Below are 250,259 nucleotides of genomic sequence, written 5' to 3' on the forward strand. Positions count from 1 at the left end.
GGACATCGGCGCCTGTCCCTACCTGTCTCATCTCCATTCTTAATGTCCTCCCACACCTTCGCTCCCACCACACTGCTGTGTGTACTTGCTGGCCCTCAAAATTCAGGCACTCTCTTACTCCAGGACTTTCCACCTGCTGTTCCCTCTGCCTGCAGTGCTCTCCCATCTGACCCCTCACCTCCTTCAGGTCTTTTCTCAAATGCCCCTTCTCAGTGAGCCCTCCCCACTCTCTTGATCCAGATCAGACTCCATGTCATTTTCTGTCCTCTCAATTGGCTTTATTTTGCTCCATTATCCTTACCAATTCCATTTTTTTTTGACTGCACCACACAGCATATGGGATCTTAGTTCACCAACCAGGGATTGAACCTGTGCTCCTTGCAGTGGAAGTGCGGAGCCTTAAACCACTGGACTGCCAAGGAAGTCCTTCGATTCCAAATTTAATATTTATCTTTATTTACTCATTCACTGTGAGCTCCATGATGGCAGGGCCTGGGCTGTCTTGGTCACTGTTTGTTTATACCGGCCAGCATAGGTATAAATAAATCTCTCTTGAATGAATGAATACCCTTCTCTTGTCCTGAGCCCTGTTCCCAAGCCTATCCTGCTCCCTGCTCCTCCAGACAGTTGACCAATGGCCTTTTATTTGGATTCTGACACACTCCCTCCTCCTCCTCAGGCCTCACTTGGAGAAATCAGTTTATCTCCAAACTCTGAACTGTTCTGTCCTGCTCTCTCTCTACTCTATATGACCAGGTGCTTTCCAAAGACACAAGTGATTGTTCAATACTCAATGAGTTTCTCCTTCCACTTCCCCCTTGAATCACAGACTTTTACTCCCTTGTTGGAAATAATCCTAACTTCTTTGTCTTTACCTTCTGGAAACTTAATCTATTGGTCCCCTCCTCTAGGAAGCCCTTTCCATCCCCCAGACTGTGACAGAGACCTTCTTGGGTTCCCCCAGCCCCTGGGTTCCCCTGCCTGAGCCCTGCCCACTCTGGAGCATCACCCTCCTGGGATAGCTCTGTCTCTTCCATTGGAAGGGGAGCCGTGAGGACAGAGCCAGAGCTGCCATTTGTCACTGCCGGGTCATTAGCACCACCCACCACAGTTCTACTGAAATGTCAGAAGGTCATGGCAGAGGATGATGGCTGATCAGTGACACATCAGCCCCACTGTTTTCCTATTTTCTTACATTTTATGAATAGTATCAGGGCCTTATTTACATATAATTTGCATACACTGGGCCAGAAGGGAAGGGAGTGGGGGATTAGACCGGAGGAGTGGGGGCTCTGCAGGATTCAAGGTTCACTGTGCCGGTGGCAGCATCTTCAGCTGCACCTGGTCCCCCTGGGTGGGCGGAGCTGCCCCCCAGCCAGCTGCCATGGCCTTGGCCATGCTGTTCCTCTTGGAAGTGAGCGGGGTCTCCAGGGTGAGCGAGGCGTTGGCCATCTCCTGGGGCTTGTCGCTGGCCAGAAAGCGGAGCAGGTGGTGCAGGCCCTTGGCCACGTCACTGCGGGCGCCCTCGTTGACGAGGCAGTAGAGGATGGGATCAGCCACGCAGTTGAGGCTGGTGAAGGCTAGCGAGCTGTGATATGCCGAGAAGACTCGCTCCTCGAAGCCACAGTCCCGGGGGCGGCGCAGGTAGACAGCGCTCCGAGATAGCAGGAGCACGTGGTAGGGCGCGAAGCAGACCAGCACGATGGCGATGAGGCTGAGGGCCAGCCTCTTGATCTTGACCTTCTCCTGGCGCTCGGTGGACACGCTGCCCCGCACGGCCCGCAGGATGCCGCGGTAGGACAGCAACATGAGGGCCCAGGGGAAGAGGAAGCCCACGAAGACCCGGTAGAGGTTCATCCAGGCCACCCAGCCCTCCATGGGGAACTTCTCGAAGCAGAAAGTGTGGTTATAACGGTCGCGGAAGAGCTCGTCATGGAACAGGGGTGCCGAGTTGGCGCCCAGCTCCGTGGCCCAGACCACGGAGCTCACGGCCACGGCCGTCTTGACACGGCGCAGACGGGTGAACCGCAGCGGGTGGGCCACGGCCAGGTACCGGTCCACCGAGATGCAGCACAGGAAGGCGATGCTGATATAGATGTTGGTGTAAAAGATGAACCCGAAGAGCTTGCAGGAGCCGGGGCCGTGGATCCAGTTGTCGTGGTGCAGGAAGTAGTCCACCCACAGCGGCAGTGTGCAGATGTACAGCAGGTCAGCGATGCTGAGGTTCATCAGGTACACGCCCAACTCGTTGCGTTGCCTCACCTGGCGGTAGGCGGCCCACAGGGCCAGGCAGTTGGTGGGCAGCCCCACGCCGATGACGAAGATGTAGAGGGAGGGTGGGAAGAGGTGGTCCACGCGAGAGTCCACGTGGCAGCCCTCCAAGGTGCGGTTGCCCATCCTTGGCACTGGGTCTTTTGGGGTGCTTCCCCTGGCCCACGGGGGCTGTGGGGCCACGGGGGGCGGGAGGCCATCAGGCCTCCCTGAGCCCCCTCCTTGGAGGCTCAGGGGAACATGGTGGGAGGCAGTTCACGGGGTTAGAGGATGAGGTGGGCTGCAAATCGTGGGCCAGGTTAGGCAAGGAAGGACAGAGGCTTCAGAGGGAAAAGTTGGAGAAGGGATAGAATGACGACAGGAGGGAGGTTTGGGGGTGGCAGGATTAACAAAGAGCTTTGTCAAGGAGGTTTTAGAGACCCAACCAGAGCTTAAATGGGAGAGTACTGGGGTAACACACGATTGACCAAGGGGAGTGTTTATACGGGAGAGATGAAGGCATCAGTGGGCAGTGGTGAGAGACAGAGATTTGTGGAGGATGTAGAAAGTAAGCATGGCTATGCTGAAATAACAGTGAGGTGAAATGTCCAAGAAGACGCAGGAAATGTATGGGATAGTGTTTGAGATAGGGCAGTCCACAGTTTGGGAGTGGAGAAGACCAGGTCAGATGGATAGGGGTGCTGACACCTCCTAGGACCCCAGTAAGAAATAAGGAAATAAGGGAGGTAACCAAAGAGGAGAAGACTACAAAAAAAGGGGGTGTCTTATGAGGGATGAAAGATAGGGAGGAGTTAGTCTGGGGAATGTGGAAGGGTTTTAAAGAAACAGGAAGGTGGTGAGTAACGGCTCTGTCAGCACAGGGTTACCAATACAGGAAGTTTAACGGGGACATGGGAGGGGCTCCAGCTTGGTCCTGGTGGGGGCTGAACAGTTGAGATGAGGTGGCCCTGCTTCACAGTTCAGAGCTGACTCTGCGGTACCTGTGGGGAAAGAGGACTGCCGTGAGAGGTGTCAGGGACTTCCCTCTGCTCCCCATGCCCTTTTGTCATTGATTCTGGTGAGCTCCAGAGGGTAGGCACCTTAATGATGCTTAATCTAAGCAACAGATCACTGAAAACACAGATTTGAGATGTCAGTTATATTTTTTCCCTAATAGTTTTTTTTTTAAACTTTCTTCAAGAAACCACTTAAAACTGGCACAAGTCTCATATCATGCTTTAGGAAATGCTGGACTAGTTTCACCTATCATATTATAGACATAAAGACAGGACCCAGAGAGGCTGGGTCACTCCCCTCAAGGATGTACAGCAAGGCAGTGATGGAACCAGCTTCCTACTCCTAACCCAGGGCCCCAAATTCTTGATAATGATGATGATGGTGGTGATAATAATAACTAAAGTTTTTTTTGAGTCCTATTACATAGCAGACCTTGTCTTTAGCACTTTGTGGATGTGAATTTATTTGACAAACTGAGGCACACAGCAGTTCAGAGACCTGTCCAAGGTCCTGATAATGGGAGAGGGGGGGAAAATCTTGGCTCTCACCTCCTTTCTCCAGCCTGAATGTCAGTTTTCACCCAAGAATAATTGGACAGAGAGAGGCCCTGGGCTGACAGCCCATGGAAGCATAGCTGCACGGGGCTGGGGCAGGGAAGTTATGAGAACTCAACCGACCAAGGGGGAGCCCTGGGGGCAGTGCCAGGAGTCCCCTCCCTCAGAGACCACCCCCCTCATTATCTCTTCCCGCTTCTCTCTGACTTCCCTGAGTGAGAGTCTTGGGCATGTCACCCCCTGGTCCTGGGGAGATCTTTAAGCACAGAGCAAAAGACAGTGATGGACCAAGCCCTGGACCACTGTCAGCCCCCAAGAGGAGGGGAATGAAGTCCTGAAGTAGAGGCACCTTTAGAGGCCATTCCATCCAGCGGTTTGCATCAGTTTGTAGGCTGTGGAACCACTTAAAAGAAAACAACATATCTCAACAGGAAATCTCATCTAAGACAGCGAAAAGGGGAAGTTACTCAGTGCTCTAGATAAAAGGAGGTGGCGGGAGGAAGTCCAGCTCTGAAGGGTCCCCAGGACACATTTTGAAAACTACTGGTTGAGTCTGTAGGACAGATGAGGAAACTGAGGGGCCAGAGAGGGGAAGGGATGAGCCCCAATGCATCCAGCAGGCCCACAGGAACTCCCAGGTGCCTGAGCAGCATCTTCCCATGGGAGAGTCCTCTGGGCTGTCCCTAACCTCCACACTAAATTCTGAACCCACGCATGTCTCTAAAACCCCGGCCGCTGCCCACTCTGCTCCACCATGACCGCTGGTTTGGACCTTGCAGTTGAGCCTCCCCAAGGCTTTCCTGCCTGCCACTCTGGCTTCCCTCCAGTCACTCCCCACGTGGAGGCCAGACAGGTCTCTCTAACATGTCCATCAGCTCTTGTTATTAATCCTTCTCTGCTTGAAATCCTCCAATAACTTCCCCATGAACTTGGGACAAAATCTCAAGTCTTCCCCCCAGGTGACAAGGCGCTGCCTGACCAGCCTTCACAGCCTAGCTGACTTTCCTGCCCACCTCTCCCTCCCCGACCTCAGCAGGCTCAAGGCTGGACCTTCTTTCCAGTCTCACCACCTCTGTCCTTCCTTCAGATCTACTTAGGACTAGCTCCCATACCTCCATCACTTCCTCAGAGAGGCCCTCTGTACCCACAGTCCTGCCCACCCACACCCACCCACTTTGTGTGGAGGAATTAGAGGAATCACAGAATCTCAAGATAGGGCTCTTCTTTTCCAGGAGGTTATATCCTATTTGAGGAGAACTTCAGTTTCTCCAACATCTGAGTGCCTCCTCTGGGCCCTGCACAGGACTGGACACTGGAGTAAGTATAAATAAGACATGATTTCTGCCATCATAGATGGTTGGTGGGAGAGAGGTACACATGTCTGTGAGGTGCTTATTGTTAGTTTATTCACAGCTGGAGAAGGTTGTTGTAAAAGTCAAGGACAGAGGCAATGGCTATGAAGTTGACGTTAAAGGGATAGATTGAATAGATTGGGTACTTGGAAGTTCAAGAAGTGAGGGAAATCTGTCATTATTGAAGGAAATTTAGAAAATGCACAAATGCAAAATGAAAATATGCTTATCCATAGTCCCAGGGCTTCCTTGGTGGCTCAATGGTTAAAAAAAAAAAAATATGCCTGCCAACATCGGACACATGGGTCCCATCTCTGGGTTGGGAAGATCCCCTGGGAAAGGAAATAGCAACCCATTCCAGTATTCTTGCCTAGGGGAAAACCCTTGGACAGAGGAGCCTGGTGGGCTACAGTCCGTGGGGTCGTAAAAGAGTCAAACATGACTGAGTGACTAAACAACTCTCTTCACATCACCTTGCATCTTGTTTGTGTCTGCCTGTCTGTCTTGAATGGACATTCTGGGAGAGCAGGGACCAGGTATTGACTGCTGTAGCTATCGCCAGCACCCAGGACAGGCCCAGCATACAGTAGGCACTCAACAAATGCCTTTGGACTCAGGGAACAGGCATTTGGTCAGCCCCTGCTCCCACACAGGCTCCCCCTCCCCTTGAGGCAGCACCACCCCCCACTTCAAGCTCCAGCAAGTCCCTGCAGGGTCCCAGAGATAAAGAGATGAGGAAGGAAAAAGTGAAAAGGGCAGGCTCTCTCTGCTGCATAATTGACTTTGAAAGGTCAGGGCTGAGTCTGGGCTTAGTAAGTCCTACCCCCTGTGGGGTCCTCCATGACAGAAGGGCTGCCCGCACCTCAGACTCACAGACACTCCTGGATCCTGTGGAGATGGGAAGGAGGGGGCTTGCTGCTGACTGAAACAGTGCAATCTGGTCCCTCCCTTTGAACTGAACCACCCCTCCTTCAGCCTGGAACAAATCACTCAAAACACCTCTCTCTCTCTGCCCTGGGTCTCTCCTTCAGCCTGTAACACCAAGGGAATTACTTCTCCTTCAGGAGCCTCAGTTTCCCCTTCTGCATGAAGGGGAGGTGGGGCACAACTTTTATACCAGTCATGTCACAGATACAAAAATCTTTGGGACTTCCTGGTGGTCCAATGGTTAAGGCTCCTCGCTTCCACTGCAGGGGGTGTGGGTTTGATCCCTGGTCTGGGGAACTAGGATCCTGCATGCTGCATGGCATGCCCCCCTCCAAAAAAAAAAACACACAGAAGAAAATATCAATTCAATACAAACTCTTACAGAAAATTGAAGAGGATAAAACATCTCCCAACTTATTCACAGGGAACTATATTCAATATCCTGTGAGAAATGAAATATTTCCTGCTGTATCAGTAAACAAGGATGTCACAGTCACCAGCAACTGCGGCCACAATGGATGGTGAGCTGGTGAGCCTTGAGGGAACTCAGGAAGGAAAGAATACCTGCCATCTAGCAGCCATCAGACTGCAACCACTCCCCATGGTGAGTTCCCCCTACCCCTAGGAAGCTCAGGATGTGAAAACACAGGATACTGACCCCAGATAGCTGAGGTGCGAATCAAAGGAATGATTTCACTGAGCCCAGACTCTTACATTTTCCCATAATACATAGAAAAGCACTAAATTCCTCAACTTGGGATATCTGGTTTTCTTTAATTGACAATAATCTTCTGATGTTCAGACTACCCGCCCTTTGTTGCAAAACATCTATATAACCTGGCTCCTTGGAGCATGTTTTCTCAGGGGAGACTTGAGATGCTGACTCCCATGCTTGAAGTCCTAAAAATCCTCACCCAGTAAAATGTAACTTAACTCTCAACTTTTAGGTTATGAATAATTTTGTGTGTGAATATTTTCTTAACTCCACATCCGTGACAAACCATAATGGAAAGAATATTTAAAAAACAAGAATGTGTATAACTGAGTCACTTTGCCATACAGCATAGATGGGCACGGCATTGTCAATCAACTACTGTTGTTGTTCAGTTGCTAAGTCGTGTCCAGCCCTTTGTAACCCCATGGACTGCAGCACGCCAGGCTCCTCTGTCTGTCCTCTACCATCTCCTGGAGTTTGCTCACATTCATGTCCATTGCGTCAGTGATGCTATCTAACAGCACCAAAATCAACTATACTTCAACTTGAAAAATAAAATTAATTTTAAAAAAAGAAACAAAATCCTTGGTAGAGGTGATATCATCTATAAATTGAGCAGTGTTTGAACAATTATTACTATTCCACAGGCACTGAGGAGCTGACATGAGAAATGAACCAGTTCATAATGAGAGGAGGCGCTTAGAGCGGAGAAATTCCCTTTGTCCCACCCTCTCAAGAACCCCCCAGTTCTTCTGAGGCTGGGGTGGGTACACAGGCGGGAGACTGATTTCCTGCAGACAGAGGAAATGCACTTCCCATTGCTAATTTCCTCCAGGGGCAACCAGTAGGACACTAGCCCCTCCCTCCTCCTCTCCCTCTTCTTCAACCCACCTGCTTCTTGGGGGATGCTAGGCGTGGGGGGAGGGGCATTCAGCCCTCTCGTCTCCCCCATCTGAGATCTGCCCAACATCAACCCCCCCACACAAAGATACCAACAAGGCAGTTAGTTGTCTAAGTCACATGACATGTCAAGGCTGCCTAGATCAGTCGTTCTTAACGAAAAAGAATGATTTCTCTCTCCCCTCCCTGCACTCTTGTAATTTTTTCTCAAGTCTTTCTGAGGTTCTCAGCCCTCTTTGAGACTCTGCTGAGAAACCCACAGACTCTCTCACCACCAGAAGGCAAGTGACCTCGGGGGTCTTGCGTGCCCCTCCATCACCTGACTCCCTTGCCCAGCACTCTCTCCCCCAAGCCCCCACCCCCCACCTCCTGGTCCCTGCTGGTCCCTCTCAGAGGGCCAGGGAAGAGAGATAAGTGGGGAATGTGGAGCGATAGTGGGGTGACAGAAAGGACTGTCAGACCCCTGACCCTACTTTGCAGTCTCAGCTGCTCAAGCCAGCTTCTCAGTCCTGCAAGGCTGAAGGCTTGGGGCTAGGGGCTTGAAAGGGCAAGAGGGAGAGGTAATGCAGCCCCCACACCCCCATCACTCACCAGCCTTGTCCTAGAAGCCTCCAGGTCACCTCTCTCACTCCCCACTTCCCTCCTCTGAAGGCTCCCGCTCCCCTGTCAGCCCCGTGGGGACCAGTCAGCTCCGGTTGGTCTGCTCATTAGGGGAACGAAATGTGATCACAGAGCCTCGCTCCCCACCTGGCGCCTTGGCGGCTGGCCGGCGGAAACCGGGGACAGTCAGGCCACCGTGACCACTCTGCTGGCCTCAGTTTCCCCATTTCTACCGAAGGGATACCCATCCCCCCACACATGTCCCCCACACCACCCAGAAGGGACACCAGGGAGGGTCCTTGACTCTACTCCTCGGATGTTCTAGATTCCCAAGGCTCTCAGATTCTCAGGTTCTATTGTTAGTCCAGGCCATGGTTTACTGTTCTATTATTATAACCTTTTAGAGCTTTACCTTCCTTCCATTCTATTATTATTATTATTATGGCGGCTTCCACACCCTTACCCTTATAGGTTTCCAATATCCCAGGAAATTCACATTCCAGGATTCTCAAGTTCTATTGTTAGAACGCTCTATGCTTTAAAAAAAAATTGTACAACTTTCATAATCTATTATTAAACTCTCAGTGATCATTATCTTTGCCCACCAAACACGAATCTGTATTTCCCCTTTCTTTTTTACAGATATGGTGAACCCCATTTCCTTTTTATCCCTTTATCTCTTCTGGTTTTGTGTTGTGTTTTTTTTTTTAACATTCCAGCAGCCTGAAGTTCTAAAATTGTGCAGAATTGTAAAATGCTAAGAATTCAATGTTGGCGGGGGGTGGGTAGTCACATTTACCTGGCCCCTAAATTCTTTGCCCCTGGTGGGGACACTAAGAGCCCGGGCTGCCTCTCTATACCTGGCCCAGAAACTGTGTCTCATCCCACCCCACTGGATCACATACTGGCTGAGGCTGAGTTATTATTTGTCTAGACACAAGCCAAATTATAGGCCCTGTCCTGCAAGAGCAGTGGGCTTCATGGGGAGGGTCAGGAGACAGAGTCAGGCGGGAATGAATCTCTGCCCCTCTCCCCACATCCCCTCTTCTCTTCCCTCCTTCTCTGAAATTCCACCCCTTCCACTCCAACCAACTCTTATCCCCTCTCCCTCTCCACCACCGTGGCTTTAGAAATATTTTCTCTCCTCTGCTTCTAAAAAAACGCTCCCTCCTGGGTTCCAGCCATTCACACTTACCCTGGCATTCTTCCCTCTTCCCTGTGAAGACCTCCTTCCCCACATTAATCTGAGGTAGTGGCAGCAAAAGAAGCCACTTCTTTGGATTTGGGCTTCAGTGGAACCGGAGTCCCAACCCAGCCTGAAACTGATTCACCTTGGGGACCTCTACACTTGGGCCTCAGTTTTCCCATCTCTGAAATGGGGGGTTTGGTCTAGCTGGTTCTGACAGCACTTTTGAGCTCTTGACTGCGACCACTGAAAACTGCCAATATTCCAAAGCCCATCTTTTTGGACTGAAGGATTCAAATACCCCAAGACCTTTAACTTGAAGGTTTGAGCTCTCCCAATCTTCCTTTTGGATCATTCTCACATACTTGGGTCCTTTCATGCAAAGACTTCACATTCAAAACTGACGATACTCTAATTAAAAAATTAATTAAAAAAAAGAGAGTTCACATTCAAAACTTCTTGATGCTATGATTCCCAGAGTTTTGGAGCTCCCCCCCCCAAAAAAATACTATCAATCTCTCTCATTTTCTCCCACTGATGCCCCGCCCAGAGAGGACAACCTCCCCATCCTCACCCCAAACCTGAAGTCAAGCTCATCCACAGAGAAAGAGTTGGGGGGCCCTTGGTGAATTCTTCCCCAGTGGTTTAGCGGTAAAGATTCTGCCTGCAGTGCAGGAGAAGCAGGAGATGTGGGTTTGATCCCTGGAGGGGAGGATCTCCTGGAGGAGAAAACGGCAACCCACTCCAGGATTCTTGCCTGGAAAATCCCATGAACAGTGGAGCCTGACGGGCTACAGTCAATGGGGTCGCAAAGAGTCGGACACAACTGAGCACCCAGGGACACTCTGGTGAGTTCAAGAGAAGTGTGGCTGGTGGAGGGCCCTTGTTGGGGGTGAGGAGGGGTGTGGCCCCCATCATCTTTATCTCTGCCCTCCAGAAAACCCCTCAGACCTCATCCCACCTGAGTATATATGACATTCATTCCACAACCAGCATCTCACAGAAATTCCAGAGCTGTCTCAGGGTTGTTGAAGCGGGGGGTGGGGGTTCGGGGATGAAGCCACGGCAGGAAGGAGTTAATGGGTGACCCAGCCAAATCCTGGACTGGAGGAAGTTGGGGAGGAAGTTCACCCCCTCCCCCAGCCAGGAATTCCTGAAATTGGAGGGTGGGGTGGGGGCGACCTCCAGAGCAGTGGGGTGACTCTGTTAAGGGGGAGCCCAGGCCACAGGGGTCTTCAAAGTCCACCTGCCCCAGGTGGTAATCCTACTGCCCCCTACCCGACTCCCAAGAAGATCCTCAGCCCAGGGGAAAGTTGGAGAAGGATGACGACGGAGTGAAGTTGCCAGAACCGGGTCTAAGATACGTGGAGATAGAGACAGAGGCATACGGAGAGATAGAGAGACAGGAAGAAAAAAGGCAAAGAGATGCCCAGAAATGGGGAGACGGAGGCAGAGAGATCCGTATAGACTGAGAGTTCATCAAGACCCAGGGATACAGGCAAACGGAGTGAGAAGAGAGAGAGAAGGAGAGGCAGAGATAAAAGATACCGACACGGAGACATCGAGATGGCGAAGGGGAGACACGAGCAGAGGGAGAGGGACCGCAGATCCAGAGAGACATCAGAGACCGACAGAGATGGAGACAGACCCAGAGACAAAGTCAGCCGCGGAGACGCAGGGAGAGCCAGCCCCAGAGAGGGGCGGGGACCGAGGCCACGCGGGAGACTGAGGCAGCGGACGGACCCAGGGACGGGCGGCCGCCGGCGGCCGCGGGACCTGCGAGGACCGGGGAGGAACCGGCGCCTACCTGCGCGGGGCGGCTGGACGGGGCGGGCGGCGCCTCTCCCTGCGGCTGGGGGATCCGGGCTCCGCGGCGGCGCAGGGACCCGGCGGCGACTCCTCCCGGCCCCGGGCCAGAGCCACCAGCCGAGGCCCCGCCCCGCCCCGACCGGGCCCGCCCCCGTTAACTCCACCATTATCGCTCCCCCTTAACCCCTTCACCCCACTAAAGCCTTCCAGCTCTGGAGAAACCTCACCTGCTGGTGAAACACCCCCGAGTCCTTCAACGTCCCCAGCCTGGAAGCCTCCATCTCATAAATTCCTTTGCTTACCCTCTCTCCAATCCTGCACTCCAACTAGATCAAGCCTTAAGCTTTGGGGTGGTGGGGGACGGGGGTTTAGGGAGACCCCAGACCCAAGTCATTAACTTTGTGGTCACTGCACTCACATTTCCCCAAGGGAGAGAAAGAGGGGTCTGTTAGTTCCCCATGCCCATGGTCAGGGCCACCCCTGGAAGGAATCTCGGGGTTTCCAGCTCCAGCCCCATCTCTTGCCCAGACTTAGGCTGGTGACCTTTGGGTGCCTCTGTTTCCTCTTCTGATCGTGTGGTCTCTTATAGTCCTTTTATCATGAGGATGTCATACTATAAAGTCTGTAAAACATGACATCCTCCGCAAGACTTCCTTTCTCCCTGCTTTATTTGCTTTTCCCCATAGAAAGTGTCCCAACAGTCTATGTATTCCACTTCTTTTGTTGTTGTTTTTCTAATTATCTGCCTTCCCACTAGGAAGATATCTGCCTTCCCATTTTTCTGTTTGGTTACTTTACTACACAATACATGTGCAATACACATTGTTTTCAAGGAGTAAATACATAAATATTAAGTGCTGCAAAAATATCTGCTGATTTTTATGTTATCATCATCTCCTTCATAAACTGATCCATTCTTAGGCAAAGCACTTTGGACAGACCTGGGATGTAACACTCAAAAGTGACAACTAATAAAAAATAAATTTTTTTTTTAGGAAAAAGTGACAGCTAGGACTTCCTTGGTGGTTCAGTGGCTAAGACTCTGAGCTGCCAATGCAGGGAGCCTGGGTTCGATCTCTGGTCAGGGAGCTAGATCCCATACTTGGCAACTAAGACCTGGCACAGTGTGGAGGAAAAAAAAGTGACAGCTATCGGGCTTGCAAATTCTTTTTTGTTTATTTATTATTCTTTTATTATAATAATTATTGGGGCTTCCTCAGTGGCTCAGCTGGTAAAGAACCCATCTGCCAATGCCAGAGATGCAAGAGATAAGGGTTCAATCCCTGGGTGGGGAAGATCCCCTGGAGAAGGAAATGGTAACCCACTCCAGTATTCTTGCCTGGAAAATTCCGTGGACAGGGGAGGCTGGCATGCTACAGCCCATGGGGTCGCAGAATCAGACATGACTGAGCGCGCACGCACGTGCACACTCTCACACACACAATGATAATTATTATTTTGGCTACTCTGGGTCTTCATTGTGGCATGAGGGCTTCTCTAGTTGAGGTGTGCTGACTTAGTTGCCCCATGGCATGTGAGATCCTAGTTTCCTGACCAGGCACGGAATCTGCTTCCCCTGCATTGGAAGGCTGATTTTTAACAACTGGACCACCAGGAAAATCCCTGTTTATTTATTTTGAGAATAAAAATGTTGGGATCTTAAGGGAGCAGCCCAATAAGTTGTGACAAACAGATACACCCATGTGACTAAGCACCGAAATTAAAACATAAACATTTCCATCACCAGCGACCACTGTTTTGTTTGGGTTTTTTGCTCCTTTCCAGGGCGCTCACTCTCTACTTTACCCCCAGAGATACTCCATGACTTTTTTTTTTTTTTTTACTGGAAATGAGTGTTGCCTGTTCTCGAACTTCATGGACATGAAATGAAACAGTTCTGTTCTGCTTTGTTTAAGGTAGCTATTATAATCATTCACTGTGTGGCCTTGGACAGGTGACTTCACCTCTCTGAATCATAGTACCCCTTTCCTCTCAGGGCTCTGGAGGCAAATAGAAAGTAAGAGTTAATCAAGTACCCAAGTGACCTGAAATGCACACAGGAATAAAAGCTTTTTGCTTCTACCCTCCCTCAAGGGGACAGGCAGAGAGACATACCAATGGAAGTGTCATGAAGAATTTAGCCCCTCTCCACAAATAATCCCACGTAAAGTTTACCAGCTTTCAGACAAGTCCTCCCGTCAGCTCCTTGGCCATCCCAAGGTCCTTCTAAAGAGAAATTCTGAGGTGCCCTGGTGGGCGAGGGTCCCCTTCTCTCATGGACTCACCCTAAGTTTATAATGTGATTCAGTTAGGATCCTGGCAGAAAACAGGTAGCCATTCAAAGAGCTTGTGTGCTGAATTGCTTCAGTAGTGCCGACTCTTTGTGACCCTATGGACTGTAACCTGCCAGACTCCTCTGTTCACGGGATTGCCATTCTCTTCTCCAGGGGATCTTCCTGATTCAGGGGCCGAATCCAGATCTCCCACACTGCAGGCAGGTTCTTTACTGTCTGAGCCCCAAGAGGAGCTGTAGCTCTAGATAGAGAACACATCCACTGGCAAAACTGCAGGGATGCAGAGAGAGGCCTGGGAAATAAATACTCCAACCTCTTCCCCCACTACTGACCTTCAGATTTCCTGTCAGTGCTTGTAACGGGAAGAACCCAACCAATGGACTCTCATGCATGGAGTCCACACAGGGCACTCTCACATTACCCAGAGCTGGAGGAGAAAGGCTGAGAGTGACCCTTAGCTGCACTGTGGAGAATCACCTGCACGCAGTTCAGTTCAGTTCAGTTCAGTTCAGACGTGTCCAACTCTTTGCGACCCCATGGACTGCAGCATGCCAGGCCTTCCTGTCCATCACCAACTCCAGGAGCTTACCCAAACTCATGTCCAGTGAGTTGGTGATGCCATCCAACCATCTCATCCTCTGTCGTCCCCTTCTCCTTCGGTCTTCAATCTTTCCCAGCACCTGCACTATTCTCCCAGAACTTTGTATGCCTATTTTTCCACGCAGGTCTGAGGCTGGGCACAAGGGGGCGACAGAGCACCAAGACCCAGGGAAAGGGATGCTTTGATGGAGCTGGACCACTTACTTCCCCAGAACTTGGACAGTAGGGAAGGGTCAAAAAGCTGGAGGACAGGAGAGCAGACTTTGATCCCAGGAAAGAAGAGTTTGATCGAAAACGTAGGGGTCTGGAGTCGGGATGTGATTGCTAGACTCTGCCTATCGAATGGGAGTTGTCTGGGTGGACAAATTCAAAAGGGTATACCAGCAGGGAAGGAACAGCACGTGCTGAAGCTCAGAGGCGTGAAATGTCACAGGGAAGGGCAAGTACCAGCGATTCAAGTGGCTGGAGATAAGAGATGGGGACAGGAGAAGATGTTGGCTTAAAAAGGAAGAAACGAGGGAAAAATAAGGGCAGCTAACAATTAATGACCACTTACTACAGTCAAAGTACCATTCTAAGCACTTCATGTGAATAACTCAGACTGGAAACTGCATCTCTGCCTCTCCTAGTTCTCCAGCTTGCTGATTGACCCAGCAGATCTTGGGACTTGTCAGTTTCCACAATTGAGGGAACCAATTCCTTATAATATATAAACCCCACTGGCTCTGTCTGTCTGGGGTTTTCTCTGACTAATATACTACTTCAAAACTGAAACTAGATGTTATCAAGCAGGATATCCTATCACGAATTTAAGGACTTCTTTAGAATATCATCCCATACCTGAAGTACGTTCAGCCCAGATGACAGAACTCATTGTGCTTATTAGGGCTTGTTAACTAGCCAAAGACCAGAGAGCAAACATACTTGTATATAAACAGCAGGTATAATTTGGAAATACTGTAGAAACAAAAGGGAATGTATAACCTTTTCCAGAATCCTCCTGAAAAAAATCTATACATGTGATAAAACTGCATACACACACATAGACACAAGAGGATATATAAAACAGGTTAAATCTGAATAAGGTCTGTAGACTCACCAGGGCCAGTTTCCAAGTTTGCTAGTGTAGTATAGTTGCATAGGATGTTACCACCGGGGTAAACTGGATTAAGGGTATAGAAGACCTCTCTATTCTCTGTTGGCAACTTCCTCTGAGTCTATAGTTATTTCAGAATTGTTTAAGTAAAACCGCATACACACAGAGGTTTCTCAAAAAATTAAACAGAATTACCATATGGCCCAGTAATTCTACTCCTAGGTATATACCCAAGAGGAATGAAAACACATGTCCAAATAACATCTTGTATATCAATGTTTGGGCTCCCCAGGTGGCGCTAGCAGTAAAGAGTCCACCTGTCAACACAGGAGATGTAAGAGACGTGGGTTCAATCCCTGAGTCAAGAAGATCCCCTGGAGGAGGGCATAACAACTCCAATATTCTTGCCCGGAGAATCCCATGGACAGAGGAGCCGTGTGGGCTACAGTTCATAGGGTCACAAAAAGTCAAACGTAACCGAAGCAACTTAGCATGCATGCATACGTATGAATATTTATCACAGTATTATTCACAATAGCAGAAAATGGAACCCAAACTTTCATCATATGTGAACGCTAACACCAAACTATGAGTCATAGCAAAATGGTTGTTGCTTTAAGCAATTAAGTTTTTTAACTCTCCTTTGAACTTTTAAGTATTTTATTTTTTTTATTTTTTATTTATTTATTTATTTAGTATTTTAATTACTTGGCCACACTGGATCTAGTTGCAGCATGTAGTATCTAATTCCCTGACCAGATATCGAACCGAGGCCCCCACCATTGGAAACACAAAGTCCTAGCTACTAGACCACCAGGGAAGTCCTGCTAAACCATTAAATTTTGAAAAGCTTTGTTCTGAAACAATAGATACTGGGAACAGGGGTCTTCAAACTCTCAGAAACATTGCTGACCCTGCCCTCCAGCGTGTCACTCACCTTGACATAAATAGGCTGAGATGGCTGGTAACCTCATCTCCCTCCCTCCCTTCTGAGAGAACTCCCCCGCCATTCCATGAGGTGTAGGTGGGGCTGTCAGTCCCAGGTATCATACATTAACCCCTTCCTAAGCAAAGAGATGAGCCAGTGACCCAGGCCTGGCCAATCACAGACCCTAGACCCTAGACCAGGGGTCCTCAACCTCTGGGATCTAGTGCCTGATGATCTGAGGTGGAGCTGATGTAATAATAAAATGCACAGTAAATGTAATGCACTTGAATCACCCCCAAACCATCCCCCTACCCTGGCCCATGGAAAAGTTGTCTTCCACAAAATCAGTCTCCTAGTGCCAAAAAGGTTAGGGACTGCTGCCCTGGGCCATAGAGACTGGGCACAGGATCCAAGCTGAGCCAATCTGATTCCTCTGGAGGCAGGAACACTATGAGAGAAAGACTTCCTCTGACTTTGTTATCATGTGGCCTGGCAGAATGCCTGCAGCCACGGTGTCTGTGTTCTCAAGTGTAAAAATAATCAGCTAACATTTCTAGAAGGCTTTTTATGTGTCAAGCCCTGTCCTAAACTTTCTGTGGGTATTTAAGTCATTTTCACAGCACCCCTAGGGGGAAGGTGCTATTATTAACTTCTATTTTATACACCAGGAGACTGAGGCCTTCTGAGGTTAAGAACCCGGCTCCAGGGGAGAAGCCAGATCCAAAAAGAGTTCATACTCTATGATTTAAAGCAAAAGTGGGCAAACTATCAGTACCACTGTGGACCAAATCATATCTACTGCCCATCTTTGTATAGCCCATGAGCTAAGATGGTTTTCACACTTCTAAATACAATGAGACTAAAACAATAGTATCTCATGACACAGCAAAAACGTTGTGAAACTCAAGTTTCGGTATCCATAAATAGCTTTATTTGAACACTGCCAAGCTCATTCATGCACGCGTTGTCTGTGGTCGCTTTCACACAGACAAGGTCAGAGTTACTTGGGACAGAGACTGAGTGGTTTCTAAAGTCTAAAATATTTACTAACTGGCCCTTTCTGGAAAGTTTGCTGACCTCCGATTTAAAGTTCAAAAATGGGTAAAACTGTTCTATGGTGTGAGAAGTATGGTAGTGATTATTGAGGGGAGAGGGGAGGAATGACTAGGAAGGGACTCAAGGGGGCTTTCTGGGGGCTGGGGATGTTCTCTGTTATCACCTGGGAGATGGCTGCGTGGATTGGATCCATTTGTTTTTGTATATTTATGATGAGTGTACTTTTCTGAATGTAACGTATCAACACATCAATAAAAGGTTAAAGTTCAAAATTTGCTCAAGATTACAGATAAAAAATTGAGAAATCCCCAAAGGGAGAAACCCAATCACCACAATCCAGCTAGACCCCTCCTGGACTACTCAGTTCCACAACCTGGCAATTGCTTCTTATTGTTTCTGCTGGATGAAATTAGGTTTCTGTCTCTTGTAATGCAGAACGCTCATACCTCATCCACTAGATCTCACTATAGTCATCAGTCCTCTTCTCTGAAAACTTTCCTTGCCCTATTTCAACCCTATGGTTCAAGTGAGGCTTCCATGTTTTTAATGATTCCATCTTCCTGGCCACAATCATTGGTCCAGGACTGGTCAGCATATAAGTGGAACTAACCAATCACAGTAGACCAACCAACAGTCCAAGTTGATTGATTTGCAGATGGGCCAATCATAGCCCTTCTTTGGGATTTTTGGGCTTGGGGTTCAAACTGCCAGGTGCCATCCTTCTGTTGCACGGAGAGTGCTGTTCCCAGAGAAAAAAGCTGACTTGCAGAAGATCAGAGAAGGTATGGAATACCTTGATTGCCCTCAGACCCTTGGTTCATGGGCCCTGAAAGCCAGAGGGGACAACTGCCTTTCCTTGTTTGGGTATGTCGGCCAACTGAGTACTCCTTTGGCCTAAGTTAGAGCTAGCTTGGTTTCTATCAAGCTTAAAGACCAATTAAGACCTAATAATGGTCTCTAATCACAAACACTGTAATACACACACACACATATACTTATAGACACACTCAATCTATGGATACTCCCATACACAGACCCTGACACTCCACTTCAGTGCACATGTTTTTATTTCTGGATGATATAAAATAATAAACTTAAAAAAACACTCTGAACCAAACACTCTAATGGCTCCCCCAAATCAATGTGACCCCTCTTCCCACCCCGATAAATAGAGACTTCTGTCTGTCAGTCCACCCGCCCACCCCCATAACCCCCTTTGCTATAGACATACTCTGGGTATATATTACTCTACTCGGCAATAGACATCTCCCGAAAATAGAATTGCAGCCTCACCACCTGACTCTACCTGGGCCCCATGTCCCTGGGAACCCCACCCTCCGCAGTTTAGACCACCCGCCACTGCAGCACGCTGGTGTCCTTGCCCCCCGTGGTCAGGGCCACACTGTCATCCCACAAGAAGGCCACGTTTGTCACATGGCTACTGTGTCCGCCGTATTTGTGGCTGAGGGCCTGTGAGAGGGAGAGAAGGAAGCAAGAAGGAGGTCACCTGTCTGGTTCACTGCTGTATTCCCCGTGCCCAGGTGGACAGTAGGTACTCGGCAAGTATATCCTGACTTAATAGGATAAAAGAACCAAAGATTTCATAATGCAGATGCTCAGAGCTTTAGCACTGCAGACTCAGAAATTTATCACGTTTCGAGTTAAGAAAGGCCCTTGGGATAAAGTCACTGCCCTCTATGTATAGATGGGAAAACTGGGATCCGGAAAGGGTTGCTTGGTACCTCCACCCTGCCAGCTCCCACAGGGACTCACTCGAGGCTGACAGCAGGGGTAGCTGAACAGGTGGACTTTGCCAAAGTCATCAGCTGAAGCCAGCAACTTCCCATCATGGGAGCGGGCCACAGCATTGATGTCAGTACCATCTGCTCCCTCGGACCAGATCCCTGCGGACAAGATTGGGGGTGGGCGGTGATGATAAGATATCAGTTGGGGCCAGGAACCCCCAAGGTGAGCAGACCCCAGCTGCAGCCTCCCTGCCTACCTCTCATCTAGCCTGTCTCTAGCCAGGGAGGAGAATTGGAATAATCTTTCAGAAATATGTATCTGACCCTATCTTCCATCATTCAAAACCTTCTCATGGGGAATTCCCTGGTGATCCAGTGTTTAGGACTCCATGCTGTCACTGCCAAGGGCCTGAGTTCAAGCCCTGGCTGGGGAACAAAGATCCCATATGCCACACAACGTGGCCAAAACAAAACAAAAACCCTTCCACGCTCCAGGCTTCTCACCATGACCCCCATGCTCTGTCAGGCCCCTCACACTGGTCCAGCCTTGTCCTCACCAGTGCTTCCCTTGAACTCGGCAATGACTTAGCCATCCTGCTTTCTTGCATTTCTCCAAATAGCAAGCTCTGTCACCTCTGGGCTTTTATACATGGCTATTATTCCCTTTGCCTAGAGACTGCTTTCCTTCTTCACCATACTGGAATGTAACTCCTTATCCTGCAGGGCCCAGTTTGGATGTCCCTTCCTCCAGGAAGTCCTCCCTGACTCCCTGCTAGACTGGAGCCAGATGTCCTCTCTGGAGTTCCTTGCCTCAGCCTGATCTATTCTGGGTTATCTGGGGACAGGTCTGTCTTGTCCACTGGATTGTGAGACCCATGATGGCAGGGCCGGGGCTGTCGTGGTCACCACTGGGTCTCGGCACTGCCCAGCTCTGCAGGGAGTATGTGTGGAGTACATTAATGCCTGAACGAACTCATGACTGGGACACAGGCCATGCAAATCTCTGGGCCAGGCACCAACCCCATTTGTTCTCATTTCATTACAGCTCCAAGGGACCTGAGCAGTCATCTCACCCTCCTCTTTCCTCTGACACAAACACTGCTGCTCACATGGGTAAAGGAATGAGTTTCCCAGCCTCGTAATAAGAGGCTGTAAAAACCACCAGTCAGGGATATTTCTCAGAACTCCTGTCCTCAGCAAGACTGTCCATTCCACAACTTACCAAACACCCCAAACCCTAAGACACAAGTAGCCGTGGCCCATTCCACGTTCCTCACAGTTTCGGCAGTAGTGATCTGCTTACAGGTAGATGAATCCCCTGGGGCAGAAAACAGAGGTGAGATGTTCAGAGCACAATGAACTACTGACAACACACCCATTTCACAGACAGTGGACACTGAGGTCCGAGACAGGAGGTTAAGGTCCCGTGGCTTATTCTACCTCTTCAGACTGGCTGAGGGGGCTAAATCCTTGGTGGTGATAACAACCCAAGGCCAGAGCAAGGGTATCTGCTTAGAAACCGGTACCCAACCCATCCAACCAGAGAGGGGAGGAACTGGTTAAAAGTTGGGTCCACCAGGGAGGAAACCAGAAGTCAGGAGACCAGCCCAACAGATCAGCCCCTGAATACACCAGCCAGAGGAGAGGGACTTGAATGCCCTGCCTTATCTGCCAGAACCCAGGGACGGCTATGCAAATCGCACATGCGCAGTAGAGAGGCTGAGGGAGGCGTGCCTTTGGGTTTCAGAGAACTCACAGTACAGAATCTCGTAGTCCCCAGAGTTGGTGACAAAGCAGCTGCTGTCCTGGGCCCAATCCAGGTGGGTGATAAAACTGGAATGGCCCTGCAGGGGAGGGGAGGGGCGGGGTTAGAGCTGGAGCGGGCAGGATCCGACCAGGATGGGGGGAAGGCAAAATACAGAGGTAGGGTGAAAACACAAGGGGTCTAGAGGAAGGATACACAAGCCTTTGGAGTGTGGGGCCAGACTCCCATGGGCAGGGGCAGACCGTGATGGGCAGGGCCAGACAAAGAGGGCTTCGAACACAAGGGGAGTTTAGAACAAGTGGGCCGAGCTAGACACAGAGGGGGCGGGCTTTGAATACAAGGGGCTGGGCTATACACAGAGGGTGTGTTCAGAATGTGAGGAGCGGGGCTACACGAAGGGGCGGGCTTAGACTTGAGGGGGCGGGGCTACACGAAGGGGCGGGCTTAGACTGTGGGGGCGGGGCTACACGAAGGGCGGGCTTAAAACACAGGAGAGGGTGAATGTGTTGTGCGCCCAGCTAAGACTCCTAGACGTAATCAGGGCAGTCAGTTGAGCGTTGAAGCTGTGCTCCCTTGAGGTAGAAAACTGGTTAATCCTGCACCCCCTGGACGGCGTGGCGGCGCGGGCTGGGGACCACGGCCCACTCACCGAGCACTTGCCCAGGCGGCTGACCCTGCGGCCGCCTTGGTCCACCGTGTACACGTACACCAAGTTGTCGTGGGAGCCCACGGCCAGGTACGCCCCGTCTGGGGGAGGGGAGGGGGCTATGAGGAAGCACCCGGGTTCTACCCCCTCCTCTCTCAGAGTCAGCCCCCCACTGTCCCAGACAACTCAGTACTCCCGAGCTCCATCCCTGCCATAGTCCTGGCCCCACCCCTAGGCCGGGGCCACGCAGGCTCCAACCCTTTCTCCTGCCTGTAAACCAGCTTTTCTGTTCCCAGGCCCTGCCTCCCTAGCGTCCCCCGTCGCCCTCCTTACCCGGAGAGAAGCTGACCACTGAGATCTGTTCATTCCCATCGGTATGGATGGCCACCAGGTCATGGGTCTCCGTGTCCAGCAGCAGCCATCTTTAAGGAGAAGGCGTGGTGGGGGGAGGAGGGGTGAGCTGATCTGGTAGAGAGGGGTAGCAGTCTGTGGGGCCTTGAGGGAGGGACCCCAGAAAGACGTGGGAGAAAGCAGACTCCCAAAGAGGAATGATGGGAGATCAAGTCCTGGCAACCAGTTGGGACCTAATTATTATTCTCTGTAGGCTTTGGGGCAGTAGGGGAGGAGGGGGGAATCAAGGATAGTTCCTGGGAGGAGCACAGAAGCCCACCTCAAATGCCCGTCAGTGTTACCTGCCAGTCACTGTGCCGACGGCCAGGACAGAGCCACTGGGGTGGAAGCCGGCAGAGCGGGCAGGATCCTGAGGAGGGAGAGAAGAAACGGGGCTGGAAGCTGGGGTCCCCATCCATCTGGCCCACCTTCCCAGCCTCAGAGCCTGCCAGGGTTCTCACTTCCCTCTGCTCCCCTCCGGTATCCCCCTGCCACAGACACTCAGAAAACACTCTCCTTCCCTTTAACATCTTGGCTCGAACAGAAAACATTCCTCCTGTCACTGTGGATTCTAGATCCTTTTTCACTCCTGTTTTAAATTCCCACAGCTTTATTCACCCACGATGATCTCCCTAGGGATGTTTCTAGAAGTGAGGCTGTTGGGATCAAGACTGTCCATATTTCTAAGACTTTTGATACATCATGTCAATCTGCTTGCCATAAAATTATATCAGCTTAGCACCAGGTGTTTCGGAGTGCCTGTTTCCCCACATCTTTATCTAATCTCCAGCAAAAAAAATATTTAATTGGGGTGTGGGGCAACAGAGCACCATGAATCAGACCTGGCTTCAAACAGTGGCTCTGACACTTCCTAGTGATGTGACATCAAATAAGCTTCTCCATCCTGGCCTTGGTTGTCTCAGATGGAGAACATCAACACACACACTTCCCAGGACTATTATAAGCAAGGTGTAAAGCCCCGAGAATGGTAAGCTGGTAAGTAAGATGGCCCACAGGAAGCACTCAATAAAAGTCAACTAGGATTGTAATTCAGAGAAGGCACTGGCGACCCACTCCAGTACTCTTGCCTGGAAAATCCCACGGATGGAGGAGCCTGGTAGGCTGCAGTCCATGGGGTCACTAAGAGTCGGGCATGACTGAGTGACTTCACTTTCACTTTTTTACTTTCATGCACTGGAAAAGGAAATGGCAACCCACTCCAGTGTTCTTGCCTGAAGAATTCCAGGGATGGGGGAGTCTGGTGGGCTGCTGTCTATGGGGTTGCACAGAGTCGGACACGACTGAAGTGATTTAGCAGCAGCGGCGGCGGCAGCAGGATCGTAATTACACTTGTTGATGGGCAAGTGATTTTACCTTTCTGGGCCTGTTTCCAAGTGAGGATCCATCATTCCTACTGCCTTGTGGAGGTTGGGGGCGGAAGCAGTTAAAAAGATGATGTTATCTGCCAGTCTGGATGGGAGCTAGGTTTGGGGGGAGATTGGATACACGGATACGTACGGCTGAGTCCCTTCGCTGTTCACCTGAATCTACCACAACATTGTTAATTGGCTATACCCCAGTACAAAGTTAAAAATTTTAAGTTAGGGAAAAAAAAAGATGATGTGGGTAAAGTGCTAACGCAGTTTCAAGCATGGTAGGGAGATTGCCTGAAACAGAATAACCTAAGGGACCTTGTTACAAACTGCAGAATCTGGGACCAAATTCAGACTTCTTGAATCAGACTTCCTGTGCTTAGAGCTCATGATTTCGATTCTGTGTTTCTGACATCTCAGGTGGTTCTGGTGCCCTGGCTAGAGAACTGCTGTGCTGAACATGGAACATGGAACATATAGTAAGTGTTCAGTTAGCAGCCAAGGTGAGGATTATTACATATGGCCCCAGTAATCTCTAGGACACACCATCCCTGACTCCTAGAAGTTGAAAGGCCATCAAGTGATCCAGGATCACAGGTAACCCTGGATTCCTAGAGCAAAACCTCAAAAGGTGGTGTGAAGACTATGACAAACGACTTTCTCCTTTCCCATACTGCACAGGCAAGGGAGCTTAAAAACTACATTGCCCAGAAGCCCATGCGGCTAGGGTCAGCTGTGATTTGTGTCCAACAATCAGTTACACTACTGTGGGCTCTGGAAGACGCAAAGTAGAGGCCCCACTCTGCCACTTCCGCTGACCGGTTAGGTTGTGAAAACATTTGCTGTGCAGGTGAGCAGCCACTAGCCTTGAAAGGCAAGGGCTCAGAGGATCTGGTTTTGGTCACTGCAAATACAGCCAGCATTGAGTCACTCTAGATTTAGCAAGACAGTGCAACAGAACTTTCTACAATGATGGAGATGTTCTGTATCTGCACGTGCCAATTTGGTAGCAACTAGCCACACGTTCTGGCTCAGCAGGTAAAGAATCTGCCTGCAATGCAGGAGTCACAGGAGATGCAGGTTCGATCCCTAGGTTGGGAAGATCCCCTGGAGAAGGAAATGGCAACCCATTCCTGTATTCTTGGCTGAAGAATTCCATGGACAGGGGAGTTGGACACAATTGAGGAACTGAGCATGTACACACATATGCAGTCCAATGTTTGGAATGTAGTTAGTGCAAAGAAGAAACTGAACCTTTCATTCTTACAGTTAAAGTTAAGTTTGAAGAGCCACATGTACTAGACAGTATAGCTCTAGAGCCAACACTTGAGTGACCACAGCATCCTGATTCCTGGATCACAGTTATGAGGACAGAATTTTCTTGAACCCAGTGGTTCCTGACCCCCACCTTCCTATGAAAAAGGCAGCAGCTCCTCAGGCAGGTCAGGTCTGGGGTGTTGTTCTAGGCTTCCTTCCAGTCGAGAACCCACTCGCCCAGCCCTCCCAAGCGCGTTTTGTTCCCTGCATTAAATCTCATTCTGCTAAAAGACACTGGGTGTGGTTTCTGTTTGATGTACTGAACCCTGACACATTGAGACAGGTGGTCCTGTTAGAAGGGTGTATCAAGTCCCCCAGCCCCTTACCTCGATGGTCCTACTCCACAGGGGTTGGTGGGACTCCACACTCCACAGGTGCACCAGCTTATCCTGCCCGCATGTCACAAACTGTGCCCGGCTGGGGTGCGTGGCCAGGCCCCACAGCTCTTCCATGTGGCCCTAGCAGGAAGGAGAGATTACAGCATGTAGACCACCAATCCAGATCTTTCCTCTGCATCCCCCACCTCTGATGCCAGAAAGAAGTGCTGGACTAGCCTCAGCAACACACTCTCCCCACTGGTGACCCAGAGACGACGCTTTGCCCAGGGTATCTGAAGGAGGCAATGATTGGGCAGACCCCTGCCCCAGTGGAGGGGCTCCAGGCAAATGTGCCCCCTCCCCTCAAGACTTCTGTTTTCCAGTTTGCACAATGAGAAGCAAGAGATGTGGTGAGTAGGAGCTTGATCTTAGGTGTCCGACAGTGCCTAGAAGGCTGTGGGAAACCATGGAGGGTACTCAGCCTGGTGAGTCTGACCATATCTCATTTATTAACTATGGCAGTCACCTGGGCAGGTGACTTTTCCTTGAACCCTCGGTTTCATCTTCTGTAAAATGGGTCCAATCACTGTATGTGTCTCATGGCATTCTGCTTACTCAAATTGTGGATTGAAAGTGCAAATACATGGAAGGTGTATGAGGCTGGTACAAAGTGCTCACCAAATGAAACATACCCTATTAATCTATTATTAAATTATTATTATAAATATTATAAAAATATTATTATTAAATTAACATAACATACCCTATTAATATATTATTAAAATAATTAACTATGATAATCAACAGAACTATAATTATTGATAGCAGCATAATGATTAATGCTAAATAATAGAATTCTAGTAATACATTAATATATAACTTGGGAATTCCCTAGTGGTCCAGTGGTTAGGGCTCTGCTTTCACTGCTAGAGGGCACAGGTTCAATCCCCGGTTGGGGAACTAAGATCCCACAAGCCACACAGTGTGGCCAAAAGAATGAAAAAATTTAAAAAATATGTATAACTAATACTGTAGAACGTTGATGCTATTATCAGGGGTCTTTAAAGTCCATTCTGGCCTTGGGACACCTAGGAAATCCCTCTAGTCCTTGTTTTTCCTCATCTTCTTCAATGGAAATAAGAACCATAGTATGTGTGTGTGTTCAGTCACTTAGTCATGTCCAGCTCTTTGTGACCCCGTGGACTCTAGCCTGCCAGGCTCCTCTGTCCATGGGATTTCCCAGGCAAGAATACTGGAGTGGATTGCCATTTCATTCTCCAGAGGATCTATCTTCCCGAACCAGGAACTGAACCCATGTCTCCTGAGATGCAGGCAGATTCTTTACTACTGAGCCACCTGGAAAGCCCCTAAGAGCCAGAAGGGAGAATCTAAACCCAGTTGCATGGATCTCAGACACCTTGTAAGAGGGAAAATGCATGTTGGGAGTGAAGGAAGGGGAAAACCACTGAACAAGAAACAATTTTTTTTTTTCTCTTTTTGGCCATGCCATGCAGCATGTGGGATCTTAGTTCCCAGACCAGGGATGGAACCTGTCCATGCCCTCTACAATGGAAGGTAAGAGTCTTAACCACTGGACCACTAAGGAAGTTCCAGCAAAGAGCAGCCAAGATTCAATGAGCACTTACTCTATGCCAGGCACCATTCTAAATGCTGTATATGAATTAACTCATGGAATCCTTATAAAACCCTGTGAGGTCAGCTGTGTTACTCTCTCGTTACATAAAGGCACAGAGAGGTTCCTCATTTGCCTCATATCACACAGCGAGTGAGCGACAGGGTGGTCTTTCACTCCCAGGCAGTCACTCCCCAGAATTCATATTCTAAGCCATCCTTCTAGACCACCACTTGGTAGGTGGGCTTTTTTTTTTTTTTTGGTAGGTGGGCTTTTTAACCTGGATGTGAGATAGAGTTGTGGTCCACCAGGAGGAAGGCGTGGGCATCTGAGCAGACCTCAGAGGGCCTTCCTAGAGCCCTGGAGCTGGAGACCTGCAAGGTGTGTGACCCGAGGCCTGTGGGTCAACCTGCCAGGGCACTTAAGGAAACAGGACACCGCCCTGATCAACAGGGGGCAGCACAGCTCCAGCAGGGTCCTGGGAACACCCTGCTGTGCTACCAGTTAACCCACTGCGGGCCCAGGGGGTGCTCTGCGGCAGGAGTCCTCGGGCAGGGGTGGGGTTACAGGTCAAAAGCAGGTAGAAGGAGGGTAAGAGGTGTTAACCAGGCCAGAGGATAAGGAATGGGGCAGGGAGGTGAGGAGAAACGGGAGGGGTGAGAGAGAAGTGAGTGGTACAGAGGAGGGGAGACAGGCAGGTGGGGACGGAGCAGGGCATGCGCAGAAGAGATGCTCACCTGGACCAGCAGCGAGAAGCCAGTGTGGACAGAGCCCTGCAGGATGGAGTTACGGGTGGTCCCCACGTACAGCGTGTCTCCCCGGCCCTCCGCCACGGTGCGCACGGGGCCGAAGTCCTCGGGGACCTGGGTGTGTGTGGGGGGTGGTGGGCAGATGAGTTTAGGACACATGTAGAGGTGGGGGGTGAGATGGCTGGATAGCACCAACGATTCAACGGACATGAACTTGGGCAAACGTTAGGAGATAGTGATGGGACAGGGAGGCCTGGCGTGCTGCAGTCCATGGGGTTGCAAAGAGTCGGATGCAACTTAGTGACTGAACAGCAACAGCAGAGGTGAGGGCGGGGTGGGGATGGGGGAGACAGGCTGGGAGAGCAGGGTCTAGTGTTAGGAGCCCTGGTGGGGTGGTGGGAGATCTCCTCACCTTTGTATGAGCTTCTCCCCCTCCTCACCTCCACCTCCTGCAGCTTGCTGTAGTCAGAACCCCAGAGGACCACCCGCCGATCGCGGCCCCCGCCGGACACTAGCGTCCCGTCCCGCAGGGCGCAGAGCCCAAACACGCCGCCGTCGTGGGCACCCAGCACTGCCTGTGTGATTCGGTTCCCACCTGCGGGGTGGCCAGGGGCAGGGGTCAGCATGCGGAAGATGCCCCCACACTGACCCCAGAAAACACCTCAAACTCTCAGTCCCACATCCAGCCATTCACTCACCTTTTCTTCTACCTACCCTCCCATCTACCCAACCACCCTACCATCCATCTAATAAGCCATCTGGAAAGATAGCGTATTCATTTACTCATTCTTCTATTCACTGAGTAGGACAACTCTTACATTCATTCACTGCCTTATTCATTCATTCCTTTGTCTGAAACAAACCATCCTTCCATCCATCTAATCTGGGTTAACTCATTCATTTTCAAACTTGATCACTACCATGAGGTTTGCAGAGGACAAGGGAAGGAAATACGTCAAGATTTCATGCAGGTGGGGATAGAGGTGAACCTTGATGGAGGCATTAGAATTGGTCAAGCAAGGATTTAACCTGTTGTATCATACCCAGGGCTTCCCAGGTGGTGCTAGTGGTAAAGAACCTGCCTGCCAGTGCAGGAGACATAGGATAAGTGGGTTGGATCTCTGGGTTGGGAAGATCCCCTGGAGGAGGGCATAGCAACCCACTCCAGTATTCTTGCCTGGAGAATTCCATGGACAGACGAGCCTGGAGGGCTACAGTCCATAGGGTTGCACAGAGTTGGACACAACTGAAGTGACTTAGCACGCACGCACGCACATCATACATTCAAAGGGAGTCAGGGAGGACTGGGTTGGGGACCAAACGGTGGGGTGACACTGACCTTTGCCCCAGACATAGAGGTTCCCCCCAGAGTCCCCGGTGACCACATCGCCACCCTCCAAAAAGGTCACACACAGCACGTACTTCGGTTTCTCGTATTTCTAAGGTGGGGGAGGAGGGGATGTGTCAGAGGGTCACTGAAGCTGGGTGGCCTCCCCGAGCTCACCCACCAGCCAGGACTATGGTCTTGCAGGACCAGGTCTTCCCTGCTTCTAGATGCGGCCCTGTGAGGAGCATCCTTGTCTCCAGTGTACACCCATGGTGTCACATCGCCTAGTTTCTGACCCCACTGACTCCCTTCCCCACCCCAGATCCTCTTCCTCCCTCCTCTCTCTCATCTTGACTTCTGTCCCAGTCTCTGTCCTCAGTTTCCCCTGCTGTTTCCCCCTCTCTGCCCCACCCCTCTCCTCTCCTTCCCTCCCCCCACCCATCTGCCTCTGGATCCCTCCCCCTGCCCTGCCCCACCCTCTTCTCAGTATCTCTCTGTTTCACCTCCATCTGAGCCTGGTATTTTCAGGGCCTCCTCTGTTGGGGTGGAAGACCCAACTCTCACCAAAGGCGGGCCTCTGCTTCCTGCTGTTTTTCTCTCTCTCCCAGTCACCAGGCTCCAACCTCTCTATTTATCCAGAGTATTGACAACCACAGCAACCCACTGACCCAGCATCCACTATCTGCTAGGAGCTCTTCATCCCATTGAATCATCACAACTTGAAAGAGTTGGGGAGGACCATCCCCTGGTATGAATAAGGGAACTGAGGCCCCAGCAGGCAATATCTCAGCATCCCTACAAATTCCAGGCTCTGTGGTGTCTCCAGCTGTCTGCAGGGTCCCTGCCAGCCTCCCTCAGGGTCAGCCAGTCCCGGGACCCCTGGCACTCACCTCAAAGAGGCCCTGCCGCTTGCTCAGGCTGCCCCCCTCCAGGTTCCAAAAGTAAATGTGGGATTTCCCACAGGTGATGAGCACGGTGGGGTCTGTGGGGTGGAAGGTGGCCACCAGCACGGCCTCGTTGGAGCACTTTAAGGGGTGGAGGAGATTCAGAATGAGGACCTCAAAGCCACCAGGACCACCACACCCATCCCAGGAAGGACTGCCCTAAATACAGCTGTGTGGGTTGTGTACTGCACAACTGACTTGCCTGTATCTCTTCTATACAGGCAAGCTAAAGCACAGGAAGCAGGGCCAGTCAGTGAAGCTTTATTGCCTTCTTCACCAATCTCATGGCAGACACGTGGAAAGCCCTTACTTTGCACCAAGCTCCATGCCAAGCCCTTTACATCCATCAACACATTTAACCCCACAGCACCCTGTGAGGTAAAGCTCATTAGTGCCGTCCTTTACAGATGACAAAGTGAAGCTCAGAGAGGGGAAGTCACTTGCCTAAGGACACATAGCCAGACTCCGTCTGGAATCAAGTCACTGGGAGCCCAGCCTCTCAACTACTTCTCCTTCCCCAAACCATGGGCCGCCCATCCTAGAATGAGCATATGACCTTGGGCAAGTAGCTCTCCCCTCTACCATGCCTCGGGTTCCTCATCTGTAAAACAGGCCACCAGCCAGAGATGCGAGTCAAGGTCTATCTTAGACATCGCAGGGCAACTGAAACAGCAGCCACCTTGTACTGATCCTCTTGTTTGGCCTGGTCTGCCCACCCCATAGCCCAACATCAAAGCCAAATTTTCCCTATAGGGGAGATGCTACCATAGCTCCCATTTTACAGATGAGGCAACTGAGGCACCGAGACAGCAAGCCAGTTGCCTGAAGTCACACTGCTAGCAAATGGAAAAGCCAGGACTTCGAGGTGAATCTGACTCTGGACTCATGAACACTGAGATCTGGCCACCAAAGAGGGACCCCAAGGAATGAAGATTGAAAAAAAAAAGGGGAGGTTACAAGGGGGTTACTTCACCTTGACATCCACCACCTTGGTCTCCTTGGCCCAGTCCCACACAGAAAGCACGTGATCGTTGGATTCATCTACCGCACACAGCAGGTTGCCCCCATTCTAGGAAGAGGAGAGAGGATGGGGGGAGGGGCAGACAGGTCTGGATCTACCCTCCTTTCCCCACCCCCAACACCAATACCTTGCCCACTAGGGCATTAGCCACTCAGGCCTATTTTAAGATTTTCAAAGGCCCTGGCCCAAGGCATATGGAACACATTAAAATACACTCCCCATCCAGGGCCACACACATTTTAAAGGCTGTTTATAGTTTTCCTTTTGAAATGACTAGTCCCTAAGAAATTCATCTAATTTCCCCTCAGCTACAATTTCTCTGCAACCAGCACACCCTCAGGAATTCTTACTAAGAGCATCTAACCTGCCTCTTTATTCTGTAATGGCTTGTAAGACTATGAAGTTAAACAACTAATAAAGTTGGGACAATGTCGCTGTTTTATATCTTTAGTTAAGCACAGGTTAGTTTTGACTTTGCAGAGTTTTTCTTTCCCCCAGCTGCTGGCAACAAAATAGCTTTATTTCTCCAAAGGTCTCAGAAAACCTGTGAGGCTTTTAAATGGTCAGTGGGAGGACCAGTTGTTTTTTATTTCCTGATTTGCTGCAGCCACTACTTTGGTGAAATGCAATAAAAATGTAAAATATGATTTTAGGAAAAAACCACCAATCACACACCTGGATATTGTGGGAATGTCAAATTGCTCTACAAATTCCTAAACCCTTACTCTTGATTTCTGTGCTTACCTCCCCCATATCTGCCAACACCCATGTTCCGGATGGTACTAGGAGCAGGGCTGCGCTAGACACAGGGCTTAAAATGCCTACAGATAAGGATCCTTCCAGAATGAAAGGTGGTGTGGAAAACAGTGCAAAAAGCATTACCTGATCTACAAAGGGTCGTTTCGGAGTCTGTCTGTTTAGTCGCTAAGTCGCGTCTGACTCTTGCGACCCCATAGACTGTGGCCTGCAGGCCCCTCTGCCCATGGGCTTTTGCAGGCAAGAATAGTGGGGCAGGTTGACCATTTCCTCCTCCAGGGGACCTTCCCGACTCAGGGATCAAACCCACATCTACCCACACAGGCCAGCGAATTCTTTATGGCTGAGCCACCAGAGCAGGCGGGTGAGGCTGCAACTGTGGGCGCACAGCCTGACGGGCAGGGGGGCCGGGACTCGGGCCGGGGGCGTGGCCAGCAACCCGTGACGCCACGAAGAGGGCGTGGCCTCCAACCCAAAGGGGAACCAGCGGCAGGCGAGGGCCCAGGGCCGGGCGTGCGCAGGACTTACAGATTTGGAAAAGCCCACACAGCTCACAGCTCTGTCAAACACCCCCAGGCCCAGCACGTGTAAGGTGGAGAGGGAGACCGAGTCCCAGACGCGCACGTGGGGAGGCAGCGGCTGCAGGAAGGAGAGAGGCAGTTACCTGGGGGGTCTGGCTCCCTGACCCTGCCCCCGACTCGGCACCCACAACTCCATCCCAGCCTCCGGGTCCTGCTCCCTCCACTGTTACCTTCCCCTCCTTAGTGGTGCCCGCCACCTGTCCAGTAGCGATGGTGACCATATCAGGGTGGACAGCCAGGCTGAGGAGAGAAGAGCAGGTGGAGGGGACTCAGTGGGTGAGGGGGGGCAGGGCTGACAGCAGCCCAGGACCCCTCCAGCTGCAGCCCCAGTCAAGATGCCTGATTATTCATTCCACAGGTTGGCTCAATGAGTTATTTTTAATCCAGCGGTCCCCAGCGTTTTTGGCCCCAGGGGCCGGTTTCCTGGAAGAAAACTATTCTTCAGATGGGAGAGAGGGAGATGGTTTGGGGATAATTCAAGTGCACTACATGTATTGTGCGTTTTATTTCTATTATTATTAAATCAGCTCCATCTCAGATCATCAGGCATTAGATCCCAGAGGTTGGGGACCCCTGAGTTAGTCAATGAACAATGATTTAGTTCTTCAATAGCAATAAGGGGACACTCTCTAGGTACCCTGGCTCAGAAGCAAGACTCAGGCCTCTGATCTCTAACTCAGGGACCCACAGGGCTCAAGCCTGAACCAAAATGACCAGGAGAACACACCCATCGACAGGGTGGTTGCCACCACGGGATTCCAACACACTGCGGGGCTGTCTGGTGTGCCTGCTTGAAGTTTTCAAAAGAACTGAAAAATCCAGGTATCGGAGTGAATTCACCGACATCTGAAGTAATGATAATTAATCCACGATGTTTTTCCCCCTGAATTCTGCCGGAATTCAGGCCAAGTGAAGACCTGGCCCCACCCACCTCCCCTACGATGCCCTGTGCGGGATATTTGGCATCCTCCTCCCTGGCCTCACCACTTGATGTCATCATTGTGTCCTAGGTAGTGCCGCTGCCTCTGCTCCTCCACGCTGTACAGAACGGCCACAGAGGCCACGAAGTACACTATCTCCCCCGTGGGCAGCAGGTAAAGGTTGGCTCGGCAGTCTCGGCCACGGTAACCGTAGCTAGAGATGCCCAAGGGCTGGTTAAGGAGCGTATTTTGCATTGCAGCTGTTAGCAGACTCCCAAATGAAGGTCATAGGAGCTAGGTTTTCCTGTTTCCACTCTTAGCCCTGTAGGAGGTTGAATAATCCCCCCACCTAAAATGTCTACTGTGGGACTTCCTTGGAAGTCCTGTGGACTCTGAGCTTCCAATGCAGGGGATGCAGGGTTCAATCCCTGGTGAGGGAACTAACGTCCCACATGCCACCCGGCCAAATAATGAAGAAAAAAAAAGTGTTCACCAAAATATTACCACCTGGAAACTGAGAATGTGACCTTACTTGGAGAACGATTCTTTGCAGATGTAATTAAGGATCTCGAGATGAGATCATCCTGGATTATCTGGCTGGGCCGTCTCAGTCCAGTGACAAATGTCCTTTTAAGAGCCAGGGAACAAAAAGACCCTGACACTGGGTGGGACAAGGCAGCGTGAGACTGGAGTGATGGAAGAACCGAAAGGCTTGTCAGCAGCCACCAAAAGCTAGGGGCCAGGGAAAAATTCCCCCAGAACCTCCAGAGGGACCGTGGCCCTGCTGACACCTTGATTGGGGATTTCTGGCCCCAGAATTGTGAGATTTTTCTGTTGTTTTAAGCCACCAAGTTTGTGGGCATATGTTAAGAGCAGCCACAGGAAACTAATCTGTCTACCCTTCTTCCCCAGAGGGATCCTGTTAAAACCTATTATCACTAAGTCAGTTTACACGTGTCCCCTGCTCAGGCTTTCTTCTCAACTGTCAGCTCCTTAGAGAGGCCCCGTCAGCCTCTCCTAAATAGTTGTGAGATATTTAAAACTGCAAACCGGAATTCCCTGACGGGTTAGTGGTTAGGAGTCAACACTTTCACTTCTGGGGCCCAGGTTCAATCCTTGTTTGGGGAACTAAGATCCTACAAGTCTCGCAGCATGACCAAAAAAACCCTGCAAACTCGAGACTTCTTGGCAAACCAGTGGTTAAGACTTCCCCTTCCAATGCAGGGGGTTCAGGTTTGATCCCTGGTCAGGGAGCTAAGATCTCACATGCCTGGGTCCAAAAAACCAAAATAGAAAACAAAAGCAATATTGTAACATATTCAATAAAGACTTAAAAAAAAAAAGGTCCATGTCAAAAGAAAAAAAACCTTAAAAAATAAAACCCATACACCCTCAATGCCCCCATCGCCCCCCCTCTTCATTTTCCTGCAGTACATTCACCAGCATCCCACATGTTCCGTTTTTGTTTTTGCCACACCCCATGGCAATTCCCCAACCAGGGATCTGACTTGTGCCCCTTGCATTGGAAGTACAGTGTCTTAACCAGTGGACTACCAGGGAAGTCCATCTGTTTAACTTATTCTGTGTCTCCCCAACTATAGTGCCTGCTCCAGGAGGGCAGGGACCTCTATCCGTTCTGTCTACTGACGTCCCCCTTGTGCCTAGATGAGGTCCTGGTACAGAGCAGACATATTAGTTCAGTATTTGTTGAAGGAATGTGACCCCTCTTCTGTTCAGAACTTTCTGTGGCTCCCCAGTTCCCCTAAGAGAAAGCCCAAGCTCCACTTGCTGGCCTCGTTTGCCCTTCCCTGGTCTTAGCTTCTGCCCTCTGATGCTGCTGCTGCTGCTAAGTTGCTTCAGTCGTGTCCAACTCTGTGCGACCCCATAGACGGCAGCCCACCAGGCTCCCCAGTCCCTGGGATTCTCCAGGCAAGAACACTGGAGTGGGTTGCCATTTCCTTCTCCAATGCATGAAAGTAAAAAAGTGAAAGTGAAGTCACTCAGTCGTGTCCGACTCTTAGCAACCCCATGGACTGCAGCCTACTAGGCTCCTCTGTCCATGGGATTTTCCAGGCAAGAGTACTGGAGTAGGGTGCCGTTGCCTTCTGTCCTCTGATGCTGGATTTCCCCAAAACACCAAGATCATGACCATCACCCAGGTCTTGGCACTAACATTTCCCTTTGCCTACTACACGCTACCTGCCACCTTTCTCAGCTATCACATCCTCAGAGCAGGCCTCAGCCTCACTTCGTCTGCTGGACTCATCCTACTTATCTGATTAATGTGGTAACTGCACCCAGTCCTTGATGAGACTGTCAATTGCACGGCAGCCAAAACTGAGCTGTTTTGTTCTCTTCTGTAACTCCTCCTCCAGGAAGCCTTCCCTGATGCCCAGGCTGGGTTGGCTGCCCTCTCTGGGTTCCCCCACCCCAGGCTTGCCCACTCTAAGTTGTCATTGTCATGGATTCTGTCCACACACTGGACTATGAGCCCAGGAGGGCAGGTTGGTACTAATTTGGGGACTGTTGGACCCCAGCCCCTTAGTCCCAGAATGTTCACGAAACATTTGAATGGATGTCAATATGCCTATCCCGACCCCATAGAAACTGCTTCACCCTGCAGCCATTTTAGGGCTGGGGAATGAGGCCCATATGGACTTTTGCTGTCTCAGCTGCTTTTCTCCTGATGCTCACTTATCAAGCCAAGCCTGGCATGACAGCATGGTATTCTTCAATTCCTGTGAATACTTCCAGCTGACTTAAAGAGGTTCCGGGCTCCAACTATTCCTGCCTCCTCCAGAGAAAAAACCAAGGCCAAGAGAGGAGGACAGGAAGTGGGTCCCCAGGATGCAAATCCCAAACCCCAGTCTGTGTTTCGGAAAAAGCTTAGGGCTCAGAGTTCTGGCCTCAGTTCTGCCCTGATTCCCTAGGACAGGGCTGGGACCCCTCTCGTGGCCTCAGTTTTCTCACTTGAAAAGTAAGGGGAATCATTCCCAACCTGCAGGCCTCAGAGGGCTCTTGGAGAACCCTGGCTGTAAAAACATATTCTGAACCCTACAAAAGAGAAGGATCATATTACTCAATATATTTATATTAAAAGAACTTTGAACAGTGCCTGGCATACAAAAAACGCTCAATAGGGACTTCCCTGGCAGTCAAATGGTTAAGACTCCACACTTCCAATAGGTTCAATCCCTGGTCAGGGAGCGAAGATCCCACATGCCATGTGGCATGGTCAGTACGTGCTCAATACTGATTAGTTATTATTTTAATCAATCTCTGTTTATAGGGCACATATTATGAGCACATTGTTTCACAGTCTTATGAATCTGAAATCATGACACCCACTTTTCAGAGGAGGCAAACCAGGCACAGAACGGCAAGGTGATTTGTCCAGGGTCACAAAGCCAGCCAGAGACTGGGCTGGCATTTCAACCTATTTCTGCCAGGCTCCAAAGACAGGGTTCTTAACCAGCACCAACTTCTTTCATTTTTCACATTCACCAAACTCACTCTGACCACAGAACCCTTGGACCTGCCGTGCCTTCTGTTCTTCCTATAAAAGTGAAGTGAAGCTGTTAGTCACTCAGTTGTGTCTGACTCTTTTCGACCCCATGGACTATAGCCCACCAGGCTCCTCTGTCCATGGAATTCTCCAGGCAAGAATACTTGAGTGGGTAACCACTCCCGGGGATCTTCCCGAACCAGGGATCGAACTCAGGTCTCCTGCATTGCAGGCAGATTCTTTACCATCTGAGCCACCAGAGAAGCCCTGGCCCCTAAATGTTCAATTCTCAGCTCAAATGCCCCCTCCTCAGAGAAACCCAGTTACTCCTCTCACTTGAGCTTACTGTATGACCAGCATTTATTACTTAGCTGAAAGTATCTTATCTGTTGACTCACTGGCCTCAGTCTCCCCCACTTTAGAAAGTGAGCTCAGGGAACCTAGCCTGTGTGTAGAAGAGAATCTGATAGTCGGAGGGCACTCAGCAAATGTTTGCTGCTCTAATGAATCATAAAAGTCACGTGAGCTAATCTGCCTCCCTCTGCTCTCTGCAGACTCCAGGCTCTTCCTGATCCCTCACGTCATAGATGCCCAGGAAGTCCCACCTTCGGTACAAAGACCCTCCCTCTAGCTGCAGTCCCACGGAAGGGCTTCTGTCCCTTCCGGATTGTGGGGGTGGGGGGTGGGGTGGGAGGGGCGGGAAGAAGAGATTAAAGTAAAAGGATACACCCAGTCCAACTTGAATCGGCGTGATGGCAGCTCAGACCGTGTGTCCAGGCTGTAGGTGGGGACCAGCTCCTCCGGGATCAGCATGGGCACAGGGCGGCCCCTCAGGAACATTTTCACCGAGCCCTCCTCTGCTAGGATGCATACCCCCAGAGGTCAGGTGCTGACACCAGTCCACAACCCCTTATCCTCTCCCCCTTCTGAATTCACTTTTTAAATGTTTTTTAAGTAAAAGAGGGAAGGGGTGGGGGGTGGAGATGAGGTCAAAGAGGTTTCCTGACCTCCAGCTCTGGCCTCTCACCCCAGCGAGGCCCTCCCATTCTCCCTACTTACCCATGCTGAAGATAACTTCTTTGGTTTTGCTGTCAGGAAAGGATAAAGGAGGGGGGAAAAAAAGAAAGAAAAGAAAGCCCTAATTAGCAGGCAAGTCAGAAACTGGAAAAAACCACTTCCCCCACCCCACGGCTCTCCCGAGGTCTTTGATGAGTAATGGGGGGGGGGGAGGCGAGTAAGGAGCGGAGCGCTGCCTCTCTGCAGGCCGTGTGCTTTGCTCGGTTGATCTTGCAGAGCCTAAGACACAGGCCCAGAGAGGCAGTGATCGCCAAAGATCACACAGCATGAAGTGGCAGGGACGCGATCCTGGAAGCGGGGAGTCACAAGGTACCCCTCCCTACTAAGTCAGCACGGTTCTCCCAACGCTGTCCACCCCAGTCCCACAGCGCCCCAAACTTCTAATAGAAAGGGAAGAGGTGCGGGTTTAAGCGAAGGGGCGTGTCTCTACACTCCTTTTTGCTGACGGAAAGAGGTGATGCCCGCGGGTCTGGGTCCCCGAAGAAAGGGGAGACCTGGGTCCTGCTAGTGCAAGGAGGAGGGGGTGTGTGCGAGAGGGTCTCACCCAGGTCCAAAGCTACTCATGGCGGCGGCTGGCGGTGCTTCGGAGCCGGAGGTGGAGCCGGGACCAGCTCCGCCGCTTCCGGCCCTGGGAGGCGCCCGCGCCGCCGCGCCCTGCCCCGCCCTCAGCCGCAGACCCCGCGGCCGGAGGTTCACGTTCCGGGGCTGTGGGGTCCTGATACCAGGCACTTTTGTGGGGGGAGGGAGACTGTTTGTTGAGAACACGGACTAGAGGACATGTCTGCCTGAGTTCAAACCCAAGCTCCGCCAATTCCCAGCGTTGTGAACAAGTTGCCAAACCTCTGCCTTGGTTTCTTCACTTTTCACTTGGGGATAATAAACCTCCCGGGCGATTGTGAAGCTTCAGTTAGTTAATTCATGTAAAGTGCCTTGTGTAGTACCTGGCACATAGCTCTGTGTACGCGTTTGCTATTATTTCAGTGGGGTGAAATGTGTGGGTTTTTGACTCCGGTCCAGCCTTAGTCCGCCCCACCCCCCAGCCTTGACCTCGCCCACCGCATCGGGACTCCACACTCAGGTTTTTACACCACCCAGACATTCAATCTGGCCCGGCCTCTGGGAACTTGACCTCGCCCAACATTCTGATCATAGTCCCACCTCTCCTTTTGACCCTACCCCTGAATCGACAGCTCCTCATGGAAACTCCTATCCTCTTCAGGTCTGTTCAAGCAAGCAGACCAAGACTTCACTCTGAGTCCCTGCAGACCTACGAGGTCTGTCCATGTCCACCTATGACCACAGTTCAATTCAGTCGCACAGTCGCGTCCGACTCTTTGCGACCCCGTGGGCTGCAGCACGCCAGGCTTCCCTGTCCATCACAATCCCCGGAGCTTGCTCAAACTTATGTCCATCGAGTCGGTGATGCCATCTAACCATCTCATTCTTCTGTCGTCCCCTTCTCCTCCTATGACCACACTCAACCTTCAAATTCAAACCGCGCCCATTTCCACCTTGGCAACGCCCAGGCTTCCCTCCTCCCAGTTTCTTGCACCGGACAGTATTGCACGTGATCTCAGCCCGTTACCCTCACCCCAGATTCTGATTCTGCCCAGTTTACCCTCTGGCCACACCCTCAAATACGCCCGTTCTTCTGATTACCCTATTTCCTGCAGAAACTCCTCTTAGAGCCCTGACCTGACTGCCTCCCGGAGACTCCTTGCGGGAGTCTCTCTTTACCTTAATAACCACGCCCACAATCCTGGCTCCTGCCTAACTTCTACTCGGGACTCTTCCGAGAGACTTGACCGTTCACGCCTTCTATGCTCTAGTCCAGCCTCTAAAGTTTTGACCACGCCCCTCAATGTTGGCTCCGCCTTCCCGTGCCTTTCACTACTTCCACGCCGTCTCAAGATTGGTCCCTCCGATCCTCCTTCACCGTTTCCGCTTTCTGAACTAGATGACCATGCTTTAGGTTATTACCTCGTGGCCTGGGGCATCACCCTAGTCTCCCCATCGTTTTCCAAGCCTCACTGAGGTCTTGGTCCCACCCTTTGCGGTACGACCCCGCTTTGGACACTCACCCTTCCTTTTTGGCGCTGCAGTTGCTGCTAGAGGATGTGGTGCGGCTGCGGGGGTCCTCGCGGCGCACGGAGGCGAGGCGCTCTGGTGACAAGTAGCGCCGGGCACTGCTAATAGAGAGCAGACAGTTAGGGGCAGAACCTGCGAAGTCAGCAGGCGAGTGCCGGAGGCAGGCGAGAACTTTTCAGGACCTTCCCCTGATGATATTCAGACACCTGAATCCATCCCTTTTCATATAAACAGCCTCCGAGGTCTTGGAAGAGGCGGGGGATCCCGACTTCCACGGCTTACCTGCGCCCAGAGGTCGCCTCCTTTTTGGGGGAGGATGGGGACGTGGCATAGCCGCCCACGCGCCGCGGGGGTCCCGAGCCATTGAGGGGCGTCCTGGTGGGAAGACCTTTCAGGAGCTGACACACTAGAGGGATGGAGTTAGAGGACAGAAGAGGATGAGTTTGAAGTCCAGGCCCCAGCCCCTACCACCTCACCCCTCTAGTCTAGTGAAGATACCGGAGGCAGTGGTGCCTAGGCGAGGAGGAGCCCGGCCCTTGGGGGTGCCCCGCGCGCGCAGCGCTGCGCCTTGCTCTTCGCATGCCCGCAGGCGACGCAGCGCGTCAGCCAGCGCCGCCTTTAAGACCGCCAGCTCATCTTCCTGCAGCTGCAGCCGCTGCTCCAGCGCCGACACGCGGTCGTCCACCTCCATCCCGCTCGTGCCCGACAAATTGTCATCTAGAAGGCAAGAAATCGCTGGCTGCGAGGGCCACCCAGGAGCTCCAACGCCCAGGGGGAAGTGTCCCTCCCACCTGCCCGGGGCTAAGTCCGGGGCCAGCCACGCCCCCTTCATCTCCCGCGACCTGGGGCTGGACCGCCTGGATGTGGGCCAAGAAGAGAGGAAGGAAATCCCCACGGCTCTCAACCCTTGCCCGCACACTCCTCTCTGCTGCAGTGCCCTGGAGGCGTGACCTTAGGGAAGTCCCTTCCTCGCTAACCTTCTAAGAAAGAGTCTACAAATCAAGAGCCTCTCGAATCTGGTTTTAAGATTTTATGACTAAGATGCTAAATACCTATGAGTGATATCAACATCTTAAGGATGACATCAACTTTTCCCGAATGACACCAACATTCTAGAATTGATCCCCAATATCCTCTGACGAATATCGAGATTTTTTATCTCGGGTACTAATATTCCCTCTCTGTTTCTAAGACTTTCCGAGCCAAAAAGGTCTGTGCCTGGTCCCTCTCCGCTTTCTCTCCTCACCGAGCGGTTCGACCCCAGAACTTGCTGCAAGGACAGAGTTTCTGCGGCCCCTGGCGGCAAATTTGGGAGTTGCAGGCAGCTCCTCGAAGACCCGAGATTCGCGCAAGGGGATCTGACACCCAAACTAACTTCCCCGACCCAAGCTTCTCTCCTCTGATCCTCTTTTTAAATGTAGCTTCTGTACCCCCATGCCCCTGACTCGGCTCTCCCTCTCCTCTCTAGATGCAGCCAAATAACTCCTCCTCCATCTCCCGCGGCTCTCATTTTCCCGAAGTGGGAGGGGCAGAGTACCAAAGTGGTCCCCGCTCCCCCTTTCCTCCCAGACCACTCATACCCAGACTCATTGCTGGTAAGAACCAGGGAAGCCCTGGCTCCCAGTCCGGTGGAAGTAAAGGTGGTAGCCTTAACAGGAACGGGGCTTGGAAGTAGCACCTGCTATCCCCCGTCCTTAGGCCCCGCCCGTCCGCTGGGCTCCGCAGTGCAGCCATCGGTCCCTCCCCTCCCTCCTCCACCCCCTGCGGCCCAATCGCTTGCCTGGCCTCGCCTGCCCTGCCCCCCACCCAACGCCACTCTGGTCTGGTGCCTGGACCTGCATTGGAAGGTGGGGGTTAGGTCTGAGGGAGAGAGCTGTCAGGACTCAGAACTCATAAGAGAAGGAATCTCAGGGTCCTGTTGGCATTGCGTTTTGCAAAAGAGGAAACTAAAGAGGGAGGACGAGGGAGAGTGCAGAGATCACCGAAGGTCAAACAGCCAATAGGGGAGGTGCAGGATGGCCTGATCACCTTCTTGTGCCAAGACCCCTCCTACTTACCATTAATAATACTATACTACCCCCCCAAAATGAAATTTGTCATAGAGAGCTGACATGTGCAAAACACTTAGCATCTCACCAGACTCCGGTATGTGCTCAGTAAATCCGGAATATAATTAAATGTTATTATGGTACCCACACTGGAAGAGGGCATGGCAACCCACTCCAGTATTCTTGCCAGGAAAATCTCATGGACGGAGGAGCCGGGTGGACTACCGTCCACGGGGTCGCAAAGAGTTGGACATGACTGAAGCAACTGAGCACATGGTACCCAATGTCCCAGCAACTCTAGTAGCTATAGTATTATACCCATTTTAGGAGGCGAGGAGATAGATGGGGACGGAAACCCAGAGAAATAAAGTTACTCATACATGGAAACACAACTTTTGAGTCCTGGAACAGGTATTTGACCCAGACTTAGGCACCCTGTCAGCTTGACTCTCAGAGGAGCTGAGGAGGACAAAAATGAACATTCTGGTCCCTGACCCTGGGGTGTATGCCCAGAGGTGAGCCTCCAAATGGGAGTTCCTTCTCAGGCCCCCAGAGTGAAGTGGAGGAACTGCTACCTTGCCCCTGTAACCCCCATCCAGAGAGCCAGCTTATTCTGAGGCCTTGACCCACCCACCCCTCACCCACCATGACTCAAGTCCTCTGCTCCCTCCTGCCGGTTCATTCCCCCACCTTCAGCTCTTTTGCCCAGAAACCAGCCCCCACTTCCCACTTCTCCCCTCTGCCTCCAGCTCCCCTCATTCGGGTCTGACACCCACAGTGGCCCTTCTTTTTCATATCGATTTGTCTAGGGAGAAGGGATGAGTCCTAATGTGTGGGAGGGGTGGGGCCTGAGGACTTGGTGGGTAGAGTGGAGGCAAAGTCCTCTGGTCATCCTGCCTGGTCCCACATCCAGCCCACAAGCCAACACCCAATTCCACTCTCCCTCAATCGGTCCCTCTGCTGAGGAGAAGGGAGAGGGTCCTGGAGGATTGAGAGAGGTTGGCGAGAGCAGAGTTCCAGACCTCCAGGCCTTCCCTCCTGCAACCCCAAGCTCCTAAAGGCTCTGCTCCCTTCTCTCGGTTCAGCCACCTGGAGAAAAAGGGGAGGGTCGAAGAAGATACAGGACTGGGATCAGGGCTTTGGGTATCAGGCATCTTGCTATGGGGTCAGGGTCCTGCTAGGGGAGAAAGGAGAATCTTCAGCTAGGAGCGAGGATGGGGACTTGGAAGGAGGAGGCTGGGGTAGAAGAAGATAGGTCCAGCCCTGGGCGGGGCCAGGGTCGGAACTGAAGAGGGGTCTCACCGTTGCAATATTGAAGCAGCGAGGACGTGTCGTAGAGGCCGCAGAAGGCTGGGCCGCGCTCCGCCATCGCCCCGCCACATCCACCGCCGGCCCCCCCGGTCCCAGCTCGGGCCCGGTCTCCCCCCCCAGGCCCTGCCTCCCGTTGCCATAGCAACGCCCTTCGTTCCAGCATCCCCAGCTCGGCCCGCCCGGCATCAGGAGGCCGACGCCGGGCCTGGCACCGGGGTCATCCCCCAGGATGCCCAGAAAGGGGGAGGGGGTCGGGACACCCCCTGCCAGGCCCCCCAACACAATCCTCGGGCCGGGATTGGTTGAGCCGAGATCCCTCTCGGTACCGTCTGGTACCGCCCACAACAGGCGCGTATTCTCTCTAGACCCCCTCTTCGCCTGTTCAGGACCAATGAGAGCCTGTCGCGCAGGCCCCCTCCACCAATAGGAATGCAAAAGGGTTGGAAGGGGCAGGGCCTTCTTTGCTTTTTAGCCCGAAGCATAGCCCCCGGCTCTTAGAGAAAGGTAGGGTGGAAGAAGACACTCCCACATTCCCCAGACCTTCCTAATCTTTCCCTGGATTTTCGAGAAGACGCCTTGTAAGACCAAAGCCTGACCCTGGAGCCTCAAATCCACCCAGATACCCACAAGCTCCGCCCTGGAACTCTTATTCTAGCTCATGTCTTAGAGCTCTTGTTTATTCTATCTACACCAGCCCTCAGGGCTCTTAGCTCCACCCCCAGAACCCCGTTGGGGGAGCTAAAGTTCTGTTCCCGACCCCAGAGCTTTTGGCACCGCCCTCTGAGCGTCTCAGAGCCAGAGCCCTTGACCCGGCCAACAGATAGGGTTGGCTCCGCCCTTTAAGTTTAGAGCCCCTTACTCTAAGTCTGTTAGTCCCTCCCTCACCTTTCCTTCCACTTTCCTATTGGCCCTTCCAGGCCCTTAGCTCCTCCCTCCAAAGGCTTCATCTCCCACGTTATTATCCAGTCCGGGTTTTGACAGAGGCCCAGCTGTGATACTTGGACTGCTGGCGGTGTCAGTCGGAGCTGGCTCCTAAGTTGTGGGGAGAAAAAAGGGAAGAAAACCTGACAATGGATTTAAAGAATACTGGACCACCTTCTCCAGATCCCCATTGAGAGTCAGCCCCTAGCAATGACCCAGATCATGCTTTATACTTGGGGGCCAGATATATAGAGACACATGTATGCCAGCCAGCCAGTGCATGCTCAGTCATGTCAGATTCTCTGCGACCCCATGGACTGTAGTCCCCACCAGTTTTCTCTGTCCATGGAATTTTCCAGTCAAGAATACTGGAGTGGGTTGCCATTTCCTTCTCCAAGAGATCTTCCTGATCCAGGGATCAAACCCGGGTCTCTTGTGCCTTCTGCATTGGCAGTCCGATTCTTTACCAACCACCTCACCTGGAAAGCAACCCTAAAGCAGAAGAGATTTGCTTCAGGACACTGGCAGGCCTTGAAGCTCAGGGCTTTGGAACCAAATTGACCTGGGTTTGAATCCTGACTCCACCACTGTCTGATTGTGACCCCGAGCCTCAGTTTCCACATCTGGAACCGGGGAGTGGGTGGAGGGGGGGGTCATATAGCGAGCCTACTTTTTTTAGTCATTTAAAAATGTTCACAGAGTGCCTATTTTGTGCCAAGCTCTATTCTAAGTGCCAGAATTTCCGTGATAAGCAAGTCAGCCCCAGAATTTGCCCTCATGGACCCTGCAGTTTGTGGAGGAGGTAAACCATAATACACAAAACAAATAAAGAGTATTAATAATAACTAACATTTACTGAGCACTTCCTATGTGCCAAGCACTCAGTTATCTTCACCACAAGTCCTATTTTCATCACCATTTGATAGATGAAGAAACAGGCACAGAGCTTGTAAGATCATTTCAGCTCCTGGCATTAGAGAGATAAGACAGAGTGATATTATCAAGGACGGGAGGCTGAGGCTAATTTAGAGAGAATGTGGCCAGGGAAAGTTTTTCTGAGAAAGTGACATTTGAGCTGAGATGTGAATGATAAGCAGGAAACAATCACACAGGGGGAAGGGGGGTGACTTTCCAGGCAGCGGGAACATGAAGTACAAAGGTCCCGAGGTAGGCGTGAGTTTGGCAACAAGAAGGCTGTTGATGATGGAACTGTGGAGAGCTTCCTTGTGAAGGGGCGAGCCAGAGGTAGATGGCATCAGGAGATAATGGGAGCACCAAATCGTGTAGGACCTTGAAGGCTGTGGGCAGATGTTGGCGGTTTCTCACTGTATCCTCCATGAGCCCCAGTGAGGCCACATTTGTAAATCACACATGAGGACAGGGCCCAGCACACAGTAAGCACACATAAAAGGCAGCAACCCCTATCCACGTCCCAGTGAACAATTACTAAGTAACATCAATAGGGACTTAGTTCCCTAAGACTCCAGGCTCCAAATGCAGAGGGCCTGGGTTCGATCCCTGGTCAGGGGACTGGGTCCCACATGCTGCAATTAAGACCCGACACAGCCAAATAAATAAATTTTAAAATATCAATAATAAGTTCCAAGTGATGACCAAAATAGACGTGGGCCATTATCATTCTAGGATCACAGCTAATTTTCTTACTGAAGAAACAAAGCAGGAACTCAGATTTCTTTCCTTCCCAACTCCCATTTCTCCCACCCTCCACCTCCCTGAGCTCAGATTCTAGGAAAGGGGAAATCAGACTCCTATATACGGAACGATATGGAGCGGGCTGAAATGTGCAGTGTGCTAAGGGCTGTTACTGGAGTGCGCCCGGAGGATGGTGGGAGCCCAAGGGACTTCAGAGCCTGCAGGCTCCATGAGTTGGGGAAGGGGAGGGGAGCCAGGGTGTGAATGAAGGAACCGTTTAAGCTGCTGGGCGGTGGGGGGTGGGGTGGGGCAGTGAGGAAGACACACCAAGATGAGTCAATCCTTGCTGTATGCTCACACAGTGACCCTGGCCCAATAACTTGGCTTTTCAGCCCCCCACCCACTTCCCGGGGAGGGGGTGCAGGGAGAAGAGAAGGTTCGGTGAGCTCAAGCTTGTCCAGTGCTGTTCGGCACCCTGGTTTCTGAGTGCAGCTGATGGAGCTAGTTTTACTACAAGCGCCTCGCAGGGAGATGTTAAAGGCCCAGATAACAGGAGAGGGGAGGGGGTCAGCTTTGCCGGGGGGTGGGGGGGGTGGGGGGGGTGGCAATGGCAGGGCTCACAAGTCATGCTTTGTCCCTTCTCTCTGCCTCTAGGTTTCCTTCTCTCTCTTGTGGGTTTCCTGCTGCTTTTCTCTCATCTCTGTCTTTGTCCCTATGTCTCATCTGGAAATTGGGTCCCTGAGGCATCACTTATGAGCCACGTCACCTTGAGCAAGTTACTTCCCCTCTCTGAGCCTCAGATTCTTCATCTGGAAAACAGAGATGAATATGCCTTGGGATTTCCCTGGTGGTCCAATGGTTAAGACTCTGAATTTCCACTGCAGGGCACATGAGTTTGATCCCTGATCAGGGAACTGAAATCACATATGCCTTGCAGTTTTGGGGGAAAAAAAAGCCTCTGCTGAAGGCCTGTTATGAGGATCAAATGAGATACATGCATGTAAAATGCCCAATATGGTACTTATTAATAAATATGGTACCTATTATTATTATTTATTAATTAGTAGTAGTAGTTCTGTGGTGCTGGAGAAGACTCTTGAGAGTCCCTTGGACAGCAAAGAGATCAAATCAGTCAATATTAAAGGAAATCAACCCTGAATATTCATTGGAAGGACTGATGCTGAAGCTGAAACTCCAATACTTTGGCTACCTGATGGGAAGATCTGATTCATTGGAAAAGACTCTGATGCTGGGAAAGATTGAGGGCAGGAGAAGGGGGAGACAGGATGAGATGGTTGGTTGGCATTACTGACTGAATGAACATGAGTTTGAGCAAACTCTGGGTTACAGTGAAGGACAGGGAAGCCTGGCGTGCTGCAGTCCATGGGGTCGCAAAGAGTGTGACATGACTGAGCTACTCAATGACAGTAGTAGTAGTAGTACTACTACTTCTGATTTTGGACTGTGTTTTTTTTCCTCTCTCTGTCTTTTTTTCCCTGTCTTTATGACTCTTTCTTTCTTCCTGTTTCTCTTTCTACCTTTCCTTCTGTTAGTCTGTTTAGGTCTATGCCTGGGCTGGGAACTCCTTGAGGGCGGGGCAAGAGCTATCTTGGCCATCTGGGTCCCCAGCATTGTCCAGCCCAGGGCCTGATATATAACAAGTACCCAATGAAGGAACCTCTTTTTGCTGGTAAAGTGGTTAAGACTCTGAGCTTCAGGTTCGACCCCTGATCAGGGAACAAAGATCCCACATGCTTCACAGCATGGCCAAAAAAAGAAAAAGAAAAAACAAGTACCCAATAAAGTAAACCGAATCCTGCTCTGTGCCAAACCAGTGTTGGGAGATGCTGGGGACCCAGCAGTGACTGAGACAGCCACAGCCCTGCCTTCTCAGAGCTCACGATCCAGGAGAGGAAATCATTATTTGTTGAATGAATAAGCTAATTTTGAGGTGAGCTTGGAAGACTTGACTGAAATTGGGTGGAGGTATTTGAGGCAGAGAAAACTGCTGGAAACGAGGTTAGAGGGGGTGGGAAAGAGTCTGAAGAGTTGGGAGGTGATGGAGAGAAGCCTGGAGAGCTCAGCAAAGGCCTGGAAGGCTGTGGAGAGGAACTTGAGCTTTCTTCTCTTGAGGGCACTGGGGAGCCATGGCAGGTTCTGAGCAGGGGAGGGACCATGGCAGGTTTGTGCTTTAGCAGGACCACTCTTACAGCCTGGCTACCCTGGGGAGGTCGAGGCGGGGGTGATAGATGGAAGGAAGAAGGACATGACTGGGGCAGCAGAACGAGGGGGCCAGAAGCAAACTGGATCTGAGTAGGGGCTGGGGGGAGAGGGAGGAGGAGCCAGATTCTAAAAACCAGGACGGGAAATCCCCTCCGCACTTTCACTGCCGAGAGCCCAGGTTCAATCCCTGATGGGAAAAATAAGATCCCAGAAGCCCCGCGCGGCCAGAATAAAATTAAAAAATAAATAACCAGGAGGAAAGTGCCTCGGTCAGCCTGCTTTCTGTGGTCAGAAAATGCGCTTGACGGCTCACGCACCACCACGAGGCGGCAGCCGGGACTTCAGGTTTGACTCTCCCAGCAGCGCCTCCCCCAGGGTGGGGAAAACTGCACCTCGACACCGAGGTGTGGAGAGGTTGAAGTTGTCCTCCGGGCCCCAGCTGAGAGCCCCTCTGCTTTCCTGCTCCACCCCACAACACACACACCGATCTTGGCCTCTTGGTTCCCTGGAGCCCCTACTCCACCAGCAAGAGATTATGTCAACACAGTCCGGCTGATTCTGTCCAGGACAATATTTGCCCTCAGGATCTGGGAAGGTTGCTATGGAGACTGGAGACGTGCTGCGGGGCGGGGGGCAAGGCGGGGGTGGGGGGGGGAGGAGAGGCAGGGTCGGGGGAGCACCCTCCCTCCTGGAAGAGGGTGAGCGGAGCCAGGCGTCATCTCTGCCTCCCCTCTACCTGATTGAGTCTTGGGGAGTTTATCCCATCCCCGCTTATCTGAGTTCCAAGTCTTTCTCCCCCAGCCTCCGCGCTCTCTGGACCGGCTCTTGTCTCTGTCTCTGATTATCTCTCTGGATACCGATGCTCTCATCTCTCTGAGTCTCTCTCTCTATCCTTTTGCTTTCTCTCTTTGGGTCTCCATCTCCATATCTCTCCACGTCTCTGTGTCTCTCTAGGTATTTACTCTGTCTCTGTCTCCATCTCTCTTTGGGTCTTTGTCTCTCTCGGCTCCCATGTTTTTTGTGTTGGTTTCTCAAGGCCCTCGTCTTTGGATCTCGGTCTCAGGGTTCCTACCTTCCTCTGGGTCCTCTGTCAATCTTTCTCTCTCCGTGTACCCCCATCTCTGGAGCGCTGTCTGCTTGTGTCTCACGGGGTCCTGTGAATCTCACAGGTCTCTCTCTGAATCTCCGTCCCTCCTTCTCTCTAAGGATCTCTATATTTTCAGCTGTGTCTTTCTCTGACATTCTCTGTGTCAGTCTCTGTCTCTGACATTCTGAATCTCTTTCTGTTTGTGCGCGTGTGTGTGTGTTTATGCATGTGTATGTCTTTCTGGGTTTCTGTCTTTGAGGCCTTGTCTCTCCGCAGTCCTGAATCTCAGGGGGCCATCTCAGCCTCCCATTTCTGTCCTCAGTCCCTATGGGGCCCCCCCTCTCCCCATCTCTCTCTGCCTCATTTCTCCTGCACCATCTGCCGGCACTCCAGGCCCCCGCCTGCTCCCCGCAGGCTCTTCTTAGCTGGGCAGCCCCATGGGGGGAGGTACAGGCCCCCCCCAGATTCTGCCCCACCATGGCATCCTGAGGTGGGGGGGGGGGGACACTGCCTGGTCATGGCTAGGGTGGAGGGAACAACAGCCTGGAGACCGGGGACCAGGGGACATGGAGAAAGGGAAACAGACAGACAGACACCCTGAGAGGCGATGGGAAAAGAGGGATGAGAAAGGAGAAAGCTTCAAGACAGGCAAGAAGAGACTGAGCTGGAGGATGGAACGAGCAAGAGAAATGAGGAGGGGGCAGAAGGAAATCCGGAGGGAAGAGAAGAGAAAAGACAGCCCAGCCAACAAGGGAGGAAGATGGAAAAACTGCACTCAGGCTTGGAGGAAAGGAGAAAGAAGAGATTCTCAGATCAAGGGGACTGAAGAGGGGCATGGAGAGAGAAGAAGGGCAAGGGGAGAGGGCATGGCTGCTTCTCTGCCTGCAGTTTCCAAAACCCTGACCGTGGAGACTGGAGAGGGCCTGTGTGGCTACCCCTGTGGCCCTGTTGCCTCCTCCCCAGGCCCTGGGAGACTGTAAAAGCCCCCAGGAGGGCTGAGATGAGCAGGGGGCCAGTCGGGGACCCAGACATCCCTCCTTCCATCCTCCACGCCCACTCCTCCACGCCCACGCTGGACCCAATGCTCTATTCTGCCCGGAGGGACTGATGAGGGAGGGGCCAGCCTGCCATCCCCAGGCTCCTGTCCTGCTTGTATCTCCTCAGGGCCCATCTCTCAGGCTCTCCCTCCCCCCACCCACTCCATCTCCATCTCTCAAAGTCTCCATCTCTCAGTTTGTATCTCTTCTTTCTCCCTTCCTTGGTCCACTTTCTCTTCCCTGATTTTTTCTCTCTTTCTGTCCCTCTCTTTTTGTATATTTCTCTCTACTTCTCTGTCTCTCTTGTTTCTTTCTCTCTGTCTCTTTTCTCCTGGTCTCCCTCATCTCTGCTTCTTCCTGTCTCTGTCTCTGCTCTTTCTTGGTCCTTGATTTCTTTTCCTGTCTTTCTCACCACCTCAGTTCCTCTCCCCTGCTTCCCCCTCCCACCCCCAGTCTCTTTCCTCCCACTTTCCAGCCTCCCCCCACCTTCCCATCCCCAGCAAGTGACCCCAGACCCTCTTGGGACCAAGGAGAGGCTCCCTCCCAACCCCAGTCTCTTCCCTGAGGTGCTGGGCATTCTCAGACTCCTCTCCTCTCCACTCCATGAACCGAGCCTTTCCCAGGACCCAGAGGGCGCCAGGAATGTAGGGCAGAGAGCAGGGAGGCCAGCTGGAGGTCAGGAAGCCAGGAGTCCCCAAGTCACTCTCCCTCCCCGAGACTGGTTTCCTTTCAGCCTCTAGTGCTGGATCTCACGCCACTCCTTACTCTCTGCCCCTCCTGGGGCCTCTGGGCCTCAGTTTCTCCTCTGCAAAATGGGTAGACTCACCTCTGTCCCATTTATCTTCCAACTCCCTGGGGAATGTGTGCTCATGAATGTTACTAGTATGATTAATGTGCAGGAATTGGTTTGCATTCAAGGGGGAAGTGAGTGCTGAGAGCCGGGATTCAGTTTCTAAGCCAAATATTTTTCATATTTTAGGGCAAAGGAAGAGACTGGAAGTGGAGCCTGTGAGGAGATGTGTGATCGGTGGTGACTGTGACTGGGAGACCACGTGAGGCTGTGGGTTCATGCATGGTGTAGGAGGATGGTGTGCAATCCTGTGCACAACTATGTGACTGCAGGTGGCTGTATACGACTTGTGAGCGCAAGTGAGGCTGTGATGGAGAGTTGTATGTCTTAGCACTGGGCGTGACTGAGGATGACAATGTAACATCCGGAGCTCATGGGAGTGTGTAAGACACACACTTGGGGAACATGTGCTGTTGGAATGTGTGAACAAGTGACACTTGGGGAACATGTGCTGTTGGAATGTGACTGTGGACTATCGGTAATTATGTGAAGTGTGTGAGCTGTTGTGTGAGCACGTTAACGAGTGGAGTTGTGTAACATTGTACATATGACTTTCAGACTGTCATTAAAGGATTGTATGACAATCACATATAACTGTTTGCCTTTATGTCAACAGCCTCTGCTCTATGCCCCAACTTGTGCTGAGTGATGTTGGGGACCCAGTGGTGAAAGGTGCCCCGGCCCTGTCCTCATGGGGCACTCAGGCCAGTGGGGGAAGACAGACAGTATTTGTGATGTGATTTAATGATGGCGTGAACATATGCATGATGGACACAGTATCATGGGAACTGTAGGAAGCTGTGATTGTGTTTCTGTGTGAGTGGAGGAGTCCATGCCCAGTGTGTGTGACTGTGTGTCACTGTGGATGACTGTCAACCTGAGGGGGAGAACCTTTGGCTCACGGGGTGTGACGCTGGATTGTGGGACTATGAATGAATATGAAGAACACGTTCAGTGAGGCACAGTATGTGAGATGCTGTGCCGTGCCTCTCTGCGGCTCAGAGTATGGGGTCATGTGTGACATTGTGTGTGTGGCCCCGCGCGTGGTGGCTGGATGGGACAGGCGGGACAACGTGAGAGGCTGTGCGCCCTGGGAGGGGGTCCTCAGGATGCTGACTCTGTGAATGCGCTCCCCCACGTGACCCTGAGTGGCTGTGATACTCACAGATGACTGGCCCCCTGCGCCAGGTCTCTGCCCCAGCTCCCCGCTCCTGTTCCTTGGCCCGCCCTGGCCCCGCCCCCTACCCCTACCCCAGGCTGTCACCTCCTGCGGAGCCCAGGCGAGGCCGTGGAGGCGACAGCGTCAGAAGCAAGTGATTGAGAGGCGAGCTGGGAACAGGTGAGGGCTCCCCCATCTTAGCCATGCCCCCGCCCCCTGTCCCCTCACATCTCCAGATCCCTCTTGCCCTGTGCCTTTGTCTCAGCTTCTCTGTGCCCGCGGTCTATGTCCTTCTATCTATCTCTCAGTATCTCTGTCTCCACGTCACAAATCCCTGTTTAGCTGCTAGTTCTATATCTCTGTCTATTTGCCCCATTCTCTGTGTCTCTCCATGTCTCTACCTCCTCTGTCTCCTAGTCCACATTTTCGACTCTGTCTTCCTCTCCCTTTTGATGTCTGGTCTCTTGTCGTGTCTCATTCTGTCTGTCTCTGTGTCTCTCAGTTTCTATATTTGTCTCAAGCATTTCTGACTTGTGTGTTTCTGGGGCTCCAACCAACATCCTCCTGTTTCCTCCTTTCCCTGCATGGTGCCAGATGTGGAGTATTGGGGGGTAGACTGATTTCCAAGCATCTGGGCCCCTCACCTTTCTAGTCCCTAAGGAGAGCTATTGACCCATTATCTCTGGGTTTTATCTGCAGCCGGGAAAGTATGATAAGGTCAGATTCCTATCCGTGATTTGAAAATCCTTTGAACTGGGAGAGTGGGAAGTCCAAGAGTCACTTCTTGGACTACATGTCCTCCTCTCCAAGGTGGTCCCCAGGTTCCCCCGAGTCTCTAGGTCTAGACTGCGGTGATTCTGGAGCTTCCCGTCCATTAAGGCAACCGCACCCTCTGCAAACACCCCCCTTCCATCACCGCTGCCCCAGCAACAGCCGGGGGCGGGCCGGGGAAATCAGGTGTTGGAGATCGGTCTCCGCCCACTCCTCAAGACTCACCCCCCCCCCCCCCAACCTGGCCCCAAATCATCACTCGTAGTTGTGGGGGCGCTGTCTCCGGGGTATGTGATTCCCTGAGCGGAGGGCGCTGGGGCTGGGAGAGGAGGCAGAGGCTCCTGATTCTCCCTCGGACCCCCAGACCTGGCTGCCCTTGCGTGACCGGACCCTTCGTTCTCCATGCCCTGCTGCCCACACGATGCCCACCTGTCCACCCTGGTGGCCGCTGCTTCTGCTCTCGCTGTGGGAGCCGCTGCTCCGGAGCGCGGAGGTGAGAACCAGAGGAGCCACGGGGCTCAAGGGTTGGAGGGATGTTGGGGCCGATTTTAAGTCGTATCCCACTGGGAAGACTGTTTCAAGGCTCCCCACCTGCCCAGATTCAAGTTTTGATGGTTGTTTCTAGTCCTTCTTCTTCCCCAACTCCCCGCAAATCTCCTGATAATTTCCAGCCACCTCCATCTCCTAATTTTCCTGAAGGTTTTTAGTTCCCCACAGCAACTCCCCTGGTGGTTTCTAGGCACCCCTCAAGACTTAAAAGAGGTTTCTAAGCCACCCAAGACGCCTAACCAAAACGGGACAGCCGCTCCAAGACCCTCTAGGGTGTCTCTGGCCCTCAGGGATCTTGCTGCCTGGGAGCTGGGGTCGGGGCGCGGGCCGCGGTGGGAGGGGTGGTCCTCCCTTCTCTCTTTTTGTAGGCAGCCTCTGAGGGGCAGACGGCGGGAGAGCTGTACCAGCGCTGGGAGCGGTACCGCAGGGAGTGCCAGGAGACGCTGGAGGCTTCGGAGCGCCCAGCAGGTTTGACAGGGGTGGAGGACTGGGGGCAAGGGAAGGGCTGGGGCTGAGAGGGATGGGCTTGAGGCCGGCTTGGGGCTGACACGCCGCCGAGGCCCGAAAGAGAAGTCTGAGGGTCTGTGGTAAAAGTGGGCCACGAGGGGGACGCCAGAGAAGAAGCTTGAAAGCGGAGGGGTCTTGGGCCGGGCTTACACTCGGTGGGTGGGACCTAAAGGGGACGGCGAAGGGGGCGGGGTTTGGGGTGGAGTCTAGGAAGGGCCCTGAAGACTGGGAAGCATCTGCTGCGGGACTTTGCTTGGTGGGAGGAGCGCAGAATAAGGCTCGAAAGATGGGCGGGGCCTCGGGGCCTAGTGGGAGGAGCTACGAAGGAGCAGGGACGCGACCACTCCGGGTGGGCGCGGCTCGGGCGGGGCTTGTGAGTGCAGGGCCGAGTTGCCGTGGGCTCGAGTTACAGCCGGTCTGTCCAAACTTCGGCCCCCACGCCCACCCCAGGTCTAGCCTGTAACGGGTCCTTCGATATGTACGTCTGCTGGGACTACACTGCACCCAACGCCACTGCCCGTGCGTCCTGCCCTTGGTATCTGCCCTGGCACGGCCACGGTGAGCTGCCGGGCGGACCCCGGCCCACCTCTGACGCAAAGACCTCCCTCCTAAGCCTGGTCCCAGACGCCACTCCCCCGCAGCTCTCTGGTCCTCTTGGGCGGGATGTCTCCGTCTGTGTGTCCCTCCACATAACATCCCTCCTCTGTCTCTGTATTTCTCTGACGACCACCAGGTTATTTTCTCTCCTCTTTATGAGCCTGTCTCTGCACATCTTGGTCTTCCTTGCCTAACTAGCAGTGTGACCTGGGGTTCAACTGCTCAATTGTGTCCGACTCTTTGTCATCCCATGGACTGCCGCACGCCAGGCTCCCCTGTCCTTCAGTTTCCCAGAGTTTGCTCACACTCATGTCCATTGAATCAGTGATGCCATCCAATCATCTAAACCTCTGTCGTTCCCTTCTCCTCCTGCCTTCAATCTTTCCCAGCATCAGTCTTTTCCAATGAAATTTCTTTATGCATCAGTTCCTCATTTGTGAATTGATGTTTATGACAGTACCAAGTTCATAGGTTTGTTATGAATATTAAGTTAGTACATGTAAAATGCTATATTATGGTTTATCATCATCATCACTGGATATCTCTCTCTGCCTTTGTCTCAGTTCGTCTTTCTGTCTCCATCTCTCTCTGTGTGCCTCTGATTCCCTCCCTTGTTTCCCCTCAGTGGCTAAAGGCTTTGTCCTCCGCCAATGTGGCAGTGATGGCCAATGGGGACCTTGGAGAGACCATTCTCAGTGTGAAAACCCAGAGAAAAATGGGGTTTTTCAGGTAAGAAAAGGAGAAATTTCAGGGTATGATTTCTAGGCAGCAGCAGAAAAGCAGCAGCCTCAGACAGAGCCTGAAGCCCCTTGTACCATTCAGGATCCTGGGTTCCAAGTGATAGAAATTCAACTCCTTGCTTGAAGGAGAAAGAGAAAGATATTGGCTTTTGTGATTGAAAATTATAAGGCTACAGCTTCAGGTACAGCTGGATCTAAGTGCTAAAATGATGTAGTTGGGAATCTCTCTCACCGTATTGTACTTCTGTTTTTCTCTATGATGATGTCCTCTTTTCTTTGTGGGGTGGAAAAGGTGGCCCCCATTGGTAGCAGGCTCACATTCTTACCTACCAAGCAATGCTATCGGCAGACTGAGCTTTCTTCTCAATAGCTCCAACTTAATATCCCAGAACTGACTGTCATTGGCCTGATTTGGGTAGCATATCTGCCCCTGAGTAATCACTCTGTGTGCGTGTGTGTGTATGTGCATGTGTGTGTGTGCAAGTGTGTGTGTGTGTGTGTGTGTGTAGTGTAGTGTTAGATAGAATGCTTTGATTCGCTGGTCACATGCCCAGTCCTGGACTTGAGGGGTGGAATGCCCCACTCAAACAAAGGTTGATAGATTCCCCAAAAGAAAATTGGGGTCCGAAGAGGAACAAAGAGCAGCTCCTTTATGGCCCGAGGGCAGGAGTTGAGCTCTATTTCTTTTTAAAATTTATTCATTAATTTTTGGCTGCACCAGGTCTTCATTGCTTTGTGCAGGCTTTCTCTAGTTGCAGTGAGCGGGGTCTAGTCTTAGTTGCGGCATGCAGGCTTTTCGGTCCGGGCTCAGCAGTTGTGGCTTGCAGGAGCTGAGCTCTATTCCTGTGTCCTCTTCCCCCACCTCCACCCCCAGGACCAAAGGCTGACCTTGGAACGGCTGCAGGTTGTGTACACAGTGGGCTACTCCCTGTCCCTTGCCACACTGCTGTTCGCCTTGCTCATCTTGAGTACCTTCAGGTGGGACCCCCCCAACCCTGAACAGATCAGCAGAGACTGGGCTTCAGTTTTCCCAGAAAGATGGGGGTAGTCAGGGTCCACTGGCAACAAGTATCCAGTGGTGGGTCTGTGGGGAGGGCTGGGACATAGTTTTAGGGACTCTGTGTGGCCAAGGACAGACCCTCAGACTGCCTCCCCAATCCCCCAGGCGGCTGCGCTGCACTCGCAACTACATCCACATCAACCTGTTCACGTCTTTCATGCTGCGGGCGGCTGCCATCCTTACCCGAGACCGTTTGCTTCCTCCCTCTGGCCCCTACCCTGGGGATCAGGTCCTTACCTTGTGGAACCAGGTGAGCGCATCCTTCTCTTTCTCAAATTGAGATTCTGCCTCCTCTGGTAGGGCCAGAGAGTTCCCATTCCATTTACTACCTCCTAGCCTATCAGTCGGAGAAGGCAATGGCACCCCATTCCAGTACTCTTGCCTGGAAAATCTCATGAACGGAGGAGTCTGGTAGGCTGCAGTCCATGGGGTCGCGAAGAGTCGGACACGACTGAGCGACTTCACTTTCACGCACTGGAGAAGGAAATGGCAGCCCACTCCGGTATTCTTGCCTGGGGAATCCCAGGGACAGGAGCCTGGTGGGCTGCCGTCTATGGGGTCACACAGAGTCGGACACGACTGACGTGACTTAGCAGCAGCAGCCTATCAGTGGGCTTCCCTGGTGGCTCAGAACGTAAAGAATCTGCCTGCAGTGCAGGAGACCTGGGTTCGATCCCTGGATTGGGAAGATCCCCTGGAGAAGGGAAAGGCCACCTATTCCAGTATTCTGGCCTGGAGAATTCCATGGACTGTATAGCCTACGGGGCTGCAAAGAGTCAGACATGACTGAGCAATTTTCACCCTATCAACCGGGCTTCCCTGGTGGTTCAATGGTGAAGAACCTGTCTACCAATGCAGGAGACATGGGTTCGGTCCCTGGGTCGGGAATATCCCCTGGAGAAGGAAATGGCAACCCACTGCACTGTTCTTCCCTGGGAAATCCCAGACAGAAGAGCCTGGTGGGCTACAGTTCATGGGGTCACAAAAGACTCAGACACGACTTATCAAGGAAACAACAGAAAGAACAATAATGTTATCCACTGTTAATCTCTCTAGACCCTTCTGATACAACTAGAGAGGGACCCTCCCTACACAGCCTCCCCCATCATTGAACTCTCTCATCCCGTTATCTCCTCTACTGGAACGTTTCCATTCCCTTTCTCTCAGCATCTCACCCGTTGGAGTTTTGCACCAATAAGAGAGTCCCCTGCTAGAGGCGAGACCGAAGTTGGCAGGATGGGAGAAACTAACCGATGGGGGGATTTGGTAGATACCAATTAGGGAGACAAGGTGGGAGAGACTAGAGACTAGGGGCGAGTGGGGAGAGAACCTGGCTGGCAGCAAGTTGGGCCATACCAATTATTGAAAGCGAAGGGGGAGAGTCCATGTGCTGGTGGGTGATGAGAGAAACCTTTTCAGAGGTGGAGCAGTTGAATTCTTAAGAGATGGGGTGGGAGAGTCCATATTCAGGGGAATCTGGGGGGAACTCATGAAATTCTCCAGGCCGGAATACTGGAGCGGGTAACCGATCCCTTCTCCAGCGGATCTTTCTGACTCAGGAATTGAACCAGGGCCTTCTGCATTGCAGGAGGATTCCTTACCAGCTTAGCTTCCAAGGAAGATACCAATCGTTAGAGAGGTTAGAGTGGGAGAGTTCATGTAGGAAAGAACAGAGTGAGTGAAGAGAGGATAGCTATATCATCCTTTGGTGATACAGAATGGGAAGAGAATATTTGATGACAAGAGATGGGCTTGGAGGGGACCCTGACTTCCCCCTCCCCCTGTCTGGCCACCCCCTAGGCCCTAGCTGCCTGTCGCACGGCCCAGATCGTGACCCAGTACTGCGTGGGTGCCAACTACACGTGGCTGCTGGTGGAAGGCATCTACCTGCACAGTCTCCTCGTGCTTGTGGGAGGCTCCGAGGAGGGCCACTTCCGCTGCTACATGCTCCTCGGCTGGGGTGAGCCCCGACCCTGTCCCCTGCCCTGCCCAGCGCGCTTCCCCTCCCGTAAACTACCCAGCTGGTCTGCCTGAGGGGGTCTCCTCCCTTTTCTAGGATTCTCCGCCTCCCCTTCCCGGCGGGGGAATTCCGCGGGTCTTGGGCCTGGAAGGGCCTGTGCGCGCTCTGACAGCTGCGGCGGGGTGGGGGGCGGGGGTTGGGGTCTGCACAGGGGCCCCCACGCTTTTCGTCATTCCTTGGGTGATCGTCAGGTACCTGTTCGAGAACACGCAGTGAGTCGCGGGGTCTGGGGCGGGTCTGGGGAGGCGGGCGGGGCTTGGAGGGACGTGGGCGGTCCTTGGAGGGACGTGGGCGGGGTGAGACGGAATCGTGGGGGAGGTTCTAATTGCCTCTAAGAGCCTGGGAGGGTATATAAAGGAACCTGTCGCTTAGGAAGATGGGTTTCAGGACTACTGCAAGGGGCGGGATGAGGGCTGGGCCTAAATAGTAGCGGGGGCTTTAGGGAGATGTGGGTGTAGCCTTAAGGCTGGTGGGGAGGTTAAGTGCTTAATTCTGTGAGTCTGGGGTTTTCTAGACTATCTCAGCTCTACGCCCTCTCCTCCAGGTGCTGGGAGCGGAACGATATCAAAGCCATTTGGTGGATCATACGAACCCCTATTCTCCTAACAATCTTGGTACGGCCGGTCCCATCTCCTCCAGGCTGGTCTCAAGAATTTCCCATCCTGGGAAGCCAAGGTGGCGGGGAACTGGCTCAGTCTCTCTCCCTCCCCTACCCCCCCCAACCCCCGCAGATTAATTTTCTCATCTTTATCCGCATCCTTGGCATCCTCGTGTCAAAGCTGAGGACGCGACAGATGCGCTGCCCGGACTACCGACTGAGGTGGGGACGGAGGGGAGGGTGACTGGAGCAAGATGGGGGACTCAGGACCCCGGCATCACTGCCACCCTCTACTCGCAGGCTGGCTCGCTCCACGCTGACGCTGGTGCCCCTGCTGGGCGTCCACGAGGTGGTGTTTGCTCCCGTGACTGAAGAACAGGCCCAGGGTGCCCTGCGCTTGGCCAAGCTCGGCTTTGAGATCTTCCTCAGTTCTTTCCAGGTGCCTAAGCGGGGCGCAGGAGCTACACCCTTTGAGTTCGGGTCCTCCTACTCAGAGAGGCAGGAGAATTAGAGTCATCCTCTGGTGCAGCCGCAGAATAGGCTGCGAAGATGGGATTTTGTTAATTCTACCCTTCCGTCCTGACTGGGGAAGCAGGGAGAAGGCAGGAGACTCGGCAGCCCCAGCAGTACTGCCTCCTGGTTAAGATCGAGGGTTTTGAGATCAGCCGGGGCTGGGGCCAAATCTGGGTCCTCACTTCCCAGCTCGGTGACCTTCACCTCAGGGCCAGGGAAAAGGTGAAGCGTATGAAGTCCCAACATGCCAAATGGAAGGAGATGTCCACTGATATTTAAGGTCAACCCTGCCCGTGCTTGTCCTACCCTAGTCTATATCCTGCTTTACCTCATTGGGCCTCAGTTTTCCCATCTCTAAAGTGGGGACAATACTAGTTTCACTTTATAAGACTGTTCATTTATCAATTCAGCAAAAATTTATTGAACACTTACTATATACCAAGCACTTTTCCAGGCTTACTAGGGGATATGGCCAACCCAATGGTCCCTATGCTTTAGTGGGAGAGACAGATGCTAAATATGCTATATAAGTAAAATACACAGAATGTCAGATGGTGAGATGTGCCTAAAGGAGGGAGGGATGGGAAGGCAAGAAAATAGAGATGACAAAGAATAGGATTGTGGACAGGGGTCAGGGAAGGTCTTGCTGAAAAGACACTAGAGCAGACACCCAAAGAAGATGAGGGAATGAGCCAGGAAGATATTTGGGGGAAATGTTCCAGGAAGAGAAATGCCAAGTGCAAGATCTCTGAGGTGGGAGAGAGTACCGATCATGATGGCACTCTCATGGGCAGCATGCCTTAAGAAGGGGGTAGGAGGATAAGACAGAGGTGAAGTACCTGGGTAGATTCATGGGCCTAGTGAGGACCTTTGGCTTTTCCTCTGAGTAAGTTGGGAGCCATGGGAGCAAAGGAACATGATCAGAGTTGGATTTTAATGGGATAGTGGAAAGTGATAATAAGATAAGTAACATCTTACTGCATGCTTAGTCAGTCATGTTCAACTTTTCCAGGCTCCTCTGTCCTTGGAATTCTCCAGGAAAGAATACTGGAGTGGGTTGCCATTCCCTTCTCCAGGGGATCTTCCCGACCCAGGGATTGAACCTGAGTCTTCTGCATTGCAGGCAGATTCTTTACCATCTGAGCCACTAGGGAAGCCCTTGTCTTGCATTAATGTATCAATTACTTTATTAATTATAAATACATTTTATATGTATTTACATTTCTAAATTGTTATAAATATAAAACTAATTTTTAAAAATAATTTCAAAATTAATTTTTTGATGTGCCTATTAAAGGTTATTATTAGGGAATTTCTTGGCAGTACAGTGGTTAGGACTCAGTAGTTTCACTGTCGAGGGCCCAGGTTCGATCCCTGGTCTGGGAACTAAGATCCCGCAAGCCCTGCAGCACAGCCAAATAAATAAATCCAATATGTCATGTAGTAAGTTATGATAAGATTTAGAAAAAGGTTTAACTATGTTTCATGTACTGGACCTTCTTGCATATTAATAATACCTTAAATCTCAGCACCACCACTGTATTATTGTTCCCTTTTCCAGATGAAGAAACTGAGGCACAGAGGGGTTAAGCAGCTTGCCTAAGTGGGGAAGAATGTGGAGAGCCGTGATCACATCCAAGCTTTCAGCCTCTGGGATTACATGTTCTCAATCTCTAGCCCTGATGGCTCTGCAAATTGGCGAGGGCAAGGGGCCGGGGGAAGTCAGGAGCCAGGGAGAGGGTGACTGCAATAATCTAGGACCGATGTGGCGACAGGCGAGGTGGTTTGCGCCTGTAAAGGGTCAGAGCTCATTGAGGGGTGTTTATAACCCTGCCCCTGCACCCAGTTTAACTCCTGCTCCCCTCATGGCAGGGCTTCCTGGTCAGTGTCCTCTACTGCTTCATCAACAAGGAGGTAGGGAGAGCCGCGGCCCGTCGCCCGCGCCCTCTGCCGGCCGCGCAGGGATGGCGCGCGCGCCGCCGCCTCTGAGCGCCGTCCGGTTTCAGGTGCAGTCGGAGATCCGCCGGGGCTGGCACCGCTGCCGCCTGCGCCACAGCCTCGGCGAGGAGCCGCGCCAGCGCCGCGAGCCCGCCTTCCGGACCCTGCCCTCCGGCTCCGGCCCGGGCCAGGTCGCCGCTGGCCGCGCTCTGTGCTCGAGGACCCTCCCAGGTCCTGGGGGTGAGGTCAACCACGTCTTAGAAAGTTACTGCTAGGCAGCGGGATTCTTGGGTCTATTCAGTTAGGATGTATTTATTGAGCGCCTGCTGAGTACCAGGCTTGGCTTGGAGGGTGCTGGAGAAATGGCGGGGGGTTGGGGCTGGGGGCGGGGAAGGAAACAGAAAAGCCCCTGTTCTCCTAGAGATCACAACTGAGTGGAGGAAATAGGCGGTGAGGACAAACCAAATTATACTATATACACTGTGCGATGGCTTAGGAAGAAAAGTTAGAAGGGGACCTAATGTGGTTCAGGGCATCTCTGATGAAGCGACTTTGAAGTCATGCCCAAAAGAGGTGAAGGAGACAGCTTTGCAAAGAATTGGCAGGCAAGGTTTAAGACAGAAGGAGCACCTGTGAAGGCCCTGGGACAAGAAGGAGCTTGGCTGTGTCTGAGGAAGAGAAAGGTGACCTGCCAGGCTGGAGCGGGATGAGTCAGAGCCCACAGAGGAGGGGGAGAGAAGTAGGTGGGAACAGAAGAGTGGGCATTTTACTCCAAGTTCATCGAAGATTCTTTGGGGCGTGTCTCCTAATGGAATGGGCTAAGGTGTTATCTGCCCTGTGGGGATGGATTATTAGGGGCTATGGGGCAGCTGGGAGCTGTGTCAGAAGTCTGATAATGGTGGGAGGTGATGTTAGCAGGATCAGGGTGGCAGCCATGTAAGATGTGAAATGATTGGATTCCAGAGCTAGTTTAAAGGTAAAACTGAGAGGATTTGCTGAAGGAGAGACACCAGGGATAACTTCTCAGTTTGGGATGGAGAGAGGCAAGAGGGAGGGAGATGGGGTTTGAGGTGGGGAGTACCAGGAGTACTCTCTGGACTTGTTAAGCTGGGAGTAAGGGGCTGGAGCTCACAGGAGAGGTTGGGGATAGAAATGTGAGTGGGTACTGGGGTCCAGAGAGGATTGTGTGTGTAGGTAGAAACATGCAGTTTCAGGGCAGCCATCAGAGTTGAAATCTCCATCGGGAGGCCAGGCCCACTGCCACCTGGAGAGATACCCACCCTTTTCGGTGGCCCCTGGGAACTATGAGATTTAGGGGGGAAGCCAGCAGCCTCAAAGTGGCTGGGCCACGTGTATATATATACACACACAAGACTCTCACTCCTAAATCGCTCCCCACCAGACACACACTTAGATTCAGTTAGCACCTGGGTGTTGTTGATTCGCTTCCTTGGGGTTCCCTGCCCTCTGGACAGATATGGCTCACAGTCACTGAATTCAATGTGCTTTGAAGCAGGCGGCCCTCATGGGCCCCTCTTGTGGGTTCTGGAAATGTGGGGGCCTGAGGGCTGGGTCCTTGTAAATAAAGCATGAGAAAACAGTTGTCTCTGGGGTAGGGAAATCTTGGCCAGGCCATAAGGGAGATGACAGCAGGGAGGGCAGGCTGTGTGGCCAGGCGCCGGTGGTGGCCTTGCACCCTCTGGAGAGCAGTGCTGCCTAACTTCCAAGAGATTCAAGAGTCACCAAGAGATCACAGACACCACGCTGCCACCATTCTCCATGCCTAAGAGAAACCCCAACTGGGAGTGTTCATGTGATCTCCTGCTATTTAAACTATTTGCAGTGTGTACGATTAAAATTGTGTGTGTGATCATGTTCTTTTTAAAAAAAAATTAATTAGTCATTTGTGACCGTGCTGGGTCTTCGTTGCTGCATGCGGGCTTTCTTTAGTTGCGGCAACTGGGGGCTTCTCTCTAGTTGCAGTATGTGGTCTCCTCACTGCAGTGGTTTCGCTTGTTGCAAAGCTTGGGCTCTAGGCACAGAGGCTTCTCAGCAGCGGTGAGCTTCAGTAGTTTCAGAATCTTTCCAGAGCAGGGATCTAACCCATGTTAGGTTTGGACACAATGCAAGTGTCCCCTGCATTGGCAGGCAGACTCTTAACCACTGGACCCATCAGGGAAGTCCACGGACCAAACATTTTCTGAAAGCTGCTCCTCTAGAAAGATGGTGAAGAAATACTAATGCTGTAGGAACCAGCCTGGTTCAAATCTTAGGTTGGCTACTATTTAGCTGTGTGACTTGGGGAAAATTCCTAATCTCTCTGTGCCTCAGGTTCACTTCGGGGAAATAGAAATGATCACACTGACATCCTAGGATGGCCTGAAGTTCCTAAGAGTATCTCACTTGTGCATGGAACACACTTGGCCAGTTTGCCTAGTACTTTTCCTGCAACCTGTTTTCACTTTCATTCACTTGAGTTGGAAGAGGGGATTAGAAACTATTTGGGCAGGTGGTTGGATAAAGAGATGATGACAGGCAGGGTCATCAGTTCTAGGCCTAGGCTAGAATCTTGGCTGTCAGCCTGGCAAAGCAGCAGAAGGACCTGCTACTTCCTGGGGAAGACAGGAGGGATGTGGGACCAGGACTCAAACCCAGGACTGGGACCCCAGGGCTTGTGCCATTCCAGGCTCCGAACAATCACCAAATCGAGGGGGAAGGTTTCTGCAACAGCACCGTTCTCCCCCCGCTTTACAGATTAGGATATCATGGCTCCATCCCGCTCCCCTCCCAGTCACAGGGTCTGGCTCGCTGGGTTTGAATTCGGCTCCATCGTTTCCTGACTGATCCTGGGCAAGTCGCTAACCCTCTCTGGGCCTCAGCTGTCGCATCGATAAAGTGGGATGAATCTGCTATCTACCCCTCAGATGGGTGTTCCAATTAGACGTGAACCACTCAGTCAGCGTGTGCCTTATATAACCTCAGCTCTGTTGCTGATGGGCTCTTGGGATAACTCAGGCTTTGTCTGCCATAGCTCAGCGTGTCAGACATCTCCTTGGATCCTGACCTCATGCCTGGGAACTGCACCAGCCTGGCACCTGGCCCTATCTGGAGAACATGGAGAGAGACGCCGGTGGGAGGAGCATAATGGATATGCTTTAGAGAAAGACAGGGATTTCCCTTAATCCACCCACAGTAAGCCAAACCTCCTTTCCCACCTCCACCTCTCTACATTTGTCAGAGACTTTCTCTCAGGGGTCATGAAGCTATGATCTGAGGGCAGCAGAGTTCAGGGGTTAAGCCACTGGCTCAGAGCAGCAGGGCTTTGAATCACGACATCACCACTTTCGGGCTGGATTCCTCTGGGGAGGCGCCATCACCACGCTTTGCCTCAGCCCCTGCCCCTGGAATTGGAGATGATGGATCCCAGTGCCTGCTCAGAGGTGTAGACGTAGGAACAGCACAGAGCCTAGGGCCTGGCGCTCTCACAGCTCAGCAGGTGTCAGCTACAGATGCCGTCAGTTCTGAGTACTAACTGCGCTAACCTCTGCTCAGAGAGGGCAGGTTGGGGGCTTTTCTGGGCCCTGCTGTGTCCCCAGCATGGCAATGCAAGGCTGGGCACAGACTATGTGAACAAATGGGGAGGAAAAAAAAAGAGTGAAAGAAATTTTGAGTGAGAGTGACTTACTGAGAGGTGGGGAAGAGGAGGAGAAAGTGATGAGAAGGTAGAAAAAAGTTAAAACACAAAAGACTGCAAGAGTTCTCTCTGCCCAAGACGGGAAAATTAAGGCCTGGAAGGGGCAGAGACTGGGCCTCTTCACCTGTTGAGAGAGGCCTGAGCCCATGCTTGGCCCCACACCCTGCCACCCCTCTCTGGGGTCTGTTCCGTTCTCTAGGCCCTGGGAACAGGCAGAGGCCACTAGAAAAAAAACACGGTTTTATTATTTCAACTACAGAGGGCAGGTCTTTGCAAAACCAGGGGGCAAGTTCTGACAGCAGGGAGGAGGCCCCTACTTGCCAGCGATAAGCGGGTTTCTCAGGACCACGATGACAGAGTCCCCACGCAGGAACATCTTGGAGATGTAGCGGTCCTTGTTGACTGGCTTGGACTTCTTCTTGCCTTTGCCGCTCTTGGGGACCTCTGTCCACATTTCTTTCACGTTCTCCAGGACCATGTTGCAGTGCCTGGTGGGGACGGGCAGGCAGCAGAAGTGAGTGAGGGGTGCGTCCTGACCCTTCCTCTGGGCGGCACTGCCTCCGGAAAGGGGAAGAGCCAGGGCTCCAAGGCTCGGGCAAAGGGCTTCACCCTCTGTGCCTCAGTTTCCTCTTCTCTAAAATGGGGACATTCATGGTGCCTGCCTCCTAGGGCTGTTGTGAAAATTAAGTGAAGCAACACAGTATCCTTGTTATGGGCATGTGTGATGACAGTGTGGAATGGCTCAGTCAACAAACGTTTGTGATGATTAGAGCAATGAAAAAAAAAAACAGATAAGAGCCTTGTCTTCATAGGGTCTGCAGGCTAGTGAAGGGAGAACACCATGAAGCAGGTAAACAAAGACACCTGAAACATACTGTCAGGTGGTAGTAAGTGCTAGGAAGAAAAATTAAAGCAGGTAAAGGGATGGGGGCTTCCCAGGTGACTCTAGCAGTAAAGGACTTGCCTGCTAATGCAGGAGACATGAGATGCAAGTTCGATCCCTGGGTCGGGAGGATCTCCTGGATGAGGGCATGGCAACCCATTCCAGTATTCTTGTCTGGAGAATCCCATGGACAGAGAAGCCTGGTGGGCCACAGTCCATACGGTTGCACAGATTTAGACACAACTAAAGCGACCAAGCCCTCATGCATGCACCCAAAGGGATAGGAGGATAGGGAGGAGCCAGGATGGCGGAGGAATAGGACGGGGAGACCACTTTCTCCCCTACAAATTCACGAAAGAACAATTGAACGCTGAGCAAACTTCACAAAACAACTTCTGATCGCTAGCTGAGGACATCAGGCGCCCAGAAAAGCAGCCTATTGTCTTTGAAAGGAGGTAGGACAAAATATAAAAGATAAATAGAGAGACAAAAGAGCTAGGGACGGAGACCCGTCCCGGGAAGGGAGTCTTAATAGAGGAAGTTTCCAAACACCAGGAAACCCTCACACTGGCGGGTCTGGAGGAAGTTTTTGAATCTCGGAGGGCAACCTAACTGGGAGGAAAAATAAACAAAACCCACAGATTACGTGCCTAAAAGCAACTCCCAGCAGAAAAGTACCCCAGACGCCCGCATCCACCACCAGCAAGTGGGGGCAGAGCAGGCCGCATTGCTTAGGGTAAGGACTGGGCCTGAGTGCCCTGAGGGCAATCGGAGGGAGCTTTTGTGAGATAGCAACTTAAACTGTGGGATAGCAAGAGAGAGAGAGAAAATTAACCGGCCCGAACACACTGCCGGTGGTTCACAGAACAAAGGGATTGAGCAAGTCCAGAGGAGCTAGCCGGCTGCGGACTGGCCCATCCCCGCTGGAGATAAGAGGCAGGGGGGAGGCGAAAGGGGCAAACTCGGCCCCAGAGAAGGCATCCCCTACCACACTGCAAACAGGCCTCCAGTTTCTAACCAAAGACTTCCTGAGATATTGGATTGTTGACATCCGCCGGGAGGGTCGCGGCTAAACACAAGGCGCACGCACCCAACTGGCGCGTGGAAACTGAGGCTGGGACCGCGGAGGGGAGAAGGCGCGCACCGCACCCGGGGAGAGTGCGCCCGTCAAGCTCCTGGCTGCCTGAGCTGCTCGGGCAGGGGAAGGCACAAAACGCAGGAGCAACCGAGTCCGCGCTTTTGTGGAATACCTGAAAACCAGAACCTCACGCAACGCAGGGCCCGCTCCATATAGAGCAGCCGGGAGCCTGAGCAGTGTAGACGGGTAAAGCATACACACCCGTGAGCGGGGGCAAACCCAGTGTGGCCGGAACACTGAGTGCTCCCCACACACAGATATCTGCCTGCAGCGCCCTCCCCGCAGCAGGACGGAACTAGCGAACCAGAACAAGAGACCACCTCCGCCCGCCTGTGTCAGGGCAGAAATTAGACACTGAAGAGACCAGCAAACAAAAGCCAAATAAACAAAGGGAACCGCTTCAGAAGGGGCCGGTGCAACAGATTAAAATCCCTGTAGGTAACACTGACTACACAGGAAGGGGCCTATAGATATCGAGACATGTAAGCTGGAACGAAGAGCTATCTGAAACTGAACCGAGCCCACACTGACCGCAACAACTCCAGAGAAATTCCTAGATATATTTTTACCTTTTTTTTTTTAATTAAAAAAATTTTTTTTTCTTTTCTATTTTTTCTCTTTTATTTTCTTTTAAAATTCCCTATTACTCCCCCATTACTCCTTAAGGGATAGGAGGATATAGGAAACTATGACTGAGTGAAAGAAAGAAAAGAAAAAAATTGGGAAAGCTCTGTATCTTGCTATATAGTAATCTACTGTGAGGAAAGCACTTCTCAAATGCTAACTAAAGGCTGCATATGTTTACTGAGCATTTATCATGTGTTAGGTACTGAGCCAAGTGCTTTTCATACATAGTATTACTGAAGCCTCATGACTGTTCTGAGGGATATTTTGATGATGCATATTTCACAGGTAAGGAAACTGAGGCCTGGACAGCATACCTCCCCAGACCCTGGTGCTCACCTGTCGAAGGCCTTCACGCGGCCCAGGAGCTTCTTGTTGTTACGGCAGTTGATGAGCACTTGAGTGTTGTTTTTGACTGACTGCGTGAGCACGGAGAGTGGCCCCGTGTTAAACTCCTCCTCCTCGCGCTTCTGCAGCTCCTCTGGGGTCATCTCACTCTTGGGTTTGTTGAGGAGACTCCTGAGAAGACAAGTATGGAACCCACAGTGAGAAGACCCGTGGCCTGGGTGCTCACGGCCTCTCCCTCAGTGTCTCCCTAACACATATCCCTCTCCTCCTACGCAGTCCTCTCTCTTGGTATCACCACGTGGATGCCTAATGGATATTTCCAATCCTCGCACGTCCTAAACTGAACTCCAGACCCCCCATAACCCCAAATTACACTATCCACAGCCTTCCTCATCTCTGTCAATGGCGACTCCATCCCTCTGGTTCTTTGAGCAAAAGCCCTACTGTCAAATTGACTCTTTCTTCTCTCACATCCTACATTCAACCTGTCAGCAAATCCTGTCATCTGCTGCTAAAACCTGTCAGAATCTGAATTTCTTACCTTGGCTTAAACCTCCATCATCTCTTTCCTAGAGGTCTCCTTGCCTCCACCCATGCTCCCCAACAGTTTGCCCTCCAGAAAGCAGTCTCAGGGGTGGTGTCAAGAATCATCTCACTCTTCAGTACCCTCTCATGACTCCTCTCTCAGTGTAAAAGGTAAAACCCAGCTTTTACCCTCACTCTGTTCCAGGCACAATGGCTTCTTCAGTGGTTCTTGAAGATATTAGGCAAACCTTCTTGGGCCCCTCTATTCACTTTTCCCTCTGCCTAGGTACCTCCCCAGGTATCTTTGTGGTTTGCTTTCTCACTTTCTTCAGGTTTTTGCTCAAGTGTTGCCTCCTTTATGTGTTCTGTCTCTCAAAAGTGACATTCCACACTGTTTTACCCTGCTCTGTTACTTCTTTATTCATAACCCTATCCCCTAACACATTCTAGAATTTACGTATCTATTACCAGCACGTTTCCTGCCTGCCTCTTCCCATCCCGTAAGATGTAGAAGAGAATTTTTTTCCTTGGGAAGAGCGGAGTAATTCACTGGTATAAACTATGTGTCTAAAGCAGCCTGACACACAAGCACTCAATAAATAACTGTTGAATGAATACATAAGTAAAATCATCCCCATAACTCGTTATCCGTACAAATGGCGGATGTGATCGAAAAGCCAATCTTCTCCAGCTAAGCCTCTTACCTTAAGACCGCTTTTCCTACAAGTCCGTACTCCCCATCTCCCAGGTTTTTATTCGTAAAAACGCTTCCTCTTAAAATTCACTTCAGTAAGATTGCTTATTTGGGAAAGCCCAGCCTGTTATCTGATAAAGCTGTCCCCTCTCCCGAAGTCAGGGTCCGTCAAAGGCCCCACGTCCCTTCGCAACTCATCAGTATAAAGATACTCCACTCTACCCCCAAATGTTTGCTTCCGCCCCCATTTCTGCCTACCCCCTTCAACCGGTAAGCGACCAAATTCACACCCTCAATCCCACTCCCGCCACCCAAACCCAGTTCGGCCTCACATGATGATGATGGTGACCGCGTTCTCAAGTCACTACCGTCTCCTACGCGGTGTGCCTTCCGAACAGAGAGCCAGAGGCGGGACTTCCTCTTCCTGCGGCCCACTTCCGTGAGCGCCTGCGCAAACCCAACCAGCGAGTGGGGCGTGGCCTGTTGCTATAGCGATCTCCGCCCTCGGCAGAGTCAGTAGAGTAGAACCCTTATTTAGTAAGTCGCTCCAGGCCACCGTTCTAGACAGTACTGGGCAGATATTCACGACCTTGGAGAGGAAAAGAAAGCGGGACTGATTCAAACCATTTTGTTGTAGAACCGCATAGGTTGAAGGAGGGAAATACTAGCCTTTTCCAAATACCCGCCCGCTCTGCCTTTGGGGGCGCGGCCTTCGCGAAGCCAATCCGCTCCTCGCTTCAGGGATGGGCACCTCCCCTTTTCCTTCAGGGACTGTTGATTTACGTGTATATTGATTTTTCCGGACCCAGGAGAGGGTCCATCCGGTAGCTGCGTGGATTTGCGCCCAGTAAGGCTAATGTTTTCGGTGATCAAACGCTTCTCATTGGCTTCCCCTCCTGCGCTGAGGCGGCGCCTACTTCTTAAGCTCTCCCTTTTGGGTTGTGCAACCCGGGGGTACCAACCGCCAAAGCTCCCTGGGAGGCAAGGAGCCGCGACCTCAGGACGAGGGTCCCATTGGCTTTACTGCTCACGGGAGGGCGGATGGTGCAGCCGCTCTTGTTGCTCATTGGTCTGACTTATTTCATGGGGCGGGACTTGGCTGGGCCTTAACTCTATCCGCCGTCTCCGACCGGTTTCAGGGCGAAGCTGCCATGCGTTCCGGGGGCCGCGGGCGGCCCCGGCTCCGGGTCGGGGAACGCGGCCTTTTGGAGCGACCCTCAGCGCCCAAGCGCCGCCTGCTACCGCGGGCACAGCTATTGCCCCTACTGTTGCTGGCTCTGACGGTAGCCTCGGTGTTCTATACCATTTGGAGCAGCTGGCATAGCCAGACTGAAGAGCTGCCGCTGGGCCGCGAGCTGCGGGTGAGGACGGGCGGGGACACGGGCGCTGCGGAAGCCCTTACTCCTTGCCTCCCCTTCCCCAGGGTCTCATGGGGGAGACCCTAGGTTGGGTTGACGTGACTTTGTCTTCACCATATGGTTCTCGCTGCAGGTGCCTCCGTCTCCATTCTTAGAGCGCATACCCCTTTCCAACGCAATGAGGCTTCGGGCTTGTTTTGTAATAGCGGTTACCCGGTGAGACAATCTGGAGTAGTAAGACTGGGAGTTCTGGGTTCTAATCCTAAAGTCAACTATTTGGAAGAATCCCTTCCTCTCGCTGGGCCTAGATTCCCTCCATTAGGATTGCCGCGGGCTGGGCAGGATGGCTTTGGAAGGACTTTAACCGAGTCTAGGATTTCTCCTAGAAACCTCTGACGCTGGAGGCTGCGACTAGGAAGAGGAGGGCAGCCTCCAGGAAATGGTTGGAATGAGGGTCGTTTTCATGCTCTGCTCTTCTCTTCCTTACCTGCTTCCTCAGGGCCCTTTGATCGGAAGCCTCCCCGAAGCTCGGGTGCGGAGGGTAGTGGGGCAACTGGACCCTCAGCGTCTCTGGAACACTTTCCTGCGCCCTCTGCTGGTTGTGCGGACTCCGGGCAGCCCGGGCAATCTCCAAGTCAGAAAGGTAAAAGGACCCCACCTCTAACCCCTGACCCCACAGCCCATCAATGAATAGGAAATAGATATCCTGCCCAAGTGGCAGAGCTGGGGGTCTGACTGAAGCTAATAGAAGCTCTATTCTGCTAACCACCAGACCACTGCCCTCTATACTGTGCCCCCCCCCCAATCTAATTATACACATCAGCAGCGCCCTATGAGCCTAATGAGGTGGGTACCAATCTGATCTTCATTGTGTAGATGAGGAAACTGACACCCAGAATAGTTAGACATTTTGCCCAAATCCCACAGATAATAAATGGTATGCTTAGGGTTTCAACCCAAATGGGTTGGCTCCAGAGCTCTACATTGCTCCCCAGAAGGCATTGAGAGTCATTTGAACACTGCCTGACTTCACATCCACCTCAGCCACTTGGTATGACCTTGAACTAATTTCATCTTCTCTGTGCCTCAGTTTCCTCATCTGCAAAATGGAACCATTGTCAGTCCCCACTCCATAGGGGTTCCTAGAACAAGGACTGGGCACAGAGTGAGTGCTATGGAATGGTGAGCTGTGATTAGTTTGGGCTTCAAGAGATGAGGGCACTCCATGCTTGGCACTTAGTAGGTACTCAGAAGTGTCTCAAGGGAACGATTCAACCAAAGTGGTATTGGTGGGCCAACCTGACTGCTCAGCATGGTTCAGGTCACATGGCCCTTCTTCTGACCTCCCCAGTCCCCAGCCACCCTCCCTCTTCTCTATTGCCACTAGTTCCTGGAGGCTACGTTGCGGACACTTTCAGCAGGCTGGCATATAGAACTAGACCCCTTCACTGCCTCCACACCCCTGGGGCCATTGGACTTCGGCAATGTGGTGGCCACGCTGGACCCAGGGGCTGCCCGCCACCTTACCCTTGCCTGCCATTACGACTCCAAGCTCTTCCCATCTGGCTCAGCCCCCTTTGTGGGGGCCACGGATTCGGCAGTGCCTTGCTCCCTGCTACTGGAGCTGGCCCAGGCCCTCGACCAAGAGCTGGGCAAAGCCAAGGAGAGGGTAAGGAGAGCAGGGGTAGGGTGGGGGTGGGTGAATGAGGGATGTCTCTTCCTTGGTCCATACCGCCACTCTCCTTTACCTGGTCTTATCTTCCTCCACTCCACACCAGAGTCCAGAGGGTCTTTCCATTTCCTGAATGTCAGATTCTGTCCCTTCTCTACCTAAAACCCTCCCATGACTCCCATGTCATTCCGTGAATAAGCCAGAGTGCTTCTCTTAGCCCATGAGGTGTGACCTCTCATCTCTCTGGTCTCCTCTCCCACCACTCATACCTCACTCACTCCATGCTAGCCTCCCACCTCCTCTGTGGACCTCACTCTCAACCTCAGGGCATTTGCACTTGCTGTTTGCTCTGCCTATGATGTGCTTTTCTCAGATACCTTCCTGACTGGCTCCCACCCTTCATTCAGGGGTCCACTCTGATGTCACCTCCTCAAAGAGACCTTCTCAGCCACCATAAAATAGCTCCTTGTCACTCTCCCATGCCTCATGGGACTTTAGGTTGATTTGTTTGTCTGTCTCCCAAGCTTGAATGAGCTTCAGATAGGTGGGCCCTTGGCTGTGTTTATTTCCTGTTGTATTTCCTGAATACTGCCCAGAATACTGCCTGGCGTAAAGTAGAATGTCAATAAGAATGTATGGAATGAATGGAAACACCTCATGGCTCTATCCTGCTCAGATCCCTTCCATGGCTGACACCCCAGTGCTCTTGTAACAGAGTGCAAGCTCCCTGGCCCTTGCTGGGTCCTAGGGCCTTTTCTCAAACCTCTCTGGCCCCTTCTCTGTCCCCAGTTCTGGTCCATGCTGCTTCCTCACCAGGGAACCCCCTTCCCTCTGCTCCATTTTGCCAGGCCAGGTCCTCCTCAGCCTCAGTGCAAACATCCCTGCCTAGCAAACTGAACATGTTCCCCAGGCCAGCTTATCCCCCACCCCCTTGGAGGACCTTTTAGGACCCTGTTATTCTTAGAAGCATTTGCCCAACTTCATTTCATTGTTTATACAATTATTTATTTGTGGGTCTGTCTCTTTTGCTAAATGAACTTGAGGAATAGCTCTTACAATCAGAGCTAATCCTTATTCAGTTACTATCCATCAGGCACTGCCCTAGCCTGTTTTATCGTCGTTGTTGTTCAGTGGCTAAGTTGTGTCCTACTCCTCCCAACCCCTTGGACTGTAGCCAGCCAGGCTTCCTTGTCCATGGGGTTTCTCAGGCAAGAATACTGGAGTGAGTTGTCATTTCTTTCTCCAGGGGATCTTCCCAGCCCAGGGATCGAACATTTCCCACGTCTCCTGCATTAGCAAGTGGATTCTTTAGCACTGAGCCACCAGGGAAACCTGCGCTGTCTTAGGACCGGGTTCAAATCCTACCCTCTGGGAAGTGGTACTCACCCCATTTCTACCTAAGGAAGTCGATACTTTGAGAACTTAGTAACTGACCCACTACTGCTTGGCTACGGAGCAACCCAGCCAGGATTTAAATCCAGGCAGACTGTACTCTTGGCTAGCAGGTTCTATTCTACAAGTGAGGAGACTGCCCTAGTCAGCTGTACAAACAGGCAGGAAATGTGGGTGAGTTGAGGTGGCGGGCTGGCACTGAGCTGGCCCTGACCACTGGCCCCCACAGGCAGCCCCAGTGACCTTGCAGCTGCTCTTCCTGGACGGCGAAGAGGCACTGAAGGAGTGGGGACCCAAGGACTCACTTTATGGCTCCCGGCACCTGGCCCAGCTCATGGAGTCTACACCCCACGGCCTGGGCTCCACCAGGATCCAGGCTATTGTAAGACTAGGGCCCTCCTGGGTGCTGGTGAGGTGGGAGGAGGGGGGCATGAGGTTGGCAGCATCCCGCCAGGCTGCTCAGTCCTGGCTTCTCTCCCTAGGAGCTCTTTATGCTTCTTGATCTCCTGGGAGCCCCCAACCCAACCTTCTACAGTCACTTCCCTCGCACGGCCCGCTGGTTCCATCGGCTCAGGAGCATTGGTAAGGGTGAAGGTATAGGCAGACACTTGTCTGGGATGCTGGAGAGAGGACCAGGCACCTGGCCTCTGAGGGGCCATCCAGCCTCCCCTCCACCTCCCTAGCCTCTCCCTAAAGCTCTGGGGCAGAAACACAAAAGATCCCACAGCAGTCAAATGAAGTGATTACAGACAGGGATTCTAGGGTCAGAGAGCCCTGGGTTCAGATTCTGGCTTTCCTTCTTACCAGCTGTGTGAGCTTGGGAAAATGACCTCCTCTCTCTGAGCCTCAGTTTCCCATCTATCAAATGGGCATGATGCTAATAATGGGGGTGTCTGCCTCCTTAGACCTGAAGGGATTAAATGAGACCGGGAACATAGCCTGTAGTCTGGGGTAACTAACATTACCCCAGAATGATGAACTAACATTCATCCTTATTGGCATGATCAGTGCTTTACCCCCAGGCCTCCCACCCTCCTCTGATCTGTGAGCAGGGGAATCTTTGACCCTTGAGAGGCTGACCTTCTGCTTTCCAATCCCTACCACATCCAGAGAAGCGCCTGCACCGACTGAACCTACTGCAGTCTCATCCTTGGGAAGTGATGTACTTCCAGACCGGGGAGCCCCCTGTCTCTGTGGAAGATGACCACATCCCCTTCCTCCGTCGAGGTACCTGCTGTGGGAATTGGGGGGCTGGGGGCCACAGGTAGGACCTGGCCCCTTCCTAGATTTGGGGACTGGTGGCAAATTGCTTAACCTCTTTGTGTCTCAATTCCCTCATCTGTAAAATGGGGATAATTAACAGCCCCCCATCTCAAGAGTTGCTGAGGGGATTGAATGTAAAGAACTTGGACCAGTGCCCGGCACTAGCGAGTGTTCAGATCTTCTAGTCTTTTCATAAGCTGTGAAGTTTTGAGTTTTTCTGATTTGTGTTATAAATGTATTGGATGTGTTTTTTTTTAATGAACACATACCCTCAGAATTGTTCAGAGTTCCTCAAGTGGCACAATTGGGGGGTGGGGGCAGAGAAGGCAGACCTGCCCAGGCGTGGGCTTGGGCTCCTGGGTCAGCCGGGGGCCAGACACGGGCCTGTGCCTCCTCTTTGCCCTGCAGGAGTTCCCGTGCTCCACCTCATCGCCACGCCCTTCCCCTCCGTCTGGCACACGTCTAATGACTCCGAGGCCAACCTGCACCCGCCCACGGTACACAACCTGAGCCGCATCCTGGCCGTGTTCCTGGCTGAATACCTGGGGCTCTAGCCTGCCCCGAGGACCCCCTGAGAAACGCCCAGCAGGAGACATGCCAAGGCCCTCCTGGGGTGTGCTGGCTTGTCCTTCTTAACCCCTTTGGCTCTGTTTGTGCTCTGACTGGAAGACGCTCTTTCTTGATCTCAAGTTGCCACTCTTCAAAGACGTGGAAGTGAGAGAGATCACCGTGGGGTGAGAGCCAAAGGAATGAGCCCGGCCCTTGCCCTGAGGAATCACTCGGGCTGCACATCTACAGGGACTGAGTGCCGTTCTCAGTTTTAATCAGCAGACCACGGACTGGCATCCGGACCAGCAGTACCCTCGACCAGATGAATTCTCTGTGGCTTGTTTTCGTGGCAGTTCATTCTCCAGAATGGCAGCCTTGCTACTGCACCAGTCCAAACCTAACTCCCACAGGGACGTGGCATGTGGGGCCCACCGAGGATCTGCCCATAAGCAGGGACAGAGGAGGTAGAAGCCAATCCTTGGGAACTCCAGATTCTGCCACCTCCAGTGGGCGATAAACCAGTGTTTCTGCAAAACATATTCTGCACAACTAGTGTACATAGGTGCTGCATGAAAAAGGGGAAAGCAGGGTGAGACAGAATTAAATGAATTTCTTCATTTCACGGTGTGCAGTTTTCATCCAGAGTAAGAATGCACTGTTTCCCCCAAGTATTTCACCACGGAACCCCTTTATTGGGAAGCACCTCACAGAATCTGGGTACCTCAGCAGATACATTGGGAAACATTGGGTTTTGATCGTTTGAAAGTGCTTATGATAGAAATGGGTCAGATCTAAAACTCCCTATAAAATCGTTACACCAAACCATCCTTTCCCTTTTGGCTGTGAGTATAGGAATGAGAGATGTCATGTGTAACTGCAAACTCTGGCCCAAGGAATTATTTCCTAGCCCTATCTAATTTTCAGATGCAACTGGGGTGCTTTTTGAAAAATGCGGGGAATTCCATGGCAGTCCAGCGGTTAGGCCTTGGCGCTGTCACTGCTGGGGCCTGGGTTTGACCCCTGGTCAGGGAACTAAGATCCCATAAGCTGTGCAGCAAAGCCAACAGCCAAAAAAAAAAAAAAAAGAAAAGCGGATTCAGAGGCTGGGACTCTAAAAGTACCTGGGGAATCTTCACGATGAGCACTTTGGGGCATGCTGTCCTTAAGGATATAAGTTTGGTGCATTCTAGCTGCTTAGCAAACCTGCTCCAAAGAAAACCTAGGTGAGCACTTAGGCAGGGAGTCTGATGCTCAGCCCTGTGCCTGCTGATTTTGTGACTTTGATGGAGACTTGGTAGGCTGCAGGGAGGCCAGGCCAGGGTAGAGGGTTAGAGAGTGAAGGTGGGGACCTCCCTGGTGGTCCAGTGGTTGGGACTTCAGCTTCCAATGCAGGAGGCACAGTTTCAGTCCCTAGTTGAAGATCCCACATGCCTCATGACCAACAAACCAAAACAGAAATAGTATTGTGAGAAATTCAATAAAGACTTTAAAAATGGTCCACATCAAAAAAACCTTAAAAGAGTGAAGTTGAACATTGGCTTTCCAAGACAACTCAAGGCTGACTCAAGAGGACCTGTGGGCTGAGGGACAATTTCGGTTCTCATTTTGCAAATGAGGTGGCTGGGGCTGAGAATTACAAACTGTTGTTTACAAAGTTCAGAGTCTCACCCACAGCTGTGCTCCTAAGCCCGTGTCCTACCGCTTTCTAAAAATCACCTGTGCTGGTCCAATAGATGGTTGACCAAAAAAGTAGCTCCTCCTGAGGCTTTTATTTGGCTGCAAGTTACAGTGAGATTCAGAAGGGCAGGGACTAACAGCCCCTTAGAAGTGGAACTGACAGAAGTCAAAAAAGGAAATTGACAGATATCAGCAACTAGGGTAGTAAGAGGGTCTCAAATCAGAGAGTTCCTGTTTGTTCATGATGCCAAGCACTTAACACCGCAACGTCTCCTTATCATCACGGCCATCTCAGAGGTAGGTGAAACCATCACCTCAGTGTTAAGAGTAAGCAGTGTGTTCAGTTCCATCCTTTTTTTGAAAAGGATGTCTCCAGGCCTCCCTGTAAGTCATCTTGCTGAGTGCACTACACCCACACACTAGGCGGGGCTTTCCACTTGAATCTGGGGTCAGGATCATGAGCCCATTTTACTGATGAGGCTGCTGATGCTTGACAAGGTAATGCTTTCCCCAGCTCCCATCCGTCCCTGAAAGGCAGCCTCCCCCAGCTTCACACTATGAAGGGCCCAAGAGGGGTCTCTGATGGGCACAACCGGTGAGCGCTCCAGTGTATTAGCCTTCTGAGGAGCTGTCCAACATTCTCCTTTTTCAGATTAAGAAACTGAGTTTCAGAGAAATCAATTGCTGAAGATCACAGCTGGACACGTTCATTGCATGTGTTTAGGTATTTGTTTCTATTTATTTATCCTGCCTATGATTCACTGCGTGTACCCATCCTTTTATCAGTCTGGAATTTGCAATCATTGTCTTTACATACTATCATTGCACCATTTCATTTTCTCTTGTGATTCTAGGATGCTAGTTAAATGTGCTAGACTTCCTCTATCCTCCATAACCGTTTACATTTTTTTCTTTTTGGTCCCTGTGCCACTTTTTCAGACCTTGCTCTAGCTGAATAACTCTTTCATTGTGTCTAATTTGTTTAGCCTAGTCATTGACTTTTTACTTTTGGTTACTGTATACCTTTGTGGGTTTTTTCCTTTCATTCTGGCTAGGCCATTATTCAGGTCTGGGTTCCCTGCATGTATTTCCAAGCTCTCTTTTTTCTTCTAATCTGTGACTGACAGTTCCACCACCTGCAGCCTTTGTGGGTCTGTTTTTACTCTGTGGCCACTGCTGCTGCTTGTTTCTGCTTCTTTATTTCCATGTGTGTTTGGTTATTTGACTCTTACTGCTCATTGTCTAAAAAACTGTTGGTGGGGATTATAGGTGTCAGCTCCTCCCACCAGAGGATTTTTTTTGTTTGTTTCTGCTAGACATCTCAGTACCCTGGATCACAACAGGTGATGAAAAACAGGCTGCAAACCCAAGCCAAGGGCCAGCCTGTGGCCACAGATTCTCAGGGCTCATTTTTTTCCCCCCTTTTCTTTAATTTTGTGTTTTCTTCAGCATTTAAAACACGTTCTCTGCAGTGTTCTGTGTCAGCCTTACCTGAGCTTGTAGTTTGGTAGGATCCTAGCTCCTATTACATTCTTCACCTTGGGCAGGCTTTGACTTCTGCTCGCCTGTCCCAATAAGGCTACAAATTGGAAACCCAGGGTTGTTTACATCGGCAAATGCCCTCAGAGCAAAAGTGGTTTTAGGACCCCTATGGACATTTTCCTTAAATTTTTGGCTTGGTATATCCATAACTGTGTTTTATTGACTATTTGAGGCTTTTCAGATTTTACTTCCTGTTTTCAGCAGGGGAGTCCAAATAACCCGGCCTTCTCTTTACAGGAATCCAAAATTCCACAAAACCAAGCCAAGTTATAAATCCAGATCTCTTTGATTCTAAAATATTAAATAACTATTCTGACATATCCTCATCTCTGGAAATTTTGATTCCTTGGTAAGAATGTCAGAGACTGTTAGCCACTGCTCAATATCCATTTTCCCCTCTTCTGTTAGTTAATAATTAGCTGAATATCTTAAAACTTTTATTACAGGGATCTTTATGAGTTTCTGGTTGGGCATAATGCATCTGGCTAAGCGTCTGCATTTCCCAGTCTCCCCTGCAGTCCTTCCATGTGGCTAAAGTTCTGATAAATGAGCTGTGCGTAGAAGCATGGTATAGTATTTCTGAGAGGAAGGAGACTCCCTTCCCCACAAAATGGTAATGGCTGGAGTTGTAACAGCCATGTTGGACCATGAGGCTGAGGGCCAAAGGCAAAGAATAATGGAATAGTGGGCTAGGAGGAGTCTGGGCTGCCAATGACTTCAGGGCCACCATACCTGCCCAACACTGGGCTTCTAAAGAAATAAAAGCTACCCTGTTTGAGTTTCTATTAATACTATTTTGAGATTTTTGAATTCAAACGGACACAGATGAAGAGTCAAAAATCATCAGTCCAAGGGCATTGGCTAAGGATTCTTTCAGTTTTTTCCATCTCACCACGAACTGGCCCATGACTTCCTTCTCTTCCAAACGGCTTCCCTTAACAACACACAAACCAGTCTGGGCCCAGCCTTATAAATATTGATTTTATAGAAAGGACCAATTCAAAATTGGTCAGATGCCACACGTTAGAAGCTTTCCAGAACCACAAGGATGAAAAAACAAAACCAAATTAAAAAACAACAACAACAACAAAAACCCAAACAGAACAAAAAAAGTACTCCAGATCAAACTGCCTGAAAGTCAAGGTCTTGGTTCACTAAAGGATTCTTTAAAAAAATATGTGGCTGGGGGATGGAGAGACCTCTAACACCCGAACGAGTACCCAGAGTGGAAGGAAAAAAAACAGAAGTTGAAACCCTTAGTCCCTGCCCACCAGCCCCCACCCCCCACGCTGTCCAGAGTGAGGCAAAGGGTTTCACAGCTTTTTGTGTGGGGGTGGGGGTGGGATGGGGTCATGGCAATAGCTTAAATATTAGAAGAGAATTTTTATACTTCAACTTTTGTTTTCCTCTTGGGGGACCTAGAAAGACTGATAGCTTGAGGCTATGGAGAAAACTGATTTTTATTGTTTTAATGGGGAAAATGTCTAGAAATGGCAGGTGGCCATGAAAAGTGCCAAAATGTGATCTGATGGCCCCCAATTCCTAAAGAGGAGGTGAGCCCTGGTGTAGTAGGTTAGGAAGGGTACCAATGCTAGGTGCTGCAGCCTCTTGGGGGAAAAGAACAACTCCAGAAAGAAAGAACTGGGGGAGGGAATGCAAGGGGGCCAGAATGGGGGAACCCTTAAGTAGTACCAAAATTAGCTGCCGTCTGCTCCCTGCTAGTGGGTCCCTGGGGTATGGAGAGTGGCAGGGAGGGCATCGGGGCTGAATGGAGAGGAAATTGAGATGCTGATTAAAAAAAAAACACCCAACTTGAGGGTCTGAAGAGTAGAAAACCAGGTGGGGTCAATCAGAGAGCTTTCTTGGTCACCCCCATGAACCCCATCTTAGTTCTTGAGGGGGATCCATGCTGCCTGGGCTGGGGGTATGGGCTGGTGACCAGTCCTAACCCTCGGCTCCCAGGGGGAGGGGGTGGGGGTGGGCGTGGGGGGCTCTTCCCCACCCCCTCCCCCGGCTTCACCTCCCCTCCTCGCGGCCGGCCCGGCCCCCACCAGTGCCTGGCCCATTGCAGGGCAGCACCCAGTTGTTATCATGCAGACCCAGGCGGCAGCCGGGCGTCTCGCGATCGGCTCGGCGGCAGCACATCCAGTAGGAACGTCCGTAAGGCAGGTCGTGGTGGTAGGGCTTGGGGTGCCAGCGACAGAGCGACACATCGCCCTTCTCGTATCTCTTGCGGCACTGCTTACAAGGGTCATCGCGGTAGAGTGGGTCGCGGCTCCAGCGTGAGTCTGTGGCCCGCACGCCGAATGCCTCAATGATGCCCTTAAAGTGGTGGCAGGTGCACTTGAGAGCCGCCAGGGCCCGCGTGGGCAGGAAGCTGAAGATCTTGACCAGCACGTGCTCTGGGAGCACCAGCATGTACTGCCGCGGCTCCAACAACCGCTGGATCTTGAAACGGATCTCCAGGAAGTCGTGGGACACGTGCCGGTACAGGCGGCACAGGGAGGTGTCGGGCGTCCCCTCGGCATCGTCGGGGCCTGGCGCCGTGGCCGGTGAGTCGGCTGGCGGAGGCTCTGGGGGCCCATCCGGCCCCCGGGACTGGAGGAAAAAGAGCTGGCCGGGCGGGGGTGGTTCCTCAGGGCTGACAGTCAGGCACACTGTCTCCTCTTTCACGTTTTTGGTGCTGTCCTTGCCAAAGAAGATGCACTCGTCCACCACCCCAGTAACCACCACATCCACGTGGAAGCCTGACGCTCCGCAGTCCCGGGCAGGGGGCGGCGGGGGCGCCGGGGGAGTGTCCTCGGGCCTGGTGGGGGCAGGGGTCTCACCTTCACTGGCTTCGTCTGCCCTAGCCAGCAGGAACTCCACGTTGCTGGGGAGGGCATCCCGAGACGGGCTGATAAGCTGGTACAGGTCGCAGGTGATCTTGTCCTTGGCCCGGGCTCCAGGACCCGGGCTGCCAGGGTAGGCGCAACCCGGCCGGCCCCCGCTCCCGTTGGGTAAGCTGCCATCCGGTGCTCGGGACTCTCGGCCGTTGGAGATCCGGAAGGCGATGCGCACCTCCCCGGGACCTGGTCCAGGTCGCTCCTCCTTCCGGAGGCCTTTGGCCGGAGGGTTGTCCCGCTGGGCCTCAAAGTGGGCCACCGCCTCGGCTACACGGCTGCAGTCCCCGCCGCCAGACCTTCGTTCGGATCCCAGCCCCTTGCCAGGCCCACCCTGCTCAGCCGACACGAAGACCACAGGCGCTGGGGTGCTGGGGCGCGGGTAGCTCTGCAGGGCCAGGGCGGCCCGCTGTTCCACCAGGGCCACCATCTCAGCCACTGAGAGCAGGTCCACATCCTCGCCGGCAGAGGTTGGGGCCCCCTCCGCGGCAGGGGGCCCGTCCTGTCCCCCTGGGTCGGGCGGAGCCTTCGTAGACTCAAGACAGCGCCTCCTCCTCTTGGCTTTGGAGCTGTCACTGCCCCAGTGCCCCTTGACCTTCATGGAGCTGGCCCGACTGCCCCCACCACACTGGTGGGCCACAAAGAAGGCCACCTTCTCCTTTGTATTCCCCGGCTTGATCACATACCACGTGTCCAGCAAGACTCGACCCTCGTCGCCAGCAGCGGCTGCGGAAAGGAGTGGGGCAGGCTGGGAGGCAGGAGCCTCGGAGGCCAAGACCGGGGGCGTGTTCTCAGAGTGGGCAGGGCCATGTTCTGGCTCCGCCCCAGCGCCGGGCTCGGAGCAGGCTGAGGGCTTGAGGGCTGCAGAAGGTGGGCGTGGCTGGTTCTGGGAGTAGGTGCCAAAGGGACGGGGGCACCAGAGCTGGAAGGGCAGGAGGCCACCTCGGTCCATTCTGGGAATGGTGGCAGACAGGCGGGGGTTCACCACATCGCAGGGCCTGGATGGCGGTGGGGGGCTCCACAGGTCACCTGGAGACACGGAAGAGAGGGTGGGGGAGCTGGGGCACAGCTCGCCCCGTCAGTTCCTCTCTGACCTCAACCTCTCCGGACCTGAGGAGACAGACCAGGCTAGACCACTTAGATCCTGGTCTCTTTGGGGATCTATTACAGCTGCGGATCCTCACCCAGAAAAATGCATACACTTGCACCAAGCCTGTGCAGGTAATTCCTTTAAGCAGAAACATAGACCCCTGGCATGAGGTCTTTCTAGTCTAGTTTCTTCAAGTTGCTCCCAACTTGCTGAGTTTGAGGCTCAGAGTGGGGAAGGTTTATATATTGCAAAACCAGGCCCTCAAACTTGGTTTCCCGATTTCTCAATTTAGAGCTTGTAATAGTGACCATTTTATTTTGCAATGACTTTGTGTGCATGACCTAAACTGGAGGCAGTCTTGCTAATGAGCCTGACCCAACTATGTTCTACTGCAGAACTAACAGTCTCAAATCCTCAGTCTTTCCCTGGGCCATCTCCCTCCAGATATCTTGAAATCAAGACACCCTTCAAATGTCGAAACTTCCACATGCTTACAGACCAGTGAAAGTAGTTTGCTGACTCCTGGTTGTACTCTTTTGAGCCATGGGCCAAATCCAGTCCATTGCCTGTCTCTGCAAATAAAATTTTACTGAAACATGTTCCTTTGTTCACGAATACTTTTATGCTACCACGGCAGTTGAGTAGAGGTGACAGAGAACATATGGCTTGCAAAGCCTAAAATACTCATTATCTGGCCCTTTATGGAAAAAGTTTGCTGATCTCTGCAGTATATATGGTTCCTCTGAATTCAGGCAATACCACAGACACCACTAAATCACCATTTATTTCATGGCCCTATAGCTTTAAGATCTAGACAGCCTCCAAGCACTTACAGACACCAGTCTTAATCCTAAGAATCCTTGCCCCCCATAATTCCTGATCCCACCTACTACTCCTAACACAGCCCTGGCTGAAATCTGTTTCTTGCTTTAAAAAAAAAAAACAACCACACAGCCCCTAAAACCTATAGATGGCTAAGTTTACCAACAACCAACACATCTAAAATATCCAGGAACAGGGTTTCCTTGGTGCTCGATGGCAAAGAATCTAGAATCTACTTGTGCTGTGCAACAAGAGAGGCCACCACAATGAGAAGCCTGCGCACTGCAGCAAGAGTAGCCCCTGCTTGCTGCAACTGGAGAAGGGCCTGCGCAGTGACGATGACCCAGCACAGCCAAAAGTAAATAAACAAAAGTATAAATAAATAAAATGTCCAGGAATAGAAACTACCACAGCAAAAGCCACTCATTCTCTATAGATGCAAATATATCCTGACCCAAAATATCCAGACCCTCTCAAAATCTTACTTTAAACTTCCAAAACTAAAAATATCTGCTCCAGCTCAGAAAGCCTCAATCTCAATGTAGACCCACACATATCCTATGCCTACCAAGAACTCCACACACAGCAATTTCCCGACCTCACAGATGACCCAAAAGACCAGTTTCCTGAAATTCTATACTTCAAACTCTCTCTAAACCTCCACATGTATTACCTAATCCCACAGAAGGTCCACCGACCGCAAAACAACTAAAACACACATAAAACTAATACCAAACCATTTATTTCTCAAAGTCAAAAGAACCTCCAAAATACTCCCAAAGAAACCTCACAAAATGTTAATACGCAGACATGGGCTTATGGCACGCTCGCTGGCAGCTTACTGGGTACTGTTCTAACAATTCCTGCTAATCCTCCCTCCTCCCTAGGAAGCAGGGAGTGTTATTCGTCCCTGAGTCCAGATGAAGGGCAGAAAGGTTAAATCCCTGTCCGGAGCCAGACAGGGAGCAAGTCGGGAGAGCCGAAAGCGCATGCATTCTGGGTCCAGACATGGGACTCTCTGCTTCTAAGTCTCTCCGTGGTTCCCCAAATCCTATACCCACCAAACACCCCAAACCACATGGGCGATTCCCTACAATACATTCGAACCTTCCACACTACATCAGAATCCAAACTCAAACCCCAAGGCGCCACCTAAACTCAAGGGAACCCCAAAGTATCCCCATATTCACGAAAAATGCCCCCACTCCCTCCCATTATAGCTTCCCTGGAATTCGCCAACCACTAAGGCTACTCTCGCAACCTAGACACGCCCCCCCTAGCGCCCCGCCCCCTGCGGGGAGGAGGAGGCACCCACGCGTGCGCAAGAGAAGAGCGCCCGCCCCCTCGCTCCTTCCCTCCAGCTGTCGCGCCAGCCCGGTACCAACCTGGTTTCCCTCCGCCCCTTTGTTGACAGACTTGCGCGTGATGCCCACAGCCAATGAGCGGCGGCCATTCGGAGCCATGCCCATATAAGGCAGGCCTTGGCGAAGGGGCCCAACTTCGAAAGAGGGTGGAGTAGGCGAGAGGTGACGAACGGGGTGTGGAAACAGTCAAGTGCAAGAGAGTGTAGAACAATTCCTAACTTCCTGCTAAACGGAAGACCAAGGCCAGGACCCAGGCCATGACAATCAAGGAAAGGTTTATTACGACGTTTCCTCTAAACAGGAGCCCTGATTGACAGCTGAGATTTAAAGGGCCATGCAGTTCAGGGATTGAGACTCCAGGTCCGGAGGAAAGGAAGGGGGCAGAAAGATCTGAAAGTGCCTAGCTCTGGTAGGGAAACCTGGAGGGAGAGATTTCCCGCGGGGGAAGCGGAGCAGCAGCAGGATCACCTCACCCTGAAAAGCAAATGGGCAGAACCCTGCGATGGTGGCTCCGTCGGCACTAAGTCTAAGCCTCTGAGCCTGGCATTCAAGGCTCAGGCCATGTGGCCAAAAGGACCTCTCAGGCCAGCCCTTCCAACCAGGCGCCGCAAATAGTACAAGAAAATAATATGAAATACCTTAATAATTTTTTTTAATATTGACTACCTGTTAAAATGAGACTATTTAGGATATAAATGAGTTAAGATGTTTAAAATTGACTTCATCTCTTTCTTTTGACTTTTTAAATGTGGCTACTAGAAGATTTTAAATTACATGTAAGGTTCACTTTGTTTCTATTGAACAGCACTGGCCTAGATCCTTTCAGTGCCAGGCCGGCTCAAGAGACACTCCACTGCAGGCATCTGTCCATTCCCACCACCCTGTCTGCTACCAGCCATCCTGCACATCAGAGCCAGAAGGGTATTCTCAAAATATAAACCTGACCTTGTCCCTACCCTGCTCAGAACCTACCAGGACTCCCCAGTGCCCTTGGGGAAAAGCCCAGATACTCTACAACTCCAGCCTCATCCTTCCCCACTTTCCCACACCCCCAGTGGACCCAGGTAAGCACCTACTCTGGCCTACAGAATAGTTAGAATTCTGAGGCCTTCTCTGATCCTCAGGAGGAGTGGTTATCTCCACTGTATAGATGAAGAAACTGAGACAGGTCAGGCTGCCTAACTAGTTAAAGGTCACACATAACTGGTGGGACTTAGAGCAGGGATGGGAACCCAGGGAATTTGATTTTAGATTGCTGTGCTCTATTGTTTAATTATATATTCTCTGGGGTTTCAGCTCAGCCATTCTCTCCTCCAGGAAGCTAACCCCGTAAGGCTGGGTCAGGCTCCACCTCTGGGGTCCCACACTGGGCTCCTTGCTGGATATTCCTCAGTCACCAAGCCTTTTCCTTCTATGTTCCCTCTGATTGGCATGCTTTCCCCCCAGGTCTCCACATGGCTCTATCCCTTCTATCATTTGTGTCTTAGCTCAAATGTAACTTTCATGGGCCTGTATCTTTAACTGGGAGGCCTTCCCTGAGCTCCCTTCCTGGAAACCTTCCACCTACCCAGAATGGTCCTCTGGGTTCCCCAAACATAGCCCTGTCCACTGTCACTATCGAGGGATGGATCTGTCTGCTCCACTGAATAGTGAACCCGTGGGAGGAAAGGTCAGAGTTATCATGGTCATCATGGTGACCCCAGCAACATGCCCGGCACGGGACAGAATGGATCAAAGTTTCCTGCCCTAAGGCTCCATGTCTCAAACTCCTGGAGGCCTGGCAGTGTAAACTCTGTTTCACACCCAAATATTCTATCTGTGTCAGAGGTTACTAGGGCAGAATTCTCTAACTTCTCAAACACCGAGCTCCATACAAGGCTATACCCTAAGGCAATGCTCCGTGAAGATCCACTTATTGAAAAACATCTGGAGCCAGAAAGACTGAAAATCAAAAGATGGAAAAAGACTGACCAGGCAAATAAGAACCAAGAATCAAATAGAGAGGCTTCCCCGATGGCTCAGTGGTAAAAAATCTGCATGCCAATTCAGGAGACACGGGTTCGATCCCTGATCTGGGAAGACCCCACATGCTGTGGAACAACTAAGCCCACGTGTGCCACAACTATAGAGCCTGTGCTCTAGAGCCCGGAAGCCATCACTACTGAGCCCATGTGCTGCAACTACTGAAGCCCATGTGCCTTACAGGGCTGCGCTCTGCAACAAGAGAAGCCACTGCAGTGAGAAGTGGGTGCACCACAACTAGAGAGTAGCTCCCGCATGCTGAAATTAGAGAAAAGCCCATGCAGCAACAAAGACCCAGCACAGCCAAAAATAAATAAATAAAATTTTTTTTAAAAAGTCAAGTAGAGAAGTGACAGTGCTGATTAAGAAAAACAGTTAACAACTGACAAAAGCAAAAAGGGATGATTAGGGACAAAGAATGTGACAAAACAAACTGACCCATTATATACAAAAGTTCTCAACATACATGCTCCTAATACTATGGCCTCAAAACAGACAAGGCAAAAAGCAACAGAATGACCGCTTGGCAAGTCCACCACTGTAGTGGGAAAATGTATCTCTCTATAAGAGAGTAGTTGAAAAGAAAAAAATCAGTAAGGACCTGAACCACACAATCACCACTCTTGCTGGAATGCCCCCAATGAGAGAATCTAGCTTTATGTCCCTCATCTGACATTCTGAGGTCCTCCTGTGTGCTGGCCCTGGGTTGGGTGCTGGAGATACAGAGATGACACTGACATCACCAGAAAGAGCTCATGGGAAAGGGGGCAGGCATCCAAAGAAACAGTCATGGCCAAGTGAATATATTACAGAGGAAATGATGATCACAACAGCAGTTAACACTGGAGCTCTCACCGTGAGCCAGGCTTTGTTCTGAGTGCTTTATAAATATTAACTCACTTAATTCTCACATCGTTTTACTTTTTAATCTCATTTCAGATGCTAGAAATGAGATATGGGGCATAGAATGGCTAAGTAATTGCTGTTGGACACAGCTTTGTGGCCAAGCTTTGAATCAGAGTCTGGCTGACTCCAGAGCGCAAGCAGCTCCTTCATGGAGTATACGGAGCAATTTTCCTGGATCATCTTGTTCTGTCTGCAAAGCCTTTGCACTCTCTGTTCCCTCTGCCTGGAATATTCTTCCCCAGGTATCCAGAGGGCTCACCCCACTCCTCAGATCACCTTCATGAGACCTTTCTTTTTAAATTTATTTTATTGAAGTAGTGTCGATTGGGGCTTCCCAGGTGGTGCTAGTAGTAAAGGACCCGCCTGCCAATGCAGGAGACGCAGAAGATTCAGGAGACTCCAGTTCAATCCCTGGGTCGGGAAGATCCCCTGGAGGAGGGCATAGCATCCCACTCCAGTATTCTTGCCTGGAGAATCTCATGGACAGAGGAGCCTGGCAGGGTACAGTCCATAGGGTCACCAAGAGTACGACACAACTGAAGTGACTTAGCACGTATAGTTGATTTACAATGTCATGTTAGTTTCTACTATACAGCAAGGTGCTCCAGTTATACATAGATATACATTCTTTTCCATAATGGTTTATGGTAGGACATTGAATACAGTTCCCTGTGCTATACAGTAGGATCTTGTTGTTCCTGAGAACATCTTGATTGAAAACTGCAGTCCCCGCCACAGACTCTCCCTGATTTATACACACTCTCCCTGATTTATTTTTCTCCTTAGCACACATTACTATCTACTATACTATAAACTTTATATAAATTTTATTGTCAGCTCCCCTCACTAAAATGAAAACTCCCCCAGACTGGTATTTTTTGTCTAGTTTTTTCTTCCCCACCTCTGCATCCCCAGCTTTCAGAATAGAACCGAGTGGTTGGCTATTAGGAGGGTGGTCCTCAGAGCAGCAGCTGCAGCTGGAAGTGTATTAGAAATGGAATCTTGGGCTCTCCCCTACACCTGCTAAATCAGAAAGTGCACATCAACAAGATTTCTGGGGGATCGTACAGAGAATCTACACTCAGGCACATCGCAGGTGAGCAGCACTTATTGGTTGGAACAAACCCCTAACACTGCTTTACTGTCCGCCTTCTGCACAGATGCTACCGGGGACCTCTTGTGAAAAATGAGCTGGTCCAGCCAAGTCCAGCAGTGGAAATCCTGCTCCCAGGACCAAGGCAGGAGGCCACCTCCTCCAAGAGCCCACACAGTCTCTTCCTCCTGAGGCCTCCTCTGGCCGCACCTGTCATCTGTCCCGGCTGAGTGACAATGACCTGGGTCAGGGCGTCTCTCCCTCCCCTCCATCCTCTGGGTTTCTGGAAGGCTGGAATCTCTCCCCAAAGGCACAGCTGCTCCAGTCTCCGCACTTGGCTCCCTGGCCTGGTTTAGTTATTCTGGCTCCATCCTTTTCATGGTAGCTAGACAGATCTTCCTAAACACCAATCAGACACAGAAGTCCCCTATTTAAAATCCTTCCATGAGAGGTGCAAGTTGGCAAACAAAACCAACGAACAAACACAATAGGCACAGGAACCCTTTCTCGGGAAGCTGCTAAAGGATTTGCTTCACAGAAGTAAAGGAGTAAACCAAGAAAAATGAAGCTATCAGATCAAGGAGATAAGATCTAGTTCAGAAGAACGACAAAAGGAAGAACTTCCCAGATGAAGATAAACGGGGCTCCGAGGACAGCTGTGTAGCAGGTTAAGGGAGAATCGGCTTCCATAAATGCACAGAGAAAGGAAAAAGGCTGCTAATTAATAAGCTAAGCCTTGGACTTAAGAAGCTGGAAACAGGAATTCCCTGGGAGTCCAGTGGTTACAACTCTGTGCTTTCACTGCCAAGGACTTGGGTTCAATCTCTGGTCAGGGAACTACAATCTTGCAAGCTGGAGAGGTCAGGGTCATGCCAGGACAGGGCTGGGCACACAGCGGTGCCCAGGGAGTGCACTTGCCCATTACTACAAGAGGCATCAGTGGCAGGACCCTCACGGCACTGCTCCTGGTCTTATTCCTGTAATCCTCCTCTCTCTTCACCCTGTCACCCCCTACAACTGTGTCCACAATCCTGATCCATCCATGCCCTTTTATTGGTTTTTTTGGACTCAGGGTCTGCTGGTCTCTCTCCTCCTCAAGTTTTCCTTTCTAATAGCTGGTCAGAATCATACAAATCCTCAACATCTTGAGATCCAGGCTGCCGACAGAATCCAGGCAGGGCCTCGGAGTACCCCAGTTTTCTCACTTTTAGGCTGTGACTACAGGCAGGGTCCTTATCCCTCTGTGCCTCAGTTTCCCCCACCATAAAATACAGACAGTAACAGTACCCACCCATGGGTTGGCTGCTGATTCATTGAGATCAACTCAGTAGAGTGCTCAGTGCCAGCGAGGCACCAAGAAGAGGTTCAATATGAAGGGACCAGGATTATTAAGAAAAGGTGAGACATGGACTTCCCCGGCAGCCAGTAGTTAAAGACTTCTCCTTACAATGCAGGGGGTGAGGATTATATCCCTGATTGAGAAGCTAAGATTCCATATGCCTAGGGGCCAAAAAATCAAAATGTAAAGCAGAAACAATATTGTAATAAAATCAATAAAGTCTTTAAAAACAGTTCACATAAAAACAAGGTTTTAAAAAAATAAAAGGAAAGCAAGAAAAGGTAAGACAGGGAATTCCCTGGCGGTTCAGTGGTTAAGACTCTGAGCTTCCACTGCAGAAGGCAGGGGTTTGATCCCTGTTTGGGGAACTAAGATCTCATCAACATGGCAAAAAAAAAAGGGGGGGGGACCACTCAAGAGTTTGACAACCATTTGATGGAGTCAAAGACTTCTTCCCTGTTTATTTTACATTCTGAAATTAAACCGGTCTTATCCCCCCACAATAACCAAAACATGGCCATTACTTTGTTACTGTCTGGTACTGGGTTTCCCCTAGTAATTAAACAGCATTTACAGAGCAGTTACTATGTGTCAGACACTGTTCTGGGGATCGGGGACATGCAAGACACAGGAGACAGAAATCCTTGTCCTCATGGATTGGAGACAGGGTAAATTTCACAGTGCTACAGGAAAACAAATACAGTAAGTGAAAGGGCTCAAGAGTGTAAGGTGGGGTTATAATCTTAACTGAGGGGTCAGGAGCAGGTGACAAGCCAAATCTTTTAGAAAACCCGGGGACTTCCCTGGTAGTCCCATGGTTAAAAATCCCCCTTCTTATGCAGGGGGACTCAGGTTCGATCTTTGGTCGGGGAACTAAGACCCTACAAGTCACAGGGCAACTAAGCCCGAGTGCCTCAAATACTGAGCCCGTGTGCTCTGGAGCCCATGTGCCACCACTGAGGCCTGACACCACCAAATAAATAAATAAATATTTTAAAAAAAGAAAAGAAAACTTGTGCTTTTAGGAATAATGCAGCTTTACCAGAGTTGCTACCAATATACCACTATCAATAGTAAAGAAAAAAAAAAAAAAAAAAATATATATATATATATCATTCTGCATGAGTAAGCAGTTCATGCAGTCACAAAGAGTCAAACACGACTAAGCGACTGAACAACAAAGCTTCAGATAAACCCAGGTTGGAAACACATTTAAGATTTGAGGAAAAGGCAAAGGAACTCGGAAAGCAGACACATTTTTGAAGGCAAACAAATAAAGGAAGGAGGCAGGGGGAAGCACTGCATCACCAGGGGGCGCCCAGATGTGACAAATGGGTACAAGGAGGAGAGGCTGGCAACTTTTCCCTAAATCAATGGGGTTCCAGATCATTCACTGCGACCTGGAAACAAAATGTTAAAAATCCAAGAAAGCTGGGAAAGATTGAAGGCAGGAGGAGAAGGGGACGACAGAGGATGAGATGGTTGGACGGCATCACCGACCTGATGCACATGCGTTTGAGCAAGCTCCGGGAGTTGGTGATGGACAGGGAAGCCTGGTGTGCTGCAGTCCATGGGGTCGCAAAGAGTCGGACACCAATGAGCAGTGACTGAACTAAACTGAACTGAATGACAGACAGGCAAAACTGGCATGAGGGGCTGAAAATGAATCAGGAGTAGAGTAACCCACACCAGAAAAAGGAGCACAGATGCCACCAGAGATGCAAAACTGCCCCAGTGTTGTGACAGCCGCAAGCGCCCCAAGGGGAGGGTGGCAGCCTGTACTGGGACAGGTGCCGCCAAATAGTAGGTGCTCTATCAACATGGTGGATGATTCAAGGGATGAACCTCCATTTTCCAGAACAGGAAACTGAGGTCCTGGGGGGTTAAGTGCCTTGCCCAAAGTCACAGAGCTGGTGGGTAATGGAGCCAGGAGTCAAATCTTGGTGTTATGGTTCTGGAGCACAAGCTCAATAAATTGTTCTGGAAAGAATAAAATTAATCAAAATATGTCACACTTATGAAGAACTTAATATGCACTAGGCATATTATACACAAGATCTCATAAACTGCTGACAAGAGTGTCATGGTTGGAATGCGGCCCATTTTACATATGAGAAAACAGAGGCCCAGAGTAGGCAAGCAACTTGGCCAAGGACACACAGCAGCAGAGGTGGGGATGGGAATGTGGTGCTGATGCTTTAACCAGATGCTGATGCTTTTAACCATAAGTTTTCCTATTAAAGCCTGACAATTTAGGGGATAAACTCCGGAAGCCAACAACAAATGAATCAAACTGTTTTAAAATGACTTACATACAAAGTTGCACGGTCCCAGTGACCAAAAAGTTGGGAGGAAAAACAAACAGATGTTAGAAATATCTCCTATTCACTGAAATACCTGGAATTGGGCCAGGCTGGGCACTGGTGAGTGAATTATTTATATTTGGCTGGGGCTAGGAATGGGAATGGGGACAGATTGAGTTTCTGAGCACCCCCTCAGGGAGTCAGGCCTGGGCTTAGGCGCCTAGGGACAGAGGGTGGGGAACTAGAAGAGTCAGGACACAGGAGCAACCTAGGAGAGAAAGGAAAGGCAGGGTGGCTGGCATCTCCCTCACGGGTCTTTCTCTACTGCCCTCTCTCAGGTCTGCGTTTCCCATTCAAAAAAATGACAACGCACATGCATCAATCACTGATCCAAGTACTTTATATGCTGACCTCCCTGAACTCTCTAACCTTCCTAGGGTTACTGACCCCATTTTATAATTGAGGAGAGGCCAAAAGACTTGCCCAAGGTCACAGAGAAGGTAAGTGGCAGAATTAAAATCTGAACTGAAGACTGCTTTGGACTTCCCTTGTGGTTCAGTTGTTAAGACTCCGGTCTTCTGATGCAAGGGCACGGGTTCGATCCCTGCTCCAGGAAAATCCCACATGTGGTGGAGCAACTAAGCCTGTGCGCCACAACTATTGAAGGTGGTGCACCTTATAGCCCATGCTCTGTAACAAGAGAAGCCACTGTGATGAGAAGCCCAGGCACCATAACTAGAAAGTAGCCTCTGCTCACCGAAACTAGAGAAAGCCCGTGGGCAGCAATGAAGACCCAGCATAGTCAGAAGTAAATAAATAAACAAATCTTAAAAAAAAAAAAAAAAAAACCTGAAGATGGCTTCAGTTCTCACTCTGCCCTGCTCATGACATTGTACCTCAGTACAGGAGCACAGATTCTAAGTCAGGAGGCCTAGGTTGGAATCCTGAGTCTACCATTTAATGCTGGATGACCTTGGGAAAGTTGCTGAACCTCTCTGTGCCTCTGGTTTCTTTCTGTAGAACAGAGCTAATACAACAGCACCTACAACTTAGGGGTGTTGTCAGAATTAAAGGAGTTAGCACATACAAATAGCTAAGTACAAGGCCAGGCACTTTCTAAACAATAAGTGTTAGCTAGAATTGGAATGGCTGTGGGGAAACCCTCTCCCTGCCCCCGCATGTTTCTGACCTGGGGTGTGCCCAGATCAGTGCCAGGTTTTGAGAAAACGCCCCTGGGGCTGCACTGAAAAGGAGGGAATCCATTAGCACCTGTGACCAAGTCACATTCCTGGGGTGGGGAACTTCCCACCAACTGCTCTGAGACTAAGGACTTACTCTGAGCCAGAAGGACGATCTTATGAAGACTCCTCTCTTAGTGGCATGTTGTTCCCACAATAGATAAGGGCACTGAGTTTCAGAGAGAGGACACTTGCCCAGATCATAAAGGAGTGAAGAAAAGATCTGAATGCTGCCCATACACATAAATCACCAACTTTTCCAAATCCTACTGGAGAAATAAGAGTGCAGAAGTCGTCTCTATGGCCTTTTCTGGCCATATAACCCTACAGTTGTGTGGCTGTCCAGTTTATCGGGAGTTTCTGGCTGGACTAAGCAAACTACCGCTACAGGCAGGTCCCTAATCTCTTGCTCCCAGTCCTGGATCCTAACCTACACACCACTCTAACATTGATTTCTCTCTTCCACCATCTCAGCTTGCCCTCCTGCCCCCAATCCGATCCAGAGGCTCCAACCCACCGCTTTCAGAACTGGCCTCTCCCTCGGAGCCTCCAGACCCTCTCATTCATCTAGCACTGACTCCCATGCCTTTCCACATCCTCCCGGCTAAACCGCTCGAAATTGCCCCCTTCTGGGCCTCTGCCTGGACGCCAACTCCCTTCTCCAACTCGGGACTCCTTTCCCCAACTCTGAGCTTCCTTACAATCAATCCCAAAGCTCAAGTCTCTCCCCACCTTCAAGACCCATCCCCAGCCCCCATTCTACAATTCCCTCCGGCTCCCGTTTCCCAATCCCCTCCCCCAAGCGATCTCCCCTCTTCCAGCCCCTTCTTCAGCCCCTGCCTCTTCCCTCTCGCTATCGGGTCCCGAATTCCCGCACGGGTTCTCAAGCGCCCCCGGCCCCGGCTCGAGGTTCTCACCATCACCCCGCGCTGCAGCTCCCTCGGCTACGCGGGTTTCCCCCACTCGCTCCTCTCCAGCCTCCCCTTCCGGGTTCCCGCCCCGAAGCCCGCTGGGAATTGGAGTCCGGGCAATCCCGGACTACATCTCCCAGAAGGCAGCACGGTTAGGCGCGGAGGTGGGGAAGGTAGCAAACTGGGCGGGCTAAGGAAAAGAATGACTCCAACTCCCAGGAGGCAGAGAGGGAGCCTGACAGCGCAGGCGCATAGAGCGCCCCCGCCAGGCGCGCTGGGAGATGCAGTCCAGCCTCCTCCATTTTGCCCGGGGGCCCTTAGAAAAGAAACAGAAAATTGTAAAGGGGCGTTTGTGAGGTGTGGAAAGAGCAAGTTTACCGATTTCCTTAAACTGATTAACATGATAATTAACAGTGCCTTGTATTTTTTAAAACATTTTCCCATCTATTTTTACCCCTCGTTTTCTTACCACTAGTTTACAAATAAGGGAGTTAGCCTTAAACCTTAGGAGGGAGGAAAGATCCATATACTAGAAATTTGTACAAATTATAGTTATAATAGAGGATTCACGAAGACAGGCACCTTTGTGTATCTTGTTCAAGCACCCAGAACAATGTAAATAAGTGTTGAGTAGATATTTATTGCATGCTAATTATATGCCTATTGAATTTGCCTGCAGTGCAGGAGATCCCGATTCGATTCCTGGGTCAGGAAGATCCCCTGGAGAAGGGATAGTCTACCCACTCCAGTATTCTTGGGCTTCCCTGGCGGTTCAGACAGTAAGGAATCTGCCTGCAATGCAGGAGACCTGGGTCATCCCTGGGTTGGGAAGATCCCCTGGAGAAGGGCATGGCAACCCATTCCAGTATTCTTGCCTGGAGAATCCCCATGGACCGAGGAGCCTGGCAGGCTACAGTCCTTGGGATTGCAAAGAGTCGGAGACAACTGAGCAACTAAGCGCAAATATGTGCCAGACACTCTGCAAAGAACCCAAGCATTATCCCAAATTTATAAAAGCTAAGGCAGAAATAGATTGAGAATTTTCTCCATGGCAACACAGTCATGAAGTGATTTAAACTGAAATGTGCTGGACACCAGGGCCTCTACGCTCCTTTAGGTTGCTAGATGGCCTCCCCTTAAGCAGTATTTTCCTGTCCATCCTTCTCATAGGTTGTGAGACTGAACTTTCTAAAATGCAGAGTTTGCTATATTAAGAAACATAACTCCATGAGAGGAACTGCTATTAAGGCCTGATTCCAGTGGCCCTCTTCTTTGAATCTTTTCTCAATTTATCATCCTTTAACGCAGCCTCTACCTCACTAGATTCTCACAGTTTGTGAGCCTTCCCGACTGCACTAGGAAGACTGTGGCTAAATCCTCAACTTCTAGCATGGGGCTTGGCACACAGTAGGTCCACATTAACCCTGTGCTAAAGGGAAAAGTTGGAAACCGGACACCAGAGGGCGGGAAGGAAGATTAGTCAGATCTCTCTTGCTTCCTGATAGTTGGCAGTTGGGGAGACCCCGCCTCCTCGCTCGGCTCCTTCGGCTTCGGACCTCTGAGGTGGACGAGAGGCGTGGCCGTGAGGGGCGTGGCCTGCCGAAAAGGCGGGGACTGGGCGAGCCTTGATTGGTCGGCGTTTTGGCGCGCACTGGCAAAGACTGACAGGAGGCGCGAAGCCAGGCTCGCGCTGTGCTGGAAGACTGGGACCTTCCCCAGGCGCGCGTGCGCACGGCCACTTGTACCCTGCCGTTTCCTCTTCACTCTCGCGCCCAGCACACCTTGGCAGGAACTGGTGGGGGCGCAGCCTGGCCTCAAGCGCTCACTTTTGCTTTTCTCCTCAGGCCTCAAGCAGGAACCTCACGCCAAAGGGGATTCCGCCCACCTCACGCCTGGGCTCGGAACGTGGCAGGCGAGGCCTGCGTGAGGCTCCAGCACGCGACCAGCCTCAGGGGACCAGCACGAGACACTGTCCGATCGAGGTTACAAGTTTGGGGCTGGCGCAAAACCAGAAGGGGGGTCTCTCGAGGCGGATCCCGGAGGCCATGGGGAATAGTTCGGGGGCTTGCCGGTCAGACTGGAGCCTGGGCTTCACTCAGGAACGGCACTTCCTGGCCGTGGCAACCCTCTGGGAGTTTCGGGGGGCGGGGGAGCGGGTGTGCCTTGGGTGCCCAGGCTGTATTCGAGGCGGGACCTGGGCAGCAGAGCCAGAGTTTGGATTTGAGGCAGGGCCTAGGTTTGGGGATCCAGGCTCAAGTTTGACATATGAAGTCTCTGAATAGTATTGGGGACTTGGGGGTCACCGATTAGGACCTGTAGTCTTGGGATTTGTGTCTGGATAGAACAATTTTTGGGAAAAATGAAAATCTTGGGTTTTGTGACTGGAAACTTTCCTATTGGAATCAGAGATACTAATGTGGGAATCTAGAAGCCTAGAGTATAATTTAGGGGCCTGAGGTCTAATTTTGGAGAATTGAAGTCTCAGTATAGATTTAGGGTCTAGAATCTTAATATAGAGTATGAGGTGTGAGATTTAGGGTCTGGAGTTCCAGTTTGGAACTTTGAGAACTGTTAAGGCCTGGAGTCCCCCAGATTGAGTATGGGGCTGCAGTTTTAAGAGTTTGGGTTTTAGATAGAACTCACATGTGAGATCTCAGTTTAGGCTTGGGGGCACAGTTTGAGGGTCTAGAGGTCTTCCTTTTCAGATCTGAGGTAAATTTGGGGGGTTGAGGTTTGCTTTGGGGAGCTCAGGTTTCTTACTTTATTTAGGGTTTGGGTTCCCAATATTAAGGTTTCTGGTCTGTGTTCTTAATACTAGTATTGGGCTCATATTTGGAGATCAGAAATTGACAGTTTAGGGGTCTAGAATACCTCAGTATTAGAGTTTAAGGCTTTTAGATTTGGGAAAGTCTCCTTTTTAGGCTCTAGGTCCTCATTTTGGGCATTTAAAGTCATACGGTTGCTGTCTTAATATTATAGTTTAAATATCTTAAGTCACAGTTTTCAGGTCTGCTCTCCACTGCATAGTCTGACATCTCATTATTAAGACTAAAGCTCTGAAGTCAAAGTTTGGAAATTTGCTTTTAATTTTAGGTCTGGATCATGATTTACAAGCCCATATTTGCAATTTGAGATTCATGGACTCCAGTTTAGACTTTGGATATTTTCATTTGTTCTATTGACCTGTGTTTATGGGGACTCAGGACTTTTTTTGGGATCTCTTGAGTGCTCAAAGGAGCACCATGGCGGGAAATGAGGTGGCCTATCATGCTATGCATTCCTCTTGGAATCCCAGAGGTCACTAATAATTCTTTCTTTTCCCCTCTTTGCAGATGTGGGATTCCAGCAAACACGTGTGTTCTCCTGAACAGCCCAGAACCAACTCCCTGAGTCCCAGTGACAGGTAAGGGCTCCCCCTGGCCCACCTCCCTTGCAGCTCCGGCCACTCTGGTAGAATGATAATCACAATAGTGTTTACTGAGCATTTACTAGTTTGCCAGACTTTTTGCTAAGCTTTTTGTTTGTATACCTGTTAATCCTGACAACAACTCTAGGAGGAAGTAGGTGCAAATATTATTGCCATTTCAAGATGAGAGAACTCTGAGGTAGCTGGCAAAGATCATCTCTAATCCTTGCAGGTTTTGACATTCTGAGTTTTTAAAATGCCCTTCCTTCCTTTCTTTTATCCACGTATTTATTTTGCCATCAAGCCCCTACCAAGTGTCAGGAATCTTATAGAGAGGTTTTCCCAGCAGATGAGGGTTGAATCAGATTTCTCCCTTCCTCCAACATCTGGATAAAGAAGAGAGCCAAAGTTCATCTTATCCCTTACTTTCTTCCCTAATGACTTTTCATCTACCTATCTCTTCATTTATTAACTCCAAAAATCAGCATCCGCTTTGTTTAGGTTCTCTGCTTAGGAACTGTGCTCAGAAGGAATACATGAAGACAATGAAGAATTTCTCTCCTGCTTGCCTATTCCTCCTGGAATTCCAGAGGTCACCAACAGTGCATTCTCTTTCCTCCCTTTCCTCCCTTTTTAGACGTGGAGTCATTATATTAATAAAGACTCAATTGCAGTTAACAGAAACTTAGCTAAAACTGGCTAAGGCATAAATGGGGATTTATTGGATCCTTTAAATAAAAAATTCTGGGGCACCAGGCTAGGCTGGTTCCAAGTGAGGGGTTAAATGATATGCCCGGAAATCTGCCTGTCTTGGCTCTGCTGTTGTCTGGGTTGGCTCTCCCTTTGTGAGGGCAAGATGGCGCCTAAGCCCTTCCAGGTCTACGTTCTGCCAACCTGACAAGCCTGGCAGAGATTTTCTCCCCAGGATCCATTGACTCTGATTGGTCAAGCCTGGGTTACTACCCAAATCCTCAACCAATCCCTTGACTTCTTGATTAGACCTTGCTTCAGTGCTCCCTAATGGAAGGGAGAAGTCAAGTAATTGGTTCAGGATTTGGGTAGTAACCCAGACTTAGCTAATCAGAATCAACGGATCCTGGAAAGATAATCTATGCCAGACTTCTCAGATTGGCAGGATGTGGACCTGGAGTGACTGAAAGGTCTCTTGCCCTCACAAATGGTGAGCCAACCCAGACAACATCAGAGCCAAGAGGGGAAGGGGAGGTTGGGTTCAGATTCTGTGAACCACATAGACTGAGAGTGGGGGAGGGATCATTCCCCAAAGGAAATTATTACCAGAAAACAGGGGGATTGGATGTTGGTCAACCAAAAATGACAGTTTTATCAACCATAGTCACCCAATACAATACCTCCACCCCATTCTCCAACATCCCTTATACCTAAATCGTTCCAACAAATGACTGTCTACCTTCTATCTTGAACAAATCTTTCATGAGCACGCCCTTGGTGCTAAACACCTGGACAGATCACACTTTCCAGCCAGCTCCATTTTATAAATGAATTATAAACAGGTTTGGAGAGATGAAAGCACTTGTTCGAAATCACACAGCAAGTGGCAGAGCTGGGATTTCAACCAGATCTGTTTGCTTCAAAAGCTGAAGTTTATAACCAGCTGTTATACTACTTCTTGGGACTGCCCCTTGCTTTCCCTCATTTGGGAGTGGCTCTTAAATTCTTGCACGTGTTAAGCAAATTAGGGTCTGGGCCTTGGTTTTCACACAGCTGATATGAGAAATTTGAACTGGCTTTTTTTTAAGACTTTTTTGATGTGGGTCACTTTTAAAGTCTTTATTGAATTTGTTACAATATTGCTTCTGTTTTATGTTTGGTTTTTTGGCCACAAGACATGTGGGATCTTAGCTCCCTGACCAGGGATTGAACCCGCATCTCCTGCACTGGAAGGCAAAGTCTTTATGAGCAGGGAAGTCCCCTGGACTGGCTCTTGATTAAAGCTCCTTCCAGCTCCTATAAAATAAAGGAACAGTGAGTGTTTAGGCTGATTAGCTCAGGGAGAAGGAAACTCAAGAATTAGAGTCATTTGCCACTTCAAAGACTGAAAGGCAATCATAAGACAGGATAGCATTCTTTAATTCAACAACTTTTTGTTGAGCACCTACTAAGAGCCAGGTATTATTCCAGGAGCTAGGAATATAGCCAAGGCCATATATGGCTTTTGTGGGCCGTAGGCAATTTTGCTTTCTTGGGCTCATTCCTTCATTAAAAACACATTAAAAATTGTCCTCTATGACAGCATTGGTATAAAGATGAATGTAATTCAAGTTGAATTATATTAATTTTTTTCTCTTCTGACTTCAAAAGAAAACACTTCATGAGCCCCTAAAATTATCACCAGCCTCAAGCACTGTGCTTACCTGTGCCAAATGGATATAGCAATAAATAAAAGGGACAAAAATGCCTGCTCTTGTGTTTATATTTATAAGGGAGAAAGAAGAAAGGAAAAAAGAGAGAAAGAAAGATTTTGGATGCTGATAAATGATGTGGGGATGTGACAAAGAATGTGCCTGTTTAGATCAGGTCATCAGGAAAGGCCTCTCTGGGGTTGTTACATTTAAGCTAAAGGCTGAATGGCAAGAAATCAGCCATGTGAAAAATCAGGGCAAAGGAACATTCCAGGTGGTGGGGATGGGAAAGGCCCTCCAGGCAGAAATAAACTTGGCAGTTGAGAGAAACAGAAAAAGACCTGTGTGGCTGGAGCTGACCTGTTCCCCACAGAATCAGAGGGCAGAGCTGGGATTAGTGAGTGAAAAGCATAGAGACTGTGAGGAAGACTTGTCTGAAACCAGAACCATCCAGCAAGGAAAGAAGCCCCCTTGGGAGGGAGTGCCCGATTCCCAGAGGCCCCTGTGAGTACAGCCCCGGGTCACACCTATTCAGGACTACTGCCCAGGAGAGACCTATATTTTGCAATTCCTAGTTACCCTTTTTCTCCCTCCAAATAAAAAAATATATATTTATATGCATTATATATATATATACATAAATATACACATTTATATGTATTATTTATATATATATATAATTTGGCTGTGCTGAGTCTTAGTTGCAGCACCCAGGATCTTTTTAATTGGGGCATGTGGGAGCTCGGTTCCCTGACAAGGGATGGAAATGGGGCCCCCTGCATTGCAAGCTTGGAGTCTTAGCTACTGGATCACGAGGAAACTCTTCTTATCCTCAGCAAATTATATAGCTGATTCTGCTCCTAGTTGCCATTTTGTGTTGTTTGTGGAACAATTTGATGAATGGATCCCTGACTGTACTGTGGGCTCTAGAAAGAGTTGTTGTTTTCTAGACTTGTATCCCTGTCACCAACCACACTTTCTGGCACACAGTTAAGGGCTCAATAAGCAATTGCTGAATGAATGAGTGAGAATGATTCTTTCAACTTCAGAGTTTGTTTGGGGAGATAAAGAGTGTCTCCCACACTGGTCCCTCATGTCCTCGAGGACAGCAAATCAATTTCTCTCCCTTTCCACAGTGTCCAGCACAGGACCTGGCAAAGAGTATGTATCGAGGGACTTCTCTGGCAGTCCAGTGGTTAAGACACTTCACTCCCAATGCAGGGGCATGGGTTTGATCCCTGGTCAGGGAACTAAGATCCTGCATGCCACACAGCATGACCAAAAATAAAAGAGGGGGTATCAGTTTATGGGTCTGAGTAGGAATCAAAGATACATGTGTAATCAATGGAGTATGTTTGGCTTGATTCTGCTTTCAGTCAGGGAGAAAGACAGGGGAGGCTTCCTGGGGTGGGTGGCAACTGAACCAGGCCCTGAAGGAAAATGAGATAAGGATTGGTGGAGATGAGGTGTTCGGGCTTTCCCAAACAAGTAGCAGAAGTAGTGCCAGAAGTGTATAATTTGGGAGACACAACATCTTTGTGTCTCCATATGTCAGGAGAAAGAGGTACAGGTGTGTGTACATGGATATATTATGAATTATGGATTCAGGGATTAGATCCTGAAAGTTCTGCATCTGCTCAGGAGTTAACTTCTTTCACGCCCTTATTTATCTGTTCATTTAGCAAATAGGCACTGAGTTCCCGCAATGTGCCAGACCCTGTTCTAGGTGCCCCCGAGTCAGCTCTCAGTCTAGTGCAGGGATCAGAGAAATGCATGAGCTCAGGGTCAGGGGGCCCTTAGCAGAGGTACCTCACCTGTCCTGTGGAGTTGGGGGCTGTTGATGGGAGAGAACGAAAGGAAGTAAGAGATGAGACCAGAATGGTCAGGTGGGCCAAGCTGTGGGGGGCAGGGCTGGCATTATAAGCCATGTCAAGGGTTTAAACTTGATTCTTAATAATGGGATGGCATTGAGAGGTTTGAAGTACTTCTTAGGTAACTAAGGTATTCAGTCCTATGGATAACCCTCTGCACCTGAAAGAATATCCTCATTCCTTTTGCACAGATGGGAAAACCGTAGACATTTTTGTGTTTCAGAAAGATCACTCCAGGGACTTCCCTGGTGGTCCAGTAGCTAAAATTCTGTGCTCCCAATGCCAGGGGCCCAGGTTCCATCCTTGGTCAGGGAACTAGATCCCAAGTGCCTCAATGAGAGATTGAATATCCCACGTGCTGCCACTAAGACCCGGTGCTGCAAAATGAATATTAAAAAAAAGAAGAAAGAATGATCCCCCTGACTCTCAGAGAGAGTATGGATTGGAGGAGGCCAGATGGGAGGCTGGGAGAACTATGAGGATGTCAACACACGGACTAGGGTAGGGGTGAGGGGATGGAGAGAAGGGATTGGAGGAGAAATGGGCAAAATTTGGTGACTGGGAGTTCCCTGGGGGCCCACTGGCTAAAACTGTATGCTTTCACTGCAAGAGGCATGAGTTCAGTCCCTGGTCGGGGAACTAAGCTTCTCTGAGATGGGGAATACTGAGACAGGTGGATTGGGGGCTGGTGTCAGATACCAAATTCCATTTTGGATGTCCTAACCAAAACCTGTTCTTGTCCCCAAACAGGAAGCAGAGGAAAAACCACACCAGCAAACTGCAAGAGCTGGCATTGCTGCTGCCCGTGACCCTGAAGACTGGTACCAAGAAGCTCACCAAGGTAAAGGGGCTGAAGGAGAGGAGGTGGATTTGGGAGGCAGATTTGAACATATCAGCAATCGGACTGACCTCCCTTGTCCTGGGAAACCTAGACAGACACACAAACCCAGTGACAGCACTGAGATGGCAAGGGTCCTGCTCTGAGTGGGAATTTCCGGGAGTCTGTGATCTCATGACCAGAAGTCTGAGGAATTCTTTCCTGCCAAGGAGGCAGGGGGAGGGACCTCCCTGGTGGTCCAGTGGTTGAGACTCTGAGTTCCCAATGCAGGGGGCATGGGTTTGATCCCTGGTTAGGGAAAATCCACATGCCAAGTGGCATGGAGACAAAAAAAAAAAGGGGGGGGGGGAGGCAGGAGAGAGGAAAAAAATAGGCAAGGCACCAGGTCAAGGTCATCTCCCTGGGAGTCAGACAGTCTGGATCTGAGCCCTCCAGCTCCATACCTGCAGAACTCTGGGCAGCTTACTCGGATTATCAGCCTTTCAAGCCTCAGATTTAGCTATAAATCAAGGAAAAATAACTAGTCCTACTCAGAGATATTGTGAGACCAAAATTACCCGACAGCCATTACAGGGCCTGAATAAATGTTGGTTCCCTTTCTGAAAGCCTTCTTTTGTGACTTCATTGGGATGATTTCTGAGTTCGATTCTTCTCAGAGGTTCCAGGAGAGCATCTGTTTCCTCCCCTTTTGCCAATTTCTGCACATATGCAAGCTCAGTTACTTCAGTCGTGTCCAACTCTACAACCTCATGGACTGTAACCCGCCAGGTTCCTCTACCCATGGGGTTCTCCAGGCAAGAATATTGGAGTGGGTTGCCATGCCCTCCTCCAGGGGATCTTTTCTACCCAGGGATCAAACCCAAGTCTCCTGACTCTTGCATTGCAGGCAAGTTCTTTACCCCTGAGCCACTGGGGAAGCCTTGCCAGTTTCTAGAGACCACTTATGGTCCTTGGTTCATGTCCTTTTCAAAGCCAGCAGCATAACAGCTTCTGGTCTCTCCTCTATCTCTGCTTTGGTCAGCAGTTTGCCCTCTCTGCCTCCGGCCCTCCTGCCTCCCGCTTATAAGGATGCTTGTGATTGCATTGGGCACACTCAGATAAGCCAAAATCAAGAATCATCTCCCTATCTCAAGATCCTTAATCACATCTGCAAAAGCCCCTTTGTCATATAAAGCAACACATGCACAGATTCCAGGGGCCAGGCCATGGACACCTTTGGGGGAGGCATTATACAGACCACCACAGTGCTCAAAAATAGCTGAGAAATTTTGCCCTCTTGCCCACTGGAGAATTTGGTGTGCATGGGCTCTATAATAAGTTCTTGGCAGGGAGGATGGAGATGGCTGAAACACAGTCCCTGCGCTGGAGGAATGACAGTCAAGTCAGGGCACAGGCAGCAGCATTCCATCACGACCAGAGGACCACATCCCCTTGGCAGAATCCTCCCCAGGTCTCAGCCCACTGTCCCCCCTCTTTTCGTGGCTGCACTGTGCAGTTTTCCAGATCTTAGTTCCCTATCCAGGGACTGAACCTGGGCCCTCAGCAGTGAAAGCACAAAGTCCTAACCACTGGACCACCAGGGAATTCTCTCAGCTGTCTTAAGGATCCCACTCCTTTCCCATTTTTATCCTCCCTTAAATTAAGTCCTGGGCCTCCTACTCTACATACGACCTTCATCCCAGTCAGTCCTCAGTCTCAGTCATCAACTAAGCATTTGTTAGTCAACAAATGTATCAGGCTCTATGCTGGGCAGTTTTACACATTCAAGTTTATTTTGTCCTAATGATACTCTTCTGAGCCTGAATGAATATCCTTGTGCCAATTGCACAGATGAGAAAACTGAGGCTCTAAGGAGGTAAAATGACCTGTTCCCAGTGCACAGCCAGTAAGTGGCAGGTTGGAGCCAGGACCTAAGCTAATAGTCTTTGAGCTGTGTCACACTGTGTGGTGTGTGTGCTCGGTTGCTGAGTAGTGTCTGACTCTTTTCGATCCCATGGACTATAGCCTGCCAAGCTCCTCTGTTCCTGGGATTTCCCTCAGGCAAGAATACTGGAGTGGTTTGCCATTTCCTTCTCCAGGGAATTTTCCTGATCCAGGGATTGAACCCGAATTGGCAGGTGAATTTTTACCACTGAGCCACCTGGGAAGCCAAGCATCAGTAGCCATTAATCCTTAAGTAAATTATAACTCCCTCTGCGTATCAGGTTCCCTGGTGGCTCAGACGGTAAAGAATCCACCTGCAGTGCAAGAGACCTGTGTTCAATCCCTTGGTCAGGAAGATGCCCTAGAGACGGAAATGGCTTCCCACTCCAATATTCTTGCCTGGAGAATTCCACGGGCAAAGGAGCCTGGCGGGCTACAATCCATGGACTTGAAAAAAGTCAGACACTACTGAACGACTATTATTTTATGGATCAGATTAAATATGTTTAGTGACTATCTATATTATGTTTTATGGAAAAGTTTCATGCATGTCCCTCTTGAGACATGCTTCCTCTTTTTAAATTAATTTTTATTGGAGTATAGTTGATTTACAATGTTGTGTTGGTTTCTGCTTACAGCAAAGTGAATCAGTCATACATATACATATACATGTATCCACTCTTTTTTACATTCTTTTCCCATATAGGTCATTACAGAGTATTAAGCAGAGTTCCTTGTGCTAAGCTCTCTTGTTAGTTATCTATTTTATATATAGTAGTGTATATATGTCAATCCCAGTCTCTCAATTTATCCGCCACTCCCGAGACCATGTTTCCTGATTTGGGGTTTGGAACATTCCTGTTGACAGTTTTGTTGTTATTCTAGGGATCTATTTCAACCCCCCAAAAATAGTTATAGGTATTCTTTCCTCACCTCCTTACAAGGCTAACTCCTTACACCCTTTGGTTTGTTTTTTAAAATTTCAATATTTTTAATTTTTTGGCCACAGCACACGGGATATAGGGTCTTAGTTCCCCAACCAGGGATTGAACTCAAGTCCCCTACACTGGAAGCACAGAGGTTTAACAACTGGACCGCCAGGGAAGTCCCCACTATTCAGTTTCAATGCTGCCACTTCAGAGAGGCCTTTTTGGACACCCAAGTCTAATTGTATCATGCTCTTTTATTGCTAATGCGTATCACACAGTCAATAATTTTATATGAATTATGAGTTTATTAAGGTCTGAGGCCCTCCCTGTATTGTAAGTTCTGGGAAGGCAAAAAAAAGTTTGTGTAGTTCACCCTCCTTGTGGCTTAGTGGCTGGTATCTTTTTTAGCTTAGTACCTCTCATGTCAACTCAGCCTCGACTTAGTGGCTGGATGGGGGATACCCGCTGCTGCTATGGGGGAAGAGTCATTCCTTCAGTGATAACTGGCTCCATCACCTCTCCATTCTGTGTGCTCAGGATCCAGAAATCCATCAGCTACATTCTCTTACTCTCAATGGGTTCAAGGTCAATGGGAGAGAATGACACATCAACAGATAATTATAAAACAGTGTGGCAAGTGCCTTGGTGGAAACAGGCCCAGGGTGTCACAGGAGTGCTGAGGAGGGACATCTGAACAGTCTAGATGTGGGGTCAGAAGGTCAGGAAAGCTTCTGGAAGGCGGGGAACGCTGTGCCAAGGCTCAAAGAAAGAGAAGCCAGGGAGGCGAAGGGGCACAGCAGCCTGTGCCCCCCAAACCTCACCGGGAGGCAGGCAGGCCTGGCTTCACACCCCAGTTCGGCCACACCCTCTCTGTAACCCAGTGATCCCTTCAGCGCCCTGGGCTTGTCTTCATGGCTGTAACCATTGGCTCCCTAGGCCACGGTGAGGACTGAAGAGCACAATAGGAACGTCTCTGCCCATGGCGGGTGGATTGCTGGGGTGGGGCCCCAGAGGTCCTGGAGCCTGACTCTCCCTGGTCCCCAGCAGCCTCACGTGGTCTCAAGCGCCCACTCAATCCCGTCTTTCTTTTGGGAGCAGAAGGAGGTTCTCTTGCACGTCCTGCAGTACATTTACTACCTACAGAGCTGCATCAATGTGGCCAAGGCCTCGCTCCAACTCCACACCACCCAAGGGCAAAGCGGCCTCGGGGGTAAGTAAACGCAGCCGACGTTCCCCGTGCCTGCTATGTCCAGGCTGTCGGGGATGCTGAAGTGACCTAGATGGTTCCCATCCTTCCCGGATCTCACAGCCTGCCGTGTGTCCAAGGTGCTATGACCCCAGAGGAGGGCGTCTTGGGAAGCCTGTGGGGGGAGGGCCCTTGGAGCGGGCCTTCAAGGACAGGGGGGCACCATGCCAGGCAAACAAGAAACAATGTGAGCAGGAGCCCACAGGCACAAGAAGACACAAATGGAAGGTCTGGGAACAGGCAAGCCTTCGGGTGTGACTGGAGGGGCCGTGCAGCACCCAGATGACGTGCACAGACTCCGGAGCCAGGTCCAGACTCAGACACATGTGTCTCATGACCTAAACTGCTCTGAGCCTCAGTTCCCTCATCTGCAAAATGGACCAGTAAGAGTACTTCCTTTCTGTTTGTTGTGAGAATTAAATGAGTTAATACATGCAAGGAGTGTTGTCACACAGTGCCTGGAACATGCCAGTCGTTCTACATTGTGTATGCTGGGTGTTGTTGTTACTGGTGTGAGAAATACCCCGGCAAGAAGGGTAGGAAATGAGGCAGAGATGAGATTCTGAAGCGCCTCGAGAGCCTGGCTCGGGAGGGAGATAGGATGAAAATGACTGAAGAACTGTAAGCCAAAGGAAAACCACCATCAGAGTGGCTGTTTAGGAAGAGGTCCCTGACATCTAGTGTGGGGGACTGGTCATTCAGTAAGAAACTGGAGTCGGGGAGACCAGCGGAGACACTTCTGAGAGGGACCTGGGCAGGAGACCACAAGCAAATGTAGCACCATGGCTGAGAGTGTGGGCTGAAGAGGGTCAGTTTGGGAGATGTTCACAAGGAAGAATTGAGAGGCCTGGAGCAGAGGCCACGGGCCACCTGGGGTGGATGCTGGAGCCCCTACCATCTTGAGGAGGTAGGGAGAGGAATTGGTTTGGGAGGGGAAGACGGGTAAGCATTTGGGAAACGTTGAGTCAGTCTTCTGTCTGGGCTGAGGCCCGGAATGGACCTGCAGACACTTGAGTTTTCACCTGTACTTCTGCCACCTGGCTGTGAAACCTCAGACAAGTCCCATCTCCTCCCAGGACCTCAGTTTCCACTTTTACAGAGTCCATCTGGGGACTGCAGCAGCCTCCCTCCCCCTGTCCAGTGGGAAGCATTGTCCAGAGGCAGGACTCAGGCTGGACAAGGGTGAGGCCATCTGACCTGCCTCCTTCTCCATCCTCTGCAGGGCTGGGTTGGAACCCTGCTACAGACTCCGCAAAGCAGAGACTCTCCACCCCGTCCAGCTCCCCGCACTCTCAGAAGTCCCGTCTTTGGGGAGCATGCCGGAAACCTCGGAAGAAAAAGCCAACCCGAGTGTCAGGTACAAGCCTGCAGTAGAACAGGAAACAGGAGTCCCACAGGAATGGGGCTCCTTCTCCAGGGCCGTCACCACTTCCGGGAGGCCCAGTCAGCAATCCTGAGTCTGGACCAGGCTCTAGATTCAGACATGACTCGGTTCAACTCCTCGTGCCCTCCTCTTCCTAGCTCTGAGGCCTGGGCTGGCAGCGGGGGGTGGGGGGGGTGGGGGGGGTCACTCATCCTCTGAGCCTCTGTTTCCTGGTCTGGATATTGGAGTGCCTGCCACAGGGTGGTCTTCAGGATGAGGAGCCCATGTGCACACCACTCAAGGAGTGCTTAAGTGGCGGGGCCTGTAGCCAGTGCCCAGCAAATGGAGTCTGCTGTCAGCATTTATCATCCTTCTGTCCTATCATCCATCCCTGGGCCAGGGCAGCAGGGTGCATGAGTGATGGAAGGACCCTGTGTGGGAGGTGAGGGTCCCAAGTCCCACCTCAGCCTTGCTACTCACTCATTATCTGTCTCTTCCCCTTTTTGAGCCCCATTTTCCATGTCTTTAAAAAGGGAGTTGGGGGACTTCCCTGGTGTTCTAGAGGTTAAGATTCCACACTTTCAATTCAGGGAGCACTGGTTCAATCCCTGGTTGAGGAACTAAGATCCTGCATGCCACATGACCTAGCTTTAAAAAAGGGTGGGAGAAGTCGGACCTAATCAATGATTTCCAGCCCTGGCTGCACATCTGAATCACTGGGATGCTTTAAAAAATGCCCCTGCCTGTGCCTCCCACCTGAACGCTGGGGTTCAGTGACCTGGGTGGAACCTGGGCATCAGTATTTTTCAGAATTCTCAAAGTGATTCTAACATCTGGGCAGAGGAAGGGGGTATCGGACTAGATGTTCTTTATTTGAGGATCTGGGCTTACCTGAGAAGGACTGAGTGACCCAGCCAGGCAAAGCTTTGAAGCAGGTCGTTGGGGCCAGAGCAGAGTGTCTCCACCCCAACCCCAACCACCTTCTGGAGACAGTCCCCCTGCCCCCACCAGCCCTGTCTGATGCCATCTCTCTCCTCTCCCAGAATGCCAGACCCGGGCCCAGAACCCTCGTCGCTGTCTGGCCCTGGAGAAGCCTGAGAAGCTGGAGACCCCATCTCCAGACCAGAAAGGAGGAAACGTGGTGGGGACCACCACCCCTCCAAGATGCTTGGACTCCTACAATCTCCCCAAGGCTGAGGCATCCTCATCTCAAGGTGACAGGAAGGGAGGAAGACGCCAGCTGACATTGCTGGATGTGGCTGAGAACAGTGTCCACTGTGACATCTCAAGTTGGTCTCTTTCCTCTCCACTAACTTAGCCAGTCGTTTACACACCACTGATCAGGCACCCCCTGGTGTCCTGGAAACAGTCCTAGAAGCCAGGGATTGGACCGTGGACAAGAGAGGTGCCATCTCTTGGCCTCTTTCCCAGTTTCCTTTTCCCTTCAGGCTCGGCTGTGGGTGTAAGGCGGGGGACAGGATCAGTGCAGCCCTCATGTGAGGGCTGCAGTTCATAGAACTGGGGGCAAGAGTCGGGCCTCCTCCTGAGCCTCCTTTCCCTTGAAACAGCCAGACAAATGCTCCTGTGAGCCAGCTTGCAAAGGTGTGACACCCCCAGCAGACACGGGCACGACTGGAAGGCGAGGCCTCGGGTCATCCTCTTCCTCTGCCCATTCATTCAGCCCTTCCTCCCAGAGCCTATCCTCTGGGCCAGGCCACGGGCATGGTGCTAGTGACCGCCCGGTGATCCCATACGCTCACTTCCTGGAGTCACCCATGAGTGGTGGGTGTCCCAGATTATCTGCTAATCTTGTGACCTTGGGCAAGTTTCTTTAGAGCTCAGTGCCTTCGTTTACTGAACTGTAACTGGGTATTATAATAACCATATCCTTTAGCAAAGGGGTGCTGAGTAGTATGTAAAGTGATTAAAACTATGCTGCCATGGTAAGTACTATACACTTGTTTGCTACCATCATCTTCATCATCATTACTGAACTTAAATATTTTATCTTCCTTAGAGCTTCTAATAGAGATGTAGGATTCCAGAAACCTGGGGGTGATTCAGGGTGCCCTGTGGCTCAGATAGTAAAGAATCTACCTGCAATGCAGGAGACCCAAGTTTGATCCCGGGATTGGGAAGATCCTCTGGAGGAGGGAATGGCAACCCACTCCAGTATTCCTGCCTGGAGAATTCCATAGACAGAGGAGCCTTGCAGGATACAGTCCATGGGGTCACAAAGAATCGGACACAACTGAGCAACTAACACCTTCACTTTCAAACCTCACTCAGAGTCCCCGCCCCCAGCCTGAGGTTTTGGCTGGAGTCGGGGGAGGCAGAGGCTGTGGGAGGCCCCGGCACCTCTCCATCTGTGTCCCTGTGAGCCCTGGCATCTGGCCCAGTCACAGGAGTGACCATCCCAACTTGCCCCCGTAGGCTGCTGTGTAAAAGATGACACTCAGGATTTGGGGTCTTATCCTGCTTTTGAGGCCCAGCAAGGGGTCGAGACGATCCATTTTCTCAACAAGACCCCGCCTGGTCCCAGGTAAGGGAAGCTCAGGGGATATGAGTTGGAGAGCTGACATGTTCCAGGGGAATGGCTAAGGCCTGGGGAGAAATGGGGTCAATTTCCACCCTCTGCTGGTATCTGGGGTGACCACCTCTGAGGGCCTAGCTTTGCACCAGGCATTGGGAGCCCAAAGGAAAGCCCTGCTTCTTGTGTGCTGACAAGGGCTGCAGCCCCTCCCTGGCCTCCTGTCCTACCTTTCTAGCCTGTCAACACCAGTCATCCGCGTGGCTTTTTTAACGCAGAGTCTTTGATCATGTTGGGTTTTGGCATTAGGCTGCTCCGTCTTATTGGGTAGAGCACAGATATCTTAATTTGCATTTGAGATCCTCTCTTGCCCCAGCTCACCTTGCCAGCCCCTCCCCTGTGAATCTTATCCTTACTACTAAATATTCACCACTTTGGAAGGAGGCCCACCCGTGTCCCCCGGCTTCTCATCCTTGGTTCCCTCTTCCAGGAAGCCTGTTCCCCTCGTCACCTGGAAGGAACTACCCATCCTTCTACCTATCCTTCTTGCTCAGCATGGTTCTCTGTCCTGCCCTGCCCACCTTCTCTCTTCCTCCTCAAACCCCTCTCCCAGCTCTGCCCTCTGTGTCATCATCTCTGATGACAGCTGGCCTCTTGTCACAAGCCCTGAAGCTCCCTAAGGGCGGGCACCTCAGCTGCCTAAGGTTTCTGCCCCCGGCGCTCCCCCAGTAGCGGGCACAGAGCCATCCCCGTCTTACTCCACAGTGGGCAACACTGAGACCCCCAGAGGGCAGGGGCTCGCTCTGTGTGCCACAGTGTTTCCAGCCAGGGCCCCAGGTCTGCCTCTTGAATTCCACTTTTTGCAGGGAGAAGCTGGTGTTCTATGATTCTGGCGAGGAGGTGGGCAAGGAGTCTCCAAATGCCGACCCTTGGCTTCCTGCCTGGACTGCAGAGGGCAGCCCCCAAGGTAACTGAAGCTCTGTCTCTCCCCCTTGTAGGTGGGTGTGGGGCCTTCTTGGTACCTTCTTTCTGAGGATGTCCGGGGAAGGGGGAAGAGGGAGAGGGATGGATGCGCTAAGCACGGACACACAGGGCACTCGCTGTCCCCAGCCATCAGTTGCCATGGCAGATGTTGCTAATCAATCCTAACTTTTTCTCTTGATCCCAGAAACTACTTCAGAATCTTAATACAGAGCTCCAGCTAGCTCATATCAGTCTGTTGGATCTGGCACATTATATACACATATATATATATGTATTTATATTTATATATGCCATCTCTAACATAATTCCGGGCTTCCCTGGTGACTCAGTGGGAAAGAACATGCCTGTCAAGCAGGAGAGGCGGGTTTGATCCCCGGGTTGGGAAGATTCCCCTTGAGAAGGAAATGGGCAACCTGTTCCAGTATTCTTGCCTGGAAAATCCCATGGACAGAGGAGCCTGGCAGGCTACAGTCCATGGGGTCACAAAGAGTCGGACATGACTTAGCGACTAAACCACCACCACCAACAACATGAATCCAGGCACCGTGCCTCTTAATTTCCTCTTCTAAGCACTCACAATGAGGAACTGACAGTCACCTTTCCCCAGTGTGGGGCACCATCTCCTCAAAGCCAGCTGCTCTGTTCTGGGAGATGACAACGCCTGACACACCCTCAAGCCTGACATTTCCTTTTCAGAGAGCCCACTGGCCTTGGGGCCTCCCCAGATTACCAATGAGATCGAGACAGACCCCCTGAAGGAGATCCTAGGGCTCAGCCCCTCCCTCTTCAGCTCCCCAGGGAAACTGCTACCCGAACAGATCCTGGAGGACGGCAATGAGTACCTGACCCAAGGTGAGCACCCAGGGCTGGACCTGAGGTTTGGTTCACTGAGAAAGAAAAAACCCGCAGTGATGCCCACCAAGTGTGTAGCCCACTTGGGCACTTGCTGGGCAGCACTGGATACCTGGGGGTGAATCCTCCCAGGACAAATCCCATCCCATCCCTGGAGCCCACAGCCTGGTGAGGAGTTGCTCCAGGCCAGCCTGGTGCAGGGGAGGCTCCGGGACCCTACAGTAGGGACCTACTCACTCTGCCCAGGCTGGAGGTCCCCCACAGGAGCTGGACTTGGACTTGGGCAGAAGAGCCCAAAGCTCACAGCCAGAGAAAGGCCCTCCAGCTATGGAGACGGCAGGACAGCGACCTGGTGCCCCGAGAGAGGTGCTTCTGTCCCAGCCACCTTTCTGGTCTCCCTCTCTGTCCCTGACAGCTCTCTTTGAGGAAATACTGTTAGATCCTGCATCTTCACCTTCTGCCTGCATCTTCGAGGAACCACAGAAGGTAGGTGTCTGCCCGCACACCTGTCCACACACCCGTCCATCCTTCTTCCCACCAGTTTGATTCACTCATCCGTCCTCTTGACCTTTCAGTCACCCCCGACCCCTCAACTCAGCTGTCTGTCCATCATGCTTCTCCTGGTCCTTCCAGAGACTCACCCACCCATCTGTGCCCTAACCTACCTGCTGGCCACCAGGCGCCCTGCTCTGTGCTGGGCCCTTGGAATGAACCCCCTGTAAAGAATAAATCTAAAAGCTGCCAGGTGCCCAGAAAAGACCCCACATAATCTTATGACTGCTCTATGGGGCAGGCTCTCTTGTGACACCATTTAACCAATGAGGAAACTGAAAACAGCAGATGACCTCTGGGATCCTCGGTGCGAAAGAGCCTCCCTCCCAGGTCCCAGAGCTGACCTCCGGAGCACCGTCTGCTCCAGCAGCTCAACCTCCGACTGAAAAGAGGAGCAGCCTGGCTCTGGTCCCCAAATGGTTCTCCCTCCATGTGTGGGAAGGTGGCCCCTGCCTCAACAAGTAGCTGATTTCACCGCAGAAACAAAGAGAGACACCGTTAGCAGAGCTTTTATAAACACTGGCCTGGCCTGGCAGAGGATGTGTGGTGACACCATCGTGGATGAAACACGCTCAGAGGAGTTAAAACTTGCCTAGGTGTGCCAGCTCCCTCACAGGGGAATTGTGAGGGAGAGCCCCAGAATAGGAGACAGAAGCCCCCAGTCCACCTCTTCCCTGATCCACTGTGGGAACTGGGGAACCTTTGCTTGAACTTCTGAGGCGGTGTCTGGACGAGGATGTTTTGAACCTGAGCTGTTTCCAATGCTCGTGTGACATCCCAGGAAAGCCGCGAGAGGGGGCCATGAAGGGACACCACTGCCCCCCTCTGTCCATCTCCTCCTATCTTTCTACTTCATGTCCCAGGACACGCCCCCTGAGGTCCCCAAAGACCCCTCCAACTCCCAAGACCTGTGCCAGTCCTCGGTCTCGCTGGACCACTGCTACCTCTCGCTGAGTGAAAACAGCAAGGTGCCATCCAGCGCTGGCTCGGAGGACACGGACACAGACTTGGTGTGGAGGCAGCAGGAGGTGAGGGAGACGGAGAGCCATAGGCTGGGTCAGTCCAGGTCCCCTGCCCGCCCTCACCTATGCCCCCCTCACCTCTCTATGCCTCCTGCAGGACACTCAGGGTGACCTCGAGGGCCTACAGTCCTCCAGCGACGATGGGGACTACACGTGGACCCCTACCCGGCGGGTCTCACCCCTGCCCACGGCCGGGAGGAAGGCCAGGAAGGGCCGGGCCAGCCGGCGTCCCTCCAAGTCCAAGGGGAGCAAGAAAGCCCCTGGCACCCCCCAGATGAAGAAGAAGTGTGTCAACGGCTTCATCATGTTCTGCAGGATGAACCGGAAGCAGTACATCCGGTGGGTGGGCGTCCTCTTCTGCCCTGACAGGGGCCCTGCTTCACTGTCCACCCACTCCCAGGGCTAGACCGCCTGCTGCTTCTGACACCCTCGTCCGCCACACTCACCCCCGCCTCCCCTGGCCCCGTGCATCAGAGGCAGTGAAACTCGCCTCAGACTTATGAAAAAAAGGAAATCAATTGGCAAATATTAACTTATATAATTGATATAACTGATTAATTAATTAATTACTATAATCTGAAAAAGAGGCTCCACCTTCAGCCGTGGCTGGTCCTGGGACTCCCGTGATGCTCTTGGATCTTCACCCCTTTCTGGACTCCGTATTCCTCTCAGCTTCGAGCTCCATCCCTGCTGGGCCAGGTCGGGAGCAGGCTCACCCCTACCTAGGAGCTTCAGGCTCATGTCCTGTCTCCCATCCCAGCAGCCCTGTGGGAAGACAGTGCCTCATTTCTAAGATTTCAAGCAGAAGTTTTTGGGGCTGAACTTGATGGGATCTGTCAAGCACCCAACCCTGAACAATCATTGCCAGCCTGCGGCTGGGGCGGGGGTGGGGGAGGTCCCTCAAGCCTCAGGGGAGAAGAGCTGGTGCTCCTATCAGAGCGGCAGATGCAGATCCCGAGACACTGGGTGGCCCCTCTCCAGCCACCCTTTAGTCGAGATCCCTCCTCTGCCACCTCTGTTCCAGGGGGCATGAAAGGGAAGCCTTTCTGGGCAACATGGGAAGATCTGAGTTCTCAGATGGGAAAGATGAGGCTCTGGGAGGGCCAGGGCCCCTCATGTGGTTGGCCTTTGCCCAAGCCAGGCAGGGCTGCAGGCACCTCCTCACCTCCTCCCCACTCCTGCCACAGAGCCTGCCCTGGGACCGCATCCACGGCCGCCACCAAGGAGTTGGCTCAACTCTGGCGGGTGATGACCCTGCAGGAGCGAAAACCATACTGGTGAGAAGCCCCTGCCCAGAAGGCGTGGGTGGTGGACGCTAGGGCCCTCCCTGCTCCTCTGAAAATCATCAGAGCCTTGAGTTTCGTGACGTTGAAAGCAGGGTGGGAGTTTCCTTGGGCGGGAGATCTGGGTGTCACCAAATTTTATGGAAGAGTTGGGGGACAGAGCAGAAGGATGCGCTACCCCTACCTGGAACTTAGAAGGGCAAATAGCTGAATTCTTAATTTGGACCCCCTTGGCCCTAAACTTCCTTTACACTTTCTGCTTCAGAGTTTCTCAGAGCAGGAAACTGCATCTTAACTCCCTGTAGCTTGGCCTCCTCCTCCTCTCCCCATCTAAACGCCCCCTCCCTCCTGAAACCCCTATTCTCCACCAACTTCAAATTGCTGCCACCTGCCCAGTCCTCAGTTGCCCCTCTCTGGAAAAACAAGCGCATGCATAGATCTTAACAGGTCTCCAAGGAGTCAGTGCTTTCCTGGTGGAGCCAAATAAAGCCCTGGCCGTCCCCAGCCCAGACCCTGGTCACTACTGAGCCCAGAGCACCGGGGGTGGGACGGAGGTGAGATGGAGGAAACCCACCCATCCTGCCACCTCTCCCCCAGCACCAAGGCGCGCAGGTTCAGCCGCCAGCACAACCGGATCGTGAAGCAGGACAGCTCCAGCAGCGAGGACGAGGACTGGGAGACCCCCAAACCTTTCTACCAGCTGTTGGCCGAGAAGGCCCGAGGCTCCCCAGACCCAGTCTCTCCGGAGTCTCCTCAGCAAGAGTGAGGGTGCCGCGCCCTCCCTTGGGCCCTGCTGCTGTTGAAACCAGGAGCCTGTGGTGGTTTCCTGGGCCTCACCCCCACTAGTGCAGGTCCCCCCAGGTTGGCAGGTGGTGTTATTTATTGATCCCGATGATTTGTGTTTGCCTTGTATAGGGTAGTCTGAACTTCTGCCCTGAGGTTGGCAAGCCTCTCACAGCCCCCTTCTACCCTGGGCAAGCGAATCAGAGAAGCCAGAGAGAGGGTGAAAGGAGCCCCCCTCCCACCCGAATGAAATGCAGGGAGGTGAAGGTTCCCTTTGCCTATCCACTGCCCAGCCCAGAATCTAATGCTTTCCACCCTGTTCAATCTCACCTCACTTTCCTCCTCCTACCCTATTCTATTTATAGATTATTTATTATTTTCAATGAAATAAAACTGTTACCAGCAAGAGACAAGGCCAGCTGCCCTGGGCCCTCTTCTTCAGCTCTGTTCTCTGCAGACACCTTCCCAAACAGCTCCTCCAGTGTGACCTCCAGGCCTGTCCCCTCTCAGGGAGCATGGATCACAAAGCCAGAAACTCAAGGTGCGCTGTCTGTCCTTTAGCTTTTCCTTGGGCAAATTGTTGGAAGGTAACCCACACCCCCAGAGGTTCTAGTTATCTGTTTATTTTAATGGAAATGAAGGCATAACACGTCCTAGAAAAATAAAGATTTAGGATACAAACTAGACACAGGGGTCAGGGTTGCGCCGGTGGTCGGGGATCTTTGGTCTGGGGCTGGACAAGGTACCTGGGGCTCTAGTCCAGGAGGTGCTAACCGAGGACCCTGGCCCACGCCCCCCACACCTGTGGGCAGGAAGGACCCAGCTGGGAGGGTCCAGGAGTCTCTGGGCACAGGACTGCCTGTCCTCCACCCTTGAATTCCAAGCAGTTCTGAAAACGCCATCAGTGGAGCTATTAACAGTGTTTCAGGGGGTGATAGGGAGAGGGCTGGGGGTGGGGGATGGGGGAAATTCAGCCGTTGGGCAGGGCTTTCAGCTCACAGCTAGTACCAGGTCGAGGGGGGGCAGAGCCCCCGAGTCAGGACCCCCAAATCTCCCCATATAGACCAAGGAGAGGGCTGTAACAGAGGCAGCATCCTGTCCGAGGAGTGGACCCTCCAGGGCACGGAGAGGTTGAGCAGCCGGGGAGGGTGTAGTGTGTGTGGGTAGACGGCAGCCGCTGTGTTTATGAGAGGGTCCCTCCTCCCGGCCTGGATTTCGAGCACCATTGTCAGGGGAGGCCTGGGGGCCGGCGGGTCACAGTTCCAAGGGCTCTTCCACAGGCACTGACTGTAGCTGCGTCAGGACCTTGGTCTCGGCTTCCAGCCCCTCATCCACCTCGCCCCCCGCGGTGGCCCCCAGAAGCAGCCCCTCGGGGTCAGGGTCTGGCAGCCTCAGCACGGTATGGGGGGCCTGTGTCCCCAGCCCCTTCTCTTCCTCCAGCAGCCCCTCAGTGCCAGCGCTCAGTTCCAGCCCGGCTGGCCAGATGGGCACGGCCGCGGGCGACAGCAGCAGCCCCTCCGGCGGGGGCACCGGGAAGCCGGGTAGGAGCCCAGATGAGTCTGGGGAGAAGGGTAGGCTGGGGGCGGCGGCGGCGGGGGGCGGCTGGGGTGGCTGCTGCGCAGGAAGTGTGCCTAAGGCGTGGGCCTCCGGAAGAGCGGGGCTGGTGGCCACTGGGAGGGCTCCTTCAGGCACTGAGATGGCTGTGTCCGGCTTCAGGGGCAGGGCCAGGCTGGGGGCGGGCGGCAGGACCTGGGAGACCAGCATGCTGGTGGGGAAAGTGGCGGTGAGGATGATCTTGCCCTGCTGCACGGCCACACCTGTCACAATGGGGCTGCCGGACACGGGATTGGCCAGCAGGAAGTTTCCTGTAGGGAGAGGAGGGAGGCCAGGCACCCAGGTGAGGATGAAGCTGCTGGAGGGCAGGCAGGGGGATTAACCAGAGGCAAAAGGAGCCCCTTCAGGGTCAGAGTAAGGCCAAGTCTTCCTGGCCTGAGCCTCAGGAGGGTCTGGGACCCGCCAGGGAAGAGCTCCCTTCCCTCCACTTCGGCCCCAGGAAGCCCACCAGCAGCAACCCCCTCCCCAAAATAAGTGCACCCCCCACCCAGCCACCAGAAGGGGTTACCTGGGGTAGTGGCCGAAGGCAGCTGCAGCGCAGTCACGCCCACGCTGGAGTTTATCAGGTGCACATTGGCAGGGCCCGAGGCACCAGCCACCTTCACTGGGCTGCCTGGCCCAGCTGCCAGCAGCTGCAGCGGCCCCACAGCCTGGGGCAGCGTCACCACCTGTGAGGTGGGCACCACCTGGGGCAGGTTCAGCAGTGGGGAGGTGGGGCCCAGGCCAGCAGGGTAGCCAGGGGGCGGGGAAAGTGGCACCACTTGGGGAGCAGCCATGGAGGTCACTGGTCCTGGGGGCAGCGGAAAGGTGGCTGCCGGAGGGGGGCCAGGCACCACTTGGGGCAGAGGCGCCGGGACCTCCTCTCCAGGCGGCCCTGAAGCAGTCACCTGAGCCCCCTTGGTCTCCAGGGCTTCAGGCTGAGCCTCCTCCAGACGAACCTCCCCAGTCTGAGGGTCCAGGACCAGGGAGGTCTTGCCCTCGTTGGCCCCTTGGGGGCTGGGCTGCGGAGCAGGGGCACCCCCGGTGAGCAGCAGGGGGCCCAGGCCGGAGGCCTCGCCCAGTGCGAGGCTGTTGATGATGACGGGGCTCCCATTGAGGAGCACTGCTGGAGAGCTGCCGGCCGCCAGGAAGCTCCCGTTCACCAGGATGGAGGAGGAGGCAGGGCACGGGGCAGGAGGGGCGGCCCCGGCCAGGAATATGGAGCCTGGCGCTGGGCCCTCGGCAGCCGCCGGAGCCGCCCCTCTCTCCAGGTCCTCAGGACTGCGACTGGACTCGTCCTCCGTAGTGGGGTTTCCATCAGACTCGCTGGCCAGAGAGAGGATTTTGAGTGGTGGACTCATGGTGTGTTTCCCCGCAGGCCAGCCCCATTCCTGCCGAGAGCTGGAGGCAAAGTGCTCAGAGGAAGCACAAGCCGCCCATTCCCTTCCCATGTTCCCCAGCCCAAAATTTTGTGGGCAATTTCAGGGAGTTAATGAAACCTCCTCTCTGAGACCCCAGGAAGGAGTCTCTGCAAGCCCGGTCCTGAAACCACTGCCCAAAGGTTCAAGCTGAACGCTGAGGGTTAGAGGGGTCCTTCTCTCCCAACTCCTCAGCTTTAGGGTCCAGGAGGCTAAGCAACCGGGCTGCCCGAGGTCTCCAGAGTCGGCCAGAAAACAGTCGAGGGGCTCTGGAGACACTAAGGAGGGAGTCGCCAGCTCAGTTCCTGGTGCCCAACCCCCCCTTCCCCTCCCCCCGGGCGTCGGAGAAGGAGCGAGAGGCCGGCGCGCAGGGTGGGAGGGGAAGGGCTTGGGTTACAGGGAAACCGGAGCTGGGGAAGGTTCACGTTTCACAACAAAGACAGACGACGGACCACGCTGTTTGGGCCCTGGGGGGGGCGGGAGAGAAGATGAGACAGCCGCCGTCAGGGAGGGACTGGCCGCGAAGGGGCCTAAAGAAGCCCCTACGCCCGGGAGCGAGGACAAAGGCCTCTCCTTTCTCGCAGCCCCTTTTTCTCACTGCCGACCCCAAGTCTAGCCGCGGGCGCGGATGGGATTCGGGACGGAGCTTGTGGAATAGAGGGAGGCGGTCTCCCTAGCCTCTGCGAGAGGAGCAGCGGTGTCAGGGTGGAGGGCCGGGCGAGTGCCTAGTTAATCCACGAGGATTCCTCGCGCTCGGCGGCGCCTGAGGGTGTGAGCGGGGGGTGTCCGAGGACAACAGGTCTGGGAGAGAGGGGTACGTCCCAGGGAAAGCCGGACTGGCGCCGCCCCGAGCCCCTCACCTCTTGCAGGGCGCGCCGCCGCCGCCGCCCCCGGTCCGGTCGCGCTGTCGTCGGTTCTTGAACCAGTTGCTGACTTGCGTGAGCGAGAGGCCGGTGAGCGTGGCCAGGCGGCGCTTCTCGTCCGGCGTGGGGTAGCGGTTGCCGCGATAGCAGGCCTTCAGCGCGGCGCGGGAGCGCTCCTTGAAGCAATAGACGGTCTCCTCGCCGTCCCAGATGGTCTTGGGCAGCGGGAATTTCTTGCGCAGACGGTACTTGTCCACCGCGCCCAGCGCGCGGCCGCGGGCCCGCTCGGCCTCGTGGTAGCGCGCGCGCAGGTAGAGGTCCTGAAGGAAGGCGTGGTGGGCGGCGGGGAAGGGGCGGCTCTCGAGCAGCCGGTAGAGCTCGGCGTACTCGCCTCGCTGGAAAGCCACCAGGGCCCGAGCGCGCAGCACAGGGTCGCTGCCACGTAGGCGCTCGGCCGGGGGCAGTGCGCCCAGGAAGCGGCTCAAGCGGCCGGCGTGGCCCGCCTGTAGCAGCGCCTCGCACACGCACGCCACCTGCTCCGGCGAGAAGCGGAGCCCCGTGGGCGGCTCGGCAGCGGCCTCGGGGGGCGAGCCGGGAACGCCTGGGGATCCGGGGCCCTCCACTTTCACCGCCGTTTCGCCCGCCCCGGCCCCGGCCGCCGCCGCCGCCTCACCCTCGGCCGCCTGCAAAGTCTGCAGGAGCTGGCGCGCTTCCTCCTCCTCCTCTTCGGTCGCCGCCGCCGCCGCCGCTACCACTGCCTCCCCCCCGGCCGCCGGCCCCGCGCTCGGCTCCGCAGGCAAGGTAGCCATGTTTTGCAACTTTGGGAAGTTCCTCCCTCCTTCTCCTCCCTCGGGCTTTCCCCAGCCCCCTCCCCCGCCCGTCTCCCCTCCCCACCCCACCCCCCACTTCGTGCTTCCCGATCTTCTCCCGCTGACCCGCGTCTCCCCTCCTCAACACCGATGCCAGGCCCAGCTCTCTACTAGGGTCTCTGTCCCAGTGTCTGTGTATGTGCCCGTCCCCCTCCCCGTCTTGTCCGTGATTCTCCCTTTGTTTTCCCTCCGCCTCAGGCCGCGCTTTTTGCGTCCCCCCGCGTGTGCCTCTGGCTCAGGGCCTCAGTTTCCCCATCGGGACAACGGAGAAGGTAACGGGCCGTCCGGGAGGGTTAAGGGCGCGAAGCCACCTCTGCCCCGAGACTAAGCTTCTGCACGCCTCCGTCTCCAGGGTCCTCCGAAGGCCCCCCTCACTCCCCATCTCGGCCCACGCTCCACCCCTCGGAATTCCCGGCTCCGCAGGGGGGCGGGCCTGGTTGGCAGAAGGGGCGGGGGAAACGGGCTGGAAAGTTTGCAGCAACTTTTCTCGAGCCTAAGTCTCTGGAACGGATGCGCGTGGCCCGCGCAGGCGCAATGGTAAGAGGATGGCTGCGCTAGCTGCCAGTCCAGCCCGCCTCTTCCATGCGGTCGAATGGCACAGCTGGGCCACAGCTGGACAGTGGGCGGTACCTCCGAGGGGCCTGCTCGTCTTCTCCTATTGGCCGGGTGCCTAGGCCACGCCCCCCAGCCCTACCCCCACCCGATTCGTCCGTTTCCCCTCCCGCTAGCTTCCTGCCAGGCCATTGGCCGCCTCCGCTCGCCTTCCGATTGGCCTGCTGAGCAGCCTCTTGCCCTCGACGCAAGCTGCGGACCCCAAGGAATTTCAGAATTTTGGGCAGACGGGAGGACCTTTTATTCGCGAGGATCGGGGGTGGGGGTCCTAGGTGGGGAAAGACAATAAATATCGAGGAATGTCGGGGTCTCAGTGCATCCAAAACGTGGATTAGGGTGCTGGGGTCCTGGAGCCTGTCAGCGGGTCAGAGAAAAGATCAATAAATACCCAAACTGCCGAGGTGGACGGAGCCGGCTGGACTCCGAGAGCAGCGCACGTGAGAAGGAGGGCGCGAGAATCCCCGAAAAAGCGGGGCTGTCAAAAACAAAAAGATTCCCAAGAAAGCAGGCGGAGCTCGCGCTAGACTTTCGCTGCGGAAAGAGAGCCTTCCTGAGGGGGCGGGGCCTCATGCACAAGGAGGATTTGTGGTTTGCGAGCCAATGTGGGTGGGGGTGCCTGGAGGGTGAGAAACAGATGAGCCCTGGCCCTGCTGCCTTCCCTAGGTCGCAACTTGCCCATCGACGTCGGGGGCCTCAGCTAGGCAGGCGGAAGAGGTCCGCGATCCACCCCCACCCCCCCCCCCCAGCAGCAGCAGCAGCAGCACTCCCCGCTACAAGCCTCCCTGGAGCCGCAGCCCCGGCTCCTCCCTCCCCGGCCGCCAGGGGGCGGGCCCGGATCACGGGGCTGAAGCTGGGGCGGAGACCCACGCTCGGAGTGTTGTTAACTGGGAGGGGAGGGGCTTCTGGGCCCTGCCTCGGTAACCCAACCCTCCAGCAGAGCCCGAGTGTAGGACAGGCTCGGGTTCTAGGGTTCAGGCGGAGAAGGCGGCTCCCGGGCGGGGTCAGACTGCGGCGAGATGGCCGGCGCAGGCCACCAACCCAATGCAGCCCAGGGCGGCGGCAACAGCCAGAGCAGCGGCGAACAGGAGCAAGGAACGCGCCTCCGATAGGTCAGGCCTAGGGACCTGCAGGGAGAGGGCGAGGGTCAGCACCTAGCGACACGAGCCTCTGATTGGCTCCCGGGACTTGCCCCGCCTACGTCTAGGAGGTCCACAACCCCCGGCAGCCGCCCCGCCCCCTCACAGCGCGGGTAGCTCTGGTTGGCCGGCTCGCAAACCTAAGTCTTGTTCAAACTCATTATTGGCTGCTTCCTAGAGACCTGTGTTGATTGACTGCCCGAGAATCCTCCCCTCCCCACCGCTGGCCCAGCCCCGCAGAGGCGCTGCTAAGCAGAGGCGACTTGGGGTACGTGGAGCTGGGCGGGGGCGCGCGGCGGGCGGGCGTGAGCAGCCGGACGTACCCTGGCAGGGAGCAGCAGGTGGCGGCGGTGCATGGGGCCTGGCCCCACCAGCGGGCATTGGCCCAGAGCCACGGCCGGGGGGCCATCTAGCTGGAGAGAGAAGGGACAGGTGACCCGATCTGAGCCCAGCTCGGCCCGGCCGCCCTCGGCCTGGGGGGAGAGACAGCAAGGGGAGTCGAGGTCGGAGGGGTTATCTAGGGAAACCCCGAACTGGATATCCCAAATGGGGATATGGTGAGAGACCTAAACCGAGGGAGATCTGGTCGATGTGGGGTGAATGGAGGCTATCTGACTGCAACCACAGAGGGTAGCCCTAAATCTGGACGGAGGGTACGTGGTGACAGAGACAGGGGCAGCAAAGAGGGGCAGCAGGCTTGACGCAGGGGAAAAAGAGGGGTCTTACATGGGAAGGTGGATCCGTAGCCCGGGGACTGGGGACCCCCGTGACAGCTGGAAGGAGAAGAGAGAGGCGTAGGGCGCGTGGAGGGACGAGGAGGGCGGTGGCGCGGCGTGCCCCAGCCTGGCCCCTCGCCCTCCCCCAGGTGTGTACACCTGCCGCGGGCCCACCTCCCCCGGGCGCCTCAGGGAAGGGGGCGGGTGAGGGACTCGCCTGCGGCTCCCCCGGCCTGAAGCAATTCCATCCGCTCCTGCAGCTGCCGGACGTGCGCCTCCAGGTCGCGGTTCCGAGCCTGGGCCTCACGGAGCTGACTGCGGAGAGGTGTGGCCCGTGAGCCCTTGAGGCTCTGGCGAGAGAGGCTGCTAAAGTTGGTGACTTCCCCCGGGCCCCAACCCCGACCTGGCGAAGTTCTGGTTGGCCTTATGGATGGCTGCTAGCTCCTGGCTCAGGCTCTGCCGGGTCAGCACCTCCTCCTCCAGGGCTTCCTGGAGCTCCCGCAGCGTCACCTCCGGCTCTGCCACCGCCTCTGGAATGGTCTCCGGAACTGCCGCTTCAACCTGGGTATGGAAACGGGGCTTAGGGCGACCAGAGGCCTGGGGAGCATTCAAGACTTGAGCATAGACTGCAGGACTGGGATCCTCCCTTGACCTCTATTCCTGCACCCCCTAGATCTTACTGGAATCTCCACGGCTCCACAGTGATTCAGACTCCCTCCTTTGGAGGGCTAATGGCAGCCCAGTCCTATTCATCTCCAGCCTTTAATCTGGTCTCCTCCCATCCACCATCCACACCAAAACCAAACGGCTGTTTCTACAACACTGCCCAACTTGACCAGGTCCCTCCTCTGCACAGATTTTCTCCAGCCCCTCAGAGCCCTCAGGAGGAGGCACACCACACTGAAAGGCCCTGTCTGGTGTGCCTCCGCTGGCCTCAGCCACCCCACTACTCATTCTTCACCATTCTTTCTCCTAGAACAGTAACGCCTTACTACCCTCCTTTTACACTTAAGGGCAATCATTTGGTTCCCACCTCAGAGCCCTCACTCTTAAGGTTCTCTTTGCTTTTCCTCCCATGGGTGGTCCTTCTCCTTCTCCAGGGCTTCCCCTACCTTGAGAGTCCCCCTCCATGCATTAGAAATTAGAACTCAGTGACCTGTTCTAATTTCTTTGTGAGGGTCACGTCTGACCGAAGTAGCCTTGTCTCTACTTTGTCTTCCCTCTCTTTCTTTCGAGGAAGTTCCCAGGAGGCCCAGCACTCCACGGCACACTGTATCCTGAAGGCCTCCCCTTCTCACCCCTCACTGACTCTCCTCCAGGGACTCACCACTTCCTCTGGTGGGGGCACTGTGGGTTCCAGGCTGGGCTCAGGCAATGACTCGGCCTCCAGTTCCATGGGTGTAGAGCCCGGGGTCTCATCGTCCCTGGGGAGAGGAGGACGCCGAGGGGTGGGAGGGTGAGCCAAGGCCTCACCCCAGAGGCTGTTGATCCCCTGGGTTTAGAGCCAGGACACCCTAGCCTGTGCCCTGGGGCAGCCAGACCCGAAGTCTCCGTGGTTTGAAAAGGGGGAGAAGCAGAGTAAAGGGGGCAAATTGCCAGGCTGGGGGTGGGGGGTACAGGTCCTCCTGTTGTTAGGAAAAGGCCAGCCCCTGGCATGGCCTTAAGCCCCTGGAAGTTGGATTTCCCTTCTTTGGGAACTTGGGGTCAAGACAGCCGTGTTCTAGGATCTGCCCTTCCGCTCCATGTGCCCTTCTCAGGACCCTCTCCTTAGGGACCAAGGAAGTGAGGGGCACACTGCCCAGCTCTGGCAACCTCCAAAGAGGTGGTCTTCAGACTGGGTGTGGGATCCCAAGACTGACAGTAGACAGCAGCCCACCCCCTCAAACCCAGGTGCTGGGAGGAAAACAGATCCTCCCAAGGAATATGAAATTGCAATAAAAGTGATGTTCCCTCCAACCCAGCAGTCCCTCTTAGGGAACTGTGCCTCAAGGACCCAATGACCCTGGACAAGGATAAAGACCTTGTGCCAAGACCAATTCGTGGCTGTTCATCCAGCTTGGGTCAGGACAGAGAGGCTGGTTGACTAAGTCCTGCCGGTCCAGTGGGGAGAGCACTCCCCAGCAGGTCAGGATTGTGTGGTAGTTTGTTCGTGATAAGAAATGGCATTTGCAGTACGTTGTCCAATAACAGAACGTGTTAGAATACAGCATGTTCCCACAGTTGTTAAGGAGGGGTGTGTGTGTGAGCCAGGGACCGCTGCTGCTGGCGGGCTTTGTATTTTCTGATATACTTGTGATAGGCAAATGTATTAGTTGCAGAATCAATGTTTTAAAAAGGCTTTATGGTTATGTAATTCAGTGAGTCTGTGTTCTTTTAAGACTGACTTAACAATTCTAAACTCCTTATTTTCTAAGACTGTGAGGTCCTATGACTGTACACTAGACATTGAAAAGTGGAAAGTGAGAAGATTCTGCAAGGCTAAGCCTGTGACTCTGAGGTTTAACAACTGAATCTAAATTCCAAAGTTCTCGTGGTCTGAGAATTTAGGATCTTGCAACTCTGGGCTCCTAAAAGTCCTTACTTCCCAAGACAGTAAGGTTCCAAGATTGACCCTACAAGTCTCCTGGGTGCCATCAGGGCAGGATGTGATAACCTGGAGCAGCCCCCCAGGGCCTCTGGGGGGGGAGGGCCTTCCCCCCTCCCCCATCCACTCCTCTCAGGCTGCACAGGAGCCGCGCTTACCTGAGGGCCATGCAGGAGTAGGAGTAGCCCACGAAAGGTAGGTGGACACCCAGCGGCATGCCTTCCTGCATGTCCGACAGCGTCTCCTAGGCAAGAGAAACACAGATGTGAGGTAAGCAGCAGCTGTCAGGGCTGGCCCCTCACCCATTCCCAGTGTTGGCTTCAGTGCCCACCACCCCCACACCCTAGCCCGTCCATCTAAAGCGGACTCTACATCATTTTACTACATCCTGCTGCTTCCCTCAGGGCACTTGCCACAGTAAAGGTATATCTTCTCTAGACTGTGAGTAGAGGGCAGCGACCAGGGCTGATTTGGTCCATGAGTGTCCCGAGCAGTGCCCCGCACAAGGGCAGTCAGACAGAGCAAGCCTGGGGGAGCGTGTACCAACAGCTGAGGGAGAGAAGCCCTGAGGAAGGAGGGAGGGGGGTTCCTCTATGGTGCTTTCTTACCTCTCATCCTTCCAGGTCTCAGGTCATATAGCCCCCTCCTCCAGGAAGGGGAGGGGCTCCCCTTCCTCCTGGAGGAGGCCCTCCAGGACCTTTCATGCTGCATTAGGAGGCGAGCCCCCTACACCTCCCCGCCCATCTCAGCCCTGATCTCTCTGGGGTGTCACTGTCAGGGACAAGTCTGTGTCTCCCACTGGACTGTGAGTCTAGGTCACTGCTGGCTTCCCAGTACTCGGCCCCCAAAGAGCAGGGGCTCTGGGGAAGCAGTGATTTCAGGACCCCAGGAGGAGGGTACTCTCCTAACCTCAGTGTTATGGCAGAGGTGCGGGGTACCTTCTGCAGAGCTGGGGTCGCAGGTACCTACCCCGCCCCCGCTCACCATGGCAGTGAGCCCGTCCTCCACCATATCGAAGTTGCACGTGTCCGTGGCACCCTCGAAATCTGGCGTGAAAGGGGGAACGCTGTCTCGGAGGCTGTCCCATTCAAGGCCAAAGAAGAAAGGATGCTTCCGGAAATCCCCTGCTCCGTTCCGGCCCAGGCGCACCTCCGGGGGACACAGCAGCTGTTGGATGAGGTCGCGAGCCTCCTCGGGGACTCCTGTGTCGGCCAGCGGGAGACAGAGGTGCTCCTGCTCAGAAGGGGCAGGGAAGAGGGGCTGTTACCCGGGCGCCTTCGCGGAGAGGCCACGGGCTCCCCGGGCGGCGCTCACCCTGTAGTGCACGATCTTGCCGTAGGTCTCGGCCGTGGAGTCGGCGTAGAAGGGCGTCTGCCCGTAGAACATTTCATAGGCGAACACGCCCAGCGCCCACCAGTCACACTCGGGCCCGTAGCTGCCAGTCCCCGGCCCGCCGCCCACCGCCTGCAGGATCTCGGGAGACAAGTAGTCCGGAGTGCCCACAGCCACCAGCGACCGCACCTGAGCCAACAGGACCACAGCTGAGCTTGGCCCCGCCCCTCCTACCTCTGACTCCGCCTCCTCCTGACCTCGACCCTGCAGCTTAGTCCCCTCTTCTGCCTGTTTTAACACTGAGCCCCCACAGGCAGGCTTAGGCCTGGGTCTCCTCTCTCTCCTCCAGATCTGGTCCTGCCCTCACGCTGGCTCGGCCTGCCACGCCTCAGGCCCGCCCCCACACCCTGCACCTCCGGTTCCTCCCTCCACCCCGACCCCACCCGTAATTGGTTGCCGGAGCTACCCCAGGACAGGCACACGGCTGACCGTTCCATCCGCCCGCAACTTGAGGCAGGAGCCGAAGTCGGCCAGGCGGATATGGCCGCAGCGGTCCAGCAGGATGTTGTCCGGTTTGATGTCCCTGCGCGGAGGGAAGAAGGAAAGGGAAGGGGGATAAGTGAGCCTCTCTCCCGTCGTCTCACCAGGCCCCACCCTCTTAAGGATCGCGGCTCTCCAATTCCCGCGCCCCTTGGCCCCGGCAGCGCCCACCTGTGCACGTAGCCCAGCCGGTGCACCGAGTCTATGGCCATGACAATCTCGGCCAGGTAGAAGCGCGCCATCTCGGCCGGGATCCGCTCCCCAAACTTGCTCAGCAGCGTTAGCAGGTCCCCGCCCACGTAGTACTCCATGACAAGGTACTGGGAGGGGGCGTGTTATGGGGAGTCGGTACCCCGCCTGGGCACCGATCTCTGACATCCCGGGACAAAGACTCCCAGAGACGCCCCATCCCTGGGCAGAGACCCCGCAGTCGCGGTCACAAGACAACTCCCAGGCCAAAATAGACACCCCCACCCCCAATCCTCGTTCCCCCAGGTTGTCACTAGATAGAAGTTCACTCCCCACCAAGAGTGTCAGGGAGAAAAACCCAAAAAGACCTTCTCCGATGTCCAGAGTATGGAGCCCACAGTCGCCCGGTCAGGGGCTCACCAGGTAGTTCTCGTCCTGGAAGGCGAAGTGCAGCTGCGTGATCCAACGCTGGTCCCCGTTCACCAACACGTCCCTCTCTTCGCGGAAGCACGACACCTGCGGGACACCCGGAGCTGAAGCGGGCGGGGGAGGGGGGCGACGCAAGGGGCGATTCTCAGCACCCTGCCCACCCAGTCCGGCCCTCACCTCGCCTCTCTTCAGCATGTCCCACTTATTCATGATCTTCATAGCGTACACCTGGCCCGTCTGCTTCATCTTCACCACCGCCACCTGAAGGCCCAAACAGGGTAACCGGGCGGAGGTGAACTGGAGACACCCGGGCTCGCCGAGATAGGACTCCGCCTGTAACCCGGCCCAGACGTGGCCCCGCCCACAAGCCACGCCCATTAGCCTCAAGCCCCGCCTTAGGCTCTAAACTCAGTCATTCATCACTTTCTCAGACCAGTCTCGGAATTCCTACGTCCCCCGCCCACTGTAGGAAAAGGCAGGTCCCAGCCCCGGCTGCCCCAGGCTCACCTCGCTGAACGCCCCGCGTCCGATCACCTTCAAAATCTCGAAGTCCTCCCTCTGCAGTCGGACCTCCTTAAGCCTCGCCGCGATGGGCTCCACTGGAGGCGTGGAGGGAACCAGAATCACAGGGACTGACGTTGGAGACGAGGCAGTCCCACCCTCGGTCCCCTGTCCTTGCCTCTCCCCTTAGGGCTGTCTGCCTCCGTCTTCACATAAACGTTTTGTGAGGTCTGGGGGCCCCTAAACTACCCTCCTATGGAGAGAGGTGTGATGTCTGCGAACCCCTTTCTGGGACAGAACATTAGGCCAGAGGGCTCTCCAGGGTGCAGGATGAACGGGTTGAGGTAACAAGTCTGCTGAAAGAACGCTGTGATGAACAGAGAGAGAAGAAACAGGCCCGGTTCATAGAGCTCCTGGGGCAACAGTCCCTACTCGTGGTGACCTGGCCCACCCCCAGGGCACTCTCTCCTTCAGTCTGTCTTACGTTATGGCCCAGAGCCTGCAATTTAATCCAGCACCTTAGGCTCAGATGCAGGTGGCTTGTGGCCCACACTTTGGGAAATCCCGAGTTCAGGCTTGGGGCCAGGAGAAGGAACAGGAGAGGGAGACGAAGCCATGGACCTGCAGCCTGGGCACCAGTGCTGCAGACGTGGTCAAGTGCGTCCTGTGTTCTCAACTCCAGAAGGAGGTTTTACTATCTCTCCTTATCTACAGATGGGGAACCAAGACTCAAGACCGGTGAAGTCCTCGGCCCAAGGTCCTAGAGCCAGCAATGTGGCAGAGGGCAGTCTGGGAGGGAGAGGGCAGAGGGTGGAGGCAGGAGACTCGGGGGCAGGGGGAGAGGGAGGCTTGGAAGAAGCTGGGAGCCTCCAAGGCAGGAGGGGGAGGGTGATGGGTAAGGATGAAGGAAGATACTGTGGGTTATGAAGAGGGTTGGGGTTCGGGGAGAGTGGGCTGGCCGGGAAGCAGCAACCAGGGCCCAGGATGAGGGAGGGAGGAGACAGCCAAGACATTGAGCCCTTTTAAGGCAGCGGGAACCCAGGCCCCCTCCCCCGCCCGGGCGGCCTGGCAGGGGAGGGGCCGCAGGATGCTGCCCGGGCCACAAAAGGAGCGCTCCTTACGGGAGTGCTGATTCCTGTCCCCGCCTCAGGTCTCAGTTTATCCTGCAGCAAGAAGGGGGCTGAGAGAGTTACTAAGGGCTGGGGGGATGTGGGGAGAAGGTTCTCCCAGAGGTCAAGCACTTGGCCTCCACCCTCCCATCTGCAAAATGGGAAGGAGAGAAGCAAGGTCGGGGTCAGAAAGAGATGGACACAAGAGGAAGCAGAAGGCAGAGAGGTCACAGGGATGGGGACAGGGACACACAGGGCTCCAGGACCAGGAGCAGGCTACTGAGGGCCAGAATGGCAGATGTTAGAGAGACAGAAACCTGAGTGCACCAGAGCCCAGTCCAGGAAGGGTCGAGGGCAGACAAAGCAGGAGGCTGAGGCTGAACCATCCTCCCTGAGGACCTGTCTCCAGGGGAACACTCAGCCAGAAGGGACTTTGGGGTGGGGGGGGGGCGTCCAGCATGGAACCTGCAGAGAAAGTGGGCCCTCCCAGAAGAACCCTGGTTGTTCCTTCTCCAACCAGGGGGTGCTGACCGATGCCTGTCTGCAAAGTTGGTTTTCCCTGGGGCCTGAGTCACTGCGCCCTCCTAGGGCTTGGGCACCTGTTGGGACAGCTGGAGAGGCTGGCGCCGAACACCTGCCCATCGGCCGCGCCCCTGGCAGCTGCCCTGTTCTGTCCCTCCCGCTCCCCCCTGCACTCTGGCAGGGTGGAGGGCCACAGAGCCCATTTTGGTGGGGTGGGGGGGAGTTCCCTAGGAGACAGGGCTCCCCAGCAAGTCCCTAGGCCTAGACTCGGGGAGGGTGTGCAGGGGGACCACAAGAGGCAGCACCCAGCCCAGCTGACCATGGCTCCCAAGTCTTGGTTCTGAGTCATGGCTACCCTGGCCTCTGCTGACCCCACTCTGCCTTGCCCAGTGGGGCACAGGGGGAGGCGCACATCACCCCAAATTCTGGGCTCCTGAATGGAAGGCTCGCCCCATGTCCATCCTGCCCCCAGCAACCAGCCCAGACCCACCTCCTCCCTCTGCCCTACCCCCATCCCCAAACATGGGCAGGGGTGGGGGTGGGGGTGGGAGAAGCTCCTGCAGGCAGGTGGGCACTCACCCCACTCCAAGAAGTCGGCCACATACTTGTCCTGGGCCAGGTCGGAGGCGCCCAGCTCCTGGTGGACGCCCAGGAGAAGGTCGAGCAGGGGCTCCAGCCCCAGGAAGCCGGGGTCCAGCACCAGCTGCTGGAGCCGCCTCAGCCGCACCTCGGCTGACATGTCGGGCAGGCAGCACCATGGCCCCCTCCCCGGGCCCGGGGCTCAGGGTCCTCCCATCATGGGGCCTGAAGGGCCCTGTGGAGGCCCCGGCCGCATGTCTGCCTGTAACTGGCTGTCCCCTGGGCCTCTCTGGCCACTTCTCTCCGCTGGCTGCGAGGGCCTCCTCCCTTTCTCCCCACCCCTCGGGCCGGCCCCCTCCAGCCTCCCGGCCTTAACCCCTCACAAGCCAGGGCCCCCCCTACTCCCGCCTCCCCGGGCCCCTTGGAAAGCTTCAACGTGAGGTGGTAGGCGGTGGAGAATCTCAACCCTCCAACTCTCCCCCTCCCCCACCAAAAAGGCCCAGCACAGGTGTGACCCATGCCAGAGATGAGCCCTCCCATTCCCCGGAGGGGACCAATTGAGGTTCAGAGTGATCTGGTAACACCCCTCCCAAGCTCTGGAGCTGGGAGGGGAGAAAAAGGGGTGAGGCCTGGGAAGGGGAGGCGGGAGGCCAGGGCAGCTTTGCGGGTGACTCAGCCAAGGATTCAGACTTTGGGACGGTTTAAATTTAGCCCTCAGGCCCTCTGTTTTACACTGTTTTTTTTTTTTTTTGGCAGGAGGTGGGGAAGGGGTGGTGAGAGAATTGGGAACAGAGGCCCTCAGCAGCCAGGACCAGGGGTGACCCACTGGCCAAAGCCGGGGGGAGCCAAAGGAGCCCCCAAAATAGCTCCCTGGACCCTGGCTGCACAGCCACATTCCTGCCCAGGCTAGGATTAGAAACAGAAACATTTCGGGGGGTGGAGGGCGGAGCGGGAAGACACCACTCCCTGTGGCTCCAGAGAGCCGCCAGGAGGGATTTTCGTTGCTCTTTCCAGGGTGGACAGGCCTCTCCGAGGAAACCATGGTCTCTGGTCGGCCCTGGATGCTGGGGCCCTTGGCCGAGCCAGCAAGAGGCCAAGGCTTGTGCTGGCGGCAGGTCACTTAGGGGGACCTCAGGGGCTCCCTGGGGACCCCTGTCACTTCTGATTTGGACCCTTTGAAAAGGAAACATTAAAAACGCCCACTGAAGACCTTGAAGGGATCCTGGCAGCTCCCTTCCCTCTGAGAGTTTGGGGTGGGGGGGGCGGTGTGAGGGATCCTCCCCATCTGATGGGCCCTGCCCCCGGCTGGCCAGCAGCTGACTCACCAGCTCTGTGCCCCCAGCACCGCCCTCCTCTGGTCGTCAGTTTTTTCTGCCATCGAAAGGGGGTTTGGGGGAGGCTTGACCTAGCTCTTGTTCTGCATAAAGTGGACTGATTCTAGGACTGTGCTGAAAACACACACACACACTTCCTTCACACCTCTGTGGAAGGGAACAGAGACGCTGTGAAAACAGGGAACTTTAGTATAAATAAGAGGTCCCGGGGGACAGGGAGGGCCCCAAGGGGCTTCCATAATTTAACACTCTTCAAAAGCACAAGGAATAGCAGGGGCAGGGCTGGGGCCAGGGGAGGGGTGGCCCACCCCCTGCCCCGCGCACAGGTCGGAGGGGCACACTGCAGAGCTGGGGCTCTTGTGGGGGGCGGTTTCTCCCCCAGGAGTGACCAGTCACATGCTGGGGACAGGGAGGCTAACACTGATGTCTCGGAGGAAGGGGTCATTGTATTTGGCAGTGGGTGGGGACAAGGCGGAGGCCACACAGGCCACTACATCCCCCCAGTGTCTGGGCCAGTCTGAGGGACCATCTACCCCCAAATCTGTGCAGGGCGAAGGACCGGAGCAGTCCATTTGTCATGGTTAGTCTTGTTAATATGTTGATCCGTGAGGTCAGCGGGAAGGGTTACACTAGGAGGCTGGGGGTGTGGTGTGGGGGGACCCCAACATCCACGGCTTCACACCACTGTGCCGCTTGGGGAGTTGCCTGGCTGGGAGGAGATGCCCTGGGGAAGAGGAGAGGGGAGACAGGCAGGGGTTAGAGACCACCTGGGGCTCTCACCAGTCCCATGGGGAGGGAGCCAGCCCGGAGTCCACCAGGCTGCCGCCACCCTTGCCTTGCCCTTGAACCCACCCCAGACGCCCCTAGACAGGCCGCTGCTCTGGGCTCAGGAACTTCAATCTCGGCTAGCTTCCCTGTCCCAGCAAGCGGCACTTTTATACAATAATTAAAGTCCTTGTGTGAGCCTGAGCAGAGAGGATGGAGAAGGGGTAGGGGAGAAGGAGGAGAGGGGGGGAACTGGGGTCCCCTTCTGACTGGGGGGGACCTGATATTCTGGCGGGGAAGGACTTAGGGACAGTCCTACCTCTACCACTGACTTGCTGGGTGACCTGGGCCAACTTCCTTCCCCTGTCTGGGCCTCGGTCTCCTCGTCTGTGAACTAGGGAGATAGAGGGGTCTCTTTCAGGCTCACCAGCTTCCCCAAATCCCAATGCCCCTGCCTCAGAAACTGTGCTTTAAGTTCTAGGGATCCAGGAACCTATGACTCTAAAACTCTTCCAGGGAACCAAGGCACAGCCCTCCCATCTGGCCTCCTGGCCCCCAAACCCAAAGCCCAAGGAGACTCCTGAGACCCCAGCTCCCAAGTCATACAGTACCAGGCCTCCACTTCACTTGCGGGGCCTCTCTGAGCCCCAGGGTCAACCCAGGAAGTGGGCACATCCACCCACCACCCATCTTCATGCGTCCCTGTCCTCAGAGATGAGAATGATTAGAAAGAGGCAGTGACTCGCTCAAGGTCACACAGGGAGCTATAGTGCAAGCTGGAACCTGGAGCGTGGATCCCACAGCCCACGCCTCCAGCTGTGGGCTTGCATCCCAGGAGTCTGGGACCCAGGCTGGAAGTCGGCAGCCTTAGAAACATCTCACCATTCCAGTAAGACCTGGCCATGCGGGGCCCACCGGCTGCCCTTCAGACAGCTGGCCCCGGTCTCCACCACTCCCAGAGGCTTCTCCTACCTGACCTGCTCTCTGCTGTTACCTGGCAAGCGTTCTAGAAGCCACTCTAAGACCCGGGGAGCCTTTTTCTGGGACAAAATTTCCATGGCTTTCCCGTACCCCAAGGGGCTGGAGGCTGTGTGCTAACAAAGCCCTCTGCCAAGGCCCACCTCTGTCTGGGTCCTAGTGGGCTGGCGAGGGTAGACTCACCGCCTTGCCCGGCCGGGCCCAGGTGCAGATGAGGCCCTCCTGGCAGGCGGTGATGATGCAGTCCTCCAGGAAGAGGAGGACTGTAAGTCGCTCCTGGGCGATCTTCTTGCACACCAGCGGCTCCAGCAGCGGCACCTCGTGGATGCGTGGGCAAAGCGCGGTGCCCAGCACCTTGGCGGGGTCCAGCCGGCTTCGGGGGGCGGGACCGCTGGGCTTGTCCCCGCCGCCCCCGCCCCCACTGCCACCCCGGCTGATGTTGCCCAGACTGTGGTAGCGCTTGTGCTCTTTCTCGGCCCCCCGGTCCCGCCGCTCCTGCAGCGTGAGCGTGGCGAAGCGGCCGATGCTGAAGGGCGTGCCGGGCTCTGCTGCCGTGCCCGGGGCGCCGGCCTTGCCGCTGCCCGCGGGGTGTGGGAGGCTGTTGGAGCGGGACAGCGAGCGGGGCAGGGGCCCGGGGCCCGGCTCCCCGCCCCGCGAGCCGCTGGTGGCAGGCGGCGTGGTGCCAGGCGTGCCGGGGAGGGTGCGCGTGCGGGTCAGGGGAGGGTGTGGGTAGAGCACGTCTTCGGTGAGGTCCCACAGGCAGAACTGCGTGTCCTGGCCGGCCGAGCCAAAGCGGTAGGTGATGGAGCCGGCCTTGGGGAGTGGGGAGAGCGGAGCGCCCCCACCCGAGCCTGTGCTCCCGGCCTCCGGCTCCTCCTCCTCCTCGCCGCTCCGCTCCCCTTCGGCGCCCTCGGCCGCCGCCTCCTCCGCCCTCGTGGTGTAGGGGTCGAAGGCCACAGCGTTGACCCAGGACTTGTGGCCGTGGCCCCGGGCCACCACGCGGCCCTCGGCGAAGGACCACACGGTGACCAGGTCGTCTTCGCCCCCCGTCACGACGTAGCGCCCGTCGGGGCTCCAGCACACGCAGAGCAGGCCCCCAAAGTAGCTCTTCATGAGCCCCCGCAGGAGCATGGAGTCGAAGTGGAAGACGCGCAGGCAGCCGTCCTGGCTGACGCAGGCCAGGTGCCGGCCGTCAGGCGAGAAGGCGAACTCGTTGAGGGGCCCCTCGCCCACGGCCCACTTGGCCAGCGGGTTGCGGGGCGCCTTGCTCTTGGCGGCGTAGACGGCGAAGCCCTCGCCCTGTTTCAGGAGGCTGTACTGCGGCGGCGCCGAGGCGCACGGGTGGCCCACGTTGTACAGGTACAGGTGGCCGCTGGCGTGCGACGCCAGGAACAGGCTCTCTGACTCGGGCAGCCACTTCAGATACGTCACCTTGGTCTTGTCGATGAGCCGCTATCAGGGGAGGGAGCGCGGTTGAGAGAAGGCCACCCTCCCCCGGCCCACCTCCTCCCCAGCCTGGTTCCCCGCAGAAGGTCATCATCCCCGGCCTGGGTCTCCCGGGAGAGGAGGGACTGGGGCAGAAGGACAGACACCAGATCACGGGAAAGCAGGGGGAGAAGGGCTGTGTGAGGGGCGCTCCGTGGAGTCTCCATGTCCTTCTTCGGCGGGAGGGCAATGCTGCCTTCCAGAGCACTGTCTCTGTCTGACCCCTTCTACCATCTTCACCATGTGGTGCTTAAGGCAAGAAAGCGATTCCCAGACTATTAGCTCCCCTCAGGAAGGGACCTCTGTTTATTTGGTTCATTGTTCTGGCCCCACAGCGCAGAGCTGTGCAGGCAGGAGTCCTGGAAAGCAGTTCCTGGACTCATGAATGACAACCCCATCCTGTCGGCTGAGCATCTCTGCTCCTTTCTGTCCTCGGCACTCTCTTCCACACCTGCAAAAAACCCTGTGGACTGGAGCTTTAAAATTCGCCCAGAAACTGACCTGTTCTCACCTCCCCCCACCGAATCCACCCTCCCTGGTCTCAGCTGTCATCAGGCTTGTGATGGCCTAAACCGGCCTCCAGGCCACCACCGCCCAGGTCTCTTCTCTACACCATTGCCAGAGAGATGCGATTAAAACCTAAGCCAGCAAACTAGCACTCTCTCCCACCCTGAACACACAGGGCAGCCTTTATCAGGCAGGGCTCCGGAGAAAACCCAGCCTTGAAGTCCTTTGGCATCCACTGTCTGTAACAAATTAACTTCTTTCCCAGGTATCTAAGTGGATTCTCATACTCCATTCTCTGGAGAATTTAGAAATCAATCACATCGTTTCTGTGTTCTATGGCTCAGGTGAACCCCGGTGGCAAGCGTCTATGACCTTCCAGACCTACATCTCCTGGCCCTTCGAGTTGTTTCTGAGAACTTCTCCATTACCCTCCCCCTCAGCGCTGCTCTGGCCGCCCAGCCTTTCTGCTCTCCTGCTTTGGGCATCTGTGCTAGCTGTCCCTCTAGGCAGAATATCCTTCTCCCTAGTAACTTCTCCTGCCTCCTTCAGGTCCTTTATTTCCCTATCACCCTCTAGCGAGACCTTTCCTAACCTCGCCAAGCACTCCCCATTCACCTTCCCTGCTGGATTTTCGTCCATGACTTGCTGACAGACAGCACACTTAGGTATTTGATATCTGTCTCTCCCAAAGAGATGAAAGCTCCACAAAGAGAGGGCCCTCTGTTTTGTTCACTGAGATGTAATACTCCTGGTGCTTAGAGCAAAGTCTGGCAATGAATGAGAATGCTCAGTTAATATTTTGTGAATGGATGAGCTAGTCCATTTTTAATCCATTCCCTGTTCAACTCACTTTCCTCTGACATCCATGCATTCTGTACATTTGGGACACCCTCTCTTAACACAGGAGAAAGAAACAGAGGACAAGAGTAGTTCTGGACACAGATAAGCTCTTCCGCTGGCATTTCCCCTTATGCCAGGTCCACCCAGGACTGAGCAACCTCCACAGTCCTGTGAGGTAGGGACAGGAATCCCACTTTTCAGTGGAGGAAAACTGAGGCTAAGGAACAGGCACCTACCTTCCCAAAGCCACAGTGAGTAGATGATGTAGTCCAGAATTTGAAGAGCAAGGGCTCTGGCTTCAAACAAATCCCAACCAGTGACCACCCTCAGTTTTCTAACCTGCAAAATGGGTCTCACAATCCTAACCCATTGGTTGATGAAAACACCAGGAGTAATGTGTTCAGCATAGAGCTAACACAGCACAGGGCCTGGGCACCAGAGGTGCATCTGTCATCGTTAGCTGTCATCAGAATAACTGCTGTCACCCCCTTCGATGAATCTGTCAGTCCACCCCCCATCTCTCCCTCATCCTGCCCCCACTCAGGCCGACACTGCTCCCCAGGCAGCTGTAGTCTCATGGCAAACAGCGTGAGGGTGAGTGGGATGGGGGAGGAGTTCTAAGCCATGGGGACCCATAATCACCTCCTCATTGAATAGTTTGCTGGTGTCCTTCTTAATGAGATCCAGGTACTGGACTTGACCGGCTGAGAATCCCACCAGCAGGGAGATGGTTTCCGTGGCAGCAGTGAACTGGTTGAAGTCATGGCAGGTGGGCTGAGTGCCCTTATAGATCCGCTTGTCAATTGGCTTGTTGAGGTCAATGGACTTGAGTGGTGGGAGAAAACGAGTTAATGGCTTCTACCACTGAGAGGAAGGAAGAGGGTGTTGAGGTTGGGGGAAAAACCACAAAGAGGAAGCAGGGCTAAAGCCCTGAGGGAAGTGGGTAGGTGGATGGGTAAATGAGGAGTGAAGGGGCAACCACAGACAGGAAGGAGTCCCAAAACACAAACAGAGGAGAACACCAGGCAGGAAGGTTCCCCCGCTGCCACCACATGAGACCACTAAGCGCCTCCTTCCCCAAGTTAGACCCCCTCCCCGCCCAACTTCAGGGACTCTTGCCTACAGTATCAATGCAGGGTCCCCATAGTCCCTAAGCTTCTACAGTCCTCCCCCATACTTTTAGCAACTCCCCTAGGTCTTAGCACCACAATATTCCAAGACCACCAAAACTCAGGATCATCCAGTCCCCAGAACACTAAAGCCCAATGTCCCAGGAATCTCTTCACTCTGGAGTTCCTAAACCTCAGAATTCCCATCACACAGTTCAGGAACCCATTAAATCTCACTGTCCTCCCAAACTTTAGGTGCCTTCATCACCTCTGAGCTCTCCGGATCCCCAACACTTCCAGGGGCCATCACTTACTCCAAGGGTCTCACGTCCTCTGGGACTGACATCACTTTAGAGACACCTGTCATACCTGAGGATATCACCTCCGTATCTCCAATCAGCTCCGAGATTCTCATTTCCTCCAGCACCCTCATTATCTCCAGAATCCCATTTTCTCTAGAGTCCCATTCACCTTCGTGATCCCTATTACCTCTAAGCCCCCATCACTCCTAGAATCCTCCTCACCTCTGGACTCCCTAAGTCTCCCCGGAAAACCCCAGAATGCAATATCCCTGGGTATCACTTCTGACCCTGCAATTCCCAACACCTGCAAAATGCCTGCCAGCCAGAACCTTGGAGGACCCCACAACCATCTCGGATTTTCCATCACCTCCAGAACAGTCACCATCCCAGAAGCCCCACGCATAACCTGGGGATCTCACTGACCTCAAGGCCTCCCACCACCTCCAGGATGGCCAGCACTCACGGGGCCTCCCATCACCTTTTAGAACCCTGCATCATCTCCAAGAACACTTTCCCCCTCGGACATCCATCACATCCAGGATGCTTCTCTCCGGGCCCCCTGTCATTCAGGTACCTTTCTGTCACTTGTAAATCACCTCAGGGGTCCCCATCCTCTCAGCCTGCACCCAGGGCCCCAAGATGCAGGCCGCTCACCCGTTGACTCCCACGGCGACAGCAGCCCGGGTAGAAATAGAGCTCGCGGCCCAAGTTGAAGCAGACGCGGTCTCCCCCGGCGCCCAGCCCCGCGGGCGTGGCGGGCGGCTCCCCGGCCCCGGCGCCGTCGGGCTCCCCGAGGCGCACGAGGCTTAGGCGCACCGCAGGCAGCGCGGGTCCGGGCCCGGGGCCTGCAGGCGGAGGGGACGGAGCGGGGCCTGCGGCGCCGGGGCCCGAGGCAGAGGCAGGGCCGGGCGGGGGCTGCGGCGGCTGGGGCGGCGCCGGGGTCTGGGCGGAAGCCGGACCCGATCTGCGGGCGGCGCCGTCGCCGGGGAGCAGCTTGTAGAAGCCCTCGCGGGTGCGGAACTGCGACTTGATTTCCGCACAATCCCCCATGGCGGCGCCGGGGCCCGAGCCGCCCTCCGCGCCGCCCGCCGCCATCTTGGGCGCCCCCCCACCCCAGCCCCGGACCCCGCCGCAGCCGGACCGCCGCCCGCTGCCGGGCCCCCTGCCGGAAGTCGGGGTCCGCACCGGAAGAGGTGGGGTCGTCGCCCAGGCAACGCCTTTTCGATTGGCAACAGGGTAGGGAGGCGGGACGAGCTCCAGCCGTCGCTCCGGTAACGGTTCTGGGTCTGAAGGCGGAGCTACAAGATGGGCGCGGCCTTCGTGCCTGCTACCGTCTAGTGGTTGGCTGTGGGGGCGGGGCCCTCAGAGAAAGGGGCGAGGCCATTAAAAGAGCCCTAGTCCTTAGCAACGGCGCCCAGGGAACCGTTTGCCTAGCAACGGGAGTACCCTCAAGTGGAGGCCTCGTCCACAACTTGTCCTTCCCATGACGTCACAGAAATGACTTCAGGTTACCCTAATGACTCCTGAAGACTCCCAACATACACCCTCCAGTGTTTTACACTTATATCTTAAAGTCCCCGACTGACCACAGCATCTCCAACCCTTCCTCCCCACCCTTGATGATCCTGCACATCTCATTGATCTCCAACGTCTCCATAAAACTCCAGTGACTTCATCTGACCCAATACTGATTAATACTAACAGCAAAAAGACCCTGATGCTGGGAAAGACTGAAGGTAGGAGGAGAAGGGGACGACAGAGGATGAGATGGTTGGATGGCATCACAGACTCAGTGGACATGAGTTTGAGTAAGCCCCGGGAGTTGCTGATGGACAGGGAGGTCTGGCCTGCTGCAGTCCATGGAGTCGCAGAGTCGGACACGACTGAGCGACTGAACTGAACTGAACAGCTCCACATTTTCCACCAAACTCCTATATATCTCCACAACTCCACTGTCTTCAACAACCTCACTCACTCCTCCAACGCCCACCAAAATTTGATTGATCCCTGCAATACCCTCGGTATCCCAATAATCCACTAGTAATCCAAAATCTCTTCCTGATCCCAACAGCTCCCTAACAGTCAGTGTCCCTCCCTTCCTGTTCCCATCACAGATCTTGAATGAAACTGACAATCTTACTTCAAATCCCACTCCTCTCCTGTGTCATTTTAGGGGCAACACTGCCATTCTTTCCAGTCACCAGGCTGCAGATTTCGGTGTTTCCCTAGACTTCTGCCATTTCCCTTCACTCCCTGATTACAATTCCCAAGTCTTTTGCATTCTGTCACCTGAATTCCTCTATTCCAACCCATTCCTCTTTGTAGGCTCGGTCGAAACTCCTCTCCTGCTTGGACTCTCCCTGTATCAGCCCTGTCTCCGCTCTCCCAGATCCATGTCTCACCCCTCTATCTACTTTCCACTTGGGATCTAGAGAGGTATTTCTAAAGCCCAAATACGATCAGGGCTGGCCCACCCCTGTTCAGATTCCATCCATGGCCTCCCTAGGGCTCTCAGGACAGAGTTCAACCCTGGGTAATCTGTTCCTGCCAACTTCTCTTTCCAGCCTTATCTGTCACCACTGACTCCTCACATCATGTCTCAAAAATGAGGTTTGAGCATCTACCCCAGCACATCACACTCTTTCTTGCTCTTTGATCTTTGCACACCCTGTTCCCTCTGCTTGGAGCCTTACCACTCTGTTCTTGACCATTTATGAGCCAGAGCTCATAAGCTCTGTTAGTCCTCTGGGCTCCCCCATCGGGTTGTCATTCCCTGAGGAAGGCATCTGTCTCTCTCATAGAGTATCCAGCCCTGGGAGAGTAAATCTGGGGTCACTTGGTCATTGCTGTGTCCCCAGCACAGGGCTGGGCTGACCAGGGGTGGCACTTCAAGAGTTGTTTGATGGCCAGATGAATGAATAAATGAACACAGGGGAGAGCACACAGCAAAGTGCTACAGTCCTGACTCTGAGGTCCTCTCAACAGACATGGTGAACAAATGATTGAGTGACTCACCCAAATGCCCTGGGGAAATTTTATTTAGAGCAGTTACCTTCCTCTTCTACCCCTGTCCTCCAGGGGCAGAAAGTAAACCTACAGTGAAAAAAAATCAAGCTATAACTCTGTATAAGGGAAAACCTGCTAGCTACCTGCTTGAGGAAGGGGGCTAGGGGGCCTCAGTCATCCTGGTCCTCATCCTCATCTTCCTCTTCGTCTTCTTCCTCTTCTTCCGCAGCCGCCAGGGCTTGCTCCTGGGCAGCCTTCAGGGCCTGCTCCTCCTCCACTGTGGGGTCGCTCATCTCTATCGTGTCTGGGCCGCTGGGGTACTCATGCTGAATGGGGGCTGGCAGGGACGGGTTGAAGTTCTCAGGACTGTACTTGTGGCCCCAGCCAATGTAGATGTTCTCAAATTTCCTGGAGGGGCAGAGAGATGCTGGCAAGTCCTCCCTCAAAGATCCCAGCCTGGACTTTTGTTAAAGGTGGACCCAGTGTAGGCACAGCATGCCTGCAGAGTTGTGGGCGGTAGAGTGCAATGTGCCCACCAGGTTTCCCTGTTCATTTGTTCTTTCACTATTTACTGGGCATCTTCCTAACTGCCAGATTGTGTCCAGAGCTGCAATGTCTAACAGCACACATAGCTCGTGAGCACTTGAAATGGGGCTGGTGAGACAGAGGAACTGAATTTCGAATTTTATTTAATTTTCAGATTTCACTTGTGGCTTCTTTGACCTGTTGATTGTTCAAGACTATGCTGTTTAGTTCCTACATACTTGTGAATTTCCCAAATTTCCTTTTTTTAAGAGATTTTTTTGTTGCTGTTGTGGACTAATTTTTTTTTCAAGTCTTGATTTAACTTATTACAATATTGCTATTTTATGTTTTGGTTTTTTTGTCTTCAAGGCCTGTGGGATCTTAGCTTCCTGAAGGGATCGAACCTGCACCCCCTCCATTGGAAGCTCAGAGTCTTAACCACTGTGCCACCAGGAAACTCCCTCAAATTTCCTTCTTTAACTGATTTCTAATTTTATTCCAGTGTGGTAAGAGAAGATATTTTATATGATTAATCTTTCTAAATTTATCATTTGGTCTATCCTGGGGAATGTTCCATATGCACTTGAAAAGAATGTATGTTTTGCTGTTGTTGGATGGTGTGGATTTTATTTAATTTTAATTAATCTAAACTATAAAACCAATACTTCATTTATTGGAAGACATCCAAGTATGTCTGGGACAATCTGGGCACATGAATCTACTTTTTCAATTGTAAATGTTGTGAAATCTGAATACAGGTCAAGTATTTCTGATGAAAATTTAGTACCTAAGGGACTTCCCTGGCAGTCCAGTGGTTAAGACTCTGCATTTCCAATGCAGTGGGGTGTGGGTTCGATCTCTGGTTGGGGAACTAAGATCCCACTGGCTGTGAGGTGTGGGAAAAAAAAATTCAGCACCCTAATTGAGATCTGCAACTATAACCTTCACTCCAGCTTTTGAAGACTTAGTATGAAAAAATACAAAGTAGCTCATTAACAATTTTTACATTATTGATTTCATGTTGTAATAAGAATATTTAGGATATTTGGAGTTGAATACATATTAAATGAATTTTGCCCGTCTTTTTATTTCTTGAATGTGGCTACTAGAAAATTTAAATTTTCGACATAAATATGCAGACATAAATATGTGGCTCATATTTTAGATACATTGGCCAGCACTGATCTAGCTGTGGGAGCCTAGCAGTGAACAAATTAGACAAGAATTAGAATTGCTGGCAGAAGCCAAAGCAATATTGTAAAGCAATTATCCGTCAATTAAAAACAAATCAATGTTAAAAAAAAGAATTAGAATTGCTGCCGTAAAAAAAAAAAGAATTGCTGCCGTAGTGCCTACATTCTAGAGGGAGGATACTAATAATAAACAAGGATGTAATTGGTTGGGTTCCCGCCCCACCAACTCACCTCTCCCCAGACTTTTAATGGGTGAAGCAAAGAGGAATAAGTGGGAGAAAAGGGAAGAGCCTGAGAGTCAGGGAGAGAGCCAGACAGTTTGCCCTGGTGAGCAGTTTGGATTTGACTTTATTTTCACAGCCTTGCTGTTCCCTTGAGAATCCTTTTCCTCCAGATCTCTTTGTCGGAGGCTTCAAAATCACTGCTTCCTTGGAAACCCCAGACCTCTGCCAGCCCTGGTTCCTGGGGTCCAGGAACCAGCGCCTCACCCAGGAGGCTGCACTTGCTAGGAAGGCAGAGTCCTGGGCTCCAACCCAGACCTAGGGGACCAAAAACTGCGCTTTAGCCAGAGCCCCTGGTGAGTCCTATCCACTCGCAGTTTAGGAAGCTCTGGTCTAGAGTGTCCTCCTAGGGAGCTCCCTGGAGGTCCAGTGGTTAGGACACAGTGCTTACACTGCCAGGACCTGGGTTCAGTCCCTGGTCAGGAAACTAAGATCCTGCAAGTCTCTCGGCCAAAATAAATAAATAAATCTGATTTAAATTGTTAAAAAAATAATAAAAGAAGAAGGGGAATGTCCCCTGGTTACTTCTCTCTTTCCCTCAAAGATTTCAGATCAAGGCTGCTTCTCCCAGGAATCCTTCCTTGATCCCTAGACATGACAGTTGTGAGCTGTCATCTGTCCCTCCACTCTCCCTAGTGGTACTTCTCTCAGTTTGGAACTGAATATTTGACTGGGGTGGGGACGGGGGTGAGGCTCCATGTGCAGTTGGCACCTATGCCTCCTCTGCCTGCTCCCAGATTCAGATCTGCTTTTTCAACAAAGTGCTTGGGGCCCAGCATACAGCTGGCAAACAGTGACATTCCAGAGTCTTTTATAAACAACAAAGTGGGGATAGATGGATGCCTGAATGGGTGGTGGATGGGAGGGAGGGTAGATGATGGGTGGTTGGAGTGGAGGATGGGTGGGTGAGAGGAGCTCCTAGTTTGGATCTCTTGCTTTCAGAGGAATGTTGGGAAATCAGAGTGGGGCCAGAAGGGCATTGGTAAAAGCAAGCATGTCCCTTCCACGCTTCTGGAAGCGAAAAAGAAATTGCCAGGAATGTGGATAAATTATGAAGATTACAAGAAATCCCACCTTTCTTTGTGATTCCCAGTAGCGAACCCCGTGCAGGTTCATCATTGAGATGGAAAAGGAAAAGCTATGAAAAGTCGTCGTGCCATCTGGCGGACAGCGCTGGTAAGTGCATGCCCCGTGAGCGGAAAAGCTGCGATGTACTTGGTGAGAGGCGGAGGGACTGTTTGGAGTGTGTCGCTGAGGTGGGAGGATATGGAAATGACTTTGGCTTGCAGACCTTTTGGAAACGACCGGTGAAGGGATCCTGATGGGGAAGATTTCTACCCATAGAGAGAAGACCCTTCAGATTGGAAGAACTGTCCAGGAGACTTAGGGAAGAAGTTAGCTTCCCCAGAGATGAGACTCTGTCCCTCTAAGGGCCATCCCAAAGGGGACGTCTGAGTCCTGTCTGGCTCCATGCCTCATACAGCACGGAACCTGGGCCAGGGGGGTCAGATATCCAGGTCTGAATCCTGCAGGTGCTGTGTGACCCTGACTCAATTCCTTCCCCTTTCTGAGCCTCCATTCTTTCATCCCAGAGGCTCACACCTTCTTGGTCTGGGATTTCTTGGTCTGGGATTTTAACCCTAGTGGAACTCCTGGATTCGGAGTGAAGACATCAGCCCATAGGGGCTTCCTGAAGGGAGCCGATCCGATCTTTGCCCACCCTGGTGGGTTGCCCCACCACGCCAGACTCTGATGAAGTTGTAGGAGCGCCCTCTGCTGGGGAAAACTAAGAGAAGACCTACTTGCCACTGGCGTAGGCATAGGCCCCCGGCCAGAGATTGGAGCGCACGACCGCCACGGAATACTGCGGGCTGAGGCTGCAGGACAGGCGGGCGGTCCACGGTGCCATGTGCATGATTTCTGGAGGGGAGCAGAGAGCACCAGGGAGGTCAGAGACTGGGCTGCCGCCCGCCCCTGCAATGCACAGCCCCCCAGAAGGGAAGGCGAGAGAAGGACGGGAGGGAGCAAAGAGGGAGGACGTGAAGGGCATGAAGGGAACTGCGGGAACCAACAGCCCTGGCTTCCGTGTTTGAACCCTGGCTCTGACCACTCTTTCTGTGTGGCCTGAGGAAGCCACTCCACCTCTCTGAGCCTCAGTGATCACACCCAGGCAATGGAGACACTTATCTCACCTCCTGGGCAGGGTGGCAGTGAGCCCCGAGGGCCCCTGACCCCGGGAGCCACTGTGATTCCCCTTCTAGGTCGGCCATCAGTTTGAACCAGGGCTCAGAGGACGGGGTACAGGCTCCAGACTCATGGAAATCTGCGTTCACATCCTCACTCTGTCTGCTCACCCACTCTCAGCCTCTCCTCCTTCCTCCCTTCCCGTACCTGAGGTCCCAACCGCAAGTCCTCCAACATCCAGCTCAAGTCCTGCCTCCTCTGGGGAGGCCACCCTAGCTCTCGCTCCCTTTTTCCAAGCCCATGTGGGACTCAAAAGACCATGTGTCACCATCTGGGCTGTTGCCATGTGCCAGACACGGCCCACAAGATGCACATGCTCCTATAACCCCATGGGCTGCCCATGTGAGAGATGAGAGTGTGACAGAGGTGCAGTGAGCTGCTTCCCCTCTCTTTCTCCCAGCCTCCACTGGCCTGTGTGTGGGGCTCTTACCTGCGTCTTCTGAGAGCGGGGTCAGCAGCGGGGGCCCGACCTCCTGCTCCACTTCCTCTATGCCTTCATCTCCCTTCTCTTCCTCCTCCCCCAACTCCTCCTCCTCTTCTGTCTTCTGCAAAGGGTTCACCCAAGTGCAGCGTCCCTGCCGGTGGGGAGGAGGAGGTCAGCTGGTAGCCCCAGGGAGCAGGCCAGGCTCTGTTCCCTGGGAGGCGGTGAAGGGCCAGGCAGGACACTGGGGACCAGTTCTATCCCCAGGGACCCAGGTGTGGGTAAAGGTCAGGGTGAATTGCACAGACAGGAGGGTGGGGGAGAATGGGCCGAGAGAGCTGCTGTGATGAGGCGGGAACCCCTCCTCTCTCAGCCTCTGTGGGCTCCGTTTAGGCAGCCATCCATCCATTCACTTATTGCATATTTAAGGAGCACCTACTATATACACTCAGTGCTCCTGGTGCTGTCCTGTTTCTCCTGTCCTCGAGAAAAAGAGACCCCACATCTCTGCCCTTGTGGAGTTGACATTCAACAGCCCATATGATGCTCTGTTTTCTCATCTGTGAAATGGGGGTGTCATGGGTGCCTCTCTCATTGGATTATTGCTGGGTTGAAAGAAGTACTGAAGACTCAGTAAACGTTTGTTGAATGAATGAGTGAATCTAAATCCAGAGCATATAGCAGACCTCAGTTTCAGCAACTGAATGGGAATGGCCATTATAGCAATCTCAAAAGCAGTTATTTGGAGTCCATAATCAATGTTTATCAAATAAATGAATGAATAAAAAAGTTCCTAGCACACAACAGGTGCTTCCTTGAATGGATAAATAACTGTATGTAAAATTCAGACAAACTAGACATTCAGTAAATGCAGGTCCACCACCTCTTATCCACACTTTCAAAATCTGAAAAGCTTTGAAAAGCAAAAGTTTTTTCATGAGTCATTTGGCTGTAATCCTGACCTGACTGATGAGAGGCTGTTCAATGTTGCTGCAGAAATAGTGACACCTTTAAAGATGGGCTGCAGCCCCAGCGCCTCCTTGACGTGTCATGTAATATATGGTATGTGCACTGTGTCATCTTTTTATTTTTGTGTATTTTTAAAGTACTCTCATTTTTATAAGTACTTTTTGCTTTTTTTTGCCATGCCACTCGTCTTGTCAGATCTTAGTTCCCTGACAAAAGATCAAACCCCCGCCCCTAGAAGCCTGGAGTCAGCAAGAATACTGGAATGGGTTGCCATCTCCTCCTCCAGAGGAACTTCCCAACCCAGCTCTCCTGCATTGCAGGCAGATTCTTTACCGCTGAGTGACCGGGGAAAGCCCCTCCTAACAACTAGACCACCAGGGAATTCCAATGTCACCATTTTCAAATCTGAAAAATTCGGGATTCCAAGAGGCATCTGGTCCCAAAGGTTTCTGACTGGGGACTGTCAACCGATATCTGTTGAATGAATGAATGGATGCATGCGTGGAGGACTACTACAGAGCACAGATGCCTCGCTGCCAGCAGGTGCTTGGTATAGCTAGTTCCGAGTCACACCTGGTTCTACACCCCCACCCCCGACCCCGGGCCTGGGCGGCTGGAGTCCCGCCCTCACCTGCGGCAGGATGTGCTGCGTGTGGTGCACCCAGTTGGCCATGGAATCCACCAGCTCGAGGACTGGGATGCCCTCAAAATCGGGGTTCTCCTCGTAGGAGTCGCGCCCGGCTCCGCCCTCCTCCTCTTCGTCGCCCTCCTCCTCGCCAAACTGGTAGAAGCCGAGGGGACTGATGTGCGTGGCGGCCGAGATGCGGGCGATCTGGGCCCGCAGGTAGTTGGCCTCGTTGCCCGGGAAGGGCGGGTAGCTGATGACCGGCGCGTCCAGGTAACCCGTGAAGAACTTCCTGATCTTGCGGGCCTGCACGATCTGGATCGGCGTGACGTGGGGCAGCCGCATCCACGGCCGGCCCGGCTCGTTGCAAACGAAATACAGGTACTTGTTGGTGCCAATTCGGCTCTCTTCCTTGGGGATGATGGGCGGCGGCTTCCACGTGGGCTTGGGGATGACGTCCATGGCCTTGTCTTCGTCCTCGTCACCCTCCTCCTCGTCGTGCGCCTCCATCACCTCGCCGCCCTCTGTCATCTCCTCCAGCTCTTCCTCCTCCGCCTCCTCTTCGCCCTCCCGGAATTCCACCTCGGCCACCAGGTAGCTGCGACTGAGCCCCAGGATCTTACCCCAGAAGCGGCAGGTGTGGATGGGCTGCTGCTCCACCAGCTGCTTCAGGGCCATGAAGATGCGGAAACTCTCATCGGAGCTCAGGCCCACGCCGGCCTGCTCGAAGTAGAAGGCCTTCTCCATGATGTTGGGCACCGCGGTCTCAGCCTGCAGGGGGGTGGGGTAGGGGGCGGAAGGCAGAGGGAACCAGGTTGAAGCCTTGCTCCCCATGCTGATTCTCTAGAGTCCAGAGACTTAAACTACTCGGTAACCCAGTTGCTCATGCAACCATTTCTGGCCACTGATGTATGGTTGTGTGTGCCAAGGGACGATGATGCTTAAATAGTACCTGTGTGAGCACTCAGTTGCTCAGTTCTGTCTGACTCTTTTGCAACCCCCATGAACTATAGTCCACCAGGTTCCTCTGTCCATGGGATTCTCCAGGCAAGAATACTGGAGTGGGGTTGACATTTCCTCCTCCAGGTGATCTTTCCAAGCCAGGGATCCAACCTGCATTTCCTGCATAGGCAGGCAGATTCTTTACCACTGAGCCACCTGGGAAGCCCTTAAATTGTATAGTTGATGTCAAAGATTTGGGGACAAACATACTGTGTTTTTTTCTTAAAGGTGTATAATGCATTTACATTTTCTTCAAAGCTCCATTTGTGAACTCAGTGTTATTGATAAAAGGAACAAGTACTGTATCCTCTTTCTATGAATGCTAGACTGGCTCCTTATTCACAAATATTAGAAGTCCCTCTCCACAGGGGTATTATACATTCTTACCCCCACCCCTGCGCATCCAGGATTGGTCATGTCACTTGCTCTGACCACTTGAAATGGGAGTGAAAGGGACACGGGTCACACCCAGGCAGGAGCTGTAAGAAGCCATGTGGGGTTTGCTAGGCCTTGATTTTCCTGCTCTGCAACTGTGGGGACCTGAGTCACGGTGGCATCTCCATCACCATTCATCTCAAGTAGCTGATGAGCCGAACCTCCTAGTCCAACCTGGATGGGTAGGTAGTGTGAGCGAGAAATAAACTGTGTGATGATAAGCCGGTGGGCTTGTTGCACTGTTTGTTATCTCAGCTCGACATGGCACACCCTGACTAATACTCTATAGGAGGAACACCATGATTTTGAAAGTGATTCTGGCAGTTTCCTGCAATCTGAAACACAGGGCAAAAGCTTCTTTGCCTAATTGACATTTACACCAGAAACTCAGTGGGACAGTCAAAACTGAATCCCCAGACTCACTGCGCTGCCAGCAGGGAAGCTAAGTGAATGAGCAAAGGAAACTCTCTTTGGAGTGTGTGCCTGGCCCGTGAGCCAGTGGCGATCACCCTCTTTCTGGGAATGTCTTCCATCCACTTGGCAATGGAGTGGCCCCACCAACCATGATCAAATTATGTCACCCTGCCCTCTGGTCACTGTTGACTGGAGCAAGTGAGGACCAAATGGCAGCTCAGACTCTCCTTTTCTCCCTCTGCAATTTGTAACTGGGTGGAGAGAAAGTACAGCTGTTGTCCCCCTGCTTAGAAATTACTTCTGTGGGTTGGCTGGGTTTGAACCCAGGTTGGTCTGGCTCCAGAGGCCATATTCTTAGCCTCTACTCTTTAACTCCTCTATTAACTGTGGAAGCTTCCTCTTTCTTTCTCCCATTTTCTAGGAAGATCGTATCTATGATCTGGGGGAAAAGATTTCCTACTGGCAATTGGATGGAATTTAAAAAATTAAGAGCACAGGGGAATCTCTGAATGCCAGCTTGGCATGGGGTCCAGCTACATTCCTGGCCTTGGGTTCGCTAGGTTCAGTCCACTGAATCAGCACCATCCTCAATCCCCTTCTCCATTGCTTGCTTTCTCCAGGCTGGAGAAGTGGAGAAGCTCCACAGTCACTTTCCCAGCCTCCTTTGCAGCCAGGGATGGTCATGTGACCCAACCTGGCCAATAAGATGCAAGCAGAGATTTTCTGAGGGGCTCCTGATTGACTGATTGACTGGACCATGCTGCCCAGCTTGTGGGATATTAGTTTCCCAACCAGAGACTGAACCAGCACCCTCAGCAATGAAAGGGCCAAGTCCTAACCACTAGACTGCTGGGGAATTCCCTTGCTCCCTGGATTTTAAAAAAAAAGGGAGTCAGTGGGTGGGAGGGAATTTCTTGGTGGTCCAGTGGTTAGGACTCAGCCCTTTCACTGTTGTGGCCTGAGTTCAGTCCCTGGCCAGGGAATGAATATCCCACAAGCCGCATAGCTCAACCAAAAAAACGGGGGGGGGGGGCATACTGAGAAGAGCTCCCCACTCCCCTTTCGGGGCACTGGTGTGGAAATATGATGTCTGAGGCTGTAGTAGTCATTGTTCGAACATAAAGTGATAAACAACGTACCAAGCGTCAACATGATGATAGCAGAACAGAAGGGAGGGGAGCACTGGCACTCTCCATGATCTCGCAGAAATGCTGCCCCAACTGTTCCCACTCTCAGCACAGTGAAATGTTTTGCTGGACTGCTTGGGCCAAGTCCCCGCAGCCCAAAGTGACCCTTACTGATTGCCTTGGTCAGAGATAGGGTTTATACCCAGGCTCCTATGATCCTGAAAACTGCTTTCTTGGTTTAGATGGAGTAAGGGCGAGGGATGAGGGAGAGAGAGGGGAGAAGATAGCCCTCAGTATCCCTTTGCTGAGGAGCCACCTTGCCAACTCTAGACTGCTTGCACCTGACTGTTAGGTGTGAGAAAAACTATCTTGCTTAAGCCACTTGTCTTCATTTCTGTGACATCTATTTCCTGTCTTAAAGTGATCTCTGTTGACAACAAGTACAAGAATAATAACTAAAGTTTCTTTAAAACTAAAAACGTAAGACTAATGAGGAACTTTTCAAAACAGAGGTGCAGTGATGGGGAGCCTTATGCCAACTGTACAGCCAAACCTGCTATGCAGCGATTGTACACAACAAGCAGGAGAGTCCCAGGACAGAAAACCATCTGCAGAGCAAGGCACAAAGCAGGGACTCCAGAAACAGACAGGAGTGCATACAGGTGTAAATGAATGGCAGGGGTGGCATTTTCAAAGCAGGGGAAAGGACAGTTTTTCCATAAATGCTGTTGGGGATCATAAAAGAAACAGAAATTCTTTCCATTTGAAAGAAATAGAAAATGAGAGGAATGAGAGCCCCTCACACAGAAAAATAAATACAAAATGCTGAATAACAAATTCGATTTTCTTCCTAGAACCATGCACAGGCCACAGATACCCGCAATAATTTTGCCCTTTTACAAACCTCATATTAAATCCACGACCTATGGACACCTTATCTTCGACAAAGGAGGCAAGAATATACAATGGAAAAAAGACAACTTCTTTAACAAGTGGTGCTGGGAAAACTGGTCAACCACTTGTAAAAGAATGAAACTAGAACACTTTCTAACACCATACACAAAAATAAACTCAAAATGGATTAAAGATCTAAATGTAAGACCAGAAACTATAAAACTCCTAGAGGAGAACATAGACAAAATACTCTCCGACATAAATCACAGCAGGATCCTCTATGACCCACCTCCCAGAATATTGGAAATAAAAGCAAAACTAAACAAATGGGACCTAATTAAACTTAAAAGCTTTTGCACAACAAAGGAAACTATAAGCAAGGTGAAAAGACAGCCCTCATATTGGGAGAAAATAATAGCAAACGAAGCAACAGACAAAGGATTAATCTCAAAAATATACAAGCAATTCCTGAAGCTCAATTCCAGAAAAATAAATGACCCAATCAAAAAATGGGCCAAAGATCTAAACAGACATTTCTCCAAAGAAGACATACACATGGCTAACAAACACATGAAAAGATGCTCAACATCACTCATTATCAGAGAAATGCAAATCAAAACCACAATGAGGTACCATTACACGCCAGTCAGGATGGCTGCTATCCAAAAGTCTACAAGCAATAAATGCTGGAGAGGGTGTGGAGAAAAGGGAACCCTCTTACACTGTTGGTGGGAATGCAAACTAGTACAGTCGCTATGGAGAACAGTGTGGAGATTTCTTAAAAAACTGGAATTAGAACTGCCCTATGACCCAGCAATCCCACTTCTGGGCATACACACTGAGGAAACCAGATCTGAAAGAGACACATGCACCCCAATGTTCATCACAGCACTGTTTATAATAGCCAGGACATGAAAGCAACCTAGATGCCCATCAGCAGACGAATGGATAAGGAAGCTGTGGTACATATACACCATGGAATATTACTCAGCCATTAAAAAGAATTCATTTGAATCAGTTCTAATGAGATGGATGAAACTGGAGCCTGTATACAGAGTGAAGTAAGCCAGAAAGATAAAGACCAATACAGTATACTAATGCATATATATGGAATTTAGAAAGATGGTAATGATAGCCCTATATGCAAAACAGAAAAAGAGACACAGATGTACAGAACAGACTTTTGGACTCTGTGGGAGAAGGCGAGGGTGGGATGTTTCAAGAGAACAGCATCGAAACATGTATATTATCTAAGGTGAAACAGATGCATGGATGCATCAGACAGGATGGATACATCAGGCTGGATGCATGAGACAAGTGCTCGGGCCTGGTGCACTGGGAAGACCCAGAGGAATCAGGTGGAGAGGGAGGTGGGAGGGGGGTTCGGGATGGGGAATACATATAAATCCATGGCTGATTCATGTCAATGTATGACAAAAACCACGACAATATTGTAAAGTAATTAGCCTCCAACTAATAAAAATAAATGAAAAAAAAATAAAATAAAATAACATTCAACACAGAAAAAACAAAACAAAAATAAACTCCAGCTCCAAAAGCAAACATCAAAAAAACAGCGACCAAAAAAACCCCACCTCCAAGTTCTAAGGGGTGGGGCCTCTAGTGACTTGGCTTCGAAGAGGGCGGAGCCTCCCTCAGGATTATATTTCAGGGGGCGGGGCCGGGGTGGAGCCTCCAAAGGCACAGCGTTCTAAGAAGGCGGGGCCATCAGGGACTGGCGCTAGATGTGGGTGCGACTTGGGGGCAGTCGGGGAGGAAGAGTGCAGGTCTAAGGCGGTGCGACCTCCTGAGAGACTTCGAGACTGCTGATCTAAAATTTAAAACCGTATTTTCAGGTAAAACTGTTCGTGTCTAAGACTTGTCTAAGTCTGAATTCTTCTTTTTTTTTTTAGTTCTACCACTTTATTGCTACCAACCCATCTCCCTCCATCCTCGTGCACACATGCTCAGTCATGTAATCTCATGGACTTCAGCCCGCCAGACTCCTCTGTCCATGGACTTTTCCAGGCAAGAATACTGGAGTGGGTTGCCATTTCCTTCTCCATAAGTCTGAATTCTTATCTGTCTAATCTGTCTAAGCAGATTCCCACCTGCGCTCTGCTCACCCAAGGGCTCATTCCTTGGTCAGAGGATCGTTCCCGGTTCTCTCAGCATCTCACCCCCCTGTGGCCAGAATCCTAGAATTTCAGAAGCATGAGACGTGAGCACAGACCAACAGCATCTGCAGAGATGACCGAGATGATAGCCCAGGCTTTGGAGGACACAGCCCTGCCTTCTTCGTCCTGTCTTTTCTAGTTTTGAGCCCTCTAAGTCCTTCCTCCATGAATAGGAATAATAAATGGCACTTGCCTTAAGGTTGCTTCAGGGATGAAATGAGCCTACACTCCTAAACCTAGGAGATGTCAGAATTATCATAAACAGAGAGTTCTCAACAAATGTTTCTTTATCTTTCTTTCTTTTTGGCTGCACCACAGGGCTTGTGGGATCTTAGTTCTCTGACCAGGGGAGGTACTTGTGCCCCCTGCATTGGAAGAGTGGGGTCTTAACCATTGAACCACAAGGGAAGTTCCCCCAAAATGTTTCTTAAACGAGTGAAAGAACATTTCAGCCAAATTTTAAGCCATCATCCAATGCTGTATCCAATGCAGGAGATACCATCCAACGCAGGAGACGCAGGTTCAGTCCAAGGGTTGGGAAGATCCCCTGGAGAAGGAAATGGCAACCCACTCCAGTACTCTTGCTGGGAAAATACCATGGACAGAGGGGCCCGGCGGGCTACAGTCCATAGGGTCATAAAGAGTCAGACATGACTGAGCGACTGAACACAATGCTGGAAAGAAAATCATGGAATTAAATATTCCAAGGATAGTAGAATGTTCATGAGTCGTGGGTGGAAGACTTGTTAGCAGGTCTCAATTTGCAAAAGAGGAAAGTGAGTCCAGGGGATAGAAGGCACATTGAGTGTTGAAAAACTCCAGAAGGTAGTGGGTTTCATAGAAAATATACACGAAGCAGTTATTTTGCAGAAAGGAGGAAAGGATGGCAGAAGAAACCAGCCTCTGCCTCCATGTGGTGCTGGAGTCAGGTTTCTACAACTTTTCCTCTGCTTCACACCCTCTGGTGGTGCCCCAGTGGCCTCAGGAGAAGGCCCAAACAGTTTAGCCTGGCGTTCAAGGCCCTCTGTGACCAGTCCCACCACTCTTTCTGCCGCTTGCCCCTCCCCAGTGGCTCACTCACCACCTCCTCCTCCATCTCCTGCTCGCCCTCGCCGCCGCCGCTCCGGCTGAACAGCGCCCTCTGCCTCTCGGCCATCTCGTAGGTGGGCTGCATCTCCGGGTCGTCCCGAAGCGTGTCCAGCTTGGGGTGGAACCATTCCCACTGAGTGGTGCGGTTCAGCGACTCCAGGAGGAACAAGGGGTCCTCCGGCCTCTGGTTCAGGATCTTGGTCAGCAGGTTCACCAGGTGCTCATACCTGCCTCAGGGAGAGGGGAGTAGGAGGTGGGGGACATTGATCACTCAGCTTGCTGAGCTCGCTGTTGTGTATCTAGCCCTGTCCCTGGTGCTGGGGACACCGTAGATAAGAGAAAAGGTCCCTGCACTGATGGACCTGACAGTCTGGTGATAAAGACAGATAGTAACCGAATGGGCAAAATATACAAACTATACAAAAGTGTGTAGTTATAGGGCGATAAACAAAGCAGGGAACGGGGATTGGAAATGCCAGGGATAGGAGATGGTTTGAGATAGGAGGAGTTTTAAATAAGGAGGCCAGGGAGAGCCTCAACGAGGTGACTTTTAAGCTGAGATCTGAATGATCTTATTCAGTGAGGGGGTGTACTGTGCAAATATCAGAAGGAAGAGTGTTTCACTTGGAGGGAACAGCATACGCATAAGTCCTGAGACATTTCATGAGTCTAACATAATCTTGATACCAGAACTCAGGGAAAGTAGGAGAAAGGGAAAGTCCATGCCAGTCTCATATAGAACTATATATGCTGAAATTCTAAGCAAATTATTAGCAAGTGGTACCTAGCATTCTTAAAAGGATGTTGTTGCTGTTTAGTTGCTCAGTCCTGTCCAAATCTTTGCAACGCTATGGAAAAACTGTAGGGCTGGAGAAGGAAATGGCAACCCACTCCAGTACTCTTGCCTGGAAAAGTCCATGGACAGAGGAGCCTGGCGGGCTGCAGTCCATGGGGTTACATGATTGAGCATGTGTGCATGAGGGTGGAGGGAGATGGGTTGGTAGCAATAAAGTGGTAGAACTAAAAAAAAAAAAAAAGACTGTAGGGCACCAGGCGCCTCTGTTCATGGACTTTTCCAGGCAAGAATACTGTGGGATTATTCAAATAGTTCCAGAAGTCCTAGCTACAGCAATCAGAGAAGAAAAGTAAATAAGAATAATCCACATTGGAAAAGAAGTAAAGCTCTCCCTGTTTGCAGATGACATGATATTGTACATAGAAAACCCTAAAGATAGTATCAGAAAATTACTAGAGCTAATCAGGGACTTCCCTGGTAGTTCAGTGGGTAAGACTCCATGCTCTCAATGCAAGGGGCCCCAGGTTCGATTCCTGGTCAGGGAACTAGATCCCACATGCTAAGACCTGGTCTAGCCTAAACAAATTAAAAGAAAGTAAAAGAAAATTACTAGAGCTGATCAGTGAATTTAGCAAAGTTGCAGGATACTAAATCAATACACAGAAATCACTTGCATTCTTATATACTAACAATGAAAAATCAGAAAGAGAAATTAAGAAATCAATCACATTCACCATTGCAACAAAAAAAATTACATATCTAGGAATAAATTTGCCTAAGGAGACAAAAGAACTATACACAGAAAATTATAAGACACTTTGGGCTTCCCTGGTGGCTCAGAGGTTAAAGCGTCTGCCTGCAATGCGGGAGACCTGGGTTCGATCCCTGGTTTGGGAAGATCCCCTGGAGAAGGAAATGGCAACCCACTCCAGTATTCTTGCCTGGAGAATCCCATGGACAGAGGAGCCTGGTGGGCTACAGTCCATGGGGTCCCAAAGAGTCGGACACAATTGATCGACTTCACCTCACTTCACTTCAATAAAGAAAGGCAATGCCAAAGACTGCTCAAACTACCGCACAATTGCACTCTTCTCACACACTAGTAAAGTAATGCTCAAAATTCTCCAAGCCAGGCTTCAACAATATGTGAACTGTGAACTTTCAGATGTTCAAGCTGGTTTTAGAAAAGGCAGAGGAACCAGAGATCAAATTGCCAACATCTGTTGGATCATTGAAAAAACAAGAGAGTTCCAGAAAAACATCTATTTTTTGCTTTATTGACTATGCCAAAGCCTTTGATTGTGTAGATCATCACAAACTGTGGAAAATTTTTGAAGTGATGGGAATACCAGACCACCTGACCTGCCTCTTGAGAAATCTGTATGCAGGTCAGGAAGCAGCAGTTAGAACTGGACATGGAACAACAGACTGGTTCTGAATAGGGAAAGGAGTACATCAAGGCTGTATATTGTCACCCTGATTATTTAACTTACATGAAGAGTACATCATGAGAAATGCTGGGCTGGATGAAACACAAGCTGGAATCAAGATTGCCGGGAGAAATATCAATAAACTCAGATATGCAGATGACACCACCCTTATGGCAGAAAGCAAAGAAGAACTAAAAAGCCTCTTGATGAAAGTGAAAGAGAAAAATAAAAAAAATTTTTTTTTTTAAAGTGAAAAAGGAGGGTGAAAAAGTTGGCTTAAAACTCAACATTCAGAAAACTAAGATCATGGCATCTGGTCCCATCACTTCATGGCAAATAGATGGAGAAACAGTGGAAACAGTGACAGACTTTATTTTGTGGGGCTCCAAACTCACTGCAGATGGTGACTGCAGCCATGAAATTTAAAGACGCTTACTCCTTGGAAGAAAAGTTATGGCCAACCTAGACAGCATATTAAAAAGCAGAGACATTATTTTGCCAACAAAAGTTGGTCTAGTCAAGGCTATTGTTTTTCCAGTAGTCATGTATGGATATGAGAGTTGGACTATAAAGAAAGCTGAGCGCCGAAGAATTGATGCTTTTGAACTGTGGTGTTGGAGAAGACTCTTGAGAATCCCTTGGACTGCAAGGAGATCCAACCAGTTCATCCTAAAGGAAATCAGTCCTGAATATTCATTGGAAGGACTTATGTTGAAGCTGAAACTCCAATACTTTGGCCACCTGATGCGAAGAATTGACTCATTGGAAAAGACCCTGTTGCTGGGAAAGATTGAAGGTGGGAGGAGAAGGGGAAAACAGAGGATGAGGTGGTTGGATGGCATCACCGATGCAATGGACATGAGTTTGAGTAAACTCTGGGAGTTGGTGATGGACAGGGAGGCCTGGTATGCTGCAACCCATGGGGTCGCAAAGAGTCGGACATGACTGAGCAACTGAACTAAACTGAACTGAATGAAAGAAATCAAAGATATCATAAACAGAGGGACAGATATTCCATGTTCCTAGGTAGGAAGAATCAATATTGTGAAAATGACTGTACTACCAAATGCAATCTATAGAGTCATTGCAATCCCAATCAAATTACCAAAGGCATTTTTCATAGAACTAGAACAAAAAATTTCACAATTCATATGGAAACACAAAAGACCCTGAATAGCCAAAGTAGTCCTGAGAAAGAAGAATGGAGCTGGAGGAATGAACCTTCCTGACTTCCGATTATACTACAAAGCTACAGTCGTCAAGAGAGTATGGTACTGGCACAAACACAGAAACATAGACCAATCAAATAAGACAGAAAGCCCAGAAATAAACCCATGCACCTACGGGTAACTTATTTTTGACAAAGGAGGCAAGAATATATAATGGGGCAAAGACAGCCTCTTCAATAAATGGTGCTGGGGAAACTGGACAGCTACATGTAAAAGAATGAAATGAGAACACTTCCTAACACCATACACAAGGATAAACTCAAAATGGATTAAAGACCTAAATTTAAGACCAGAAACTATAAAACTCTTAGAGGAAAACATAGGCAGACCACTCAAAGACATAAATCAAAGTAAGATCCTCTAGGACCCACCTCCTAGAGTAATGGAAGTAAAAACAAAAGTAAACAAATGGGACCTGATTAAACTTAAAACTTTTTTCACAGCAAAGGAAACTATAAGCAAGGTGAAAAGACAGCCCTCAGAATGGGAGAAAATAATAACAAATGAAACAACTGACAAAGGATTAATTTCCAAAATATACAAGCAGTTCATACAATTCAATGCCAGAAAAACAAACAACACAATCAAAAAGTGGAGAAAAGACTTAAACAGACACTTCTCCAAAGAAGACATACAGATGGCTAACAAACACATGAAAATATGCTCAACATTGCTCATTATTAGAGAAATGCAAATCAAAACTACAATGAGATATCACCTCATACTGGTCAGAATGGCCATCATCAAAAAGTCTACAAACAATAAATGCTGGAGCAGATGTGGAGAAAAGGGAACGCTCTTGCACTGTTGATGTGAATGTAAGTTGATACAGCCACTAAGACGGTATGGAGATTCCTTAAAAAACTAGGAATAAAACCCCATAAGACCCAGCAATCCCACTCCTATGCATATACCCTTAGGAAACTAAAATTGAAAAAGACACATGTATCCCAGTGTTCATTGTTACACTATTTACAATAGCTAGAACATGGAAGTAACCTAGATTTCTATCAACAGATGAATGGATAAAGAAATTGTGTTACACATACATAATGGAATATTACTCAGCCATTAAAAAGGAATGCATTCGAGTCAGTTCTGATGAAGTGGATGAACCTAGAATCTATTATATAGAGTGAAGTGAGTCAGAAAGAGAATGATAAATATCATATTCTAATGCATATATACAGAATCTAGAAAAATGGTACTGAAGAATTTATTTATAGGACAGCAATGGAGAAACAGACACAGAGAATAGGAGAATAGGCTTATGGACATGGGGGGAGGGGAGGAGAGGAGAGGGTGAGATGTATGGAAAAAGTAACATGGAAACTTACATTACCACATGTAAAATAGATAGCCAACGGGGAATTTGCTGTATGGCTCAGAAAACTCAAACAGGTGCTTTGTATCAAACTAAAGGGGTGGGATGGGGCAGGAGACGGGAGGGAGGTTCAAAAGGGAGGGGATATATGTACACCTATGGCTGATTCATGTTGAGGTTTGACAGAAAACAACAAAATTCTGTAAAGCAATTATCTTTCAATTAAAAAAAAAAAAGAATACTGTGGATTGCCATTTCCTTCTCCAGGGGATCTTCCCAACCCAGGGATGCAACCTGCATCTCCTACATTGGCAGGCAGATTCTTTACTATTGAGCCATGGAAGCCCCTAAAAGGTGACACACCATGATTAAATTGGGCTAACAAGAATGCTAGACTGGACTGATATTAGAAAAATAAGGGAAAAAATTAATTCATCACATTAACATGTTAAAAGAGATTATGTGAGATCACCTCAATAAGTGCAGAGAAACTAACATTCAATATCCACTCATGATATTTAAAAACCTAGGATACTAGGAATAGAATATAACATTTATAATCTCATAAAGAGGAGACATGTGTAAGCTGCAGCATACACCAAATGTAATGGTGAAAGACTGAATAATTCCCCTATGAGATTGGAAAGAAGCCTTCTTTTGCCACTTCTATAAAATGCACTGGAGAGCCCAGCCAATGAAATATGACATGAAAAAGAAAATGTAAAATTTTAGAAAGGAAGAAGCAAAACTACCATGGTTGCAGATGACATGATTGAGAATGGAGTGTAAAGACCTTGAGCTGAGGGTGTGCCTGGGATGTTGGAGAAATATTGAGGTCATTGTGGCTGGAGCAGAGTGAGGATGAGGGGTTGAGGCAGGAAAGGAGACTGGAGTATTAACAGTATCAGCATGACTTCCATTCAGCTGGGTCAGGTACTATGCTGAGCACTTGAGAGCAATGTTGAATTCTCACCACATACACTTGAGAAAAAATTATGATCCTCACTCCCCGGATGAAGAAACTGAAGCTTAGAAAATGTGAGGTCATAGTAGCACAGTCAGGATTGAAAACCAAGTTGGCCTAATTTCTGAGCCACCTGGTGGCTCAGATGGTAAAGAGTCTGTCTGCAATGTGGGAGACCCGAGTTCAATCCCTGGGTTGGGAAGATCCCCTGAAGAAGGAAATGGCAACCCACTCCAGTATTCTTGCCTGGAAAATCCCATGGACAGAGGAGCCTGGGGGGCTACAGTCCGTAGAGTCACAAAGAGTCAGACATGACTGAGCGACTTCACTTTTACTTTCACCTGGACTAATTTCAAATCATGTTTGTCTAAGCCTCTTCTGTGAGTAGCCATTTGGCAGCAGTGCTGGGTGTGGTTGAGAGCCATCATTGACATGGGAATGGTAAGAAGGAGAGAGAGCTTTTCAATAGGGGACTTGAGGGAGCTCACTGGTAGCCTACTGGTTAGAATTCAGGCTTTCGTTGCTATGACCCAGGCTCAATCCCCAGTCAGGGAACTGATATCCTGCAAGCCATGTGGCATGACCAAAGAAAATAAAAAAGAAAGAGAAAAGACCCATTAAGGGACCTTGAAACTTCCAAGGGATGGGTGCTATTGGGGAAGAGCTGTGGGTTATTTATTTATTTATTTTGAGGTTAATTTTGACTAGATTCTAGGATCTGAGGTAGGAGCTGACTAGAGATGACATTTGGAGAGGGTGAAGGGGTTGAATTACATAGGACCTTGAAGGCTGTTACGAGAAGCATGAACCTTCTTCTGAAGGCACTGGTGAGCCATGGCAGGCTCTGAGCATGGGAGGAATGGGGGTCAGCTTTGTGCTTGAGCAAGACCTGCTACTTCTCCCAACTCTTTTCTCATTCTCCTGCTTCCTCCCTTGGTTCCAGTTATACCAGCCTCCTTGCTGTTCCTCAAACATAGCAAGCTCCCAAGCCTTTAAGCTGTGTCCTATGTCTGGACAATTTTCCCTCCAGTTTACCCACAAGGTGCTCTCTCTCACCTCTTTCAGGTTCCTGATTAAATGTAACTTCCTCAGAGAGGCCTTCCCTGACCTCGTACTATTTAACATCCACTCCCATCCCCCTTACTCTGCCCTGTTGCTCACCTTAGCTGTTATCATCTTACGTTTATTGTCCATTCTCCCACTAGAGTGTCAGCTTCATGAGGATGTGACGGGGGGCTATGACTGCATATACATGGCTTTGGCAAATCCCTTTCCCAGGCAGGAAATGTTAGTGGATAATAGGGCCTCAGGAGCCAAATCACTTGTGCTGAAATCCTGGATCTACCATACCTAAGCTGTGTTATTTTGGACATGGGACCTAATTTCTCTGCATCTCAGTTTCCCTCCCTGTGGCTCAGATGGTAAAGAATCCGCCTGAAATGCGGGAGACCTGAGTTCAATCCCTGGGTTGGGAAGATCCCCTGGAGAAGGAAATGGCTAGCTACTCCAATATTCTTGCCTACAGAATTCCATAGACAGAGGAGCCTGGCAGGCTACAATCCATGGGGTCGCAAAATCTCCGACTGGACTGAGTGACTTTCACTTTTCTTTCAGAATTGAAACAGATGTGCTAAGCTCAGCCATGAGAACCAGCTGTTAACCTGTGAAGCGCTGGCACAGTCTGGTAAGTAAATGCTAACTAATGTGGTCATCTATTCCCTGACTCCCAGTCTGAGTTCGATGCCCCCAGAGTGGTCGCTGATTCTCAGTGAAGAGCAATCTCGTCTAGACGAGGAGGTGGGGTCTTGGCTGAGGTGTCTCCTGGCCTGGCCCCTCCCTCGCCCCACTCCCGGGGCCCTCTCTCACAGGCTGAGGTCGCTATTGATGCTGGTCTGCAGCAGGTAGGCCTTGGCATTCTGCACAGCCAGCTCGCGAGGTTCTGGCTCAGGCAACTCCATATTAAAGGACATGAAGCCCAGCTCAGAGGGTGAGAACTGGAGAGTGGGGTCATCCGTCATGTAGGGCCCATGCTCTGTGCCCTGGCTGAACAGCAGGTCTTCTCTCTGGTACATGGTGAACTGGCCCAGGAGGTCTGCCGGGGGCCCCTGGTAGGCAGACTCCAGTTGCTGAAATAGGTTGCCTTCACCCTGCTGTAGCTGCTGCAGCATTAGGCTGGCGTTTTGGCTGGCCTGGAGCCTGCCCTCGCTCAGGTAAGCTTGGGGCTGCACCTCTGCGGGAAACCCCGGGTTCACGTTAGGGTCCTCGGCTTGGAAAACCAGGTTCTCGTTTGGGGTCAGGCTGGCGCTCTGTGGCCAGCCGCGGAGATTGCTCTGGTTTGACAGCGCCTCCCGACTGCCGCGCAGGATCTGGGGGTCAAGCGGTATCTGCTGCAGCTCCTCGTGGACCAGGGGCGCGACCGAGGGCCTGGTGCGCCGCCGCTCGGAGACCTGCGAGCTCCTACGGCTGGAGGTCGGCTGAGAAGGGGGCTCGGGGTCAGGTGGAGGGTCCCCCATAGTTCAAAGGGATCGCAGACTTCCAGGAAGAAGGCTTGCAGATAGGCAGGCCAGACCAGTCGCCCGTGTTGTGTGCACTCAGCAGCCGCTGGGCTAGCGGCGCCGGTTGCTAGGGACCGAGGGGGCGGGCCGTTACCAGGACAGGGCGCGCGGGGATGCGCGGCCAAGAAGCTGCTTTCCGCGCAGGCGCAGCCCCGTGCCAGAGGGGCTTGCAGTCTTCCCGGGCGGGTTGGGGGACCTCCTGCGCCCACCAGCTTCTGCACAATCCCACAGCTGACACGGAGGCAGGCACCAGAGATGACACCATACCCCAGACCGGCAATCTTTTTTTCTTTTTTAATTTTTAAAGGCAAAGCACCGTCGGCCAAGCCCCTCCCCGGCCTCCCTGAGCTCCCAGTCCCACCCCCCTGCCCCCCAACAGGCTACGTCAGCTGTTCCCCTTGGTCTCCGGTTCGCCTGCGTCCTCAGCCGTGGGGCTGGGAGTCTGCACTGTGTCTTCTCCAGCCGCTGTGAGGGGCTGGGGGCTCCGCTCCTCCTTTGAAAGCAATCCACCTGCTGCAGTTTCCTGGTGACAGAAGGGGGGGGCAGGTCAAAAACAGCGTGGTCGCACCTCCAGTACTTCTTCAGGCCCTACCCTTCCCGCCCCCTCCCTGCCTTGGACATTGGGCACACACACTTAACCCCAGGCCCTGACTTTTCTCATCCTCTGTTGCTCTGGGGCAGTCATCCCTACCTTAGGTAGGGGTCCCTCAAGACTAGAGTCCAGCAGTGCGGCCTCAGTCAGCCCCGAGTCATCGTCCATGCTGATGAAGATGGCCGGGGTCTCGCACTCAGACCCCTCCTCCCGGAAATCAATGGCTTCCTCCGGCTGGACGGGGCCTGGCCGCACCGAGGAAGAGGACGACGACGAGGACGAGGAGGGGGCTCCCAGTCCCCCAGGCTTCAGCTTCTGTTCCTCCTCCAGTTGCCGCTTTAAGGCCTTCTCCTGGGCCAGCCGCAGGCCAATGAGATCTTGAGGGGGTCGGGGGGCCGGAGGTGGTGCCAGGGTCAGAGGTTCTAAGTCATCCTGGGGGTGCAGAGCAACAAAACCTCAGGGACAGCTGGGACCCAAGACCCAAGCTGCTCTCAAGGGGATGGGGGGAAAAAGATGGAAACCACCTGAGGCAGACAGCAGAGAGGGCACAGGGAGTAAGGGGCTGCCGTCTCCCCACCCCCAGCTCCAGCCCCTCCCCGCAGAAACGGCTGGTGTGGGTAGGAGGAGGGGCGCGGGGGACCCTCACCTCTTCCAGGGGCCCGGCAGGTGCTTCCTTAGTCTCTGGCTCCTGCTTGCCGCTGGCCTCCAGGATGGCCATGATGGAGTTGGGGATGTGTGCTTGCTGGGGGAAAAGCAGATGGGGGTGCTGTGGAGAGCTCTGCCCCGGAGACACCCCCTCCCTTGTCCCCCTCAGACCCTTGGTGTCCTTGACTCTCCAGACCCCAGGACCTTCGTGACACTGCCGGGCTGCCCTCGGCCCCACCCCAGTCCCCCAGGGCTGGACCCATGGGGCCACCCACCCCACACCCAGGGGTACCTGGTGGGGGGTGAAGGAACGAACGTGGGCCAGCAGGGGCTCCCGGAGCTCTGGGCACTTGTCAAAGACGGCCCCCAGCTGCTGGGGTGGGAGCTGCAGGATGACCTGGAAGCTCTGGGGCTTGGTGCGCTGACAGCACTTGATGAAGCCCTCCCACACCTTGGGATACTTCCACACCTGGACCGGGCAGGGAGGGAGCAGTCGTGAGGGGGCCTGCAGGCAGCCGGCCGCAGAAGTTGGGACAAAGACCTCAGGGAAGAAGGCCATGCCTCGTTGCATTCTCGCCACCGCCTCTAGAGGGTGACGTTAGCCCTGCTAAACCTACAAGGCCTGGGGAAGTGCGGGACTCGTCCAGGGTCACACAGGTACCAAGGGCAGAACCGACATCTGACCCCCAGATCTGCCTGCATCTGCACTTAACCTCTAAGTCAGATGTTGCAAAGTGTCAACCTATGGTCTGAATCCAGACTGAAGGCTTGTGGATAGAGGTTTTTTTAATTTGTTTCATAAAACATTTCTAGCTTCTCTTGAAAAATGAGGCCATTTTTCAGTTCAAGATGCCTCTTGTCCGACTGAGTGCCAAATGATGGGGGGCAAGGGGCAGCCCTGGTGACTCAGATGGTAAAGAACCCGCTTGCAGTGTGGGAGATCCTTGGGTCAGGAAGATCCCTTGGAGAAGGGAATGGCTACCCGCTCCAGTGTTCTTGCCTGGGAAATCCCATGGACAGAGGGGCCTAGTGGGCTGCAGTCTGTGCAGTTGCGAAGAATTGCACACAACTCAGTGACTACCACCTTCACTCTGAAGGGGCAGCCACACCCCCTGGGACGTGCACCTCTCAGTCTGGTCCTACCACCCAACAGCCTCACCCGTCACCTTGCCACCCTACAGCTGTCTGCCGCAGTGACCCCTGGAGGGTTGCATTGTCCCAGCAGTCTGCCAGTCATGGTAAAGCTTGTTCTCTGCACGAGGGCTCCCTTGGGACAGGGGCCAAACCAGCTGGAAAAGCCTGGGGTTCTGCCTCAAGTCTGTTGGCAGCACGTCCTGCAGCAGCCCCCTGCCTGGGAGACCAGGGTGGCCAGGGCCGGTTACCTGCTTCATGATGAGCCGGGACAGGATGTTCATGACGAAGCCCCCCAGGCGGGGGTACATGGTCAAGGACTGGATGACGGTCCTCATGAGCAACATGGGCAGGGGGCTCTGCTCCATCAGCTGCTGCATCACCACGGCCAGCACCTCCGACGTGTACACGTTCCGCTCCGCAAAGCACAGGTTCGTGGCTGCGAGGAGGCGGAGAGGGGGCCTGTCCCCTTTGCCCACCACCCCTTAAAGAGCCTCCGCCCTGTGATCTGCCCGTGTGAGGGGAGACCCAGCCCCAACTCCCTGAAGCTCCAGGCAAGACAGATTCCCCACCCACCCAGCAGAAGCGGATACTGTGATCTGACCCTTGGAAAGCCTGGGAGCTTGGTCTAAGGGAGAGGACACGTCCATCTCCTGGAAGCCCCGCTGGTCCTCTCTCTTGGAGAATAATGCCCAGAAAGGGTGAGGGGAGAAAGCTATGTTGCCTATCCCCAGGGACCCACTGTGGCTTGACTGGGATGGCGTGGCACTTCCACTCCTACTGGAAGGAAGCAGCTGTGACTCCCGTAAGTAATCCCTCATGGGACAGGAGCCATGGTCTCCACCAGCAGACTGGTCAAGAGATTGCCTGCTCTCAACCCAGTGCACGAGGCTCGCGCTGGTGCTCGGGCGCTACCAGGCCTGGGGGGATGTGGAGGTCACAGTCCACACAGTCAGAGCAAAGGGCAAGAGGAGGAAGTCTGGGCATACAATGAGCGCCAGGAAGGGCCTGAGGGGGGCTGGTGCAGCACAAGCACCCCACGAGGGCAGGCCCCTCAGGAGCGCCCTGCGGGACCCCAAATCAGTGAGACCAGTGGTGCTCAGATCCACTGCTACTGGGGAGACTCCGGGAACTGCCTCTGAACCCCTTCTGCCCCAAACACCACTTGCCAGGTGAGTCTGTCAACCAGGAAGTCTTTATTGAGCTAGAAGAGAGGCCCCCCAATCCTTGAGAGGCTAATGGAGAGCAGAGGTGGGTGCCTATGAAGAATGGGGGCAGGGGAGCTCCTGTAAGGAAGAGAGGGAGGCTGGAGGCATGGCAGGTAGACACGCAGGGAGGAGGCTGGAGGCAGGGTAGGGAGGGCACCTAGGCTGCAGGGAGCGCAGAAGGTGAACTGCAAGAGGACCCGCCAGAAACAGAGGCTGTTCTTCCTTCTCCTCCTGTCTGGGTAGCTATTGGCTTCTGCCTGCTCTGCCAGAAAGTCTCCAAAATCAGCCTTCTTCCCATTCCTCCCCTGTAGCTCCACCCCAGCCACCTCTTGGGCCTCCCACCCACCCTCCACACAGCAGCCTGTGAGGTCTTTCAAAAGCTCAACCTGACCCTATACCTGCCACAGGCCCTCAAGAGAGCAAGTCTGAACTTGAACTGGGGTCTATGAGACACCAGCTGTGGGCAGGGCCTACACCATTACAGCCCGACTGCATCCTCCACCACCGTCCTCGACCAGATCCAGCTGGTCTGCTCTGCAGTTCCAGAACCAGGCCATGCTAGCATGGATCACCTCTCCTGCTTCCTCACCCCTGTTCATCCCACGGTTTCAGCTCAGGTGTCCCCTCCTCCACGGAGCCCTCCCTAACGTCCCACCCAAGGGAGAGTCAGGGGGCCCCTTTGGGCCCTCTGCCCCAGTCCTGTTCACTCTGGACTGTTAACTGGAGGGGTGGCCTGTGAGCCCTGGGAGGGCAGGGCCAGGACTGTCCCCATCCCTGCTGTGTCCTCAGCAGGGCCCGGCACAGGGCTTAGCAGAGGTGCACAGTGAGTCTTAGTCGCTGGGCCAGCCTGCTGGACAGGTCCAGCTGTAGGAAAGCTCACCAGAGAGAGAGGGTGGTTTAAGGGGAAGTGAATGCCAGTGGTGACTGCTTATACTGTCAGCCACTGGGGAGTCCAACAGGGCACAAAACGGGACCTGGAGCTAAGTCAAGCAGGGTCACTGGTGCAGTGGAGAAAAGCACGGGGCCTGAGCAGAGAGGCGTGCTCTGGGATGAAGAGCCAGTAGAGAGACCAGCTGAAGGGCTGCCGAGAGCTCAGCAACACAGAGGCTCCGTGTGGGCCTGGGTTTGTAGGAGGAAACCACGTGGGGCGCTGCCGACATCTCCAGGGCCTGGCTGCTGGCTGTGCGTGTGACCTGTGGTAAAGCCCCTTTCCCCCCGGGCCCGGTTCCCACGTGTAAGATCAAGGACTAAACCTGCGTCCATGAACGGGTGTCAGTGGCAGGCGGGGCCTGCACGGTTACAGCCTGACCTTCTGTCTTGACCAGACCCCCGCCCCCAAACCACCAGATCTAGCCAGCGTCCACTCTGCAGTTTCAGAGCCAGGCCATGCTAGCAGTCTGAGTCCCCTCAAACGGTACACGAGGTCATGTGTGGGTACTGTCCTGGGGAATGGGCTTGTAACTTCCAGAGGTCACCTAAGGGGCCAGGGCACGTAAGATGACCACTCCGGAGCCTCAGCTTTGACACACTTCACCGCTTCCACTAGAGGCCTGAGTTCCTGCTCAGCTGTAGCGTGTGTTTAATATTTTCAGAAGCTCCTCTCTTGACCTAAAGATTTCTGAGAGAATCTGCCGAGGAAGACTAGGAAATACATCACTGAAGCTACTTCAGGCGGGACAAGAAAATAGGTGGCAAGGAGAGAAAACCCCCCTCCCTGCTTTTAAAGGAGAGAGAAGGAAGCAAAGGACAGCTGTCTTCTGAGAAGAGCAGGGGACAGTAAGGGCTCCTGCCTCTGGGAAACATGGTTTCTGGGCCAGAAGCCGCGGAGGACATGGAGGGGAGCGCGGAGGGAGGGAAGGGAGCGCCGAGGGAGCGAGCGCCGCCCTGGGACCCAGGAGGCCATCTGCAGGCAGAACCCGGTTTCCGACTCGGGTCCCCCCAACTTTCAATTCTGTTTTGTCCACCAAACCACTTAGTTTCTGGGTGGCCCTGAGCAAGTTACTTAACCTCTCTGGAACCTCCACTTCGACTACAAGACGGAAGTCAGCATACTTACCAGGAACAGAGTGGTGTGGCTGGGTGGGTGGGCCTGTGAGGTGCTTAGGAGAGCGCGGCTCAGACTAAGTGCTGGCGAACAGTGACAGCTGCCATTAGGAAACTGCTAACTGCGGTGAGCCGGCCAGGCGGTCACCTACTGCCCGGCCGGGAGGGACGCTCTCCTGGCTCAGCCCTCCCGGCCCAACAACGCCGTCCGTGCGCTGCCTGCCCTGCCTCTGACCAGCTTGGCCAAGGGCTCTGTGTTCTTCACTCCTCAGGCCCATGGGGCCGGGGAGGGAGGGTCCCCCACCCTCCTGAGGACCGCTCTGTGCTGGTGCACAGGGGGTGCATCACTTCCTTAGATGGGGTGGGGGAGGAAGGAAGGAGAGGAGGGATGATGGAAAGGAGTGAGGCTGGGTGTCCAGAGCTCTGAGACGGGGCTGTGGGGGGCACAGTCTCCGTCTTGGCTGATTCCAGAGGGGGCCGACTCCAGCCCAAGGTTCTTCCCCAGGTCCGCAATGGCCAGGCCACTGAAGAGGGGGGTCGGGATGGGGGGGGTGCGCCTCACCTTTGATGATGGACTTCATGTCACACTTTGCCGAGTCGATGTTGTGTAAGGCGATGAGCAGCTCTCCAGGGTTCAGGGGGGACAGGGCTGAGTTCCCTTCACCTGCAGCAGGGGGAGTAGGGAGAGGAGGAGGAGACAGTATGGAGGCCTGGGAGACAGGTCCACGCCCCCCCAGACTGGGGGAGCGGCAGAGGAAGACAAGGCACCCTCTGGGATTAGGGGTACAGAGGGCTGGTGCAGCGCAAGAGACTGAGGCCACCGGGAGGCACCTGAAGGAGGTGGCAGCTGGGAACCATTCCAACCAGAGGCCTGTCAGGCCTTCATTGGACCCCCCGCCCCCACACTGGGCCCCCCCCATCTCTCGTGTGACTCGGCCGCTCTCCCCCGTCCCGGCCCAGGCTGTGCACCCACAAGGGCAGGGTGAGGACGAGCTCATCCCAGGTCCCCAGCACAGCAGAGAGGCGCAGGGACGTCTGCTGGACAGGACAAGAGGGGCCAGGCCACAGACTGGCAAACAGTGCTCAGGCTGAATGCCACCGGGGACGAGGCTGGGGGAGACGCGCTCTTCTTGTGGGGTGTCGAGGGTCCCAGACGCTCGCGTGTCTGTTTTAAGTCACCAAATCACGTGCAGAGCTTCCACCCTCCCTAGTTCCAGCCCCTGGGGTGAAGGCTGAGGAATCTACCCTACACTATCTGGTAGTCTGCCTAGGTTGAAAGTTCTTTCTTTTGAACCAGGGCGTGTCCAAACTCGAACAAAATGCCCCTCACCCACAGCTGGAGGGGTTCAGGCAAGAGCTGAGGAAGGGCAAATATGGAGCCCGTGTTTGAGGTCCTGGAAGGGAAGATGCTTATAAAGAGGCAGTCCTCAGTCCCCCAGTTTTGTCCCCAATGTGGATGAAACCATCATCCAAGTATCACGGGAGGGTGACCCAGAAGCTCTGGGACAGATGTTGAGATGTCGCCAAGTCTGAATGGCAGCCTCAGAGAGCAAGATGAACACCCCCACACCAAAATGTGGTGGCATTCCTCCCCCAGCATTCCACATCTCACCTCCCGGACCCCTTCCTCCTGCCACCTGAGGTGGGGTCTCCTGGGGGAGCCGCTGGGGAGGGATAATACAAGGGCCAGGGTTGAGCTGGCCCCTGGTGGGGAGGCGAACACATCACCTACCGTGCTGGGTGCCCAGCAGGCGGTTGAAGACCTCTTTCACCACTATGGGGTTGAGCTTGATGAGCTTTGGCAGGGCCTGGATCACTTCCTTCTACAAGGGCAAGGCAGGGGAGGGCAGGTCAGATACGCCCCCTGCCTGCTCCAGAGAAGCCTCCCCACTGCTCGCCCTGGGGCGGTAAGGGGCAAGCTCTGACCTCACCTAGCCCCCCAGTGCCTTCTTCCTCTCCCTCTCTTTGGCCCCTCCAGGTATAGCTTTCCCAGCTCACTGGGCCTGACCCAGCCCCAGCCTCATTACCCCCCAGGTGAGCCCCTGGGCTGGCTTGATGACTCCTCCTACAAGAGGAGATGGAGGTTCACCTGAGGTCCCACAGCCTGGGAGGAACAAGACCTGGGCAGGGGAAGCACACGCTCAAGGGGAGGTGCCCCCTGCCCTGCTCCTGTGGCTCCACTTTGTCCTCAGGACGATCATGTGTACGGGGTGGGGCAGGAAGGGAGGAGGGCGGGCAGTGGTGGATCGCTGGGATACTCACTCAGCAGGAGGAAGAAACTGGGGCTCAGAAAGGGGCGGGGCTTGCCAAGTAGAGACTGACCCAGACAAGACCCAGCCTGTGCTCACAGCATCTGACGAGGGCGCCCGGGTGCCTCCCTCCTCCCCGCCCCGCCAGGCGTGTCCCCGTGGGTGGGGGCATCCAGGCATGCAACTCCGTACCTTCTCCAGCCCATTGAGCACTGGGATGAGGAAGCGGACATCTGGCAGTCGCTTGTGGTAGAGATCCCTGACCCGCTTCACCAGCTCCGGGGACGGGGGCACTGCAGGCGAGGAATAAGCAAGAGGCTCGGGGGCTGGGGGCGGTGGGATGAGTGGACACCAAGGGGGAGAAACAAATGGTGGTGGGTGTGTGCCAGGGGCAGGGAGGGGCTGCTCCATTTCAGAGCAGAAATCCCTGGCCCTTTGGTTTCTCAAATGCGTTTTAGCAGTGCACTCTTCCGCACAGAGAAATTGAGGCCCAAGGATGCGGAGAGATTCACAAGAGGGCCAAGCGTATGGGGACCCAGCAGCTCTGATCCCCAGGTCCTGGGAAGGGAAGTGGGGAGGGCCTGGACAGAGGAGTAGGAAGAAGGATGGGGTCCCGGGAGGTACCTTTGTCCGTGAGGCTGTGCAGACAGCGTGTGACCAGCGTCTCTGCCCCCTTGGGACAGTTCTCCACGAGCAGGAGCAGCTCTGGTGAGTTCATGCCCATCCCCCGGATCTACAGGGAGAGGCGACAGACGGGCGGTGAGGGGGACTGGGCCCAGCGTGGGGAGGTGTCAGAGACCAGGCAGCTGGGAGGACGCTGGGACTCTGGGGGAGGGACTGGCAAGAGAGAGCGGATCTTAAATATTCTCACCGTTAGAGGAAAATCAAGAATTCTTTTGAGGTGATGGATGTTAATTAAACTTATGGTAATAATCATTTCACAATATACACATGTATCAAATCACTGTTGTAGACCTTAAGCTAAGCTAAGGTTGTATATTGGTTGTATCTCAATAAAGCAGAGGGAGAAAAGAATGGGTGTCAGGCTTCAGAGAAGTGGGGGAAATCTGGGGAAGATGGGCAGGGTTGGCAGAAGCGTCCAGGTCTCGTCCACCCGACCTCACACACACACAGGCTCCTGCAGCTCCTTCCTACACTCTTGTCACGCTGCCCTCCCACCAGGCAGGCCAGGTCTGGTCTCTGGGACTCAGCCTGACCTTTGATGTCCAAGCTGTTCTTCAATTCCTTGGTGAAGACGTTTCTGGGTTCTGCAGGCACAAGTGAACCCTGCCCATTTCCCCCTGTGACCACCTGGGTGCCAGCTTTGCTGCTGGCTCGGATCAGGGCTCGACCTGTTGCTGCGTCTGCTGCCTCCCCCTAACCCCTCACGGGCACCGAACACAGGGAGCGGAGGAGGGCCAGGCATCAAGGGCCCACGCTTTCCTCTGCCCAATTGCAAGCAGAGCCGACAGTCGTTGCCCTCAAGGAGCTCACAGTCCAGTGGGCTCACCGTGACAATGGGGAGAAGAAGAGTCTGCTTCCTCCTCACAACCACACTATTACCCCCACGTTACAGGTAAGGACCCTGTTGACTCTGGGAGGCAGGTACGTGGGAATTAACCTGCCTCATTTTCTCCTTTGATTTATGGTGGAAATTCTCAGTAATAAAATGTCAGGGACAGAGATAGAGAAGAGCAGTCTCAAATCTGGTGACAAAAGGGAAGAACAGACATTCTGAATTTCACAGGCCAGCCTGTAACTGAGCTGCTTTTGTGGGTGACCCTGTGGTTCCAGAGAGGAGCAGGAGAGACTCGGGCCACGACAAGTAAAGATTCCCGTCAGCAAGGCAGGGGAGGGACGGCTCATACATGACAACAGGGAGACACGTATTCATGCACATGAGGTCGCAGAATCGCTCCAACAAGCTTGCTGGTCTGAATTATCTGCTTGGTTTTAACTGAAGGGTGCAAGGCCACGCAGTGAGAAAGGGACAGATGGAATGTGAACCAAGGTCTGTCCGACTGGAGGCTCTTAACTACAGGGCTACCCTTCTGTCTTCTCAGGGGTGGACGGAGGCGGCAGGGTAATGACCCTTAAGTCTCAACACTCAGCAAGGGGAGAACATTCGGGGGCGGGGCTGGAGTTGTGGTCAGCCCCGCCCACCGGTGGGCGGAGCCTGGCGGGCCAGGAGCCTCACCGGCTGCTCGATGACCCTCAGCACTGTCCTCTTGATGTCGGCGATGGCCTCCGTGTACACGGCCGCCAGCTCGTGGATCAGCTTGTGGTTCTGAGGTAGGAGAGCCAGGTAGAGGTACAGGCACTGCTTCACCGTCTCCTCGGTCCAGGGTGCGGCCACCTCTAAGGGGGAGGGGGGGTGGGGGAAAATCAGGCCAGCCCCACTCCCCCCACCCCTGCCCAGCGCCTGGATCTTCTTGGGGGGCTGCAGGCACAGAAGGAAGTGGGAACTGGGCCTGGAAACAAACTGTCCCAGGGCAGGAAGCCAGTCCTCTGGGAAATGGGGTGCAACCAGACCTGCTCCCCTTCTAGAAGTCTCTGCCCTACATTCCCATCTGGTCTCCTCTGACCACCGACTCAGAGAGATCTTCCCAAGAGCCCATCTGACTCTGCTCCCCTTCTACTCAGCAGTCTCACCACCATCCGGGGCCCTCAGGGGCCGCCTCACCTTGCTTTCCCTGCCAGCTCCTGTTCAGGGCTGCCCTGCCTCTGGGGCTGTGTGCTGGGGTCACAGCCTCCTCTGACAGCCCCTTGGGGCCCCCACTTTGGAGCCTGTGCACATGCTGCTGTTGCCTAGAACCCTGCGCCCAACACTTTTCTTTTCTTTTTAACCTCGCTGTGTGGCAGGATCTTCGTTCCCCAACCAGGGATTGAACCTGTGCCTCCTGCACTGGGAGCATGGAGTCTTAACTACTAGACCACCAGGGAAGCCCCCAGCTCCTCCTTCTGCACCACCTAAGGGTCACAGAGCCAGCACATCTCCTGGGAAGCTGGCCCGGCACCCAGGTGGCACTGGGGCTCCTGTGCTCCCAGAAGCCCCCTGCTTTCTGCCATGGCCGGAACCTTCCAGGTTAGTGGTCCCTTCCCTGGGGGCCTGGGTCTCCCAGTCTGCAATGCCGGAGGACCCAGAGCTCTGCTAAGGGAATGGTCTGCAAAGAACTTGCCTGGCCCTTCCTGGAGTCCCATCACTGGCTCACTCTCCTGGGCCTCGGCTTCCAGCCCAGCTGCCCCCGCTTTCAGGATGCTCTGCCTGACCCCTCAGGCTGGGCCAAGAGCCCCTTCTGGGTTCCTGCAGGCTCCTGCTTTCGCCACTGAGGCCTGCTCGTTCCGGTTTTTACTGTCTGGCTGTCTCCCCTAGTTCACGACACCTCTGGAAAACCTGAGCCAAACCTGTGTCCTTGTCGGCTCCAAAGAGCACCGACGGCGGGTTGGGGTGGACCAAGAGCTGTAGGTAGTTGAGGGCAAACTTCTCCACATACTCTCGCAGCTGCTCCTTCTCGTACATGCGCTTGATGAACAGCAAGGCCTGGGAACGCACCTGAGGAGCGGGGGTGCAGGGGAGGACGGCTGCCCTGAACTTGGTGGCCATCGGTGTGAAAACAAGCTGAGGTCTGAGAAAGGTCCGGCGGGGCTGAGCTACCGTGCCCAAGGCTGGTCACCTGCTTGGGAGAGAGGCTTCCTGGCCTAACTCAAGGCCCTGTACCACCCCACCGTCTACCTGCCCCGTCCCATCTCTTATCGTTCATTCTTGTCTTGCTTGCTATACTCCAACTGGAAGGAGCTTTCCTCAGTTCCTCAAAAAAGTGAAGTCACTCAGTTGTGTCCGACTCTGTGACCCTGTGGGCTATAGCCTACCAGGCGTCTCCGTCCATGGGATTTTCCAGGTAAGAGTACTGGAGTGGGTTTCCATTTCCTTCTCCAAGGGATTGTCCCGACCCAGGGATCGAATTCAGGTCTCCCTCATTGCAGCCAGACACTTTACCGTCTGAGCCACCAGGGAAGCTCTCACTTTTTTTAAAGTGACTGCATTCTCCCCAGCTCTGAGACTTGCCACAAAAGCTTCCCACTGCTGGCATGCCTGTCACTGGCCAGATCCTGTTTCCCTCAGACATCCCCTGATGGGAGCCACGTGAACAGGGCCCGGTCTTGGGCGCTGCTTTGTCCCTAGCGGCACCACAGGGCTGAGCCAGCAGGGAGGGTTTGCTGAGTGAACAGCCCTGAGATGTCAGGAAGGAGCTGGTGGCAGGCGGGAGCAGGGATGGACCGAGGGCTTCTCAATCACACGCTGACCCTCCGTGCAGGGCACACCTGTCCCCTCAGTGCAGCTCTTGGCTCACACGACCCCTCCTCCAGAAGTCTTCTTTAGACCGCTTCCCTTCCCTGGCCGCACACCCAACTCCACTCCAGGCACTGAACAGGCTGTGTGGTCACAATGGCTCCCCTCCTGGTCAGTGTCCCCCCAGGTCCCAGCACAGCACCAGGCCTTAAGAGGGGGTGCACCAACATGAGCAGAGTAAGAGCAAAATGGACCGCCATTCCTGGGGAGTGGGCTGTGTACATGCTAAGCAGCCTTGTGCCATCAAGAATGGAAAAGCCGCCACCACCAAGGTGTTGCAAGAAGGGCGGCAGGCCCAGAAACCTTCAGGGTCATGTGGAAAAGACGGGGCTGGTGACTCGGGACAGAGGAAGGGCTGAGTGTAGCCCAGCACTAAGCACGGGTGGGGGGTCACCTTGTCCTTCTCGTGGGAGCTGAGGTCTAGCAGGACATGCAGGTACTGGAACTGGCGGGATGGGCGCTTGAAGATCAGGTCTCGGAGAGTGGACATGCCCAGGTAGGTGCGACTCTGCGGCAGGAAGGAGGGGAGCTGGAGCCCAGGGCACCGCAGTGGGCCTCGGGGGTGTCTCTCTTGCCTAGTCAGATCAGGTCCCTCACAGAGCCCCCCAGCCCACCCCAGGCTGCAGCGAGCATGGCCCCGCCCACGCCCATCCTCACCTCGTCCTCACAGTACTTGCGGATCACCTCCAGGGCGCTCTCGGTGATCAGCGGCGCCTCCAGCACAACCTTGGTGAAGATCCTGCCAGAGGGGGAGGGACGGGGTAGAGCTGCAGAGGAGAGGCCCCCGGGCTTCCCCCTCCTGCTGACTGCAGCTAAGAGGTGGCAGGACCACTCAGAGCGCTCGCTCAACCCCCGGCGGACAGTTACAGAGCTCTGGAAGCAACAGAGTTGGGTTCAAATGCTGCCGGGGGGGCGGGGGAGGTGACATGGGCAGAGACTGCCTCTGTGAAACTCAGCTTTGTCCAATGGGGATTCCTAGCTTGTCTAAAACAGCGGTGGGAGGGGATGATTGGGGGGGAGTGGGAAAGGGTGTTATATTTCAGACACGGTGACCACCAAAGGCTGCTTTGAGATGCTTTAGTCATGCTGGTAGATAACAAAGAGCTGGCCATGCAAGGAACAGGCGGAGAAGACCCCAAGTAGAGAACAGAAAAGTGCCAAGCTTGGCATGTGTAAGCACACAGGACTGAAAGCTGGTGCGGCTGAAGTTGGGGCAGGGGGTGGGGGCTGGGCAGGGAAAAGCACAGAGGCCAAAAAAGAGGCTCGAGAGGTTGGTGGCGACTAGATTATACAAGATCTCCCAGAGGCCTAGTAAGGAAGTTGCATTTTATCTTGAGGACAATGGAAGGTTTTTAGTAGGGACATAGAGGCTTGACATTATCAAATGTCACCTGTGCTGCTGGAGAATGGATACGCTGGAGGTCAAGAACAAGGAGGAAGCTACAGAACCACCTGAGGCAAGAGACGGGGATGGTAAGAAGCTGACACCCAGAACAGGCTTCTGAAGCCGGCACTGTTTTCACACATCATGGGAGAAAACGGAGGCCGAGGTGAGTGACACAGATGTCAGGGAGCAAGCGGCAGAGCCGGGGGACACAGCGACAGTGCAGAGACCTGGTCTGAGCGCGGGGAGAGGCGGTGGCTCGGGACGGGCGCGTGGAGGGCTGACTCGGGTGCTGATGAAGAGCTGCTTGGAGCCCAGAAAGAAAAGGCAGGACACGGGACAGGGGACCCCTGAGGACAGCGGGGTGCAGGGCCACCCCCTCACCCATCCTTCTGGTCCGGCTTCTCCTGCAGGCCGGAGAGCAGGCGGATGAGGCAGTCCTCGTATTTGTCCAGGGCGCCCTTGACGCCAGCTGCGAGGTAGGCGTTGTATTCCTGGTAGAGCCAGGCGAAGGCCAGGTCCAGGCGGGCCCGGACGTCCTCCAGGATGAAGGACAGGACCTCGGCCTTCAGGCCCGAGTCAAACTGCGTCACCAGGCTGGCCAGGATCTTTATGCGCACCTGACATGGGAGCGAGGAGCTGTGTCGGCGTGGGGGGCGGGCAGTGCCTGGCACCCCTAACCCTGCCCTGCCGTCTGCTCCCGCCCAGCCTCAGAGCCAGCGCAGGCCCAGTGTTAAGTGAGGAAGGAACGCTGAAGAGTCTTATTTTCAAGAGGTCTCATTTATATGAAAGGAAAAAAACTGAAAAGGGAGAAAAAAATAATCAACACAGAATACAACTAGGAGTAATAGCCAAAATTTCTAGGAGTAATTATCTAAATCATAGATATATAAAATTACAAATAGCTACACTGTATCTAAAGTGCATCTAAAATATATATAGGTAAATTTTTAGGAGTATTATCTTGAGTACACAGAAAATGATCCTGAAGGATTCCCTGAATTTGTTTACTGGTCACTTCTGTCAGGGGGATGGCTCCCAGATGGGGGCCAAAGAAGACATATGGTCCCCCTATGGCCTGGAAATAATTTGAACAGAAAGCATATACTATTTGTTTAACTAAACTTCAAAAATTGGGGAAAAAGCCACTTGACTGAGGTTACAATCCCAGCAAGTGGCAGAATCAGGATTTAAAGCAAGTGTTAGGTGTGTAAGTCTGTCTGTGGCGAAAGAACAAGAATGCTATGAACCACAGCAAGAGCAAGCACCCAACAGCCCGCGTGCAGGGGGCTCCTCCTGGTAGCCACCCTGTGTGGGGGACAGAGCACGCGTGTCCACACACATCTTATTCCACGTTGCCTGTGAGGAGCTGCTGCTATCATATCTGCTTTATGGGAGGTGGGAGTGAGGCTGGGAGAAGCGGCCAGGGAGCGGCAGTGCTGGGGTCTGAAGCCAGGGAGAGTTAACCCTGAGGCCTGTCTCTCCGCTGGGCCGTGCGGCAGGCTCCTGGAGAGAGGGACTGGGAGGAGGGGCTGGGAGGACGGTGGCACACCTGGGCGGCCCCGCTGCAGGCCACAGCCTTCTCAGCCCGCAGGATCCGCTTCACAGCGCCCAGCTTCATGGCCTCAACCTGCGCGTCTGTCAGGGGCTTCAGCACGTCACTTAGGCGGAAGATTTTCTTGCGCCCGCCGGCGCCCGCCAGCCTATGTGCAAGAGTAGGGACAGGGACATGGTGACTCTGAACATCCTTTCTGGAAGCCAGGCCCCACCCCAGGCTATACAGAGACAACTCCACGCTGTCCCTCCAACTCCCCCGTGACCCCGAGGCACTGCAGGGCAATGGGAAGGCAGAGGATGCTGTTCTGGTTTGGTACACAGTATCTGAGGGGAGGCCGCTATAAGGAGCAGGCAACGGATGACGACGTGAGATCTGAATGAAGTGAGGGAATCAGACCCTCAAGTGTCTGGGGGTGAGCTCTCTAGGCAGAGGGAACAGGGAGTGCAAAGGCCTCCATGTGGGGATGTGCTTGGCCGACCAAGAGGCTGGTGTGACGGGAAGAGGGAGCAAGGCGAACAGAGAGCTTGGGGGGCAGCAAGTCAGGCAGGGCGCTGCTGGCGAGCCTGGGTTGGGGACAGGGCAGGGAGAGGCTGGATTCTGTGGTCTGTAAGGCAGGTGATGATGGGGACAATGATGGGAGCAACCAGGAGCACTTCCTACGTGCTAGAAACCACGCTAAGTGCTTTTTACCTCATGATCACTGTCCACCCAAGAGCCATCTGATTTAATCATCTAACCAGCACTGTGAACTCATTTAATTCTCTCTCATCCTCAAAGACAGAGAGATACGATCAGCCCCACTTTAGATATAAGACAGTAGTTTTATATACAAGAAAACAGCAGATAAGGTCTAGTGGTTATGGCATTGACTCTGGAATCTGAGAACCTGGCCCAAACTGATCTCTGTTTATCTGCCTTCGTCTGTCACACACACACACATGCCACAACCAGGCCCCAGTTTCCTGCACCAGCACCTGTCAGGGGACTCACCGGGGCTGCGTGACGGGGATAATGGGCTCCGGCCTCCTCTTGGCCTGGGGTGCCTCCTCCTCCAGGGAGGACATGGAACTCAGGGAGCCCACCACCGAGATGGCCTGGCCCTGGGCTGGCAGGCGCCGCTTGATCAGGACGCTCTCCGGCTTCACCGCCTTCTCCTCCTTGGGCTCCTCCTTACTCTGTTTGGTCTGCTCCACGCCTGAGGGGAAGGCAGCAGACCGGATCGTGGTGCGTCGGAACCACCTGCTCCCACCCAAGGACCTCCTGTGGGCTAGGCTCCACTCTTAAGCCTTGCGCACCCGAAATTCATTTAAATCTGTAAAGCGTGGATTGGATCCCTAGTGGGGGAATGAGGATACTGCAAGCTCTATGGCATGGCCAAAAAGGCAAAAAATTAGGGAAAAAAAAAATCTGCAAAATGCTTTTCTGGAGCTGGAACATTTTTCATCCCCACTTTGCAATAAAACGACTGAGGTTCAAACAAGAAACGTCATTATCTTTTGGTCGGAGTAATACCAGGTATCGCCACTTTAGAAAGCTGATGAGCAGTTTCAAACAGCACTGAACATGCCCAAGATCACGACCCAACAATTCCACTTTGTATAAACTCAACACAAATGAGGACACAGCAGCTTTATTTATAACAGCCAGAAACTGTATAAAGAGCCCACAGGTCCGTCAACAGAGGAGTGTGGATAAACAAATGGGGGCCTCTTCACATAAAGGAAGACTAATGAGCAATAAAAAAATAAACACTTGGTTTACACAGCAACATGGATGAATTTCAAAAACTTATGCTGAGTTTAAAGTAAGCCAGAAGCTATGAGCCCATTGACAGAAGTTCAAAACTAAAACTCACCTATGGTGCGGACAGGGGATGCATTGAGTCTACTGGAAAGGAGCAAGAAGGAACTTTCCAGAGTGCTGGTGACAGTCCTTCTCCACCGAGGCAGTGCTTACAGTGGCATGTTCACTTTGTGAAAATCCACTAAGTTGTGCACTTCTGAGCTGTGAGTTTCACTGTACCCAATTTAAACCTCAGTAGCACAGTAAGAATGGGAAACCACCTGAGGCTCGGAGAGGTTAAGTAACTTGACCAAAGACACAGTTATTAAGTGGCTGAGGTAGTCTGGGTCCTCTCAGACCTCAAACCCAAGTCTGCAGTACTTCAAAGCCCAGGGCCTGAAAATATTAGGTACTCACTACATCTATGGGACCTGTGACTATTGACACCTAAGATCTCATATGGTTTTCCATTTGCACTTCGACAAAGAGGTGCTCTTCCAGTAAGGAGAGGCCAGTGGCCAGTGCCAACCCCGGCCCTGGTCAGCTCCCTGCGGCACTCACCTGGCCCCAGTCCTGCAGCCGTCATCTGCGTGGCCATGAGCCGAGCCAGGTGCTTGATCTGGGCTTCGGTGCCTGCTGACTCCACTGGGGTGTAGATCGCTTGGAAGGAGGCAGGCATGGCCTCGGGCAGGTACACCATGCTGATGAGGACCTGCGAGATGCCAGGAACCTTCCTTACTTATTGACCCAACAAACGCTGGTTCCACACCCAGGCCAATCTAGCAAAATGGCAGTGATGAGGACAGACCTGGGCTTCCTCTCATGGATCACAGATTCTTGTGCAAGTGAGAGAGAAAACGAGTACTGATGTAGTGTGGGTGGTATACGAGAGACGGAAAGAGTGCCAGGGGTCACACCAGGAAGGTCAAGGACAGCTTTGGCTCCTCCGGGCAGGGGCATGTAGGCTGAGAACTGAGAGGTGGGCTGGAAGCAGACTGACAGAGTGAGGCCTTGCAGTGGTGCGGGCAGGTGGGTGGGTAAATTCCAGGTATGGGAATGGCATGGGAGAAGCCTAAGAGGCAACAGAGCTGGTACTCTGCCCGGAGAGTGGAAGGAGGTTCAGTGACAGAGTATAATATGAGCTAGAAATTGATTTAAAACAAACAAACAAAAAATCAGTACCCTACTAGAACAACATATCCACGTCTGTCAGGAATCAGTAACAAAAGATAACTTCAGCCCCCCTACAGGCTTGGAAGTTTGAATGCATGCTCTTAAATAATAACTACAAGAGAAAAATAATGAAATAAAACATGTAAGATGCAGCTACAATGGTACTTAAATGGAAAATAGGACCCTCAAATGCTTACATTGGAAGAAAAATGAAAGTGAAAGTCACTCAGTCGCGTCTGACTCTTTTGCTCCAGGTCAGAAAATTGGAGTGGGTAGCCTATCCCTTCTCCAGGGGATCTTCCCGACCCAGGAATTGAACCGGGGTCTCCTGCATTGCAGGCGGATTCTTTACCAACTGAGTTATCAGAGACTGAACACTAACAAGCCAAGCATTTAACTTTGGGGAAAAACATTGAAAGAAAATAACATGAAAGAAAGAAAGACAACAGAAACAAAGAAAAAAGAAAAAAAGACAGCAGAAATAAAACAGAAAAGGTTACGAAAGATGATCAAAAAACTTAAGAGCCAGTTCTTTGAAATGGCTTAAAACAAGCAAATCTATGGCAAGAATATACAAAATAAAGAGGAAGGGCACAGTACTAGGGACAAAAAAATGGCACATTACTACAGAGACAGCAGGTATTACGAGAGTAAAAGAATCCTATGAACAACTACATGTCAATAATTTGAAAAAGACAATTTCCTGGAGTGTGACAGGGATAGATAAGGTACAAGTTGATGGAACCCAAATCAGATGGCCTAAGGCAAGTTGAATTTAAGTTTTATGTGGAAGGAAGCAGAGAGCCCAGGCAGGGATTTGCGCAGGGGAGCCTCATGACTTGTACTTGACAAAGATGCCTCCGGCTGCCGCAGGGAGAGTAGAAGGCAGAGCCAGGAAGAAGTGGTCCTCTTGGGAAGAGGGCGGGGCCTGGACAGGGCAGGGGTCAGTCAGTGGGATGGGGAAGAGGGGAAGGACTGGGGGTGAGGAGGAAGCAAAGAGTTGAACTTCCAAGTTTCTGGTGTGGGGACAAGAGGCATGTGTGCCAAGAACACAGGCGGGGCCATGGGCCTGTATTGGAGTGGGAGGAGAAATTTCACAAGTTTAGTTTTGACAATGTTAAGTCTGAGGTACCTATAAAACACTCAAGGAGAGAAAGATGCAAGTGGCCAGACACTCAGGCCTGGAGCTCACCAGAGATGTGAGCTGGGGAGTAAACTCCTCGCTGCCCCAACTGCCCAGCAACTAACCCCTTGGAGCCTCTAGGGAGAGAGAAGGGAAAGCTGATGGTGACTGCTGTTGAGCATGGAAACAGGTATTTGCCACAAGCGTCCAACAAAAGGTCTCGGTGTTGCTACAGCCAGAAGACTGATGTGAGGACCACCACCCTCCCACCTCCTCGCCCCTCCCCCACTCCAACTGCCTCATCAACTCAAACCAATGGTTCTGTTACTTTGGAGCAGGACATCGTTGAAAATCTAAAAATAACACTGGTCATCCCACCCCACCAATGCCAATCCCACACCACATAAGGAACAAGTCATGGGGCTGATGCTCCAGTTAATAGACCTAATAGGCCCTCCCTGCAAAGGAAAGGAGAGAGAGTGGGTGGGTCTAGATTGAGACTTAAAAAACCCAAAGGGGAACTATGATGGGGGGATGGGCAGTGTGATAAGTAACCTCTTGAAGGAATAAAGATCATCTAAGAAGAGGTCCATCCAAGGTGAGGAAGGCCCAGTGGACCACACCCTCCCAACCCTGAAAACAGAAGTGTTTCAGGTCTGATGTTAATGTGCAAAAGGTAGGCAGTGTGGAGCAGAAAGGCAGGGAAAGACTGGAGACCTTTCCTCCCTGCCTTGTGGGAAAAGGCCCTACACGTCCTCACCAGATTGGCCACGTTGTCAGGTGTCAGCAGAGGCTGGAGGAATTCGGCTGTGATGTCCGTGTCTGACTGGCCTGAGATCTGGGCTGAGGCCTTTGAGGTTCCTGAGGGGCCTGGCTCCAAGTCCTTGTCCTCATCATCTTCCCCCAGGTTGGGCTCTGGGATGGAGGAGATGACAAGATGCTGGCTCTCTGGAGGAAGCACCGGGCCGTTCTCTCCTCCCAGGTATCCCTGGTGGTCCCTGCCCCCCAGCAGCTTCAGCAGACAGGAGCAGTGCGGCCATGTGACCCTGGGGAACTACCCGCCTCTCTCTAGGCCTCAGTTCTCCTCATCTGAGAAATGGAAACACTAGCCTGGCCGATCACACGAAGCTCCATGAAGACAAAAAAGTTAACTAATAAGCTCACAGAGCTTTATTGTTTAAAAATACCTATCTTGGAAATAGTGCTCCGCCTCACTGGGAATCAAGAAAATGTAAAACATCCTAATAAGAGAACAAATTTGCCTATATGATGGACCAAAAAAAAAAAAGTAGTGACAGTTGTTAGTGGGGGTGTGAACTGTGGAAGTGTAAACTGGTATGGCCTTTGGGAAGGGCAGTTTGATAGCAGGTCAAAATTTTAAACGTGTATACCTCTTCAACACAGCAGTTCCACTTTTAGGATCTACCCTAAAAACTTACAGATATAGGGAGCACGTGTAAATCCATGGCTGATTCATGTCAATGTATGGCAAAACCCACTACAATATTGTAAAGTAACTAGCCTCCAACTAATAAAAATAAATGGAAAAAAAAAACTTACAGATATAGCTAAGGTAAAATGTACAGAAAATTCACAGAAATACTGACGGTATGGAGATATAGCATACAACTTCTATCAACAACAGGCTGGGTGAATACAAGTACAGAGGTTCTAGCTCAAGGGAAAAAACTAATTTAGTATGAACCTTAGAGAAAAAGCTTTGTGTGCAAAGATGTTCCCTGAAGCTATAGTTATAAAAGTGGAAAAGCTGGAATGTTCAACAGAATGATGATTTAAGTAGATTAAGGCAAAAATATGACATGTTACACAATCTCGTCAAGTCTGCAACACATGTAACAAAGAGCTAATACCCTGCATTAAGCAAGGGCCCCTCCAATCCAATTACAAAAGGCTGAACAGCCCAATAGAATGGGTACTTCACATAAATGCAAACAGCTAATAAATGTAAAACAATGCACAGCCTAACTCCAAAACAGGCAAGAAAGCAAATTTAAACCAAGGATACCATTTATACCCAGGGTTTACCCAGTGGGGTATCTGGCACTCACACACTGCTGGGGTGGCATGCACTGGTGTGATTTTTTTAGAAAATTGCTATCAGAAATTTACAGAATTCCCTGGAGATTCAGTGGTTAGGACTTCCTGCTTCCACTGCAGGGACTGTGGGTTCAATCCCTGGTCAGGGAGCTAAAATTCCACATGCCACAAGAAGCGGCCAAAATAAAGGAAAAAAAAAAACTAGGTTGATAGGTGGAAAAAAACAGATCTCTACCTCACTCTTCATACCCAGTAAGTTATTTTTCAAAATGAAAAAAATAAAAACAAAATTCCATCCTTTCTTTTCTTTTGGGGGTTGGAGGGTGGGAGCATCATGGGATCTGTGTATTGCAGTGCAGCCCCCCCCACCCCCGCCCCCAAAACTACTTCACAGGAAGGAGAACTCTACATGTCAAAGGCATTTCTGAAAGAAAACCTAAGTGTTAATATTTGTGGCTTTGTTACTTTTGGGGAGAGGGATGAAAGGGAGACTATTTTCATTTTACTCCTTTCTGTATAACTTAAGTAATTCATAATTACTTTTGAGTATATGATGTTCTTTAATAATTTTACTTTGACACCACTTATTATATGTCATCATATTTACACAATATAATTTATCATGTAAATTAAGCTTACAGTCTCCTGTAAATAATTAAACATTTTGGACAAGGTCAGTCCCTGCCACCACCTCCTGCCAGGTCTGACCAGGCTCCTCAGCTCACCCAGCTTCATCTTCTTCAGCGTGGAATCCGAGTCGTCTCGGGGCCGCTTGCGGGCATCCTTGCCGCTGGGCATGTTGCGAGCGATCTCCGCCTGAGGCGTGCCCAGGTCCACCAGCAGGGTGGTGATCTGAGCCTGGAACTCCAAAGACGCTGGGTGCTTCAGCACATTCAACAGGTGCAACTTGAGGTTCTTACGCACGCTGCTCACCTGAGATTTGGCCAGCGTTGGGGGCAGGTTGGCTGCGAGAAAAGTAGCAAGAGCTGTATGCTGTAGACAGAGCTCCTGGGGCCCTGCCCACCTGACTTCCTAAGCCCCAGCTTGAGCAGTGGTGGCAGGCATCTCCTAGCAGAGCTCCTTCACTCTCAGATCTACTGTATGGCCTTCCCCTTCCCCCTGTACAAGGCGATACTCCCTTGAGAGGTCTCCCTCAGTATTAGTCAACCTTAAAACAGAAAACTCAGCCTCCCTTTTATTAAACATTAAGCCTCATCTCCCTCTACCTTGGTCTGGAAATTCCAACACATTTGTCCTAGGGAAAGTGATAATCACCTGCAGAATGTTTCAACTGAGCTGCCACAACAGTTCATTGTTGGTCCCTGACACCAGAATGACCTTCAAACGTCTAACAATCACCTTGAGAGGTGAGTCTCCCCTGCTCCACAGCAAAAGAGCATGCCTGCAATTGTGCCTGCCCAGCATCCTTCCCTACTTCCTCAGCCAAGAACACTCCCATTTTCCTTTGAGGGAACCACCCTGGCTCCCTTCTCAGTCCAAGTGGGCAAGAGTCTCAGGGGCAGTAAGAACACTGCAATCCTTTGGCCATTGTGATTGGTTGGGAGACAGGTTCACAATGTCTTCTTGGCCAATCAGAAACAATGAACCCTTGGACCTCTGCTGGAATGGCTGGGAAGGAGACATTCTCTTTCCCATGGGGTTGCCAAGTAGATGGAATGGAAGCCTGGAACAACTGGGGGCCATCTCTGCTACCCTAGGAAAGAGACACGTAAGAGCCAGGAGAGGGGGAGGGACTCATGATCTTCACACACTCATGCCTCAGCCCCACACTTTTCAGTTTCACACATGCACAGAAGTAGAGAAAGCAGGGTAATGAATCACCATGGAGCCATCAACATTTCACTGATCTTGGCACATCTATCCTCCCTGCTTTTTTAGGGGAGAGCGGGGAAGAGTTGAGTATTTTAAAGTACTTAGACACCAGGTCCCTTCACCTACACATAACTCAATGTTAAAACCAGCTCTGAAGCACATTTCTGTCATGTGCAATCACTGAAAGATATGTATCTAATCTAGAGAATCCTTCCTTATGTCCATAACCTACTAGATTGATAATGATGAATGCTTTAGAGGCTATTTAGCCCACATTTTCTCAGAAAAGAGGAGACTGGTCTGTGGACAGGGGAAGTGAGGGAGGGAACCAACCTACCGTGGAGGGTTTCGTAGGCCTGAATCACCTCAGACATGAACATGGGCCTCTGGCGGGCAATATTGGCCAGGGAGCCCAGGGCTGTGGTCAGGTTGATGGAGGAGATAGCGGGGTGCACCATGAACTTGAGCAGCTGCTCCAAGGCTGCCTTGCCTTCTTCCCATAGCACATCTAATGAGGGAGAGAAGAGAACCAGTTAGTAGGGGGCTCTCTTCCTGGCCTCCAGAGAGAGCAGTCTTTGGGACCAAAAGGAGAAAGATCCTCATACATAGATGGCTGTGACTGGCTGAAAAAACTCAGGAGATTCAGTGCATGATGAGTCTGACTAAAATACTATTAATAATAGTAGATGTCTAATTAATAATTAGACTAATAATAGAGATGACGCTCAAAGCATGGGCTTGCAATACTGACAAAGTAGAAATAACTTAAAATATCCAACTGTAAGGAATCTGAACTACATTGATATAAAACTTTGAATATGTATACATGTGACAACACACAGATAAAGGACTCAAAATTCTTTAAACCACCATGTTCCTCGATCTAGTCAAGGTTAACTCTTAACAACTGTGGCAAATATCTTTCCCGACATTTCTTTGCAAAAACCTACTGGATTCGACGTTATACAAAACAGTGAATAAAATATAGAATGTAATGTAGCCAGTCCTAATGGAATATTTTGAACATCTGAACATGATACTGTTTGGAAAAGATATAAATTAATTTTTGTTGAGTTCAAAAGGTGGTCAAACAATATAGAAGAACAGCCAATATCTGTGGAATGCTTACTATGCCAGCCACATAAACTCACCAAAAGCTCATTCTAACACCCTAAAGTAGATGCCATAGTAACCACTCTGGATTTACCAATGAAGAAACAGGCTCAGAGAGCATAGGTCGGTTGCTCAATGTCAGAGCAGAGATTCAAACACAAGTCACTACATTTTCATGCCTCTCAGCTGGAAGTATTAAGCATGGCCCTGTTTTCTGTAAATAACAAACCCAACAAACATAGAAACTATGAATATACACGTATAAATACCTATCTTTGCATAGAAAAGGTCCAAAAGGAAACAATACTCTTAGCAGTACTCATCTCTGAAAAGCAGGACTGGGGAAGGAGGTAATTTCCCTTTCTACTCCTCTATATTTATTGCTTGGCACTAAAATGTGCATGCACTATTTTTATAATTTGCAATCAGAAAAACTGTGTAACTCGCTGGTATTTACTACTGAGCGCTCACATTCTCATGGAACAGCACTAAAAGCCTGGAAGGGTACTACTACCACTTCCATTTTACAAAAGGAAGATAAAGTTCAAAAAGAAGTAATTTGCCCAAGATCACATGAGTAAGTGGTAACGCTGAGATCTGAACATGGCATCAGGGCTCTTAAGCACTGTATTAAACTGATTCCAGAAATGAAAAACTAAGAAAGGGGGAAAGGGGGAATGAGGAGGAGAAGGGAGCCGGTGCAGTGACAGACCAGCGGCACCAGCTGACGGGCACTCACTGTACTGGATGTAGGGGTGGTCACGAGGGATGCGGTCCAGGCTGATGTCGTGCTCCTGGCGTCGGGGCACCTCCGAGTCAGCCATGCGAGGCGAAAGGGTGACAATGAGGCCCTCCACGAACTTGATGGCGTGGGTACGGATGCCGTCGTTGTCAGAGTCCAGCAGCAGGATGATGTCCCCAGCCATGGCCGACACCATATCCCAGCAGGCCTCCTGGAGTTCGCTGATCACCCGTGACTTCACCATCCACTGTGTGTGGGTCGGGGAGGGGTGGACAGACAGGACACCAATCACCGACTCCACCACAACTCAGAGATCCGGAAACGATGATAAATACATTCACTGGGGAAACGTCCACTGAGTTACAACTCCATCCCTGGCCCTGGGCTAGGTGATGCGGGGGACAGGACCCATTGGTGACCAAGCCAGGCCTGGTCCTGCCCTCATAAGGTTCAGAGGTACTGACAAGGCCGAGTGTTGAAGGCTCAGATCTTAAAGAGGCCAAAGGAACAACAATGCTGACCTCACAAGGTGGTGGCAGAGAGTAAACGGATTTCTTCCTTTCAATAATGTTAATGTAACACACCACAGTGTGGACCCAGCTGGCCCATTTGGTCACAAGAGCTGGTTCTCGGGGAACATTTGCGGAATGCATAAATGGATGGATGGATGCAGGGAAAGATGGGTTAATGCCAACTCCTGGGCCACTAGAATTTAGAGCCCCTCGTTGTCTGTTCCTAAAGACTGACCTTGAAAGATGTGATCTGACGCTGGTTTTGAATTCTAACAGATGAATGAGACCTGTCAGGCTGGGACAACCCCAGGTGGGCAGGGAGCTCCTACCTGCAGGGCCACCTTGTAGAGCTGGGTCATGGTGAGGATGGCCTTCTTCACCACATTCACATTTTCATCTCTCAAGAGCATGTTGAGATTCGCGATCAGTTTCAGCAGCAGCTCAATGTCTCGCTTGCTGGTGATGGAAGAAGAAAGGCAAGGTCAAGGTGGCCTTTGCACAGATGATGGGAGCCTGCGGCTCACAAGGAAAGGGAAATCAGGGCCAATGTGTCAGAAGACTGGAATGCAGGTGGGCACCTGTCGTGTTTGCCAGCATCTGGTACCTTCGGACATCTGGGCGTTTGAACACCGTCTAGATTGGTCCTGCGACGCCTGCTCTTTCGTACTATTAGGGCCCCACAGTTCACCTAAGAGGCAGCAGTGCCAGACCAAGGGTATGAATCTGAACAAGCACCTTTGTCTCATTTTCAATAGTTCCTTCCTCAAGGCTTGCTGTGAAAACTACAACAATATATGTAAATCTCTTAGAACAGTATAGAAAGCATTCAATAGATATTAGTCATTAATATTTTAAAGCACTCCGTCTTACGTAATCATGAGTTTTGTTTACTAATTTGTTTACATAAGATGGAGGGCTCTGAAAGTAGGGGATTCTTTCCCATCTGAGTACTAGCGGAGCCTCAGTTTTTATTGAAGCAAAGAATGAAGAGGCCTTCAATAAATATTTGTTCGGTGAATGAATAAGGCTACACCTAGAGCTCAGAATGTGAATTTTCACATCATGTTACAATCTCAAATATTAAGCTAATCAGTCAAAAACTAAGAAACTCAACTGTCACCTACATGAAGGCAGGACCAATATCTTTTTTTATCCACTGTTCTATTTCTACAGCCTGACACAAATGCCTGGCACATAGCAGTCACGTGATACATATCTGGAACAAGTTTTGGCAAACTCAGAAAACATACCACAGATTGTCCCAGTAATAATCTATTAAAATTCTGAGTCACTATGTTACTTACCTGAAATTAATATATTATAAATCAACTATACCTCAAAAAAATATCACTCTTCTTTTTTGGCTTGTTTGGAAAAATAGCTAAAATTTTAAAAATCAAAAGTGCTATATTTGCTAACATGTTAAAAAAAGACAAAACTAATGCTTATCAGTGAGGAGAGGGAATGGGGAAGGGGCAAGATGGGATAAGGGGTTTAAGAGGTATAAGCTACTACATACAAAATAGATAAACCTCAAGGATATATTGTACAGCTCAGGGAATACAGTCAATATTTTATAATAGTTGAGTGGAATATAATCTATAAAAAATCTGAATCACTATGTTGTATATCTGAAACTAATATATTATTATAAATCAAGTATACCTCAATTGGGGGAAAAAAAAACTCTCCCAGTAAAAGATGGGAGACTGAGAATCTGGGCAGTGGTGTGATGGACATGGGTTAAAATCCCAGCACTGCCACATAATGGCTCTGTGACCTTAAGAAACTCACTTCACCTCTCTGATTCAGTTTTCTCTTCAGTTAAAGGGGCCAAACAAATAATCCCATGTATGAGGATTGAATAAAACAGTATTTGGTACAGCAAGAGGAGTGGTTGAAAAATGGTCAGATGTTGTTTACAGTTTGAAGGCAGAGTCGACAGTCCTTACTGATGATGTAGATGTGAAGTGTGGAAGAAGTAGAGGAAGAGTGGATGAGTCCAAGATTTGGACCTTATTAAGTATTTGCTGGGGAATCAGGGAGGGAGAATGGGTGTGGGAAACAGGGGGCAAGACTCTCAGGGCAGGGCCAGGCCAGGAGCCCAAGAGGCCGACTCCAGTAGGGGTGCTCCCACGGGTGTCCTGCAATGCCCCGTACCAAGCCTCCTCGATGAAGCCAATGACAAATTTGCGCACTTCGATGGACTTGTCTGCCTGGAAAGCGATGATCTCCTGCCAGGGTCAGGAAGAAGGTGGGTCAGAGTTGCACCAGGATCCACTCCCTTATCCCCACACCCACACCTTTCTCTCCTGTTGGCCACTCACATCCAGGAAGTTGTCCAGTAGTGTGGGATCTTTGTTGATGATCAGTTCCTGGACCTGGAAGCAGATTGGGAAAGAAGAGGAGGACACACATGTAAAACCAGGGACCAGTCAGTACAGACAGGCGTGTGTAGGAGAAAACAGCATGGGGGCAGCAGCGGACAAGTGCAGTTCAAATTCAGTTCAACTCTCAGCATGGCCTAGGCAAGGGGCTTGCCCTGAGCCTCAGTCTGCTCTTCTGTAAAATGGGAACCAGAAACAACAGCTCACAGGGCTACTGTGAGGATTCAATAAGAAGATGCTACAAGGCGCAGGTCCTGGTGGGCCAGTGAGTATATGATATAGATGGAGGCTAAAAAAAAGAGAGGTGCACGGGACTCATACCTTCCTGAGGCTCATCCAGCAAATCTCTCTACCCTCCTTCTGTTTCTACTCTCCATTCAACTGCCACAATTCAGCAGGCATTTTATCACAGTGAGAGCCCATTTCCTGAGGCCCTGGTGTAATACCTGCCAGGCTGTTTGGAATAAGCCCTTCCCAAAGACACTCTCACAGAAGCTCAGTGCCTATGAGCCAAGGCACTATTGGTGAACAGCCCTGACAACCACCCCTGAGGGACGCCCCGTCAGAACCCCACTCACTGCTGAGGTGGTGTTGGCTACCCAAGGCCATGTGCAGGACAAGTAGAACTGGGGTCCCCTGAACTCTATCTGCCTCCTGTTCTGAACCATACTCAGCACTCCCTGACTCCTCGCCTCTTTTGCTTCTGTACAAGCTACTCTGCCCTCTGCCCAAGACACCCTCCCACTCTCCCTCGGCCTGGTTCTCTCCTTCTCCAGGTCTCAGCTGAGAGAGCCCTCTTCCAGTAAGCCCTCCTTGACTGCCCGCCACTAGGTTGGGTCAGAAGCCCCCTCTGGGTTCCACACCCCCCCGGGCGCCTCCATCTCGGCCCTGCCCATTCTGGGTCCTCACTGCTGGGTCACCTGCATATCCTCTCCACTGGACAGGGCTCTGGCGGAGAAGAAACCCGAGGATCAAAAGCATGGCACTTGGAGTCTGAATCCAGCATTCGGGTCTTAATTCCGCCAGGTCCTAGCAGAGTGACCTTGGGCTAATTTAAGCTCTGAGACTCTACTTCTTTCTCTGTAAAACAGAGAAGAAATTACCCTGCCTCAGAGAGCTTTAGTGAGAATCAAACAATAGTGTGGCCAAATAGCACTGCGTGCCGTATCCTGAGTGCTTAAACATGGACATGAGCGTTAGTACCACTGCCCTCTTTTTCCGAGGTTCCCATCCCGGCTCCTCTTGTCCTGCTGAGCCCAGCATCACCCTCTCCCCCTCACCTGCTTGAGCACTGTGATCTTTGAGTCATTGGTGATCAGTGCTGCCTGGTTCAGGAGATCCACCACCTGGAAGGAAGGTGAAAGGCAGGTCAGGGTGCTCACCTTGCCAGCCCAGCTCCTACGGCACTCCTGAGATCTTCCAGCTAGGGGTGGATTGCCCCAGAGAGGGCCTGGGCCTCCCCACTCCAAACCTCTCTCTCCACACTCACTCTCTCTGATGTGGTCATGCCATCGATGCCCGGCCCCTCCTCTTGAGTGAAGAACTGTGATGCCACGCTCCGGCGTGTGACGCTGTCCCCACTGCTGCCTGCCATGGCTGCTGCCCGGTACTCCCTGGAGAGGAGGACGGAGCAAGTTCTGGGCCTTTACCCCACTCTCTGTGAAGGGCTCAACCCTCCTTCCCAGCCTGTTGGGTCCTTTCAAGCCCCTCCCCCTTCCAGAGTCTGGATCTGACTGTATGTATTCGTGGGGCTGTAATCTGGGGGAGACTGGTGTCTCCCAGCTAAGAGGCTGTACCCCGTGGAGAACCAAGCCTCACCCCCAGTACTTTACAGAGAGCAGGCTGACCACAAACAACTGCTGGAGGACTGAACAGATGCACATAGAGCAGCCCCCTCTGTCTGGCCTCAGTGCCCCTCATCTCTCCAGCTGGGCTGTACTCTGGACTGGACGCCAGAGCAAGCTTTCTGAAACACAGCTCTGGGTCCTCCACACAGTAGGTAAGTACCCAATACATCAGAGAAGGCCTAATCAAATAAATTATACTTCTGCCATTTTCTGGGATATTATGACATTGTGTTTTAAAAGAAGTGGGGGATATCTCTGGATATCTCTCCCAAAGTCACACTGGCAAAATCAAGAAATAAGAAGGATATCAATTACAGCACTATTCCTAGTAGCAAAAGACGACTGTCAAACCGAGTCTTCTCAAATAGGGAGATGGACTGAAAAACTGCAATGTATCCACAAAATAAAATACTATGCAACTGTAAAAAGGAATGAGACAAATCTCTCTGTGTGCTGATAAACAGTGGGCTCTAGCACATATTAAACTAAAGACAAGCACAGTGAAGGCAATGTTAACTGTATGTTCCCTTTTCACAAAAGAAGGGAAAAATATATGTATTTGTTAAAAAAAAGAAAAAAAGAGTGGAAGGAAAAACCAAACAGTAGAAAAGGCAGGAAACAGAAAAAAAAAAAAAGGAAGGGTCTCAAAGAATGATCATCATGAAAAGATGACAGTGACAGTCTGCTGCCTCACAGAGGAATGTATACAATTCAACTGATTTTTGTCAAGTTTGTGTATGTATATACACAGAATGACCCGAGGCAAGAAACAGCTGGATCTCAGCTGTCTCTTCTGTAAATCAGGGATAGTAACAGTGTTGATCTCCCACAACTGTTCTGAGGATTAGATGAGTTAACACACGTAGTAAACATGAGATAAGTATGGCGGATTTTCACGTGCAGGGAAAGAGATCTGAAGACTGTTGCATAAACTGTTACTAATTTGAGGAGGTGCAAAAGATGCATCTTTTGAAAGAATCATGATATACCGTACACAGCAGTTTATACTTAACAGGCATCTGCTGGAAGAATCCAACAGCCTCCTTCCTAGTCTCCCTGCTGCCCGTCACCCCCACATCTCGCTCAGAGTCAAAGCCAAGTCCTCACCAAGGCCAGGGAGACCTTACAGGATCTGGCTCTTCAGTCTGCTCCTTCTCTTGGCTCTTTCTGCTCCAGTCACTCCGGCCTCCTCGTCATCACACCAACACATCCCTTCCTCTAAGCCTTTGTGCTTCTCTTCCTTCTACCTGGATTGCCCCTCCCTTCAGATACTGCCACACCTCCCTCCTTATCTCCTTCAGGTCTCAACTCAAATATCTCAGCAGTGAGGTCTTTCCTGACCATCTTATTTCAAATTTCCACTTACTCTTCCTCACCATCTGTGTCACTTTGTTTTTCTCCATGGCATTTATCATTATAAACACACTACATATTTATAAGCTCCATGAGCGAAGAGGTGTGTGTGTTCACTTTCTCTGTCCCCAGCATGGAACAGTGCTTGGCACCGAGTGAAGAAGTGAAGTCACTCAGTCGTGTCCAACTCTTTGCAACCCCATGGACTGTAGCCTGCCAGGTTCCTCCATCCATGGGATTCTCCAGGCAAGAATACTGGAGTGGGTTGCCATTTCCTTCTTCAGGAGATCTTCCCGACCCAGGGATTGAACCCGGGTCTCCAATGTTCCAGGGAGCATTGGGGTTCCCTGGTGGCTCAGAGGTTAAAGTGTCTGGCTCCAATGCGGGAGACCCGGGTTCGGATCCTTGGGTTCGATCCCCGGGTCCGGAAAATCCCCTGGAGAAGGAAACGGCAACCCACTCCAGTATTCTTGCCTGGAGAATCCCATGGACGGAGGAGCCTGGTAGGCTACAGTCCATGGGGTCGCAAAGAGTCAGACACGACAGAACGACTTCACTCACTTCACTCCAGCATTGTAGGCAGACGCTTGACTGACTGAGCCACCAGGGAAGAAGAAGTGAAGTCACTCAGTCGTGTCCGACTCTTTGCGACCCCATGGACTGTAGCCCACCAGGCTCCTCGGTCCATGGGATTCTCCAGGCAAGAATACTGGAGTGGGTTGCCATTTCCTTCTCCAGGAGACCTTCCCGACCCAGGGATTGAACCCGGGTCTCCAGCACTGTAGGCAGACGCTTTGCCATCTGAGCCACCAGGGAAGTCATCTAGTAAGTATTTAATAAAAATCTGCTGAGTGTGACTTCTCTGGTGGTCAGTGGTTAAGACTCTGAACTTCCAATGCGGGGGACACAGGTTTGATCCCTGATGGGAAACTAACTAAGATCCTACATGCCACGCAGTGTGACCAAAAGATTTTTTAAAAAATCTGCTGAGTAAATGTCAAAGGGCTTCAACAATAACTGGGCTGAGTATCCCTCAGTATCCCTTAGTATGCCCTTTGGCTCTAGGAATGCTTGAAAAATAACAGCTAATATTTATTGAACATTTAATATGCCTTGGGCACAATTCTTACATAGTAACTTATTTAAACCTCACAATACCCTGTAGCCGATCAGGTTCCTCTATCCAGGAGATTTCCAGGCAAGAACACTAGAGTGCGTTGCCATTTTTTCATCCTGGGGATCTTCCCAACCCAGGGGTTAAACCTGAGTTTCCTGCACTGCAGGCAGATTCTTTGCCACGGAGCCCTCCGGGAAGCCCCAGTTCCCATGTTACAGATGAGGAAATTTGAAGTCCAAGGAAGTAAAATCACTTGATCAAAGGCTCACAACTTGTAAGATGCAGACCCAGCAGCCTGGCTGCAGAATCTAGCCTTCTCAGTAACATGCTGAACTGCCTCTCTAAAAAGAACTGGTTCCCCTGCCCCCCAGTTCATGCAAATTAAAGGTCATGGCCACCCAACAATTCAGTATACTGCTGTTTCCCAGAAGAGCACAATGAACGCTTTCATGATGAACTTTTCTTCTCTTTTCATGATGAGAATACCCTGAGTCACTCAAACTTTTTACCTGATGTCCTTCCTCTTCCACTTTTTTTTTTTTTTTTTTTTTAATGTATATCCATAATTCCTTTGGGTTTCCCTTGTGGCTCAGCTGGTAGAGTCCACCTGCAACTCAGGAGACCTGGGTTCGATCCCTGGGTTGGGAAGATCCCCTGGAGAAGGGAAAGGCTACCCATTCCAGTATTCCGGCCTACAGAATTCCATGGACTCTATAGTTCATGGGGTTGCAAAGAGTCGGACACGACTGAGCGACTTTCAAGTATTTACTTTTGTCAAAAGGAAGCATATGATAAGCGGTTTTCCATTCTGCCTTTTCCCTTAATATATGCTGCAGTCCATTCTTTATCTCTGGTTCCTTTTTTACCCCCTTCCCTCATTCCTTTTTACAGTTCCATGATATTTTATTTTCTGACGGCTATCCGTCTTTTTCCTGCCAGTCTCCCTACTAAAGCATATCTGGGAGTGTCTTGTAGTCTTTTGCTATCACCAATAACCATCGTTTCCCCTTCCGTCTCGCTGTGCTCCTTAGAGAGTCCTGCCGCCCCACTCCCACCTGGACTACGACGATTTCGCTCACATACAGAGTGGCCCCCTGAGAATCTTTCATTCATTCAACGAACCTTAACTGGGAGTTTTCAGCGCGATTAACTGACACACCCCCAGTCCGTATCCACCGTGGGGCTCCTGGTCACAAACAGGACTAAGGAGCCACACAAATAAAGGTTCAATAACAAGCGAGACCCCCCAGTGACATGAAGGAAAGGAACAGCGACCTATGAGATCGTCCAACAGGCGGATTTCGGGACGGAGGGCAGGAAAGGAGGGCTTCACAGAGGAAGTGACGTTGGTGCCAAGATCCGAAAGATGAATGGGAGTCAACCAGGCGGAATGAGTAAAAGGATGTTGCAGACAGAGGGGACGGCATGTGCAAAAAGCCTGAGGCGGGAAAGCGTATGGCGAGTTTGAGGAAATCAAAAGGCCAGTGCAGCTGTGCGAAAAGAGGGACTAGCAAATTGGCAGAGCTGAGGCCGGGGGTGCAGATGCGCCTTGGCGGCCACGTTGGAACTTTGCCCTAAGGGTACTGGGGAGCCACGGAAGGGTCCACAAGCTGGGAAGAAACTGGGGTCCCGAGCGTCTCTGCTCCCTTCTCCTCTCAGTGTCCTCACTGCCCCCGACAGCGCCCCTACCCTTTCAGAGTCCTTCCTCCCTTCGTCCCTGGCCCCCACACTGCTCGCCCCCCGCTCACCGCGGCTCCGGCCTCCGTCCCCCTCGCGCCCCCTCAGCAGCGCCTCTTCACAGACGACGCCGCCATCTTCCGCTCGCCGCCGTGACACTACGCAATCACTGCACTCGGCGGGTCGATGGGAAATGGAGTCCACTCTGTACCAGCGCTTCGGCCCCTACCGCGCAAGCGGCTTTCCGCCCTCCCCTTCTGCGAAGCCCGAGCTGCCCTTCATTTCCGGCTTTCGGACGCCATGCCCTTTGGGAAATGTAGTCCTGTGACAGTGGGCGGGACGGAAAGGGGGCTGGAGGCTTCTGGGAAATGGAGTTCACGGAGACTGGTTCCCTGGACGGCTGATGTTAGATTGAACAGAGTCGGGTAGGCGAAGCTCCTAGGTCTTGCAGGTTGTCTGCAGTCTCAGCGGGATCTGAGCAGAGGCCCCGATCCCCTCCATTTTTTTTTCCTGGCCATTTACACAATCTAGAGCACTTTCAGTTATCAGAAGCTTCAGTCTTCCAGTCCGTCCAAAGGGAAATGTGGTTTCGAGGGGCTACTACCGGTCCTTATAGTAAGTAACACAGCGGAACCTCTGGAGACCACTCGGCTCTGAGCCCCCTTTCCACTCCAACAAAACTTGCTGGCTGTTCGCCTGCTTCAGTTGAGATGGTGAAAACCCTAAGTAGAAGGGACCTAGAGTTCTGCCCTCGAGGCTTTTAGAATGAGCAATCTTTTCCCACTTACAGCTCCCTCACTCTTCAACTGTCCCCAGGTCTCCCGTCCCCGGGCTGCGGATCCCGGCGCCTGAGGTCTGTCTCCTCGCAATCCCGCAGGGGGCGCCCCAATCCGGGCGCACCGCCCTCGGGGAGGCGGGAGGGGAGCCCAGGGCGGGCGAGGGCGGGGGTGTCCCGGCTATAAAGCGTGGCCGCCTCCCGCGGCGCCCTGGACGACTGGGACCCTGGGCGGTCGGACAGACGGGCGCGGGTCGGAACTCGGGCAGTGCCGGCCGAGAGATCCGAAACTCTCGGTTCTCCCCGGGCCGGAGCGGGGGCGGGTGGGGGCGCAGGCCCGGGGGATGCTGGGCTCGGTGAAGATGGAGGCCCACGACCTGGCCGAGTGGAGCTACTACCCGGAGGCGGGCGAGGTGTGTCCTCGGGGATGGCGGAGCGGGAATTGGCGGGGGAGGGGGGGCGGGCAGGAATCAGGGTGCGGGGTTAAATGGGGGTAAGGAACTGGGTGTGGACCCAAACGGTGGCCCCAAATAGAACCTGGGAGCGGGGGAACTGGACACTCGGAGACCAGGTGTAAGGAGTCAGAGACGGGGGACAATGCATGGGAGCGCGGTTTAGGCAGGCTTGTCGGAGTGAGGGCTTAAATGGGAGTCTGGAATATTCAGCCAAGGGTCAAGTCATAGCTCATACGTGAGGGCTGAGTGTCAGGGACCCAAAGTAAAAGGAATTAAAATGAATAAACCAAAGATAGGAATCAGAGTTCCGGGATACGGAAAGAGCTGAGGGATTAGGCAACGGGGTTCAAAATTAGGGGGAAATATAGTGACTAAGAGATGGGAGAGGGAGGTCACCATTAAGAGAAGTCTGAGCCGAGAGCTCAGGGTTAGAATTTAGCGTGAAAGATGAGGGTCTGGGGTAGATGTAAGAATTGGGGTTCTGGGATAAGGATTGGGGCTGAGTTCTATTTTAAAGTCAGAAATAGGGGTAGGTGCTAAGGATAAGAGATGAAGATGGTCAGAAATGAAGCTTGGTTTGGGGAGTGTGAAATAACAGGTGATTTAAGAGCTGGGACTCAGATAGATAAGGGGCCAGATGCAGTCAGAGTCGGGATCCTGAGAGCAGGGGGTAGGGGCAACAGCATTGGGAGCAGAAGGGGTCAGTGTCCACCTAGCAGGTCCCTACTCTTGACCCTCACCCCTCCCAGCTGAACTTCGGGGGTCTCATTAGAGACCCTCAGCAGGGATTCTCCTTACTGGAGTCTGGAGGGTTTCAGATTTCGCCCACTCCTGATCCACCCCACCGTCCACCCATCTCCACAAATTGCTAATGTCCTTACCAGTCCCATCTCGGACAGGACAAGACTTCCCTGGAATAGGGGGCAGAGAATAATAATTCGCTTGCCCTAGCTGACGGAAAGTTCTTCCCCAGGTCTAACTTGCATTCCTCTTGCTGCAAGTACTCCGTCTTAGCCTGCTTGCTCTCTAGCCAACATTATGAAGTGGAGGTGGGACAGGGTCCTAGCCAGAAGGTTATGGGGGTCTGGATACTTGGGTTTCTAAATTGGATGGGGACTGTGGGCTTGAGGTAGGATGTGGGACTGCAAGGGTTGAGTTCTCCAAAGACACTAAGATCTGGGGTTTACAGGGGCCCCAGCGTGCCTGAGTTCTGGGTCTGGGGTTTGAAGCTGTAGGGTGGGACTCCCGGATACCCAGGCCTGCAAGCCTTGGCAAGGTGCCCAGGAGGGGCCAGTCCTGGGGCTGTGGAGGTGTGAGGTGCACGTGGGGTGGGGCAGGGAAGGGATTGGGAGCGTTGAGAGGTGGAGGCGATGTCGGTTCTAGGGTGGGGAAGGCAGAGACCAGGTTGGTGGTGGAGGCTCCCAGGTGGTAGGAGAATCTCAGTTGAACGCCTTGCATAGTTCAGAGCCTGGGGGTGTGCTTTAAGGGTACCAACTACAAATCAGTGTTTTGGAGGTGTATCTTAAGAAGTAAATTGCAGGGCTCTAGGCTGAAGGAGTCATTATTTGGGGCACAGCCTGAAGCTTAGGGGACAAGGTGTGTGGAAATTGTCTCTGAAATTGAGGGACAGTCTAGAGATAGTCAGCATTTGGGGGCATATTTTGGAAGAGATGACCTATAGGGGGCTGGAAATGGACGTACTGTATGAGGATCTCCTCAACCTTCCCATCAACAAAACCACCTCCTCCACCTGGGTCAGAACAATGAGAGGAGAAACTTCTGCACTCACTCAGCAACTGAGCACTGGGGAGAACCCCACACTGCTTCTTGCCCACCACACCCTTCTGCTGGGGTGATGGCACCCCCCTCCACCGGGCTGGCTCTTTGTCTAGAGGGAATTGGAAAGTTATAGCCCTCAGGCATCCCCCCAGGCCCCCGGTTCTCACCAATCAACTGGTCCAACTGCTCCCTCCCCACCCCCCGCCACTTTAGATGGAGAACCTAAAGCCTCTCGGAGTGCAGGGGCCACCTGAGGTCCTAGGCTGTGACCAGGATTAGAAACTAGCTTCTGGCTTCACACCGCCTCCCTGTGCTCCCTGTCACACCCTCCTCCAGAGACAATAAGGAAATGAAAGGGGAGAAATTCCAGCCTCCTGGGATGGGGGTGCAGGTCCCCTCAGGGCTTTCCCCCCAGTCTCAGCCCCGCCCTCGCAGGGGAGATCCGGTTCAGACCCGGACACTGGGGGTTCATCCCAGCCCCGGGGCGTGTGAAAGCCGACGGTGGATTAGGGCAGCTGGAGGCTTGAGGTCAGACCTCAAGGAGGACTTCCGTGTGGGTGGGAAGCCAGAAAAGAAGGGCTCTGGGGTCCCAGTCTGTCTTCCTCTGCGATACAAGAGAGTCTGACTGAGCTGGAGAAGCGTCGGGGGTCATCGAGGGATTCAGGAACTCTCTGTGCATCCCCCTGAGTTCTGACACCTCCCCTCTCTCCAAAGGACCCCCTTCCCTTACTTTTGGGGAGGGACCAGAGTCAGCCAACCACAGGGGAGACCAGTGCATGGGGGAGGGGAATAGCTGTGGCTCCAATTTCAATGTGAGACTTCTAGAGAGACGGTGGTGCCCAGGGAAGGGGCAGAGAGATGCAAAGATGTACTGAAGGAGAAGAAAGAGAGGGGTGGGTGGGAGAGGAGGGGGATAATCAGAGAGAGAGTTCCAAAGATTGGAGAAAGGTGTGAGAGAGATGGGCAGGGGCAGAGGAAGAGAGAGATGGGGGCTGGGAGTGTCTTTTTGCGCGGGGGTTGGGGGGGTGGGGGGTGAGGCAGAGGGAGCGATGAGGGAGAGAAAGAGATGGAGGAGAGAGAGACAGAGATAAAGGGAGAGAGTGTGGGGGAGGGGGGAGAGACAGAGGAGGGAAGGAGTGTAGAGGGACCGAGACAGGGAAGGAGATGAACAGACACATATAATGCCAACTGGGAGCGTCAAAGAGACAAAAGAAGAAAGAGCTACTTGGACAGACACGCAGAAAAAGACAGGGGAGAGTTTCTCTACTGGAATGCAGACCTGGGGTTGGTTACCACCTGTCTCTGGCTCCCTGAGTGATCCTGGCAGGTCCTTTTTCTCTCTGGACCTTGGTCTGTGCAGACACTTAAGTGACGGGGTGAGATGGGACACACTGACTCAGTGGAGGTTCCCATCAGAGCTAGAGCAGCACCTCCAGCACCCCCAACCCCCGGGGAGGAAGCAGGACAGACAGATGGACTATTGCCAGAGAATGGATGGAAGACAGGACGAAAGGGATAAATGCTCACAGAATGAGAAGTCCCCATCCACCAAGCTTTGTACTTTCCTTATTTATCTTGTTCACTTCCTGCTAGACTGACAGCTCCCTGAGGGCAGGCGTTTCCGTGTCTTGGTCACTGCTTTTATAGCTTGATCCAGAACACCCATATGGAGCCAGACTGCCTGGATTCAGAATCCCAGCTCTCCTTCCTTGCTGTGTGATTCCTGGACAACCTCTCTGGGGCCTCAGGTTGCTCAGCTGAAAAATGGGTGTCATGATAGCGCCTCCCCCATAGTGTGGTCACAAGGATGAGAGCAGAACTTTCCTGGGAAGTGCCTGGAGTGGTGCCCTGCACACAGTAGGTGGTCAGTTGAATATTTGAGAGACGAGATAGTTACTTACAAAGACATGGCAATGTCTACCTTATTTCACTGAGCTAAGATGCACGTTCCCCCCCCCCCCATTTGAACTTTTCTGAAAATGGAATGAGTTTTACAGTCAGTGGTGTCTGCAGATTATAATTGACAATGTTTCTTTCCATTCTTATTGACACTTAAAGTACTACTGAAGCTTAGATTTGATGACATTTAATAAACAGATGACATATATTAGGTGGAAATATGTGATTTCTGATTTTCAGGTGCTTTGACTTAAAAAGCTATAATTTTATAACCTAAAAGATGTATAGAAAGTACACATGTAGATTCCATTATTAGATAAATCAGCAGTTCTCAATTTTTTTTTCTTTTTGGTCTCAGGACCTCATCACACTCTTAAAATTATTGAGGACCCCAAACAGTTTTTATTGATCAGGGTTATACTGGCTGTTACCACATTCAAAGTGAAACTGAGACATTTTAAAAATAGGCATTCATTCACTTAAAAGTAGCAACAATGTGTTAGTATAAGCAGTGTATTTTTATTAAAATAACTGTATTTCAGGACATTTAAGGAGAGGGGTGGCACAGTGACATTTTTGCCCATCACTTTAGTGTCTGGTTCAGTAGAAGCCAGCTGGATTTTCCTAGCTACTTCTACGTTTGGTCTGTTGCAATATTCCATGTCATGTGGACTCTGGAAAACTCCACTGCACGCTAGTGAGAGTAACCAAGTGAAAAAAGTTAGTCACATCTTAGCATTATACGAAAATGGTTTGACCTCACTGATCCCCAAAAAGAGTCTTGGACACTCCCCAGGGTGTCCTGGACCACACTTTGATAACTACTTAAAGCATGTGCACTCCAGTACATGGGACGTCGGAGATGGGGTCAGGGAGAGGGGTGCGTGAAGAGGGGGGCAGAAAGAGAGACTTGAAGAGACAGCCATTTACAGAGAAAGGTAAAGACGGAAGGGCAAGACGGACAGACAAACGAACACAAAATGGGTCCAGCGACCCTTTGCTTACCAACAGCATAGAGACTCACCGCTTGCCATCTCTCCTTCTCTCCCCGTAGGTCTATTCTCCGGTGACCCCAGTGCCCACCATGGCCCCCCTCAACTCCTACATGACCCTCAACCCTCTGAGCTCTCCCTACCCCCCAGGGGGGCTCCCTGCCTCCCCACTGCCCACTGGACCCCTGGCGCCCCCAGCCCCTACAGCGCCCCTGGGGCCCACCTTCCCAGGCCTGGGTGCCAGCAGTGGTGGAGGCAGCAGCTCAGGGTACGGGGGCCCGGGCCCGGGGCTGGTCCACGGGAAGGAGATGCCGAAAGGGTACCGGCGGCCCCTGGCCCACGCCAAGCCGCCCTACTCCTACATCTCGCTCATCACCATGGCCATCCAGCAGGCGCCGGGCAAGATGCTGACCCTGAGCGAGATCTACCAGTGGATCATGGACCTCTTCCCCTACTATCGCGAGAACCAGCAGCGCTGGCAGAACTCCATCCGCCACTCGCTGTCTTTCAACGACTGCTTCGTCAAGGTGGCGCGCTCCCCCGACAAGCCGGGCAAGGGTTCCTACTGGGCCCTGCACCCCAGCTCAGGTAACATGTTTGAGAACGGCTGCTACCTACGCCGCCAGAAGCGCTTCAAGCTGGAGGAGAAGGTGAAGAAAGGGGGTGGCGGGAGCTCGGCCTCCAGGAACAGTGCGGGGTCAGCCTCCGCGGCCGCAGCCCCTGCCGCCAGTGTGGCCTCCACGCCGCAGCCGCAGCCGCAGCCCCCGCCCCCTGAGCCGGAGGCCCAGGGTGGGGACGAAGTAGGGGCTCTGGACTGTGGCTCGCCCGCTGCTCCCTCCACGCCCTACTTCACCGGCCTGGAGCTCCCAGGGGAGCTAAAGCTGGATGCGCCCTACAACTTCAATCACCCTTTCTCCATCAACAACCTGATGTCGGAACAGTCGCCAGCACCCCCCAAGCTGGACGTGGGATTTGGGGGTTACGGGGCAGAGGGTGGGGAGCCTGGGGTCTACTACCAGGGCCTCTATTCCCGCTCTCTGCTTAACGCATCCTAGCAGGGGTGGGGTGGGAGCGTGGTGGGTGGGATATGGCTGTAGCTCATACCATCTGGCTCTTGGGGCCTGACCTTCCCCGGGGACACCTTACTCGTCCCGTCTGTCAACATCTTGGTTGGTCTACTGCTCACTGTGTTGACTGCCATCACTGTGGGCATCGTGTTGATCCCCTGAGTACTATGATAGCTGCCACTGACATCACGGTGGGCCCACTGAGTACTGTGAAGACTGCCATACTGATCGATGTGATGAGGTTGACCTGTTGGGTCTTCGGATGGCCACCCTCTGGGATGACTTCTTGGTTGGCCCCTTGGGTGCTGTGATGCCCAGCCTCTTGGCTGAGCCTCTGGATGTGATGGTGGCACCGTTTCGGTTACGTCTTCTTTGGCCCATTGGGTGCTGTGATGGCCACCATATTGACGGTCTGCCATCACCCACGTACCGCTGTGCAACATAATGGCCACCACAGCCCCAGTGTCGGCCGTGTCATCCCTGTCTCTGGTGTGAGCTGAGTGAAGGGTAGAGATGAGGATACTCCTTGTTTTTTGGGTTTTTTTTTTTCTGGAGCCCATTCTCCCTCTGGTCCAGGAAAAACCAGAAAGGACTGATTAGGGTGTGGGGGATTTCTACTAAAGTCTGGTTCTTGCCGGGGAAGGGGGATACTGGCTGTGTTTGACCATTAAAGGCACCATTTCTGCCTCTTACTGAATGTGTCTTTTCCTTAGCCAGTGGGCCCTTAGAGGCTGAAACAACTGAATTGCTGTGTCCTGTCCCCTCTCCTTCCTGCCCCCAAGAGCCAGTTGCCTCTCTGGGGGAAGGGCTGGGGGAGGCATCGACCTGACCTTTGGCTCTTTGCTGTCCCTGACCCCAAGGACAGTTTGCTCACAGATAGCAGCCCCCGCAGCCGTGGGGCCGGGGCAACAGGCGGAGGTGGCTCTGAAGTGACCAAGGCCATCTCCCCACCCCCACTCTCTCGACACATGCCTCTAGCACTGAGGTTCAGAGAGCTCTGGGACAGCTCAATTTTTGGTTAAGCTAGAGAGGAGGAGGGACAAACGAGGTGCTAACTGAAGGAGATTGTGTGTGTGTGTGTGCGCGCCTGTGCCTCTGTGGGTCATAGGGTATCGCTACAGCCATTGAGGTCCCTATGGTCTGCTGTGGGTGTTATCTATGGCTTGTATCCCTTAATTGTGTTAGTTTCTATGTCCATCCTCTGTGTGCTTACTGTAGGTATTTCAGGATATCAGACTTCTGTGCGTCTGCCTTGTTTTTCGTGTGTGTGATTCTCTTACACACCTATCCCTGGGACCCTCTGGGTCTCACACTGTTGGATATGCCTCCCTGTATGTCTCTTTGTCTACTTGCCTGCTGCCTCAAAGAGTCTTACCAATGCCTACATCGGTGTTGTGGATCATTGTGTGTTTCATGTGTATTTCTGTGAGTCAGCATGCCTATATGTCTTCTAAAAAGTATGTCTCTGTGACTTATGTCTGTCTTTGCCCGCGTCCCTGTCACTGTTGTGGCTGTGTGTGAGAGTGTATTGGCTGGCTCTAGTGGTCTTTGTCTCTTTCACGTGCAGGTGTGGGGGAAAGGAGCTGACTCTTCCTTTGGGCGCTGGGGGCTTCTGGGGGCCTCTGGGTTTGGGGTCTAGGGGCTTCTATTTGTCCAGGTTTCTGCCTAGGCTCTGAGTCTGGTATCTGTGGCTGGGATGTTCCCGAGGGCATGGCTCTCTGGGAAACACAGGTGTATTCTTCACAGCCCTTATTTCACAGGGTGGAAACTGAGGACCAGAATGGGAAAGGCTGGGGCCAAGGTCATGCCATCAGGCTGGCTGGAGCAGGTGTCTTTTCCTTAGTTTGTATTTGCCTTTCATGGCTGTTGGCTCTGTAGCCACTCATTCATTTAGTCAGTCCATTCAAAGACCAAAAGCTGTCTCTTTGTGTGTGTGTGTGTGTGTGTGTGTGTATGAGAAAGTGACAGACAGAGGGAGGACAGAAGGGAGAGGGATGTTTCTCCCACTTCCTGTGTGTCCATCTGTCTGTCCCCTAGGGTCATCTGTGTCCCTACTTGTCTCTGTGTCTTAATCTCTGTCCTATGGTTTGTGGGCAGCTCGCACATCCTCTGTGCATGTCTCTCGAATGTTCTGCCTTGCTCTCTCTCTTTCATCCTCTCCATTCCTCTGAGTCTGTCCCTCCCTCTCTCTCTGAATGCTCCCTCCTTCCTTTGGGGCTCTAAGTCTTCCTCTCTTGGGGTCTGCCTCCCCCCACTCCCTTGGTTCTCTGGCCTCTCTCCTCCTCCTTCTTTGGCCTCCCTCTCCCGGCTCCCTGAGTTTCCGCCTCTACCTGCCACCTCTCAGGCCAGGCCCTCTATTTCTGTCACCGTGCCCGCCCCGGCGGCTGCGTGTCACCCCCCGCCCCCTGCCGCGCTGGCTCCCCGTCAGCCGTCCCACCAGCCTCGCTGTCCTGGGCAGGCTGGGGAATTCCTCCCGGTTCCTGGAAAAAACAACTGGTGCCGAGAGAAAGGCCCTCAGTCTCCCCGGGTGCCCGCCCCCCTCCCTCGGGCCTGGGGGTCTCTCCCGGAGTCGGCCGGCCCGAGGCAGGAAGCCCTGCGGTTTCTGGCTTCTCCCAGGCGGCCTCCGGATCTGGCCCCCGCCCCCCGGCCAACAGCCCAAATATTATTCCGCAGGAGGAGTCGGTGGCGGCCGGAGGAGGCCCAGGCTGAAAGAGGCTTTCAGGGCGGCCAGGCCTAGGGCTTCCTGTCCCCAGGCTCAGGCCTCAGGCCGCCCCAGTGGGGACCTCAGGTGGCCGGAGGGGCGGGTGTTGTTGTAGGGTCCTGGGGGGGAGGGTGGGGCCATCCGTCAGGGTGTCTGGTGGCCACTGGCTCGGCCGGCGTGGGCAGGTGTGACCCCCACCCCAGGGACAGCCGGCGGGTGGCCAGCATGGAAAAGTACCACAGTCACACATGGGACGCATGGACAGACATAAGGACGCTGGGGGTCAGGGATGGAGGGACAGCCACCAGGACACGGAGAAGCCTGGGCTGGGACAGATGGACCTGGGCATGGCTTGTGGCTTTGGGTGACGTGGTCCAAGGGAGGAGCCCGTGGGTGGGGAAACAGAGGGCAAGGCAGGGTCCCTGCTGTGAGCAGAGAGCCACCTGCCTCAGAAGACGTGAGACGATGATGGCGAAGCAGAAAAGAAACGTAACGATAACAACAGTTACTAAGGCGTACCACGTGTCTTGGCATCGTGGAAGCACCTGACAATTAATGGAGCCAGTCCTTCCCACCACCCATTTTATCACTGGGGAAACTGAGGCATGAAGAAGTGACTTGTCCAAGGTCACACAGGTGGTGAGTGGGGAGCTAGAACTCGAACCCAGGCCCAGAGCTGGGGCCCTTAATCAGGGCGCTATTCTATAGGGGTAAGAGCAGCACAGCGGGGCCCTGGGGTCCCAAACCCTGCCCTGCGGTCAGCCCCGCTCACACCCCGAAACCGGAGGCCGAGGGGGCGCCCCAGCAGCCAGCAGTCCAGGAGTCGATGTCAGTGTGTACCTTGGCGTCAGCGTGTCGTTGTCATGGTGTCTGCGGGCTTCCGTGTTCCTGCGTGATCTGTGTGGTCAGCGTGTGAGCGTGCGTGTGTGCGCCTGTGTGTCCCTGTGTCAGTGTCTCGTTGCTGGGTTTCCGTGGCTGTCTGCGGGGCTTGTGTCACGGTGTGTGCATGCATGTCCCAGTGCTGCCGTGGTCTGCGGTGTGTCTGACTGTCCTCAGCCTCTGCGTTTTGTTGCTGTGTCTCTGAGCGCAACACTGTGTCTGCCACCGTGTCTAAGTGTGTCTGTCCCTGGCTTCTCCGGGTCTGTTTATGTCTCAGACGCTCTGGGTCTGCCTATATCTGTCCCCGTGTGTCACTGTGTCTGTCCCCCTATGTGTCACCATCTACCCAGGTGTCGCCGTGTGTTTTACTCACCACCCAGGCCACAGGTGGGCGTGTCGGGCCCACTGGTGCCCAGAGCTGCGGCCCAGCCCATCCCACCCTCGCCCTGCCGTGGGCCAGGCTGGGCGCCTGTTTGCAATGCCTGCCCCAGGTAAACACCAAGATCCGGAACGCAAGGGCCACCTCCCTCACCTCCGCTCCCTGCCCCTTAGCCTGCCCTGGACTGGGCTGGCCCAGAGCCCCATAGGCGGTGCCCCTAAACTGGAGATGTGCCCTGGCCCTTCCCCCACCCACGGCCCCCTGCCTTCCCAAGCCCCCAACCTTGGCCCTGCCTGCCTGCCTGCCTGCTTCTCTTTGTTGCTCCCTGGCTATCTGCTGGCCTCTCCGCTTCTTTCTGCCCCTACTTCCTCTCACCTGTGTTTCTCTGTGGTTCTTCTCTGGAATGACCCTTGTCTTCATTTCTGTCCCATCTGCCTCGGACTTTTTCTGTCTTTTCTCAGGGAAGTCGGATTTCTCTCCCTTCCTGATCTGTCTTTGTTTGAGCCCACCGACTCTCTCTGCCACCTGGTTTCTAACTCGGGGCCATGATCTGTCAGTCTCTTCCTGTTTCTCTCGAACCTTGTAAGTTTCTCTCGAACCTTGTAAGTCCCTCTCACCCGGAACCGTTCAGGCTTGGTCACTGTCTCTGAGGCCCCAGCCCCGACAGGAGCAGACCTCTGCTCTGCCAGGGTCCTTAAGGGGGGGAGTGTGTGGCCCCAGCCTCCCACCCCAGCCCACTGGTAGATATATATATATATATATATATATATATATATATATATAAAGGTATATGTACATATTATTTATATCTGTACCCAGGGGCAGAGGGGCAGACACTGGGGCCTTTGTGTAGCCGCTGCCCGCTGCCTGCCCGCCCGCCACTCCTCTCTCTTCGTCCCTGCCGCCCGCCCGCCCTCACTCCCCCCGCACAGAAAGGTTCCTGTGGGGCCTGCCAGCTTCCTCTGCCTGAGGTGTGAGTGGGCACGCCACAGGGCAAGGCGGGCAGGGGGGACTGGGGGATTTTTCCAGCTCCCGGGAAGGTTTCCGGGTGGGGAGGCCTCTGGAAGGAATGGGACTTCTCAGCTGGGCTGCCGTCTGTCTGTCTGTGTCTGTCTGTCTGTTTGCTGTCCCTGGGCGTCCTGGGTCCTTAACCTGGCTTCTCCCTGGGAGTTTGTCCACCCAGCTAATGTCATTCTGACTCTTTTCTCTGTCAATCTGCCTCTTATTCACTCCTGCACACACTGTCACTGGGCGTGTATACTAGGCCCTCTGTTGAGCCCTGGACACAGAGCTGAACAGGATGCTGTCCATCTCAGCTGATTCCTTGCTTTTTCTGTCTCATTTGCTTCATCTCTTCTCTCGGGGCTTGAAACCCTCTACTGGTTCCCATTAAAAGACGATCCCAAGCCCTTCCTATGAACCACAGCCCCCTCTGTGTGCCCCTGCGATCCCGCTGACCTCAGTTGTATGTCTCTCCCTGTTGCCAGAGCTGCACTGCCTGGAGGGAACCACGCAAGCACCCACCTCAGGGCCTTTGCACATGCTATTCTCCCAGAGTGTTCCTGGCTTGCTCCCTCACTTCCTTTAGTTTTTAGTGTCATCTCAGAAAGCCCTGCCTCCCTTTTAAAAATACCAATCTCTGGGACTTCCCTGGAGGTCCAGCGGTTAGGACTCTGTACCTCCACCACAGGGGGCATGAGTTCGATCCCTGGTCGGGAGCTGAGATCCACATTTTATGGGCCTGTATCTCCCACCTGAATGTCAGTTGCATGAGACTGGGATGGCATTCTGTTCCCTGCTGTACCCCCAGCACCTACAGCAGGGCTGGTCACACAGCAGGTGCCAAATAAACATTTCTTGAAGGAAAGAAATCCATTAATTTATCCATCCTTTAAACAGCCAGTGCTGGGCAAGACTGGGGACTCGGTGGGACTGAGACAGCCTTGATTCTGCCCTTATGGGGCTCGCAGTGCAGTTCTATTAATATTTAGAATGCTCAGGGCTGGGATAGGGGAGCAGGAACCCAGAAATGGCACCTAAGACAGAGGGTCAAGGAGGGTTTCCTGGAGGACATGTCAGCAGAGTTGAGACCTGAAAGGTGAGGACTGAGCCAGGTCTTATCATGGGGACCAAGTGACTGACAGATCCAGCCCTGCCCTTCTTATGTCTTAACTCTTTAGTTCAAACCTGTACCTTTTCCTGATTTCACAGCCTCCCCCCTCCCTCTCTCCTCTTTTTCACTCTCAGTTTCTCCTCTCTCCTTTATTGTTGGCATTTCCTCAGTGTATCTCAGCCTCTCTTAACACGTCGGGATATTTCTCTTTTCTGAATGTTTGTCTCTTTCTGCATCTCCCCCATCTCCGAGGGGCTCTCATTGGTCTCTCCTTTTTTCTCTCTGGGTCTCTGTCCTCTCTCAATGAGCCAGTCTCTTTACAGCTCCTTCATCACCTCTGTGGTCTCCATCTTTCCCTGAGTCTCTCTCTGTGTCCCTGTCTCTCCTTTCATGAAGCCTCTTCATCAACTCACTGACCCCCAAATCACTCCAGAGCCTCTTGGCTCTGGCCCCACCCTGGCCCTGAATGAAGAGGGGCTGATCCAGCCCCCCACACCCACGCAGTTCAGGCTGTCTGCTCTGTTAATAGTTAACCCAACCTCTATCTAGAATACACACCGGCCAGGCTGGGGGTGACTCCCCTGCCCCCCACCCACCCGCCAGCTGTTCTTAAAGGACCAGGTGTCCTCCATAGGTCGTTAGCCCCCAGTGGGGCATAGTGCCCTGGCGTCTGGAGTTCTCTTAACTCTGAGGATGGGGCAGGGAGAGCTACTCAGTACTTGGGTCTGCAGAGCTGGGTCAGGGGAGGCCACAAGATTGCCCAGGAGGGCTGCTCAGGCTTGGTGCTCCATCCAGCATCTCCCTTGCCCCACGCTTATCGCCTTGGTGTATTTAATCAGGGGTGGTTTTCCCAGCCCTGCCCAGAGCCCAGGCTGGCAGTGCCAGGGGTGACAGAGCACCTGAGACCTGGTGGCTGGGGGTAGGGAGGGGACCCCTCAGATCAAGAACTGAGGGTGCTCCAGCTACGGAGGACCAGGCCCTAGCGTCCCTAATATTTGGGAGCTGGGACTTGTGGGTAGGACACCTGGGTAACCAACATGGGTCGGGACGTTAAGGCCTTCCAGAGTTGGGTGATATAACAGCTGGGTTCCTGACACCTGGGGCAACCTAGGGCCTCAGAGCCGTCTGACAGGGCTGGGGCGGTGGGGGGCGGACACAGTCACTCCCCATCTCTCCGGCCATCTGCTGGCCTTTGCACCCCGCTTTCCCCCCTTCCCGGAATCTCCACGTCAGGGTCGCTCGAGGGGGGGGGGGGGAAGGCCGCTGGGGTGGGGGCTGGGTTCTTGGGGCCGCCCCCTCCCCTTAACCCCTGCTTTGCCACTGCCCGCTCAGGCCCCGCCCCCTGACGCCAGCGAGCAGGAAGTCCTGGTTAATAATCAGCCGGCCGGGACAGGTGCGGGACAAGGCCGCACACATCAGAGGCGACCGCGGGGGGAGTGCCTTCCACCCGGCCAGTTATGGTGTCTCAGGGCGGCCGCCCTTGAGGCTGATCTCGAGATGGGCGCGCAGTTCAGGGCACCAGCAGAGGCGAGCAGCAGTCACCGTCTTCCCAGGGACCCTGTTTAGTGCACTTCAGGAGGTAAATGTCCTCGCGCAGTCCGGCCTAGGAATCTGGCCTAATTTTCTCCGTACCCAGCAAGAACTCACAGCTCGTCCCTTCTGGGAAGCCTCTTTCCACTCCCCCTCGGGGGCACTGTGTCCTCTACCTTCTGGGGATGATGTAGAGGATGGGCCAGACGGGAAGCCTAATTCCCGAGCTTGGCTGTGGCTACCCTGCAAGAGCCATCCCCTTTCCCCGCCCCGCCCCCCGGGTGAGCCTTAGTTCTGGCATCTGGAAAACGGGCTTATGGCTAGAAGGCTCGGCCAGCCTTTGTAAAAACAGCCGGTGAGCCCACCTGAGTGAAGGGCGCCACCTGGAGGCTACAACGCGACGTCCTCTCCCTTGCAGGATCAGTTTAGTCCCAAAGGGGGCGCACCATCGCACGCAACTAAGGGACCAAGAAGGAAAAAACCCATCTTTCGGTTTATTGAAGGACGAAAAGGGGGTAAGATGGGGGGGAGGGGGGGGAAGGGGGCAATAAAATGCTTTTGCTTCATTTATAAAGAGCGAGATTTCAGGAGGCCCCTTCTCAAGGAGGAGGGGGCCACCTCTCCCTCAACTACAAGCAGCAGCAAAGCCAAGCCAAGGAGGGGAGAGGGAAATCAGAGGGGTCAGGGGACCCCAAACACCCCCTCGGACAGAAGTTTTCTCCCCCCACCCTCAATGCATCTACCCCAGGGGACCCATCTGGGATAAGGAAGTGGGTATGTACACAGGTGGGGGAGGCACAGGCCTGGGTGGGGGAGGGAATAATTTATCCGCAGCAGCGGTGGGTGGCAAGGGGTGGGGGTGGGGGGGGCGGATGGGCAGTAGACTGGTGGCAGTGGTGGCCTAGGGGTCCCGTTCCTTCTTAACCTTGATGTCTCCAGCAAGGATGGTGGCGATCTCTCCCTGCATGAAGGCCCAGGGGACAGAGGAGCCCACTAGTGGGCACTTGTCTCCGCTGGGGCAGTACACCTCTCCAGCAGGGCCCTGAGCCTTGATGAACTCGCGGGAGCAGGGAAAACAAAACTTATGTCCTGGCACTGAGGGGCACTGGACGAAGTGGGTGTCTTCCAGACGCTCCCGGCAGAGGGTGCAGCACAGGGGGGCCCCAGGGGTCGCCCCGGTGCCACTACCACCCCCGCTAACAGCTTCCGCCCCTGCTGTGGGGCTCACTTCTGCCTCACCGTTGCGGGCCACTAGACGATGCTGGGCTGGAGGCGGGGCCGTGGAGGAGGCGGCGGGGCTGGCACCCCCAGCGCGCACAGGGCCCCCACTCCCGGCAGGGTCCTTGGGGGAGTGGCCCAGGGCCTCGGCCACGTTCTTCAGGGCGGCGATGGGGGAGGGCACACCAGGGGTATCAGCGGAGAATGGGCCACCGGGTGCCACCCAGTGCCGCTGCTGCTGCTCCTCTGTGGTCATCTTCCCAGCTGCCTCGCCCTCGGGCTCAGGGGAGGCCTTGCGACGGCGTGGAGTGGGAGCCAGATTCCGGGATGGGGCTCGTGGGGGAGGGCCGCAGAGGGCCGCAGGGGCCGGTTCTGGATACTGCTGGGGCAGGGCCTCGGCGGGGGCTGGCTCTCGGAAGCTGCGGACCCCATCCGTTAGCAGCTCCCCCAGCTGGCGCCATTCCCCAGAGCCATGCCGGCGTTCATATTCGAGGTACTTGAAGCCTGATGAGGCCAGCGCCTTGCCCGGCTCGCGCAGAGCATCATGAAACATCTGGCGAGCGACGGCCAGGACTCCTGCGTACACGTTGCCAGAACCACAGGGGTATTCGGTGAAGAGCTTCAGCTCGAACTCGTAGCCTGGAGGGCGGGCAGTAGCATCGAAGGCGAACACACGTCCCACCAGCCCGTGATCCTTCTTGAAACGGACATTGAAAGGGGCGCAGGCAGACAGCGCCAGCAGTTGTTCCCGCACGGCTTTGGGGCGTCCATGCCATTCCTCTGCCCGGCCCCTCATGGCCTCGTTCAGTTCTGCCAGACAGTCCGCATTCCTCTGTTGCTTCTCCTTCTCGAAATCGGAGCCGAAAGCTGGACGGGCAGGACTCAAGCCGGGTGCCAGCGTCAGGCCTCGGCTTCCCAGGCCAGACACCGCAGCTGCGAGCAGCCCGGGGGGCACCAAGCCGGGCATGGAGCCAAGCAGGGCCCTTCGCGCCCCCTCCGCCACAGCCTCTTCGCGGCCCAGCCCATTGGCCAGGCGGGACCCCAGGGTGTACTCCAGGGCGGGCGAGGGCAGGGGGAGGCGGCCCGACGATGTGGCCCTGTCATAGCGGTCCTGGCCGGAGACAGCGCCGCCTGTCCCCGACGGCTGGGGCTGGGCCTGTGGAGGCGGCAACTGAGGGCCCTGTGCGGCAGCGGCAGCCAGATCCTTAGTGGCCGGGTGCTTGAGGGCCGGGGGCCCCGGCGAACGGCCCTCGGGGAGCACGTGGCTGCGCTTGAGCTGGCGGGCGGCATCAATGAGCAGCTCGATGCGATCCGCGCCCTCGAAGTTCACGCATCCGCGGCACACGGCTTCACTGAAGTCCCACACCATGGCCCACGGCATCTTGGGCAGGTCGCAAAGGTAGCACCACTGGCGGCGGGACGCCTGCACGGACGCCATAGCCCCCGCACGCGCCCGTTCGGGCTCTAGCCTTCCACCCGCCGCCGCCGCCGTTCGATCCGCGCCGCCGCCGTTTGATTCGCGTCCCCGCGAGCCACGGCCAGGCCTTTCGCTCGGCCTCCCCGCGAATCCAGGCCCGGCCCCCCTTCCCCGCCCCCTGGGCCCTAAGCCTTTTTCCTCACTCCCGCCTCCTCGAAAAGACTGGCAGAGGCACGTCGGCGCCTCCGCCGGGTCCAGGCTCCGGGCCGCGGCGCACAGCTCGGGCCCCGCGATGGGCCGCGGGCGCCGCCGCCTCGGGCTCCCGCCTCTCCCGCCGCCGCCACCGCCGCCGCCGCCTCTTTCTGCCCCAGAGGCCGCTTCGCAGGGAAAGTTACATAACGCGCCGGCAAAGCCTTCTGGGAAACGTAGTCCCGCCGGGGCCTGTTCTTAAAGGGGACCGCAGGCTGCAGAAGGGTTGGGGTTCGCCGCCTCTCCGCTGCGCAGCCGTGACTACTCCTCCCCGCGGGGCAGGGAGTTTGGCTGCACCAAGCAGCTGGAGCACAAAGGTTGGGGGCGGGGATGTGATACGGATGGTGAGAGCCACCGGGGATTCAGAAATTGCAGGAGGTGGACAGGCATCTGGTTTCTACTCCGACATGCTCTGCAACTTTAGGCAAGTCTTGCCTTCTCTGAGATTCAGTTTCCCGCCCTTCAAAAGGTGGGCCGGCTACCGGTTACTGAAGGCAGCAGCTCGTGGGGCGGGGGCGGAGGGGCCTTAACTGGAAGGTTTCAGGGTAGGGGGTAGGACGGGAAGCTGGCGATCCAAGTGTTGGGTAGGACTGTCCACCTGGCACTTCGTCTTGCCCAGAATCTTGGATATCATACTATTGACTGGGGCCAGCGAAAACCGGTGAGGAGAGGACTGAAAGTCTCCGCGTCAGTTGCTTTATCTGCCAAAGGGAGTAGTCGAACGCCCCTAACTGTTCCAGTTCCGCCGGCGCGCTCTGGTCTCCAAAGGGTTACACTGTCAGCTTCTGCGCACCCCGACGAACTTCACTACAGTTCCCGAAATGCTCCGCGGGGCAGACGAACCGACGCACTTCCGCCGCCTGGGAGGTTGGTCGAGGCCTTCACGATTCCCGCTGTCTGTCCACAACCCAGCCCCCCACCTTAATTTCTGGGGTTTCTGAGCGCCGGGTTGAGAGGAGCTCTCGACCTCTACGGCTCACTAATTTGGAAGGAGAAAATGAGGCCAGAGATAGCAAGAGTTGGAGGTGGGGCATAGTGTCTGGGGAGAGCGAGAACCAGACCTCGTTTTTTTCCAACCTTGAGTGCTTACTACCTGATAGGCAAAAGCAGGCTTTGGGGACCCTCGTGCTTCCCGGCGATGGAACGCTGCAGGGCATGCTTGGAAAAGGGGCGTGTGTAGGAGAGACAGGTTTCCAGATTCTAACCTACATCAGCCTCTTTTCTCTAGGCCTGGGTCTGTTGTTCAGTCGCTAAGCCTTGTTTGACTCTTTGGCTACCCCATGGACTGTAGGCCGCTGGGCTACTTGAAGTAGACACGAAGACTGGAGTGGGTTGCCATTTCCTTCTCCAGGGAACATTCCTGACCCAGGCAGGCATAGAACCTGCATCTCCTGGATTGGCAGGCAGATTTCTTTACCATTGAGCCACCAGGGAAGCCTGGGTCTCTGTTGTGCTCAAAGTATTTTAATGACTTGCCAGGGTTGCATTCGTTAATTTTCAAACTAATCAGGGAGCGCCTGCTTCCCCTCTCCTTCATCCCGTTGCAGCCATAGCAGGGCTGTTTCTGTTATCCAAACTTCAGTCTCAGCTGCACAATTTTGTTTACCACTGTTATTAACATTTTTCTTGAAGTAACTTCTATGAAAAAAGGCTATTTACTTCTGCCTTATCCTAAATGGTATTATGTGCCTAATTACAGGTTTTAAGTACTAGGTTCATTTTTACAAAATAAAACTATGTACATATAGAGCCATTAAAAAGGCCATCTGTGTATCAAGTAAAATCGTCTTTAGTTATTCTTTAGTAAATATTAAAGAGAGTGGGAGTCAAGAATTCCAGCCAGACTTGTGAACTGCATTGGCCCCTGACCAATTTAGAGCAAGTCTCTAAACCTTCTCAGGAGAAAATGGAGACTCCTGCTTTTCACTGGGTACCTTCACGTTAAAATACATATTCATATTAATGCTGAATGTGGAGCCTGGCATAGAAAAGGAGCACCATAAATGAAAGTTGTTTTTAAGCTCCCATTACTTCAAAGACTCAACCTCTCTTCTGTGATGGGCAATGCTGAGGACGCTGCAGCGACTAAGATGGCTCAGGCCGTGCCCTGACACGGCTCACCTGGAGGCAGACATTCAATTTAAATGTACTCCAGCGATTATTTAACTCCCTTTCTTTTATAACTGCTGGGGGAGAAAGGAGGTGTCAGGAAAGGCTTTCCTTGAGGGGGTGATATTTGAGCTGTGACCTGAAGGATGAATAGGATGTAGTTGTAGCTAAATCTTTATGCCCATATTACAGATGAGGACAATAAAGGGCAGCACCAGGGGTTGAACCAGGTCTGAGTCCAGGGTGATGGCTATTACCTACTTAGCTACAAGGTTCTGCAGCCAGTTTGGGAGTAGAAAAGAGAACCAGCTTCCCGATGTCATTGAACTAGAGGGGAAGCAGGCTTTAAATAAAGGCATGTGTTCATTTAGGGACGACAGGATGCTGAGGGAAAATCTAAGCAGCAGACCCATCCGAGCCCAGAAAAAGGAATCCAAGGTGTCCTCCTGGAGGTCACATTTAGCAGGGGGTGTCTAAAGGATGAAAAAGTAGGGTAAGATTTGAACACAGGACTTGATGGCTTTAAGAAAAGAAAAAATAAAGTCTAGAAAACTACCAGCCTCCAACTTCAAGGGGGTGTCACCTGACCACGGACAGATGGGGCTGGTATAGGTGGTACAATTCCAGGCCTGTCTCAGGCAGAGCCCCAAGTAATTGTATTAAAAAATAAGTTTATTGATATCTGGTCACCACTGGGGAGGACAGAGGGGGTTAAACTCTGGAGGTCAGAGACCTGCAGTGGGAGGCAGAAGGCTCAACCTCCATCTCCCCAGTGAGAACTCCACCCCTTCCCTCCCTAGGGTACAAACTGCAGTCTCCTCTTCATCCTGATTTGTCTTGCAGCCCCCACCCCCTCCAAAGTCTGGGTTGGCGAGGTGGGTCAGTTCTCTTCAAGTCAAGGCCAGGAGTTGTTAGGGGTGGGGGCGGGGGTGGGGGGTAGTGCAGGTTTCCCTCCGCAACCCACCATATTATTATGTTATATAATAAATAACATAAAATTCATGGCTTAGAAGTCAGGGTTGGGGGAAGCAGCCAGGCAGACAGCGCTGTACTGGAGAAAGGGCTGGGGGGCCCATCCAGGAGGCCTCCCCGCCCCAGAATCAGGCACTAACTAGTACAGGGGGTGGGGTGCTCGTGCCCCTGCAGCAGGGAGCCGGGGTGCAGCTGGGAAGGGAAGGTGCATTGCCCTCCTCCACAGGGCTAGGGTTGGGGAGGAGGTGCAGGCAAAAGGTGCGTAGACAAGCTCAAATCCCGTGGCAGATTTCAGGGAGATTTCCATCGCCCCCGCCTCTTCCGTGTAGGGAAACTTTTCCTCCTTTTGTGGGGGGGGGAGTCATGGGGTGGGAGAGGGGCAGGGGGTGGCCGGAGGGCCCCCTCCTCGCTCCTCGGGGCAATGATCACCCCCCGGGCTGCCACCACGGCCCCATCCACCACGGCCGCCACCACGGACACTGGCTCTGGGGTGACCTCCACCTTGGGGGAGGGGGGCAAGATGGGCCTGGGGGGCAGGGGTGGGGGCGGGGGTGGGGGCAGTGGGTCAGCTGGGGTTCCCGGCAGAAGGGGCAGCAGGGCACTGAGGGCCTCGCTCAGTTTGGCCAGTCCCTGGCGCAGGGTGCCCGCCAGCTCGCGGATGGCATTGGCAGTCTCCTGCTGAGCCCGCAGGAAGTCCAGGGAGGGGTCTGGGGCCGGGGGCGGAGGCAGCGGAGGGGGTGGGGGGCTGGGGGGCGAGGGTGCTGCTTGGGCTTGCTGCGGTGGCTGGGGGGGTGGGGGTGGTGGCGGCAGTGATGGAGGGGCTGGGGGCGGTGGAGACAAGGCCAGGCGGGGCAGCTGGACCGTCTGCAGGGCTGGAGGGGACGAGGACTCACGCTCCTTGGGAGGCTGGCAGCCCCCTTCCTGGGGATTGCAGGAGGCTCTGGCCCAGGGCTCTGGGCTGCTGGAGCCCCCCTTGCTGTGGGCTGGTGTGTCTGTGGAGAGAGAGATGTAGGTAAGACAGGCGGGACCTCTAACGCTGTCATGATTTCCCCTTTCCACCTCCCACCCAGCCTGGCCCCAAAGTCAGCCTTTGAAAACCTGAGTCGGATCATGCCTTGGAGCAGAAGCCCCATGACCCAGGGGGGAGAAACAATGTATTTAACAGTAACCTGGTGGCCGGTGCCAGTCTTAATGGATACTGGGTCTTGGAGGTCTCTTGTTGAGCCAGGTAGGTAGCTCTGCTCTCATTCAGAATAAGAACCAACATTCTAGACGGCTCTGAACTATCCAGACAGAACCATCTCTGGCCATAGCCCTGGATCCTGGGGAGAAGAAGGGAGGGGGCAGGAGGGCCTGGGAGACAGGAGAGGTGGCTGGAGCAGGAGAGGGGGACTTCTGGAGGAATAGGGGGGGGTCTCTCCAACCAGGATGGCAGGATAGCAGTCTCAACTCTGGCCTGTGCCAGGTCAAGTGCAAGCCTGTGGGGCTTCCTCCGCTTCTTCTCACCTGGGATGTCCTTCACATTAGTGGATATGAAGAGTCTGCATGCACAGGCTCCCAAATTGCCCGAACCTCTCCCTCTGGCTGTGTACTCACCTATCCCCTCCAATAATATCATCCAATAATGCCTCCAGCTCACTTGCCTGATCTGTGCTCCTGGTTCTCCCCTATACTGCTCCTCCCTCAGCCACCCCCATCTCAGATGATGGCAGCTCCATCCTTCTAGCTACTTGGGACAAAGTAAAAAAGTCACTCTCTTTCCCAAGACACCACTCGTGTACAAATAACCACTTGTCCAACATCTGTCCGGCTCCATGACCCTCACTCTGGTCCAACCACCATCATCTCCCCACCTGGGACTATTCACTGGGTTCCCAGCCTCACCTCCACCCCTGAAGAGTCTGTTCTCCACCAGCAGCCCTCAGGGGTCCAGCTAAAATACAGTTATGCTACAGCAAAGTAGCTACTCACACAGGACCTCATTTTCATTCATTTACATGGAATGTCCAAAATGGACAATCTTACAGAGACAGAAAGTGGATTAGTGGTTGCCCAGGGCTGGGCAGAGATGGAGGGACATGGCGGGGTTGATGGCTAAGAGGTATAGGGTTCCTTTTTGGAGTGATGAAAATTTCTAAAATTGACTGTAGGGATGGTTGTGCAAGTCTATGAATATACTAAAAGCCCCTGAATTGTACACTTATTAAAGTGGGTTGTATGGTCTGAGAATTCTCTCTCAATAAAGGTACAAGTGAGATCTGTCTTTTATCTGCTCAAAACCCTCCTGTGGCTATTATCTCACAGTAAAAGCAAAGTTCTCAGGTCCCCACGACCTGCCTCCATTGCCTCCCTAACCTCACGTCTCACTCCTACTCTCTCTTGTTCATTTGGTTCCAGCCACATTGACCTCCGTGTAGGTCCTCATATTCTTTTTGTTTGTTTAAATTCTGGCCACACTGGGTGGCATGTGGGATCTTAGTTTCCCAACCAGGGGTCAAACCCGTGCTCCCCGCATTGGAAGTGTGGAGTCCCAACTACTGGACCACCAGGTAAGTCCCAGATTCTCATAGACTGTAGGCTCACTCCTGCCCCAGGGCCTTTGCACTTGCTTCTCAGTCAGCCTGGAAAAGATCTTTCCCCAATCACCTGCCAGGCTCCCTCCCTCACCTCCTTAGGCTTCTGCTCAAACTCAAGTCTCCTTGGGAAGAACATCCGTGACCCTCTGTCTGAAGCAGCTCTGTCCTTTTTTCTCCTAACCCTCCCTGATTGGTTTTATGGCACTTATCTCCACCTGGCATGGGATCGCTCTGTGTGTGTGGTCTGTCTCCTCCTCTTTATGTCAGCTCCATCAGGCAGGGCTTTGTTTTGTTCACTGCTGTTTACCCAGCGCCTAGAACAATGTCCAGCACAAAATTTTGTGTTTAATGAGAAAAGAACCAGGGCTTCCTAGGAGTCAGTACTGATTGGGCAGCAGGCCCCAAGTCCTGGTAGCAACCCTCCCACAGCTCCCAGCACCCAAGAGGGACAGTCCAAGACTTTCTTTAGGGCTATAAGGTCTCAGCTTTTGCCCTTTTCTATTCCTCTTCTTTGCCTCAAGGCCAGTATACACACCATTCCCTCCACCAGGATCAGTACCCCCTCCATCCTCTTAGGCCAGGCAGCCTGGACAGGTGGGAGAGGCTGGCAGAGTGCCAATAACCAGAGCTAAAGGTGGTTGGGCATCTTCCTGGCCAGCCCTGAGTGAAGTGGGTAAGTTCTCCTCTTATGTTATTTCACTGAGTCCTCCCAGCCAGTCACTGGGCTAAGTGTTATTATTAGCCCCTCTTACAGATGAGCCGATTTGAGGCCCAAAGAGGTGTCACAGAGCTGGTGAATGGGAAAAGAGGGCTTTGAACCTAGGTAGGTTTCAGAGCCTATGCTTTTAACCATTCCTTGGGCCGGGGCTATGGGATCCATGGTGGCAAGTCTTCTTCATAAAGCACATGGGAATTGCAGCCACTTGGAAATAATACATGACTTTTCTAGTCTAGTGAAGGAAGAGCTTCCTACTTTTCTAGTCTAGAAAGATCCCCTGGAGGAGGGCATGGCAACCCACTCTACTATTCTTGGCTGGAGAAGCCCATGGACAGAGGAGCCTGGTGGGCTACAATCCATAGGGTCACAGAGTCAGACACGACTGAGGTGACTTAGCACAAGCACAAGAAGAACAGAAAGGGGCCAGCCTTCAAGCTCACAGGGCTTATGGAAGGACCGTTAGGAGAGTTAAAAATCAGAGTTATTTGCAACCTTTGGGCCTCAGTTTCCCCATCTGTAAATGGATGCCTATGAACATAGGACCAAGTAATCCTGTAACAGAACATCTGCCCGAGGGTGGTTACAGATGTTAAGTGAATCGCCATGGGTACATGGCGTAGGCCAGTGCCTGGCACACAGTTAAGGTTCCCATGTTGTTATTGTTACTGTTCTTTCATTCAAATATTAGGCACAAGATAAATGATCTCTATCTGTCCTTCCAGTGTAAGCAAAGATTTCTCAGGCTGCCCCAGGCCCTGCTCGGGTCCTTCAGTCAGAGCAATTCCTCTTTTAAGAGTTTTACACAGTGGGTAATCTTTGTGTGAGATTCTAATCAAGGATACTTTAAGCACATGCCTGCCTCAGGGCCTTTGCACCTGCTGTTCCCTCCAGCTGGAGTACTCTTCCTCCAGATAGCCACTTGGCCCAGTCTCTATTCACGTCTCTGCTCAAATTTCACCTCCAGAGAAGCACTCCCCGACTCCCCTGTCTACAGCGGCCGCCCCCCTCCCATTACTCACCATACTCTTAACATGCTTTGTTTTACCTCTTTTACCACCTCTTCGTATAATCTGCTTTGAGGGTTACTTATTTGTGGTTTGTCTACCATAGTCAGAATGTCAGTTTCATACGAAAAGGAAAATTGTCTTTTTCTCCATAGTATTCGCAGCACCTACCACGATGCCTGTTGAATGAATGAATGAATGGAGGGGTTGCACAGCTTTTTAAGTAATAAGTTTGCCATCTCTGTGCTGGTTCAGTGGGGCCATTTCACAGAAACACTGACATTTGCTTTATACTGAGGATGAGGGTCCCAAGTGATTGTGTCTTTCTGCTGCTTAAGACGCTGTCATGCCTCCCAGATGCCCTCAAGATAAAATCCAAAGTCCTGACCTTTATTTACAAACCATGTGTGATCCAGTTCTGGCACACTCATTAACTCTCAGTCAATATTAATTGTCTTTGTTGTGGGCTTCCCAGGTGGCTCAGCAGTAAAGAATCTGCCTGCAATGCAGGTGCCATAGGTTCAATCCCTGGGTCAGGAAGATTCCCTGGAGAAGGAAATGGCAGCCCACTCCAGTGTTCTTGCCTGGGAAATCCCATTGACAGAGGAGCCTGGCAGGCTACAGTCCATGGGGTTGCAAAAGAGTTGGACTTGACTTAGCAACAAACAAAAACAACAATATACATATACAACATGTGTATATATATCAGGCCGTCTAGTCCAGTGCATAAGTTAGGTTCACGGACTATGAGTTGGACACAACCTGTATTCAAGTTCTTACTGCTTACTTGCTGTGTGATTTTGGGTGAGTGAATACACCTCTCGAAATTATAATACATGATCCTGAGAAGCCTTGTTGGATCACATGTCCCCTCTTTCTCTAAACCCTTCGGTGGCTCCACAGAGTACTTAAGATAAAACTGAACTCCTTATCTCAGCCTAAAGGACCTGCATGGTTTGACCTTTGCTGACCTCTCTGGCCTCATCTCAAAACTATGTTCTTTAGTCCTTCCTCTCCTCTCAGAAGGCAACATCTCTCAGTTTCCTAAAGTGGCCAAGCTCTCTTGCCTCCAAGCCACTGTACATGCTCTTCCTTCTTCTGGAACACTTTTCCAGCTCTTCTTCATTCTCACTCTGTATCTCAACTCTGATGCCTCCTACTCCAGGAAGCCCTCCTTGACTGCCCAGGCTGGATCAGGTGCCCTCCTCAGAACTCCCACCACCCAGCCCTGCCTGCTCTGAGTCATCACGGTCTATGCATGGATCTGTCTCCTTACTGAACTGAGTCCCAAAAGGGCAGACCTGAGGATGCCACACCTCTGTCCCCAACACTCGGGGGCAGTTGCCTGGGGAATAGCTGTAGAAGAAATAATCATCCAGAGTCAAGGTTGCATGGGAAGTTTTGTACTCCACTCTCCTGGGTTTCTGTACTCTGGGCATGACCTTGAGAAAATTACCAAACCTCTCTGAGGCTTTGATTTACAAAATGGTGAAACAGTTCCTACTTAACAGTGTAGGTAATTGTATCAGGAATTAACAAGGAGGCAATGTGCTAAGCAATTTACACATATAAGCCCATTTAATTTGCCCAGCAGCCCTGTGAGGTGGGGACAATCTTTTATTCCCATTTCACAGATGCAGAAACTGATGAGCAGTTACTTGTCCCAAATGACACAGCTGAGTGGCAAAGTAGTAACTGGAGTCCAAACTGTCTGCCTCCGAAGTCACTCCCTACACTACAACTACAGTGAAAATCGTGGGCGAGCTGATGAACCCAGCTATGGATTTCTGGAGCCAGATCTCCTAGGTCTGGGTTCCATTCTTGTCTCTGACAGTCACTACACTTTTCTGAGCCTCAGTCTCTACAGGTGTAAAATTGGGATTATAGCAGCATGCCCTTCACAGGGTTGTAGTGAGGATCTGAAGCGCCACAGAAAGGGCTCGGAACAGCGCCAGACACAAAGTAGAATTTGGTTGCTTTTGCTAAGGTGATGCTGAAGGAACTCACCCGCGCGTCGATCCTCCCTGCGATCCTCAGACAGCACATAGCGTTGGGCGCAGGCACTCGGGGCTGGCGGCTGTGAAGAAGCAGCCGTGGGGGGCTGCTCGGCCCCTGCACTAGCTCCTGACCCCGCCACACCCGGTCCCAGGATGGCAAAAATGGTCTCCTCCTCAGCGGAGAAAGCGTCCTCGGCGGCAGGCCCGGCGCCCTGCGTGGAGTGCGGCACGCGGGCCAGCTTCTCTTTGGTGCGGCGCTTGAAGTCGTTCCAGCGCTTCTGCACCTCCTGGCCCGTGCGCTTCCAGCTGGTGATGCCGTTGATCTTGGCGGCGATGCCGTCCCACACTCGCCGCCGCTCCGCCACGCTCACCCGACGGCTCTGAGCGCCGTAGAGCTGCGGGTAGTGGGCACGCACCTCGCGGATCAGGATCTGGTTCTCTTCGAAAGAGAAGCGCGGCTTGCGCAGCCGGGTGGTCTCTTCCGCTTCGCCCGCCGCCGCCGAGGCCATGGCGCCCCCCGACGCCGCCGTCCGGTCGCCTGGCGCATGGGGGGCGCCGGCGCTGCGGGCACAGGGCGCAGGGCGCTGGCAAGGGGTTCAGCGGCCCCGCGCCTCCCGCCCCACCCCGGCCGCCCCGACACCGGCTCCCGGGTCCTCGGGGACAGGGGTGGGGACGGAGGGCAGACGCAGGAGACGGGCCGCTGGGGGCCCTCAGAGTGCCTAAGAATAGATGACACCGACTGAGCGCTCGTCTTGTGCCAGGCGCGGCGCAAAGTGCCAGGCCAGAGAGTTGATGAAAATGGGGGGAGGGTCTGGAGGAGTGGAGGGAAATGAGGAAGAGCGGAAGAAGAGGGGGTGTCTGCGGCAGTTAGAGAACTGGGCGCATAGGAGAGTGGGAAATGCAAGTAGAATGGGGGTGTCTCGGGGGTCGATGAAACACGAGGGTGATGGGGATAAGAAGATCCTCAAAAGGAGATGCAGCAAGAAGGGGGAGAACTATCAGTGGAGCGCTCTGAGGGTTCGGGGGGCAATCGGACGTCTGCAAGACCAGTAAGAGAAGTGGTCCTTAGAAGGGCAGTCCAGAAATAATGGTGAGTTGGGGGCTCCTAGGACAGTGGAGGAGCCGGGAATATAAACTCTTAGGGATTAGGGTCTGCGGGGATTGTGGGGGCTCTGGGGATTGCCACGAATCAAGGGGAGCCCTGAGGGTTATGGGGAGCGGGATTGGCTCGCGGGGCAACGGGGGCTAGGGGAGACTCCAGGAAGAGTGAGGGTCACGGAGGGTGGGGACCGAGTCGGGCCGCGGATCACTCACCGGCGCCGCCGCAGCCCCCGCCTGCCCGTCGGTCAAGGCTCGGGCTCCTGCGGCCTCTTCCCTCCCCCTGCCGGCTCTCTCCCTCCCCTTCTCGGCCCCGCCCCCAGCCGCCCCGCGAGCCAAGGCGCAGGCGCACCTAGCGCCGGCAGGTCCCCCAACGCCCTTACCGCTTAGGTTTCACTCCCCCCGCCCTAGCGCAAGCGCAGAATTGCCCTCCACCGGCCTCCGTCAGCGGGCTGCAGTTGCGCAGGCGCAAGGTTAGCGCGGCGCTCGTTCCCCTAGCTCCCAGATACCACCAGAGCGCACGCGCAAAACCCTCGTACGCATGCGTGCCTGGCTGCCCGCTAGTCTTGGTACCCAGACTCTGTCTCCTGCGCAGGCGTAGCAATTCTTGGAGGATCAGGGAGGGACAGTGGAGAGCGATGGGACTGCAAAGCTTCTCCGCGTTTCGGACAGTCTTCCAGCCCACTCAACCCTCTAGCTTTGTCTGTGTGTCTCTTAGAGAAAGGGGAGGGAGACGGTGCTGGTAGCGCATCGTTTCCATGACAACTGCGTGGGTGGGGTGGGGAGCGTCAGAAAACTAGGTTTGCAGCCCCATTTACCCGTCCGTGCGCGGGGCTGCTAAGAATCTGCAAACCATCTATTACACGTAGGGGATGGGCACCCAGAAGATAGTCTGCCCCAAGCGGGTGTAGTAACCATAGTAACTCATCTACCTTCAAGCCCTGCCTGAGGGGACGCTGTCCACTTTCGTCACGACTGACACGCGGGGAGGGAGATCAGAGAGAGAGCTTCTTGGAAGGGTAAGGGGTGATCCCGGCACAGACATGACTTTAAGCAAATGCATGGAGGCAGAAATGAAGCTAGAACACGGGTTCTACCTGGAAGGATGATGGAATTAAGTCTACCCCGAGAAATTTGTAGCTTACATCCTGCTGGAGTTCTCAAGGTCATTCAACAAACTGCTTCATTGATCATTCAAACAAATATTTATTGAGCGCGTGCACAATTCTAGGTGCAGTGAATACAAAAGACAAAATTTTATACCTTCATGAAGTTCACTTTTTCCTGGGGAGAGTGAGACAATTAGCAAAATAAGATATATAAGTGAAAAAGTGGTAAGTACTATGAAATAAGTAGAAGTAGGCAAGGGGATTGGGCAGTGTGGTGTGCGTGAGTGTGTCTGTAATTTTATTTTATTTTTTTTAAGTTTTTGTTGAATTTGTTACAATTTAGTTTCTTGTTTTTTTCTTTTTTATGTTTCTCTGGTATCCAGGCATGTGGGAATTTAGCTCCCAGACCAGGGATCAAACCTGCACCCCTTGCATTGGAAGGTGAAGTCTTAACCACTGGACCACCAGGGAAGTCCCCTGTAATTTTAAAATAAAGTGTTTGGGGGAGGCCTCTCTGAGAAAGTGGCATTTGAGTAAATACATGAAGGAGGTAAGGGGACAAGTGCAGTCAGAGGTAGGACTATAGCAGGAGACTAGTGGACTGGAGAGGAGGGAGTCAGCAGGCAGGGAAGGTGGGGAGACAGGTTTTCAGGGCCTTGTGGGTCACTGAGGATTTTGGACTTTACAAGAGCTGAGAGCCATCAGAGGAAGGACATGATCTGACTCTGGTTTAATAGTAGAAACTGACTTTAGGGAGCAAGAGTGGAAGCTGAGGCCCCATGAAGAGGTAGTGGCTCCAACCAAGGCAGTAGCTGCTGAGGTGAGCTGAAGTGGAAATGGGTAGAGGAAGTGAGAGAAAGAGGAGTTGAGGATGACTCCAGTGTCTTTGGCCTGAGTAATGGAAGGATGGAGCTACCGGAAGCAAAGACTGGCGAAGGGCTACAAGAGGATTAAGAGTTCAAGTTTATCCAAGTACAGATATCAGGTTGGCAGTTGAATATTTGAGTCTGGACTTCAGGGGAGAGGTTCAGTCTTGAGATAGGAATTTAGGAGTTGTCAGTGAATAATGACATTTAAGACTGGGAGAGGCTGGTGAGGGAACAAGTGTAGATAGAAAAGAAATCCATGGCTTTAAGGCTGGGCACTCAGATGTAGAGGGCTGGGATCAGCCAAGAAGACTGAGGAAGAGCAATCAGTGAGTGAAAGGAGATCCAGGGTGGTCTGCTGTCCTGGACTCGGAGTGAGAAGTAGATTGAGGGTTTTATGGTTCAGTCGCTACGTCTTATCCATTTCTTTGCAACCTGATGGGACTGTAGCCCACCATGCTCTTGTGTCCATGGAATTTCCCGGGCAAGAATACTGGAGTGGGTTGCCATTTCCTTCTCCATGGTATCTTCCTGACCCAGGGATCGAACCTGTGTCTCTTGCACTGGCAGGCAGGCAGATTCTTTACCACTGAGCCACTTAGGAAGTCCAAGCGAGGAGGGAAGGGTTAATGAGGCCAAATGCTGCCTAGAAGCCAAGTTCAATGAAGTTTGAGAACTGATTGCTGCGGCTGGTGACACAGAATTCATCAGTAATCCTGGAAAGGGCAATTTTGGTGGTGTGGTAGGGGCAGGAGCTTAATTGGGTGAGTTCAAAGAGGGTATAGAGAGAGCCAGTGTAGATGATCCTTTCTAGAGAGGAAATGGAGTGGTATCTGGAAGGAAGCTCAGGATCTCAAGAGGTTTATTTAAGATGGGAGATGTCGCAGTATGTTTGTGTGCCTATGGGGTGATCCAGAGAAGGGGAGATTGATGCTCTGGAGGAGAGAGGAGAGAATCACAGCCTCATGTCCTTGAATGGGCACGGTGGGTGGGACTCAGGACACAAGTAGGGGTTGGTCTAAGGGGCCTGGGCTGTTCAGCCACAATAAACGGGGAGGGGCTATATGGGCACGGAGGCAGGCAGGTGTTGATGTAGTGTCAACAGTGTCAGGAACGTGTTCCCTCCTGGTTCCTCCCGCTGGCTCAATAGCGTAGGAAGGAAGGTCAGGGGTGAAAAGGAGGTGCAGAAGTTAGTGGAGAGAGAGGAGAAAGCGTGAAATAGTGAATGGCCAGGGAAATGTAGACAAATAGAACCAATTACTTGTCCTTGGATGTAAAAGTGTTGAGTCCCCATGATTGTGTGTTCTTCTCCGTTCATATTTTTTTCTGAGGGGGTGCAGGCACAGAGTGGGGTGGCAAGCTGACTTTCACCAGGGCTGGGTTTAGATGAGGTCCCACCGTGTGCCCCATGAAGGATCCAGGAATCAGAGGCAGCCCATGCAAGGACCTTATGAAGAACATTAAGGAGCTTGAATGAGTGAGGATGGGCAGGCTGTGATGTGTGTGTTGGAAAGAACCTCACCATTGTGTGGAAGGTGGGTGGGAGGGGCCGAGATTATTGGCCAGAGTCAAGGGAGAAGTCGGGGGGAGGCCAAGGAGAGGGTGGGAGAGCCTGGACCAGGGCAGGGATGGTGGGAAATGAATTGGGAGACATTTGAGAGGCAGGATACGCAGAGTGTGGTGACTGTCAGGTTGGGGACAGAAAGGGAGGTGCCTAGGTGACACCCAGGTCTCCAGCTCAGGTCCCAGTTGGGGAGATGAGGTCAGTTAGGACCTGGTGAGTATAAGGTGATCCGTGGGTTGAACTGTACCCCCAAATGCCCCCCCCCAAGTAATATTGAAGTCCTAACCCTTTCTTCAGAATGTGACCTTATTTGAAAAAGGGGTCCCTGCAGATGTAATTACTTAAGGTGAGGTCATACTGGAGTAGGGTGGGTCCTTAAGCCAACATCACTGTCCTTCTAAGAAGAGGAGAAAGACAAGCAGGGAAGAAGACAGCCCTGTGAAGACAGAGGCAGAGATGGGAGTGAAGCTGTCAGAAACAAGGACGGCCTGGGGCTACCAGAAGCTGGAAGAGGCAAGGATCCTGCCCTAGAGCCTTGGAAGAGAATGCAGCATTGCCAACAGCTTGATTTCAGATTCCTAGCCTCCAGAACTGTGTTTCAAGTCCCCCCAGTTTATGCTCCTTTGTTATGGCAGTCCTTGGAAATGAATACACTGTGCATCCAGGGCAGGCACCCAGGATGCTGGGGCTCCATGAGTGTGTGGGCTGAGCAGCGAGTTGGGTCTAAATCTCGTCTGGAGCTTGTGCAGAGGCTGCTGGTAGGGAGCCATCGGCAGAGCTGTATGGAGCTCTTCAACAGTGAGGTGCTGGGGGAGATCAAGGTCAGGGGACATTATTCCTCCGGCTCCTTGTGTCCTCAGCTCTTGTCAGAGCTCCCCTGCCACTTAATTATCTGCTGAATAAATGAAAATTCGTTAAAAAAAAAAAAAACACTAAACCAAACCTTGGTCACTAATTGTCTGTCCCCATCCTCTCCTCGGAGCCCCAGATCAGGTCTCCTGGACACTTTCATCTTGGATGTCCCCAGGCACTTTGTATCTATCCCCATCCCAGGCTAACCTGAACATCTTCCATCTTCCTCCTCTCACTTCTCTGGTCTAAAGTGTGCCCCTTCCACCTGTCATCATTGCCCTGAGTACTATCACCCCCTTGTTGCTTTCCATAACTCTTGCCCACCCTTTGTCAGAGTGCCCCACTTGCTCCACGGCTCAACCTGCCCGCGCAGGCACACCACAGCTCTGGGGTTAGGGCATCCCTTCTGGCTGTTTGAGGGATTTGGGGATCTCTGTTGTGGGCAGATCTGCATTTTTGGAAAAGGACCTGTGAGGAGAGGTCTCTGGTTTTTTCTCTGTAACTACAGTATGTGAGAGCGGAGCCCAAGGTGAATTTCAGAGTGCAAACGCACAATGAAGGTCAGAGTCTCACCAAGGTCTGCAAGATTCTGAACTCTTTGCCTGTCTGATCTTACTCGGCTGGGCTCCTGCTTCTTCTGCAAAGATTCAGTTTGACCTTAGGGCCTTTGCACTCACTGTCACCGATGCATGGAATGCCCTTCTGGTTTCCTCAACTTATCTGGACTCTGCTGAAGTGTCACTTCCACAGAAAGACCTCCCCTGACCACCTCCTGTAGAAAACAGCCCCTCCTTCACTCTTTACCCCTTTGCCCTGCCTCTTATCCTTCACTGTGCTTATCACCCACCTGATATTATGTTGGCCAAAAAGTTCGTTCCGGTTTTCGGAAGATCTTTAAAAGCTGAACAAACTTTTGATTGTCACCTCACCCTCTTCTCCACAAGAATGTCACCTCCACGAGGGCAGGAGCCTTGTCTGCTTTGCTCATTGCTGTAACCAGCAATGTCCAGAACAGCGCCTGGCACAAAGTGGGAGCTCAATAAATATGTGTGGAATGATGGGAAGAAAAGAAACGCTGGTATCATATGCAACGTTTTGTGGTTATGTGCGTCTCCCCCAGAGCAGGGACCAGTCCTTTTGGTCACCTCTCCAATGGGCTCTGGGAGCCGAGTTTGAGAACCACCACAAAATAGGTCCTGGATGATCTGGGTTCTAGCAGGGGTGGGAGGGGACCCTGGACAGAGCCCAGAAAAAAAAAGACGAAGAAAGGGATTCTAGGGTCGAGGTGGAGGCTGAGATTTAGGGAACAGTCCATAGGTGACCTGTGTAGAACGTTGTATGGGGAGGCACGTTCGTGGGAGGGACCCGGGTCTCCTTCCTGCTCCGCCTCCTGATTCCCACGTTTTAGGACAAACTCCCCACCCTCTCCCCACCCCCAGCCTCGGAGGAAACACGTAGCGATTTCAAAGACAACCAGAAACGCGTTTTATTTATTCACTAGAGCTCAACACTCGGGCCCAGCCCTGAGCTAAAAACCGAACAACTTAAAAATCTGACTGGGGCTTTTCTTTGCCCCTAAAATAAACTCTAGTCTGTTGCCATCCCCCTCCGGGCATTAAAACCCCTTTCTTGTGGGAGCTTCGTTTACTAAACTGTTGGAGGTTGAAAAAACACGGGAGGACAGAAAGGACCATTTTACAAACTGTGGGCATTTGTGGGGGCGGGTGGGAGGTGGCGGAGAGACGCCCTCTCCCTACGGAAAAGACCCATCGGTGATTCGCCATCACTGTGGGGACAGGAGCACAGTAAAACGGAATAAACACAGGGAAGAACAACCAGGGAGGCAGTTCAACGGTACTAGCTCACCCCAAGGCTCTCCAGCCCCAGATAAGCTTGCGAAGACGTGGTGCCCCTCTGACGTGACCCCTCCTTCCCCCAGCTCTTGATGGATAGGATGCTGAGGGCGGGACCCATCCGGTGCCGTCCACGATGAAACGGTGGGTCTGCCGGTGGCCCGAAGGAGGCAGAGAAGGCTGGTTTAAGTCTGAATCCCATGTTGAAGTTCTTGGGCTGGAGGGTCCACGCCAGCCTGTTCACTCTCTCCAGATTCTCAGGGGTGTCCGTGGGAGAGCACAGCGGAGTCCTGCAAGCCCAATGGTCCAAGAGAATTCCCCAAGGAATGGAACCCTGAGGGCTGAGAACTCAAAGAGGCAGGGCAAATGTCCCAGAAGAACTAAAGATCCATGGACTGTGGCCCAGGAGGAGCCACAGAGCTGTGTGATCCAACGAGTAGGGTGTCCCGCTGCACCGGAGAATCCACAGACACTCCCAGACAGAGCCCCGAGAGCTGAAAGTTCTAAGGGGCGGCAGAGCTGGCCTGGCTTCCCACTGCCTCCATTGTTCCAGGATCCAGCAGGGATCGAGTACTGAGAGTCAGATATTCCAAAGGGCCAGATGAGTCCAGGGATGGGAAGAGTCCAGGGGCTTGGGAGGGCTGAACCAGGGAGGGTTGGGGCTGCAGCGGGTGGGTACCTGACGGTCTTCAGCGCTTGACCTTGCGGCCGGCTGAGTTGCGCCCACTGCGGCGGTAGAGAGACTGCTGCCCCCCGTTGAGCGGGCAGTACTTGAGCGTGTGGGCCAGGTCGCCGGTGGCCCCGCACAGGGGGCACACATAATGCCGCAGGATGGGGCACACCACCACGCCCTCCGGGGTCTTCAGCTGGTGTGAGGAGTACACATGGCGAGACTCTCCATTGTGTTTGCAAAAGTTGCACAAGGTGGCCAGGCCCCCGCTGGTCCCCCGTCCTCCCTGCCCCTGATCCTGCTCCAGGTGGGGCCCAGGTCTTGGCTCCCCAGTCCCTTGGGTCTCCAATCCTTGCCCCCGACTCCGGATCAGTGCCAGCACCACCTGACTCAGGTTGAAGTAGTCCTTCCACATGTCAAAGGGTGGCAACTGCATGGCACCCAGGGGAGTGTTGGTGGGGGGTGGCTGGAAAGAAGTGGACTGGGGGCCCGCAACCAGGAGCAGCTGATGGTTTTCAGGGGCGGAGAGGAACTGCACCCCCTTTTATATCCCCAAAGACCCTTCTAAGCAAAGGTGGAGCTTACGATTTAAAGGGCCCACTCCTTACCTTTGATTCCTTCTGACTTTAATCCCCCATGGAGATCTGGAAGGGGGTCTTTCCTGTTGTCTCTGTCCTTGCTGGGCCTGCAAGGTGCTCTGTGACCTCTGGAAAGACCCGTCTCCCTGGGCCTCAGTTTTTCTGTCCTTTCTACAAAAGTTCATGTCTGCAAATGCCCCCACCCCCATTCTCCCTTATTCCAGGGCTGGGGGCCTGCTCCCTCCATACACCCCAGAGCCATTCCTAATCATAACAACATAACCCCTTCCCAGGAGCCAGACGTGTGCTGCACGGTCACATTCACAATCTGATCTCATTTTCACAGCAATGCCAGGCGGATAACACACTTATGATCCCATTTTATTGACAAGTCACTAAAGCTCAGAGAGGAAAACTCAGTGGCCCAGAGTCACATAACAGGTATATGGTAGAGCTGGGGCTCTAACTCAAGGCCATGTGACTCCAAATCTAGATGCTCCTCCTACCTATTCGGGATTAAAACTTAATTTTTCATCACATCTGGAACTAGGAGCCACGTACTCACCCAATATGTACTAAGTGCACACTAGAGTGTTCAATGTTTTACAAAAATGATCTCTTTGAGTCTCATAACCACTCAAGGAGGTGGATACCATCATTTCTATTTTATAGAGAAGGATATGACGCTCAAAGAGGTTAAGGAGAGTACTGAAGGTCACACAGCGGGAAAATTGCAGAGTAGGGATTTGCACCCAGGTCTGCCCCCAGAGAATGACACTGGGAATTGATCTGAGAAGCAGCAGAGAACCTTGGTGTGGCACAGCCTCCCTTAGAATGCCTTTCCCCCTTGGGCTGGTATATTGTTCCAGATCCCTCCTGACCTTCATGTCTCCTGCCCATGTCACCTCTAGGAATTTTTCCTCTATCTGTGGTTCCCAGTTGGTCCCCTTGATCACTCAACACATAAATCATTGAGGCCCCTTATACTGGGCTCTAGAAACTCAGCGGTGACCACAGCTACTTTGTACCTGTGTCATGATCAAGCAGTCCAATGGGGGAACAGCCAGCAAAGGAGAAAACAATAGACCAACTATTAATACATAGGCAGGGCTGGGAGAGGGGACCCAGAAGCTAAGACTACATGGAACAATCTTCCAGGAAAAGGAACACAAGCTCTGGAGGCTTGAAATTTGGGGACAGCAAGGGGGCAGGGGTGGCTAGAAAGGAGTGAGGGTCCCAGATGGGGCCAGCCCAGTGTGCATGAACTGGTTGCTATCAGATTGTGATCTCCCCCAGATGTTTTGGAATTGATGGGGGTGTTTGAGGGTTTGTCACAATGATTGGAGGTGTGATTAGATGTAAGGCCCAGGGACCAAGAATGCTGAATGTCTCAACCATCCGTTCAACCAAGATCTGTCTCAGATCCCATTTAACTTTCCACTGTCCCACTGGCTCAGGGGGAAAGAACCCGCCTGCCAATGCAGGAGATAAGGGTTCGATCCTGGGTCAAGAAGCTCCCCTGGAGAAGGAATTGGTAACCCATTTCAGTATTCTTGCCTGGGGAATCCCATGGACAAAGGAGCCTGATGGGCTGCAAAGAGTTGGACACGACTGAGTATCTAAAGAACAATTACATTCCACTGGACACCCATGTATGTAGGAAAACCCATTTATGATGAACTGAGTCTAGAGCTCAGCTATGTTTTACATGTGAACACTAAGTGCTTCTGCAATATTTTAATGTACACTGACCTTTCCTGGAATGCAATGGCTGTGTCCATCATGTCCTGCCTGTTTTTGATTTGCTGAGAAATTGATCTAGAGTTGTTCACTCTTTCTAGAAGCCACATCACCTCAGGCGGTGCTAACTGTGGTGACTGTCCAAACAACACACAGATTATTCTTGTCTCATTCGTGTTGAGTCTACACAGAGATGCTAATATCTGCCTGAAGAGATGATTTTTACAGTGGCAATGCCTGAGCATCTCTAGACTAAAGCAGACAATTATTTGATTAGTTGTTCCCTTTTTATTAATAGGACTATTTTGGAAAATATTGATTTTGGTATTAATTTGGATATTAATTTTGGAAAATAAAATTTGTGTTGGTGGGCTATATTATCTACGAGTTTAATTTCAGGATACCAAAGGGACATCTTAGAATGTTAGATACAGTGGATGTCAGATCTCACCAGGTTAAGAACCTGTGGGACTTCCCTGAAGGCAGGGTGGATATACCCCTGAAGGAAGGGTATAGCAGGGGGAAGGACATAGGAGAAATACATTTTAAGATGTTCCTCTGGTTGTTGTCAATTGAATAAAGGCAGTGGGGTTGTTCCCATTAGCTCGTATCATCTCAGTCTAGTCAGAGAGCCAAGTCTGAACAAAGTCTGTTGAGGACTCCCTTTTGGCAGACACTATATCTTACCTTTAGCAAGAGCTTATGACTCCCCTGGTGGCCCAGTGGACAAGAATCTGCCTCCCAATGCAGGGGACATGGGTTCAATCCCTGGTCTGGGAAGATTACACATACCCCAGAGCAACTAAGTCTGTGAGCCACGACTACTGAGCCCACGTCTTCAGCTACTGAAGTCCGTGCGCCTAGAGTGTGTGCTCTGCAACAAGAAAAGCCCCAAGGGCAAAGACTGCAATGCTTCTCAACAGCAATGAGAAGGCCGTGCACTGCAACGAAGAGTAGCCCCCATTCGCTGCAACTAGAGAAGGACTGCGAGAAGCAGCAAAGACCCAGTGCAATCAAAAATAAATAAAATATTATTTTTTGAAAAAGGAAAGAGTTAATATATGCTTATGGAGTGAATATATTGTCTCTATGGATGGGCTGAAGGTTGGGAGGTAACAAAGGGAGGAATTTGTGAATGTCAGACCAAAGTTCTTCTGCCAGTTTTCTGTAATTTCCTTTTGAACCAATGATTTGGATAATGACTTGTTTGACTGCTCACCGTCTCTGCTCACTGGTAATCTGTGAGCCCCAGGAATTCAGGACCCGGGCTATACCAGTCACTGATATGTCCCCAGTATCACCCAGCACAGAGCTAGGCAGCCAAAGAGCAGAATAGGGGATGGTAGCAGGATGAATGTCCACAGACTATTAATACATCATTCACAAAAGTGATTCCTTAAAAGAAAAAAAAAAAAAAAAAAGAGTGATTCCTGTGTCTTGAGTGCTTACAATGTCCTTTACTGCTTATCTGTAATATCTCCTCCTCCAGGAAGCCCTCCTGACCTTCAGGTGGGTCAGCCTTCTCTCAGTGACCCCATGCCAACTTTGCCCGCTCTGGGCCATCACTGACTGGAGGTGGATCTGTCTTTCCCTCTGGACGATGAGCCTGTGAGGGTGGGATTAAGGCTGTTCCTATGTTTATGTGCCTTCTGTCATTTAACCCACATCACTTTTATTTATTTGTTCATTTATTTTGGCCTGCACTGCCTGGCTTGTGGGATGTTAGTTCCCTGACCAGAGATTGAACCCAGGCCTCTACAATGAAACTGCCAAGTCCTAACCACTGCACCACCAGGGAATTCCCCCTTATTGCTTTCTTGAGTTAAGTACTATTATTATTCCTGATTTTCAAAGGCAGCCAGTAATGTTCAGAGAGGTTAGGTAACTTGTCTACAGTCAAACAGCACAATTGGGATTCCAGCCTGAGTCCATCTGAATTCAGTCTTTGCCCTACACTGTTTGATAAATACTCATCAATAAAATGAACTAATACATGTGCCTACATAGTGTTTTCCAGATTAACTTGCACACGAGATTCCACCCATGACAAGGTCATGAGGGAGAAAATCTGACAGGCAAGGCAGATCAGGTTTTCAGGGATTCCGAAAAGCTGCCCCCAGCGCTCACCTTAAAGATGATATCTGTCTTTCTGATGCTTGCTTCAATAGACTACTCCCTAATTTCTGTGACTCAGGCAGAAGGCCTTCCCTAATCTCTTTCCAAATAAGAATCAATTTAGAACTTTAATCAATAAGTTTCCCGGGTGGTGGTATTTTATGAGATTATCCAGGGTGAAAGGAGTGTTTTAATTTAAACTCCTTTGCTTGGAGAAGGAAATGGCAACCCACTCCAGTATTCTTGTCTGGAAAAACCCACGGACAGAGGAGTCTGGCGGGCTGAAGTCCATGGGATTACATGACTGAGCATGTGTGCACGAGGGTGGAGGGAAATGGGTTGGTAGCAATAAAGTGGTAGAACTAAAAAATAAATAAATAAATAAACTCCTTTGCTGGTATTTTAGTTTGTTTGGCAAATGCGTTTATGCCCTTGGTGCTAGTATGCATGACTGCTTATAATACCCTAATCATAAAACAGCATAAAGAACCTGATTATATAAAAGCCCTAATAGACAGAGCCTTTTTGAGGGGTGAAGAAGTCCTGTTAGAAAACATAAGAAAAATTATTCTAAAGGTGGTTATTGGGTTGATGTTTGCTTGCTGTGTTTTTGCTCTTAATGTGCAAAGGTTGTGTTATGGAAACCATTGTTAATATAGTTATAGATCTAAAAAAATAAGAGCTTAGCCCTAGTGTGGTAACAATGAGTGGCTGTGGGCTTATTATTGAACCTTTCCAAGCCTCACTTTCTTTATTTGTCAAGAGAAGATGACATTAATACCTGCCCCAGGGCACAGACTGGGACTGTGTTTGTAAATAGCACAGTTTGTCTGTGGGGCATGCATATTCAGTGTTGCTGCTGCTGTTCACTCGCTTAAGTTCTGTCCAACTCTTTTGTGACCCCATGGCTGTAGCCCGCCAGGCTCCTCTGTCCTCGAGGTTTCCCCGGGCAAGAATACTGGAGTGGGTTGCCATTTCCTTCTCCAGGAGAGCTTCTAGACAGAGATCAAACCTGTATCTCTTGCACTGGTAGGCGGATTCTTTATCACTGAGCCATGTGGGAAGTCCTATTCAATGTTATCCATGATAATTACGACACAATTAAAGTAAGAATCTCTCTCTTTTTATGGGGGAGCATGCCACACAGGGCATGTGGAATTCTCGTTCCCTGACCAGGGATTGAACCTGCACCCCCTGCATTTTTAGTGCAGAGTCTTAACCACTAGACCCCAGAGATGGCCCTAAGCTAATAATCTCAAGGGCACTTACTTACTGAGCATCTCATTAGGCCCCGGACCATGCTCAGGACTCTACCTGGGCGCTTCCTTGCTTCCTCCCTAAATCTTGTGAAGTAGGGTCTAGCAATGGCCCCATTTTACAGATGAGCAGTGAGAGGCTCAGACAGGCTCAGGGGCTTGTCCGAGGCTGGTGAGTGGTAGGCTGGAACTCAAACCCAGGGCTCGAAAAGCAAATCAACCAAGAGGGACTTGCCAGGCCTAGGGACAGAATGAAGTAGGAAACTAGGAGGGATGGGGCGATTGGAATGACATAGTTTTTACAGAGAGAACTTGTCAATCACTGATGGACGTACCCCACAGCAGAAGAGACCCGGCTCTGCCTTGTGGAAGAACGAGGAGGCTCCTGGAGGAAGGAACCAGGACTGGTGTAGGGGGTCTCTGCACTAAGCGTTCTCCATAAAGTTACAGCCGAGACCTCCAGCTTGAGAGGCTTGAGTTCCCTGGGTCCAGCAGGGCCAGACCCAGGGGCCCTGCAGCTGTGGCATCTGCAGGAAGTCTGAGAATCAATAAGGATTCTTATTGATTATAACCTCCGGGCAGCAGTTTGGTGACTCCCCTAACAACCTCACCTATTGTTTGGAAAGTCTTCAGATTCTGTTGCTTGTATTTTGTCTTATTTTTTTTGGCTACCCCAGGTGGGCAAGCAGGATCTTCATTCCTCAACCAGAGATTGAACTCGTGCCCACTGCTGTGGAAGCACAGAGTTCTAACCACTGGAGGGCCAGGGAATTCCCAGTATTTTTTCTTTATAATTTATCTTTGCCCAGATTGTTTTCTTCTAGGACTCTGTTACTGGGGCTGTGACTACCCTTCCCCCTCCCCCACTCCACCCGCACCCCACCCCCATCCCCTCTCCAACCCCTACCCCGACCGGGCCATGTTTTATGGGATAAGTAACTGAAGGAAGTCGCTCCTGAGACAAGTCGGTTCCGGTGATTGCTGCTGTGTACTGAGGCAAAGTCAAAGATGATACTGATGAGAAATTCATCAGCCTGGTGTTTACTTGATCGTAACCTCCACCCCCACAGCTCAGCCTCACCACTCTCCTCCCACCAGACTCCACAGCTGCCCTGTTTACTTGTGAGTTTCCATCTCAGGCTCATGTCTGCCAGGAACAGCTCCTGGAGTGGGTGGAGGGAGCTTCCAGAGAGGGGTGGGCAGGAGCAGGGGTAAGTCAGGAGAAGAGAAACCCTGAGAAAGAGGGGGAGAGACACAGAGGGGCAGCAAAGACTCTCAAAGGGACGGAAGGACACACCTGTGCAGAGACCAAGATGGGGGAGATGAAGACCTGAGTGAGATGCCCGGGGACCAGGAAGGTCACGATCATCATCCTCATGGTCTCCACTTATTGGGTGATGGCCTGTGCGATCTCAGGAAACCCTCAACACAACCCTGTCAAGTGGTGTTGTAGTATTCCCATTTTACAGAGCAGGAAACTGAGGCCCAGGGAACTGACATCTCTTATCAATGTTATCCAGTTAGCCTGGACTCGAAGCCAGGTGTGCAGAAAAAGACACACATTCACCCTCACAGGGATTGACAGGGACAGAGGTTCCAGGAGAAAGAGCTGGAAATGAGAGGCAGGAAAGGAAAATAAAGTGGTTGGGTGTGTGGCTCCTGTGGCCAGAGGGCTTGAGTTAAATCTTGGCATGACTGCTTCCAGATGTATGGCTTTTAGCAAGCGATGTCACCCCTCTGGACTTCTGTTTCCTGCATTTCACAAAATAGGAAGAGCATTGAAGGCTCCCTACTCTGAGGCTGTTTTGAGGAGGACAGCCGACAATCCAGGTGAAGTTATTAGAACAGGTACACAGTGAGCTTTAGCCATCATTTTAAATTTTATTCCCTTGCTAAAGATTTGTAGAAGAGTTCTAGGCAGGGCAGAGGAGATTGTGCAGGCACTGAGAGATGGAGGAATATTTGCTCATTCATTCAACGAATATTTACTCACTACCTAATTCATGTCTGGCCCTGTTCTAGGTGCCAAAGATAAAGCAATGAACAAGAAATACAAAAATCCTTGCCTTTAGGGAGCTGGAATGTTATATAGAAAATGAATAAGATAGACAAGTGAAATATCTCAGATAACGCTGTGTGCTATAGAAAAAAAATATAGGGGTAGGGACACAGAGTTGTCAATTGGGACTTCCCTGGTGGGCCAATGGTTAAGACTCCATGCTTCCACTGCAGGGGGTGTGGTTTCCACCCCTGGTCAGGGAACTAAGATCTCAAATGTCACATTGTGCGGCCAAAAATGAAATAAATAATAAAAATTATTTTTAAAAATATAAATGTTTAAAATGTCCTAATCATCCCAACTTTCCATTAATGTCTTATAGCAGTGTTTTTTTCCTTTATACCCAGGATCCAATTTAGAATTCATTTAGTTATATCTCTTCAGTTTCTTTTAATTGACAACAATTCCCCTTTTTTTCTTTCACGATTTTTTTTTAGACAGCTAAGTGGTTGGTAGAATGTCCTTTAATTTGGGTTTGTCTGATAACTTCCTCATAATTATATGTAGGCATTTGGAGCAATCTTAGTACATAGTGCTATCCTGTCCCTCTGTGCTAGGAGGGCTGTCACCTGGGGAGGACATGGGACATCAGGGTGTCTGTCATTGGTGATGTCCTAGATCTCACCTCTGTGTACACTCCCTCTCCCCTTTGTCATTACCCAAGTATAATAATTGGTGGGATAACCCTTGGAGACTATGTGAAGATCCTGTTTAGGATACATTTTAACATTTTTTAAAAGTGCCTACCATCAGATGGGAGACAGAAATTCTCATTCTCATCAAGCAAACCTTTTAGCGGGGTGTGAAGTGGGAGGAGGAAGACAACAGACCAGCAAATAAGCGAATAGTTACAAGATGTCGAAGGTGACCCCTGGTGATGGCGGGGCGTGTGCCTTGTTTACTGCTGAATCTGTGCCTAGAACAGCATCTGGCACATACATTCAGTAAAGACATATTGAAGTGAATGAATGAATGGATAGCTTTAAGTGTTGTGAAGATTGTAAACAGACTCTTTGTTAAACAGGGGTGGGGTGAGGCAGAGTTTTAGATACAATGTTAGGAGTGTCAACCTCCCTCTGTACTTTATAAATGTATTATATATATGTATATATATATATATACATATTTGTTTGTTTGTTTATTTTGCCGTGCTGGGTCTTCCTTGTTGCGAGTGGACTTTCTCTAGTTGCTGTGAATGGGAGCTACTTTCCACTTGCGATCCGTGGGCTCAGTTGTGGCTCATGGGCTCCAGAGCAGGCTCAGCAGTTGTGGCATAGAGGCTTCGTCTCCTCGTGATGTGTGGAATCTTCCTGGACCAGGGGTCGAACCCATTTCCCCTGTATTGGCAGTTAGATTCTTAACCACTAGACCCCCAGGGAAGTCCCAACATCCCTGTGCTTTTGAATAGGAAAGAAGGGGGGAAAGCAAATATAAAAGGTTCTTGAGACTAGACAACATTTGATATATTTGATGAGCAGAGAGAGGGCTGGGGGAGGCAATGGGGGGCTCAGGGGAGCAAGTGAGACTGATGGGCTCCCCTCTAGATCAGGCTGGTGGGCTGGTCTGTTTAGTGGGACTCTGCAGACCACGTGGGTAGTGAGGGCTTTAAATGCAAACCACTGAGGTGGGGCTGGGAGTTGTAAGCAGAGAGTGATATCATCTGAGGTCCCTTTCACCCTTGCTTAGAAAAGGTCATGTCTTTGTCTCTACCTCTGTGCTTCTCTCACCATTGGGGAATCTTATAAAAACTGTATGGAAACACATGCAATTTTGTGTGTGATTTCAGGGGGTTCACACAACGCTCAGGTGCAGACTGTCTGGTTGGGTCTGTGCTGCGCGCCTCACGCAGGTCACCGGAGGCGCACGGCTAGTTATACTAACACACCCACAGAGCATTTAGTGTGTGCCGTGCTTTGGTCTATGTGCTTTAGGAGCACGAACACGGTGTTCACAACAACCCAAGGAGGAAGGTCTTGGGAAGGTGCTTGGTGATCCTCGTTATCCAGACGGGAAAATGAAAACCAGAGAGGAAAACTGCCTTTCCCACCCTCGCGCAGGTAGTCAGAGACAAACCTGCAGTCTGTGGTTTTTAGCCATCGAGTCAGGAATCCCTGCAAGTTAATATCCGTGATCCAGGACTCAGCGGGAGGATTGGAGTCTTAGTGTATCAAAGCGTTGACTCCGGAAGGAGATTGTCTGGCTTCACCTCCAACTTCATGTCTCACTAGCTGGGCGGCTTTGGAGAAGTTAACAGCCTCTCTGTGCCTCCTTTTCTGTAAAATGGAGATAATCATAGCTTCTACTTCACAGGGCCTTGGGATCATCCACGGAGATGGTACTTGTCAGGTGTCAGGCGTAGGGCTCAGCTTGTGGGGGGGATTCCTCAGTGTGGGTGGCCTATTCGATTCAGTGTCATTCTGCAGTGTGTTCTGGGTGCTTCATTGTGCGTCAGTTGGATGTCTACTTCCCTTGTGGCTCAGACGGTAAAGCGTCTGTCTACAATGCGGGAGACCTGGGTTCGATCCTTGGGTCAGGAAGATTCCCTGGCCAAGGAAATAGCAACCCACTCCAGTACTCTTGCCTAGCGACTTCACTTTCACTGGATGTTATTATGTTTGTCATCGTGTGTATTCCTGAGAGGTTGGAACCGCCACCTCGATACTTTCCGGATCTTCCACTCCCAGGATTAGTTACAAGATTAACCCTCCGCAACCTCTCCCATTCCAGCACGAACCCGGCAAGGCCCGGAACCACGCCCCCTCCTCAACCCCCCAATCCCAGGGCTAAAGAAGTCAGCTACCTCCCCTGTCCTGAAGTCCTGCCCTCCTCGGTCACGCCCACAACCATTTGTCCACGCCCCTCATCGCTCCTCCAATCCCAGACATAAACTCGTTAAGCCACGCCTCCCTGTCAATTCCAGGTCTGGGTCCGCCCAAGGAACGCCTAACCGGCACCTCTTCCAGTCTATCACCATCTCCTGCCCTCTGTGTTTTATATCTACGCCGCCTCTGCAGGTCCCTCATTGACCTAGGCCTTGAGTGGGGTCACTATTTTGGATGGATGTGGGTCCTGGAGACTTTATTTGCCCTTGGAAAGGTGTTGCTGTTGGAGGTTGGCGAGGTACACCCTTTCCTAGAGCCACATGAATCTTGGGGTCTTTGAGTGGTGTAGGCAGAAGTAGTGAAGGTCACGCGACCCCCAGACCTCTGTCCACCTCCACCCCCTTGTCCGTAAGTTATCTTTCAAAAACATCTCAGGAATCGACCTTCTGGTGGGCAGAGAAGAGCTACAGGCACCTGGGGATGTGGAGATAACCCTCACAAAAGGACATGTTTCTGCTATATTCATCCTCAGAGTTCTACCCAATCCCTGGGATCCATAGCAAGAGAGGAAAGATTGTGATTGTTTTGTTGGTTTGTTTTTAACGAGGTGTGGTCAGAATTGGATAGGCTCCCTCCCCTTGCCTCTAAGATACAGAACATAAAAAGAAAAAAAAAAAAGAGAAAATGACAATTCATCTATTAAACTCGACAAGTAAATTACATATAGACATTGCTCAGAACCACTCAGCGTGTGTGTGTGGGTGGGGGTGGGGGCAGTCAGACCTCAATAAAAAAAAAAAAAGAGGAAAAATGAGGGCGAGGAGGGAGCTTCTGGGCTCCACCTCTAACCACTCCTCCATGAATTTCTGTTTTGGGTTTTTTCTCTCTGGGTCTCTATCCTCCACCTTTCTGGGTATCTGAGCTCTCCCTCCGACTCTCCATCCCCTCCTTCCATCTTGTTCTCATCTCTCTCTGGACCTCAGTCTCCTGTCTCTGGTTCACCTCTCACCCCTACTCAGCCTCTGTCCCCTTCTCTCTAGGTCTCTGTGCCCTCTCCTGGGGCCTCTATGCTTCCCTCTTGGTCTCTCTCTCCCATCTCTCTGTTTCCCCTTGTCTCTGACCTTCCTGCGTCTCTGTTCCCTTGTCTCTCTATCCCTTAGTCTGAGTTCTCCCCCGATTCTCTCTGATTTCTGATCACTTCCGTCTGTCTCTGGATTTCTCTTTAACCCCAGTTCAGTCCTAATCTTAGCATAATCCTAGCCTTAACTGTGATTCTCGCTATAACCAGAGTCTTACCTCTAAACCTCATCTTTACCCTTATCGTACACAGTTAAATCCTAACCTTGACCATGGTCATGACCCATACACCAGGGCTAGTTGTCGTCTTTACCTGAGTCTTAACCCTGTTTTCAACCCCAACCAAACTCCACCGATATTGATTGCTACTGATCCTTAATCTTAGACTTCAGCCTGATACTTATTAATATTCCTAACCCTAATTGGAACTCCAGTCCTAAGCACTTTATGTGACTTGGAGTCCTCCCTGACTTCTTTTCCTTTCACTTTCCAATCCAGTCTAACAGTAAAGGCTGTCAGTGCTACTTTCAAATTCTGTCAATATCCAATTGGGCTTCCACGGTGGCTCAGTGATATAAGAATCCGCCTGCAATAGGGGAGACGTGGATTCGATTCCTGGGTTGGGAAGATCCCCTGCAGTAGGAAATGGCAACCCACTCCTGTATTCTCGCCTGGAAAATTCCATGGACAGAGGAGCATGGCAGGTTACAGTCCATGGTTTTGCAAAGTGTCGGACATGACTGAGCATGTATAAATGTGCTATCCAACTATTCCTCTCCATCTCCAGAGCCAGCATTTGGTCCAGCTGCTTGGACTATAGCAGTCACCTTCTCACTGGGCTTCTCCTGTTCATTTTACTCTTACTCTCCATTCCCTGCAGAATGTTTCCCACATGATGATCTGAGTGATCCTGTTAAAACCTAAGTCAGCTCACATCCCTCTGGTCAGAACCCTCCCATGGCTTCCTTCTTACTAGGAGTCAAAGTCTTGCACTGACCCACAGGACCTTAAAAAACATGGCCCCGTTTGTCTCCTCTCTGACCTTATGTCCTTCCACCCTCCCCTTGCTCACTCTGTCCCGGCCACTCTTGCCTCCCTGCTATTCCACACATTCTCTAAGCACATCCTACCCCAGAGCCTTTGTACTTGCTGTTCCCGCTGCCTGAAATGCTCTTTTCCCAGATAGCCACAGACCTGCTCCCACCACTCCTTCAGGTCTTTGCTCACATGTTGCATTTTCCATAGAGCTTTTCTATTCACCTTATTGAAAATCACAAGGTCCCTTCCTTCCAGCACTTTCTATTTCCCTGCTCTAACTCAATTTTCTGTATGACATGTATTATCATCTAGTGTACTGTATAATTCTTATACAATCTTCTTATACAATCCTTGTCTTACAATCCTTCAGTTTCCCCCAGTAAAGTGTAAGATCCTCAGGATAGGGAAATTTGTTGTGTCTTCTGTTGCCCAATGTCTGGCACATAGTAGGTACTTATTAAATGTTTCTGAAATGACCGTGTGCCTCCTGAGAAGGATGTAGCTCCACTTCCCTGCAGTTCTAAGATCACTGGATAAGAAAAAGAACAGTGAAAAGGTAGAAGGTGGAGGTCGCCACAGTTTCCAGGAAGCAGGTTGAGTTGTTAGTTACATCTGATCCACTGAACACTGGGCTGGGTTCCCATACTCCTGCAGCCAGCTGAGCTGCGAATTGACCAGCTCAGGCTGGGAATTCATCAAACTCTTTCAATTCATGTTGCCCACCTCCGGGGGCTGGATTTTCCCACCTGCAGGGAGAGCAGCTGAGAAATTACATAACTCGAGTCCTCTTTCTGGCTTGTCTGTTGAACTGGGGAGGGGAGGGGAGGGCACCCATATCTTCCCTCCCTATAGTTCTGAGCCTCCATTTCAACTTAAATGGGGTGTAGGTCAGGAAAGAAACTCCCTTAAACTGGAGCTGGAATCAGGGAAAGAGGTGAAGGGGAGGCGGGGAAACTAGCAATGAAGAAAGAGAACAGAGAACGTGCTGAAATAAAACCAGCCGGTGAAAAAGAAGCAACAAACACCCAAACACAAAAGCAAAAGCCAGATAAGAGACAGAAAGACTGAATGAATGTTAGAAACAAAGGCATATAGGAACAGAGATGGTCAGAGAGAGTGGGTGCAATAATGGGGAGTCAGTGGACCCCCTCAACATCTTTTCCACTTAGTTTTAGCTATTCCATTCTGCTATAAAGAATCTGCCTGCAATGCAGGAGGCCTGGGTTCGATCCCGGGCTTGGGAAGTTCCCCTGGAGAAGGCAGTGGTTACCCATACCAGTACTTTTTTTTTTTTTCCTTCACTCACTTAAGTATTCTTGCCTCAAGAATTCCATGGACGTAGGAGCCTGGCGGGCCACACCGTCCATGGGGTCGCAAAGAGTCGGACACGACAGAGCGACTAACATACATAACGTACATACCGCGCTTTCTCGGGATTGCAAAGGCTGGCAAGCTAAAAACTACATTTCCCAGAATGCCATGTGGTTGGGAGTGCCAGACAGAGGTTTAGGTTTCACCAATCAGATGCCTTCGCGGGAAGCTTGAATTTCCAACCAAGGTAAGTGGGGTGAAAGGCAGCCACGAGGCCCAGGCCCTGCCAGAGTATGTCTCGGCGAGCTGGTGTGGTTGTGGGGCCAGTGGCCGGCTTTCTGATCGCGGAGAGAAGCAGCAGTTCCTGCCTGGAAGCTGTTTCTTCTGCCAGGTCCTGGCTGGGTCCCGTGTGTGTGGGTGCTTAGTCACTCAGTCGTGTCCGACTCTTTGCGACCCCGTGGATTGTAGCCCGCCAGGCTCCTCTGTCCATGGGGATTCTCCAAGCAAGAATACTGGAGTGGGTTGCGATTCCCTCCTCCAGGAGATCTTTCTAACCCAGGGATCGAACCCAGGTCTCCTGAATTGCAGGCAGATTCTTCACCATCTGAGCCACCTAATAAGCCCCTTTCTGCTGGATTTTTTTTTTTTTTAGCTGTCACTGAGCAATAATAACAGGTACAGAGACAAGGTAGAAAGAGAGCCAGACACAGGCAGAAACAGGAAAAGTGATCAGAGAGGCACGCAGAGACCTCTCATCTTCTAGCAGAGACTAGGAGAGAGAACTTTCAGGGATATGATGGGGTGGAATTAAAAGGAAAAAAGAAAGAGTGATGGAAAGGAGGAAGATGTGCTGAGTGAGACAGATATCCAGAGAAATACTGAAGGTAAACTGAGGCAGAGAGGAGCATAAACAGAGACAAGGACAGGGGAGCAGAAAGTGATACAGAGACCTTCCCTGAATGCTGGAGTGGGATTGTGGGTAGAGAGGACCCGTTAGCAACTAAACTCCGGAAGGCATGGCAGTAGGAGGCAGGAGGATGGAGAGGATGCTGAAGAGGGAGGTCTCTGACTTGTCAGAATCCCCAAGGCCCTCCTCCCCTCCCAAGTTTCCCAGAAGAATGATGGAGCATTCTTTTGACAGAAGGTCTCTTTTCCCAAAGCCCCAACTTCAACAAGCCTGCCCAAGGAAGGAGTAGTGACCCTAGATGTAGTCCTCACGTCTGTAACTTGTCACTGGTCTTACCCTGAAAGACCAATCCCCTGATGACTTGGGAAAGGGTGACAATGGCGACATAACCACTTTTGATATCTGAGGCAGATTCCTGAGGGTAGTGGAAAGCTGAAGAACTAAGAGGAGTGGAGGGATCAGAGGGAGGCTTGAAGAGAGGGAGGCTTTGTGAAAAAGAGGGGACCTTAGAGACAGAGAGTTAAGGATAGTGAGACAGAGAGAAGGAGAGACCGAGGGGCATAGAGAGGCAGCGGGCCAGGCATGCTGAATTTAGGATTCCAGACGGTGGACTTGGATGACCCGGCTCCTCTGACTACCTCTGGTTTTATTGTGGTTACTCAGATCTCTCTCTCTTCTCCTCCCTCTAGGGTTGCCAAATAAAATACAGGATGCCCAGTGACACTTAACCTAATATATTTTTAAAACCCTTCTGATTTAATTAACTTGGTGACACTGCAATGTGGAATCTTAATTCCCTGACCAAGGATTAAACCTATGCCTCCTGTAGTGGAAGCGCATTGGACCACAAGGGGAGTTCCTTAAACTAATATTTTAAGAACTAATATCGTAGTATATGGATAGCCCCAATATGGCATGGGATATACTTACACTTAAGAAAATTAATTTTTTAAAAAAAATTTGAAATTTAAATCTCACTGGACATACAAGATTTTTATTTGCTAAGTCTGGCAACCCTGTCTCCATCTCTCTTTCTGCCTCGTTTCCATTTCTGGTTTATGCTTGGTTTCTGTCTATACCAGTCTACCTCTGCCTCTCTGTTCACTCTTAATGACCTTGCAATGGCCTCTCAGAGCCACCCCTGATGCCTCTCCCCCACATCCCCACCCAGGCTCCCTCCTCCCTCCATCCTCCCACCCCAGCCCTGTCTCTAGGGCCATCTCTCTCCTCCAGGCAACTCCCCCATCTTCTTACTTCATCTCTCTTCTCATAGAGGTTCCTCCCCTCAATTCTCTCCCTCCCCTACCAGAGGAGATCTAGAGCCTTTGGGGAAGTTAGGAATGCCCCCTTACTCACCTTCATCCTGATTTCATCACCTTTCTTTTCCATCTCCTGGACCAGAGAGGCCATGAGAGTTTTTCCAAGTCACACAGCAGAACTGAGACCAAACTCCACCTCCCCAACCCCCCAGCTCCCAAACCCTTCCAAGTTTCTGGGTTCCTGGTGGAAAATTCCTTTACTTTTCTTGAAAATGGGCCTGGCTTGGTGATATTTCTGAATATCAGATAATCCTGGAGGGTCACAGGCCAGGACCACAGGCCAGTGACCACCTTGGTCACTTGTGCCAGTGACACAAGGGACGGGAGACTTTTGAGCATCTATACTATGTGCTAAGAGTTGGAGATATGATGCTCAGCCTGTACACACAAGAGCTATGACTTATCATGGTCATTGCCATGTCCCCAGGACTGAGAACATATTAGGTGCTCAATAAATGTCTGTTGAATGAATGAATGAATGGATGGATGAGTGAGTGAATGAAAAAACACACCCCAAGCAGTTGAGGATGCCTCTTCATGTCTGTCTTGCTCCTCATCCCCATGGATGTCTCTTACTTTGTCCTAGCCTCACACTCCTTTTTCCTCCCATCCTGTCTCTTGGTTTCTGTCCTCCTCTAGAATCATTTTTATTGTTATTTTTCAACTGGAAGGGATGCTCGAGTGAATATGATGTGCTAAGTACCATGTATCAGTTACTATGAAGTGATTTACTTTTGGAGTCCTAAAAGGTAAGTACAGCTTGACCAGGTGTTTTCCAGATGTGGAGCTGGAAACCCAGAGAGAGGAAGTGAGGTGCCCTGGTTGGTCACACCACAATTACAGCATGTGTGTGTGCTCAGTCATGTCCGACTCTCCGGCCCCATGGACTGTAGCCTGCAAGGCTCCTCTGTCCATGGGATTCTTCAGGCAAGAATACTGGAGTGGGTTGCCATTTACTATTTCAGGGGATCTTCCTGACTTGGGTCCAACCCAGGTCTCTAGCATCTCCTGCATTGGCAGGTGGACTCTTTATCACTGCGCCACCTGGGAAGCCCCTAAACCCATCTCCTTGTCTCTCCGCCTCAAACTTCATCTTTCCTCTTGCCCAGCACATCACCTGCCAAGAGGCATCTCTGACACCTCCAAGATGTAAGGATGTTAGCATTAAACATTTACAACATGGGTTGCAAACAAAAATGCGTCCAGGGGCCAGGCATGGGACACAAATGAACAGTAAGGGGGCTGAGACTACCTGCCTCAGATGTGGGGGTGACTGCCTCACTGCCCATCATGACCAGGTGACAATCAATACTCAGGCCACATCTGATTTCTCAAGAGGGGCCCATCTGCAGAAGTCTCCCAAGGTTTAAATGCTGGCACTAAATTCACAGGAAATCCTCTTCAGGCTGAATGAGGTGATGTGTGCACCAGACCTGCATGCAGGCCTACGGTTTGCAACTCCTGAATTGTTTTCATTCCCATGTGCCAGGCTCTGGGCTAAGGAAGAATTCCAGATCCCAGTAGTATGTCTGCTCCAGGAAGGCAGAGCTATTTGAGTCTCTTCTGCTAATCGCTTTATCTTCAGCACCTAGAACAGTGCTGTTCTCACAGTAGATGCTCAGTAATTTTTTTTTTAAGTGAATCCTAGCATAAACTACTAGCAATATTTTTAAGAAATGTTAAATGGAGGTTCAGCACTTCAAAGTCCCAAGGTGACATAGCAGCACGGGGACCTAAACTCACCTAACTCCAAAACCTTAACCCTGGGCTCTCCTGACTCTACTTGGGGTTGTGCCTTTGCTATGCTGTGTGTGTGTCTGTGTGTGTGTGTGTGAGAGTGTGTGTGTGTGTGTTGGTGGTGGTGGTGTTAATCCTGATTGGGCAGTGAGGTCCAGGGAGCTAAACCTGGATCACTGGCTCCCCTCAGACACATTTGCTCTGGGGGCTCACCCAGTCCAGAAAGAACAATCCATCCCTCCCCTCCCCTCTCTTGG

At 52.4% G+C, this 250,259-nt stretch overlaps 17 protein-coding genes and 1 long non-coding RNA gene across 34 annotated transcripts; 5 read left to right on the top strand and 13 right to left on the bottom strand.

Annotated features, from left to right (window-relative positions):
- Nucleotides 1–292: 292 nt before the first annotated feature.
- On the bottom strand, nt 293–11,420 carry GPR4 (G protein-coupled receptor 4). Its single transcript, XM_065920644.1, has 2 exons — nt 11,309–11,420; nt 293–3,251 (listed from the first exon to the last, which is right to left on the bottom strand). The coding sequence occupies exon 2, from the start codon at nt 2,395–2,397 to the stop codon at nt 1,309–1,311; it is 1,089 nt and encodes a 362-aa protein (XP_065776716.1). The 5' UTR covers nt 2,398–3,251; nt 11,309–11,420; the 3' UTR covers nt 293–1,308.
- Nucleotides 11,421–18,501: 7,081 nt separating this feature from the next.
- EML2 (EMAP like 2) lies at nt 18,502–37,943 on the bottom strand. Of its 2 annotated transcripts, none has more exons than XM_065920645.1 (19): nt 37,895–37,943; nt 37,333–37,361; nt 37,001–37,133; nt 32,833–32,982; nt 32,019–32,088; nt 31,796–31,906; nt 30,464–30,559; nt 29,437–29,571; nt 28,559–28,658; nt 27,660–27,814; nt 27,208–27,333; nt 24,847–24,978; nt 22,133–22,200; nt 21,774–21,862; nt 21,444–21,541; nt 20,786–20,873; nt 20,252–20,347; nt 19,058–19,188; nt 18,502–18,754 (listed from the first exon to the last, which is right to left on the bottom strand). In XM_065920645.1, exons 1-19 carry the CDS (start codon nt 37,912–37,914, stop codon nt 18,629–18,631), a joined length of 1,953 nt encoding a protein of 650 aa, XP_065776717.1. In that variant the 5' UTR covers nt 37,915–37,943; the 3' UTR covers nt 18,502–18,628. The 2 variants fall into 2 exon arrangements, with proteins under 2 accessions (XP_065776717.1, XP_065776718.1); XM_065920646.1 differs by having other exon boundaries at nt 37,001–37,130; nt 37,895–37,931.
- Nucleotides 37,944–39,427: 1,484 nt separating this feature from the next.
- Nucleotides 39,428–42,855, bottom strand: LOC136157519 (echinoderm microtubule-associated protein-like 1). The gene is made up of 4 exons (XM_065919378.1): nt 42,789–42,855; nt 39,937–40,155; nt 39,721–39,844; nt 39,428–39,536 (listed from the first exon to the last, which is right to left on the bottom strand). The coding sequence occupies exons 1-4, from the start codon at nt 42,853–42,855 to the stop codon at nt 39,428–39,430; spliced, it is 519 nt and encodes a 172-aa protein (XP_065775450.1).
- An 8,726-nt stretch (nt 42,856–51,581) lies between these two features.
- On the top strand, nt 51,582–61,295 carry GIPR (gastric inhibitory polypeptide receptor). The gene is made up of 15 exons (XM_065919379.1): nt 51,582–51,641; nt 51,736–51,870; nt 52,863–52,991; nt 53,416–53,515; nt 54,005–54,112; nt 54,777–54,880; nt 55,766–55,869; nt 56,057–56,201; nt 57,752–57,911; nt 58,123–58,183; nt 58,516–58,585; nt 58,703–58,791; nt 58,870–59,008; nt 60,955–60,996; nt 61,089–61,295. The coding sequence occupies exons 1-15, from the start codon at nt 51,582–51,584 to the stop codon at nt 61,293–61,295; spliced, it is 1,653 nt and encodes a 550-aa protein (XP_065775451.1).
- Nucleotides 61,296–64,930: 3,635 nt separating this feature from the next.
- Nucleotides 64,931–69,402, bottom strand: SNRPD2 (small nuclear ribonucleoprotein D2 polypeptide). The gene is made up of 3 exons (XM_065926333.1): nt 69,259–69,402; nt 67,699–67,878; nt 64,931–65,202 (listed from the first exon to the last, which is right to left on the bottom strand). Coding segments are annotated over exons 1-3 (357 nt in total). The 5' UTR covers nt 69,261–69,402; the 3' UTR covers nt 64,931–65,027.
- A 628-nt stretch (nt 69,403–70,030) lies between these two features.
- QPCTL (glutaminyl-peptide cyclotransferase like) lies at nt 70,031–76,250 on the top strand. The gene is made up of 7 exons (XM_065926331.1): nt 70,031–70,287; nt 70,784–70,927; nt 71,672–71,953; nt 73,578–73,730; nt 73,831–73,930; nt 74,459–74,575; nt 75,020–76,250. Exons 1-7 carry the CDS (start codon nt 70,078–70,080, stop codon nt 75,163–75,165), a joined length of 1,152 nt encoding a protein of 383 aa, XP_065782403.1. The 5' UTR covers nt 70,031–70,077; the 3' UTR covers nt 75,166–76,250.
- Nucleotides 76,251–79,342: 3,092 nt separating this feature from the next.
- On the bottom strand, nt 79,343–94,421 carry FBXO46 (F-box protein 46). Of its 4 annotated transcripts, XM_065926328.1 has the most exons (3): nt 94,356–94,418; nt 93,536–93,707; nt 79,343–82,290 (listed from the first exon to the last, which is right to left on the bottom strand). In XM_065926328.1, the coding sequence occupies exon 3, from the start codon at nt 82,211–82,213 to the stop codon at nt 80,396–80,398; it is 1,818 nt and encodes a 605-aa protein (XP_065782400.1). In that variant the 5' UTR covers nt 82,214–82,290; nt 93,536–93,707; nt 94,356–94,418; the 3' UTR covers nt 79,343–80,395. The 4 variants fall into 4 exon arrangements, with proteins under 4 accessions (XP_065782400.1, XP_065782399.1, XP_065782401.1 ...); XM_065926327.1 differs by lacking the exon at nt 93,536–93,707 and having other exon boundaries at nt 94,356–94,421; XM_065926329.1 differs by lacking the exon at nt 93,536–93,707 and having other exon boundaries at nt 79,343–82,371; nt 94,356–94,396.
- A 3,260-nt stretch (nt 94,422–97,681) lies between these two features.
- Nucleotides 97,682–116,295, top strand: MEIOSIN (meiosis initiator). Its single transcript, XM_065919380.1, has 14 exons — nt 97,682–97,752; nt 101,863–101,920; nt 102,681–102,848; nt 106,796–106,907; nt 108,166–108,300; nt 109,350–109,595; nt 110,740–110,848; nt 111,703–111,803; nt 112,517–112,672; nt 113,088–113,158; nt 114,088–114,252; nt 114,344–114,585; nt 115,434–115,523; nt 116,127–116,295. Exons 1-14 carry the CDS (start codon nt 97,682–97,684, stop codon nt 116,293–116,295), a joined length of 1,893 nt encoding a protein of 630 aa, XP_065775452.1.
- Nucleotides 116,296–116,924: 629 nt separating this feature from the next.
- Nucleotides 116,925–120,995, bottom strand: SIX5 (SIX homeobox 5). Its single transcript, XM_065926334.1, has 3 exons — nt 120,184–120,995; nt 118,435–119,231; nt 116,925–118,177 (listed from the first exon to the last, which is right to left on the bottom strand). Exons 1-3 carry the CDS (start codon nt 120,993–120,995, stop codon nt 117,567–117,569), a joined length of 2,220 nt encoding a protein of 739 aa, XP_065782406.1. The 3' UTR covers nt 116,925–117,566.
- Nucleotides 120,756–121,918, top strand: LOC136161470 (uncharacterized). The gene is made up of 3 exons (XR_010661735.1): nt 120,756–120,987; nt 121,254–121,327; nt 121,784–121,918. It is a non-coding gene; the product is annotated as an uncharacterized lncRNA (long non-coding RNA).
- DMPK (DM1 protein kinase) lies at nt 121,895–131,627 on the bottom strand. Of its 9 annotated transcripts, none has more exons than XM_065926339.1 (15): nt 131,305–131,627; nt 129,101–129,192; nt 128,771–128,854; nt 128,585–128,680; nt 128,147–128,295; nt 127,925–128,018; nt 127,418–127,624; nt 127,088–127,336; nt 126,262–126,347; nt 124,847–124,943; nt 123,923–124,080; nt 123,737–123,834; nt 123,530–123,576; nt 123,127–123,276; nt 121,895–122,791 (listed from the first exon to the last, which is right to left on the bottom strand). In XM_065926339.1, exons 1-15 carry the CDS (start codon nt 131,462–131,464, stop codon nt 122,669–122,671), a joined length of 1,890 nt encoding a protein of 629 aa, XP_065782411.1. In that variant the 5' UTR covers nt 131,465–131,627; the 3' UTR covers nt 121,895–122,668. The 9 variants fall into 9 exon arrangements, with proteins under 9 accessions (XP_065782411.1, XP_065782413.1, XP_065782410.1 ...); XM_065926341.1 differs by having other exon boundaries at nt 123,127–123,212; nt 131,305–131,626; XM_065926338.1 differs by having other exon boundaries at nt 127,073–127,336; nt 131,305–131,626.
- A 1,175-nt stretch (nt 131,628–132,802) lies between these two features.
- DMWD (DM1 locus, WD repeat containing) lies at nt 132,803–139,800 on the bottom strand. 3 transcript variants are annotated; one of them, XM_065926335.1, is made up of 5 exons: nt 139,279–139,800; nt 137,856–138,038; nt 134,565–135,833; nt 133,723–133,797; nt 132,803–133,362 (listed from the first exon to the last, which is right to left on the bottom strand). In XM_065926335.1, the coding sequence occupies exons 1-5, from the start codon at nt 139,717–139,719 to the stop codon at nt 133,315–133,317; spliced, it is 2,016 nt and encodes a 671-aa protein (XP_065782407.1). In that variant the 5' UTR covers nt 139,720–139,800; the 3' UTR covers nt 132,803–133,314. The 3 variants fall into 3 exon arrangements, with proteins under 3 accessions (XP_065782407.1, XP_065782409.1, XP_065782408.1); XM_065926337.1 differs by lacking the exon at nt 133,723–133,797 and having other exon boundaries at nt 134,525–135,833; XM_065926336.1 differs by lacking the exon at nt 133,723–133,797 and having other exon boundaries at nt 139,279–139,799.
- Nucleotides 139,801–141,800: 2,000 nt separating this feature from the next.
- On the bottom strand, nt 141,801–163,282 carry RSPH6A (radial spoke head 6 homolog A). Its single transcript, XM_065920647.1, has 6 exons — nt 162,636–163,282; nt 155,019–155,253; nt 147,895–148,659; nt 146,304–146,448; nt 145,432–145,549; nt 141,801–142,038 (listed from the first exon to the last, which is right to left on the bottom strand). The coding sequence occupies exons 1-6, from the start codon at nt 163,280–163,282 to the stop codon at nt 141,801–141,803; spliced, it is 2,148 nt and encodes a 715-aa protein (XP_065776719.1).
- A 381-nt stretch (nt 163,283–163,663) lies between these two features.
- SYMPK (symplekin scaffold protein) lies at nt 163,664–197,417 on the bottom strand. The gene is made up of 27 exons (XM_065926348.1): nt 197,274–197,417; nt 192,698–192,821; nt 192,489–192,554; nt 191,149–191,202; nt 190,982–191,055; nt 189,151–189,277; nt 188,307–188,556; nt 186,792–186,962; nt 185,347–185,586; nt 183,324–183,478; nt 180,829–180,979; nt 179,476–179,680; nt 178,480–178,630; nt 177,312–177,547; nt 176,201–176,282; nt 175,938–176,051; nt 174,598–174,745; nt 173,390–173,550; nt 171,817–171,925; nt 171,385–171,485; nt 170,676–170,766; nt 169,506–169,607; nt 165,944–166,131; nt 164,854–165,030; nt 164,563–164,658; nt 164,016–164,348; nt 163,664–163,847 (listed from the first exon to the last, which is right to left on the bottom strand). Exons 2-27 carry the CDS (start codon nt 192,800–192,802, stop codon nt 163,710–163,712), a joined length of 3,825 nt encoding a protein of 1,274 aa, XP_065782420.1. The 5' UTR covers nt 192,803–192,821; nt 197,274–197,417; the 3' UTR covers nt 163,664–163,709.
- Nucleotides 197,418–198,210: 793 nt separating this feature from the next.
- Nucleotides 198,211–204,157, top strand: FOXA3 (forkhead box A3). The gene is made up of 2 exons (XM_065920648.1): nt 198,211–198,390; nt 203,165–204,157. Exons 1-2 carry the CDS (start codon nt 198,322–198,324, stop codon nt 204,155–204,157), a joined length of 1,062 nt encoding a protein of 353 aa, XP_065776720.1. The 5' UTR covers nt 198,211–198,321.
- An 8,089-nt stretch (nt 204,158–212,246) lies between these two features.
- IRF2BP1 (interferon regulatory factor 2 binding protein 1) lies at nt 212,247–214,752 on the bottom strand. The gene has a single exon (XM_065926349.1). The coding sequence runs from the start codon at nt 214,425–214,427 to the stop codon at nt 212,673–212,675; it is 1,755 nt and encodes a 584-aa protein (XP_065782421.1). The 5' UTR covers nt 214,428–214,752; the 3' UTR covers nt 212,247–212,672.
- A 2,677-nt stretch (nt 214,753–217,429) lies between these two features.
- On the bottom strand, nt 217,430–225,563 carry MYPOP (Myb related transcription factor, partner of profilin). Of its 3 annotated transcripts, none has more exons than XM_065926352.1 (3): nt 225,513–225,563; nt 224,042–224,592; nt 217,430–218,728 (listed from the first exon to the last, which is right to left on the bottom strand). In XM_065926352.1, exons 2-3 carry the CDS (start codon nt 224,538–224,540, stop codon nt 218,028–218,030), a joined length of 1,200 nt encoding a protein of 399 aa, XP_065782424.1. In that variant the 5' UTR covers nt 224,541–224,592; nt 225,513–225,563; the 3' UTR covers nt 217,430–218,027. The 3 variants fall into 3 exon arrangements, with proteins under 3 accessions (XP_065782424.1, XP_065782422.1, XP_065782423.1); XM_065926350.1 differs by lacking the exon at nt 225,513–225,563 and adding an exon at nt 225,346–225,426; XM_065926351.1 differs by lacking the exon at nt 225,513–225,563 and adding an exon at nt 225,346–225,405 and having other exon boundaries at nt 224,042–224,750.
- Nucleotides 225,564–232,062: 6,499 nt separating this feature from the next.
- NANOS2 (nanos C2HC-type zinc finger 2) lies at nt 232,063–232,479 on the bottom strand. The gene has a single exon (XM_065920649.1). It carries the CDS (start codon nt 232,477–232,479, stop codon nt 232,063–232,065), a length of 417 nt encoding a protein of 138 aa, XP_065776721.1.
- Between the last annotated feature and the right edge of the window lie 17,780 nt (nt 232,480–250,259).

Source organism: Muntiacus reevesi, chromosome 2 (genome assembly GCF_963930625.1).
Source record: "Muntiacus reevesi chromosome 2, mMunRee1.1, whole genome shotgun sequence".
In the NCBI taxonomy this organism is placed as follows: domain Eukaryota; kingdom Metazoa; phylum Chordata; class Mammalia; order Artiodactyla; family Cervidae; genus Muntiacus; species Muntiacus reevesi.

Excerpts from the sequence above, each read along its gene's own strand:
- QPCTL (XM_065926331.1), top strand. The coding sequence starts at position 70,078 with ATGCGTTCCGGGGGCCGCGGGCGGCCCCGGCTCCGGGTCGGGGAACGC. Across the intron at positions 70,288-70,783 it reads CGCTGGGCCGCGAGCTGCGG|GGCCCTTTGATCGGAAGCCT; the intron begins GTGAGGACGGGC and ends CTGCTTCCTCAG. Across the intron at positions 74,576-75,019 it reads CATCCCCTTCCTCCGTCGAG|GAGTTCCCGTGCTCCACCTC; the intron begins GTACCTGCTGTG and ends TTTGCCCTGCAG.
- SNRPD2 (XM_065926333.1), bottom strand. Across the intron at positions 65,203-67,698 it reads CGCGTGAAGGCCTTCGACAG|GCACTGCAACATGGTCCTGG; the intron begins GTGAGCACCAGG and ends CGTCCCCACCAG.
- FOXA3 (XM_065920648.1), top strand. The coding sequence starts at position 198,322 with ATGCTGGGCTCGGTGAAGATGGAGGCCCACGACCTGGCCGAGTGGAGC. Across the intron at positions 198,391-203,164 it reads ACTACCCGGAGGCGGGCGAG|GTCTATTCTCCGGTGACCCC; the intron begins GTGTGTCCTCGG and ends CTCTCCCCGTAG.
- DMWD (XM_065926335.1), bottom strand. The coding sequence starts at position 139,719 with ATGGCGGCGGGCGGCGCGGAGGGCGGCTCGGGCCCCGGCGCCGCCATG. Across the intron at positions 138,039-139,278 it reads GTCGCCGTGGGAGTCAACGG|TCCATTGACCTCAACAAGCC; the intron begins GTGAGCGGCCTG and ends CCACCACTCAAG. Across the intron at positions 133,363-133,722 it reads CCAGCAAGTCAGTGGTAGAG|GGCATCTCCTCCCAGCCAGG; the intron begins GTAGGACTGTCC and ends CCTCTTCCCCAG.
- DMPK (XM_065926338.1), bottom strand. The coding sequence starts at position 131,464 with ATGTCAGCCGAGGTGCGGCTGAGGCGGCTCCAGCAGCTGGTGCTGGAC. Across the intron at positions 124,944-126,261 it reads TACTCCTGCATGGCCCTCAG|GGACGATGAGACCCCGGGCT; the intron begins GTAAGCGCGGCT and ends TCCTCTCCCCAG. Across the intron at positions 122,792-123,126 it reads ACCTGCTGCTCCCTGCCAGG|GTCCCTAGGCCTGACCTATC; the intron begins GTACGTCCGGCT and ends CTCTCCCTGCAG.
- LOC136157519 (XM_065919378.1), bottom strand. The coding sequence starts at position 42,855 with ATGGCGGAGCGCGGCCCAGCCTTCTGCGGCCTCTACGACACGTCCTCG. Across the intron at positions 40,156-42,788 it reads GCTGCTTCAATATTGCAACG|ATGACAATTTGTCGGGCACG; the intron begins GTGAGACCCCTC and ends CTTGCCTTCTAG. Across the intron at positions 39,845-39,936 it reads CCTAGGCACCACTGCCTCCG|TGTGTCAGCTCCTGAAAGGT; the intron begins GTATCTTCACTA and ends CCATCCCTCTAG.
- NANOS2 (XM_065920649.1), bottom strand. The coding sequence starts at position 232,479 with ATGCAGTTGCCACCCTTTGACATGTGGAAGGACTACTTCAACCTGAGT.
- MEIOSIN (XM_065919380.1), top strand. The coding sequence starts at position 97,682 with ATGTGGGATTCCAGCAAACACGTGTGTTCTCCTGAACAGCCCAGAACC. Across the intron at positions 110,849-111,702 it reads AAGACCCCGCCTGGTCCCAG|GGAGAAGCTGGTGTTCTATG; the intron begins GTAAGGGAAGCT and ends CACTTTTTGCAG. Across the intron at positions 113,159-114,087 it reads TCTTCGAGGAACCACAGAAG|GACACGCCCCCTGAGGTCCC; the intron begins GTAGGTGTCTGC and ends TTCATGTCCCAG.
- EML2 (XM_065920645.1), bottom strand. The coding sequence starts at position 37,914 with ATGAGTAGCTTTGGACCTGG. Across the intron at positions 21,863-22,132 it reads GTCGGCACAGTGACTGGCAG|ATGGCTGCTGCTGGACACGG; the intron begins GTAACACTGACG and ends TTCTCCTTAAAG. Across the intron at positions 18,755-19,057 it reads ACCCCTGCTGTCAGCCTCGA|GCCCTCAGCCACAAATACGG; the intron begins GTGAGTCCCTGT and ends TCCCTCTCACAG.
- GIPR (XM_065919379.1), top strand. The coding sequence starts at position 51,582 with ATGTGTGACATTGTGTGTGTGGCCCCGCGCGTGGTGGCTGGATGGGAC. Across the intron at positions 52,992-53,415 it reads CGCTGCTCCGGAGCGCGGAG|GCAGCCTCTGAGGGGCAGAC; the intron begins GTGAGAACCAGA and ends CTCTTTTTGTAG. Across the intron at positions 53,516-54,004 it reads GGCTTCGGAGCGCCCAGCAG|GTCTAGCCTGTAACGGGTCC; the intron begins GTTTGACAGGGG and ends CGCCCACCCCAG.
- FBXO46 (XM_065926327.1), bottom strand. The coding sequence starts at position 82,213 with ATGGACCGAGGTGGCCTCCTGCCCTTCCAGCTCTGGTGCCCCCGTCCC.
- MYPOP (XM_065926352.1), bottom strand. The coding sequence starts at position 224,540 with ATGGCCTCGGCGGCGGCGGGCGAAGCGGAAGAGACCACCCGGCTGCGC. Across the intron at positions 218,729-224,041 it reads CAGGGAGGATCGACGCGCGG|ACACACCAGCCCACAGCAAG; the intron begins GTGAGTTCCTTC and ends CTCTCTCCACAG.
- RSPH6A (XM_065920647.1), bottom strand. The coding sequence starts at position 163,282 with ATGGGGGACCCTCCACCTGACCCCGAGCCCCCTTCTCAGCCGACCTCC. Across the intron at positions 155,254-162,635 it reads ATCAATAGCGACCTCAGCCT|GTATGAGCACCTGGTGAACC; the intron begins GTGAGAGAGGGC and ends TCCCTGAGGCAG. Across the intron at positions 145,550-146,303 it reads CCCGCTCTCAGAAGACGCAG|AAATCATGCACATGGCACCG; the intron begins GTAAGAGCCCCA and ends GCTCCCCTCCAG.
- SYMPK (XM_065926348.1), bottom strand. The coding sequence starts at position 192,802 with ATGGCAGGCAGCAGTGGGGACAGCGTCACACGCCGGAGCGTGGCATCA. Across the intron at positions 176,283-177,311 it reads AAGCCGGACCAGAAGGATGG|GATCTTCACCAAGGTTGTGC; the intron begins GTGAGGGGGTGG and ends CCCCTCTGGCAG. Across the intron at positions 171,926-173,389 it reads TGAGGGTCATCGAGCAGCCG|ATCCGGGGGATGGGCATGAA; the intron begins GTGAGGCTCCTG and ends CTCTCCCTGTAG.
- SIX5 (XM_065926334.1), bottom strand. The coding sequence starts at position 120,995 with ATGGCTACCTTGCCTGCGGAGCCGAGCGCGGGGCCGGCGGCCGGGGGG. Across the intron at positions 119,232-120,183 it reads GGCGGCGCGCCCTGCAAGAG|CGAGTCTGATGGAAACCCCA; the intron begins GTGAGGGGCTCG and ends CTCTCTGGCCAG. Across the intron at positions 118,178-118,434 it reads GCCTTCGGCCACTACCCCAG|GAAACTTCCTGCTGGCCAAT; the intron begins GTAACCCCTTCT and ends CTCTCCCTACAG.
- IRF2BP1 (XM_065926349.1), bottom strand. The coding sequence starts at position 214,427 with ATGGCGTCCGTGCAGGCGTCCCGCCGCCAGTGGTGCTACCTTTGCGAC.
- GPR4 (XM_065920644.1), bottom strand. The coding sequence starts at position 2,397 with ATGGGCAACCGCACCTTGGAGGGCTGCCACGTGGACTCTCGCGTGGAC.